Source organism: Oryzias latipes, chromosome 6 (genome assembly GCF_002234675.1).
Source record: "Oryzias latipes chromosome 6, ASM223467v1".
In the NCBI taxonomy this organism is placed as follows: domain Eukaryota; kingdom Metazoa; phylum Chordata; class Actinopteri; order Beloniformes; family Adrianichthyidae; genus Oryzias; species Oryzias latipes.
The window spans coordinates 21,465,704-21,748,634 of record NC_019864.2 but is presented as its reverse complement, the minus strand read 5'-3'; the positions used below and the strand labels follow the sequence as shown (position 1 = coordinate 21,748,634).

Here is a 282,931-nt window from a genome sequence, read left to right as displayed (position 1 = left end):
TTGCACTCAATCCTTACATGTCTACCATAAACTGGAAGATTGGTGTATTAACCTTCGATGCACCTGGATTTTACCTGAACCTTGTGGTGTGCTTGCTTTCTCTCGTCAAGTGAATATCCCCCCCGGGGCCACCAGTCAGAAGCTGTGGTTGATTAAGACAGAAATAAGTAGAAACCTCAGTACAATCTTTGCCAAATTTCAGCCCAGAATATGTGACACAGAGTGAGTAGGAGCCCAGCACACCCTACTGTCAGGCATCCTTTTATCATCTGATCTATGAGGATCAGATGAGTCTGCAGAGACACAGTTATGCAGGAGCATGACAGGAGTGCTTTGCACTTTGAAGTAGAGTGACATTATCAGTAAGTATGGTCTTGAAATAGCATCTTTTCTCTCTTGCTCTCGCTCCATTTCTGAGTCTCCCTCCTTGCCACGCTTGATCGTTCTTTTCTCCGTATATTTTCTTTTGCCCCCCACCCTCATTTTCTTCTCTCTTCACCATCAATTTCCATTTAAACATCTCACCACCCCATCCCTCCATATCTACCTCTTCTGCCCCCCCCCCCACACCATCTCCCTCTTCCAGCCTTTATCTCAGCAATTCACCTGTTTTTCCTGCATTCTGCACCCCTCTCTCCCCATCCCTCCATTTCCATCCTCCAATCTTCCCTTTGCCCTCCATCCCTCTGGAGCATGCTGCTGGCTGCCTCTCAGGGAGGTCATGGGATCAGGGGCAGATAGAAATGGGCTACTGGTCAGCGGTAATGACACACAGGCTGGAGGGGCACACAGGTCCCTTCTCCCAGGAATGTGAGATTTCAGCCAACACAAAGATAAACAGATAGATGGATACATAGGAATTTGTTTCACGGGGAGGGAGAAGGGGGGACTGCATCCCTCTCAGCAAACTGTGATACATTTTTTTTAGGATGATATTTAAAATCACCTGAATACTTCACGAAAGTGTGAACAAAAAAGGTAATCTCTTAATTTACTTTAAAAGACACAGCTGCGCAATTATATTATAAGTAACTGTATTTTGTCTTTTTTCACCTCAGAATTACCAAAATGACGGGGGAAAAATTAAAACTTAACATTGACTCAATAAACCAACACTTAACTAAAAACCAAGTAACCCTTAAAAGAGTGCTAATCCGAAGAAACAAAACAGTAAGGTAAGGCCAAGTATGCTTTCAGTTTACAAATAAATGGCCTTTCACAAGGAAAACGTGGTCCCTTTTTTTCCAGCAGAGTCTTTATCAGCTTAACCATTTGTCATTCCAGTCAGCAGCAGAGAGGGAACAGGCTGTACACAATAGCTAAAAGTACCTGTTTGATGTTCCAAGTTTGCAGAAATAAATGAGGTTGCTTTGCGGTGGCTAGGCAAACAAACGAAAGGTTTTGTGTCCACAGTGAGGGCAGCGCGGCACCCAGCAGCAGGAAAGTGGAGAGTTCCAGGGCTTGCAAAGGACAGATTTTGATTCACCATTTGTTTGCAACTTTCTTTAAAAAATTCTATTGAAAAAGTTTCATTTAATTTCCACTTTTCATTTTAAAGAAACAAAGTTCAGTGGGGGACTAGAGAGGACCTCAGCTGGTAGTTCTTGGTATAGAGAAGAAAGTCCTTGCTCTGCGTGATATTTGTGAATTTATCAACTTAAAGCGGAAAATGACCCTAGTGGCCAGCAGGGATTCTTCTTGTTCATTCGAGACTCAGTCCACCCCATCAACCCCACCCTCATTACTCTTCCACTGTAACCTTCATCCTCCCCCTCCTTTACGAAGTGCTCCCTCAGCTTCTGCTCCTGTTGCCTCTGTAGTTATCACAGGGAATCTGAAGGATTTACCCTGACATTTGATGTGACACAAAATTGGATTTCCACTGTGATTCTCTCTGCGAGCCCCTCATGGAGTGTAATCCACGCTGTGACTAATTGAGTGACATGCCAACAGCCTGAGTGCGTAAATGGATGTTTGCTGGTGAAATGTGACCTGCTTCTTTTTTGTTTCTTTTTTCTTTTCTTTAGGGAATTCATGAGACAAGGTAAAAATAATAAATCCTCCTATATCCTGTTTTTCATTATCCCTTGGATTTTTTTTAACAGCATCATTGCGACCTTGCGTGCATGTTCAGGCGTTTTCATTCACAGTAAAAGAAAAATTACCATTTTTCTCAAAAATAAAATAATTGACAATACCATAGACTGTTTTGAGCGTGTGTGATGGAGCTCATTAGCAGCCAGGATTGAGGAAAACTGCTTTGTTTATAAGCTTCAAAGTATAGTGTTACAGGATGACTCACCACTGCTATTTCACCTGTCTGACCACCTGTATTTAGAGGGTATTGGTTTAACCCATCAATATAGAGTAAGAAAGAGCTCTCTAACAATGATGCAACAGACAGAAATGCATGCAATCTTTGTACTTTAATATCTGACGTGCCCTCTGCTCTTGGGATAAAGGTTCTGATTTGGATTTGAATAATTGAAAGCATTTTCCTCTCTGGAGAACTGTGCACAGCAGTTTTCCTCTTCATTAAAAACTTTCTGCTTGTGTGAGTGTGTGTGTGTCGGGGCATGTGTGCGCACTATCCACACCCCTGCTTAAATATAAACACCCACACAAATCCACACATATGGAAAGTTGAAGAGACACACACTCCCAATATTGGCTGTAAAACCACACTGTGAAAACACGATGGTACTTTGGAAATTTGAGTGGCTGGCAGCATTTAAAGGCGTGATTAGAGGCAGCACACAACAAAAGACTGATGAATGAACTGGCAGATGGGGTGATAATGTGGCATACGTACCTGCAGGATTTCAAGTCACCAGGCTGGTCTGTGCTTTTGCCTTCAGTTTTGCTCGTCTGTCTTCTTTGAGGGTTTTGTCTCTGCCTGCCGGAGTGTTTCTGGAGGAGCAAGTCTTTACCCTGTCGAGTGGGGAACCGGGGCTCAGCTGCAGAGACTGACATCATCCCTTTCAGAGAGGAGGTTTTCCCCTCCCGCTATCTGCACCCTCTCTGTGTATGTGTGTGTGTGTTTCCCTCTCCCTATCGCTCCCTCACACTCACGCAGTCTCACACTTGGTACAGTAGTATACTCCTCCTAGCTCTCCCTCCCTTCTCCTCTTTCTAACTCTTTTTTTTTTTGCTTTCAAATATTGTTACACTAGTTTTTGAAGCTTACCACAGGTGAGTGATGCTGTCACAAACTGTGTGACGCTGCACAGTGGCAAGAGCTTAGAATTTCTGTACTTTTAAGATCAAACAATAATTTTGCTGTTTTCATTTTTTTCTTTTTAAGCATCTGAATATCAGAAAAAGAAGTTCTTCAATAAGATAAATATCAAGGTTTTATTTAAAAAAAAGATAAAAAAGGTTGGAACCTTCAAACCTTTCAAAGTAAGGCTCCCTTTCTATTTCTTCCACGTCTCTCACTAAAGATCAAGGAGCAAACAAAGCCTAATGGGCAGCCTACTTTCATTTATCGAATTCTTTTAGATCAGCAGGAATGATAAAGTACAGCAGCTAAAGCTCAGGAAGCCTCTTTTGAGAGCATTGAGATAGATGCCTGCTGTGGCGCCTGCAATGAGGTAGATCTGTGTTGCTGTCCATGGTGCTGATTACAGTTGAAGGAGACATCACGGAAGACCCACAGAAAATAGCCTTCAGCCGAGCAGAGAGGGAAAAAACCTGTTTTCAGCCTCTGCAGAAAACACGGGCTCACACTCACAAACTGACAGAGACAAACACACACATATATAGAGACTTAAATCTGCCTCCCAGCCTCCTCCTCTGTCTCCCACGGGCATTTCTCTGCGTCTCAACTCATTTACGCTTACATTCATCATTGTAAGGTAACTGTGGCAGGTGGGATTAAAATGGATTAGCCCTATTAAAAAATGTGTGGTGCATATTACAACCAAGCCACACACCGACAAACACAAGCCTGTTCATCCACATGTGCATCTAACCACAGGACGCCACAAGATTTTAACATAAATTGTCACGGCATATTTTAATGCATCCTATTATGAGGAAATAGACAAATAATCTGTGAAAAGTCAGTTAAATGGAGGTAAATTGGCCTGACAGGGTAGCTTGATTACAGTGTGCACATCCTCAAAAAAGGAGGGGAAATTCAGATGCTGTGTATAGCACTCTTTCTCTGCCACTTACACAGTGGACTCCTTTTTGTTGTCTTAACTCTCGTCTCGAGAGGTAGCTTTTAGAATCTCGCCTCCTTGTTTCCATAGTGACACTTCCCTCTTTTGTGCAAGAGAGTATGTGTGCATTTCTGAGACACACAGAGGGGAGAAAGACAGGCATGGAGAGGGAGAAAGGAGGGGGTGACAGCAAGATAACTTGGTTCACTCACATTTATTCACTACAAAAGGAGAAGGAGAAAGTAAGTCCACACAACCAGTTTTCCAAGCCACAAAAAGTCCTTTGTGTTCACTTCTCATTGACTTCCAGCACTTAGTTGCTTAACTTTTGACCTGTAGTTTTGCAGCAAAGATGCTACATCCATTGTGTTGTTAACAATGGTAGGCGTTGATTTCTCTGGACATTTTTATGAGAATCTTTATCGGATTACTCATTGTGCTAAGTGCCGACTGCTTGGCCTGCCAATTCTTCTTGTTACTTTGTCACTTTTTCTCACACACAAAAACACAGAAGTGAAACAAATTATGTCTCATCTTCTCTCTGAAACACCAAAGTGCTCCACTGTGATGAGCTGCACCCCTTAACACCTTTCAAAAAGATAATTTTTCCACTCCAGTCGAAATTTTTACCAACTGTGGGAACATATTGCGTTTAAAACCATTTGGCAGTTCTAGCGCAAGACATAATTAGAAAATAAAAAACACAATAAACAAACATCCCAGTTCTTCCCTCAGGTGTTTGTGTTTTATTTTCTGCTTAGGACTCACATGAAAGAAAACAGCAGTGGTATTGATATTAACTGAGAAAGGATAATGGAGAAAAATGAGGAGTGACCTTGGAGGGTTTGACTGTCGCCTGAATAAGATACAACCTAATCTAAATCGGTAGCACGCGGTGCATAATAAATTATTAATTATAGACATTAAATGACTAAATTTATCACTTTCAAAACAACCTAGCGGGAGTTACGGAGATTGATGGTAGGAAAACAAATTTGTGTAATGTGCACTTCAACTCATTTCTATTTCTTTTGATTCCAAAAACAACTTAAAACTAACAGTTTTGGACAGTGGACGTAGTCGACCACTGAATTCAGTTTTGGTTCAGTGGCGAACTTATCAGGTTTTAGTCCACCACTGAACCAAAACCTAATTCTAGGGATCCTGGATCACAAGTAGAAAAAAGGTTTGGATTTGCTAAAAACAGAGAGAAGCTCACTGAAGACATTGTGAAATGGGGTACTAAAAATAAAATCCTTGTCTTCACTGACGGTAAACAAAAGTTGCAGGAACCACAACATTGTTTAGCTGCAGTGAAACTGTAGACCTTGTTTAAACCTATGCCAGCAATGTTTTGGTCTTTTGGTTTCTTCTAGGTCAGGGTTCAGCAAACTTTTAAAGCTTAAAAAAAACCATTTGGTCCAGTTTTCTACTAACTAAAATGCAGCAAGACCTGAAAAGTCACTGATAGAAAAAAACACTTTATTTATGTTTTTTTGACCATTAAGCCAATTTTTTTACAACATGCTTCTGTTACATGTTTATAGTAATTGAATTATTGTAGATTTGTATATATAACAGTTTAGACTTCTTTAAATTGCAGTATGCACTTCAGTATGTACTGCAGTATGTACTGCTTTCTACTGATAGCAGTACATACAAGTTCCTTTCAAAATAAAATCCACCCTATGTTGAATAAGATCCTCCTGCTGCAGCAGCTTTATTTCAGTTAGAAATACAAGAACATCAAATGAAACATGCTATTTTCCATCTTTATGATTTTGGTTCTACTCTTGCTTTATAATATAAACATGACAATAGTGTTTTGTTTTTTTAGTCTATTGGTGCTTTAAGCTTTCTCTAACAATAAACCACTCTTAACATAGTTTATTTTCAGTTATTTGACTTACAAAAAATCTATTAACATAACGTAATTTACTAAAACAAATGACCACCTTTTTTTTCATTGTTAGCATTTTTCTTCTAAGCCAAAGACCCACAATGGAGAGAGGAAAGAGCCGCAAGTGACTGCAAAGCCTCAGGTTGCAGACCCCTGCTCTAAGAAAAATGTCCTTGGACTAAAACTTTGCCCCACACTCACTCTGCCAGTTCCCCCTTGAGTACTGTCCTTAATCATTGATCTGTTAAAGTACTGTTTATGGGAATGTGTGTTTGAGAGAGTTTGTATATTTGTTTGTTGATCACAACAGATCTGTACCACACCACTGTGCACTGAACCATTCTTTCGCCCCCCTCTGACTGTGATGTGATTGGAATAACTTTTTTAATTTTGCTTCATAGCATCTTTCAAATCGTCTGCCTCCATCTAATCTAATCCTCCTCACTCTCACCACCGCATCCATGAACCTCTTCTTTGGTTTTCCTCCAGTCCTTTTTCCTGGCAACTCCAACCTCAGCATCCTATTACCAACATAATCACAGTCCCCCCTCTCAACGTGTCCAAACCGACTCAATCTGCTTCCTTGCATTTATCTACCAAACATCTACATGAGCTGTCCCTTTGAGATATTCATTCCTGATCGAATCCATGTTTGTGTCTTCCAAAGAGAACCTTATAGCTTCTGTTGAATGATGATGATTTATGATTTTTTAATGATTTCCTTTGTTGTTGAAAGTGAGGATAAGCAAAGAAGTAAAGTTACTTTCCCTGGTGAGTTCTCACAAATATGACATCAAAACACTGTGCGTGTGTGTGCATTTATGTGTGTGTTTGGGGTGTGGGTGCGCATGTATGTATGTCAGTGGGGATTTTTCTATTTATTACCATCGCTTAGACTATTTCTGGTCAAATCTCCAAGCTACTGGGAATGAAAAAAAGGCTTTATGAGGATATCTGCTCAGCCTGGATGCAGAGAAAATACCATGGGTTCTGGATTGGTTTAGAGCCTGAGGTGTGAATGAACCTAAGGTTATGTTAAAGTCAGCCTTTAACCAGACAGAGTTAAGGTTAAGGGTTAGGGTTTGCATCAGGCCATGGGCACAAAATCAATGGAATGGATTATTTTATTATATTAGCTCTGTTCTTATTAACTGTTTTTGCTCATGTGTTGTAAAGCGTCTTTGTGTGCCATTTAAAGCGCTATACAAATGAAATTTATTATTATTATTATTATTATTATAAGTCCTGAAAAGAATAGCTGAACAAACATCTGTGTTTCCGCCTAGCTGAAAGTGTATGAGTTTAAATCTTCTCTCTTGGCTCAGTGGGGATCTGCAAAGAGAAAAGACTTAGCTTAGGAGAAAATCCTTTCACCCCCCACCCCCTACCTCCCCATACCCTGCAGCATCTCACCCAATGGAGTTCCACATCGCTGAATCTGATTCAGAAGCAAGGCCGCTGGAGGCTCTGCTGAAACACAGGGTTGGCTCCACATAACAGGATTGTCTAAACTGAGATGTCTGTCATCTGGAGCTGTCATAACTCCAGTGCATAAACAAAGATGTGTGTGACAAATCTAATCAAATGATGGGAGAGGTGATGGGTTTTTTAAGTAAGGCTTAACTATTGTTCCACTTCTAAGTGAATCATTATGGGGATACTGCAGCCAAAACAATTCCTGAAAACTTTTTGAAACCAGTAATTACACAGCTACTGTATCATCTTTTCTCGGGGTCTGAGTGTTGAGCTGTGACTGACATGGCAGCACAGTATCATGTGAGAAAATGGTATTACATAAACTGGAGCTGTTCCCCATGAATGGTCGGAGGTAAGTGGTGGTTCTTGACATTCATTCTGTTTTTCGTATGAGAGAAGATCAGAATCAAAAGAGCAGAAAGGAAAAATTGGTGAGGGGAGACTGTTGGTGTCAGTGCTGTTGACTGGTGCTTGATTGGCTCTTGACAGCAGGTAGACGTCGTTGTTAAGCCCAGTGCTGCTCAGCTGCTCCATCAGCCGCCAGTTACATCCATAAAAAGAAGGTCTGTCAGCCGAGAGGGAGGCAAAGGCAAAGGTTTGGCACTCGGTCCACACCATTTTAAATTACTGTAACCCACCTGCCAGACACTTTCCACTGCAGGCACAAGTGAGGCTGTGTTACCTTCTTAGGATTTGTTATCACTGAGATATTGAAGTTGCTCGTCCATGTGATTTCAAATCTGTGTGTGTGAGTAAAAGTATGTGTGGCTCAAAGCTAGTGGTGCGTGGCTGTAGATGACTGTGTAGCCTTCCCTTCACTTTTCTATTTTGTCTTGAATCAATCCCCTGAGTGTAACAATACCTATTTCTCTATATATAATTGGACTGGATGACAGGCACATCTGAAGTCAGCGGATGAAAGCCTCTCTTGACAATGGAGAGTCTGGTCTGTGACATGACTTGAATGAGGAAGAGACAACCCCGCCACACATATACACACACTGTACATGCTCATGACTCCGATTAGCAAAACAAAACTTAATTTCTTGACTGATCTGCCTGGGAAAATGACGGGAAATGCAGCCACTGGAACAGACAGGAGCCAAAAAGAAAACAGATGACAGCTGAAATTAAATGTCTGTGCCATGATTTTCAATCTGCACCACTATTTGTCGCTTTTGGATCTGCAAGAAAACAAGCTGCAGAATTGAATTTATTGCGCCGCACAAAAAATGTTTGCTCTGAAATTGTGCGTTCTGCTTGCTCTGCATACCAGCACTTTGACAGACTTTAAGTTTGAATAGCTGCCAGTGAAACAAATTATTATTCAGTTTCCCCTGTATTCCGGCTCGCCTATTTATATCCGCCTGTGAGGGTGTGACTGTAATATACTACATCCTGATGTGTATAAACCCCCCTACACACACACACATACACACAACAACAGACACACAAGGCAAGATACTGTGAACAAAAACACTGAGAATAAATCTCAATAAAACACTCAGGGAGGCATTCGTTAGACCAGATTCACAATTTGTGTCCCCAAAGGTGTAAAATGTCTCTCTGGTGGTGCATTTGCTATTCAATTTTTTTCTGCACAGAAACCACAGTTTCCCAAAACATCTCCACTCTGATGGCCATTAGATGTCTATTTTTCTATTCTCATGGTAAAGGTTTTCTTTTCTCCTCTTCTTTCATCTTTCTTTTCTGGTATCTCTTGTCATCTGCTCAAGGAAGCAAGCATCTCCAAGAAAACGTGTCACTCCCACAGCCACAGCTAGCTGTTGTGCACACCAGATCTTGTTAAAGAAAATAAAGCACCCAAATAATTTGAAGTCACTGAAGCAGCACAGAGTGAGACAAAGATTCAAAACTTAATAAGACCCACAAAAAATATATATTTTATTTCTGTACAAACCCCCCAACTTGGCTGTGTTCATCTCCTATAATGGCACCCTCTGTGTCATATTATATATGACAAAGGTCTGCATATTGGAGTGTGTGGAAGAGGTAGAGGACTGCGTAATAGCATCCATAAATCAATATGTTACACATCCAAGACTGATTGGTTTTCATTTTGTCCTTTGCTTTAACAACCCAAAGGTGGCCTGGCGGAGCACACATGTCACCACCCAAACTTTATAACACTCCTCTAATGCGACATGATTTATTTTGCTCTAGATATTCTGCTACAAAACTGCAGGCTGAGGAAATATTTATAAGCAAAACCAGAACAGATTATTAACCATGTGACAATTTAATAATAGAAGTAGATGAAGAGTTTCAGCTCTTTAAATTTGGATGCTGTAGTTGTGTGTTATCATGAGTTTTTTCCTGACTCACTTTTTTTTTTTTTTTTTTTTTTTTTTTTTGTCTCTTAATATTTCTCCGCTGATAGTTTTGGTTTTCCGCCCCTGAACACAAACCTACTATTATCATTGCAGACTCTCAGACACAGAAAAATACTCATTCATTAGGAATTTCTACTGTGTGCAGACATTTATAACGGAGTATAAGAATGGAATAGAATGTACGTTTTAATCATCTCTAAAGATGTCCTTCATTCAGGTCCAAATGGTGTCAGTGTTACAATGGATTTCTTGGGGATTTCTGTTGCTTTAGTACATTTTTATGCAGCTGAGTATGGATTAGCTTCTGCAGTGCATTTCTAAATGTTTCTCTGGAGATCCACATAAACCTCTAGTTGCTAGTTTCTCTGTGTGTATTATAATTGTTGCTTTATATAAATTGAAAAGCATAACCATTGCTTCCTGTTTTTTTTTTCATAGAGCTCTTTTCTAGAAATGCTCCTCAATACAATTCAGGCTCAAAAACTATGGAAAAATTTATCTAGTTTTTTAAATGTGGCAATGTATTTCTTCATGTAATACACTATAAATTCCAGTATAAAGCAACTTATTTTTATATTCATAAGAGAGGGAGCTTGCTTGTGGCACAACAAGCTTTTTCCAGTGAAGATCACAGATCATTGAAGAAAAAAGGTTCAGCGCACTGTCTAGTGGGTCTATATGACCCACCTCCCAACGTTAAAGTGCCTAGGATAGCACAAGGGATAAAGAAATACTCAGAAACACAATTTTACACTTTTTTTCTTTTAATATGTTCTACATCATGAAAAAAATGCCACAACATGTTAAAAACACGATTTTCATTGAAGTGGTTCTTTACGTTATATTTCTAACTAATTAATGGTGTGTTTTTTGGAGGGGGGGGGGTTGCAAAAAAAATTGCTTCATGAAACATATCAAAAATACGAGAGTGCTCTGAGGTCTTCATTCCACATGTTATCTTGTATTTCTGATTTTCTATTAGCTTCAAGTAAATGTTCTTGTTTGCTGCGTAAAGGTTAGGGGATTAATCACCACTGAAGGTGTATTTCTGCATTTTTAGCTGGCAACAATTTATAATCAGACTTTCATTTGTAGGTTTTTCACATATTGTGACCTAGCACCTTCATGACCCCATCAAGAAATCATTTATTGCAACAGTTTAGGTATTGATTGGATAAGACTATGAAAGTGTCCAACTTAAATAAATAAACAAATGCCAGTGTTACGTGTGGGAGTCATTCTATATGTTCTAATGGCAGGAACAGTGGGAGTGATTTAATGAATTCTCCTGCAGTTAAGTATATCCATCATGATACGCCTCTGTGACACAGTGGTCAGCAGCAGCAGGTGGTGAGATGTGGCTGGAGTGTAAGTGGCTTTCACAATGCAGGATAGGCTGTCAGAAAGGAGCCCTCAGGGAAACAGCTTCACACCATGCAGAATGGCCTTTACATCCCCCTCTTTTCTTTCCGACTCGCTCTGCGTCCATGTGTGCGTCTCTGAAGTTGACACAGAAGCTCATTTCTCTTGCTTTGTGTGTGTCTGTGTTAGAGCGGGCGAGGCAGTTGGTGTAAATCTCTGACCAGCAGCACGTTTGGATAGGTGTTTGGGGACCGGTTGGAGTGCTGGCTCACAGGATTTTAGATTGATGAAGTGATGGTGATGGATGGAGGTAATAAAGGCCTGGATGTCCTGTCTGTTGCTGGTGATGAAGCTGGTATGAATCACCCATCTGGGGCTGTGGAACATGGCGTTGCTTGGTCTCCAGGCCATCCACCCTGCCACCCACCTCCAACACCATCCCTCCCTTTTTTCTTTTTTTTTACTTTACCTGGTAATAGTGCCATCATTATAAGGAGAATCCTGCCTACATGTAGCAACCCATTTAAAATCACCGAACATCCCTTTTTGCTGATGTATGTCTAGAAATGCATCACACCGGGCTGTTCATCCATCTCAAACCACAGCATGTACACATTTCAAAGAGTTGCATGCTGATCATTAATTTTGTGTCCAAACTTGTTGAGTGATTGCGAGACAAGCAGAGGGAGAAAAAAAATCCAATCAACTGAGCCAGCCACTCCTCATGAATAGGGTCATTTGAATAAAGAGGGGCATCTGAAATTGCAATGTTTGTGTCAACATAACAAGTTAATGATCTCAGATGATAATTGGTAGTTGGATGTCGAAGCGTTGTGTTGTGGCCCATGAGGTTCTGTGCCAGGGACCTCCTGTGATAAAAGAAGCAGCATGAGGGCTTTCAAAGAGGCGCGAAGCTGTAGGCAACAAAATTCATCACTGTTCCATGAATATTCATCCAGCTCTCTGTTTCCTCAAGGGCTGCTGTAAAAAAAAAACCTCTGTTTAAGTCTCTTCACTGTGTTGCAGTTTGAAGACACCTAAACCTCCTGGCCTCTCATTACCAGACTGTGCTCTTGCTGCCCCATGCTCAACTGCCTGCCAAGGAGGGAAGCCACACTTCATTAAAATAAAAAGGAAATTCTCTCGTTCAGTGCACTAACAAGGCAGAGGTCAGGCAGTCAGATGATTGTGAATTCACTCCTCTGTCCACGCTCACAGGGGTCAGAATTAGTGATCGTAAGCTTTCTCTGTAGTGTGCAACGCTGCCGGTCAGACGGATTTGTCAGCTTGGGAGGGGGGTGTCCCCGTTCGTTGACGGGTCCCGTTTTAAGCCTTGTTGTTAGCCATTTGGGAACCGCCAGTGCGTCTTTTCCTTGGCCAACTTTCCAACCGACAGGAACCCAGAGTTCCACAGATTGCTTTCTGGGGCCTCTTTTTCAGACCTTTATCAGACCTGCAGGCTTCATAGGGCTGTCCCCAGATTACAGTTTAGGAAAAGGGTGCTTGACTGACAGGCATTGGCCTTGGCGGTCCCTGAGGGATAGAGTAAGGGGATTTGTGATGGCTGCAACTACTCGTACTTCTCTTACAATTTTTCCAGGCCGGTTTCAGACTGTCAGGTTGAGAGAAAGCTCTCTCTGCATAATTCATTAGATCGTCTCTCTTTTTTCACTCTTGGCTGCCGTGTGGCAGGCACCGTAGCCCCCTTTGTTGTTGGAGACAGAGTAATGGAGCTTGTCACAATAAGTTAACATAGTTTATTGTTCACAGCAACAGTTTGGAAGGAAATTAACTTCATTTGAAACCAGCTATTCAGCAGATTCCATGTAAAAGAATTATTTAGATGGAAACAACATTTTAATGGGTTATTGAAACAAAACGGCTTAAAACCGTTTTACGTGCGTAATTGGCAAACAGCACAAAATGATTCATTACTTCCCCTTATGCCAGCAATGCCTACAACACATTGGCCATAAGATTGTAAATCACAACAGGAGAGGTTGCCTCCACACCAAACCCTGTTTTGAAGCCAATTACCACAGCGGTGCCTGTGCATGACACATACACAGGCCTGTCCTTTTGAAGCTTGTATGTTGTCTATTGTCATGATGGCATTTACTTTTTGGAAATGTGCAAGGGAAGATATCTCATGGCTCGTACTACATGACATCTCCCGTCACAGAATATGACTAAACAAGCTCATCCTTCATCGCAGAGTCCTGCTTGGTAAAGTCAGGGAGGTGGGGCAAAGTTTGTCACTGCGGAGGTAAAAAAAAAAAAAAGGTGGAGACATCTGACAAAGTATGCCTGTTGACCCCTAAGACACCTCACACGGATGCACTGCAGGCTGTACTGAAACTCCATTAGCTTCTTTTCTTCTGGCAGAAATTAGATCTGCATATTTTAGCAAACGTGTTTCTTCAAACATCGCCTGTTGGGTTGTGGGCTCCATTTTAGCAGAAAAGGTAACTTTGGACGAACACTTGATATCTTGAACCAGACATGCCTTACAAGACGTTCTGCGCAAATGCATCAAATAGAAACCAGCATTTGCACATTTATGTGATAGCGATCAGAAAATCTTTCAGGTTTATAGCCCTGCATTAGTATTCTGGAGCTTCAATTAGAAAAATAAATCCATTGCTTCTCATTCAGGCTCATGGGTGAAGTAAGCTTAAAAAAAAAAAAAAGAATCCTCTCCGATGTGTTTTCTTGTTTATTGACAAAAACAAACATCCTTGAAAATGTACATGTTTTGTTAAAGGTCGTACATTTATTTTTTTCTAAATCAACAATCATTTTAGTAGAATTTTGCATTTATTTACACCCTCATTGTTATTTGTCATTATTTCAAAGCTTTGCCGAATCTTTATACATCAATTTCTAACTGTGGCCAATTCTTCTAGTCTCTGGATGAGGTAATAAAGCTGGATCATCCAGGAAAAATCGTGCTGACCAACTTCAATTAACTCAACAGCTTCCACTACCTTAGAAACATTGTTGGGGAAATTGCAGTAAACATCTAAATCTGGCTGGTGGGATTCACTTAGCTGCACCGCTGCGGTTTCATTTTTAGCATAATCACTGTAATATTATGCTGAACCTCCGTGTGAACTCAGATTATTCCAGAGAGGCCACAAAAGGGCTGACAAATGCAGCAAAAACAATGATGTGCTGATGCAAGGCTGTGTATCACAGAAGAAACATCACACAAGTCAATTTCTGCAGGTTATTTGGTCATTTTCATAATGATACTTTAAAAAAATAAAACAAGAAATGAAGTGTGTTGTACCCATTTTAGGATGGAAATTCATAATTAAGAAATAAACCACTAAAATGTAAACTGTTTTTGTTAATATACGCAAACAGAAGTCTAACATTTTAAGATAAAAACTTTAGGACTTTAATGCTCTAGGAGTTTCTTTTGTTTTTTGTAGTTCTTATTAGAGACTGCAGAAAATTGCTAAGTGCCTGTCTTGTGATGGAACAGTGCCATCTACTGGGAAAAAAGGTCAATTTTCTATTATTTTAGAAACCCGTTATTTCCAACTGTGTGCGTCATACTCAAATGAAACAAACATGCAAAGTTCAAGAACAAAAATTAAAAAATAAAAAAGTCTGGTTCCTTATTACTTTGTTCTTTATTACACATTAAATAGGAGTGGTGAATTTCATGGCAAAAAATAGACTCATTTTGAGATCAGATCCCCACTCTGTGCTGTCTTAAGCAGCTCCGCTGTGAAGTGGTCATTCATTCACTTCCCTGGACCCAGTCACTCTCCAGAAACATACACAGAGCGGAGTAATAACTCCGTTAAAGCAACATTCATTTAGACACACCAACCAAATGAAGCACAATTTACAAAATATGCACTTTTCAGTATCACAACTATACAAAGGTTGTTACAATACGGTCCAGGTAAAACAGACATTTCAGAAATCAGGTGTTGGCACACTCAACAAAGAAGAAAATGTTCAAAAAGTTACAGTAAAATTACGTTGTAAATAGTATTGTTAACAGTTGGGTTTCATATCTAAAATTGCATCCGTGTTTTTTTTTTGTCTACTTCATGAAAGAAGAGGTAATAAAATTAAAAGCAGAAATCAAATCATCTGTCAGCAGAGAATTTCATTCACCAACAGTTTCCTGCACATTAAGGGCAGTGGAGAAAATGAAAATATGATCTTGTGTTTATTGTCAAAATGTAGCACCCAATGGAGAAAAAAAAAAAAGTACAAAATCTTAAAAGGTTATCTCTAAAAAAAAAATTCAAGGTCTACAATATGTAGATCAAATCAAAAAGGGCGAAATATAAACTGACTCGAGAGAAACCAGCAGGTTTTGTAAAGTTTATTTCAGAAATTTTGTCTATAAATAATAAAAAATTAGGGAAATTGCTGCCTTGCAGTATTCTATCCAATTACATGTGGAAAGGCAGAATACCAAACAAGTTTAATACTTTTTCAAATTAAATCTAAAACTTAAGACAACACAATATTTTTAAACAGCCTTTTGGGACTCCAGCTCCAATATTCTCTCACAGCTCGCTCAAATGGGCTTTCTGCTTTGTATCGGGGACAGAGGGGAGGAAAAAAAACAAAAAAGAAGCATGGCAGTTCAGCAAACGTACACCAGGAAGTCTAGCATTTCCCCCAAACAAACTTTCAAGTGTAAAACCTACTGCTGTGACTTTTTATTAACACAAAGCAATGAAATGATTGTTGTCAGGATGATTCGAAAACGACCCTACTGAGGAGTTAACAAGGCATGAGTCTTCACAACACAAACATGAGCATTACAAACAAAACAAGTACAAAAAATTAAAAATTATCTATGATGGGTTCTTAAATTTGCAGTTTTTCATTGAATGTTTTTTTTCTTTGCTCACAACAGCCAGTATTAACAGTTTCTTAAAGAAAAAAACAAATCTGGAATCCTCCATATTGACTGTCGACCAGATCGTGTCGTCATGGACACAATGCATGCAGGAAGAAAAATGTCCTCTGATGTAGGCATAAAAAATAAAAAAAGATTCTACCCACACAGTACAAAGCAATGACAAATTTATTAATAGCTAACATAATAGCTAAGGTGTTAAACACTTGGAAAAGAGTAGGAGTTTGCATGCATAATTATCAGTGACAAAACTAAGTCCTATTTAAAGGCGAGGGGATGGACATGGTGGCAGAATGTTTTGGACCTCATCCTGTGGGGCGATGACCCTTTTTCAGTTTTGTCTAGGGTTCATTCTTTGGCATCCTCTGCTTGAAAAGAGCTGCAGCTTTTCCAGCAAAGGGGAGTTAATGCTGATAACAGTGTTGTCAGGTGTGATGGATGACATCAGTTCCATGATTAGGTAAAAAAATCAAAAATAAAAAAATACACCGTCACCTCAAAGAAATCAAGCTCAAACTGTTGGGCTAACCCATCTCAGCAACTGGCACTAAACTGAGAGCTTACTGGTTTTCCAGAAAAAAAGAACAGGAAAATTTAGGTCGGGTTTAGTATTTAATGAAATGGAGGCTAATAATTTAGTGTAATGTACAAAAATGTATTACTTAAACTGCTTATTATTAAGTTGTTTTTTCTGTTTTGAAAAGGGGCATTTATTCACATGAGTATACACTTTGTCTTGGACTTCTTTTTCTTCTTTTTGCCCTCCTTGCTCATCTTCTCCTTATGCTTCCGGATTTCTCTGACTAATGTATAAAAGGCATCATCCACGCCCTGGGAAATAAGGCAAAAAAAAAAAAAAACAAGCAAATAAATGTACAAAGTTAGAGTTGGAAAGTTACAGGTCATTTAAAAATGCACATTTAACCAAGACATTAAGGATCTGAAATGATGTTTTAACCAGTTGCACAAATTCAAGTGGCTAAAACATGGTAGATTAGTCTAAGCAATGACATATCTTTCATCTTAGAATAAAGTAAACAGACAATTTTATTTTTTTTTAAACAGAAAAAATACTTTCAAACCATTTTTTTTCAGTGCTACCGCTTTTTTTTTTTTTTTTTAAGTGGGAATTTCTTCAGACTGGAGACATTAGACGAGCCTTTTATTCTCGCGCTGGGGTGAAGAAAAGGCTTTGTGCTATAATACAGCTCGTGCCTGTTGATGCCACACTGACGCAATTGTCTGAGAGCTCCAACAGTTTGTGTAGTTCAAGAAATGCGACAATAATCTGCAAAAAGCTGTTGAGTAAAGAGCCTTGGGACACTTTATGTTGTGAAGACAACCAGAGAATGCAGAACAGACATGGAGAGATTCGTATAGGCAAAACACACACAGCCTTTGTGGTCAGAATTTTTGCTGTTTTTTTGCTTTTTTATTTTTTTTAAAGACATGAATATTTCAGCATGATTTAGTCCCACATTCACCATTAAATTTTTTTTTTTTTTTAAAAGAACCTACAGCCGCCCAAGATGGCTTAGCAACCCAAAACCATGTACACAAGTTTCTTTCAGCACAGAAGGATATTTTCACACTGGTAGTTTTCCCTGAATCTGGTAAAAACGTGACCAAACACTTGATTGGATCGATTCCTTTTTTAGGCCAGGAGTCCTTTAGGAGGTCGTTTTACTGCTGAAACAAGGACTGACAAATGCTCCTCCATGGGGAAGGGATAAGGCAAAAGAAACCCATGAAAAAGAGTTCAGACATCCATGCAGAAGCACACCAGCTGCGCAAATCAAACTTCCCCAAACTTGATGGATGAACCCAGTGTGAAAATGACCTTAGACAATAATCCACCACAACACATGGAGACTGAAAATAGAAGAAATCAAAACACGTCAGGCTCGTGTTAGAACCTCACCACAGTCCCAATAAAAGCCAGCAGGTTAGCTTTGACACCACATGAAGCACCAGCTTTGGCTCAGTGTCTTCCTCCATCCCTCGTCCGCCGTTCCCCCCAACAACACACAGAGCTGATGGGTGCGCGGCTGCGTACACTTACCCCTCTCACATCACAACACACTTTTTAAGGTTGACACAGCGTGGAGTCTTTTCTTCCTTGCTGAGCTTACTGAGCCGGTACTGCCTGATCTCCCGTACCAGAGTGTAAAAGGCATCTTCCACTCTCTGCGGTATAAGACACAACTCTCCTCAATGGCGAGGAATGTAGGAGCACATTCTTCATGGTGTCAGAAATTTTAAGATAAACATGGGGATACTCCTGAAATGCCGGATTTGTCTTCTCTCCAAACTCTTAAAAACTCAAAGAGTTTGATTGGATGAAAACTGAGCAGCAGCTTCTGCAGGCTTGGAAATGAGTCTAGTTTCCTCCCCATAAAACGTAAAAAAATGAAATATATAAAACCTAATTAACTAACTATTTTCTATTCCTGGAGCTTTTGCAGAGGAGACTGCAGAGCTGTTCTTAAGCAAAATAATGACTGAAGTAAAAGGGACTATGGAAATTGGATTTCTTCTTGTATTCCAAAACTGTTGAAAAGTATGGACATTTGTCCTGAGAACTCAAATAAATCAACACAATTTATTTAAACAATAATACTAAATAAATAACAGCAATGCAGGGCTGATGCTCCTCTCAGCAATAACCGTGTAGCTCTGTTCATATCGGTTGATTTAGAGGCAAAAAAATATGGGGAAAAAAAAATCCACAGCTCTGTGGGATTTGCCTTTTCACACAAAAGTAGAAGTATGCTGTCAAAAATAAATCAAACGATTGATATGAAGGGCCTTATAGTTTTAGAGATACCATAAAGAACTGACATGAACTCACAACAAAGACAACTTTATTCTATTGCTTAGCACTCCGAAAAACAGCTATTTTTCATCCTATTGAGTAACACTACACAGATCATGTCTTAAAGTGGATCAACAGACTGATATGGGAATGATGATGCAGTGTAACAGACAGCAGTTGGTTGATAAAGCAGTAAAATAAACACAGTTATTGTGTTTAGGCTGCAGTTGGCGCCTCCTTAAAAATCAGAGTCACATTCCAAGCCTGCAGGAGATTAACAACTGGGTGGAATATCACTTTATTCAAACTGGACACAAATTAAGGGTGCATGCATTCAGGATTTTCCACAGAAGTCAGAGGAAAAAAAATAAACATTTGAGGGGGGGGCAATTGACTCCCAACAAAAGTAAAGTTGCAATCAGACAGGAGCGAAACCGTATGAACAAAAGGTACGGGACACTCAAGAGGGAATAGGTGAACAAAGCTGCCAGGAATTAGTCACGGCACCAATCATTTCCCCACACCAGAAAAAGTGCTGTTTGGCTGCAGCTCACAGACCAGGATGAACACGTTCACAGATCACTCCATGAGCCCATCTAATGGCAAAGGCAACGATCACGACACCCACCACAGGATGCAACACCACAGCTAATCTTCCAACACCCACAAACAGTGACCAGCTCGCTGAAGAATCAAACCTCTCAGAAATTACTGACAGTTTGCCCTTTCATGCAGACCCCTGATTTGAACCGATTTGCAGATTATTTACAAGGATGGTTTCAGGTGGGCCCAACTGACAATGTCAATTCGTCATTTCATGACGTAGCAGCATGCAGTGATTACCTTACCTCACATAAATAAAAATTCAATTAAAGAGAGATGATTTAATGAGGCTCAATACATTAGCAGGGACATTTCCCTCCAACATTATGATAAAAAGGGCCATTAGAGACAGTGAATGTGACACAAATCAGCAGAAACGTGATTCAATCACTTATCTTCAATTCATTCGAAATTTTTAAAAGACACTTTTCTAAATTACAATATCCTAGTTTTTTTTCTGAAATAACATTTTATTATTTAAAAAAAACATGTTGCATGGAGCCGAGGGCAGACTTACCTGTCTGGTTTTGGCAGAGGTTTCAATAAAGGGAATGCCAAAGCTGCGTGCCAAGTCCTGAGCCTGCTTGGTGTCCACCGTCCGGGTCGGGAGGTCACACTTGTTTCCCACCAACACCATGGGGACGTCCTCAGAGTCCTTCACCCGCTTAATCTGTTCTCTGGACAGTCAAACACATGAACTTTGTTTAACCATCAACCAAATTATTCCAAATTCCACACATAAATAGATTCAAATCAGACCACAGATCACCTTTGTTCGGTGATGAATGTTTTATTTTTGTGCTAAAATAATTACTTACAAATGGACACATTTTTATTTTGAAGAAAAAAATGACAACAGTTCTGGAAGACTACTGCCTGCCAGCTTGTCTTTCAGCTCACCTATAGTGGTGAATGTCTTCAAAAGACTTGGTGTTGTTGATAGCAAAAACACAGAGGAAGCCTTCCCCTGTCCTCATGTACTGATCCCTCATGGCGCTGTACTCCTCCTGACCTGCAGTGTCCAGGATGTCCAGCAGACACGTCTCTCCATCAATTACTACCTGTTTTCTGTAGGAGTCCTGAACAAGAAATAAGTTTCAAATGATCAGAACTCTGTAGAAAAGTGAGTCAAGTAAACAAAAAAAAGTTGTTTTTATGCTTAGAGTACTTTAGAATATAAAAATTGTTTCGCCATTTTGCAAAAATGTACACAAACTGGGGAGTCACCAAATATTTATAAAAAAACAGAAGTGATGATAAATATACAAGTATATTCAAATGTAGTTTCACAATACTAGGCAAAAGTGATCACTTTTAATTTTAGATGGTGAAATAAAGATATAAATAGTCAGTCAGTAGTAATACATTTTATTTGAAGAAAAAAAATTACAAACAAAAAAGGCAAAAATGTTTTGGTCTGACATAATTTGGATAAAAGGCGAACAAGGAAGTAACTACAAAGTTCTAAAAATCTTTTCTTTTTAGTAGGAAAAAAAAACACCAGTGCAATTTTTCCCTTTTCACTATGTTGAAGGGAGAAAAAATGGCCAAGAATTTAAATGTGAATAAAATTGAATATACAAAAAATGTGACATAGTTTAAGAAACTCAATGGCTTTGTTTCATAATTCATAGTTTTTTCTGCTGAAATGATTGTCATGTAGCTTAGAATCTTAACATAATTGTACCACTTAAGCAGGCCTGCATTGATGATTATTTTGTCGTGTCTTCAAAGTTGAAACTGGACTCCACTCAATTATTGTCCCTTTCTGATCAATTTTGCAGCAGGCCTCAAGTTACACTGAAGTCCCACTCGGTGCTTCACTTTTCTTTTTTTTTTTAAATCGCACAGATGAAAATAGCTAAAAAGAGCAGCGCTACTGTTCTTTTTATCGAGGTTAACATGGAGTTAACATGGAGTGATTTAGTATGAACAGTTTAATTTAGAGTTCTTTTAATTTGAATTATTTTTATTGACATGCATTTTTTAGGTCAGACAAACTCCATGTTAACCTGGATAAAAAGAACAGTAGCGCTGCTCTTTTTATCCGAGTTAACATGGAGTTTGTCTGACCTAAAAAATGCATGTCAATAAAAATAATTCAAATTAAAAGAACTCTAAATTAAACTGTTCATACTAAATCAGTTGGCTCTAAGAAACTGTGCAAGAAGCCAAGTGTGAAGCCATTAGAAAACCCGTTTGGTGTCTTTTAATAGTTAAACTAGTAGAACCTGTTACAACTCTTTGCTTTTTCTTTTTTTTACACAAGTTTTATTGCTAATGCACTGTCAATTTGTGTATCCATACACAATGTTCCTTTACCTCAATGGTGGGGTCATATTCATCCACAAAATGGTTTTGGATGAGCTGAATGGTAAGCGCGCTCTTGCCAACACCACCAGCTCCAACCACAACCAGCTTATATTCCGTCATGATTCACCTGAGGGACCAAAGTAAGAACATCATCAAGTAGTACATCCCCAATTCAGCGGAACCCTTAATGGCAAATGATGCACGTCTCAAAATTATGACACTTGGTTTCATTGTTATTGTCAATTTTGGTTTCTTTTCTCATACTTCTAATAATTTGCAGACAGTTTTAGGGGACAGTCATCTGATCATCTCTTGCTAAAGGAAACCTGTAAATTGACAGCTGCAATGCAGTAAAAATCCAAATGTCCCAGAAAGTTTGAAAAAATGCAATCACAAAATACAGTTTGTTGTTTAATCTAAACAAAACCAACATATGAACCTTAAATTTAAAGACTAGCTGTCATAAAATGCTAAGCATGTATATTAAAACTCATCATTATAGAAAAAGGTAAAACAAAACAGAACTTCTATAGAAAAGTGACCTGAAATAAGCAGGTGGTGAGCTTTGAGAAGTAAAAAATAGATAGTTTTTCAGTTCAAATCAAAGGTCTGAGTCCAGCAACACATTCAGGGCTATTTTCTGAGTGATAATCAGACAACAGAACCTAGCTCCAGGCAGAAATCTATGACATTACATTAAGGCTGTAAAATTGACAAGCAACAGGGAGGCTCTCTGCTGTCTGACTTTTGTGGAGCAGCATCTATCAATACTGGCAGCTGGCCTTTTCAAAGACTACAATACAAACTCCTCAAAGCCATAGAAGAGATGCACTAAATACTGCTTCCACAACTAAGATTACCGTGGCTGAAAGAGTCAAAAAAAAAAAAAAGGAAAGCTATGTAGGAACACCACGTTTTTAAAGCCGGTTCAAACTTTGTGAAACTAGCTATAAATTAGAGGAAAATGTAAGTTTCATTTTAGAAACTTTTAAGAAATAAATTAGGCTTTTTTTTGTTAACTAATTATTGTATTTATTTTATATTTTTATATTTAAAGTAGAGGGGGTATGGGTTATGCCATTTTTCTTCCTTAGTTTAAAGGAGGCAAAAGCAGTCGATAGTAGTGTTTGTCCTTTGAAGGTTTGTGTTTGAACAGGAAGACAAATCAAACGCTGTGGATTCTGAAATCCCATCCTGGGAAGTCACAAAATTGTGTACAATCTTTTGTTAGGGGTATATTTAATTCAAACCCAACGCGGAAAGAAAAAGCACTCAAATTCACCGCTAACACAATGATGGGATTAATGGAGATTGATTAGCACCTATACAAATATTAGCCTAGCGTTAAAGATTGATACCCGTATGAAGCGGACGCGGCTTTTCAACTAAACTTTTGTGTATTTTGGTTTTGTTGAAGCAGGTCGGGACAGCCACGTTATGTCTAAATTAAAAAAAAATGTTACATTAAAATGTCAATTAAATCCTTATCCCGTATGAGGAAAACCTGCTAGCATAAGACTAACGGCTGTGCTGTTAGCCGCATTAGCACCGGAGCTTTCAAGCAGCCCCAAAAGTTGGTTTTTATTCGCTTTAATGAAACAAAGTAGTGTGTTTTAATGAAAGTGACTCGTTAGTTTTGCCTTGTTTGTACTAAACCCTGGAGGACAACAGTTAAATTTAATGCAAAGTTAAAAGGTTGCACATTTTGAAGGAGGCAAGCTAGCATAAATCTGCAGTGCAGGGCCACACTGTAGGTTAACGACTGGGCGTAGTTTGGGCCAAATTTAACACTCCTACTGCAATGTTGTCGCACAAGAGTTCACATCACATTCAATTAGTTGTATTTCAACTCAAACGTGGAATCAATTTTGATTAAAATAGTAAGGAAACAAACACGCACATGAAATTAGTGGTAACCGTTTGTTTTACCTTTAAGTGACTGGAGTTCCGCGTCTGAAGTGGCGACCGATTAAGTTGTCAAGCAAATAATCCTCTCGTTTCGCACGATCTCCGCATTTCCTACTTCTCACCAAAATGCCGGCATTTAAGTCGGTCTGACGTGGTTTGGGGAGCGGACGAAAACATGAAGTTGCCAAATTAATCGATTAAACTTTCCATCTGATCCAGCGCCCGGCCTAGCTGCTCCTTCTGGCCTGCGTTACGCGAATATGGGCGGATACCAGGGCGCACTTTACCCAGAAAGCATCGCTGGAGATTTCAGCCGGTCCGCATATCTCGACTGTGTCGCAACCTGACACTTAATGCGCTGTGTTATGTCATTTGTTGAACACGGTTGTTGTTTTAGAAAGGTGAGCCGTGAAACTGTAGGTTTGTTCTGGGTTTTTCCCCCGTCTCCTTTAAATATCTTTAGCCTCACTCACTTCCTTTTTATGTTTTTCTGCCATTTTGACACACGCAAAAACCGTGTTAATAATGATAGTTTTCATGGTTACACACGTTGCTGGCTGGATTTGGGGTCAGAACAAAGATTTCCGGCAGCCTCCCAGCAGCTGGAGCTGCAGAGTCAACAAAGTGTAGAGGGCGACTCCTCCTTATAAAGGCTCTAAATATAACTGGAATACGCTGGAAGGACGTCATTCCCGAGCAGGAAAGTGATTCGGCGATCCAATGTCAGTTTTCACGGACGCTTCACAGACGCTGCTGCTGCGCATGGCTTGCGCATACACAACAGAAACCAGATTTGTAACCGAATTTTTTTTTTAATTAACATTTTATAAACTGTACAGAAACATACAAAACATTGTGGCTAAACATTGGTGGTAAATTATAAAAATAAAAGAAAACAATATTATAGCAACTTCACGCATGAAACAAAACAACAATTAAAAAGGAAAATAAATTAAGTGTAATAAATATCTTTTTCGTGTATGCTTTATGTATTAGAAAAAACAGCAGACGAGAAACCTGTTCACCGTCGTTTTACTTTTGTTCTTTTTCTGCACTTCTTCTTATAACAGCTAGGCGGCGTTGTTTCACACGTTTTGTTAAACTGGCTCATTGTGGCTTCACTTGAAGACCCACTCCAATTTCAACTGTGTGTGTTTTTCCCGTAATGGAGGACACATGTAAAGAAAATTAGGATTTAACTGCGTTTTTGAGTATTTCTGTGTTCAAATCCTTGTGAATCAGGAGCAGAAAAATGTCTTTGCTAAATTCCAAGTGTTTCCACACTGGACTGGAATGATGGTTGATCGTTTTTTGCTGTCATCAACCTTGTTGTCCACTGTGATGCACTTGGTCATTTTTACATTTTAGTAACATAAACCTACCAAGTCTCAATCCAAATGGTATTTTCCAAGATGGATCCAATTTATTTCATTTTGAAACAATTTTATAATTATATAATTTGATTTGATTCAATAAACACTTGAATCAGACAGATCGATTGGTTAGATAAATCACTCATTGAATAATTGTTACAATCCTAATCTGCATTTATTGTTATTAAAAAAATTATGTTGATGAGACTTGTTATGGCACTGGCATAAACAAAAGTCTACATTCATCCCTGAATATAACTAAAATTTTAAATGTGTGTTAAACATAAGAAGAAAGATAACAACCATGACAGCAACCTTTCTTTGGCTAGCCAAGGGTTACAAGAACTTCCAAACAATCATGCTTTCATTCCACAGCAAGATTAGGACTCGTCCTGGAAGCATTCAAGAGTTTGGTAATAATAACAGGAGCAGAAATCACAGAAAGGTTAGTATAGGGTCAGACTCTGCAAAAGGCAAACAAAAAGATCCACAGCTCAGAGTCAACTCAGCTTGATAGATGTCAAAGTGTCAGTACAATCAGAACAAGATTGCAAACGGCTTGAGGGAGGAAAAAAAATCTAAAGGTGAATTTGAAGTTGTTGTGTTGCTCTGGGATCTTTATATGTCAAAGATAATTATTTTCAAGATGAATATGATGACATCTGATTGGAAAATCTAAAGAAGAACGATTAGAAGGTTTTGAATATCCTACAAAACATTTTAAAAACACAACTAATATAATTCATTGTTCTAGAACAACATACCATGATGTATTTTAGAAATAATAAATATAGTGTTGCTATGTGAGCATAAACAATGTGTGTTTCTTTCTTTTTTTATACTAATACTAATAACTTAAATACTGTACAGTCATTTTTTTTTGTTTTATTGTAAATGATTTTGATGCATTGAAAACACAAGAAAATCAAAAGTTTAAACATTTCTAGTATGAACTATTCTGGATGATCTTTTGTTTTTTGCACATCAAACTACCGGTATGTTTTTTTGTCTCAGGGATCTCTTATGCTTTACAGCAAACAGCTGCTAAAAACCCCTAAATATATTATTAAAACCAATAGATGGACACTGATAAAAAAAAAATATTATAAAATACACGAATGTAATACTTGATTCTTGATCTGAAAGCCCTTCTCTAATCCTCCTGCTTTGTGGTGGAAATCTGAAGGCTTTTATTTTTGAAAGAAAAAAAGTTGTTAAATCTTACTTACTGAGATCCTACTGTCACAAGAGGGCAGTAAACCTCAGCGCACAGACATCATGGATTCATGTAGCACCAACAGGCTGAGTTTATGGTTTTAGCTTATCCATAAAGGTGTTTATTTATCTTTAACCCTTGTGCTATCTTATGACCCGATCCTTACATTGACGTGTTATTCCTACCATGACAAAGGTGGATAAAGGTGGAAAGATTTCATGTACGGTAATCCATGGACACCAGTGAAGATCACAAATCATTGAAGAAAAAAGATTCAGCACACTGTCTAGTGGGTCTAGATGACCCAACTCCCACTGTCAAAGTGCCTAGGATAGCACAAGGGTTGCATGTTTATTTTTGTATTCCTAGTAAATTGTAATCAAGAATACTAAACATTTTTTCAAATTTAAAGAATATTTTGTTGTGGAGTGGTATAATGAAATGTTTAGTTTTAGAAATTAGAAGACAGTCCGAAAACATAGTCAACATTTAAGAAACTTTTAAAAAATCCCAAAGGAACAAACGTAAAAACAAGGGCATGTAGGAAATAATAAAACTAAAATAACGTAACTTGTAACACATTTCACATATTAAGACAAATTTACATATATAGAATTAGGAATATTGCTTAGCTTCCAGAAATCCCTTCAATTTTGTGGTTTTCTGGTCAATTCCAAAGTTTTGTAAAACTCTGTAATTTGTTGCAATAACTTTTGTACATTTTGTTGTGATCATAGGAAAGTCTGACTGTTGGGTTACATATTTTTCAACATCAGCTACATTTTCTAAACTGGTGTGAGATGTGGTTTTGTGGTGAACTAGTGGAAAATTAACTGCCAATGCTCCCAGTTCATTTAAATAATGAAATCTGCAAATATGTGCATACTGACAGAAAAATAAACACGAAGAAGAAGCAAAAATGTTGTTTCCACCTGATATTGTTTTAATATGGAGTTGTCCTCTGAGAAAATTTAGAGAGAAAAGTTGTCTATTTAAGTGTATTACAATAACACTTAGTAAAAGTGAGGCAGTAGACGTAAAGTTTACTTTTTATATACCATTTATACATTGTAAACTTAAAATGTTTCAATGCAGTTGGAAGAAGTATTCAGTAGGTATACCTCCTACACTGCATGGTCTATAGCATACTTCCCATACTATGCTAAACTTTACTATTTTTGCTAGCGGGACCCCTGATTTTGGCATTTTATTCCTAAACGTAAAGATTTTTTTAAGAAGAAAAAGTAACAAATGGTGTTTTTCAATTCTTTGTAGTATACGGTCTACTTTCATTATTAATTTTGAACACAGCTTCCTGTCCAGAAATGTTTAAGATTAGTTTTCTAAAGCAATGTGTAACTTTCTACATCATTTTAGAAGTTTCTGCATTGTTTTTATGTTGATGGGTACTCTCATTTATCTAACAAATTCTCCACTTTGTCAAAACACTTAGAGAATTTGTTGGCAGTTGTTTTTTCATAAGAAAGAGCAGGTGTGACTGATTTTTTTTTTTTAATGTGGATTTTAGGTTTATTTGAAAAGTATTATAATGCAGAAAAGAGCTTTAAAAATAATTCATTTATTTAAGTAAAACCTGGAGGTTTGTAATTTGTAACACATTGATATATTTTACATATGTATAACTATGTCAACTTTGGAGTGAACTTTCCTTGGGTTCACTGAAGCAGAAAAGAGAAAGGGGGTCTTAATCCAGACGTAAAATCGTGTTTTGTTTTTTTCAACTCTTTTTTCGTCTGAATGTTTTGCAGCTTTAAACAGTCCATCATGCCTTGCGGTGTCCCAGTTCCAGTGCGATGTATTTACCAGCAGGAGAAGTGAAACAGAGGGACGGAGGGGCATTTTCCGCAGCTCACAGGAGAGACTGCAGAGGAGGGTCGTCCACAGAGGACGCTCACAAACTTTCCTGACGCGTTTTGAACCGTCACTGAGAAGGAATTTGGAGGCTCTTTTAGCCAGATTTCCCTGTCACGCGCCAGTAGTAAGGTGGGTGCTAATTTGACTTTATCGGCAGATTTATTGGGGCTGTCCGTGATTATTCCCCAAACTTCCACCCTCAGAAGGAAAAGCGAAGTCGGATCTCGTCGATACCGCTACGGTAAGACCTGTGAGCAGATTTCCACCCGCTGTTTTAGTCCGCTTTAGTGGAATCCTCTGAAGAACCGGACTCGATACCGGGTTCGGTTCTCTGAAGAACCGGACTCGATACCGGGTTCGGTTCTTCAGAGGATCACTTTTTGAAGCCCCTTTAAACGCCATTTCTGCAGCTTCTTCGCTCGCTGCAACTATTGAACCGTGCTGCGATAGTATTATGCTAACTCTGGAGCTCTGGGATCAGAAATGTCTGAAGATGCTTTGAGGCTGTTCCCGGCTGATGCTGACTCTCTCTGTGGGCCGAATCCTCTGCGCAGTTGTCGCACTTGGAGTTAGTAGGCTAACTAAAAAAATAAAAGAAAAAGTTTGCTTGTTGGATTGCCTGAAACATCAGTGATTTATCTCTGCGCTTCATGCTCGTGACTGTCAGACAGACAGCAGCTCCCGTCAAACTAGTCACGGACACAAAAGCAGATGATGTTTTGGAAAAAGGAAGAAAAAAAAAACCCAACATGTACAGAAATTGGCTGGATGCCTGTCAAGGGGATGTTGCAGAACCCCCCCCCCCCCCTCCTGCAAAATAAGTGGGCAATATAAGCAGTGAAAATGGCAAGGGAACAAAAGAGGCATTATTACTGGCTGAACGTGCCGTCCAGATGTTTGACATTCAGCCAGCAGTGACCTCCCTAATGGGGGAGGCTGCTTCAGCTCCCCAAAAGTTTGAATATGAGCTCAGGAAGGAGACACTGGAGGGGGAGGGGGAGCTGTGGGTGTCCTGTAGCAAAATAGGTCTTTGCTTTGGATTTGCTGCTGTGTTACTTTGGTGCTTTGATTTTGGAAGGCTTTAATCCAGTTCAGTTTGGTCTTGGAATGGAAGCGTGTGCATCTGTGGAAACGGCTGTTTCATCTGCCTTGGTGCCCAATAATCAAGTCTTTCTTTATTCAAATCATTGTGAAGCGGATGAAAAAATTGCAGAAAACTTGCTGGGCGGTCCACAAGCTCCCTGCTCCGCTCCATTCTGATGCATCCACTTGCAGACAAAGACAATCCATGTGCGTCTTTGTTTTCCTCGTCTGAGCTGACAACTGGCTTTAATGCCGTATGGCTAGATGGCTCCAACATTGCTCGCCGTTTTTGGCGCACCACTAATGTTAGCTTGGGATTGTGAGGGGCTGTAAGCTTGCAGGAGAGCATGTAAACGGAGAGCTCTTAGTTATGAGTGACAAAAGGGGACAGGGTGGGTTCTGTGCCAACGGTCCCGCCCACAACTCAGAGGCAAATTTCTAATAAATTACTGTGGTTTTTGCAGAAACGACACAGGTGTCTTGATTTTGGCTAAAATGCATAATCATAGTTATCATAGTTGAAAGCCCACTGGGAACGCTTTAAAAATGATCAAAACAAGTGAGTTTTTATATGGGTTGCACGTTGTTGCGTACCTGTCCTGAGCTTCAGAACTAAAGGAGAACCATCACGTTCTTATCTGGTTCTGATTGCCTTCTCCCATCCCGGGAATGCATGCCCCTAGTTGTTATCATTTTTCCACTCTGCAGCATCAAGGCCTCTTCACCGTGCTCTGCAAAGTTTACACTCAAGGAGGGCATGCATGCTGGAAGCTCGTAGAGTTGCACTTTTTTCTGTAGCAGCTCCATCCTGTCAGCAAGCATGCGTTTTCTCCTCCAAAGGACTGAAAAACCCACAGATTGGATGCATCCCCTGCACATCCACACCATCTTGAAGAACTGCAAGGGGCAAAAGGTTTGATTTATGTCCTTTTTTTTTTTTTTTTTGCCTTACCCAGCATCACCAGCATCTGTCTCCGGCTTCTTGCAGAGATCAGTTTCACAACAAGCTGTTGCAAATTACAGCAGAATATAAATCGCTGGTAATTACATGCCGCTCTACTGGGTGCTCAGTGTGAATTAAAGTTTGCTAACCAGCTTGCAAGAGTTTGGAAGCCTTGGACTAATGTGGCATCAGGATGCAGGGAGCCCTTTTGTCTTTAATTACCAGTAGCGCTGGAAAGTTTGGAAACTCAGGAGGCCTTTTCATTTGTTAGCTTTATTGAAGCTTTGCATTGAACAAAAGGTTACTAGAACTAAAATAGCATCCATTCCATTGTGTGGCGTGCATGCACACTTATAATATGCTGCTCCTCAGACAAACCTCCCGCTGTGCTGTGATTCAGTACCTCAATGAATTCCCTCTTTTTCTTGTGCATCTTTTTAGTTTTTGATGCTTCGCTTGTAAGTGTTCTCCTTCCTTTACTCCCGTGTGTTGCTGAGGTATCCCGGTTGTGTTGATTAAACGCCCACAGGAACATATGGTGGCCTGTTTTCACCGTCGGAGGTTTTTCCTGCCAGCTCAGAGCTCCCGTATGGTCTGGAGATTTGTCAGCAGCAGGCGGGAATCACACCTGCCCTGAGTCGGTCCTCTGCAAACTCAGACGTCATTTAGCAGACGTGGGGGTTCAAACACAGCAGAGGTTTATTTGAATCCCCCTGAAAAATCGTTCTGGCATTAGGCTGCATTAATCAGGAGGCAGGCATCCTTCCAGAGCTCAGGATGGCACCCTGCCCTGCGCTGCCGTGCCTGCTTCTTTAGTTTGGACTAAAGTTAATAAATACACCATTAGTAGTAAATGCTAAGGGTCTGGTCCATTGCAAATGACATTTGGAAATCCCTGCTAAGTTCCCCAGAGCTGCTGCAAGGAGGAGCTCTGAATGGGCCTACAACCCACTGTAATGCCTGAGCAAATATAAAGCCCTCCCAGCAGTTTTCCTTTATAAATCCCTTGGATTCACATGCCATTAGTTTTAAAGTGCTTCTGCAGCTTTTTCTTTTTTTTTTTACATCTCATTCCTTTTAACTCTTCAGTGTCTCCATTCTCCTGTTCAGCTGGGCCTGCTTCTTTTTACCAGGACCAGCATGCGCTCGCTGTAGTGAGGAGCCGTACAAAATGGTGTCAGTGTTTTGGGACACTGCAGGGGGAGAAAACAAAAAAAGAGGGGCCTTGCCTGGTTTTAAGTACTCCTTTATCCTCATGTGTTGGGGGCACAGCAGAAGGACGCTATAAAGCTTAACTCGTATATGTAGAGACTTTGGTTGGTAATGTGGTTTCAAAATGCATTTACACCAACTTTTGCGAAAGTGATTGGAAAGCTGATGGGAATGGAAAGCTGGCAGGAATTTAAGAAAGACACAAACAAAGCTCTTCCTCAGCAGCTCGCCAGAATGGGAAACTACTTGGCAACAGTCAACCAAAAGCTGCCCAAAGGAAGATCAGCAAAGTTTAGCTTTAAACCAGCATCTAGTTTCCGTTCAGTGAGTTTCCATTGGCTCCTGTGAAGTCATTTCCAATGCCTGATGCTTACCAGTGTGGCTCCATCTCCCTCTCCAATCCCAGATCCCATTCTGTGGAGACTGAAGAGAAATGAAATCACCGTTTCTCCTCATGAGTTTTCAGATGCATTGAATGGAATCCACATATTTTATCAGGTCTTTTTAACCAGGTTTTCTTTCAGCCTTGTCATTTTTTTTTAAAGACCCACTCTGATCATCTTTTTTAAATCTATTTTCAAAGCCTTTCCAGTGGTCTTTTAATTATGATTATGCAGTTTTTAGCCAAAATAAAAAAATGAAATAGTCATTTGCTGACAGTTTCTGCAGAGCCGCAGTAGTTCATTAGAAATTCATTTCATAGTTGTGAGCGGGACAGTGGGCACTGAGTAAGCCTGCCCCATTTCCCATCATCCATCTGTTTACAGGCTGTCTCACCAGCTTATACACTGCGCCTTACGACCCCGAGCTAACCTAACAAAACGGTCATCATTTATGGAGCAATCCAGCCGTTCAGATTTGAGCCAGATTCTTGGGTGAGGAAAAAAAAAGATGTACCTGGATCTAGTCATCTACAAGTGCACAAGAACTTGTGGCTCGCCGTAGTACAAGCTTTTTTAAACTGCATTTTACTGCACAACTGCAATTTTAAGCTTAATTTTCTTACCAAGTGTCCTCTTTATCAGGGAAAAATGCCACAACAACACAATTTTCATCAGAGGGAGTCTTTAGGGTCAGCCAGAGAGTAGGCCAATAGAACAGACTAGATGGAAAAAATGGAAAAAGGCGGCCATTAATTTACCACGCCCAGCAGGTACACAGCACCTGTGATATATGTGATCATTTGTTCCTGGTCTCAGTTGTATAGATTCAATCTTCACATTTCTAAAGACTAATGAAGTGAAATTGGCTCACTTCAAGTGGTCAGTGGTTGGAAATTGCTGCTTTGGTCATTTGCTGCCATCTAAGGTCAGACTGAACGAGGAACAAAAGCACTTTCTAACCCACTGTGAGAGCGCCAAGAATAGAGGCAGCAGGCTGCTGACAAAGAGGACGCTCTCGACCTCCAAATGCTCGATATTATTCTTTGAATGAGTAGATGTGCTGAAGACATTTCAATGCTTTCTTTGGAACAGTTTTACTTGAAGTGAATTTTCTCTAAAGACGATCTCAAAGGGAAAAAAAGCAGAAAATGGCTGTTTTTGCTTCTCAAACGTGACGATCACCTTCAGAATTTACCTTTTTTTATATTCTACTTTCCTTTTCCTTACATAATAATCATATAAAAGCATCATTAGGTTAAATTTCTTAACTGATTAAACTTTAATAATGAATTCAAATGCAAAAATGTATATATTTTAATCCCGTCTCTGATGGACTGGTGCATGGAGGAACACATGGATGTGAATGTGGACAGAGGGGTAGCTTGGAGAACAAAAGAACCTTTTGACACAGCAGTGCATTTTCAGTGAAGGTTAGGTTCGTGTGCAGTGATAAAGAAAGAAATGCTTTTCATTCCGTTCATGTGGACTGTCCTTGAGGAATCCCTCTGTATGGAGAGGCTCTTTTTGTTCTCCAAATGTCATCTTTGAGGATTTTGTAGCTGATTTGTTCACTTCAAGGCAGCTCTGGTTATCTGTCAGCCAGACGGTCTCTTTATCAGAGAAAACTGTTGTTGTGCATGCAGAGCAAAGCCAGGACCGTGTCAGATGTCTTGCAGAATGCAACAATTAAACTTTTAAAACGGTTATTTTATGAAATAAATTGTCAGCCTACCAGTATTTCCACAGAATCTTCACTGTTTCTATCAGAATTTCTGCACAAAAGCAGGAACTGAATTTTGGGAATGCCTGCTGGCAGATTCTTCCTGCACCCCCGACCGTTCTGTTCCGCTTTTAGGAAAGAACAAACGTGTTGTGGCCAGCTGGTGCTGGCATGCCAGCAGATCCTTTTCTGCTGGACCGTCCTTTACCTTTTAAGCTAGGAGTAAATTCCCCCCTGGGCCAGTTTTCTATTCCTCGCTTCAATTAGCTCCATTATCAAGCGCAGGAGCCTTGTAGCTTTGGCCTGGAGGACATCCTGACTGACTGTTTCCTGTTTTTTTTTCCTCCACAGTGAATTAGCCACGGGGCCCTCTCTGCCGCCCCGCATCATTGCAGCTCTCGATAATGTTGCAGCTACTGCACCATAACTGGCTCCCTCGTCTCTGAACCAAAATGGAGCTGAAGGTCTGGGTGGATGGAGTCCAGCGAGTCGTGTGCGGGGTCACAGAAGCAACCACCTGCCAGGAAGTGGTAATTGCTCTGGCTCAGGCCATAGGTGAGTATTCGCCGCACGTGTACCTGTGATGCAGAACGGAATCGGGCACATTGTCGAGTACAGAAGAGAAGCTTTAGTGAAATAAACAACCCTCATCCCTCCTGCCTACATCTAAAAAGCTCCTGCTGAGATACAGTGGCTCATACTCAGAGGCTACCCTGGGGTTCTTTTTTTTCTTCTTTTTTTTTTATAAATTTGAGCACCTCGTCTTCCCGTTATGGCTTCTATAGGAACACTTGATCATACTGTATTGACTTTCTTCCCAAAAATGCTCGGGGGAGGCGAAAGAGGAGGGAAAGTCTGACTCATCTCCGAGCATCCTGCCAAACTGCGAAGGCGGCACTTTTCCTGTCGATGAGCTTCCTTCTGCCGTTTGATGCTTAACTCATTTACAACACGTTAAGTGATTAGACATCAGGGCTGATTTCATTTGGGGATAGAACGCGTTTCCATTCTGACAATTTAAGAGGTGTGGAGCTGGGATTTTATCCAAACAGCACGAAGCAACTTGTTGATAATTGCATCAAAAATATGAAACCTATCCTTGTATAATGCAGGTCTTTGCTGACTGATCTTTTTTTGTTTTTTGTTAAAGTTTTCTTCACCTAAAGTTTATACACTTCATTGTTCTTCTGCAGGACGCACAGGGAGATACACTTTAGTTGAAAGATGGCGGGACACAGAGCGGCATCTGGCCCCGAACGAGAGTCCCGTGGCGTCTCTGAACACCTGGGGTCAGTACGCCGGGGACGTCCAGCTGGTTCTGCACCGCACCGGCCCATCGCTGACGGAGCGGCCTCCCTCAGAGGGCCCCCCGCTCAGGGCCCCAGAGCGCGGGCTGCATCGTCAAAGTCTCCCGCCCCTCGCAAAGCTTCGTCATCCACACGAGCATTTGCTTCATCGCCGGGAGCCGCGCCGAAAGTCCCTCACGTTCTCAGGAGCACCCAGAAGTCTGAGGGAGATGCTGAGCGTCGGACGGGCCTGTGACGCAGAGGGGAAGAGAAGGTTCCTGCTCGGTGGGGACAGGAACCATTTCCATTCCTCTCCAGTCTTTGGGGCCACCTCAACCAGCTTATGGACCCGTAGCATGGAGGATCTGGTCAGACTGGTCAGTCTGCAGAGAGACACTCTGAACATGCTGGACAGGAAGCTGATGGCCAATGAAGCTGAGCTCCACGCGTGGGCTGGGGGGCAAGGGGGCTTTCCTGGAGGCTGCAGTGTGGAGCTTGGAGGAGGACTGTCGGAGGAGATTTCCAAGCTAGAGAAGCACTTAAGGAAGAATGAGGTGGAAATGGAGGAGGAAGAGTTTTGGGCCACAGAGCTGCAGATTGAGGTGGAAAGTGAAAGGCAGCTGGAGGAGAGGCTGCAGGAGCTACGAGGCCGCCTTCAGGGCTGTGAGCGGGAAATTGAAGAGAAACTGGCGAGGGTCCAGGTTAGGCGTTCGTTTTTCTGTTTTGTTGCGGTGTTGCAGATGTTTTTTTTTTTTGCTATATTTTAGCCCAGGGTTCCTTCTGTTCTCCTCAGGGTGTGGAGGCGGGCCTGAAGGAGGAGAAACTCCAGAGAGAGCAGCAGGAGACCCAGTGGGTCAGCGAGGCAGAGGCGCGAGCTCAGGTCCTCAGGATCCGGGCGGAGCTGAAGGCTCAGGAGAGGCAGGCGGTGCAGCTGGAGAGCAGCAGCAGGGCTGTGGACCGATCGCTCAGTCAAAGCAGCAAAAAGATTCAGGTGGGAAATATTTACCATCACACTAAAGTTTCAGACAAAATGACTCTGATGGAGGATGGATCGAGAAGTGACGTGTGTTTATTTCACAGGTGGTTTTGTCACATTTTTAATTGTGCAGTTTCTAAAAATCTGGTCTGTTTTTATATTTAAAATCTCACTCCAATTATCTTTTTGATCTATTTTAAAGTGTTTCCAGTGGTCTTTTCATTATGATTATTCAGGTGTTTTTTTTTTGGCCAAAATCAAAAACGTGTTATTTTCCAGGACATAGTTTCTGCACAGCGGCAAGAGTTCATTAGAAATTCCCCTCTGAGTTGCGGGCGGGACTGTTGGCGCATAGGAACGTCGCCACCCTTCCCCTTCCTGTTGCCGAGACCCCGGAGCAGGAAGCTTGTGGCCCGCTCAGCGTATTTTCTGTCACAAAGAAACTGCATTTTTTTTGTCTGCTCCAGATTCACAACAATTTGATCAAAGAAATTCTCAGAAATGCAATTTTAAGCTTAATTCTATTTATAAATGTCCTCCATCATCGGTAAAAGGCCACAAAAACGCGTGAAAAACACCAAAAAACACAATTCTTATCGGAGTGGGTTTTTAAAACTACGTTTACACCAACCTCGCCAATGCACTTCCAATAAAAAGTTTATGTAAACGCCTCCTCATTCAAAACTGTTGTGTTCAGGTGTCGCTACACAAATTGGGTTTGCAATTAGTCTTAAAAACATTTCAGAACTGGCTTCTAAAGTCATTTCCCCATCTGTTCTTGAACGACTATCATTACATGCCCAAGTCTGTAGAGAAAACGCTAACCTCTCTGCCCCAAGAGTAGAGAAAGAGCCGTCTATCCTGCTGTGTTCTGAGAGCGTCTCTCTATGCTGTGACTGAAGGACATGCAGCACGAGCTGGAGCAGCTGACCAAGGAGCTGAGGCAGGTGAACCTGCAGCAGTTTATCAAGCAGACCGGGACCAAGGTTACAGTGTTGCCAGCCGAACCCTCTGAGGATGACGGCGCCCGCAGCAGTCGCTGTGCAGGTTAGTGATCTTCCTCTAATCATTCGTCTGGCTGCTCCTGCCCTCCAGCTGACGCAGAAAACGGACAATTATGTTTGCCGACGGAAAGATCTGATCCGGGGCAAATGGCTTTTCCAAGGTGGTGCTCTCAGGTTGTCACTCAGACATTCAGCATACTGGACGGAGCAACCACGGTTTTAAATGAAAGTGGGGGTCAAGTGGTGTCCGTGTTCATCCGTTCTGTCCTCCTGTCCACATGAGGCCCTTTCATTCCCCAGCTCTGTGGCTCGACCGCCTGCTGAGAGCAAAATGCTCACCTCTGCGTTCCGCCAAGCAGAGACGTGTGGGTTTCAGTTTGAGATGAAGGAAGCGAGCGGAAAATGGCAGTAATGAAAAGAACGTGCAGTCTTGATCATTCTTTCATCCCGTTTTAAGTGGCAGTTGGAAGCTTGCACGCCAGCAACTGCCTACTTACCTCCAGACGGGCTTTGGAGCCGCTATAATTCACTCGACCTTCTCGCTCCGTCCATCATCGTTCCTCTGACAGTCGCCCCCTGTGTGTGTGTGGGGGGGGGCTCGGACCCCTCGCCACCACAGCAAACGGCAGCAGACAGCCAGGGCAGGCGTTCTCAGCCCTCTGTGCTGACGGCAATGAAGGAGAAGTGAGCATTTATGATAATACTCGCTGAAAAAGATCCCCGACTGTCCAAAAAAACAAAAATCTGTGGTGAAAAACAAAATGTGTTTTCCAAGCAACAGAAATATTTGTCCGACTTAGATCAGCTGACGTGAAGTTAATAAAATACATTCTTTTCTTTGTTTATAGTAAAAACAGCTGCTTGTCCAAACATCTGTAATGATGCAACACATGCACCCCTCCCACCACTCCCCCACGCCCATCCAGTTGTTTTCAAAGTCCTAAACTCTTGTCCTCTTGTTGCCGAAAAGTGAGCCTCTATAAAACAAAAAAAGAACACAATGATAGATGAGTCAGATGAAGAGAGCTCCTCTTCGCCTGCATCGAGTTGGCTCAGCTTGTTAAAGCACTGCAGACAGCGGGGCAACGAGAAAACAAAAGGATTTAAGAACTCCTCTGGATGAACTTTACAAAGTGGATCATTTATTTACAGAAGTGTTGCTTGAAGAGGATGCTGCTTAAAAAAAAGACATAATATTCCTGTCTTATTTGAAATGCAGGTGGCTGACAGGGACAAGAAGTCTCCTAATAGAGGGGAGGTGGACAAGGGTTTAAAAAAAAAAAATTAAGAAAACATGAAAATGGGTTCTACAACAAACAGGAGCTGGTGGAAGGAAGCCTGGACTCCATTCAGACCTGAGATAAGGCAATGAGGAGATGGAAGTGGGGAGGAGCCTAGCCCTCATCTCCCCTTATCTCAGGTCTGAATGGAAGTGGGAGGGGCTTAGAGAAGGTAAACCCAGAAAACGTTCCGCTGGAAAGTGTTTGACAAAAGGAGAACTTTTCCAAAACTTTTGGTCTATTTTATTGGACACAGCCAAACACCAACTAACAAAAACTACAGAACTCCATTAAAGTTTCTTTCAAAATAAAGGTGTCACAGCTTATTTTAAGAATAAAGGTTTTGCCATGCAACAGAAATGACTTAATTCCTTTACAAATGTGGAGGTTCACAAGATCCAAATGATGTCTACATGAGGATCAAAACTTAAGTCAAGTTTAACATTTTAACTGACATTTTCTGTGCTGTTGGTTAGGTGTTTATTTTGACATTTTACTTGATGAAGAGCGAGAGGAACTCGACACAGACTGTGGCGGGGTTTAAGAAACATGAATCTATTTTATCTTTACTTAGAAGACTAAGAACCATTTTTGAAACCCTCAAGATGATTTTTGTTTCAAGTTTTCTTTATGGGGGAAAAACAACTTTTTAATATAGTAATGATCAATTTTATAGATGAAAGTTGCCCCTTGTATCAGTCATTTGAATGAATGGAAATAACAACAATAAACTAATTTCTAGTCAAATTAAAAAGATTTGCTGATTTGAAATGTAGGAGTTGTGATATTAAAATCAAATTGATTGAGTCTTTTGTAGAATTTAATAATTTTGTATTTTTTTAACAAAACAAACCCAAATAAATGATTGAGCTTACTTAAAGTCAATTCTTGTATATTTTATATCCATTATACGTTTTTAAACTCCGTTCTAGATAATGTTTTGTTTCAAGCATCTAATACATTTAAACACTGGACAATTAAAAATAAAGAAGAGGTTTACTAAATATTTGCTCATTTGTTAAGTGACACTAGAAAAGCTTCCAGCAGCCATCAACCTGCTCAAAATGTGCAGCATTTATATTTCTACAGTTGGTGATCTTACCTGGTGTAGGTGCTTGACGTGAATGTTCCTCCACTGTTGGGTTTCTTAATCATGCTTAATGAAAAGGACTTTTAATTAAGAAAGGTGGTATGTGGGTGGTGATTACCCTTTAGTGACCTTCCACTACATGAGTGGGAATGAGAAGGCCCTTTGTGCGACTCTAAATTAACTGTAGTCTGATTTTCTTTTCTTTTTTTTTTTTCCTTCTATGTTTTGCAAAGTTCAGTTGTGCCCCCTGGTGGCTACATAGCAGCAATACATCATGTTTTATTCCTATGGGTTATTTTTCCTCTATTTTTGGAGTTGAAGCTCTTTTTTTTTTTCTTCTTTAAACCCCACCACAAAAAACTCATCTCAGGACGGGCAGATGTGATGTTTTGCTTATAACTTTTGTACATATGACAGAGTTAAAGGTGGTACAAAGCAGCCGCAGAGGAAAATTTAATGAAAAGATTTGTTCTTTGTTCTTTTTCTCCTCAGAGTCAGTTCCTCTAACAGGCTCTCTGAAGCGCCCTGTGGTGTCCCACCTGACCTCCAGTCACCTCCGTGTTCTTCAAAACTCTCTCAGCTCTGGCCTAAACCCAGAAGGGATCTATGTGTGATTCCCCCCCCCCCCCCCCCCCCCCCCCCTCCGAGGACTGAGTTTTAACTTATCACAACTATGCATTTTGTATGTTGTCTTGGTGAAGGAACAATCTGCATGGAAGTCACTAAGCACTTGGTTTTTTTTTAAGCTGAAGGTGGTTTGAAGCATGTTTTACATGAGAAGGTCTCCAAATGAGGCCGTTTGATTCATTTCTGGCTGTTGATGGAAACGTACCGCCTGCTGTACTCTTACTCTCTCCCTGTAATACCTGCTGGATGGTTCATGTTACTCTCTCAAGCATCGTCATTTTCAAACCTCTGCCTTCTGAACCGTGTCTCTGAGAATGTTGTGAAGGTGTGGCCCCTTTTCCACAGCAGTTAGCCCACATGGGCCCTGGAGAAGACGTTCTCATTAAAAAGTGTTTCCCTTTTGTGTTTCAAAGTAGGTGGAGTCAAATCGGTGCTGCACTCAACTCAACGCTCATGGATTGTGACGAGCAGCTGTGTGTGTACAGGCTTTGTGTCTCCATATATGTGAAGGATCTGTGCGTGGTTCACCTGTGACCAATCTGCCCTCAAGTTCAAACTATGCACAAACGGTTTTTGTCGATGATGAATGTTTGACAGCTTTATTTAGTGACTTAGTAGATTGACAAAAATGCAGTCTCTTAGTCTGCATATTAAAGCAGTGTTGAGCGCATTTTTGTTGTTTAACCACAGCATGATATATTTTTGCTGAATGTCATTTTTAAAATTTTCTAACTCTGGCCATACGGGGACAGACGGGTGTGGTGGCATGATGGTGTCAGCCCTAGACTGGCGAGCAGAGCAGACCTAAAGGCGTGCAGCCGTTGAGCAGGTAGCTGCAGCTCTGTCTAGAGTCTGAGCTGGCGGTTTCGCCTGCAGTCAGAACAGTGGAGGAGCGAAGCACGTCATTGGCCGTGTGTCAACAGACAGAATAGCCAGGTTATGAAGCCTCTCTTTAGGTTGTAGCTTAGCTGCTAAACACTTCAGAGTGCCTTATGCTCGTCCACAAACGGACTATGGAGATCACTGACTTGGTGTAGACATGAAGGATAAATCAAAGTTCAGTCATTAGATATTTGTACTTGACTTGAAAACTGCAGTCAACTAGTTTCTTATGTGTTTTAAAAAAACACTTCATGCTCCTGCGCTTTATTTGTTTTGTACTTCATAATGTTCAGTGAAACTTTTTTTTTTTTCTCGTCATGGCGAGGCGCGTGTACTGTAGTTGGCATCTGTACTGTCACACAGTTAGGGTCACTGTTTACAACTGCAAATCTTCTGGAAAACTCCAAGATGTCGACTGTATATAACCTGTCTTTTTTTTTTTACATTTTTCTTTGCCTTTGATACATTGCTGAGTGTTTTTGAAAGGTTTGTATGGCTGTAACAGGCTGATGGCATGATACGGATTGCATGGTTCAATAAACCATCGGTTAAAATATGCCGTTTCTCTGACTGATGCAATGGTTTAACAACGTGCATTTGTGTGAAAGTTTGCAAATGGTCAAAAGGAGGACTGCAAAGAGATTTGTATTCTTTGTTCTACAGTGAGGGTTTCAAATTTAGTCCAGTAGAGGGAAACGTCTGCACAGATAAAAGAGCTGTTGGAGAATCAACACAAGTTTTCTTTGCAATTCTCTAGACCAGGGGTCTGCAACCTGAGGCTCCAGGGCCACATGTGGCCCTTTTACCTCCTACATTCTGCCTCTCTGGCTGAAGAAAAACAAAATAATAGTACGTTTTAAAAGTAAGGGCTACTTAATTGGTATGAATCTAATTTTAGATTAGTTCAGTTTATAAATGTATGGCTGAGGTGCACCTACAAGTACAACACAAAGAAGTACATCCCTGGTGACATCAAGAACCCTTGTTTGTTTCACACTTCCTCCAGAACGCACAAATAAGTAAATCAAAAACTAAGCTAAACTTGTGATTGCTCAGTTAATGTAATGACTTTAAAGCACATGGCTAGTGGCTGTCCAGAGAGAAGTCGCTAAAATATATCTTTGTATATTATTTTTAAAATTTTTGCAGAATCATATACCTATGAATCCATGTTTATGCTGAGTATAGTAGTACGTAAGAAAAAAGGATGACGGCTCACCAAAGCAGACCTGTGGTATAATAAGAGAAAATACAGTTTTCATCTTTTTTTCTTGCGTTGTTTGAAACCTTTCATAGGAGAACATTAGCTGCACTGGGACGATCCTGTGTAGCAGGGCATCTTTTCATTTTACAAAAAGATGTAAAAATCAATTTCACATTTTTTTTTAAATGCTGGTGTCATTTTATATTTCTGTTTTTATTCATGCCAAGAAAAAAGGAATACAGTTCATATTTATATTAAATGTAACCATTTAATTAATGCAAAACAGTATCAAAGTTTCTGAAGGGTAAAATAATATTTTTCTTCGGCTTTGACTTGAGTTAGAAACAGGCCCAAATGGCTCTTTTTATGTTTAAGGTTGCAGACTCCTGCTATAGACAAAAACAAATAAGACTTCACAAAAGGTAAATGTTACTTTGAAACAAATTTAATCACTATTTTTCCCATATACTCCATGAAAATCTTCAAAAAATCATTTTTTCCCCATTTTGAATAAACAGACTAAGCTGTCTGCCAAGAGGTCAAACATCCCATAGGTGACTTAAATAGAGTTATGGTAACTTCAATATTTAGTTTTGGGTCCTGGAGCATTATTTGCTGAAATGTAGGCTGCACTAAACTATTTTTGTCTCAGTGATAATATCCCATCCATCTTCAGTACCCACTTTATCCCTTTCAGGGTCACGGGGTTGCTGCCCCCAACTACTGTGGGGCAAGAACAGGGTGCCCCATGATCACAGCCTGTTGCAGGGTTAGCACACTCAAATGCACACCTTGGGGCAAAGTCACTAACTAACCTATGAAACACGTTTTTGGAGAAAACTCATGCATGCATCTTCCTCCTTGCATGCACAAGGAGAACATACAGACTCCACATAGAAAGGACCCAGCCAGGATTTGAACCCCAGCCTTCTCTCTGCAAGGCCAGAAGGGCAAAACAATGCACCACAATGAAGCCCTAGTGATAACATTTCTCTTGAAAACCACCTCACATGTCAAAATGTCCTGATGTTTTCTTCCAAAATGTGGTGATGAAAAAATAACAAACCAAACATAACCCTGAACCATCCTACGGTTTCTGTTTAAGTGTTATCATCTTACAAAGAATTCTATTGAAGATGCAGGCTGGCAATACCCTGGCTATGCCCAACAGTAGCCAGGTAAGGCTCCGGCAGCCCCGAGACCTCAAAAGGGAAACAGTGGGTTAAAAAAATGGACAGATGGATGCTTTATGGCAGGGTTGCCCAACCGCTGGTCCTTGAGATACACCACCCAGCTTTTTTTTCCAGCTTTCCCCTCCCTCCTTTCTGCTGATGTGCTGACTAAGGTGTATCCATGTTCTGACTGACTTAACACACCTGATCTAGGTGATCAATAGCAAGAAGTGCAGGGAGAATTGGGGAAACAGGCAGGGTGGTGGGTCTCCATGACCAGGATTGGGAAGTCCTTCTGTAGAAAAAGAGACTGGTAGCACATTATCCCTTGTGCTATCCTAAGCACTTTAACATTGGGAGCGGGGTCATCTAGACCCATTAGACAATGCGCTGAACCTTTTTTCTTCAATGATTTGTGATCTTCACTGGTGTCCATGGATTACATGAAATCTTTCCACCTTTATCCACCTTTGTCATGGTAGGAATAACACGTCAAAGTAACGGTGGGGTCATCCAAGATAGCACAAGGGTTAAACGGAAAATACCAGACTCTAGTGTCTTTCACTCGTGAAAATTTGCATGTTTGCCACAAACCGATGAGTAATATTTAGTCAGTGTATGCGATACATTACTTATCACACCTCCTCTGAGGCCGATATCTTGCGTTTTTCTGGGGTTTACGCCCTTTATTTTAAAGGTGAGAATTTTAAATACATGTTTTTGTGCAACTTTTTGGGAGAAAAATGATTAGAAATATTTACATAAATCAGTTACATGATCTTTCAAAGTTCTCTTCACTGCAGCAAACGATCATGGTTGGTTCACACTTGAACTGTTTGAGATTTTGACATTAAAAATGTTCAGTGAAGACAAACAGATGAGCGAAAAAACAACGGGTTTGATTTCACAGGTGGCTAGATAATTTCCACCCCAAAGACTTGGTTGGATCTATTGTTAAAGTTTTTGACATGTTGGCAGGAGGCCCGTTGTTTTCCAAGACTCTGCACAGACTGACTGTAATCTCTTCATCACTCTTTTATCACATGACATCTGTTAAAAGGCTTACTGTACATTCCACTGCTCTGACCTGTCAGCTGATCCTGCACTAAACAGTTAACCAGACTTTAATTACTCTTTGTTTCTGAGCAGTGTTGGAAATAATGCACTCTCTGCCCCCAATTTATGCAGCACTTCTTGACTTCATGCATTTTTTTAGCTTCTTTTCCATAAGAACAACAGATATTTGCTGCCATCTGCTGGTCAAAACTAAACTGCACTTCAAGAACTTCGGAAAAGTTTCACAGAAGAGGAGGACCCTTACAAAGTTTAGGCTTTGATATTTATTTTACAACTTATCCAGCAATAATTTAGAACAGCATATGTGTAAAGCATCAACAAAATGTGCAACAGTTGCTCATTTAAACTTTAAAAAATGAGAAGGGACTTCTACAACATTCACAAAACCCACATACTGAATGGTATATTCACAAATTTACAACCGTACATGCCTTTTTTTTAACAGTTGATAAGAGAGCAAAACCAGCTGAGTAATACTACAAAAGCATTGTTAAAATACAATGAAAATCAGTTTTATTCCGTCTCAGGTGAAGCTTAAAAAAGCTGAGCAACATTACAGTTAGAAAAGAGTTTGAGATAAAGTTCTTAACATGGCAATACCACAGTTTCTTTCCTAGTTTTGTGTGACTTTTCTTAAATCTGATTGAGGATTTTTTTCTCTCACAAAAGAGCCAAAAATATGCAGCATTTTTCTGCAACTGAGAACACTTCCCCAACTCTAATCTTTTTGACAGAAGGGAACTACAGTGATTGACTTTTAAACTGATAAAGTGACTGCTGGGTGGAGTAAAAGCAGAAAAAGTGCACTTAATCTCTCAAAGAGTAAATTTTATCCTAAATTAGGAAGTTTATAACTGGGAAGGGGAGGGTACATTCAAAGATCTATAAGGTGCTATCCTAAACAATGTCTCTGCATCTCTTTGCAGAATTAAATCAAGGAATTCTGCTGGTTTTAATCTGTGATTTCAGTAGTTGAGGGGATGTTTCTATGGGGGAAATGAGCAGAAACACAAAAATCCTGTTTTCTGATTCATTTTCACGCGACGGGGCTGTAAATGTTGAGAATTGGGGCCCAATAATCTCTGCTCAAAGGGATGGAGGGCCAATCATGTGCTCCCCCAACCGGCTAAAACCCCTACACAGGTTGAGGATGAGGTAATGAGACATTACATTTCCAGGAGCGCTTCTTCCCTAAAGCCATTTAGTGCACATTTACAGGTCACACTTTACCTCCAAGGTAATGGTATTTACAATCAGAGTTCACCAGGTTCTTAATCGAAGGCAGAGGTCAGTTGCAACTTTAATACAAGAGGGTCATCGATTGGAATATAACGCGCTGTTCTTGTATTCAAAGTTTTGGCACCACTGCTGCCGTTTGAAAACTTGTTATCAAAGAGATTTAAAAAGAAAATAATAACTCCAGCACTATGAAATGTCAATCATCATCGACGGTCATTCAGATTGTTTAATCGAGTATAAGTGCAAAAGGCACGCGCAGTCACAACTGTCCCCTGTTTCAGCAAGAAAGATGAGAAACCCTTCAGTGAAAGCTCCATTTCAACCCAGCCTCCTTCAGAGAAAATGCACAGAGGTAGGCTTCTCCAACGTCTTAACTCGCGTCGTTTGCGCAATTCTTGCCCTCTGGAGACGAGTCCGCGTCTCCCTCTGCGTCCTCGCTAGCAGGACTTTCCACGCGCTCCTCAGGTGAGGCCGCGTCAGCCTCGTATGACCCGTCGTTGTCAAGAGAGCGCGCGTCTTTTGGCTGAGAGGAGGCTCCAAAGTGCGCAGAGAGGCCGGGGAAAGCCGCAGCGGCTGCGGCAGCGGCATGTGCGGGATAAAGCCAGGGGAAGGGGGACGCAAGAGCAGCCGCTGCGGGATACACGTACTTCTCAATGTTGTTTTTGTCGAAAAAAGGCATGTAGGACGCCGCGGCCGATGGGTTGATAAAGTAGAAAGGCATGCAAATCGGTGTCTGCTGTCCCACACTGCTTATTCCCATCAAAGAGTTCATAAACGTCAGGTCGGGTCTGGCCTGGTCTGCACTCGTGACCCCTTTCCCAGTCCAGCTCATCTTTGGTTTTTTGGCAGCCCGCTCGTCTCCAAACTCTTGTTTGATCTTCACTGCCTTGAGTCCCTGCACATTGTTACCCTCACACTCTTTTTCTTTGCCGTCGCTCTTCTCCGTCTCTCCGCCATATCCACTGTCCGTGTCAGTGTCGTTCTCGTTGAGCTCCCCGCCCTGGGTCCTCTGGATGACCGGGACACAGTTGGCATGGCCGTCCGTCTTCTGCGCGTCATGTGCGTCCCCGGCAGGGAGCTGGTGCTGCAGCGCCTGTGCACCGGGCTGGAACTGCGCCAGCACTTTGTGGAGATGGTTGACGAGCTGCACGCACCTCTGCTCCCGTGCCGTCCAGTTCTCGAACTGGCTCAGGTACTGCAGGACCTCCTTTGCGCACGCCTGAAATCCGGAGTGAAAGACGTCCAGGTCCGCGTGGATGGGGGAATTCAAGGAGCGATCGCCTGCGAACCGTGAAGTTAGAGGACATGATCAATATTTTTGCCTCATCTGCTTGCATGCATGATAAGAAGTTTCTTATAAATGAATAAACTGCAACTCATATCATTTTCACTAAAAAATCCCAACTTTTGTCATCTGTATAGCCTCTTACCATTCTGCAAAGCAACAATCTTCTGGTGCTGCTGTTCAGTGACAGCAGTCAGCGCGTTCAAATGTTTCAGCGTCAGCTCCAAGACAACAGCTTTCTCCAAATGCCCGAGTGTCTGGGAGAGAACAGCAGAGAGTTTCCCATTTCTGATTTTTCATAACATTCCCTGAACGCATCAATTTGATGACAACTCACCGACAGCTTCAGGTGTTCCGGTAACAAATCCTTCAGCTGGCCAATACATTCGTTGATCCTGTCTCTCCGTTTTTTCTCAATCAACCGGTGTGGCAACTTGTACGCGTCCTGCTGACCCAGAAGCCAACAGTTTAAACACAGAAACAGATTCATTCCGGAAGTTATACTAAGACAAACTGGAAAAGAGAGATTTTGAAACAACAAAACTTCATCCACTATAAAAAAATAGAAAAGAAAATGCGCACCTTACCACCATCCTCCCGTTTTATTCCCCGTTTGGATTTGCACATGTAGAGAGGAGGATAATCCACCCTAAAGAAAAAAAAAGAAGAAAGTAACGATTGGAGAGTTAATGGACAGTAAAGGGTAGTTCTGGACAGTTTGCCAGGAGGGACACTTACCCCAAAAAATCTGCGTGCTCCACGAACTGCCTGTCCTGCAAGTGCGCGATTCGTTCATCCATTACGTCTTCGTTTCTGGAGCTTCTTCTTGTGGGGAATGTTTGATGTTCCGCGACTCGCACGCGGAGGGCAGAAGGAGACGGTGCGCAGTGCGTGTCCTCCAGCAGAGCAGCTCTCCACACTGATGTCTGTGGATCCTGAGCTGACACTTCTGTAGTTAGAGCGCAGGCGCGCCTCTGCTTGGGAGCAGCTCACGTGTAGGCTGCACCAGCGCAAAGTCCAGCAATTAGAGCGCGCGCGTGTACTACAGCAGCAGACCTGCCATTTCCTACAGAGATTTATCCTGAACCCTTTCAGTAATGTGCAGTTTCTCGCACAAATGATTTCATTTTTGTGTGAAAAATATGATCACTTCAGTGCAACCTTGAACCCAACAAAACAATCCCTCTTTTATTTCTACTCTATAACCCAGCTGTGCTCGCGCCCCTGCGCGCTCACGCATCCTCTTACTGTATAGAACTGTAAGGCAGGGTCACCTGCTCTTCAGTGCGTCGGTGCTCCAAAGCTGCGTCGTCGGTAACCATGACACCGGCATCAGCCATGTGCTCAAACACGTGAGTTCCAGTGCTTCATTAATGTCCACACTGGCAGCTGTGTCACACCTATGGGAGTTTTTGCCTCAAGAAAACAAGAAGACACAGAAAACTGCACTTTTGTTTGCAAAAATACTAGACTTTTGAACACAGAACAAACAAAACACATTTGTAAAAAGAAAAACGTATGAGCTTTAAAGTGTTCCTGAATATGTGCCCCCGTAATGCCCTCACATGCTGTATGATCACATCACTCCTTCCTGTTAGTCATGTGACTTTTCCTGGCAGCCAGCGAGCCCCTCTCTTGTGTAATATGCCCACAAGAGTGATCCAGTCACTCCAGCTCTCAAATTATGACCTCTTCTCTGCTTTTCAGGAACTCATACCTGCTGCCCCTCTCCTGTACTTTCGCTGTCCCGTCATCAGTGCACAGAACCCCCCTTTTGAGTCGTGTGTTGGAACCCCCCTTTAGGCAGCGCTGCCTCCCTTCCCTCCTCTTCTTTTTTTTTTCTCTCAGTCTGCTGCCTGCTCTATATGTGGCACTGGAGCTGCCTCAGGAATCCAGTCCAAATGCTTTCCATATTAGTTCAGCGCCATCTCTGTTTTCAAATAACAGTCAAGCTGAGGCTTGGTAACAGCGGGCTGCAGGGAGGGAAGGGAAAGAGTTAGAGGCAGACGGCAAGCTAAACTCACCCTCCACACTTTTAGCAGGGAAAGTCGTGAAGATAAACAAAGAGAGAGGGGAAGACAGGAAGAGAAAATGGGAAAGGGGCAGAAAGGTTCCTTAGGCGAGAAGAAAGGCAAGAGGATGAGAGATGACAGTCCAGCACAAGAAGACGGCAAAAAGTGTAGAGTTTTCCGTTTCCCTCTGCTTGTTGCTCTGCTGCAGCTGCTTTTTGGGGTGGCTGTTGCTGCCGTGGCCTTCCTCATGGCGGCCATTAGTCCTTCACTTTTGGCCAGAGAGACTCCACACTGGGCTGGGATCATTGTAAGCTCCAACGTTTTTAAGTCTCTATCAGACAGTTTGCATGGAATAATGTCTTTCCCATATTTCTGCACGGCCCTCAGCTGCAGCCACTGCAGCCATGCGGCGTATCATTCACCCTGACCACCCTGCATGCCACTCACTCTCTGATTTAAAAAAAAAAAAAAACTCCACCTTGGTGCACACTCCCGAACTTTTTTTTGATCCCGCATGACACACTGCCTGCACCGTCTGCGAGTTGTATTTCGTGGAATTGCTGATAAGGGAAAACATCTTATCTCTGCATGCCATCCTTCTAACCTGTGAGCACCTTAACAGTATGACAAAACCACAACCTGGATGCTCATTTTTTATTACTTTTTTATTTTTTACAAACAGCACTACATTTATCAAATGGCTAAGATAAAAAAAATGATGAAGTAAACTATATATTTCTAATAAATACAGGGTTGGGCTTCATTATGCAGATTTTTTTTAATATAAACAAATAGCAAGACCATAAGTAATAAATACAGAAAAACACTCCTCACTGTAGCAAATAACAAGAGAAAAGAAGATGAAAACATGTTTTCATCCTATCTGAGTCCTGTTCTAGCCAATCACTGATAGCATCAGCTCTAAAAAAACATCCCTGGACACCAACATCCCGAGTTAGATCCTCACGAGATTCAGCCGGCTGAAAAACATCGAGGTCATCCAGAACTTTCCAGAGAATCCTGAGTGCTTAAGAACCTGGGAAAAACATTCAAATAAGATGCTGCACGTTAGTCACAAGACTCCAGTTGCACTGAAGAGATGAAGTGCGAGTCTGTGTGTGAGAGCGAGGAGGGGAACGCAAAAGTAATGTAATCAGATGGCAACTTACTGCTGAATCATTCAATACTGAGACACATTCCCCTTCTCAAGATGCTTGTTTTTACATTGTCTATCAGCAAACATGATGGCACAGCACACTAAACTGTATTTTTATGGCCCTTTTAAACTGAAAGTTGCTGGTATTTTTGATGTGATTCCATAAAAAAAAAGAGAAAAGTCATTTGAGAAATGCCGCTTCTTTGTTACAGCTCTGCTTGGTTTCACTCGTGGGCTTCATCCTGTATTGCATCAACTACCTGCCAGATGAGAAGACTTCCATGCAGTTTGTTGTAAAGGTGAGCTTATACTCCACCAAATCCATTTTTCTGTATTGTGCTTCAGAGGCTCTGCGCTGCAGAGAACGTCTGATCTGAGAGCTTTATATCCCAGACTGGGGACATTTTTCAGACGCTTGTATTTGTGTTTTCAGCTCAAAAGCAAAAGAATATAAGTTCATGTTTATGTGGAAAAACTCATCAGTCATCAGTGCCAAGCTTTCTTTCATTCATACAAACTTCATCTTGCAGCTTCATCAGCAACACAATGCATGCAGCTGGAATTTCAGGGCAGCTACAATCAGTCTACTATTGTTTGCATAGAAGTGGCATCTCTTTTTCATTTACTGTGAGGTGATACATTACATTTCTTCAGCAGTGTTTACATGAAGAGATGCTATTGATTTACAAAATCAGTCAGCAATATTACCAGACTAATTTGCTTTTTTTACATTCAACATCACAAATCCAAGCTTTACAAATAAACAGCTTCCTAAAATAAGTGTTTTAAGATCCTTTTTTGAGTGAAACTGCAGCATTTTCAGTTGTACAAACTTCAAATTTAGCTTTGGGGCTTTTGATCTGTCGAAAATAAACCTTTATTACTAGCAAGTATAAAAAGAAGAAAAGGCATTTTATCCATATTGTTGTGAAATTAGAATCAGAGGAAAAAATGCTGTTTGAAAAAGGCTTATGTGTGACATAGAAGTTACCATGGCAAGCTGCAAGCTCCCTGATCCACTCCATTCTAGTACATCTGCTTGTAGATGACTAGATCCATGTACAGCTTTGTTTTCCTCGTCTGAGCTGGCATTTGGTTAAAAATTGTACGGCTAGATAGCTCTGATATTGCACGCCATTTTTGTTGCACCAATGATGTTAGGTTGTGGCTCTGAAGGGCTGTAAGCTAACGGGAAAGAGTGCAAACAAAGGGATGGTGGGAAAACAGGGGCAGGCTTGCTCTGCATCAGTGGTCCCACCCACAACTCAGAGGGGAATTTCTGATGAGCTACTGCTGCTCTGCAGAAACTATGTCCTAGAAAAAGACAGTTTTTTTTTTTTACTTTGGCTAAAATCAGCATATTCATAATTAAAAGATGATCAGAGTGGGATTTTAATGTAGATTGTTCAGACCACTCGTTCTCATTGTCAAATCTTATGTTATTAAGTTTTAGCTTGTTGCTTTAAAAATGTTCTTTTTTTCTGATAAATAATTCAATATCTAACAAGGCAGCAGCTGTTTCCTCAGAATACCTGTTTTTTTCAGGACATCACATGCGAACTAAAGCACTTCTGCTTTGGAGTTTCAGAAAACCTGATTACTTCTCTTTGTGAGGAACATTTAAAAGAGCACAATGATGCACAAGCCAGCCCTGCTCTCCATCTCACAGCTCTGTTGAAATTAACATTCATAGCATTGCAAATCAAGAGCTGCTCAGCAATTGCATAATTCCATAAGCAGCAGCAAAGCAACAGAAACCCAGTGGTGTGGAGGGCCTCTGTTATACAACGATGGATTAAGACGAGGGTTTTAGTGTTTATGAGATTGTGCAATTGCATAAACAATGCTAAGCCTCTGACACATTTTACACATGTATTTTTGGACAGTTCCTGGTGTTCAGTTGGAGATCAGGAAGCAGCTATGAGTCTATGGGGGAGCAACATGTGTATGGTCAGGTTTTTACCAATTTCAAAGTGCAGGAGGATTGTCTCACGCTGCTTTCCTGCCCTTTACAGCTCCTCTACTTCATCCTCTGCACCACCGGTCTGGTCATTTCCGTGTTGGCTGTGGCATTTGCCGGACACCACCACTCACAGTCCAGCAGCTTCACCTGTAAGCAGATGGGAGAAGCCTGCGTGTGCGTTCAGGATCCTAATGACCCCATAGCTCGCACCTTCACCTATGAGGGGGTGAGTGACTGTGAGGCAATTACGGGGACACTAAGATTCTACTTCCTGCTCCAAATCCTGCTGAACCTGGTCCAGGCGCTCGTCTGCGCTGTTGGCACCTTCATCATGTGGAGGCACCGCTACCAGGTCTTCTTCTCAGGTCTTCAGATCGCATCTCCTTCCCCTGAGCTGTGGCAAAAGGTTTAAGGCGATGAAGATGGAGGTGATGTGAACTCTGGTTTTCCAGATCATAATGAAGGAAATAGTGTAAAAAATCCCTGATGGACAGGAACCCTTTTGTATTCCCGCATGTTCTTTTTTTTTTCTTTCTTTTTTTGCTTAACAGAATCACCACCAAGTGTTTTAGCAAAGTGTTCAATCATAGATCCTTTCTTCATAGGAGTAAAACAATCATGTTTTTTCCAATTATTTTGTTGAACAGTTAAAGTTAAATGCACTTTTTATCAATTGCAAATGGAAATAGCTGAAAACGTTTACAAATATTCAATATTTATGCCAAAAATATTGTGAAAAAAATACATCTTTATTCATAATTCATAATATGCATGTGTTCCCATACATTTGCTCCTCTAAATGAGTCATATTAAGTAAATTAATTTTTTTCAAACTTAAAAGTCAACTTGGTCTTTTCTGACAAGTTCTTTGAGCTTTCAGACGCTGACATTTACTGATTAGCGTTTGGTAGCATAAATGAAGCCTTTGGGTAGACCACAGAGTCACTGTGTTCAGGCAATGATTTGCATAATAATGTAAATGATTTGTCAGATATTTGCTCACTGATTAAGACGCTCAATGATAACTGCTTGAATGAAAGGGTCAAACTGCCACAGAGGTCTGCTACGTTTCCTATCGTGTAATTTTATAAACTGATCTCACCCACGGGCTTCGAGGTAAATAATGTCAGAATCAAATTACACTGAAACTGTTTGTTGTCTTTACAATAAAAATTCAGTCATGAATAACAACTGCTTTGTTCAAGGTGTTCAGTCATGTCCAATTTTTTCTAGAAAAACAAGAATAAAGTTTGTGTAGTTTTCACACTATAAAAGCATGAGTTAAAGGGTTGCTTTAAAATTTTAAGTCATTGTCTTAAGCAAGGGGTTTCAATTAAGTTGCAACTATTATCCAAAAGAAATAAAATAATACAAATAAATATCCTAAATTAATACTACAATAGTTGAACACCAAATTGCCTTCATCCATTCATCCATTTTTTTAATCTGCTGCATCCCTTTCAGCTGCCTGGGCCTAACCTAAACCTGGCAACTATTGGATGAAGGCAGGACACAACCTGGACAGGTTGCAAGTTTGTTGCAGAGCCACACAATCACACACACAAACCTAGGTACAATGTAGAGTAATCAATCAACTTTTGGAGTGTGGGAGGAAACACAGGTGGAACGATTATTCAAGCTCCACACAGAAAGGTCCCAGGTGGGACTTGAACCAGTCTTTTCATCATGAGGTGAGAGCGCTCACTTTGATCATGAGGCTTCTTCTTCTCCTGAGCAAAAAGCGAAAATCTTCCCACTTAGCGCCATTTAAAGGTTGCAAATTGGAAGGCCCAAAAGAAGATTGGACTAACGTTTAAATCTAATCTCATATTAAGAAGTTTTATTTAGTTTAGACGTATTTGACTTAAAATGCAATTTACACGAACAACATGACCAAAAACGTGTTCAGTTGAATTACAGTAATTCATTAAAACAACAAAAAGGTCTAAATGCAATATATAGGACAGAGCAGGATCTGCACACAGAGCTTTATGAGACTGGAACTGGACTCAAGTGAGCTCTGACTTGCAGAGGTAGATGACTCAAATACAAATGAAGGAGGCTTGCATGCTGGAGTGAGATAAAGGGGGGCTCAGACAGGCAGCAGAGAAGCAACCTGTTGGGGTTTTAGTGGATTCCTGCTCGTTTAAATAGGACAGACAGAAATAAACTAGAAAAAAACAAAACCAGATGAGAGTGACTTAACTCTTAGCTCAAGTATGACCAATAGCTGAAAAAGCAGAGAAATCCTCAGCAAGAAATGGCAAACCTGACTGGTTTCCATACAACTCTGAAAAAAAAAGTACAGAAGGAAATTATACCGACTGCGTATTTTCACATAAAGTAAAAAGGTGTCATATCCTTGAGATAAAATGTCTCACTAGCTATAAAAGTGGCTTTGGATGGTTCCAGCTAAAGACAAATTCAAACCACTATCTTACCACATACTTTTAAGAATGTCTGCCCTTTTTGTTAACAATAACATTCAGTTTTTCTGTCACCATTTAATTTGATACACAATGCACCCGGTGAGATCCTTCAGACTGAAACTTTTCTGAATGTGCGATGAAAAATAATCCTGCTTTTTTTGCAAGAATTCTTTTAAGAGTAGAGATCTGTACTTTTTACTTGCTGAATCCATTTCAGCATCAGGAGAATTGGGGTTTCATTACTCATAGTGTCGGAAAACTTTCCCTCTCTAATGTAATGGGGTTTACAACTGGCTAAAGGAACACTGATTTTTTTTTTTTATGACAAAGATATTCTTTGTTGTTATGATTGCTATCTTATTGAAGGAGGCAGTAACAGCCACACTTCTACAAGCTGAAGTAAAACATTAATTCCAACTCTGCAGGAGCAGCAGCTTCTACTTTCCTTGAAAAGCTGTCCACAGCATTTTAAAATGTTTCGCTAAGATCGTTTATACTGCAGAGAAATAGGATCAAATACTGACGCTAAGCGACAGACTGGCGACCTGTCCAGGCTGTACCCTGCTGGGTTAGGCTCTGGCAGCCCCGTGACCCAGACAGGGAAAAAACGGGTTTAGAAAATGGATAGATGGACATACTGATGCTGAACAAGAAGACCTGACTCGCTATCTCAGGTCCTGTTCATGTCAACAGAGCTCGATGGAGATGAGGTCAAGGCTTTGTGTGGGTCAGCTGGGTTCATCCTCTGCAAAGTCATTCAAGCGTCTCTTTTTAGGCATTGGTTAGTACACATTAAGACATGCTCTGCTGGAACAGAAAATAGCCCTCTGTTGTCTTTTTCAACAAAGTAAGTCTTACGCAGAAGAATTTGATGCAATTTCATTTGAATCTGAATCATATTTTTTATTAGTTTTAAACTTGTTTTTTGGTCTAAAAAGTTCAAAATATTCAGCTGTAAACTGCAATTGTCTTCCCTCTAGATTTGAAGGCTGATGCCTCACCCCTCTGTCAAAAGGTATTTTGTGGTTGGTTATTAATTCAGGTCGACACATAATGACTGTCCTAAAGTTTGCTGTTCAGAGATAAAGCAAGAGATAAACAAGAAAACAGCAAAGTACAGCCAGACATTGTAAATGGAGAGAGGGGGTCTTTTTTTTTCAATGTTTTAAAAAACGTATAAATCATTTTGAAGTTTCACATGAAAGATTATTTCACAGATTATCATGTTACACAGCTCTAAAAAGATGTTGTTGGTTATTTTTGGCTCAATATGTAAATATGGAACAGGGTCAAAACAAAGCTAATTTATCCTCCACACCGTACTTTCCCTACACATGAAGCTGTGACTCGGTTGGTTATAAAAATGTGGCCAATTGTGGTTTGAGATTTCTTGACATAAGAGGTGAAAAAAATCAAGTGGATGAAATCTGCTCAATTAAACTGATTACAATTGTTAGATAGGAGTAGAGACACTGATGGAAAGTATAGCAAATTTGAATTTTGACCCTTTTATTGTAAATTTTTAGATGATTTAAACGCTATAAGTCTATTCACAAATCTGATAGATCTCCTTTGAACTTACCATTTATCCACCCATTATCTACACCCACTTCATCTCAAGTGGGCTAAAGGGGATTGCTGGAGCCTATCCCAGTTGTCTCCAGGCAGGTCGTCAATTTGTTCAGACACCAACACCATTGCGCTCCTTCCTAAAGGGCAAAATTTAGAGCGAGCAATCAACCTGTGGAACATGCTTTGGGGCTAAAGGAAGAAGCTGGTGTGTCCCCTCCACACAGAGAGAACTTTGATTTGTAATCAGGACTCGTTGCTTTCAGGAGACAATGCTAAACACACCATTGTCCATCCAACAAATCATTAGTTCACCTCATCAAACTTCCTAACAGGCATAATTACATTACTGGTTTCTGCCAAACCCAGATGGGTCTGTGTGACAGCCAACTAAAGCGACAAGATCACTCCGCTGAACTCATCTCCACGGTAAAATGCTTTACTTGACTTCATCTAGTTTTTTTTTTGCAGGTTTTATTGCAGTTGTTTGACCATGAAATCTATTCCATAAAGATTAAGAGCTTTTGTGCTTATAGGACTGCACTAGAACAAGTGACTTTTTTTCTTTTTTAAAAGTTCCCACTTTTCAACACACTTACATTTCAAGATGATTATCCTACTAGAATAAAGCTTCATGACAAAACGTAAATCTTCTGTTTAAAAAAACATTTGCACCACCTGTCTATATAGAGGTTCATGCTACACCACACACATAAGTGTGTGTCAGAGGGCATGCTGCCTTACTGTGATTATCCACGTGTTTGTTTTGTGTGATGATGTCAGCACGTCATGTGACTGCAGTGGCTCAAGATCACAGCCAGACACAGGAAGTCACATGCCAGTCATCATGGGGGCAGGTTTATTTTTAAAATGACAGCTGTGGAAGAACCGTACACCACCCCACACACTTCTTTCAGAGTTTCAGCTCTCGATGAGGTCAGGTGACCTTCCATATCTACAAAATATAAAATAGAAAAGGTGGATAAGTCAATAGTATTATTTGCAATTCATATTCAAGCGACTTAAAGTCGTTTTTTTGAAACTTACATTACAGAATTAGTTTATTCTCTATTTTAAAAACAAGCTCTACAAACCTGACTCCCAGAAGTGTCAGCCTCGAGTTTGTTGACCCTGTGGATGTTTTGCCACTCTCACCACTAAATAAACAGAGGCCCAGCATGTGATATTTTACTGCGGCTACTAAAGATATGAAGAAATGCCTCCCAGGTAAATCATTCGCCGCTCACGTGTTCTCAAAAAGGTGTGCACAGTGATAACAGAACATCCTGTGCATTTGAACTGCACATTTTTGATCATAATATGACAAAGAAAGTCCCAAAATTGTCTGCCTGCTGTATTCAAATAATCCTGAACATTATTTACGGTGGTCGTGCGGTGAACATGCATCGACTCACCAATGAATGAGCTAATATTATAGGCCATCACTGGCGGCTGCAGTCAATGCCGGCCTGCAAGGGTGAACAGAGAAGAGCTGCCAAACTGACCTGTCCTCTCCGATAAAGACAGAACACATCACGGAGGTTCAGCACAGACTGAGGATTAACAAAACTCATTTGTTGATGGTGCTAATATATCTAAACATAAAAAATGCATTAGATCTAAAAGAACAAAAACACAAAGATATATTTCTTTAACCCCTTGACGGAATTTATTTCCAGCTATGAAAATTTATGTCACTTGTGTTTGTTGCTTTTAGATGCTGTATTACGGTAATTGTGGAGCTGAAGTGGTTTGATGCATATTTGCATCCGTTGGTTTTCAAGAGGTTAAATCAAATCTGTCTGAAAGTTTCTTTGAAGTCTCAAGCTATAGACACAATAGGCATGTGACTCACATTCAAGAACAAAGGTGTTCACACTTGACAAGCAGGGAGGGGGTTATTTTTCTATTATTTACCATCACATGTCCACCACCTATAGTTGGAAGAGGCTTGGTGAGAAGTTTCAAAAGTGGTGCAAATATTGCGCAACTTGCTCCAGGCTTTTTCTTTCACAGCTCTTTTCTGATATGTGAAAGCCTTGGTGTCATACATTTCCAGTCGGGCATAAACCGCAATTATTAATTTCTCCTCCATTAGCAATTATCCATGGATGGCATTTTCAATAATTTAATACGTATCTATCAAATCCAAGCCCTGATCAGTCAACATGTGTTCCACGGCCGCAAGTTTTGTACGTGGAGCCCCAAAATGGCCGTAAGAACTTGAGTAGCGACACATGAATGAGAGTTTCAAACATGGAAGCCCAACTACATGCTTACGCAGGTTTACATTTACATACCTTTAATCTTTAACACAAGAATTTTGTTAAAGTAGAGAACTATATACTTTTACATTCTTAAAGCTGAATCCATTTTGGCATCAGGAGAATTGGTGTTTCATTACTTCGTGTAGGAAAACTTTCCCTCTATAATGTAATGGGGACTACTGGTTAAAGGAACACTGATTTCCTTTAAACACGGACATTTTTCATGACAAAGCTTTTTTCTCAATTGCTATCTTACTGATGGCAGCAGTAACAGCCAAACTTCTACAAGCTGAAATAAAACATTTATTCCAACTCTCCAGGAGCAGCAGCTTCTACTTTCTTTGGAAAGCTGTCTGCAGAGCCCAAAAAGGGCTGTAAACGTTGTGTAACGACACACAAATGCCAGAGTTTTGCTCGTGGAGGCCCCACTGCATGTTCACACAGGTTTACATAGATATTTATTTGGGAGTGGCCGCTTGAATGTGTGTTGCAGAGGGTGGTGTAAACGTCACAATTCAATTTCAAACTTCTCTGCTGTCTAAAAAAAGCATGAAAAAACATTGATATAAACAAGAAACACTGTTTATTCTCTTTTTCAATTTTCAAACCGAATTAATACATGTCAGTCATGTTAATATTTTTCTGCTCCTTTCCCTTTTAACGCAGACAATTCTTTTCCTGCTCTTGCCAAATACAATGCTAAATTAGATTACAAGTGCTCAACTAACCAGATTAAATGAGACTTCTTAAGTAACCTGTTTTTTTAAACTGTCAGCTAAAGAGAAACCTGGTTCAAAGGCTAAAGGATTAGTAAAACCTGGTTTTCTGATGAAGTTTTGTGCAGAGAAACCATCTCTTCAGAAGAATAAATGCACAAAAATCTGATTCCTCTTGTGCAAGTAAACCCAGAAAACACATTTTCCATTGCACAGTTTCTTCAGAATCCAGGTTACTTAAGTGCATGTAAACACTTCAAATGCATAAATGAAGATGTATGAAGGCTAACATTTTAGTGTGAGGTGAAGTGTAGAAGTGGATGCAGATATGTAGAAAAAAAACCAAACAACATCGCTCAAAAGCTGCCGACGCCTTGCTGCCAATTTATTATAACATCTGACCACATAAAATATAAACATTTTCCATAAACTCTCTTTGAGAAGAATGTGTCACAGATGCGTGCACCTGTGCCCTTTCTTTGTGCAAATGTAAAACACAGGCTTTCACAAAACAAGGAGATATGATGAAAATCTACACACACACAAAAAAAGTCGTTACCAGGTAGCAGTTGATCCCGATCTGAGCATTTTCAAAAAATTTTCCTCGATTAGCTGACCCCCCCGTGTACAGGACAAGATGATCACTCTCAGATGAAGAACAGCTCTCACTGTAGTCAGCACTATATTATGTACCAACATGAGCCTTAGACAGAAGAAGTTTCAAGTAAAGTTACACAAGAATCCATGTTTCCATTCACATTTCTACACTTGCTCCGGAAATCCAAAATAAGGACAACAAAACTTGTTTAAACACAATACTAAAGATTAAACATAATCACAAACAATGTTTCCAATATTACCCTTTTTCTTTCCTTAAAAATTGCACCTAAAGTCATTGCGATATGCGGTATATAAAAGTTAACGAGTAAGGCAGCATAATTCCTTTTCCAAAAAACACTATTTATGAATCAAACCTCCTTATGAATACAAAAAGAAAATGTAGCGGGAAAAGGGGGAGAATTGCTGTTAGTGTGCACACTTCTCTCCAAACGGCCTGCAGGTCAACCACATAAAGATGACTCTGACCTGCCCTCTGACAGGACTGTAGGCAAACTAACTTCACTCAAACATTTCCCTGAACTTTTGCCTGCTTCTCTATCACCGCAGTGGCATTTGTGACTGGCCAGAGTTTGTGCATTTCTTGGCAAATAAAGCACAATATACTATTCGAATAAGGCAGTGATTAAGACCAAAAATATATATATTTAAAAATAAATTTTGCTTGTTGGCCTGACTAGCTTGTTCTTAAGGCTTCGGTTTACAAGGCTGGGGGTCGGCAGACGCCGTCTGCCCCGCTCCTCTCAGTTTCCTGGGATGTAGTGGTTGGATTGAGGAGCCAGGAATCCCATCCTCTGCTTGTTCTTCCTCTGTTCTGTCATCTGAGTGGAAAAAGCAGAGAAAATTGCCATCAGAACTGGAGTGGCTTACACTTCTCACTTTGCACAGAGCAAACACATTATGAGCCAACCCGTGTTTGTGTTTGTTACCGTTCTGGAGGGCACTTTATTATGCAAAACAAAATATTCCCACTGGCTCGCATGTAATTATAGCATTCCAGAGGGGGGTGTTAATTCATTTGAACTTGCAGTGCAGGTAAAATAATGCAGGTAAAAAGGGAACAAAGCTGTTTAAATGAAACCAAACACATCTTAGGCTCATTAATCCCAATAATCAGGGTCAGAAAAAGGTCATCTCAGAGGGTACTGAACGTCTTAATATTTGATTTTCGTTCGAAAAATAAAAATATTTGCAGCATTTTTGCAAATTTTGTTCCAGCAGCTTGAAACAGTTTTACTTTGCACGAAAATGCTGTTTGGACAGGAAAATAAGGCCTCTTGGAAACTTTATTTAAGTATGCAAGCAAACGTGGGAGTGTTTGCACTGAAATGTGACCTGTTCACTGGATGATGCGTAAGTAAATGTGTGGTTTTCTAAGATGTCTTACCGGCAGTGGTTTCATAGCTCACGCCCTAAATGACTCTGTAAATTAAAATAAATATTCTTTCCGATTAAATGGAATCAAATGAGTAGAACCCACACAAGCAGCACAGAAATGCACATCCTGTGTGTGAAGGTCAGAAAAATTGTGAGCAGGAGCAAAACTTTAAGTGTGACATGAAAAGCTCAAAACACCTCCTGGTTGGAGAGTTTAATGCCTCCAAAATTCAGAGTTAAGAGTTAATTTCCATAACTTTTCTAACCCTGCTGACACTTTATTTGGCAGCAGAGATTAATAGTAAGCAAACCAGGTTAAACCACATTTAAAAAAAATGATAGATTGCTTCTTAATGGTGCCTTTACTTCCTCATTAGAGGGGATTTTGTGCTGCTGAGGTGAGCAGAGGTTGCCGTTTTGTTCGGTGGAGTGTGATCCACCCTCAGTGAGAGCTGTTTTTCACACATCTGGCAGAAGGGGGAACAAGGACAGGCCTGTGACTGGAATCACATGCAGAGGAGGCAGGTGATGAGAGTGATCAGTCACACTGCAGCGGGCAAGCTAGTCATCCAAACGGCCAGAGGCTCTCAGTCGTGTTTATTGCAGACGTGATAGTCACCTGTCGTGCTGCGTTCAGGAGCATAAAGGGTCTGATAGAACCTTTTTGTACCAATTTCCTGCTAAAACCTATACTGGCAAAGCCATCTTCTTTTTTTCCTGCTGCTGGTATTTGTAGGTGAAAAGTGGAAGTCGTGGAGTTCAGGCTTCACAAGAATTAGTCTTTAAAAACAGGAATATTTTGGTTTAGACAGCTTGATAATGGACCTGAAGTTACCTGTTCTTTGAGTTCAGCTAGCTGGGATGATAGTTGAGAAATCAAAGTGACAGTGTTGGTTAGTTTCTCCTGCAGGGATCGCATCTCATTCTGCTCGTTGTCCCCTTCGTTGCTCACCAGAGACATGGCTCTCATACGAGGAAACCATTCCAAGTTCTTCTCCTGGAAGAGACAGGAAGCGTTTGAGTCCGGGAAAAAAAGGGAAATGAGTAAAAAACGTTGAAAAAAGATGATCATAAGACGGGGTGGAAATGGTTCTGTTTGTTGGCACAAGCACCGATATTCACAATCACAAGAGAGTAAACAGAGAGGAAGTGGTGAGTGGAGACGGCTGTGAAGGTTTCACACTAATCATCTCATCAGAATGGAAGGGTGTTCTCCATTTTACGTTTGACGGCAGTTAACTTTCCCTTCACTTTGAGCACAACTGTGGTCTCCTGGAAACTGCAGACAGCGATAATGCACTAAATGAACGTTACCTGGCATTTAAGTTCTCACCCGCTAAATACATACACATTCAGAGTGAGGATGAGTCATTGATGTCTACTGGCCGCACATTGGAGGTGTGATGCTGCACGTTTTTCCTTTCTTTCTTGTTTTTTCTCCCCTCACGGTGCAGCAGACAGAGCAAAACATCTGCAGCGGTGCTTTCAGGAAACGCTGGACAAAACAAACCTATGGAGTTATGTAAGGGACTTTAGAGCGCCTGTGTTTGTACACGCGTGGGCGTGTGTGCGGATGCATTTGCATGAAAATTCAGCAAGTGCAAAGAGCAAAGCTGGATTTACAACACACATGTTCCAGAGATAAGTTCCTCAGACAGACTACCTTCAGCTGACCTTTACCAATATTCCTTTGCCACTTCCACCGATAAAAAGCACTCACAAGGTGCCGAGAGTGAAGTTTGACCGGGAGCTCGTTCAACCCAGTGGGAGGAGAGAGGTGTTGTCTCACCTGCTCTTATATAAGAAAGCACTGCAGAGGAAGCCAGACTGGTGGGAGTGAGAGATGCTGGAGGAAGGCTGAAAAGGGAAGGCGTTTTTTCCGCAGGTGGACAGGGATGTACAGCATTTGTTTTTGTTTGTCTGAAAATATGAGTTGGTCCAACCTTTCGCCGGCAGACGTTAATAGCTGCAACCTATCAGGGGACTTCCTCTGCTCATTCATCAACAGGAGAAGGACAGTCATTAAATAAATAGCAATAAACAAAAATAAAACATATATGAAACCTTGCTTGAGCAAGATGGTGTTTAAAAATGTAAAGCTTTTTTTGTTCATTTTTAAATGCACACTGCAAACTAGACAATACTTGCAAACATTTAAAACCTTGTTTTGACATTCAAGATTTTAAGTTGTTTTGCATCTCTCCAAGCTTTTCAAAGAATCTGCAGAGTGGAGAATGTTTTGTCATATTAAGAGCAAGGATGAGTCAAAATCCATTTGCTCCAAACTCTTGACAATAGAAAAACTTAAATTAAGACTTTAAAAAACCCTCAAATTTCACTGAAATTTTGGTTCAGTCTTAAGGATGCTATTTTAAAGTTTAAAAAAATGTTGACAAGCTAGCCTGGCTTTCACGATTATTATTTTGGAAGCCAAAACTTTGAATTATATTCTAAAAATAAGTTCCAGTTTAAGATTTTATGTGGTTTTATTAAAATGGGCCAATTTGTGCTAAAATCCAATTTTCATTCATAAAATTCAAACAATTTGCTTAAAACTAGAGAAAAATACCTATCATTGCGATGTTTAACATTCAATTTGAAGTAAATTCTGTCTAACGGTTCACCTTTTTACCATTTTCCCCCCTTTTGAATGCTTGTGTGGAACTAATTTTTTACATTTTGATATCTTATAAGATTTTTTTAGGTATAAGTACTTGCTGCATGGTCATATCATTTGACTACTTTCTAGTGATTTTCTTATGAAGATTAGTGTTCTTTTCTTATTTTCAGCGACATTTTTTATATCTTTATGAAGGAAATAGAAAAAGTAAAGAAAGTTATTAGTCAATATCAAAGTCATGCAGCATCAGTTCAAACTAGCAAAAAACAAAATTTGATGTAAATTATGCCAATTATTTGGGTTTGATGTATTCCAAAACATAAATCTTGTGGATGTTTATTTACTGCTGGAGAAAACAAACTCATACACTACTTCCATAAATACTTGACTGCTAGTGGAATATGTTACAAGTATATACTTAGTACTTCAAACGTCATCAAAATGTGAAACTGAGCTTAAAACTTTGCAAGTTCGCCTCATATTTGCAATCAAAATATCTCAAATGTAGTTATGTATTGACTTGAAAGTGGATTTTAGTGTTCTTAACAGTGGGATTTAAAAAAAAAATGTTTTGTGTCCAACCAAAACTAACAAATAATTTTGTGATGATCAGTCTGCTGACTTCATTCTCAAAGGATTCATTGTTTGCTTATAATAAATAAAAAAATAAATTAAACTTTAGAGAAACACTATTCAAAGAGCTAGAAACGTAATAAAAAACCTGGAAACATTCTGTCAATTAAATTCAAAAGTCATATTCTCAACAGATAAGCTGCACTTCCACAGACATTTCAGAAATCTGCATTTGTAAAACTAAATTGATTCAGAAGTCTTTTCTAGCGCCTATAAAGAAGCCAACTGGCATTTCAGGCCAATTTTAATATCCTATTCACCTATGCAATGTGCTTCATCACACATGAACTGCAAAGACTTGATCTGAGTTGTCAACTGAAGTAAGTTGCAAATTATCCAGAAGCTAATCAAAACAAGCATCTGTGGGATGAAGCAGAATATATCAGATCCAGATAGACACTAAACACACCACCTGCAAAAACCCAAAACACCAGGAAACTGTCTGCACCCCAAAATGTTCTGTACTCAGCTCAAGGACAAAAGGATTGAATTTTAAGCACATGCATGCCTGGAAGGAAAACTTTATATTATACATAACATGCATGGATGAAAAGAAACCAACATTAATTTGTTTGTGTTTGTTTTTTCAAAATTAGAAACCTAGACATGGTTTCCTTTAAATGTAAATTGAAGACCCACTCCTATGAAAATTGAGTTTTTGGTTGTTTTTAACTTGTTATTGTGGCATTTTTCTCATGACGGAGGACATATTTGGAGAGAAAATTAGGATTAAGATAGTATTTCTGAGAATTTCTTTATTCAAACTGTTGTGAATCAGGAGGAGACAAAAAAAAACGCTGTTTAAAAGAGCTTTTAATTGTAACATAAAATCTACAATCAGCAGGTCATAAGCCAGTTACTCCACTCCATCAAAATTCCATTCTGCTTGCAGACAAATACATCCAGGTTTTCCTCATCTGAGCTGACATCTGGCTCAAAACTGTACGGCTGGATAGCTCCAATATTGCTTAACTAAGAGGCAAATTTCTGATGAACTACTGCTGCCTCGCACAAACTATGTCCATGAAAATAATTAAAAGACCAACGGGAACACTTCTACAAAAGATGATTGGAGTGGGACTTCAAGTGATTTCTTAATCCTTGATGCTTATGTAATAAGGGCTGCACTATATGAGGAAAACTCGCAATATGCAATATTAGTGATCCATATTGCGATGACAATATCACTTGCGATATGTGAACAAATAGCAAAACAACCAAAAATCTAAATTCTATTTCACTGCATCAGTTTAATTTAAATAAGAGTCCACATAATTTAAATTATACTCCAAATGACCATTGTCTACATAGGGGCGAAGATCTAACATAATAGAGCGCCATCCGATGGGTCAACTACATGAAGGGGTCCACCTGATTGGTCAAATGCATAAATGGATTTATTTGATTCGTTAAATAGTTCAAGCTGCCATAAGATTGTTTTAGCACATTTAAGGTTACCATTTATCACAATTTTAGCCGTCTTTGGCGATATGCGTATTGCACAGCTTGAAATCGCGATAATGATAAATTTGCAATTTATTGTGCAGGCCTAATGTAAATGTTATTATGCAGCTATAAATCCACAACACATTTATTTCTTTTCAAGATCAGTGGGATTCACATGTCCATTACACTCAGATTTCTATAGTAAAAGCTCTTTTACTACCTAATTTTAAAGCAATTTGCACCACTGACTCCAAAACAGACTCAAATGGGGTTCATTTAGGCTGACCACACAAATACGACTTGATTCCATTAAAATTAGATTGAAAATCGATCATCTGAAAATTTGGGACTAATTGAGGCCTTTGGCATCAACACAAGAAGAATGGTCTCCTTCCCTACATGTGAAAAACACAATGATGGCTCTGTGAGCTCAGAGACAACCCTGTCGATGAGGACCATAATGATTATTTTAGGTCGTCCATAACTGATGGACTACAACTAAACTATTTTTTAAAAATGAGATTATCCTGCCTGACATCCAGTCCCTCATTCTGGCATCACTGCAGATAGTTTGACTGTGACTGTGCAAAATCTTAAACAGAGCACCAATGTCTTGTTGCTTGTCACTAGACTGTGCAGTCTTCCTGTGGGTGCTGCACCATCTGAATCAATCAGGATTTAAGCTACTCGAATCTTAGACCCAAATCAGTCCTCTAAAACATGAGTATTTTTAAAAAAATATCACAAAATAAAATTAGAGCATCTTTAAAAGAAGTAATCCCACTTAAATATTACAATATTTTGGATTTTTTGCATTTAAAGTCCCACTCCAGTAATCTTTTGATCTATTGTAAAAGCATTCCCAGTGGTCTTTTCATTATGTTTATGCCGTCTTCGCCAAAAACCAAAAGCCTGTGTCATTTTCTACGACATAGTTTCTGCAGAGCAGCAGTTGTTCAGTAGAAATTTTCCTCAGAGTCGTAGGTGGGACTGTTGGCGTGGAGTAACCCCGCCCCCTGGCCCTCACTATTGCTGAGACCTTGAAGGAATGGAGGCCCGTTCGGTGTATTTTCTATGTTACTCTTTTTCCAAACTGCATTATTCATCTGCTCCTGATTCACAATTATTTGAAACAAGAAACACTCAGAAATGCAACCTTAAGCTCAACTTTATTTACATATGTCCATCATTAGAAAAGTACCACAAGATCATGTTAAAACTGCCAAAAAACAGGAATTTTATCAGAGTGGTTTTATAACATAATAGTATTTTATTTTGAGCAAATTTTTATGGATAAACCCAAATGTATGCCTCTCCATTCCTGTATTTCCAAGTCACTTAAGTGCCCTCAAAATGGGTGATAGTAAAAACTGCATCTTCTTATAATTATCCCTGAAAGAACTGAAATGACAGCAGGAAACGTTTGCTGGACATCAGCCCACCTACTTCTAGTTCCAAGGGAAATTCTACCGGCAAAAACACGGCTGTGTCACCAGATCAGGAGTGTCCCCCATAGTGGCCAATCCATACTTGAAAGAGTAGAAAAACAGAGCCCTGACATCCTTCCCTGGAACTACACCCACACATTGGTTGAATGACACATGGGAAGTGGAAGAAGTCACTTGTTTCACTCAGAAAAGCGCAAAGGACCTGTTTTGACTGCTCTGTACGAGTCAGGAAGGCAGAAATCTGAACATTGAGGTGCACTGAAAACCCACTAACACCAACCATCATCTCATTTCTGACTCCCACCACCAACTTGTCCATAAGATATACTATAACATAAGTACTCTGATCTACAAACTCAGAAGGAATCAACATTTCAAACCCATCCTAAGACAATTACTATTCCATCCCAACGGAAAAAATCAGGAGCAATGTAATCTACACTAATCTGTACTCCAGGGAAACGAAACAACCCCTTGACAAAATAATGACACAGCATCAGGCCAAGGCTCAGGAGTTCACCTCACCTGAAGGACAGTGCCTTTAATGACAGTAAAGGGCACTATCTGGACAGAGATGGTTGAAAAGAATAAATCATCTGTGCCTAAAACTTTACACAGAGGTGGGGGTTTAAGACAATCCCTGTCTCCCATGTGCAACCCTATTTGACTTAACTCTGAGCAGAAAAACATCAGGCTGTCTGGTAATGCTGCAGCATCAAAACCCACACAGACACTGTAACAGAAAAAGCTTCTGTTTATTGCTGCAGTCAAAGTTTACGCATGGAGACCTTAGGTCAAATAGTGTCTGGGAGACAAAGTCCCAAGGACTTATGGGTCTGACCTGATGCTGTCTTTGGGAAGCATTTATTTATCAACTCAACGGGTTTCTTTTTTTTCCATTTCTACGAATTTGTCTGGAAAACTAGAAGAAAACTGTCAAACCACTGTAATGTTAATTATTAAAAAAACAAACAAACATGAAAGTAAATCCTATGAAGAATCTCACACTCTTTTACAGCTACTTTTGTTCTATCTTTGTCCACATTTTACACAGGGCTTCATATTTTGGAGCAAAGACTTTCTGATTTTTAACAGCTTTTTGTGAGCGAAAGTCACATTTTGTCAGCAGAATCAGTGAACAAATGTGTGGATCCCCCCCCTCCACCAACTTAAAAAACAAAAACCCCAAAGGAGAACGGCCGGCTGCAGCAATTTCAGCTTGTGAAGTCATTTAAAACATACTTTAAACAATCTAAAAATAAGCATTTAATGCTCAGCAATTATTTTCTGACTTCTACGTCATAAAGACTGGATTTAGTCCTAATGTATCTAAAGTGAAGAACGAGATCTTGCTTTATTATCAAAGAAAAGTATCTGACCTTCTTCTTTCACAAATCCAGGACTCTTATCCTGCTAAGTTGTAGCCTTTGTTACAAAAAACCTGAGCGACATGATGTGAGTGTTTTAGGTGAAGAGAAGGAGACAGAGAAAGTGACAGAGAGGAGAGCACGTGCCTGACAGGGCTGAGCATATTAGCAGGCCACTTGAGATGGGTTATGTAAGAGCGCTGTGGCTGCTGCAGTACCTGCTGGGCCTGCAGTCGCTGTCATAGTTTGGCACACAAACATCCGCACACTGACTCACATTCACATGCACAGTACACCGGCGGAACAGACACTCGGTGTAATGCGAGCCGTCTCGTTCGCCCACATCCTTCACGAGCAGATGCAGTCGGCGTGAGACAGAAGCTGTGAGTGTGCGCAGGAGGTCATCGGGTTTCTGATGTTTTCCCAACAGAAGGAGAAGGAGAATTTCGTTCTGTGTCATAGCTTTATAACAACAACAAACGCACCTTTTTAAAGGAAAAATGAGTTTTAAAGGATGTAAACTCCGAAAGGGCATGTAGAAGCTCAGTCTGAGCTGTGTAGGAAACAAAAGAGGCATGCTGCTGCAGAGAAAAGAATCAAGGCCTACTTTCCAGCTCAGCTGAGTCTTTGCGGCTAAAGAAAATGTAACAGTGCATCATGTTGAGGGTGAAGTGGCGCTGCATGCGTTTTCAGCTTAGTATTGTCCTTATTTTAAACTGCAGGACCCACAGGAAAAAAGCTTAAAGAACCACTCCAATCATCTTTTGATCTACTGTAAACGCATCCCCAGTTGTTTTTTAATTATGATAATGCCGTTTTTAGCCAAAGTAAAAAAAAAATTGTCGTTTTCTAGGACATAGTTTCTGCAGAGTGGCCGTACTTCATTAGAAATTTGCCTCCGAGTTGTGGTGTGGAGTAAGCCTTCCTTCATTTCCCATGATCCCTTTGTTTACAGTCTCGCCCACTTACAACCTCTCACAACCCCAACCTAACAATACCGGTACAACAAAAAAGGCAAGCAATATCTGAGCTTTCCAGAAGTACAGTTTTGTCCCAGATCCCAGCTCAGACGAGGAATACAAAGACGTACACGGATCTAGTGTGCAAAAAGTGGATGCATCGGAATGGAGCAGAGTAGGCAGCTTGTGACCTGCAGACTGTAACACCTACGTCACATCTACAGGCTTTTTCAAACTGAATTCTTTTGTCTGCTTCTGATTCACAGCGATTTGGAAAAAAAAATAAAGAAATACTCAGAAACGCAATTTTAAGCTTCATTCTCTTTTTATCCGTCCTCAATCATGAGAAAAATGCTATATGTTAAAAACCCCTTAAAACGTGATTTTGATTGGAGAGGGTCTTTAAAGTCACTACAATAGTCTGAAGATTTTAGAACTCAAATGTTCCCAGCTTAGCTTTGATTTTTGAAAAAAAATCCCCAATATGATAAGTTTTCTAACGGATGGAGATAGAAACAGCTCCAACTGCATGTTTAAAAACAACAAGTTTGAAAAAGAAGTGGTTCAAGTTTACTCAAAGTCTAAAGTTTTGGCCAAAAAAAAAGCAGAAGTCTACTGCGCTGTGATTAAAAATTGAAAAGCTTTTTATTTCACATGAAGGAACAGAAGGGGGACCAGTGGAAAGGAAAACTTTCTTTTTGAGAAAACCCAAAAAGCATGGTCAGTATTCCTGATCAACTTCAGACACGTTGGTGATATTATTATGATGAACTTGTTGACTGCCAGATGACCTTCTCTCATTGCCTGACAGGTCTATCACACGTTTCCTTTAACTTCCCCCATTATCAATTCCTTCAATTTCTCCTTTTATTGCATTAACTTACGTAACTGTCATCATTTAATTGTTCCTCTTTTATTATTAATGTGCAATAAATCTGTCAATTTTTTTAAACTTTTGTTGTGGTTTGATCCTTGCTTTTAAACTTAAAATTTAATGAGTTGAGTCATAGAGTCAGATTTATTTGCTCCCTTTTAAGTTTTTTTTTTTTTTAAATGATGACAGAGAAACTGCACTACAACTTTGATGACTTAAAGTACATATAACAATAATAACTGGACTTCTTCAGCTTAAACAAAGATGGCTGCATGAATGGAAGTCATGCGTACTGAAACGCAGCAGCAAAGCTGAAAGTCTCCGCTATAGCTCGCAGGTGTGGCTGTACTCATTTCAATGGACTGCATTTAATATTGCGCCCATGAATAAAAACATTAAATGCAAAATCAGAAAAACAGAGCATCCTTTTAATCCTGCTTCCTTGAGCTGTCTGAATGGGCCTCGTCTCTCATTAAGACTCCAAACCCCTTGAAAACACGATGTATTTTTAAATCTACTAAAAGATACGCTGTCACATGTCATTTGTCCAGAATCATGTGAAATCAAAGTGTAACAAACAGCCTCTTTGTACCTACATGATCCTCCACATATTTCACAACCAACCATACTGGGTTCTCTATTCTTTAACAATTATTCTGTCCAACAGTAAGAGAACTAACCCAATGAGCCAGGTATCAACGTTGTCTCCTCTCTATTGGTGAGTTGTGGGAAGACAAACAGATGTATCTACCTGTCAGTAAAGTGTACAAAAGCACTATAAATACAGATGAAAAAGAAACAGAACAAAAATGATCACTTACTAACTCTTCTTAATGCAAATTAGTGAAAGGTGCAATTTAAAAACATGTTTTAAGCTCCTGACAAAGAGCTTCCAGTCCTTTATTAAGTACGGACCCTAGAAAACGAAGAAGTTGGTTAGCTCGAAAGCACTGCAGGTCAATAACAACTCTAATTCAGCCGTAATAAAGAACTCCATGATTGGTTGGGATTTTATAAAAATACACAGCATATTTGGGCTTTTCTTTTTTTAAATCTATAATTTGAAATCATTCATTTCATTCATTCATTCATTCATTCATTCATTTTCTATTCTGTTTTTTTCCTTTCGGGGTCACGGGGCTGCCGGAGCCTTTCCCGGCCACTTGTGGGCGAAGGCAGGGGACACCCTGGACTGGTCGCCAGTCTGTCGCAGGGTAGAATGTCCGCAATCACACACCCATTCACTCTCACACTCACACCTATCTCACACTCATACCTATTTAGAGTTGCCAATTGACCTATGAAGCATGTTTTTGGATGGTGGGAGGAAGCGGGAAACCCCGGAGAAAACCCACGCATACACGGGGAGAACATGCAAACTCCACACAGAAAGGTCCCCCATTGATGTTCTGGTTCATGTCCCCCAGCCGGGACTTGAACCAGGGGCCTTCTTGCTGTGAGGCAAGAGCGCTTTTTCAAATAATTTGAAATGTCACTCATATTTTTTATTAGAGATACTTAGTCATTAAAGTCCCACTCCGATCATCTTTTAATCTATTTTACAAGCCTTACCAGATATCTTTAAATAGTGAGCCTAGGAGCTTGTGGTCTACTGACTGTAGCCCCTTTGTAGCGTTTTTCATATGCTTCTGATTCACAACAATTTGAATAAAGACATACTTAGAAATGCAATTTTAGGCTTATTTTTCAGTAAATACTTTCTCCATCATGAGAAAAACACTACAAGAACATGTGAACACCCTTCATATTGGAGAGGGTATTTAAATGAATCAAGTCCATGAATGGATTTTTGCTTATACCATGTTTTTTTATGTTTGTAAAACAAAATAAGAGCGTTTTTTTTAATGCAAGAATTCACCATATTATATAAATTTTTGTCCAATTTTAGTCAATAGTTATGCAAAACAGGTCTTTATAACTAAAGAAAATTGGTTTTAGAATGGAGATTTGACAAATAAATCATAGTACTGAATCAGAAATCTAATGTTATTGTGAATTAAATGGATCCTGTAACCACAACATAAACATGCAGATTTTTTATCCTAGTGTGTCGGTCTCTGCTTTGCAGCATATTCGCAGGTTTTAACGTAGATTCCTGACTCATCATTACCTTCTTACCCCAGGAATATCTCTGGCAGGCACCAGAGAGTCGAACTGTTGCAAGACCTGCTGTGCATTTTAATTCAGCTCATGTCACTCGTTTGTTATGCAACTTGTTTGTTATAAAGCCGTCATTCCAATTCCCATCGCAGCCGAATGTTAATCTGAAGATGTGCCGTTGTGCTCCCAGCCTTCGTTTGCATCCATTAGCCCAACAGAGACACCTGTAGTTACCCTTCCATCCCTTAGCTCCTCGCCTGTGTGCCCATGTAGCTGCTTGGTGCATTGATGATAATAGCGCTGGACTGGGTTTAATTACTATTTAACCATGCTGTGTCTCTGCAGGTTAGGAGCTCAGCATGGTGAAGACTAGCTGAGAAAAGAAACCTGTCCATCTCCTGCAGTGAAAAAAGAGGGAAGGAAAGTCAATTGGGATGCCTGGCACAGGCCTGGAGGCTGCGTCTGGCTTTTTGATTGTTTGGCTGCTTTAGAGGATCACGCTCCTGCAGCATGATGCGCAAGTGTGCTACCTGAGGGGTAACCTTAGAGTCCAGCATCTAGACATCCGTGTGTCTGTTCACTAACTGCAGCTCAGCATCAAAATACAAATCCAAGAGGCTAAAATGAACGCGTTTGTTTGCGTTCTTTGAATAATAAACAGACCAGAGAGGGTATTTTTTGCAAACCTCTGTAACGTGTACTCACTGCAATCATCTGGGCCACATAGCTCTCAGGGCCGGTGTACTCAGTCGGGTCCTTCACCTTCACCAGAACCAGGAAGTAAAGGTAGTGCCACATGTTGTGTTCAGATTTGATGTGCTCCTCAAAGGTTACAGTCTTGTTATCAAATTTGTCCCTTTCCAACCCTGCAAGATGGTGAGGCAGAATCGTTAAGAATTTCCAATTTTGCTCATGTGGCTCGCAAAAATCCACAAAGGTGTACACACCACAGATAAAGCAGGTGGTTTTCAGAATCTCCTCCTTCCTCTGTTTCTCACTCCTCAAGTCGGCAAATGTGTCGATGATCACACCAAAAATGAGGTTGAGAACAATGATGATGACCACAAAGAAGAAGAGAAGATCGTAGACTACCCGGGCCGCAAAGAGAGGCTCCTGAAACAAAAGGGTTTGCAAATGTCACCGATCGACAACAATTTTTTTTTTTTAGCTTAAAAGACAACAGCAGTTTCAAGGGGGTCTCACCTCCTTTGAGGGTCTCCTGAGAATATCTCCTACACCTCCTCCGTTACGTAATCCTTGATTCAGCACGGTGATTATGCACATAAGTAGAGTGTCACACACCCGTTCCATCCCGTCATCCTCACCTGAGAAGAAACAAACACAACAAAGTATGTAAGATGAGAAGTAGAGGTCCACAGAAAATCTAATAACTAAATTATTTAAATTTATCACAAATAATATGCATGTAATGTGTAGGGGAAGCACTAAGAAGTCAAATTGTAGTGCATTAATGCAACTGAACTGAAAGTTAAAGAAAACTAGTGAAAAAACACAAACTGCTTCTATAATTTGTTTCTGCAAAAAGGATGCAGACACACTCCTGCGTGTGAACACACACAATATCTCAACTGGCAGTTATTATCCAGGAAATGAGTTATGATTCCATGTGAGTGCAAACCTAATTTTGAAAAACCTGTAAACTACAGCATCCCCGCCTTTTTGATCTCCCCCAGCTGACACGCTCTAAACAGCAAACTTCCACTTTGCCTCCTGTGATGAGTCACTGATGATGGCTCGCCTTCATCCAATCCCTCACTGAAGTATTTGACTAAACTCATAAATATGTTTACGCATTACGCGGTGAAAGATAATGAAGGACACGGAAGCGATCACGTCACATGAGAGCCCCCACAGAGCAGGTGATCTTACAGATCCAGGAGTGCGAGTAAACCCCACCCTTTGTTTCATCGAGTTTCCTTAGTTTGTGTAACACAAGTGCTTGTGAGTAACATTTCAGCGATGTGCTGCTGCAAAGGTCACACACTCTGATCAAAATATGGGGGGGGGGCCTCAAAACTTCAAAAGTGACTTTTATGTTTGACCATGAAACTTACCATCGTGTGGTGCAGAGGGTGAAGTGGGGCAGGAGTCTTTCATACATGAATTTGGGACTCCATTGTCAGTTATTCCATTCCTTCTTCCTATAAAAAGAAATCGTTAAATGATTAAAGTCGTGTTTGCATTGATATCTTTGAACAGTTATTTTTAATCAGCATTGGGAAAATCCGTAAGAAAGATATTGTTAGGCATTATGTAAACTAAAGCAACAGCTGCTGGGTGGGTGGTTGAAAAATAAAAATCATTAGTACGCGGGCAAAACCCCGCAATACGGAAAGCTGCTACCGGGCTGCTGAAGGGCTTGAAAAAGCGCTTTACACCCAGGTCACGACAGTTAGGGAGGACAGCAGATTAGAAGAGGATGAAGCATATTTGTCAGTCACAGTGCGGCAGTGTGGCTTTGATGAAGCCCAAACTGTACATCCATTCATCCCTCTGCTAATGTATAGAAAATCATGAGCCCAGCCTGTTATATAACCCAACATGGCTCCGCTGTGCTCTATTCAGCAAAACACAGAGCGTTGCAGCCACAAGGTTATGCAACAGGTGCACATGTGCAGGCAGGATGTCTTCCTGACTGTCAGGGCCACGGCTCATTAACACGCCCACACTCTCAACAGCGTTCACACAAACATGTGTCTTGGGATGGACTGCGTGTACAGGTTTACTGTATGTAAATGCAGATGAGGATGAGTCAGTAAGAATCTGCACATTAAGACATGGTATTATTTCACTGGAGACTCAGAAACTTAAAAGAAAACAGATCAGATCACAACAAAATTACTAAAGGTTAGAAATTATCACATAAAAATGGAAGCTACATTTAGACCGGGCATGTGACGCGTTCAAGAATGTTTAGAACCCTTTCTAGACAAAAATCACAGAAGATTAAAGAAAAAAAATAAGGCCCAAATAAGGGATGCTGACCTGGTAAAGGTAAAGGATCCACCTCCATTCTGAAGTCATCCTTGAGGAAGAGGAAGCCGATGATGGAGAAAAAGTAGACGAGAAAGATGGCAAGAACAGCAGTCAAGAAGATGGATCGGCCATTTCTTGTTACACTCTTGATCACGTTTAAGAGAGTTTCCTCCCTGGAAACCAGGTCAAACAGCTGCAGGGGGGGGGAGAGATTCTAATCAGTATGGACCAAAATCGTCTTTTTTTGCCATTTGAGGATGAAGGATCTTACCAAAAAGCTGTAGAAAAACTCATGCACAAAGAGACCCAAGACACAGATGATGGCATAAGCCAAATGGTAGACAAAGAGCATGTCCATCACAACTGCTTTGTAGCCTCGCGTAAATGTGCCCTGATTGCCCACAAAACTGGCAAGGAAGACTAATTTGTTGAACAGCTAAAAAACAAACAAAGTAAAAACATGTGAAAAAAACAATATTATGTATAGGAAGAGAAACATTTTGAACTTTCATAAAATGGTTTACTTACATTTACAGACCCAAGCAAAAACAGAGCAGGCGCGAGGCCCATGGTGTAAATGGCACGTAAAATTAGGGAGACCAGGAAGAACAGGATGCCCCAGGGCTTAGGAAAAACAGGAAGGAGAGCAGTGAAGAGTCCCAGCGAAGCCCACAGCGTAATATTCCACATAGATGACAAAGTACCTATGGAAAAAGATAAAACCACCAATGTTTGAACTCTCAGAACAGCACTTTTCAACAGGAAATTCAACAACTCAAGACTAAATCCGTTTACTGTGAGAATACAATCAGACAAGCAAAATCTGAAGGCTGTTGAGGTTTTTTCAGATTGATAAAGATCTCAAAAGTGTATTTGTAAGCATGATACTTAAAAGTCTCTATGAGCAGATATGACTAATTGTAGTCAAAGTTCGCCTACATTGAACCAATAATGGAAATGAAGGAAACAAACTTTTACTTTCGGGCATGCTCAGTACGCATATATTTTTTACACCAACAGAGAGTTGAGGGAAATGATAGGCCTTAAGAAATACCACAAATTCTAGGGACTTAGACAAAAAACACTGAGGTGGAATAATTGGAGAAATAATTAACATCATACAATATTATTGTATATTGCTTTGTGTTGATTGATCGGGTTTCCAGTTAAAGGTTAAGGGGAGAGTTTCAGTTTTTGTTCTTACTTTAGCTTTCAACAAATCTGTTTTTGCGCTTGGGGGTTTTAAGGTAGTATATATTTATCAATTAAAAAAAACAAATCTTCATCTTACCCTCATCTCCATCATCCCCAAAAGGATAGAATGTTGCCACGACAAAATTCAGCAGATTAGCCAGGTAGAAAGAGATGCTCCCCCAAAGTGAGATGTGGCTTGAGAACCAAAAGAGAACTCTGTTTTCTGTGATAAAACCAAACCAGTCATCAAAAAAAGTTTAGATTATCTCAGATTATTGTAGATGGTTTTATTAGAAGCCTTACTGCGAATCTTCTTCTGCCACTTCATCTCGTTGTAGAGGTTGTCAAACTGCTGGAAGAAGTCGTTGACCTTGCTGCCTTGGTCATCTCTCTCAGTGGTGGTGAAGACGCGCATCTTGGACTCCTCAGTGATGTACTCGCAGATGTTCGGCACTGGAAATACGATCTGCTCCATGGTACGATCATGACGCACAATCTGCAGAGAGGAATAAGTGGTTTAGGAGGTTTAAAAGACGACAGGAGTTAATGGATACAATGAAAATGATGCTCACCTCTATCTGCGCTGTGTGTTTGGCGTAGTAATGAAGGGCATCCTCCCTGTCGTACTCCTTCCCTGGTGAAGGTCTGAGGCACTGCTGCAAAAGTTTGTTGTGTCTTGCCAACTAAAGAAAAACAAAACTTTATTCGTATTTGAAGAATTTACACGACTATTTTTGATACATTTATTATTGTTTTAAAGCAATTTTATATATGAAAACACATTAAAAATGAGTACTTTTACAAAAAGAAATTATTTTAAAAACTTTCCTTAACTTTCAGTGCATGTACCTCACACCTCAAAGTCAAATATCCTAAACCTTAAAAACTTTATTTATTTATAGTCACCAGTAAGCCGAAGCCCAATAATAGGCTAAATTACACCAAAAAGCCCCCAGAAAATATTCATATAAAATATACAAAATAAATATAATAAAACAATAATTCATAACTAAATTGAAAATAACAGGTACATTTTAACCTTTATTTGGTATATGTATATATATATATATATATTTTTTTTTTTTAAATTTAATTTTAGATTTTTCTGTTAGGAATAACTCAAATTCTCCGCTGGTGGAAAATGGACATAAAATTAAATAAATACAGATTTACTGTACTTGTTTTTTTTTGTGTGTTTCCATTTTTAATATATTTATTTACACATCCCTGTGAGTAAAAGAATAGGTAGAATATTGTGAAACTTGTCTGCTGCGGGCACCAAAATACTCTGTCTGACACTCAGCAATTTAGAAGCAGAAGTGAAAAGTCGGCAGACCTCGCCGACCTCCTGCAACCAACATCAACCTGCTTCACATTATGAAGACTCATTTTAGACAAGTGTCAGAGCAGTTCAGCAACAGAGGTGCAATCTTGCATCATTTAACACTCCTCCTTTTGGAGCCTGAGACGTCATCTTAGGGTCAGAGAGGCCGATAAAGACGTTTATAACCTGGTGAGCCAGGATGTAAATGTTGTGTCCGACGTCTCTGGAGGTGATCTGAGATCCAATATTGTCCTCATCCTCTTCGCTCTCCAGACCTTGGGCATAGACTTCCTTCATCACTTCCACCTGAAGCACACAAAAAGGGGCAAGTAGGACTTTGTGTGGGACAGATCTATCGGGGGTGACGCACACCTTCTTACCAACTCCATCGGCCTCATCTTGTAGAGAATTTTCTCTGCATTCTCACTGTCATGGCGGCTCTCCATTATAGCCAGCAGCAGTTTGGAAGCGTTGTTCTGCAAAATACCGATCAACACTGGTTTTAGAGATGAAGCTTCACTTAATACTTTGTCATTTTATAGCAGGACAGGTGAGAAGGGTGCAGCAAGGCTGCCACTGTGCTCCATTTACAAGTGGGATGGGAGAGAGGTGACGATCACCTTGAGCTCCATCACCAGGTCAAGTCGGTTCTTCTCCAGGGGGTTAATAGAGTTGATGATCAGTGCTATAATAATGTCGATGCCATTTGACTCATGCTTAACGATGCAGCTCTGGAAGGCAGATATAAAATTAGGGGAAAAAATAGTTAAGAGTCACATTTAAAATTCAAACCCATGCAAAATGGACCAAATTTCAATCAATGTCAACATATTTGTCAGAAGAAAAATCACATTTTTAACACTTAAATTTGATCATCTATCAGCTTTAATTGAAAAAAAATCCATCAAAGCTGAAAGACAGTGTATTTCTTTTTTACAAAATACAAGAAAGTAGCCTCTTTTTCACCAAAATAAATTAAATTTAAAGACCCACTTTGATGAAAATTGTGTTTTTGGTATTTTCACCTGTTATTCTCATTATGGAAGACATTTCTGAAGAAAATGAAGCTTAAAACTGCATTTCTGAGTATTTCTTTATTTTAAATCAGTGTGAATCACACTGACTGCAGTTTTGCAGTTGGTTTTTCCAACTGCATGTTTTGCAGTTTGAAAAACCTTGTAAAAAGGTAGCAACTACACATGACAGGCCCACAAACTCCCTTCTCAACTCTATTCTGATACATCCACTTGTAGACAACTAGATCCATGTACGTCTTTATTTCCATCGTCTGGTATCTGGCTCAAAACTGTACTCAAAACAGTGCTTGCCGTCGTTGCTGCACCAATAATATTAGGTTGAGCTAGTGTGAGAGTGTGTAAACAGAAGGATGTCGGGAAGCAGGGGCAGGCTTACTCTGCACCAAAATCTTATAGGTTTCTTATGAAGTCATACTGCTCTGCAGAAACTATGTTCTACAAAACAATGTTTTTTTTATTTTGTCTAGAAACAACATAGTCATAACTAATTCCTCACTGGGAACACTTTGGAAATAGATCAAAAGATGATTGGAGTGGGACTTAAATTCCCTCCCTAATCCAGATTCATAACAGCATTTTTTATATATTTTATCTTTATTTTTAATTAGCCATTGAAGTTTACCATCAATTAACCCATTGAGGTTTTCTTACCTGATTATCATGGCAGGGCCCCTGGCAATACTCAGTAATGGTTTCTAGGGTTTGCAGAACCAGATCCACATTACTTTCATTGATATAAAGTCCCAGCAGCCCCAGGCCTCCTGTGGTGCTTCCACAAATGCAGTCCAAAAACTGAAGAGTCTCACACACCAGGTTGTAGTTAGTCTTGTTGCTCTGATTCCGCAGAAAGTTCTGGAATTAGAGTTTTTTGTTGTTTTTTTAAAGAGCGCATAAGATAATAAGATGAAGACACTGTATCAGTGTCTGAATGTATTTTCTTGGATAAGTTCTGTACCTGAAGGTCAGAGTTGTGGTTCTCACAGAGCAGCTGAAGGTAACGGAGTATGGGTTTCATGATGGTGATGGCGGGGCTCATCTGAATTTCCTCTATAATTTCTTCTGTCCCAGACATCTCACTGGTTTGGCCTTCCAGGTCAGAGTCCAGTTCCTTCCTGAAGGCACAGAAGGCCTTGGAGGTGACAGAAGAAGCCTCCTTCAGTTGGCCTCGCATTTCCTCCCTTAAATAAAGCCCAGACTCTTTGCCTGTTATAAGAAAATAGAGAGAAGTCTCTAAAAACATCTTAATACCAAAAGATTCTGTAGCAGCTGAATCAATAAATGGGCAGAGATGACAGATGTCATCTCAGGAAGCATGCAGCGGTTTTGGAAATTCTGGTTGACCACTTATAGACAAATTATAAACAACGAATGATATTGAGAAACTTCTTCTGCAGACATGGGCCTTGACAAGTGGGCCACCACTGAACCACTCGGGTTCTGTTGCACGACACTGGCCAATCTCGGCACAATGGCCTTTTGATAAACTTGTGGTGTGGGTCGTCACATGGCTGCCAACATGTGACTGCAGGAACTGAGAACAACAGTCTGTCAGCAGAGCAACAAAGATCCCTGTGGATTTAGACGCCACCACTGTTTTTAAACCTGAAGCTGAGCTGAATTTCAGGACCCCACACGCCGAAAACACCAAGAACAACCTAGGCTTTTAGTCCCGCTAATGCCTGGCTGATCTCAGGACACCAAGGCCTAATCGCTAAGTACATTACCCCCATTTCCAGGAAAAAAAATTAAACTCTTCTGTCAATTTATCTCAAACCCTGTTTTCACAGAAAAGATGCTGCAAGAAATGTTTTCAGTAACTTTACTGTCCAGACTCGATGTGTTCAAAGTTTTCAGTGTTTTATTCAATGCTTTCTAAAGTTGTGATAATTTGGCCTTATTGAAAAAAACTGCTGGATTTCTATTTTGTTCAGTTCTTTAACTCCCAAAGAAGCGTTGTGAAACAACAACGGCCATGAACTTGGGTTTGAAAAATGAACTAAAATGAATTTTGATTAATATGCATCTCAGCACCCTGCGACGGACTGGCGACCTGTCCAGGGTGTCCCCTGCCTTCACCCATAAGTAGGATAGGCTCCAGCAGCCCTGTGACCCCAAAAGGGACAAACAGAAGGAGATGAGGATGCATCTCAGCCACAGGTGCTTTTTTCCTGCTCTTATTTTTTAATCAACCATATTTCCAGCAAACTAAGACCATTGCATGCTCAGAAAAAACTTTTGATGACCTTCACTTTCTTTTTTGTCCTTAAAAAACCCTTTATCTAACAAACATCTCTAACAGTGAAGTCCGTCTGTGTTAAGTAGCAAAAACGTTTATCTTTGTTCCTTAGGCTATACAGTACTAGAAAAGAACTTTTGAATGTTTTGAATGCCTTGTGATGACGTTGATCTTGTGTCTGATCAATGAAGCTTTAATATTTTTGTTGCTGGCGAAGAAAAACCTTCTAAATTTTCCTAGAAATGTGTTTTAAAGTATTTGTGATTTGCTAAAGACAGATTATGACAGTAGTAGTGATCCTGAACAGTCAATAATGTTAAAGCATAAACATGAATATTTTCCTCCTACTTCCTGGAAAGTTTTTTTTCCCCCAGAAGCTTATGTTCTTCTTTACAATAAAACTTTTTTTTTTTTTTTTATTGACAGCGGTTGGCTCAGCTGTAGGAGGCAGACATGGAATGGAGCTTCACCTTTCTTAAACCTGTTGGAACTGACATCACTGTCCTCATCCCTTTTTCTGGAGCCCAGCTCAAACATGTTGACGGACACAGTGGCTCGGATCTCTTGCTGTGCCAAACGCATGCGGTCATAGAAAACCTTAAAGAACTTCTCGGACTTCTTCTGCTTGGACAGCTGGCTGTAGAAGGAGTTCTGGTCAGGGGGCAGAATGAGTGGTGAGGAACAAAATAAATTGAAAAAAAAGAAGCAGAGAAAATGAATTGCAGTGCAGATCACCTGCGTCTGTGTGTTCCCGCCTCGCAGAAGAGCAACACCCAGCAGGATGCTCTCCTCAAACACAAGGTCATTTTTGGTGTTCATGATGAGATCGATGACCAGCTCTGACGCTCCCACGCAGTCTAGAAGACACTGGATGTCCACCATGGTGTTGCAGGGCTTATCTATGTCCATTATGGTACCTGCCCAAAAGTTTGGAAAAAGAATACCAACAGATAAAGCAAGATTTACTCTACAATGCTGGCAATAAGCAGAGCTGAGGATCACTGCTGCAACAACAACTGATCTATTTAATTTAAAAGATTGCAAAACAACTTTAAATTGAATAAATAAATATCTATTTGTCAGGTTCTCCTTTCTAAAAAACAGTTTTCCCACTAATTGTGATTTAAATTGAACAAAAGTGGAAATTTGAATATGACAATTATAAATTCTTGCATTTAAACGGACAAAGGTGTTTATTTCTTGCCAATTATTTACTTGGAAAACACTTTTTCAATTTCCAAAATTTGCTCTTTTGAAGGAAAAAACATTGGATTAATCACGTTTTTAACCCCAGCCTTGGCACTGATTTGCTTTAAGGTTCTCAATAGTAATGTCAGATGATGAACCCCCTATGAGTTAAATTCAAGCTGGATTTATTGTTTTTTCTCCAAATGAAGAGAAAGGAGTTCTTGAGAGGGGAATAAATGCAGCAAAAGAAGAAACACGGCAAACACAAGTCCCTAAGAAATAGGTAAAAAATTCTTGGTTTTACCAAGACTTCCTACTTTTAGAAAAAAAGTCTAGTCACTAGATACATGTTTTCTAAAACTAACATCATTTTTGCCATTTTTCTTGCTAGACAGAAAATAAGACAATTTTTCCTTTTTCTTTTTTAAATGGGTCGTTGTACTTTCTTAAAAATCTGTTTTTGCTGTAAACTTATGGCGAAACAAGAGAAAGAAAGTTTAGTAAGTGGTAACTGCAGTATTTGGTAAGATTTCGGGGGATTTTCAGTACCTCCAGATGGCTTGACAAAACTTCCAGATGAGTTGTTTCCACTCACAAGCTCTGACCTGGAGAGAGGCTTCTGATTTCCAAAGTATCTGTTGAGTAGGATCTTTCTCAACTCATTTCCCTGTGGAAGAAAGAATCGTAATGTGAAATCCAACATCAAAATTGTTTAACAAGAACTTTTTTTGCAGACTTCTTTTTCTGTCAAACCATGTATAAATATCATTAAGGCTATTAAAAGAAATCATGACAAAGCAATAATGTGAAGAACTGCAAGCAAGAGAATTGAGGTTTCATCTTATTCAACCCAACAATGGAATTCTTAAATCTAGAATAAGTGCCCATTCTAGATTTATATTCTAAATACCAAATTTGGCTGATAAAGCTCATTCTGAATAATTTAAAATAAATACTATTTTTAAAAAGAAATCATAAAATTAGGTACTTTTCCAACGTTTTTTGATTTTAAAGTAAGTTTAAGTAAACGCCATTTACCATTTAAAAATAATTAATTATTTGACAGTTTTTGGAGCAATTCTTTCATTATAAATGTGACCTTTTCTGCACATTTCTCCTTAATATCTTCACAGTTTCAAGAAAGTGACAACTTGGTCTGATTGCTACAGAATATTGTCAGCTGCTGGTTCAGTACTTGTTCATTAAAAGAAAGAACTCTTTCGTGCGGTAAATTGACAGAAATATTACTGCAGTCCAGCAACAATATTTCATGAATTAATACATTTTTAACAGCGTGCCAAACTTTGTCCAGACGTATTTTGACAGTAAGAGGAACAAATGATGCAGCCTCGTGTCTGCTGTGGAGGCAGGCGAGGTGTGGAGCAGCTGAAGATCCAGAAGCTTAGTGCGCCGAGGAGCAAAGATGTGTGGATGCATGTGTAGCTGATGCTCCCTGTGTCAGTAAACACTCCATCTCATCTGCAGTCAGCACAGACAGTTGTCTGCCTGCACTGTCTGGCTGAGCCGCCTCACAAAAACACACACACACACACACTTTTTCGAACTGAAGGTAATGATCCATTAAGTCAGCTTCACTCGTTTCCTCACAGCAACAATCCATTCTCAGTGTAACTACAAGCTCAGTGCTATATTTTATAAAGCACTGGCTCTTTTACTGATTGCAGATTCAGTCATGTTTGGCTTAACACGTCCCCTTTTCCTGATGGGAAGTGGGGGTTTAAAGGATTGGGGGGGGGGGGGGGGGGCACGTTTTTTGTTTTCTTGCTCGCCTCGTTTCTGAGCGATGCAGTCTGCCGGCTGCAGAGACACAAGGAGCAGAGGAGTCAGCCCCTTCTGAGTCATCTGCTCGCTGCTGCATTGACGAGAAAAACTCCAGTCAGTGATGCAAGAGCCACAAGAAAGAGAGATAAAAATAAAAAGGTAGACCTGACAAAAGAAAGAGACGAGGAGAGGAGTGGGAAAGAAAAAGGAAAAAAAAAAAAAACTAACAAGAGGCAGACAATCATGATGTGTTAAAATGTGCACTGGCACGCCACACTGCGGCTCTGGTGTCCAAGTTTGGATGAGCTGCAATCTCCACAGCCAGCATCTTTCAGCCCCCCTCCCCTTCTAACAGCTCTTCTGTCTACAGAGCTCTCCCACTCTGGAGATATTCAGGACCGAAAGACAAAGCAAGTGCTCTGCTTTAGGTGCCGGAGACCCCAGCAGACGCAGTTCAAACCGGGTAAGCACAGTCAGGCTGCACCTGAAGGGAGTGCTCGCCAATTAAAATCAGTTTGGGTATTGACAGGGGGCTTGAGGTACAATAAAGTTTTCTAACAGACTATGCAAGTCCAATAACTTTTTTTTCATCTGATTGACATGTGGCAGATTTTTTAGAACTACATATCTGGACATGTTCAAATCATTGACTGTATACAAGATCTGGACCCCTCCCTCCTTACTTTCCAAATAGGAAGAACCCAATGGCTCCAAGATGCCAAAATCCCATAAATTGCTATTGGGAAATAAACAGCTATTACGGTAATCAGTCATTCTATTTATTAGAATAACCATTCTTGCTCTTATAGCTTATCTTTTTTTTTTTTTTTTTACATATTCTTGCCAATCCTAATTTTGTTTTCATGATATTTATTTTCTTTATTGCAAGTTATTTAAGTAATAAATCAACCAATCAGATGCCTCAACAAAAGTATGGGGTCTCGTGTTAGCCCGCTTTCAGTAGTAGAGGAGTGTGGACTTCCAACAAGCTCACTCCTGTTTGGTAGGAGTGGTTGCCATAAAAATGTCGACTCAGCCCGACTCAGACCAATCACGGCTTACTGACATCATCTGTCTCCAATCTGGCAACATCCATATTGCAATAAAAAATAACAATAAAAATAATTTAAAAAAAGGGCAACTGAATTGACTTTATTTCATTGGAGCCAGAAGTAAATCGTTTTCTACGGGTGATCTCACACTCACTCGGTCCAGTTCTCATATACAATCAATGGTTCCAAGAAGTGTCAGGCTGATTTGACCTTTTTGAGAAAGTTGGGTGTTTAATGATGACATTGACCATAGATGTTTAAAAAAAAAGGGTTTTAAATTGGTCCCGTGCAAAACCAATGAATCGCGCGACCACAAGCTTTGTCCGTTTATACACATTAAACCGCATTGGCTGCATCATGGAAAAACATGACCATGATTCTTGCCTCCTATTGCAGCAAGAGCCCCATTGAAAAGCATTTTGCTTTTAAATCTGTGTTAAAGCCCAAACCTGATGCTGCAAAAAGCATTGCCAGGGGCACTTTAGTTTGACATTAGTTGACCACTCCAGATTTAGATTACTGGTATACACATTGGGAGTTTTGGAAAATGTTCTCAAATAAAGAACAAAAAACTGTCCATGTTCATGGTTCACACAGCTTCACAAGCTAAAACTCAAAATGAAGGAGTAGTTTTTACTCAATTCTTTGGTTAAATTGTCTCTTTTAAACTCTCTTCGCTTTGAGAAGAAACATAAAAACATTAGAATACAAATGTACAGCTTTTAAGTGAACAAATGGTATATACATCTGATTAAATCCTTCACAAAAAACAACCACCACCAAGCATCACGAGTTGCATTTTTGCAGTATTTTCAAGCTGCAGTTCCACAGCACATGAAATGATTTTACCCAACAAACAAGCACATCAGCAAAACAAATTAAGCCCACATGTGAGAGCAATTTTTGAAAGCCATTCAGGGAAATACAAGAGCAGAAGCGCAAACAAGCATTTAGCAAAAGGTTAACTGGTGGATCATTGTGCAAGTGTCATTCACTAACATTGTTAAGCACTCACTGTGTTTATTAAAGATGGTAATACTTAAAGCTGAGGGTAGGTCAGACTGACCTGAACGCTTAGTGCAGAACTTCAATTGTCTGAACAAAAGGGACTTTTCGGGCAAGACCAATTCTAAACCATTTCCCTTTTTTTAAGGTAACCAAATTATTATAACTTTTTGGGTAAAACTGTTCATTTAGCTTTAGATGGATAACCTACAAACATAGTGAGTCACCTATTCAATGATATCCATATAATTAAGTGCAATAAACACGTTTCAATAAGAGAAGCATTTATTCCCACTGCAACATCTACAGGATAAAGACTGTAACTACATACGCTTGGATATAAAATTTTCATTTTTGTTGTTTTAAGTTTCAAATATACTGGAGACCCTTCAAATCTAATGAAGCTTAATTTAAACATGACTTATTAAAAGAATCTACGCTCATTCTTTGCCTATTAGGCCTATCAGGCTTTAACATTTTAACATTTTAACATACAAACCAAAAGGTGAACTCAAACCATTTAGAAGGAAAACAATTTATTTTAATTATTAATTATAATAAGAAAAGGTTTGCTGAAGAGGTTTGACTGTACAGTGGCAAATTTGGTTTCTTTCTGGCTGCCATTTAGTGGAAATGTTTGGTTTTTGAGCTCCAGACCACCAACTAATGCTGTAGCTGCCTGCAAACTCTTGGGTTGTTTCCAAATCCCTCACTACTTAGTGCTCTATATACCGGTAAGTGCATTTGCCACTTTGTAGTGCTGTCCAAAACAACAATTCCAAAATCCAGTGCCGTATAAATTTCTAGAAGTCTCTGCAAAAAACTAATCTGCATCAATGCTCCCTAGATTAGTGGATATAGACCACAATGCATTGCATTTGAAGGATTTCTTATTTGAGAAATTGTTTTCAAATCCATTTTTTTATAAAAAATACAAGTTTTTATCATCACATTCAAAGATAGCGTTTTTAAAATGTTCCTACTAATTAAGTTTTTACTTTGGGAGATCTGTGATGTCACATTTGGGGTTAAAAAAAAAAAGGAGTGAGCATGGTGTCCGAACTACTTTTAAAATCCAGGGCACTGGATAGTACAGCACTATATAGTTTTTAGTAGTCAGGGAGTAGGGAGGGAATTTCGGACATAGCCTTAAATTGAGAGGCTAAGATTTTGCTCCATTTCTCCTTCTTCTGGTGGTTGTATGCATTGGATCGGGTGGGGGGTGGGGTCAGTCGGTCATCATCCTTTCCCTGATTCTGTTCTATAACCCCTCTGCTTTTTTTCTATTCTGGAGCACCCCTAATATGCTGGTTACTGGTTGCTAGGATTGAAAATTTTTAACTGATGGTTATTTTACCACTCACTAACTTGGCAATACTAATAAGGCTTCATCACTGCTAAACCGTTTCTTAATAAAATGCTTTTAAATATGTTCGCTGTTTTATAAAAAATAAAGCCAGGTTTTGATTCAAGAATCTGGTAATAATGTTTAACTTTAAAATTAACTGGGAATTTGTGCTGTAAATGTGTGGGGTGCAGGTAAAGAGAGGGGAAGTCCTGGGATCATGTTGAGCTTTTTCCATGTATCCATCTACTTGTTCTTACACCTCAATGGATACTAATGGCTTTCATAAATAAAGACGGAAAACGAAGAATCCACTTTGATAGGATAAGCGAAGGTTTTGCTGCTTAATCAATAAGCCCCAAAGATTTATGGCACCATGCCTCCCTTTCAAGATCCAATACGTTTATAACAAAATTTTAATTTCTTGTGTTATGTCTTTTGAACATTTGCATGTGTATTTCATTTGAGAAAAACGGAGAAACTCTTTTGGATAATAGATGAAATGTCTTTAACTTAAAAAATAGGTCCGGATGAACTTTGTACAAACTTTCTCCGAGTTGGAACCATCCTGAATGACAGAGTCTTCACAGATATGTGCATCTGATGTAAATAATGTTTTCTTCTGCCAAAGATGTATTGCCATTCATGTAAAAGGTAATTTTTAGAAGTTGTCATAAAATATTGTTAAATTAAATTTAAAGTTTAATATAAAAGGCTGCACATTAAAATAGTTGGAGGGGTAATTTTTCTACCCGACTTTAGGGACAATTTCTCTGAAGCGTAGCTGGTTACTTGTTTTATCGCTGGTCTATCTTCACTAATTAGGAGGTTATTTTTGAGCAGTTACTGGTGGAGAAACTTTCTCTGGGTTGAGCAGCATGCTCCAGGCCTGAGGCATTTCTACATAGAGTACACAGACCCTCTGTGCCCAGTCATGACCAGAGCAGACAAACAGCATTTGCTAATCCCCCATCGCTATGGAAACCAACATGTGGTGTTTTCCTAAACCATAGCTGAACCGATGTACCAGAGGAGATGAGGGCTAGAGGAAGGAGGAACCTTTAATCCATGAAAAAACAGAGGCCTGGGTATTTCATCAGGCTGCATTTTACAAAAGGTCAAACCGTATGAAGTAAAACTGGGTTAAAGAGACCATCTTCTTCGTGAGGAAATTCTAAGCTGAGGTCTAAGAGGGTCACCGCTAGCAGATATGGGAAACCCTAGTAAGACACAATTAGTCACACGGCCAGCACGCCACCACACACCTAAGCCTGTGTGAGCGAGACTTTGCCCCGACATGCGTGCATGCGATGCTTTTAGCATCAAGAGGGTGTAATCTGTAAATCTGCTTTGCCTTGGGCAGGTGGTGTGAAACTTGGCAAGCTGGGAAGAAAGAGAGATGGGCAGAGAGACGGTGGGTGAATAGAAGGGAGAGGAAGAGGAGGCTATTGCATAACTGGGTTTTTTTTTTAGTCACTGTAAACAAGAAGACATAGGCACACATGACAAACATCAGTTTCAAGACATGACATCTAAGATAAAAAAAAAAAATAGTTTCCGTCTACATCACATTGTCTAGAAGAAGGTTTTATATTTTCTTTTTTGTCACCAAATCCCATAAAAGAACTCAGGACAACAATGGTTTGGATCTTATTAACAGGCACTGTCTGTGGGTCTTTTACATTGTCGCCTGTTCACAAAACTTAAATTATTAGATGAACATAAAAAACAAATTTAGCCAAATAAATATCTTGGATAATGTGGTTCTGGTTTCAAAAGATAAATCTTAAAACTTCAAAGGCCCACTTCAAAGAAAACCGGATTTTTAACATGCACATGTAGAAAACATAAAGAAAATTAGACTTAAAATTGTATTTTTAAGTATTTCTTTATTCAAATTGTTGTTAATTAGAATCAGATAAAAATAATGTAAGCCCTCTGCTCCGCTCCATTCTGATGAATTTACTTGCATGCAAATAGATCCAGCATTAAAGGGTAGCTCCAATATTGCTAGCTATTTTTCTTGCACCTATTATGTTAAGTCGTGAGGTTGTGAGGGGCTGTAAGCAGAGGGCGGACTTACTCCGCACCAATGGTCAAGCCCACAACTCTGAGGCAAATCTCTGATCATTTCCTGCCGCCCTGCAGAAACTGTGTCCTAGAAAACAATGCAGGTTTTTGGATTTATGCTAAAAACGGCTTAATCCTAATTATAAAACCAATGGGGACCCCTTTAAAATGGTTTAAAAGTTGATTGGAGTGAAACTTTACAGCCTTGTTTCCATTGATCAGTCCGGTCCAGTCCCTTGTAGTCTGCTTGGGTTTAGTAGCTCCTCCCTAACCGTTCCGTTCCATTTTTCTGTGGACCTACAACCACCGGGGGCCCAAAAAATGGTTAAACTATTCTTGCCCTAATGGGTCAATTTTAATATTTGGAAACGCTTAAAATACTGTTTGGACTAGTTTGGACCAGACCATACCACTCAGTGGCAACGAGGCATAAGCATTAAATGACTGCCCCACATACCGGTACATAAAGTCAAACTAAAAACAACTATGATCAAAATTTGTTCAAAAATGATCACAATAGACATTTTACAAAAATTACAGCTCAATTGGTTAGGTGACTGTCATGTAGAAAATATTTGCTTCCTTAGGCAAAACCCTTCACTCTGCTGCCTGTCTGGGTCTCCCTGTGGCTTGAAAATACAGGATTGTGTCAGGAAGAGCATCCGACCTAAAAACTCTGCCAAACCACCTGTGCAAATCAGTGACAGCTGATTTGCTGTGGCGACCCCTAATGTGACAAGTCCAAAGGTGAACAAACAAGGACTTAATAAAAATCTGCTTCTCAGCATACATTTCATCTTTAGCTTGTGAGTTTTAACCCTTGTGCTATCCTATGGGGTCCAGATGACCCGATCCTTACATTGACGTGTTATCCCTACCATGATAAAGGCTGAAGAGGATTCCATGTAAGTGAAGATCACATATCATTGAAGTAAAAAGGCTTAGCGCACTGTCTTGTGGGGTCTAGAATGACCCCAGTTCCAATGTTAAAGTGCCTAGGATAGCACAAGGTTACATTGTCATTTGCGATAAATTTCTGTTTGGTATAATCTTTGAAACCTTTTTAATGTGTTTTGTATCCCAGGATCTAACATAAAGTTTCACGAGCATCTGCACTTGAGCAGCCAGAACAAGTGTTCTATCCGAGTGCAGGTGGCCCAGCCAGAGCTCCAGCCATGATCTGGCCAAGCACAGATCAGGGTCTGGGTCGAACGAGCTCCAGAATAAGCTGCAGACAGAATGCGAGAGACAAAGCAGGAGGAGGACAGAGTGATCGAATACAGGGGGGAGTGAGAACGTGATGGTCCACGTGACGCTGGCTCAGCCACTGCAGGCTGTTACGTAAGCGCACCCCCTGCCCTGTCTCCTCATGTACTGAGCAGACTCTGCTTCTCTCCAATCCCTCTGCCTGCAGACGCTGCCCATTCCCCCCCCCCTCCTCCTCCTCCTTTCACTCACATGGCTCCTCACATGGTTCTCCCTCTTCCCCTCCCTTCCTCTCACTCGCCGCCACCCACTCGCTGCACCCCAGGGGAGCCACCAACCTCTGCTGCCGATGCTGTCACTCTGTCTCTCCCCTTCTGTTTTTGTCTCCGTTTCTCTTTCTCTCATTATTTCCATCAATCGCTACCCCCCTTCCCCTCCCCTGTTTCATGCAGCGGGGCTGCAGCACCACACTCAGGGCTGCAGGGAAATGACAGAGACCACGAATAAATACAGACACACACATGCATCTGACACGTCTTTACCGCACTGTCTGGCATCCCAGAGATGCTCTAAAACAGCACTTCCACCTCCAGCTGCTTGGAGTCGGCTGAGCTCACAGACAGCACACTCTTCATAAATACAGTCTCTGCAGCAAAACTGTTCAAATGATAAAGAAACACCTTTTGTTTTAAGCGGTGGCTTCGCAGGTCAACACTTCACACAGACACGGTCAAGACTATCTGCTGCAGTTGCAGCCATATAACTGGCTGATTCCAAACTTACATTAAGGAGCAGTTAGACCGGTGCGCCTAATAAAGTGGCCACTAGTGAGTGCTATCATAATCTCTCAAATATTGCAAAGTGGGCTCGGCACCAAGCAAAACATTTGGCACCCCTTTGGAGATGTTCGATCATTTCAAAGACTGATTTACAGGAGAAGCACATTGCGTAAAAACGTTCCTGTAGCTCTGAGTTCACCTTCCGACCCCAAGGTCCACATAGAAAAAAACACAAAGACACTTCCTCACGACTCCTCCACCAACTTTGATGTTCACTTTTTGGCCTCTGTCTGAGAGGAGGTGAGGGAGGACTCCATACCTCCATCTCACTTCGCTGCAGTATTGATTTGTTTGTTCAGTGCTTGCCCCCCTACCTCCTATACCTCCCCTTACTTCCTTCTTTCTATTCTGCTCAGAAAAAAAGTGTCCTCAAGTGCCTTGTTGCCTTATGTAACATATACAACCTAAAGCATACTGATTAGAGGAGTCTGGGCTTTTGGCCGAGAGACTTGGGGAAAACAAGGAGTCTGTTGCACTGCCAATGGGAGAACATTGCTGCTGGCAACATGAAGGCAAGCCAAAATCCTTAGAAAACTTCTGAATACTTTCCCTTATATTAAAAAGTGTTTATTGTATGCATGCAAGGCTAAAACATAATTTTGCAGGAAAGCTTTACTTTGAAAAAGGTTATGCATTTTGAAACAGTTCCAGCACTCACAGATTCATTAAAGCATTCCTTCTGGTCAAGCATCTCTCTGAGAGTCTGCAGGATCTTCACACACAGCTTCTCCTCTTTGTCCATGAGCTTCTTGGTGTGTTTGATTAGTCTGACAGAGAGACATAAGACACATTTTCTTATAATGTAGTCACATGTGGAACCACAGCAGAAAATATCAAAGAGAAAGTTGTGGTTTTAAACTAAATGGCGTATACTTATATAGCGCCTTTCTTCCTACAAGGACAAAGCGCTTTACACTCACAGACCCATTCACCCAGTCACACATTCACTCACACACACATTCACTCACACATTCAGACCATGGTGGCGGCTCCGCTGCCAAGCACAGGCGCCTGCCTACCACCAGAGGCAAGGTGGGGTTCAGTGTCTTGCCCAAGGACACTTCGACTCATGGGCGAGCAAGGCAGGATTCGAACCTGCAATCTTACGATCATGGGTCGACCGCCCTACCGCTGCACCACGGCCGCCCGGTATTTTCAATCTTAGTGTAGTATACATGAGAGAGGACAGACTACTAAGATAAAGAACTACCTTTCCCTTTTCAGATACAGGTCTTGTTTGTTGACTTGATTCATTTGGGTCAGATAGATAACTGTTAGGCTATAAGTGAGCTGTTAAACAAAAATCTAGTACAAAGAGTCTTTCCATCTTTTAAACTTTATTTTTGTCTTTGTTTTTAAATTTAGCCTTTTCTCTATAACTTTTTCCTTGTTTTTTTAATAAATTTTCAGAATTTTCCTTAACATTTAATTTGCTGATTTATGTGCAGTGGAACTCTTTATTTCAGCCTTTTTCTGTATTTCAAAAATAATTTTATACATTTTTTGTTTAACTGGAATGTATAATTTCATTATTTTTAAAAAGTAGCTCAGGTTGTCCTTTTGTCTATAGATTTTATTAATATTTAGAATTTTTTCTTACCACAAGTTAGTATGTACTTCTACATACCCTATAAACATCTATCATCCATATTTTATGGCTAGTAGAAAAATAAAACCTCTGGAATTTTTTCAAAGTATTTATTATATATAAATGAATTATGTAATAAACTAATCTTTACGAACTATAATATAATTCATTTAAAACTTCCTTTAAAACACATTGCCGTACATTAGACAGATAAACTGGTTGAATATGTTTTGCAGCTTTTAACATCAGACCTTTAGCCATCAAACATGACTTTATTGCACATTTTTAAATAACACAGCATTTATTTAAAAACTTTTCATGTGAAATTTTACATTTTTAATTATTTTTATTTAATTAGTTATTCTTAATCTCCTAAATATCAAATACTGAAGTTATGAAATTTTCTTAAGAGTGTGTCATATGTTAAGAGACTTACTTTGACATGAAGATGCCACTCTCGCAGCGTAATCGTGCATTTTCTGGAAACAGCAGCTCAGGGCTGTAAAGAACGTCAACCAGAACAGAGAACTCCGCCTGGACCAGGGGACTGAACTGCTCTTCAAGAAGGGACACAACCCCCTGTACATGACGGACAGAGAAATTACTGACATTACTGACTGGATTTTTAGCTTTTATTTTGAAATTCAAAATGAAAAAAATCCAAGAAATGATTCCTATGTAATGATGATGTGTATAACACTATAAATTACAATGCTCTGATGAAATACCACACCTGCAGTTTGTCAATTATGTTCTTGTAATCAGGGCCTCCCAGTGGCTCCTTACGAGGTCGTGAGCGGGCAGATATTCTCCAATCTTTAGCTGCCCGCTGCACCGTGCTGGTATGGATCTTGAGCGACAGATGGTTGACCTGACTGTCCAGATCGACCGGGATGGCAATTGCCCGGGCCTTTGCTAAGGACAGAAAATTACATTTACATTACATTTTAAAATCTGATGATAAAAGGTGTTGCATAACCAGAACAAAGTTTACTCACCAACATCTGCCAGGGTTTTGATACAACTCTCAATATTGGCCTTCTGAGCCGAGGTGGTCCAGTTACAATTTGTCAGTCTGAAAGCTGACTGGAGCAGCTTGATGAATGTAGATTGATTTGACTGCAAAAGGAAAAGTTCATTGTTGGTTTTTTTTGTTTTTTTTTTTGCAAATTAAGTTAGAAAAATCTGCGTAAGATCCAGAAAACAACACCTGCAGCACGGAGTGATTTACAGAGAAAGGTGAGCTGAAGAAACCCTTGACGATGCCCATCACCGCGTCGGTCACATACTTCTCTAAGAGTGGGTCGGCATGGTTACGGTCAATGGTAGTGTTGCACACCTTAAAACAAAAGAAAAAGTCTCAATTATCTCATATTCAGACCAGACTTCCCCACATTTGCCATTTTCATAGATCCTGACATGAACACTGACTCATTAGGAGAGAAAATTTAGTACATCCATGACTCTCAAAGACTCTTACTGTGGCCATGTCCACTAAGAAGTTATCGAAGAGCTTCCAAATATGGCAGGATGTGTAGATCTCCTTCATTTCTACCTCTGTGTCCACATAGCAGTGATTTACAAAGTTTACATATGCAGTTTTCACCTAAAGGTTAAAGAAAGGAGAACAGAAGCTTAAAAATCCATCCACGATTGGATTAGTTCAAACAAAAATCTTTGGGGTGCTACCTCTGGAACACAGTTCTCTTCCGTGACCACTTTCACAATGTCATCCAGGGGCAACAGAGAGTTGCACTTTAGCTCGGTGTACACGTTTTTGCCTTCAGTGCAGGCGGCCAGCAGCTCCACCAGGGTGTTGTGATACGCCAGAGCGCCATCCTCGTCGCTGCGCTCCCGCTCCGAGCGCATCAGATCTTTCAGCACTTGAAAGGATGAGCGGTCATTGTAGAACACCAGCACGTCCTCCCCTGCATTCACCAGCTGGAGACAGAGAGGAGCAAGTTCAAGTAGATAATTGCAGGGATGTATCTTCCCTTTGATTCATGTTTATACTTCAATGCTCTTTTCTACTATTTGACACTACATTACTTTAATTACATCAGTTTAAACCTGTGTTTTTTCAACAATTTTTGAGCCACGGCACACTTTAACCTTGACAAAAATCCTGTGGCACACCAGCATCCAAAGATTTAAAAAAAGGAGAAACTCAGTCTGTATTGATCTACAGCACCTCCGCAATCTCACATGCATTCTTGTGATAATATTGGCAGAAAAAGCTGGAAGTTGCAGCTTTTTTTTTCTAAAAGATTTAATAAAAGTTAAGTTAGAAGATTTAAAAACTGTTTGATGTGTGTTCGATGTGGTTTCCAAGACGTTTAGTAAAGAAAACTCATTGTGCGCTGAGACGCTGTCACTTTAACCCAATGCATCATGGGAGATTTAGTGAAACAGCCGCCGAACGCAGACAAGCGTCTCTGAGCTGCATTGTTTTGTTCACTTGTTCCATAGTCTGACACCGGATTCTGTGGAAAGCTACACCGCTAAAGACGAGCTTTAGCTGGTATTTTTGTCAGAACTGAGAGACTTTATGAGCAGAATCAGAACAAGGAAGTGAAGACTTTAACCACTTCTGATTGGTCCGACCGATGACATGTGATTAAGCCTCCAAGAATGATTGGTGGAGACAGTTAAAGGGGCGGGACTTTTCCGAAAACAGTTGCAGCTAAATCGCGGTACCGTCATTCTTGTCAAAATGTTTTTAATAGAATCAAATAAACACAAAGGAAAAAGTATTTGACAATCTTTCATATTCCTAACTACTCAGTGTTTTATCAGGGCCTGTTTGGATGAACACAGAGCTGATATCATGCAGATGGAAAATGTTTTTAGATCCGTTAATGAGGGCAATTTCTCACTGCACACCTGACAATCTCCCATGGCACACTGGTGTGCCGTGGCACACCGGTTGAAAAACACTGGTTTAAACAAATATGAGTCAACATCGAGGCTGCTTTTAACCTACCTGATTCACAAATGTACATGTTTGATTGAAAAACAGATCTGGAGTCAGACAAAAACAAAAGGTTCACCTCTGTCATGACTTTGTCCTGACATTTCTTCACATACTTCCCATCGGATTTCACAATGGTTTCCAAAAACTTGAGGTATTTGGTGTGTCTTCCGTGTGTTTCGATGCAGTGGACATAGTGATGGACGACACGGTCGCTGATCTCATTACACAGCTGATAGTTGTTCATGAAGATGTGACGCATCGTCTCAGCTTCCAGCAGCTGCAGGAAGAATGAACTATGATTGTTATTTTGGAAGATAATCGACTTTAGTAAACATCAAGGCAAAGAAATAATGTACTGTTATACACAGAAACAACAACAGACCCCAGGTGTGAGAAAGAGATTAAGATGTTTGTGCAGAAGAACTTGGTTCTGATGGTTTCCTTTGCAGAAGTTCTGCAGAAATGTGTGAGCTAGCGTCATTATCTGCTGCATCTTCTCATCATTCTGAAACAAGAAGAAACAAGACAAACAAGAGTCTTTTTTAAAAACAGAAAAACGATAACCAATACCAACATAACATGGACTCAGCTTCACTGGTTTACCATCTACCTGCTCATACTGGATCTGCAGCAGGTCCAGCACCACAGTATGGGCTCCCATGTTTTTCAGCAGGCGCTGCTGCTGCACCCGGCTCTTCTTACTTTGATTGCACAGCTTTGTGAGCCGCTGCAGGATCTAAAGAAAAGGCTGAATCATTCTCTGACCTCTTATTTTTTCATTGGGAAAAAAAATGAGATTACCTCTTTGACTATGTTATAGTTGTTCCCCTTGTTAGAGTCAATCTGAGGTTTGTTGTCCTCCTCCTGTACTGGACTCAGAACAACATCCTGGTAGAGAAATAAGGCAAAAAAATCCAGAATCATTTTAGGCCTCATTCCTTAAAGATTGTGAAAAATGTGGCTAAATAAAGCATTCTGCTCTATGTGGGCTTCCCACTTCCCAAATTTGAAAGCCACCAAATGGTCAGAGACCCATTCACTCAGAGATCCAGAAATCAAATTTTTTTTCTCCTCAATCTGCCAATTTCAAAAGAAGAAAACTGCAGGTTCTGTAGATATGGCGCCCAGTTGTAATCCAGTTTGTGAGCCTCTATTTAGAGTTAGACTTTGTGCTCAGTAATCCTTTCAGTTCAATGCAGCCAAATAAAAGAAGAAAAAGCCAATTTGATTCTATTCTGGTTTGACATGAAAAAACACAAATATAACAGTGATTTTAAGTATGCAAAAAATTAGTGACAATCTGGGTTTCTAATAACAAAAAAAAGAATATTTATAACTAAATCATTTGAAAGGGATGTTACTTTAAAGTCTGAAAGGTTGTAGAGCTCAGGTTGTTCAGCCAAATCAGAAATGATGCATTTCTGCTCTTAATGTTATCATTAAAATAGGCATTGATCACACGTTTCCGCCAGATTTGATGGATCTTGTTAACAGACAAACATATAAAAACATGAGCTAAAATCTTTATGTAAGAAAGATTATGTATTTTCCTCATCCTGGCATTATGTTTTCTTTTTATTTTAACTTATATCTTGAATAGATATAAGATTACAAGCATTTGCAAAATAATACAATTATGTATGAACAGGAGCATAGCAGATTGAACTGAAAGGTGTTAGTAATGGGATCAGGATGCAGAAACACAGTCAAACGCTCAGCAGGACACTGCACAGTACTTCATTGTTGGCCTCTTCGGCCAGCCTGACCCCCAACTCTTCGCTGCTGTAGACTCCGCTCTTCTCCACCCACAACTCAGACTTCTCAACAGTCAGACGCAGCTGGTCCAGATCTGCCTTGATCTGCTTGTAGTTGTCTACATCTTGCTCAGACACCAGGAGCTGGACCTAAAAACACAAAAGAAGGCAGAAAATAACCTAAACTTGAAGCAGAAAGTCTCCAGAGAAAGCAGTAATGGGGGGGAGAGCTAGATCGATTGGTGGTACCTGCTTGAAGGCCTGCAGCATTTCAGCTCTTTGACTGAAGTGTTTAAAGATGAGCTGCAGTGATCCAGACACCAGGGGCGGATAATCTTGCATGATGAGGTGTATGAGAACCCTCAAAAATGTCCGACCACCCTCTTCATCCAGCTCCACTGCACTTTGCTCGGAACTGAAAAAAATTATGAAAAAATAAAAAAAGGATTAGAACAGTTAGTAGCCAGAGCTTAAGATCATATTCAAACATAGCAAGACTTCACCAACCTTCCTGCAAACATGGACTCTGCTTTTGCTGCAATCTCACCTATGTCGGGATCAGATGCTAGGAATAAAAAAGGTTGATATTTAGGATAGCTTGCACTGATGAGCACCAGACATGCTCACAATAAATCTTTTTTATGACAGAGAAAAGACTCACGACTTATGAAAGACATTTCAGACATAGACATGTCGACCATGCTCTTCTCTCCAAACTCTTTCTTGTAGATGGACAACAAATTTGTGATCCTGTAGTCCAACCTCACACTGAGGATGAACTGAGCAAACGGAAACAGAAATGAGTTAAAGGCAGAAGTAAAAAATAAAAAAGAAGCAGAAAGTTTTCCTTCAGCCTGCGGGTTATCCTTACCTGGAGGATCTCAATGATCTTCAGTTTTGTGTCCATCACCATGTCGTCCTCATCGTCGGGCATGATTTGTCCTTTCCCATATCGCAAAGAAGGTGGGCTGTCGGGCAGATTTTGGGGCACACCTCGGCTCATCACCATCTGAGTCATCATTTCTCCGACGCCATGAATCGTTCGCAGAACGTTGTTTCCTGAAGATCACATTTTATTTTCACTAACTTTTGACCCGCACATCTATTTTCAGGAACGTCTGGAGTATGAAGGCCCACTCCGATCATCTTTTAAGCTACTTTAAAAGCGTTTCCAGTGGTCTTTACCTAATAATTATGACTTTTTAGCTAGAATTTTAAAAAGTGTGTCGTTTTCTAGAACATAGGTTTTGCAGAGCGGCAGTAGTTCATTAGAAATTCACCACTGAGCTGTGGGAGGGACTATTGATACAGAGTAACCCCGTCCCCCTTCCTGTTACTCCTACCCTGCTAACTTACAAACCTCTAACAACCCCAACCTCATATTACCAGTGCAACAAAAATGACAAGTAATATTGGAGCTATCCAGCTGTAAAGTTTTGAGCCAGATGCTCCAATGAGGAAAATGAAGACGTACATTGATCTATTTGTCTGCAAGTGAATGCATCAGAAGAAAGAGGAGCATGGAGCATGTGGCCCACCCAGCATACATTCTTTTTCAAATGGCATTCTTTTCATCTGATTCACGATTGGAATAAAGACATTCACAGAAACACAATTTTAAGCCCAATTTTCGTTGTATTTGTCCTCCAAACATCATTTCATTGGAGTGAGTTTTTTTAATCCTCACTTGTTGATGTAGTTTTACTAAAAATATTTTAATGCAGACATCTATCGCCCTGCAGACAATTGATTGCTGCATACATATTTCCATCAAGCTGCCTGAAACTGTAAAATTCTCTTTTCGTGATACTTGTACTTCTGAACTTCATAAGGCAAAAAAACAACGAAAGCATTGGAACTGCACTAACCTGAGTCTGGACCTTTGTTCAGCTTGCTGATGAGGTTGACTGGATACTGGAAAATGTCCAGGATGGCCAGCAGGGTGCGCGTGAGCCGCAGCAGCTCGCTGAAGCTGTAAAAACCAAAGTCAACCAGCTTTCGAGCCAGATTTACCACCTAAAGGGAAAAGGTCAGATGTTGTTAAAACACAAAGCAGGATAATGCAGTCAAGCAGATGACAGTGACAATAAAAGTTCTTCCATCTCAGTTTTTGGCTTCAATGTATTGCTACTTAATGTTTTAAAGAAAAACAACAGATTACAAATAATGTCAGATTTGTCTTAGGCCTCTAAGTACACTAGCCAGTATGTTTGTTTAACAACTCAATGTAGCTGCAGAGGCTTTGACTGTTATTAGAAGACATTGTTATTTTACCTCCAGAGTGAGTTCATTCTTATCCTTATCTCCAAACGGAAAAGACTGGTTGACTACGTCTTTGAGATATTCTTCCACAAACTCCATGGTGGAGGCAAATTTCCTCTTCATGTCCTCTCTCGAGCTGTCCGTTGACTCGTACTCATACCTGGAGGACATGGGTTTGCCGTTTAACAACATCCCTGCACATAATGTAACGGCTTTGGAGGAGATGCTCACTCGTCGATAGTGATCTTGGAGGGGATCTCAGTCCAGAGGCGGGCGTAGCGCACCGGAACCACAGACTCCTGCGGGTCGCGGTCTACGTGCATATGCAGCATGAGGCGGCAGAAGGCCGCTCTGAGGTCGTAGGGCAGGCAGTCGTCAAACATGCAGCGCAGGATCAGATCCACAGGTAACTGACTGGAGATCTGGTTGATGGCGAGGTACTGGCGGTCCAAACACATCTTAGCAAAAAGGTTCAGCTGATACCTGCAGAGGAGAGGTACAGACTATTGACTTCATGTACATTTCATTTGAAATCAGTACAAATAACACTGGAAAAATACAACGTAAGTGTCCCAACCTGTAATAAGTAATGTTTTCCACATCCTTCTTGTGGTTGGACTTAGCATCCTGTGCAAGGTGGCGTATGGATTTGCCGTAAGGCTCCTTGTTGCTGTCGATCCAGTAGAGCCAGACCTCCTCCTCCTCTATGTCCTCCTGCATTGAGGACTCCACGTTGGCTGGCATGTTAGAGATTAGCCTAGCGGGTTATGGAGAGAAAAAAACAGATTACACACCAAAATGCAATTATTCACAAACATAATAGCAAAAAAAGTATGTGGTAAAGAGAAAATATGAAATTCACAATAATAAACAGAAAAAACCTTCACTGCTGCCTAACGTGGAGAGATACCTTATGTTTAAACACGCTTCAGAGACAAACAGAGATGTGAGAAGCTTTTTGAAATTTCCAAAGCAGCTGGCGTGACTCACTTGGTTTGGAAGAGGATTTCAGCGTTGCTGGGGTTGAGCATAAATTTACAGATAAGCTCCTGTGTGACGGGGATGGCCATCTTGTTGGACACACAGAGATCAGACAAATAATCCAGGTATCTGATAAAACAGATTGGACACGGAATCAATAAAGTTCAACAAATTCAGGCAGATTGCTCCCCATTTATTAAAGAGGACAAAACAAAACCTATAAACTCATTTTTGGGGTTTACCAAACAATCACATATTTCAAGTCTCACTCCAATCATCTTCTAAAGAAATGTAAATTTAAGATTAATTTTCTATATACATGTCCTCCGTCAAGAGAAAAATCCTACAAGAACATGTTAAACAACCCCAAAACACCATTTCATTGGAGTGAGTCTTTAAAAAAGGACATGCTGATTTTACCTGGGTTCCCGGTTGCGCCTGAGCTGGTTAACAAAGGTCTCGATCTCCCTGGCAGTGATGTGTTGCTCAAGCAGCTTGCGGTTGTTGTGCAGCAGTGCAGTGATTGTGTCTTCAGCTAGAATCTCGTACCCAATCTGAGACTGCATGATGGAAAAATTTTTGGCGATATATTCCTGAAAGAAAAAAGAAAAAACCTGATTCTTTATGTTTATACAGTTAGGAAATCATAACTGCAGAGTTGACTATGTTACTTGTACATATATAATGTACTAGTATTTATATAATAGATCAAATCAAATATTGCATATTATAAACTAACCAAAAACAGTTAACGAGTCACACTTGTTGTTTTTTTTATTTAACTGCCAAATCTTCATGTTTTTCTATTTTCATTACCCCTTGACAAAAAATAATTTTCATTTTAGACATTCATGGTTTGGAAGCCATAAATTAATTTCGTCTGGGAATAAATAAAAAACGTATAAATAATAAAAGATTGATGACAAAATTATAATGTAAAAATCATCAAATATTTGACATCTCCTAAATATAACCTACCACATTGTTAATTTAGGAAAAAATGTAAAAAAAAAAAAAGATGGCATTTCTTTGAATCTTAAGTCAATTTTACTTCGTTTACTTTTATTTTTTAGAATGACAATGTTATGATCAATTGTGAAAAGATGTACGACTCCTTTTTGTTGCTATGACACCTGGAAATGCAGTTCCTCCTTAACACCCCGTTACCTGAATGCTCCACATTCATTTTCCTTTTTGATTAAGGATCAATAAAGACAATCCATCCATCAGGCTGTTAGCCAACCGCTAATACATGCAGACTCAAAAAGGTCACACTAGTCTGTAATTACCAAAGGGCGTTCTGTTTGAAGCTCACTAATGCTGCAGATCCTTTCAATTCCACACAAAGTATTTGTCGATCTTTGCTTTCAGCACTTGCTGTGTTTAATCCAACAGTTCAAAAATTTTAATTAAAAAAACATATGGTCACATTTCAATTTTTCCTTAAATTTGGTCGTTTTTAAATTCATTTTTTATGGCACAAAAGTTTTTCTTAATTGGTACTATTGATACGTAGAAAATAGGAAGGATCACGTACTTGATTCTTCCGATAGTCCTGTTGAGAATGTCGCAGAACTCTGTAGCAGAGTTTCAGGATGTACTTGATGTGAGCATATCTCTGATCTCCCAGCTGCTCCAGCTTCAGCATGGCGCCTTCTCCATTATCTATAAACGGAGCCTCAAGGATGCCAAATATCTGGAGCACAAAAAACAAAACAAAACATATATGGATCACGTTAACCAGCTGCAGTGCCTATGGACCACAGCAGAAGTTGAAAACCTTATGTGAATAGTGGTTTACACTTCAGCTCAGTCTCTGTGGTTTCACTTATCATTACCTGGGCAAGGATGTTTTGCTCCCTCATGAGTTTCTGCCTCTCTCGGTTGGGAGATGAGGTGGCCACAGAAAGAACATCCTGTCCGTTGTTTGGTACCACACACACAAAGAAAACCAGGTCCTCCAGGAGCTTGGTCACAAACCTGAAGATGAATTGAAACGTCAAATCGTAATGCTCACACAATAAAAGTAACCTTCATTCTGATGTCCTCATACCTCCTCTCATTCTGAGGAAGGTTATCATTCTGGATTTTCTTCACTGTCGCTTCCAAGACCTTGCTGGCATCATTAGCAAAGTCCAGGTCTCTGACTTCGGATAGCGGAACGGACACGATGGCAAAAGCTTCTTTGTCCTCTTTTGAGCGACAGGTGCCAATCTGACAGGATGACCCAAGAAAGACACAAGTAAAAAATCTTCTTATTTTTAGATTGAGCAAGTTTTGTGTTCAGACCTTAAGCATAACTGGTCGCTCCTCCTCTGCATCAATGGGAAAGTTGGTGCTGGTCACCCAGGTGTTGGTGCACAGGTGCCGAAGTCTCACATAGGAGTTTCTGAGGAAGGATGGAAGCAATACTTAACAGCTGATATGAGTTCAGGGAATGCAAACCCACAAAAAAACAGTTTATTAAACCACTTTGGGAATATTCATTCATCATTTTTTTTTATATCAAAATGATTTTATGAATTAAATAGGTGCAGGACCAGTTATCATTCCCGCATTTGAAAAGAAAAAATTATGCCAAAAAAAGGTCAGGAAAATATATTTCACAGTTAATAACCAACTAATTCAAAAAACAACTCAAAACCTGGAGTCAAAATGATCATTATCTCTAATTTTATTAGATTTTCTAGGGTTAGCTGTTGAATGCAGTTAGCTCCACGTGAGAGACGGACCTGGGAACAGGACAATCGGTCCGCTGTAGAGTGGTGGGGTCCAGCTCAAACAGAGAAGCAATGTCGCTTCCTGGAAGAGAAACCAGGGTGTAGGCGATCCTCTCTGCTGCCTGATGCTTCCTTTTGGAGTACACTGCATCGGTCTCATTCTGCAGCGCAAACGATCACACATCGTTTTGAGTAAAATACACCTTAAGCATTGTTCAAATGAGTACTAGAATCCCAGTGGTAATCAAGCAAAAACTAGATCAAAATAAATGCACCCCTCTTAATATTACTGAGAGAGCACTTTATGGCATAGTCAAAATTTTATGTATTATTTTTATGTATTATTATACATGAAACTACTAAAAAATACATACAATAAATGATTAAAACAGAAAAATATATAGAACTAGAAATGCAACCTTAAAAAAATCTGACTCTCATAGTGAATGCGAGCTTGTAAAAGTGGGTTTTAAGATGCATTTTAACACTTGCTGAATATTTAGTTTTTCACAGATTTTGCGACAAACATATAAAAGCTCAATCCCCTCTGAGATTCCTCTTGAACCTCCATAGCTCTAGGAGAAGTCCATGTTGAAATCCAAGTTTGTTTTGTGTGAAGCAAAATAACCCCAATAAGCTGGGAAGGATGACAGGAAGTGTGTTTTTTACCGTCATCATGAAAACTTACAAAAGGTCATAGCCATAAAAGCATGGACAGAAGCGTTTTAAGGGGAAATGAAATGATAAATATACCTGATTATTTTGTGCATAGCAATGAAAAGTGTTATTAAATTAGAGCCTAAGAGAAGCAGGAACATAGAAAAAAGAAGCATCCCTAATATTCAACCCTGTGGAACCCCAAATGTCACAGAAGCTGTGACAGATTTAAAATCAGAAAGACTTGCCCACCTAACTGTCTACCAGAAAATATTTAAAACCAAGATATTGTGGTACCAGAAAACTCCACAAAGTTTTAAAACCCACTGCACAGATGTCAAACCTTTTAATTATACATCTTAATTATATTTATGCAGTTTTTTGCCAAAAATCTTGGACAGTTTCTGCAAAGTTTCGTTAGTTCATTAGAAATTTGCCTCTGAGTTGTAGACTGTTGGAGCAGAGGGAGTCTGTCTAAACTTCCCAACATCTATCTGTTAACGCGCTCTCTCACTAACTTACAGCGCCTCACCCCCCCGACATAGCATTACCGGAGCAACAAAAAAGGCGAGCAATATTGGAGCTGTCCAGCCGTACAGTTTAGAGCCAGATGCCAGCTCAGACGAGAGAAAAAAAAGGCACATATGGATGTATTTGTCTGCAATTGGATGCATCAGAATGGAGCGGAACAGGGAGCTTGTGGCTTGCTGTTGTAGCTTCTACAATACACCTACAAGCTTTTTCCAACCGCATTTTTTCACCTGCTCCTCATTCACAACAATTTGAATAATTAATACTCAGGAATGTAATTTTAAGCCTAATTATATTTCTACAAGTCGTCCATCATGAGAAAAATGCAACAAGCACATGTTAAAAACACTAAAAATAATATTTCATTGTAGTTGGTCTTTAAAAGCTGGTGCCCTGCATGTTCTCCAGGTATTAGCTTCTTTTTTTGGCAAAGCCCACCTGATGCAAGTGCTTTGCACCAGCCACGGCAAATATATCTATTAAAATTAAAACTAATTTTAAAAAAACGCTGCAGAATTCCAGCCATCTAGCCTCTCAGTTCAACGTGCTTTGATTTACTGCATCATGCACATACTGTAAAGGCAACAGTACAAAGTTACGTGATCCGCCGTGTCAGTAGCCTGGGGGAGGTTATTAAAAACCCAAATAAAGATCAACTCAAAGTAGATTAACCAGACAAGCAGAATTCTCTATGGAAGATTGACATATTGACTGTTAGAACTTGTTCCAGAGATTCCTTGGAAATTCACTATAACTTGAAACTGCTGCAACACATTGGCACCATCAACAGAACGCAGTCCATAGTCATGTGAATCCAAAACTTAATAGCATTGTCTCTGAACCTTCATTTAAACTTGTTTAAACTGCCTGTTCCTTGCATGTCAATGGGAGGCTCCCCAGAGCTGCCTTCCTTCCTCTCCATCCTCCCACCACCACTAGTGAGTCACCCCACCAGCTTAGCACAAGCGAGCAGAGACGAGCAGACATCACGTCTGCCTCCCCTCCATCCTCACTCGCTGGGTACCCCCCTCCCACCCTCGCTCGCTCAGACGTTATGTAAGGAGCCCCTTGTGTGTCTGAAATCCAGCATGTGCAGGAGAAAGTGTGCGAGGCTGAGAGGGCTTGGGTGAATCTTGCTGGAATACAAATGTGCCGGGCAGCTCTAAAGCTGAAAGAAATGTCTGAATATAGATTCGGTTTGGCAGAGTTGGTGTGCAAGTGTAAGCTTAGAAGTCAGGAGAATGCTGAGTTAGAACTGTAGCAGGGGTATTGCATAACCAGAGCCTGATTAGAGTAGAAAGGGCTGAAATCTGAACTGCTGTTTCTAGGAAATACTAACTATTACATCACTCTTGTATTCCTTCTTTTCAGGCTCATTTAGATCAATCTATCATTTGAGATGCAATGTTACTTAAATTTAAGAACACCATAAATTATATTTATCAGCTTGGTTCATAGCATAAATAAACTGTTAATAATTGACAGTCTAATGTCCCAGTTTGAAGATAGGTGATGGGAAAATGGGCTCGATTGACTGACTCACCTCTCCTTTGGACTCAACTGAGCAGTCTTTGAATTCAGGATTTCCCTGCAGAGAAATTAAACAGTCAGCAACATGCTATCCACAAAGCTCTGCTGACAGCCCTGCAGCTATGATGGCTACATCTTTACAACAGGAAAGGATGGCGAATGGCAGGAGGATACTGCCATCTACAGCACATCATCCACAATCCCACTCAAAGTGCGCTCAAAGTTTCAAAACTCGTCTTTAATATAATGAAATAAGACTAATTAGTTTAGGATGTTCTTCCAAAATGACCTATTATGTGACAAACACAAGCCGAGGAGTGAGACAAACCTCAGCTGCGAGGTAATTCCCGGTTGCCAGGTGCTTGAATCGGAAAAGGCTGTTCCAGTGGCCGGCTCCTCCCCTGCACGGGTCATAATGCACAACCTGTCACAACAACACAAAAAAAGGTTGCATTAGTTTTCAAAAAAGCAGTTTGGTGAGCATGTTACGAGACTCAAAAGAAGTATTCTAATTTAAAAAAGGACTGACATTATTTCCAAAGCTGGCATTTTAAGTGAAATTTGAAGAAGAAAAAAAGTTACATTTTCAACTCAGTAGAAAAAATAAAATGCTGATTAGTGCAAAAGATACTATGTTTAGGATACTAAATTAGTAGAAGAAATACCAAACCATTTTTGAAAAAGTCAGCCAAATAAAGTTAAATATTGCTAAAGAAACAGAGAAGTATTTTTATTTTTATTTTAAAATAAAAATACAGAATAATCTTAGAATAACCAAACAGAACCATGTTGATGTCCATTTGAAGGTTAAATATGACTAAAATACAAATATTTCTTAAAATAAGCTTAAAAAAATCTTAAAATAGTCTTTAATGTTGATTTTAACAAGGCAATCCATGTAAAATACAAAGTAAAGTTAAGTCCTCTTAACCGCATCTGCAAAAAAATGTATGCTTTTTTTAATAGTTTATTGAGTTTATAGATAAGTTCCGAGTCTTTTGACCATTTTTAAATTTAGAAAGATCTTTATAGCTAAAACTACATCCACATTACAGTTAGTGCTTTCCATGATATTTTTTCCCCCCTGCAAAATAGAAATTGAATTTCACAAAAAGCAAAAAAATGAGGCACATAAAAAGCAAAAAGAATGCTGAACTTTGTTGCTCTGGCCACTAGGGCAAAATATTTTTAAAGGCATTAGGGCTTTTCCTATTCACTTTGTAATAAAAATGCAAAATGTGTTAATTAACCAACGCACCAGCATGAATTTATCAAAAGAACAAAACTGTCAATACTTGAGTAGTTAAAACTGCTAAGAGAAGAATGGAGCTAAAAAGTGACCAAAAAAGAGGGAAATCTCATTATTTTGAAATACAAACCCAGTATTCTCACAAATAATACTTTTTGATTTTGTACATGCAGGCAGAATTTTCAAAAAATGTTCCAATGAGCTTTTTCTAGATTTTCTAGATATCGGAAGATGGCAAAAAGCATGCTTAAAAAATTAAAATCATCAAGCAGTAACTGCAATATTAACAGCAATTCATATGAGAATGGATTCTGTTACAAAGAACAGGGCAAAAACAGGAACTTGAAAGACCTGCATGCTGATAACAGGTAACATGCAGCACAATAGATGGCATTTCGAAAAAGGCATGCAAGAGTTTGAAAATAAAAATATTATTTTATCCCGTTGGCACGATCTTTAGATATAAATTATGAAAAACTGCATTTGAATGCATGCAAACTACCTAAAACTTCAATCCAAATGACTTTAAATGCCCTCCTGTGCTATTTAAACAGCACAGGGAAAGCTAATCTTAAAAACTTTAACCAAGGTTGCCTTAAGGAGGGAAACCAAAGATAAAGATAATTTTGAAGTTAAATAGGAAAATATTTTGGAAAAACCACTTTTATCAATTTAGAAAAAAAGTGATAAAGAGATAAATAAATTGCACATTTTAGGTTAAAATATGCACCATACAAGCACAGACATAATAATAAAAATACATTATTTAAAAAAAACTTAGACACATCAATTACCAGCAGCTGAAAAAAAACATTTTGATTTTAAAAAAATGTAAAGCCTGAGCAAAAACAAACATTTTAAAAAAGCTCAAACAATTAAAATTCCCCAACAAAGACAGAATCTTCAGATGAATCAAACCAAAAGCTCTTTACCTCAACTTCCCACAAAGCCTTGGAGCTGGTGGCCGAGGTGGCCGATTGCCGCAGCGTGGTTCTGAGAAAAACATGCTGCTGTCTTTTATACCCATCACAGGTCAGGAACTTCTCCTGCTCAGCATGAAACAGCCTCACCACGTCTCCCTGTGATGCAAAATCAAAGGAGGAAAAAACTGTAAGAAATGCAGTTCAGTTCCAGAACACAAATTTAAAAGGAGAAGGGATTTGAAAAAAAAACACACCCCCTTCAAAACATCTTCCCTATAGTCGCTGAACTTCATGAACAAAGTCACTTTCCAGCTGGTGTTGCAGTTAACAGCATTGACCTGCAGCATGAAACGTACAATAAGAGGCAACAAATCTTCTATTTAGGATAAATTCGATAAATAAAAATACAAAAACCAATTAATAATCCCACCTCTTTGCAACCAAGATTATCCAAGAGCTCGATGTTGCTGGCGTGGAGCGGCTGTCCTGCATTCACCGGCATCAAGACCACCTTGTCTCCAACCACGACCTTAAAGCAAAGCCAACACAATGAAACAGGAGGCAAAAGTTTGCCAACTTCTGATACTCTAAAAAAACAACATAAACAGACAGTGAAAGCGCATCCATGCAAGGAGTGTTTAACAATGTATCATCCTGTAATTAGCTCTCCTCCACAACCAGCTCAACAAGTTGGCTTCGTGTGGAAGAGTTCTCACAGCAAACAAACACTCATATCTCGGAGGATATGAATGCAGCACACAACCGTACGGTGACAAAAAAAAGTGAGGCTCCTGTTGTTGTGGTGCTGCTTAGAGTAGACATGCTGTCCAACACAAGATGTAGCAGATTGTTCAAGGTCAGCTCTTTGGGCAGCCGCACTCAGGCACGCTGCGGCTGCACAAAACGCCTTCCAATGCGGTGTCGAGAGCTCCATTCAAAAGACAAATTCTCAAAGGACACATGCATTTATTTAAGAGAGGTGCTGCATCCATGCTTCCCCCCCAGTGTTTTTTGCTGATCTTCACTGCATGCACAATCATGAGCTATACCTTCAATCATAGGATGCTAAAGCCAAAAGAAAAAGGACAAAATCAGAAATGTCACTAGAACAGGGAAACCAACGACCTGAATGTAGGTGGACAGGAATCCCCATATTTGATGTTTGGAGAAAGGAAGGAAGGGAAACCTACATTGTCTCCTTCACTGCGCAGCTTCCAGAAGGGCTGGATGTAGAACCAGGAACCTTCATTCCCAGCAGGGTCCAAGGAGACGCGCATGGCATTTTTCTCGAGCAACGCAGGGAGACGCTTGTTCACAGTCAAGTACTTGTTACTTTTTATGTGAAGAAGCTATTAAAAAAAGAGAGAAGAGACAATTATTTATTACAAATAAATGTGAGGATTCCCTTTTTTCTTAAAAATAAAAGCTTAGAATGATACAAATCATGATCATGCCATTTTTAGGCAAACTTTTTTTTTTAATTGTCGTTTTCTGGGACATAGTTTCTGCAGAGCGGCAGTAATTTATTAAAAATTCCTCTCTGAGTTGTGGGCAGGGCCGGTGGTGAAGAATAAGCCTCCCCCCTCTTCCCATCACCCATATGTTTGCACTCTCTCCTGGTAGCTCACAGCCCCGAACACTCTCAATCTAACATTAATGCTGCATTAAAAAAGGTGAGGAATATTGGAGCTTTGCAGCCCGACAGTTTGGAGCCAGATTACAGCTCAGACGAAAAAATCTAGTCGTCTGCAAGTGGATGCATCAGAACGGAGCGGAGTAAGGAGCTTGAGGCTCGCTATTGTAGCTACAAACTTTTTCCAGCAGCATTTTCTTTTGTCTGCGCCTGATTCACAACAATTTGAATGAAGAAATACACAGAAATGCAATTTTCAGCCTATTTTCTTTTTAATATGTCCTCCACCATCAGAAAAATTCCACAAGAACATGTTAAAAACATGAGTGGGTTTTTAGGGTGATAGTCTTTTTATATTTATATCTCTTTAACGTGTATCAAACTAGCATTAACAAATGAATCTGATTATTTTAAAGCTATTCCAGACCTTTATCCTAAAGAAAGAAATCTAAAACTGAGCATCTGAAAGATTGGAAAAATTCTAAACTATGTTTGAAAGGGTTAGGCACCCTAAACATTCAGTCTACATTTGGTAAATATAGTTGTAGCTTAAGTGTCCTCAAGTTAACAGCCAGATATTTAAAAGAAATGTATCAGATTTTGCAGCCTCGGCGCATTCGTATTGAATGACACAGAGTCAAACCTGGCGAAACAGGAACATTAGAACCACACTGTTCATTCATACTGCGTGTAACCTGATACCAAAAGTAAAGTGAGCTCTACCTGGATGACATTACTGTACTTGACAACGTCTCCGAGGACCTTCTTGTTCTCAGTCTCATTCTGCTTCTGTTCCAGCTCTGCTGCATGCTGGGTAAGAAAACAGAACCCAGATAAAGCTTTCAACTGAAATTGAGGTGTGGACTGTAAGCTTATATCACACGAAAATTGTACCTGCAACTTTTTAAACAGGTCTCCTTGTGTGTTGTTGTTTCCTTGTTTTCCTTGTTTGGCTTTCCAGAATTGTTTCTGGGCTGAGTATCTGTTCATAGGACATACCTTGAAGAGGCAATCTGCAGAAGAGGAGACGCAAGTCAAACTCATGAAAGTCAGTTGGGTAAAAAGCAACTGTAATCTAACAAAGCGGAACATTTCTCTCCAAAGCAACAATGTTCTGTAAAACAAAACCAACTGTCGGTCTGTGTTGGTACACCAGCGTAACTTGCACACCTCTGAACTTTTTGGGTGGATTGGCGAGGTCTCCAGCATCGGGTTGAAGCACACATCTGTCATCAACGAGTCTGCAGAGGTAAAAGGGAAAATAAAAAAATCAATGAACATATGCCTTTATTATTTTATGGCTTTAAAAACAGACATTTGTGGTTGACAAACTGGTCAGAGGCTCCACATCGACATGCAAATACGTGATTCTTATTTGACTTTAAAACCATTTGAATATGTGGAATGGTGCATCCCTTGCTCTCCCCCTGATGTGTTTTCAATGCGAGAGTCTCCGTTTCATCTCACATCCGTCTGCTGAGAGCTCTGCCAGCATCTGCTGCCAGACTCAACATCTCAAATGCAGCTCTGACACTTTAGCACTTTAGCCGGGAGAACTGCTCAGGCTTGGAAGTTTGTTTACAAGAAAGAAAATACAGCAGAAAAGCAGAACTCGTGATGATGTCATACTTTAAGAGTGGTGATGGAAGAGTGGCCTCAGTAGAAGGCTTGGTGTGGTTGCAACCCAAAGAGGAAACCATGTGGTTTCTGTTTAAAGATGATTAGAAAGCCTAGAGAGGGCACCATTTAACGACCTTCTTCTTTCGCATGTTTTAGGTTTTTGTTTGCTAGTTGCTTAAAACGATATCGGGCGGTAACATTAGATTTACATTTAATTATTTGCAGACACTTTAATCCACAGCGACTCACAAATGAGGTGGATCGATGCAAATATAGACTCACTGTTAACTGTGTTCCTCAGCTGCATAAAATGTCAAGAACTATTTAAAAGGGCTGCTGAAATACTATAACAAACATATTCGCAAGTTCATAATTTGATACCCAATAATTTTTTTTTTCAAATATATATTTAAAACTAATTTAACTTTAAGTTTTTAAAGATATTTTTTTTATTTCTGCTTGGACGCATCCTCAGTGAAGGGTCAACTGGTGTTTTGGTTTACTGATCTTCAGACACCCATCCATGTCACCTCATAAACCACAGCCATCAAGTTTTTCAGCAGCCTTGCTGATTTCTTTTTAGTGGCTCCTCTTTCTAGGTACCCCCTGATCCACAGCCTTAAATTCTCCTATTTTGCCCTTCAGGGTCATAAATCTCTCCCAGACTCTTCACGCACTTCTCTCTGGTTCTGAGAAACAGTCTAGTCTGGCTTGAACGTCCTTGCAAGGAGGCTTGGATCAGCAGCTGATGAATGCTGGATCTGGACAGAGTGCTCCTGCCCTCCACCTTTGTTGCCTTGACAAAAATGTTCATAAGTAGGTCAAACGTTGTCACTGCCATGGTGCAACCAGTGATCATGTCCAGGAAATGCCACGCACATGTAGTTGTCCAAGAGGTTAATTTTTAAGCTGTTATATTAGTCTCATATGAGTTCAATAATCTTCTTTGGGATATGGTATGTCGTCAAAAGGAGTGTGGAATGGATCCAAAGGCGTTGGCGAGGTTGAGCCAGAGGACTGCCAATTCTCCCACCTCCCCGATCAGCTGTATGACCGCCCCTGTATGCTCCAGACAGCCCAGCATTCCTAAAAGTCCACCCTTCTGTAGGATGGTGCAAATATAGGCGTTCCTCAGGAGGCACTCAGTGCTGAGCGAGAAGATGGTGGAGAACTGTATGCTCACACTTGCATTCTCCTCCTTGGATATCCAGACACCTTCTGCGTGTTCTCAATGCTTGGCTACCTTTGTCCTAACCATTCTACCCTGATGACCCTCCACAATCTCTATGAAATAAAATAAAAATCAACTTTAACATAACCAGTTATATACAAACAGAACTTTAGAAGTTGGAGTAAAGCAGCTGAGCGTGTAAAGCTAGACAACATATGCTACCATCAAGATTATAGAGCTGAAGGATTCTGATTGTCATCTTTTGCTACGTGATGCATGAACCATCAGTTGCCATTTGTTGTCAGAGAACAACAGTACTGGAGGGGTAGTAGATGTGAAGGGGGAAGTTCGTGTAGGAAGGTGCTTCATATTAGCACCAACAGGCGAGTTACAGCAGGGTGAAAAAATATAAGTTCAAGTTTAAAAAAAAAAAAAAAAAGAGGGAAGTAACTGGAACCACATCAGTTCATGAGGTAGCAACTAGGTGAGTTGTTTTAATTAGATTTCTCCATTAGATAAATCCATGAGAACTCTAATATGAAAACTTTTTAAAAGATCAAAATTTGACTCAAATGGGGTTGTGTGTGTTTTATTTTTGATTGACATCTTGCGTAATGCTCAGCAGCCTTACTGGGCATATTCAAGTTTCCAGCATGCATATTTGTCCCACCTTCTTTCCCGTTTCAGAAAGTCTGGGAAACAATTTTAAAAAGAGGTTAATAAGGTGAAAAAGACCATAAACCTAAATAAATAAATAAATCAGCTGAATTAAAATGGGCCCAATACAAAACACCCAAACAAACCGGTTTTTCCATTTTCATAAATTCATTGAATAACACCCACACACACACAGGATAGCCCATTCCCAAAGCTAAGGCCATGACAAAAACAAAAGGAATAAAATGAATAAAAATTACTTTTATTTAAGTCAGTGAGAGTTAAATCATGTTGGGTAATAACGACTGAGAATTATGACTAATATCTAGGATGTTAACTGAGTCAGCTGTATTTTTTTCCATATTTGACTGCAGATGTTAAAATAATTTAACCTAAATGGGAAGAAACATAAATAACTTTTCTTAAACACTATATATTCAGCTCTGGCTTTATAAAAGGGACTATAGCAATAAAATAGCATATTCAAAAGTCAGCATTTTCATATGGCCTTTAAAAGGGAATCTATAAACAGAATTTAAGCAATTTGGAAAATGAATAAACAAATGCAGAAAAAATCTTTCTTAGAGATCAACAAGCTTTCATCAAAATCTAAAAGTTAGCATTTTTAGATGGATAGAAAAAGCAGATTTTTTTTAATTACAGAATTAAATGCTTGCAATTGCAGGTGGATGGATGTTGTTTGAAAATGAAAAACAAAAACAAATCCTCTTTTAGTTGGTGTTTTAGCAAAGACTCCACATTTTATTATTAAGGATCCAATCTCCCATTTAGTAGAAAAGCTGACTTTCAAAACTTTAAAGTATTTAAACGTCAAATCCTACCTGTTGGAAAAGCAGTGGAGGAAATTAAACTTTCAATTTACCTAAAAGGTCATTTTTAAAGAAGTCAGAGAAAACACTTTAAGCTAAACATCTCCCGTTTTAAATGGGCATTATAGAGATCACCATTATGGATTTTTGTTTACAATAAACAGCTGGCCCCATTTAATAATACCAGCGTAATTTTTACTGTTTCCTTTTATTTACGCAGCATCCTTCGTCAGTTTTTTATTATTAATTCCCCGCACGTCAGAATCGAGGCCACATCTAACTGAAAAACCCAAACAGGAAGCTTCACCAAGTGCTAAGTGGCTGAACAGGAAGGTGATCTGGAAAAGTCGGCAGCTCATAAATAAGTTCCAACAAATCTGCAGGGAGGCTTCGACAGCACCCAACACTCTGTAACCAAGTTAAACATGAACCACAGATAAATGTGCCAGGCTGGACACAAACACACACAAAAGCTAATAATAGCTGCTGCTGCTGAGTGGACTGACGAAACAACACAACAGCAAACACAGAGCGACAGATCCTTCCGTTAGAAAAATGAAAGTGACAAAAGAGTCACTTCATCATCTGAGTTTATTACTTTCCATTGCTGAGTCAAACACACCTCCTCAAATAGTTTGAGTGAATATTAGAGTAAATATTACGAAATGACTAACAATGTTCTTTTTTGGGGTATTTTGATTTTTTTTTTTTTTTCAAAAGAGCAACAAGTTGTTGACTTGAACCAGCATCAGGGGGGTTTTCCGGAAAGCAGGTTATCCGCGTTACCTCTGCAAGTTTTTGGCTAAGGAAGCAGATAACCTCAGCTTTCAGTTCCAAAAATTGAGGTATGTTTCAGGGTATGTCAAGTTGCCATAGCAACTCATGCTCTGAACATAACCTGGTCTGGAGCAGGTTTAGTTGAAAGTTAGTTTGTTTTCAGAGAGGTGAAGCAGCATGGTGTGTCCATTTGAAGATGATTTAGTGGATGAAGAAGCTCAGATAATACTTTTTCCACCGTGAGAGGGTGAAAAGACCACATATGGATGTTGGATAGATAAACTTTTTTACATGAATCTAACTTGATTATTTGCTTCAGTTATGATGAATAATTTTTTTGAGTTCAGTCAACTTAAAAATAACACGTAGTTATCAGACATATATTTTACTTTCATTCAAATTTGCGCAAAGAATTGTGGGATACCTTTGCATGTTGACGGAATTGTTTAATTCTTTTTGCACCATGAGTGAGAGGGAAGGAGAGGGTGATGAGTTTATTTAGCACCACTAGTACACTGTTATATTGCAAGAATTTAAGTTAGAATCAGAGTCATGTCATTTATTGCAAATCCACATTGCATCATTTATTTTAACGATATAAAAATGAGAATAACTGTGCCCTCAATCTTAGACATATAAGAGTTCAAGAAGTACAATAAGTTAAGATGGAAAAACACTTAATTGAATTGGAGTAAAATGACATTTAATTAGATAAACATGTCGAATTTGAGTTGTATAAACAATTATTGAGTTGCATAGACATAAGAAATTAAGTTGAATAAATGTAACTCAATTACTTGTTTTGTCCGTTCTTTTTCTCCAAGCAGAAACTCTTTTTGGTGATGCAGCCGTATTACTTTTTTGATGGGCCGTCATTAAAATTTCCGACTCCGTCTCACTGAAGTATAGCGTTCCATGGGGAGTCCGGAAATCAGTGATCTATTGAGAATGTCTTTATGTGCCTGCTGTGCACGCGCATTAACCCAGGGTTACCAAGTCGAGCATAATTACGCTAACTCATATCCGGTCTTTTGGAACCGAAATACCCAGAGTAAGCAAGTTCAGGCGCATTTCAGCCAGAGTTCAGGACTGAAGTCAGGGTAGTTAAAACATGCTTTCTGGAATACCCCCCTGGCTGTAGCAGGAACTTTAGTGTGGTGCTGAGTAAACATGGGAATGGACAGCCTTGTGCAGCCTGGGTTACAAGGTGATCCTAGCGCCTGCAGCTCAGAAAGCCTTTTTAAGGCTGTTGTCAAACTCCTATAGTCCCATTTAGATCATCTTTAATCTATTTTCAATGTGCTCTGGTCTTTTAATTATAATTAGGCATTTTTCAGCTAAAATATTTTTTTAAAACAGTCATTTTCTGGGTCATAGTTTCTGCTGAGGCAGGAGTTCAATAGAAATTTGCCTCTGAGTTTGCGGGCGGGATTGTTGACGCAGCGTAAGCCTTCCCTCATTTCCCATCATCCCTTTGTTTACATGCTGTCCTTAGTAGTTTACAGCCCTTCACAACCTAACATAACAAAAATGGTAAGAAATTTTAGAGATTTTCAGCCATACCCTTTTGAGCCAGACAAGGAAAACCAAGAACTATCCATTTGTCTGCAAATGGATGCATCAGAATGGAGCGGAGTAAAATCTAGGTCACACCTAAAACTTTTTTCAAACAGTATTTTTTTCTTTTGCACCTGATTCTCAACGATTTGATTAAAGAAATACTCAGAAATGCAATTGTAAGCTTACTTTCCCCTGTTACTAGAAAGAAAACGCTACAAGAACATGTTGAAAACAGCACAAACAGGATTTTCCATAGGAGTGGGTCTTAAAATCTCTTGCTCAACAACAGCAGGAGTTGTGAACATTCACACGTTTTAAAAATACAACAGGTTGGCTTTTCTTAAGCTTTTGCACAGAGTGAATGATTCAGTAAAATCTGAGCTGCGTCCACAGCATGTTACGAGCACGGAGGTATTGTTGCACACAAAATACAAATTGTGAGATAAGAAACTCTAAATGGCTCCATATGCAGAGGTACTGCTTGTACTGTAGTGAGGATTTGAAGAAGAGGAAGGAATGAAAGAGAAAGAGAAGAGGTGGGGGAGAGACGGTGGGTGGAGCAGACTCATTCCTCAGGGCCAGTCCAGCACGATCAGGGGCCAGATTGCATGCAGAACCACTGGGGCATTTCCCCGGGCAATGAGGCTTTTCGCTCAGGAGGAACAGCCTGAAGTAAAACATTCTGATATGCCCGCTTAGAGAGGGAAATCTGGGCAAAAAGAAGGGCCGTTTAAGAATGGCTGTTACCACAAACAGATCAGCAGATTCTGCAAGAGCTGGGCTTTTCTTCACTCTATGACCCCTGACCTGGCTCATTGATGGCAAGAGCCACTGGAAGGTTCTTCTGCCTTAGGGGGTGTCAACAACCACCTGAGGTCAGGGAGACATATGGTGGTAATGTGGAGAATTTAAAGTGGCTCTACAGTATCTCAGATCTAGTCTGGACCTGTTACATTGCATCATCATGGCAAAATAGCACGACCGGTTTCAGAGCACTTCCTTTAAACGTTGGATAATCGAGTCAAACTGAGTTTGGGGGAACTTTAGGACTTTCATTTTGGTTGAATTTGTACGCATCTCCTGGGGTTTTCTCTGAGAACTCCGCGTTGGGAACCACATATCCGTTTTCACGTGTGCACCTGGGTGATACGCTGCTTTGCATTCCTGTAGCATTTGCGTAAAGAGTTTCCTGAGACGCAGCGGTTTGCGCGCCGACGGGCCCGGGTTGGCCGTCAAAAGCAGCACGGTGCTGCTCTGAGGATATGGTGAAGAAGTCAAGTGAAAGTCTGCAGGACGGACACCTGGTGGGGGCCGACACGAAGGGTTCAAAGTGAGACAGAGCGAGTGGAAGTAGCACATACATACCCCAAAGTACTGATGAAGCCGTTCACCGAGCCTTCCGCGTAAAGAGACACAATGTCTCCAATGTGAAGGAAACTGGACTTGCGCTCTGCCATTCTTCACCGAAAAGAAGCTTTTTTCGGTTTTCCCATTTAGGAGAGAAAAGGGTATTCCTCTGCCTGCCCCGAGGAAATCCACGCGTTACTGCGCAGTCTGTAGAACACGCATCCCGACACTTTGGGGTTTATATATATATATATATATATATGTAAATATAGGTGCGCAAAGCGACGGCGAAAAGAGGTGCGCATGAGCTGCAGGCGCTTTGTCAAACGGCGTCGTTTCCCTGTTTTGAAAGACTTGTTAAAGTTCTTCCTGTATGTCAGTGCGAATCGGGCTCTTCTTCGCATCCACTTGAGGGGGTGGAGACTGCTGTCAGGGCTGAGAGCAAACTCCCCTCAATGACAGCTTTCTATACTGCTTTAGTTAACGCAAGCTGTGCGGACAGTCTGAAAACAGCAGCTCTGATGCTCATCTGTCCAAAAAGCTTCTGCTCATATTTTCTCACAAGAGTATTTTTTCATGTGTTGACATAAACTTTGTACGGAGCCCTGGACAAGAAATTCAAAAAACAAACCAAAAAAATGTTCCTATGTGTATTATATCGTGTGTTTCTTGACTTTATGTTTACTGTAGCACTTTGTGATTCTATATCTTGAAAGGTGCTATACAAATAAAGCTTATTATTATTATTATTATTCCTTCAAATTAACAATCTGTGCACACAAATTAGAATTTTATATGAACAAATTAGCGTTTTTTGAATACAAAATTGAACTTTTTTGTGAACAAATTAGCATAAATTGGTCTTTTATGGTCACGAAAAGTAATTTCTAAACAAAATACAAAATTGATAATTATAAATGCTCATTTATCACCAGTAAATGCTAACTTCTGGGTACAACATAAATACTCATTTGTGTACATGAAAAGCTATTTTGTGCACACAAAATGCTCATTTGTGCACCCAAAATGGAGGGGCTCATTTATGCACAAATATTTTTGGCCACAAAATCCTAGTTTGTCATAAACAAAATGCTAATTGGTGGGTACAGAATTCTAATTTTTGGACAATTAATGCACATTTTTAGTGGCCATAAACACAATTTTATGGCCACAATTTGTGGCCATAAAACACTAATTTGTGCACACAAAATTGCTAAATTCTGGTTCTGTGCACAAATTAGCTTTTTGTGCACAAAATGCTATTTGGTCAGTACAAAATTTTCATTTGTGCACACACAATTGTATTTGTGATCACAAATAGCAAATTGTGTGCACAGAATGCTAATTTCTGGCCACAAAATACTAATTTGTGACCACGGAATGATAATTTGTGTGCACAAAATACAACATCACAAATCATTGATTGAGGAAGCTATATATATATATATATATATATATATATATATATATATATATATATATATATATATATATATATATATATATATATATATATATATATATATATATATATATATATATATATATACACGGTATATAATTTTTGAGATGGACTATAGTTTATTGTCAAAGTCATGTTAGCAAATGGGCAGCCTTTGATGGTTTTTGACATAATCTATCTTCATGAGAATAAAAGTCTCTTTAGTGATTACCCCCTACAGTCCATTTTTGTTTGCAAAAGAAATACGTCTGTCTTCTATGTATTTCTTGTGAAAACGTGCAGGTACAAATACTAAAATCACCTAAAAAATACAAAAAGCTGAGTCATCAAACCCATGAAGTAAAAAAAATCTGACAATTTATTTGTTTGCTTTTTTTTAGTTTGCATTGTGACCACAAAATGATAATTTGTGTGCAAAAAATACAACTTCACAAATCATTGATTGAGGAAACTACCATGAACAATGCAACTATATATATATATATATATATATATATATATATATATATATATATATATATATATATATATATATATATATATATATATATATATATATATATATAGTTGCATTGTTCATGGTAGGTGAATACCTCACTAAATCTGGTTCTGCTGGAATGTCATCTCTGAAATCTTAAAATTCTTACACTAACATTTTGGTTACTGAAGTGGATCTTAAAAAGAGCAAATAAAATCACAATAAACTGATTTGGAGCTGAGATGATTTGTACTTTATGATCATCTGAGTATTTGACTTTTTATTTGTTTTAGAAAAACAGCAAAGCATATTTGTTTTCAAATGCAGTGAGGTGATAAATTTGACTTGAGTGAAAAAATAATACCCAAATCACTGAGTTTATATACTTTGAAAAAAAGATAGTGTAATCTGAAATTACTGAGGTGCTTTCTGAAACATTATCCATTATTTACATTTTTGTTCATCCCAGCCCCCTTCTGAACCTGGTGCTACAGGTTTAAAATATCAGGAGCCAGCATGGTGTTAATTTGGATACTTATGAAGATTTCAAGGCTTGTCTGCTTGCTTAATACAGGATGCACTCACTGTTAAATAAAACGACAGAGGAGACTTTTTCTGCTGAGGAGACTGGGGACTTTTGGAGTGCAGGGACCATTTCTAGAGTCCTTTTAGAACTCTGTTGGGGCTTCAGCCATCTTTTATGCAGTGGTCTGTTGATGCAGCAGCAAACAAGAGGAGAAGTTGGTCAGGAATACCAGCTCTATCTTGGGGATAAAAATTTTACCACCATTCACTTTAAACTCTTTTTAAGATGTGCAATATTTCTGACCCATGATGCAATGAATGACCAAAGACTCCCTATGTGATTCTATCTACAGTACAGACCAAAAGTTTCCTTCTCATTCAAAGAGTTTTCTTTATTTTCATGACTATGAGAATTGTAGAGTCACACTGAAGGCATCAAAACTGTGAATTAACACATGTGGAATTATATACATAACAAAAAAGTGTGAAACAACTGAAAAGATGTCATTTTGTAGTTTCTTCAAAGTAGCCACCTTTTGCTTTAATTACTGCTTTGCTCACTCTTGACATTCTCTTGATGAGCTTCAAGAGGTAGTCACCTGAAATGTTTTTCACTTCACAGGTGTGTCCTGTCAGGTTTAATAAGTGTGATTTCTTGCCTTATAAATGGGGTTGGGACCATCGGTTGTGTTATGCAGAAGTCAGGTGGATACACAGCTGACAGGCCTACTGAATAGACAGTTAGACTTTGTATTATGGCAAGAAAAAAAGCAGCTAAGTGCAGAAAACGAGTGGCCATCATTACTTTAAGAAATGAAGGTTAGTCAGTCAGTCAAAGCAGTAATTAAAGCAAAAGGCGGCTACTTCGAAGAACCTAGAATGAGACATATTTTCAGTTGTTTCACACTTTTTTGTTATGTACATAATTCCACATGTGTTAATTCACAGTTTTCATGCCTTCAGTGTGACTCTACAATTTTCATAGTCATGAAAATAAAGAAAACTCTTTGAATGAGAAGATGTGTCCAAACTTTTGGTCTGTACTGTATATATACTGGATTATGAGTTCTTTTAATTGTACATACTGTGTTCTTTTGCACTTCTTGTAAACTGTTTGGCTGCAATGTGGAAATTTCCCCACAGAGGGGTGAAAAAATGTTTTTTCTATCTTATGTTGTCTCCTTTCTTGTTGTATCTGGATAATTCTGGTTTGGCCTCTGTGGCATGTAAACTTGAACGACTCAGTGGATTTCAGACCTACAGCTTACTGAGCACACACAAAGCTACAACAATGTTATTTTGCAAAGCAGTGACAACTAACAACTACTTGGTAAACATTATTTCACAATAATATTTTTTTCTAATAGGATTTTTAATTAAAGACTAAACGATATAAGTTTCCAAAATACCAACTCATTTTTAAACAAATATTCATAGAAATGTGGAATGATAGATGCAAAAAAAATGTTTTCATTTTTAGTGTACTTCCTGCTTAAAACCAGAAGAGGACGTGCTAATCTCTAGAAGACCTAAAACAATCCAGTGAACTTTATTGAGACAGAGAACAATTAACACAGAAAATAAATACTGTTACCTGCTTATCTGATTAGGTCAAAAGTAAAAAGAACAAAATATTCGTGCGTTTAAACTGCGGTCTGACAATCTTTACATTGCAATACATAAAACCACAATTTAAGGAAAGAAAGGGACTTTTAAGATGAAAGCACAAACAGTTTTGTATGAAAGTTGGCGTATTTTTTTATGAAATACAAACACCTTTGCTTAAAAAAACTAGCTTCTTGTCAATTAGTCAATTTAACTTTGAATCACAATTCAATTCAGTTTGTGATTAAGCCCCATTCAAGTGCACATCTCACGACATGTTTTTTTTTGGTAAATTTTCCATTTCAGATTTAAAGTATAGCTGATGTCTATAACAGAATAAAACTATAACTGTGATAAAAAAAAAGAATAAAGTAATAAAACAAAAACTTGAAGTATAACTATGTATTAGTAAACATGTATGTGTTTGTGCATGCATTTATGCATGATAGATAGATAGATAGATAGATAGATAGATAGATAGATAGATAGATAGATAGATAGATAGATAGATAGATAGATAGATAGATAGATAGATAGATAGATAGATAGATAGATAGATAGATAGATAGATAGATATTGTTTTTTTTCTACTGGACTTAAACGCCAGCTCGTGCCTTGAAATGTCTCGTGAACCTGCGCAGTCCCTCATTTTCGCGTCACATGACGTGTTGAGGCAGAATCGGCCACCGTGTAATTCGGTGTAACCTCAGGGCTCCTGGGAGCGTGTGACGTGCGTCGTGACCGGGAAAGGGCGGAGGGAGGCGGGGGCACCGGCTCCGCTGCCCCCGACCAGGCACTGACCTGCACCTATCCGTGTCCTCTCCTCGCGCGTGGAAAGCTCGCGCCTTCCGAACTCTCCGTGGAGTTTTCGCCTCGAGTCTTCTAGCTTTGGCCGCAGTCCCAAAACCAAACGCCACCGACGGTCGCGGAGCACCGGTTGTGTGTGTGTGTAAGTAAACCGAACTTAATATAGTTATTACTCAAAATTTTCGGTGAAATAACTCCTCTATAGCTTTAAAAATCAACTTTCTGAACGCAGTTTCGCACTTTAATGTCGCGATAACAGGTGGTTCGATTCTATGCTAACACAATAACATCATGCTACTAACTTGAATCAACCCAAAATACAACCACATTTTTTTTAAACGGGATTTTTTCAGAGTAGTAGAAGCTGCGCGGGTTGATAATTGTCGAAACTGAAGGTGAACAGTGGTGTAACAGGTGTGCTGCAGCATCATTGTTTTCCCACCTGCTTTTCCTCACTCACGTGCGTGTGTGCACGCGCAGTTATTCACACAATGCTTTTATTTCGTCTTTCTTTTTTGTTCCTGTGTTTCAGCTGCAATCAGATCGATTCCCAGCCCTCCTCCATTCTGTCTGAGGACGGACACGTTTTCCCACAGAAACCTGAGAAATCAATGGTGTGAAAATGGATTATTAACCTGATACACTGTAAGATTAGATGTTCACCTGATCTGCGGCCGTCACAATAATGCCTTTGGGGTTACCATGTCTACGCTGAACCACGTTATTCTGCAGGATAAAGGGCAGAACAATGAGAAGAAGCTGGACTGGAGTTACATTGAATGGATTGAAAATGAGGTGGTCATGACTGGGGTGGCGGAGGCCCAGACGCAGACAGACTCGCAGCCCCTCGAGCACAAGGGGAGTCAGACCACCAATCCTGTCATAATGCACATCGATCTAAAACGGATGCAGTCCAAGCTGAGGCACTGCTCCCCCGTGGACGCCGACCCCTTGGTGACACCTCTGTCGCAGTTTGACCGCCAGGCTCCTGGCCGCATCTCCACGTCTCCCACCTTGAGGAGGATGAGGAGCGTGCGGGGTCCCCTGCTGGATTTACGGGATTCCTCCGGCACTCAGGAGAAGCCAACGCCCCCGAGTCCAGCTCCCTCCCCAAACCCCCCAAACCCTGTGCTCAAACTCAAGTCTCCTACTGCCACAAACCCCCCATGTGATGGAGAGCTGTGTCCCGATCATCCTCTAGCTTCATTCCCTGGAAAGCACAAAGGCCTATCGCAGCGGTCAAAGACTGTTGGAAGCATTATCATTTCTACAAAGGAACGTCACAATTCTCATCCTTCTCCAATTATCGAGTCTGAATCGGCGGACGATGAACTGCAGCAGGTGAGCTTTTTGCTGTGAGTTTTGTAAAACAATCCTGTGTTTTCTTAACCTCAAACCTCTCCAGACTTCTCCACAAAAATCCCTGCCGCCGCTTTTCCTGCAGCTTATTATAAACGAAGAGGGTGGAAATTATTTCCTTACGGATGCCCTCTCCACCTCAGTCTGCTCTGCCTCCTGCAGTGGTCACTCACAATGCGAGCTTTTGACAGCAAGTGAATCAGCAGTTACATGCACTGACAGCTCCGACCAAACCCTCTGCCTGGAGAGCCCTGGGAAGTTTTCTCCTCGGGCCCCTGTTCACCGCAGTCAGCAGTCACCCAATAATGGAGGGGTCAGTGAGCGATGCAAAAAGATAATGGGGAGATCTATTCAGCCGGTGGTATTCAAGCGAGCACATTCTCAAAAGAGTGCCGGCATTCTCCTCCAGTATCAGAGGCTTTTGAGTGCAGGCGACCACTTAAAGCAGCGATTCATATTTGAAAGTCTTTGAAAGTGATATTAGGGCTGTTGTTGGGGTTGGGGTGTCTTCACGCCCTCATTAAGAGCTTTGGAAAGCTTTGTCTACCTTTTTGGAACAAATTGTAGCTAATGCTTTTTTTTTTTTCTCCTTTCTTCCGCAGGACAAGGAGCCTGTTCACAGAAGGTTGGTTGCTCTCTGGTTCAGCCGATCAGGAATATATTCAAATTTCTTGGTACAGCGCTCACTGTTGTGTTCTGCTTCCCCCTCAACTCTTCCGCTTCTTCTTCTTCCTTGTGGGATCATCTCATCAACAACAAAAATAATCGAGCTGTTACATCAAAGCCCCCCCGCCCCTGATTGGACCTTGGGCCCTTAGTGCATTCACCTCTTTGTTAATTGTTGGTAAGCCTGGTGGGTAAAGTTTGGAGAGCCCCGTGGTTACATTGGGGTTAGACAAATGCTCATTAAGGCTGTTTTCTCTTTCACCCCTCTTAATGGCCGGCGAGGCTCTTCTCCACGCCGGATAATTAGGCAACTTTTGTCCTAATGCTCGCACACTGGCACGCTGCCCATTACTATGTCCAGGCTTTGCGAGCCATTGGATGGGAGCGTTTTGTTTTGGGGACATCATTATTTCTCTCACTGTGCGGGAACAAAACGACCATTTTTACAAGTGCTCCTGGTGGTAGAGAGGCTGACACAGAGGAGGCTTTCTGCGCCGCCACAAAGCAACAGGATGCCTTTGTGAGGATGCTGTGGGATCAACTGCACAAGATCTGACCCGCTTTAGAGCAGCCATTGTGCCTTTCCTGCTGTCCGGCGGGCTCCGGACACTGTTGTGTGTTCTGCCTGTTTATTTCTTTACGCTTCGCTCCTAATTCGTTTAATATCAGTTTGGTCTCTGCGAGCAACAGGAACAGTGGAGACTTTCACAGCTCAACTAAAGTGTTCTGAAGGAAACAGCAGGTTACTGCTCTTTTCAACCACAGAATAAGCTTGGGTCCCAATTCCTTAACTAATGAATGCACTATTTAGGGGTTTACCATTTAGTCCAAATCTACAATTCCAAAATCCAGTGAAATTTCCCAGAAGTCTCTGCAAAAACCACTGTGCATCCATGTTCACTGTGACACGTTTTCCATGTAAAAAAAATCGATTTTAATTTATTTTATAAAAACCATCTAGGTTTTCATCCTCAGAAAATAATGGATCCATAAATAGCCTTTGTAAAATATTCATCAGGGTGTCTGCGGATCCTTAAAAGGTCTTAAATGTAATTAAACTAAAATAAGGCCGTGTAGAGCATCAAATTGTCTTAGATTATGCTGAATGGGTCTTAAAAAATTTTTCTATCAACACGATGTGACTTCCTGTCACTAAAAAATAAATAATGGTAAAAAACCTTTTCAGGATCCGTTCTTTGTTACCATGTGAAGATGATAGTTTTTGTTTACGTCAAGGAAGTTGTGATATATTAAAAAAAATAATAGGCGACAACATTAAACATATGCTATGTTAGGATTTGGTGAAGGGAATTTGTGTTTCAGGTGGTTTAAAATTGCTTACACAAAATTTTCTGATAAATCTTTAAATAACAAATATTCAGAACAAAATTGATTTGTAATATTTGCAAAGTGCCACTCTGATTTATTATTTTATGTTCATTTAGTATTCAGTGTTTGCCAAAAACACCTGATGTTCATTTTCTTTGTACATACGGTCGTAACCTTTGTGCTATCCTAGGCACTTTGACATTGGGAGTTGGGTCATCTAGACCCACTAGACAGTGCTCTGAACCTTTTTTCTTCAATGATTTGTGATCCTCACTGGTGTCCATGGATTACATGAAATCCTCTTCACCTTTATCCACCTTTGTCATGGTAGGGAGAACACGTCAGTGTAAGGATCGGATCATCTGGTCCCCATAGCATAACACAAGGGTTAAATTAGATTTAAAATGGTTGTAAAAGTCTTAAATATAACAAAATCTGCAGACACCCCGTTCATACTGATCAGGTCTTCACTTGGGGAAATAGGTGATGTCATATTTGTCATTTAAATCAAAAATATAAGTTGGGAGCTTGGTGTCTGAACTGCTTTTAAAATCCAGGGAACTACATACCTCGGCACTTTATAGTTTTTGGTGGCTTGGGAATAGGGAGGGAATTGGGACATAACCTAAACGGTCCCTCAAGTGTTCCATGTCTCCCTGCAGCCACATTGGTTTCCATGCAAACCTTAGTCACCTTTCCACCAGGTACAGCCGTGTGCGAGGATGTCATGTGTAGGAAGAGGGAACTGGCTTGCAGTTTGGCATATAATAGCTAACAAAAGCAAACATTATTGTCTCATTTGTACTTCTGCTTCATTTTTAACTTGGTCCTCCTTTTATTGTGACACAATCCCCTTTTTTGAGATGTCATCTATTGTTCCACGCTGACCAACAGAGGAAGTATTTGCAGATTTAATGAAAATGTCCTGCTGTTTCTCCTTTTATTGGTTCCTTTTCTTTCTGGCCTTGAACTTTCATCTCTTCTTCTTTTTCAAGTCTCTTAAATATTTGCCCAAAAAACGCTGGGTGTTGTGGGTCGCTGACCTGTTGTCAATCAGCGCTTAAACTGCGGAGAGTGAATCTTCAGAAAAACCAGCCCTGCTGGTTTCCACATCACTGTATTTCTGAACAGCAGCGGCAGGCGCATGTAACGGCTAATCGTCTTTTGTTAGCATGGGCTCAGTCGGGATCTCTTATGACAGCGTCACTGATCAAGTTTTTCCAGGTTCACACTCTCAAAATCATGTACAGTCCAGAAAAAATGTGCCTCTGCGCTGGCCTTTCTCTTTCTTTTTTTGCTTTCAAATTTCGCTTTCATCGAAGTCTGCGGCCCTCATTTCAGAACCTGATGGTCCATTATTGCTGAGCAGTAATCCTGAATGCTCAGCAGCGGAGGATAAGTTAGAAAGCTTGAGAACAGTGGAGGCTTTGCCTCAGGCTGAAGGTTAGGCCTGTGTTTTTCCAGACAAAGCCGTGCCTCGCTTACAAACTCAGAAACAAGAGAACAAGATTATTAGAACTGGAACACGTCATCAGCTTGAGTACTTAAACCTAAACACGATTAACAGATGTTAGGGAGGGTGTTGCATGTCTTCATCTTCATCATGTTTGCTGCATAATTGGATATCAAATTGGTAAAAATGACCTCACCATGTTTGAAATTATCATTGTTATGTTTTGTAATGTTTGTGGGTATTGTATTTTTTTTTTTTTATGTCTGAGGATCATCTAAAGATGTTTTCCATGTCTCTTCAGGCTCCATGAGAGGAGGCGGAGCTCCGTGGTGGTCAGCTTGCCTGGACTGGATGTTTCCCCTGGAGATCTTTTTGTCTCAAACGGAGCGGTGGACATCATCAACGGTTCAAATTTGTCAGGTAGGACTTTGCCTTCTAACCTCTGGTTTCCAGGCCCAGCAGATCTGCCCTCTTGTTAAACAGGCCCCGTGAGTCACCACGTCGGCCGTTTTGGCCTTTTTGCATTAAATGTTAGCCACCCACCATGACAGTCATGCCTTTTTTCCAGGTTATCACTTTCTAAAAAAAGGAGGGAAGCTGTTATCTGGTAGCTTTATAGCTTGTTCAAACAGCAGTAAAAGCCGGGCTTTGACCGTTGATCTGTTGTCGGCAAGCAGGTGATTAGCAGCCCGTTTAGAAAGAAATGAGAGTAAATAGTGCTTTCAGTCAAAGTTTGTTCTTATAGCCTCTTTAGTAATTGAGGTATTTATGATAACTAAACGACTCTCTGTTTTGACCTTTAAAAAACAAAAAAACTGAAAGTTTTTTTTAGTTTTAGGGAGGATTTGGCTCTAAAACTTAAATTGAAAACAAAAAAAATCAAATAATCAATGTAGCACCCCTCCAATCATCTTTTGATCTATTGTAAAAGTATTCCCACTGGTCTTTTAAATTAAAATATTTAAATAGCTGTTTTTAGCCAAAATCCAAAAAAACCTGTCCGTTTCTGGACATAGTTTCTGCAGAGGGGCAGTAGTTGCCTCTAAGTTGTGGGCGGGACCGTTGGCAGGGAGCAATCCCGTCACTGATTACTGAGCTCTCTGTTTATGCTCTCTCCTGCTAACTTACAGCCCGTCAAAACCCCAACCTAACGTTACCAGTGGAGCAAAAATGGCGAGCAATGTTGGAGCTATCCAGTGGATCTAGTCGTCTACAAGTGAATGAATCAGAATGTGGTGGAGCAGGCAGCTTGTGATTATATTTTCTATCTAACAAAACCATTTTTTTTGCGTCTGGTCCTGATTCTCATCGATTCAAATAAAGAAATACTCCGAAATGCAATTTCAAACCTAATTTTCTTTAAGGAACATGTTAAAAATACCAAAAACTGTTCATCCGGGTGGGCCTTTAATTAAGTCTGAAACAAATGAATTCTTAAAGTATAGTTGTTCAAATAATAAGTTTGTCTGCTTGAAAAGACATAAATCAAACCCTTTTCAAGCTTCACTGTATTTATTGTCAGATGCCTTTGTCAACATACCACAAAAAAGGTGAACTTACAAAACTACTTTTTATGGAAAGAAAGGAGTCTTTGAACTCCTCCTCCTTTGTTCCCTTTTTGCGACACAGCTCTGTAAAACCATGAATGTAAATATATAAAGGTAGGCGCCCCTTTTTGTTTTGCTCTCATGCTGCAGGTGTGTTCAGAAACAGTAAAAAAAAAAAAAAAATCATCTGATCCCAGATTTGGATTCGTGAATCTTTCTCTTCAGATCCTCCCACAGCATTTCAGTCAGTTTCTGGCTTCATCCATTCATTCATTCATTCATTCATTTATTCTTGAATGGCGTCTTCCTTCACACTGATTTCAAGATGATTAAAAACACACAAACCACTATTCGTCTTCCACCATGCTTGGTAATGGGTGTTTTTTAGTCTTTTTGTTTTGTCTGTATGCAAACATACCTATTTTTGCCCCATCCATTTATCACATTGTTCTAGATGTCCTGTTCAAATGCTCTAAAAGCCTCAGTCGCTGTCATACCTGAACGTTCTTCATAGATAAATTGAAACCAAACTGCTCCTCCCAAACGGGCAGTTTTTTCCAGCTGAAGTGTTGCTGATTGCTTCCACTATGAAGACACGCCAGAGTCTGATCCAACTATTGGACTCCAAAGATCTCTACTCTCCCACGGAGATGCCAACGTTTATGTACTTCTGTCACGAACGCAGACAAAAGATTCTGGGAAGGATTTTTCCCCTTTTTAAGTTTCAACTTATTTTCGCGGAATAAATCAGTTTTTGAAGCTGACGTCCAAAGTTATTGGTTTATTGTCAAATATTTCGAACATTGCTGTATTGTTTTCCAAAACTGGTTCCCAAATTGAACCCCGAACTGCTGCTTCTTCCGAGTGCAGAAGCAGCATGACGTAAAGTCTGAACTGACCCGGTTTGTTACAACACTCAACATCAGATAAAGCCACATAACTTTCAGCTGATCCATATTTGAATGATGTTAGTCAAAGTTCAGTAACTGAGCTTTGGACCCCTTGTCAAATTTGTTTTGTTGTATTTAAAATATGCCTCTAAATAATGTTTGCCATTGTGTTTGTATTTGACCTGCTTAAATTCACACAAAAAATACTTTTTTTCTTGGTAAGGTCTTAATGTTCTTAAATCTGATGTCTGTCTGTTTTATTGATTGTTTTGTGTGTATCTTTTCTGCAGACACTAAGAAGACAAAGTGGCCCTTTTTAAGGCGTAACACGGTAGGTGTGCTGCCTGAGTGTGGCTGCTGCCGTGGGCTTTTATTTTGGTGTGCTTTAGTTTTAGCTGTGGGCAGTTGCTTTGGGACATTGTTCTCTGACCCACTTCCCAAAGCAGATTAGTGTGTTTCCTTTTAAACCTTTCAGACCATAAGGATTTTGTAATTTGTCAACATTTGGAATGCCAAACTTCAGCCAGTCTTAATGGCGGACTGTTGGATCTGCAGACAATATAACAATTTTGGGCAGACTTTTTCCTCATTTTTATTTGATTTTTTCAAAATGCTGTGATTTAAAACCGCTTCATGTCCCTTTGCCTTTCAGACTAAAGGGAAGTTGCAGATCGGCACAGGGGCAGATGTTGAAAAATACCTTTCTACTGCTCAAATTCAAGATTGTGGAAATGCCGATCTTCAGAAACTTAAGGTGATGAGTCAGTGCGAGTGGAAGCAAAGCATCTGTGCTGTTTGTTATGCAAACCATGGTGTTGGTTCAGTCCCTAAAAAGACTCGCCATGATCAACAAAGAGATCCAGATTTCTAATCCCTAAAAGAGCCATTTGTTTATCAAATGACATGATGGAAACCTCCAGCACACCTTTAGAGGCTGCGTGAGTTTCAGGAATCATTACAAAGTCCAGCCAAACAATGACACACAGATGAGTCACGATGGTGGTGAAAGAGGACTGAGGAGTTTTCATAGAAACAAAGAGCTGATGGTTTCAAGGTGAAAGAGTTTTGTGGCTGTTCGTCTGTCCAGGACTTCTCCCTGGCCCAGTTCCTGCAGGACCAGTCGTCCCAGATGAGCCCCGACTCCCACGTCCGCAAGAGACAAGAGGCCATTTGGGAACTCTTCACCAGCGAGTGCGTTTATTTTCTGGATCAGCTGATGGTCCTCAATGAGGTGACTTTCCATTCAGACACTCACAGCACAAACAGTCAGGACCACAACTAAACAGACCAAACCCAAATGACACCAAACACTCAACGCTTTGTGTTTCTCATCCCATTGAATTCATTTTCTTTGGTGTTCCCCTTTCCGCACAGCAGCGGATTAGAAATTTAATGCCAGCTTTTTATTTAGTCGGACCTCTTTCTTCCTCCCAGGTGTTTTTAGTCACGCTCAGCAACCTGCAGCTGAGGAACTGTCTGACCGATGTCAACGTATGGAGCCTGTTTGCAAATGTCAACGAGCTTTGCCTGGTGAGACGCCATTCAAATGACTTTCTTGAACGCTGACCGTTTTATGCAAAACATTTTATGTGTGGAGCACCTTTAGAACATTAAGGAACTTGATACAGAGATGCAAAGGAAGATTTAAAATAAAAGACAAAAAAAAGTATTTAATCCAAATTGGAAGAGTTCAGTGTTTTAAACAAAGGCTACAGAAAACCATGTTTATATAGAAACAGATGAGGAACATCTGAGTTCCTCATGGAGCTGCTTCCATCTACGTCAGAAATCAGCCCTTTGCTTCCCTTCAGTCTCCTTGTTTTAAAAAAATGACTTCCGTTTTAAGTTCAGTAAGTTGGTTTGCATCCAGGAGCTGCTCTAAGCAACTAAACTGATAGTGGTGGTTTGGTGGCAGAGCTTCATGAAGTAGAGTATTGTTTTCAAAATTGTGATAGGAAACATTAGTGAAGTTACCCAGAGGGAGCACATACAGCAGAGGTCCAAAAAATGAACCCTGAGGCACTCCACATATAAAAGAGACTCTGATGTATGACCACTAATGGAGAGAACATAACCCCCTCACTTCAAGATAAGATCTGACCAACCGCTGACTGCCACCCACTTTTCCAGTCTGTTGAGAAGGATTTCATTCACTGATATTCTTGCTGAGTCAGCGTTGACGATGTCTTTCAGCACATTTAGAAGTGCAGTGTCAGTGCTGGGATCCTGTCTATAGCCTGGCTGAAATCTGCCCAAGAGGCTGTTAGGGATAAAAAATGCTTCCGCTGGATCAAAACTACTTTTCAACCATTATTTCCAGAAAGGGAAGGTTAGAAATTGCTCTGTGCGTGTTAAACATTGAAGGGTTCAGACTGTCTTCTTTTAAAAGCTGCAGTTTTGAGGGATCGTGGAAAAATACCTGACTGGAGTGAGTCGTTCCCATTTTTCAGAATATCCTGTTTTGGAAAGCTGAAAACCTTTTTAAAGGATCTAGTTGGCAAAGTAACTGTCCTTGAGGGTTTTGGATTGATTGCAGTACATCTTGACATTTTGACCCAATTATTGCCATCATAAATGTTTAGTTTAGCATCGGGGGACAACCGTCATTCAAAAAAATGTCCATATATATTTTTGTTTTTGACAGTTATTAAAACCCAATTCAATTTTCCCAGTGTACAATCAAAATTTAAAAAAAGTGGAACTTTGAGAAGGAGAAAAAGTGAGCACTATGAGATTGAATGAAAACTACTAGATTAAAACCAAGTTTATCAAAAAAAAATCAAACTTCTGAAAAAAATATGGGAATATGGGATGAAAACCAGAATTTTGAGATTATTGGGATTAGATTTGTAATCGTTTTTGTGCTGAGTTTATCTCCTATATGTCACAATTTATCACAAAACTTTAGACTACACAATACGAGGTGACGCCTCTCAAGGGACTTATCCTACAAACAAATAAACGTGTGCGAAATATTCCAGGTAAAATGAAACTTGGAAACATTTTGTTCATCAACATTTTGTTGATGTACATAGGCCAAAAAAAGTTTTCTCTGGTCAGCTCTGGGTGATTGCTGAAAGTGTCCTCTGGCCTCGTGATGACACTTGACACACTGCTTCGTGTTGCAGGTGAGCTCCAGTTTTCTGAGGAACCTCTTAAACGTCATCAAGGACACGCTGGAGATCACCGAGAGTGGTGGGCCTACCCTGCTGGAGCTGCTGAGCAAGGCATGTTCCAAATGCTAAAAGACACCAAGAAGATGATGGAAATGTAGAAATTTTATTTGCAAAATTAGAGACTTTTTCTGAAAATTCTGTAGAGAAAGCTATTTGATTACAAATGAACAAAGGCTGCGGTATTTGGACTTCATTCATCAGTTTCTGTGTGTGAATAAGTCTGAGAAACAGCTGCATCTATTGGGCCTCCAACATTACAGTCACATCTTCTTTACTGCTGCTCTCCTGTCTTTTTATGGTTTATTTCCCTCCAGGCTCATAGTCTGCATTAATGAGCCTGTTTTCAATCACTTCCGTTTGCCCACAGGCCTTCAAAGAGAGCATATGCAACAGCCTGCAGAAGTACTGCCTCAACTACTCCTCAGCTCTGCTTTATCTGGACAGCCTGAAGCTCAGAGAGGACTTTGGCTCATACCTAAAGGTACAAGTGGGAACTCGGTGGAGGCCGCTAGGTTGTTTGTGTTCGTCAGCAGAGGCCAGGACGTAGTGTTCTTTGAAAATGCTGCCAAGCATCGGGTGGAGTGTCACCAGTGAGAGAGGAATGACTCCCATTTGTCATTGGCGAAACCTTCCACGTCAGCAAAGTCTTTTGTTCGGCCGATTTGTGGCTACATTTCTTCCCTGCGCCTCATCTGCCGCTTGTGTCCTCAGTGGTGTGAGAGGAAGGAGCAGTGCAGAAGACTGCAGCTGCGGGACCTGCTGGTGGCGCCACTGCAGAGGCTCACTCGATACTCTCTGCTGTTGAGGAACGTTGCAAAGAGATGTCAGGAGGAAGAGGAGAGAAGAGGCATGCAGGTTATAGCAGAGCAGGTGGACACATCCATATGTGAGCAGCTTCTAATCCTCACTTTCTCAAAGTTTGTCTTCTGTTTGCAGGAGTTCTATGGGGTCAAATCCAGATCAGCCAAAAGGGAATGAATGAATACCAGAGTGCAAACTTGGGAAAAATAATTTGAAAACGGTTTTAACCTCGAAAGTACAATTTGTAAACTCAAAGGAAATTATGAACATTAAAACATATATACTATAAACTTACAACTATTACCAAATTAAAATGTTTTTTTCCAACAGCTGCTGTTTTGTTTTTTCATTTTTTTGTTTTTCATTTGTCTCCTTCTTTGCTTTTGGTCCTCTAATTAGTTTTCATTCAGAATCTTCTTTTTCAGAGGTGAGCTTAATTTTACATGGGGGTGGGGCTTTGAGCCCATTGGCTATTCAAGTTTCAAATGTACAATTTTCTTTTCTTCAAATTATCAGTATATCTTAAAATGAATTGTTTTTTTTATTATTTTTTACACTTTCTATGTTTCCTTTGAGTTTAAAACACTTGTTTTTTGGTCAATGTCTATTTTTCAAATTTGTTTGTTCATTCGTTTTAAGCTGATCCTGATTTGACCCCATAGAGTTCACTCAGACCGTAATGTTTTAGTTCTCCTCTGGTGTGAGGTGCTCCTGGTTTCAGATATTTCCAACACTTTAGGGCCCAAAAGGCCCGCATAGCTGATGTGACGTTATCTGTCAGCACAAACAAACCCGCTTTTAGGCTACATGCCTTGGACGGCCGCCAGCACGGCTGTCCGTTTATTCTTCACAGCAGGCCTTTTCCTGCAGCGCTGTTGTGACGGTTTACTCTGTAACTAGAATGACAGGCTGTGGGAAAGCGGCTGCAGGTTCATGGAGTCGCATTGAGCGAATGCCAACGTCAAGAATTTCCTTAAACCTGTTCCAGCATTTTAAGTGTTGTACCACAAGGTATTCTGTACCACGCCTTCCTAAGGTAATGACGGTGTCAGACAGCTGATGGGTGTTTGTCACCGCAGCTGAGACGTTGTAGGTCAATGTCCTCTCAGGGTGGGGGACATATTAGTCAATGAAAAACTGAGAAAGCTCGCCACTCCTCATGTGGCGCCGCCGAGCAGATTAAAAAATACCAGAATTATCCTGAGATGCACTAAATCTAGCTTGACTGGATTTCCAGGATCAGCTGTTCAGAGAAAATAATCGTTTTGGAAATGAAACTAATTTTTGTGTGCAGTTTTGCTCGCACCATCACGAACTCCAGCATTTCCACTGTGTTCAAAACAAACCCGGTGCTTCTGAAAGTGAACTGTGGGGTTTTAGTGAATTCCATTGTTTTCTGGGAATTCTTTTCTGAAATCAATTTAGCTATGGAATTCCAAACATTTGAGGGGAAAAATTAAAGAATTTAAATGTGTCTCATTACATCTCTTCAGAGACAGTTTTGCTCACACGAACATGGACTTCCTGTTTGCAGGTGACTTGGAAGGAAAGGTGAAATGGCTGCATAACTTCCAGAAGGTGAAACTCCTCAGAGACGCCCTGGTGTGGACGCCTGTGTGGGAAAGAGACAAGCGTGCCTTCATCCCAGAGGTCTGCCAGCTTTCTGAACTTTTCCTGACATTAATGTTTGTTTATGCTAGAGTTCTGCTGACAGAGCAAAGCGCAGATATGACCACACTTGTTTTTATCTTTAAGGGAAATTTGATATCTGTAATTGCTTTTTTACTGTGTCATTACGCCACTATCAGGAGATCCTATCTTCAAATGTGGGCTTCTTTCAGACGCTGAAGCATCTCCTGAAAACCGTCACTGCTGACAACCTCATTTCCCACAGAAGTCTGCTTCACGAAGGGAAACTGGTGCTCACAGGTGCCTGCAGCTGCTGGAACATCAGCGCTTTAGCTCGGCTGAAATCTAAAAAGGTTTCTTTGGTTTCTCATCAGAGAACACAAAGCTGATCGATGCGTATCTGTTCCTGTTCGATGAATTCCTGTTGATCACAAAGATAAAGAAAAACAAGAAGGTGGGTTTCTCTCATCAATATGAAGGTTTTTGTTGCTGCTGCGCTCACCGTGTGCTCTGATTCTTCTGAAGCGGTCCCTCACTTCAGACCAGAACCCTCTGAGGGTTCAGCAGCAGAACCTGGAACTGGACCAGCTGCTGAAAGAGGGCTCCACGTTCACTGTTCTGGACCAGCCCATCTCCCTGGACCGACTCCAGCTCAAGAACATTGATCAGTTGAATGCCTCCAGTAATGACAGCGTGGTTTTTCTATTTTCTGTAAGCTTGGTTCTGTGCTGCTGTTGCTAAAATAATTTTTTTTTTCTTCTTCCTCACAGCATCTGGGCTGCCTCATTCTTTCATAATAATGCACCACAACCGCTACCAGCAATGCATCGGAGCATTTATCCTACAAGCTGCATCTGAGTCTGCAAAGGTAGAGTCAAAAGTTTGGAGACATTTTACAAGATTAGTCCTTAAAAACATGAAGAAAGCAAAGTTTCTCTTTCATTTTTCAGTACAACATTTTTTAGAATGGCTTTTAATACTCAGTTGGTAGCATTTTTTTATTTACATTTCTATTTGTCTTTTATTGCTCGTTGCATTTATAATTGTATGGTGCTTTTATAGATTGGTTCTTAATTTGCCTAATTTTAAACTTTTCCTTGGCCTTTCTTTTATTGTAAAGCCCTTTAGTATCTTGAATGAGTTTTATGCAAATTCTTCCTTTTATATGTATAACTTTAAAAAAAAGATCCTGCAGCAAATATTGTCATCTTTCATGTTATTTTTCCAGAGAGAGTGGATCTCAAAGATAGAGGGCGCTGTGACGGAGCAGCTGAAGCTGGACTCCGAGCATCCGAGAGTCCAGAGCTCCTCCTCCTGGCTGGAGTCCTCACAGATATGACCTCTTCAAAAAGCACTAGAAGCCATCAGAAGCTCCCACTGTCGTCCAAATGTCTGTACATGACTGTTCCAGCACTGTTTGTAAAATGTGTGCCTTCAAGGCTGCTGCTGCTGCTGCACTACAATAAAGAACCTTAAACCTGTTTATATAGGTGAAGCCTTGTCATGTCAATCAACTCAACATTTCAAATGTCTTTAAATTAGGATGAAACTTGAATTTCTATCATGCTAAATTAATATAGACCATAATAAAAAATGGCAAATTCATTATGTTAAACATTTTTCGAGCCATCCACAGGGAATAAAAGAAACATCCAGCTCGTTTTTATTTGATTCATGACATGAAGTAAAATCAGCGTTTGCATGTGAACAAACTGCGGTGAGGTCAGGCCTGAGCGACTCCTTTACAACCAGGTCTGATGTGGACGAACAGAGCGAGCCGTTCAGACGTCATGCGTGAGAACACCAAGCAAGCCACTTTTTATTCAGCACAAATCTGTGTTTTATAAAAACAATTAAGACACGGATGAACCCAAACACAGTTTCACTATTAACCAGATCCCTACATCCATGGATTTATAGTCATCGTTTTCCTTTTTCAATACAAACATATACAAATCATTTCCGACAGCCTTGGTATTAACGCGCGATTACCTAATCTGGTGCTCCTTTTTGTGCCCGGAGTCCTGATGAGCCCAAAATAAATTAAGGTGCAATTTCTTCTCTCCAGATTTCAGGGACTGTACAACATGAGAAATAAAAGTACAATTTGACGAATAAATGTTAATTTATGATTATTTTTTTTAGTGCTTTTCCTGTGCCAGTCTGAGGTAGACGTAAGCCAACTGATTTAACACGCGTGTTATTGAGAGAAAGCAACACAAACAGACATTCTTCTGCAATGAGCACGAGTTTGGTTAAGCCTGAACGAGCTGCAGAGACCTGCACAGTAGTGGTGCTGTCGCCCGCTCCTGCACACACACACACACACGCACACACACACACACACACACACAATTGCACGGGCGGTTCTACCGGTAAACAGTCGTAAACTAAATTCAATAGAAATTTCGGTTTCCAGTGATCTCGGCTGGACAGAGAACCAGCAGTTACTTATCCTCCCAGAACCCCAACGCTGCAGGAAATCCCAGGGATGCTGAAACTCAGAGCAGCACAACATTCATTTAGTGCATCGCAGCAGTCGAACACACAAAACTCCAGCTGCAATAAGTGCTTCACAGAGGAGGCGAGCAACAGAACCGGTCAAATGAAACACGCAGGCACCTTTAAAGACGACAATCTGCAGAAAGCACCACAATTTGTAAAAAAAACAACACACACAGACAAAAGAAAGATGAGAAAAAGATGGCACAAAAAAAATGAAATTAGACTAACTGCCCCTCTAATGTGTCATTTTAAAGATAAAAACTCAAGTCTTTGAAGACGTTTAGGGAAATAATGAGACAAGCTGAGTTTCACCTCCGCTGCTGTTCGTCTGCAGACATTCTTTGGTCATTAAACACACACTGAACACTCTGCCGTACAGAAGGAACACGCAGCAACTCAAGCATCAGCTTTTCCACACAACAGTTGGTGTACGAGTTCACTTTTCGATTCTAGAGCAGGCTGACCCCCAAAACTACCTCCTTACACACCAGTGTCGCAGACAATTTTACTGTAGACGACCGATTAAAACCTATTTTCTCTAAACAGTGAGAGATGTGAAGATAAATCAAGTGAAATCAATGAACAAACAGCTGACTGCACGTATTAGTTTCTCAGTCACATCTGCATTAAAATACTTTGTTTTTTCTAAAAAGTTAAACCTGATTTCACTGTCATTTGTCAAAGAGGCTCATTTCCCTCCATCAGGTTGGTAAAGTGTGAGAACTTTTAGAGAGCAGTAGTGACTCAGCACGCACGCACGATATGCACTCATCCAGTCGCATAGAGATCATTTGCGTCATCGTCGCATGTTTCCACACATGTGAAGCAACAATGGAGCCGTAACTGAAAAGAGATGAGCGACATTTGTAAATCACTGTCTCCTCCTTCTGGCAGTCCACAGGAGTAGCAAAGGCACAGAAATACACAGAACATCCCCACTCTTGTCACACGGGCTCCTCGGACAACGCCTTTTTCTTGACGTGCGCAGGCGCCTTTCTACGCTGGGTTTGTCCTTCTTAGTGCACATTGAAATGACGGGAAAGGGAGAGAGAGGGGAAAAAAAAAAAGAAAAATCAGCCCTGGAGCTCCTCAAAACACGTCTCACACACGCGGACTGGCTTCTTAGAGGACGGCGTGAGCGCGTTCCTGGACGAACACTCGGCACAGAAAATGTTCCCACAGTGGCGGCAGTGGTGCTGGATTACAGACAGGGAGAGAGGGTTAGAAGGAAACTCTGAAAGCATAAAGGATGGTTTCTGTTAGAAAGGACTCACCTTCCTGACAGTGACGGAGAAGCCTTTCCCACAGGCCATGCAGTTCTGCACCTCGTGATCCTCGGCCCACTTCCTGGTCAGACTCTGCGACTGCTTGATCTGCGGGATCAACGGCGTTTGCTCAGCAAGAATCAAGAAAAAGCTCCACCCTTTCTGTTAAGTCTACCAGGAGCTGACCTGAAGGGACTGGTTCTCCCTGCCGAGCTCCTGCATGGCTGCCGTCGTGTCGTCCAGCTTCCGCCTGAGCTCCACCACTTTGGCCTGCAGTCTCTCTATCTCGCCTTCACCCTTCACACACCTCACACACAAACACTGCTGTGAACACACGTCTCTCCCTGCTTTACATGGACACCACAGCCCAAAAACTCCATTTTCACATCAGCTGCAGCTGCCTTCTCTCAATCCCCGCCAGGCCACAGACCAGTACCGGCCCATGGGTCACAAACAAATAGAGAAAAAGAAAATATACTATTTATGCATTCATCTGATGCATCCACTTATAGATGACTAGATCCATGTACGTCTTTGTTTTCCTCGTCTGAACTGGCATCTGGCTCTAAACTGAACAGATGGGTAGCTCTGAGATTGCTCGCCATTTTTGTTGCACCTGTAATGTTAGGTTGGGAGTGTGAGCGGCTCCAAGCTACCAGGACAGCATGTAAACAGAAGGATGTCGGGAAGCAAGGGCAGGCTTACTCCATGCCAACAGTCCCACCTACAACTCAGAGGAAAGTTTCTATTTAACTAGTGTTGCTCTGCAGTAACTATGTCCAAGAAAATGACATAGATTCTTTTATTTTGGCTAAAAACGGCACAATCCTAATCAAAAGACCACTGGGAACGATTTTAAAGTGGGCCTTTAAGAAACTTATAGTCCTCTGTGTTAAAGAGAAAAAACACAATATATCTAGATTTAGATAAAAACAAAATATGAAAGATGACCTGAATCTGGATTCAGTTCTCAATGTTATAAAACTGTAACATCTTCACTGAATTTTTACAAATCAGAAACAACTTCTACAAAACAATAACTTTTGTCTCATGGAGTCTTCATTTGTTTCAAGTTGCTTTTTTAAACAGAATTTTATGAAGTAGCATAAAGAAGAGATTTTTCAGAAAGCGGAAGCTTAAAATTTATAACGCTCACTTTGGTCCTGTTCGAACAGATCAGTGATGACGTTGTCTGACACTAAACCAGTCCGTGGCCTAAACAAGGTAGAGGACCACTGATCTTAGGTATGACATTTATGCTTAAATATAACCCAATTCATTTAAATCTTTAAACATTTTCTTGCAGCAGCCGCAGAAATAGTCTGATAAATTAGTCAGCTGCTCAGGAGAACATCCTACAGGGCAGACGGTCTTCTAATGAGGCTGGACACGACTCCGATTCATCACCTGCAGATATTTTTAGCAGCAGCAGCAGCGACTACCCACCTCTCCAGCAGAGCCCGCCGCTCGTCCTGGTTGTTCTGCACCGTGGCCTCCAGCACGGCGATCTCTCCTCTCAACTCGTCCGTCTGCTTCTCCAGCTCGCTCACTCTCCTCTGGCTGCCCTGCCACTCCCGCTTCAGCGTCGCCACGTTTTCGTTCAGCGCCGTCACCTGAACGCTCAGCTTCGCTTCAGCCTCCTCCCCGCGCCGCACCTGCTCCTCCCTGGCTCGCTTCTCTGCCCCCTTTGGAGAGAGGTGCCGATCACTTGACAGACAGGAACCAGGAGGAACTGATGTAGCGTACATGTTTTGGTTTGGAGATTTCATACCAGCTGATCCTGGATGGCCTTTGTTTGGGTGAGGAGCTGCTCCTCTCTCTTGCTCATGCCATCTCTGGTGGCCTGATGCTCCTTTTGCTCCTCCTTCAGGGCCTCCTGCGCTGCCTCCACCTGACCCTGCAGCTCCAGCTTTTGCTGGATCAGCAGCTGTTTGGCTTCTTGCAATTCCCCCAGCTCCTAAACGGAATAAACAAATTCATAACTTCACAGTGAGGGATCTCTGTATTATCGTAATGTCGGAGTTCAGATGAGAACCCTGACCTTCTTGATCTTCTCCGTTTGTGTTTTTAACTCAGAAGATAGTGTGGCGTTTGTTTTTTCCAGAGCACTTCTGTCTTTATTCAGCTCCGACACCTTGTTCCTCTCCTGCTGTAGCTCCGCCTTCATCTGATCCTGAACATGGATGCATATTTTACATGATACGAATGCAAAATATCCAAAATGATGTGGAAGCCTATGGATGCCTGTTACCCACCTCCTGCTTCTTCAGCTCTTTCAGGGCATGTTCCTGCTGTTGCAGCTTCTGCTCCCGTTTGGTGAGCTCCTGCTCCAAAGAGCCGCGAGCTGCTTTTAACTCCTGGATCTGAGCCTCCATACCTGTCTGATGGCTTCGGTTTGCTGCCAGCTCCTCCTGAGCCACTCTCAGTTTATCCTCCAACACCTGAGAAAAGAGGAGACGGAAAGGATTCAGAGGAGAAGCAACCTAAACTTTACCCATCCTTTTGTTAGCCCCAGGAGGCACCTTCAGTACCTTCAGATCTTGACGCAGTGCAGAAAGCTCGGACTCTTTGCCGAAGGAGTCCGACTGAAGCTGGCTGTGCTTTTCCTGACTTTGCTCCAAAGCTTTCTGCAGCTCGGCAGCCCGGCTTTTCTGAGAGGCTAGCTCCTGGTCGAGGCTGGACAGCCGAGCTCTCAGCTTAGTCTCTTCTTCTGCCTGGAGATAAAAAAGTCAAACAGAAACAGATGATTTCAAGAGCAAGTCCTTAAAAAAAAAAGCTTCATTTAACAATGCAGGATTATCTAAAGTTGCTTACCTTCTTGACACCAGCTTCCTGCAGCTGTGTCACCTGACCTTTCAGTTTCTTCACCTCGTCCTCCAAGGACTTCTGCATCGTCTTCAGCAGCTCCCGCTGCTTCCCAACCTCATCCTCCTTGTCCTTCAGAGCCTCCCGAGTCTTTGAGTGCTGCTGCTCTAATGAGGTCAGCTGTGCCTTCAACTTTTTCTCTGCCTGACATTTGAAGACGCACAACAAAATCAGGAGCTGAACTCCAAACAAACTCTGCTCCTTGTTTGTCTTCACAGGCTCACCCCTTTGCTCTGCTCCAGCTGCTCTTTAGACTCTTTCGCCGCCTTGGTGACGGCTTCATTGCTCTTCAAGAGCTCCTGTCTTGCTTTCTCGTTAGACTTTTCCTAGAAATGCAGATAGGCTGATATTGTTAGAGAGTTTTCTGATCCATTTTTGCACCACAGAGTTCCAATCAGCCCCACTGGGCTAAAACAATATTTGCGATCCTGACAGTAGTTCAAACCAACCTTCTCCTCCATGACTGATTGATGACTTTTCCTCTCAGCCTCCAGCTGACTTTGACTCTCCTTGAGCATCTTCTTGGTCTTTCCCAGGTTCTCCTGAACTGTGACCAGCTCTTTCCTTTGAGCTTCTTTCTCCTGTTGAACCTTCTGCAGATCTGCTGCAAGACTTTGTGTTTTCTTCTCCAGCTCTGCTCGCTGAGTCTTCCCCTCCTGGGTCACCGCGTCCAGACTGGCCTTCAGTGCAGACAAGTCCTGCTCGCAGCGCTGCAACTGCTGCTGGGAGTCCGCCAAAGAAGCTCCCTTCTTCTTCAATTCTTCCTGCAGCGTCTTTGATCTTTGCAAAGAAAACACAAACGTAACTTTGGTCGTGACTATTGTCACATTGCTGTCATTATTCTTTCAGCTAAGTTAAGACCAAAAGGTTGAAACATTATGCTTAAAATGTAGGAAACAAAAACAAATCCAAAATATAATGATCTTCAGTGACCTTCCAGGAAATCTGCTGTCTGTTTGTGTGAATCATTCAATCCAACAGTTTACATAACAGCCAAGAGAAGACACGACCTTACAGACGCAACTGCTGCTGCCTGTCAATCTGGGAGGTCTTACAAGACAATTTCTGCACTATTCTGGTCCATCAGTCCCATCCACAAAGATTATTCACCAATGGGAAATATTCAAGACAGCTAGCAGTCTTTCCAGAAGAGGAAGTCAAAGCTAAATCGGATTTGGATCCTGCTCTGCAGAGAAATTCCTTCAATCCTGGCTGACAGCTCAAGAGTCAACTAAAAGTAACCAGAAAATATTAGAAAGTGACGGTTTGGACAAATGAACATAAAATATCTTTATAGGAAGAAAAGTTGGAGTATTTGTGGATTCATGTGTTTGGACAGATAAAATTGAAGTTGAGACTAATTTGAGTCACAATCAATTTAGCTTCAAAAATGTCCCAATGTGATTTCCTGCATTCTTTCTTTAGATTCTGTCAGTTGAAGTGTATCTATGATGAGAGTTACAGACCTTTCTCATCTTTTTGAGTTCAGTTTTAGTTATTTCTTGATACGACAGTGTAGGTTTTAGAATGTATTTGGGGTTTTTTTTTGGACAGTGTTTCTCACCCCTCCTTTTCCGTCTCCAGAGAACGCTGAAGCTCTTTTGCTTTCTGTTTCACCTCCACACCCTCCTTCTGCAGGGCCTCCAACTCCAGCTGCGCCTGGTCGCGCGCCGTCCGCACCTCCACCACCTGCGACTCCAGTTTCTGTCAAATTAAAGTTCACCCATCAAAACACAAAAATGGATTGAGGCTCAGTGAACATGGAGCAAAATCAGGTGTCTTTTTTTATTCTCTCATCAGAAGCCACCTTATTGAGCCCCTCCAGCTGCTCAACGCGCTGCTCCGAGGCCAGTAGTTTGTCTCTACATTCCTTTAGGTTGGTTTCCAGCTGAGTGCACTGCTCCTGTCTCTCCTTGAGTCTTTGGGCCTGCTCCTCAACTTTCTTTTGGTTTTTATTTAATTCCTGCATCAAAAATAGAATAGAAGAACATGAAAAAGCATCCAAAAAATGCCACTAAAGACCAATTTCATGGTTTTCTCCAAAGTCCAGAAACATCCACCAAGAAGAATCCAACCTGCTGCTTGTCCTGCAGTGCATGCTGAGCCGTCTCCAGGCTGTTCTCCAGGTTGGCCTTCTGTGCAGCTTTGGCTGCCTCTGCAGACAGCAGCAGCTCTGTCTTTGCTTTCAGCTGGAGGACAACAGACCAGGACTTTAACCTTCCTCAGTACTTCCAAAACTGTTTTCATCTGCAATGCTGGACTCACCTGAGCGTCCAGCTGAGACACTTTCTCCTTGCTGTCTGTGAGCTGGGCGGTGAGCTCGGTGACTGAAGTCTCCAGGGTGTGAGCGCGGTCCTGAGCTGATCGGAGCAGAGACTTCTGCTCCTGGACTTGCTTGTGTAGGTTGTCCTGGGCTTGCTTGTTGCTCTCAGATTGATTCTTAAGCTTGTTGGTCAACTGTGTTACCTTTAAAAATCCAGATTTTCAAAAGAATGAGGAAGTGCTAACGTAAAGCCCTGATGTCCTCTGAAAATGCAGGAACTGAACTGTGAAACTTTATTTCCACCTGTTCTTGCAGAGCGTGATTCTTCTCTTTAAGTTGATTAAGGACAGCAGTCTCTCCCTCCCCAGCCTGGATCTTGGCACACAGGTCCTCCCGCTCCACTTCCAGCTGGCTAACGATGTCTTTACTTTTCTGAAGCAGAGCTTCCAGGTTCTGGATCTTCTGATCTTTGTCCCCAATCTGCCGCAATACTTGCTCCAGGTCATTCTACAGCACCACAGAAATAGCCGTTACTCCCAGGTGAAACAGAAGCGTACAAAGAATTCAAAACCACATCAGCACTCTGTGGTGGCGAGCACCTGTGCCTCGCGGAGTTTGCCGTTGGTGTTTTGCTGCAGAGCCTGAAGCTCCTGGTGCTGCTGCTTGGCTTTCTCCAGGAGGTGCTGAAGATCTGTGTTCTTACTGGTGCTTTCCTTCAGCTGGAAAAGAGAAAAAAGGGCTCTTTATCAATTCTCAGTGCAAAAAAATGTAATATTTTTAAGTTTTTAAACAAACCAACACAGAAGATTCAAAGTGTTTCTGTCCTTTTGGGACCAGAAAGGCCTAAAAATGGGTCATTCCTATTAGATTAGCTGTTTTCTTATTTAAAAAAAACACTAGGGACATATATCATGCTTTGAACAATAAAAAGAAGCCCTCAAATATTGACTGCATCAAAAACATTTGACGTTTGTTTTTTTTGCTGTTCTCTAAGCAGAATCCGCCATTCTTTGCCGCTTTTTAGAACAGAATCCCAGAACAAAGCATGTTGGATCCCTGGCAGATAAAAACTCAATGTTTCAGCTAGGCACCAAGGAGGATGTGTCGGAAAAATTAGCACCTGTCTCCAAGAAACAAACAGGAGGTGGAACGCACCATTACTGGGAAAGAGCTCAGATTTCACTAAAAGCTGTGACAGTCTGTTCAGCAGAGAACAGGACTATTCTTCAACCTCAAAGTTGAGATTCGTGTCTTTATGTCCATTTGCAGCATGACTGATCTGCTTTGCACAAAGATGACCTTATTTTATATGTGAACGATTAGCAGCAGAGTTGTTCCTTGGGTTTTAATGGTGCGCAGTAATGCTTGTACCTGTTCTTCTGCTCGGGAAAGTTTGAGCTGCAGGTCAGCCGCCTGCTGCTCGCGGTCCTTCAGCTTCTCCCCGGAGAGCTGCCTCTGCTCCTTCAGCCGACCCTGCACCTCTCCCAGCTGCCGCTCTGTCTCCAGCAGTTTAGCATGCAGCTAGCGGAGCACAAAGCGGGACAAAAGAGACACAGTTAAAAACTTTGTGCAACAACATATTTTGTATTTTAGAGGGTAAAATACCCTGACAACCTAAATTCTTTTTTTTTTATTTGACAAAATTTTTCATTCATTTTAAACTAAATATGGTTTCTACAACCTTCTACTTTGTGTTTCAAGTTGTTCTGATATTAACCTGGTTTTACCATGATGCTATGCTTTTGGAGGTTGATGTGATATTAATTAATGTTTTATCAGATATTCTTTTATTTATTAAAACTGAAAAACACCAGAAATAAACATGCAGTTTGAAGGCATGCACCATTTTATAATCATTATGGTTACACAACAGAGGATTGTGCAACTTGGTTGTTTTTTCTTCCTCTGTGGATCAAGCGATTGCTGTGTTCACCTGATTGATCTCCGTCTGCTGCTGAGCCCCCTGGCTCTCTTTTTCTTCCTTCTGCTGCTCCAACTGTTTCCTTTCCACCTTCAGCTCTGCATTTTTCACCTCCAGCTCTGCAACCTCACTCTTGAACTTCGTCACCTCCTCTGCCCTCTCTTTCAGCTCCGCCTGGGCCTTCTGCAAGCAGTTTTCAGCTCCTGTGGCTCGAGCCTGGAGATCCTGGACCTCCAAGTCCCTCTCCTTCAGTCTGTCCTGCACCTCCGTCTTTGCAGCTTTCTCCGATCCCAAATGCTCCTGCAGATCCTCGTATTCCTTCTCCTTACGTTCTAGTTTTTCAGAAAGCCTCTGAGGATTGAGCAGAAGGAAACACAAGGTAGATGATGCCCAAAGGTTTGACAGATATCAGGGTAAAAGTAGTTTGTGAAAAAGTGAAATTCCAGGTGTAACAATGCAAACAAACATCTTTAAGGAACTGTGAACATCAAAACCACAGCATATCTGTTTCCTAAATTAAAACAGTTAACAAACACGTGTCACAGTCACGAACACTCTCACATGATAGGAGCAATGGAAAAGAACAGAGGCCTGTCAACAGTGTGGAATGCCACTTCCATCCCATAGATTATATTGAAGCAGCTTCTGGCACTTGTCCTGGTCTAAGTGCTGGCAGTAAACTTGGCAAAGCTACAAAATGAAAACAAGACTTTTTTTTCCAGCAGAAAAAGGACAGGCATGGGATATGTGTGCCACCTTGGCTAATGTTAGTACATCTCTTTACCACTTGAGATGCATTCATAAATCTGCAAATGATTAAAAGCTGTTCATTTTCTAAGCAAATGATTCTGTGCCACATATTCCTGAACTGAACCCATTTTTAAATGTGGTTTTTACCATTTAATGACATAACAATGTGGTGTGACGCAACACAAGGCAACACAGATGATGGATGACGAGGTCACTGATGGGCCGACTATCTAAGCTAAAAACTAAAATAACAAGGCAAAACTCACACAATTCTAGTTACTGTGTTCTTCAGACCCCACAATGAATTCTGGTATTTTGAAAAGCCAACTTAAAGGTTCTCTTCACTTTTGAGGAGCAGTGTTGGGTTCTGCCGGGCTGCCCTCCCACAACCCAGAGCTTACGGCTCAGAGGCAGGTCCGTTATAATTCAACCTTCCAGAATATGTTGACCAATTTGTTTTCAGATGACAATTATAGTCTTTAGTCCAGATAGAAAATGGTATGACGGCATGATTCTGCAGTCGAGGTGATCCTGATTTGAACTGGATGTTAAGCTGAAGTTTTATTTAAGCTGGAGGAAAACAGACCAGAGGTCGGGATAGGCTCCAGCAGCCCAGTGACCCCGAATGGGACAAAACGGGTTTAGAAGATGAATGAATGAGTGAATAACAAGATGGAAACCAATAAATGGACATGCATAATGCATTAGATAAAGTAGTTAAAGTATATTAAAAAAGTATTCCTAAAGCTGGGAATAACTGCCAATCTAATTAATTGACTCAATTAAATATTTAATTGATTTGCCAAATTTTCATATAAAAAATAATTCTATTTGGATCTAAAAAATGTGTTTTCACAACTTCTGATTTCAAATGAAGAAATCTAGAATCTTTATTTAAAAAAATGGATAAAAACTATTATTGAGTAGAAATTATTAAGGTCATAGCTTCGAAGGAAAACTGATAAATTATTCTTAGATTTGATGTTGAGCATTTGTTTCAATTGATTTTACTACAACAAATATTTAAAACTCAACTTTACTAATTTGTCATTTTTATTGTTATTTTTTTCTTGATTCTCATTGTTTCTTTTTCCATGATACTTACAAGCACATTTAAATGTATTCAGGTCAGACTTCAGACAGTGTTATGATCAAATTCAAACTTTTGATCTGTCCATTTTCTAAATCAGTTTAATCCCTTTTGGGGTTGCTGGAGCCTATCCCAGCAACCTTTTGTTGACGGCGGGGTGAACCCTGAACAGTTCACCCGGCCATCAAAGGGCCACAGAGGGCCACATATTCACACCTGGGGACAACTTAGACCAGAGTTGCTCATTCCTGGAGCTCAATATCTACCCCCCTGCCTGTTCTCCAGATCTCCAAGCCCTGCTAGTTTCTGGTTAGCTTAAGCAGATGTCTCACCTGATCCAGGTAATCACCAACAAGCGGTGCAGGGAGAGCTGTAAAACCGGCTGGGGGGTAGATCTCCAGGACCGTGAATGGCAGGCCTGATTTAGACTGACCAACTAAGATGCATGTCTTTGGACTGTGGGAGGAAGCTGAAGTGCTTAGAGAAAAACCACCGAATGCAGGCGGAGAAAGTGCTAACGTCACACAGAAAACTGGGATCTGAACCACAGCTTTCTCCCTAGAAGGCGAGTGTGCTAACCACTACACCACCGTGCGGCTCTAAACTTTGTACTGAGTAAAAGTTTGTGTTTTGTTTGAAGACGCTTTTAGGCAGTTCTTAAAAACAAAACCTAGTAAAGACAGCATCTTAAGTCGACATGATCTCAAATGAAAAATTACTTCATTTCTAGCTTTTTCTGCTGTTCTTTGGTTTTTCCTCTCTTTAAACTGTGGTTGTCATCAAAAGCGGTGCAATAGCTGTTTGCATGTCTTAAAACGTGTGCTTGCATTTTTATTTTTCTAGTCGTATTAGAATCTCCAGCAGGTCTCAGGGGAAGCGAGCCGATCGTATTGAATACCCGGCAGTCATCGCTCTCGCACCTGGAAGCCCGTTTGTCTTGGAGGCGTTCGCTTCGGCCGATGAGAGAAGATTTAATCTCAGTGTCACATTCTGTTACTCCCAAAGCAACGTTGCCTTTTCCTTGTATTCCCCCACAGTAATGGAGCCTGTAAAGTAGCACCCCTACACTGGTTTAATAATAGTGCCGACCACAATATTTGACAACAAGAGTCGGTTGCTGAAGGCAGCTGGTGACAGCAGAACACTGGGATGCAGAGCAACAAAAGGCTTGCAGAGACTGAGATGCTGGCTACTTTAACTTTAACATGAGTGTTCATGTTAATGCTGCAAAGACAACAAAATCAGAGTATAATCCTGCAGCAAAACAAGCATGCCTGCAAGTAACTGCAGCTACGACTGTGGAATGAAACAGCCAGAAAGGTTCTTTGGACATGGAGTTCTCTCTATCACCTGGCATTGTTGCTGCAAATGATTCAGATTGCTTTGCAGCTGATGGATCTGCTGTGTGTAGACGGCTGCTTCCTGTGGACCCTTTTCCAACTCTGCTTTCAGCTGGGAGATCGTCACCTGAAGGGAAAAAGACCCACATGTCAGGACGGTTTCTAGTTTCAAAACAGGAGCACTAACAAGGATGAAGAAGGAAAAATGCAATTCCAAAATTACAAAAATGTTTTTTTAAATAAAGAATTGCATATTTTTCCCCTCTACTTTGAATCTTGAGTAGAATGGTTTTGCAAAAGATTATCAAATTGGAGATAAAATAAACGGAGACAGAGGTCCGTCATGAAACAACAATGTGCCTCACAGAACCGCCGAGAGAACAGATGAAACATGAATTCTTCAGAAAAAATACAAAGCGCTTTATTTTAAAATGCATTTCAGGTTTATAGATGTTTCTGGGGGAAATCCTTTGTGTTTTGGTCGTCATGCTGTTATTATAGGCCATAAATAAATGTCATGACAGTTGTAAAGGTCCATAACATTCTATACTTCCTTAAACTTCCACCCGCTTCTGTTTGAACACCTTTAAATCAATTTAGAGGAAATAGACGTTATTTGTGTTTTTTCAGTTTTTAGGTGAATGTTTGTTCATTTAATCCAAACATTAAAGCAAACAGGAAAAACACAAACAAAAAGGTTTGATATGATTTGAGTTTACTTTAAATCTTGACAATTAAAAATTATTGAAAAAAATAGATTTGTTATTATCATTGCAAATGAAAACCCTTTTGCCCTGATTTAATTCAGGTGTTCCATCGCAACCATGTCTTAAAGTAACAAGTTTGTTCTCCCAAAAAGTTCATCTAAGGAAAATGTGGATATAAAAAAGCTATAATTATCTGGATGCAGCATTAAACATCTGCAATACCAAAAGGGGCTGCAGTCTCAATTTAAGCTACCATGTAAACTAAAATAAGAATGCTTAATGTGAAAAATACTGAATTAAACCTGTTCAGAACAAACGTCCTTTAATTTATCTTCAAATCTTCAATTATGTTACAGACAAATACCGCTTCTGAGCCTCCAATTCCCAAACAAAGCCCTATTAATACTGGTCTCTTTTAAAAAGCAGGAAATAGGCCTGAATTATTCAATAACTAATTCCCAGATTATGCACAGCGCCATTTAACAAAGAAACTTTTTCCTTGACGGTGTTTAATAGGGATCTAAATTAACTCTGTGTGGAGCGAGGAGAGGGCCGTTTTGACCTTTTATAAAAATGTTTCACCTCAGAGGTAGTGTAGTTAGCCTGCAGCTGCTCATACTGGTTTTTGAGGCGCTCCGACTCTTCCTCCCTCTCACGGGTCGTGTTGTCCATCAGAGTCTGCACCTGCACCAACTCTTTCCGCAGAACCTCCACATCCTCCACCCCCGGCCGCTGCAGCTAGGGGGGCAGAGCGGAGGCAGCGCGCTCATCAAAGATGGCAGATGATGAATTGTTGCCAAGATAAACGAAGAAGCTAAACATGAATGCTTTGAGAAGGTTTGCATGTTTTGTACCAGTTCAGATTGGAGTTTCTCGTTCTCCTGCTGCTCAGTCTGCAGCTGCACAGTCATCCTGGCAAGCCTCTGCTCTGCAGCCTCCCTCAAGCTCCTCTCTTCATCATAACGCGACTTCAAATCTGCAGTAATGTCATAAAAACAATTAAAAACAATGCAGTTTCCAAGAATTACAAAAATGTAATTCACTCTAAGGTATTTGACTAAAGCTTTTCTGGAGATTACAGTGATAGTGGGTGTAACTCCACAGATGAACTGTGAACATTTGTTTAGCAGAAGAGGCTTCCTTCTGTTAACTGAGCTGGAGATGCAGGCCTCCCACTTTCCAGGCTTCACACTGACCTACTATCTCTGTGGCCAGCTGTGCAGCTTTCTGCTCAAACAGGTCTTTCATCTGTTTAATGTTGAACTTCTCTGTCTCAGCTTCATTCAGCTTCCTCTCAAGGACTGAGGAGAAAAAGAGCAAAAAATTAGCAGCTAATGGTCTGAGAAAAATTTAAACATGCTTTTGTGGATTTTCCCTCTTTTACCCGAATCGTCCGAACTGGTCTGCCCATCGTTCTTGAAAAGAAGAGAATTCAATGGAAAGGAGAAAAAATGTTTATTTAGTTATGTAAATAATTAAACACTGAACAAATTCTTCATCTACAAAACTAAACCTCAAAACTCCATATAGATCATTCAAAATAGTTTCCTCTGAAAGTGAGTAAAATATTAGGAGTCCAATATTTTTCGTTTTATTTAAATATTTGCATTTTTCAGTGCTTTAAACCTGTCATTTTTGTTTTGTTTATATTTTTCATGTATTTATCTCGTCTTATATATAACAATTTTTGCAACAAAACTACATTTTGTTCATTTAAAGCCTATTTATAATCCAATTTATAATTTCCTTTTTAGAAGTTTTATTTGTCTTTTTTGTACATTACATGAGTCATTTATCTATTTTTGCTTTCCTTATTGACATTTCAGTCTTCATGATGATCTGGAGAAAATGTACCTGCTTCAGATGTCCTTGGACTTTGTCTAGTTCTTTCTTTAGCTCTCCTGAGAACCATCTTTCCTCCTAATAGGTAGAGACACAATTAGTCTCTTTTTCACCACGTTTGACAGGCAACAGCACAAGAACTTTACCTTGAGAGAAGCGTGCAGGTCCTGAACTTCTTGTCGTAGCATCGTAAGGTCTTCCCTGCAAGAAGCAAAAATCATGTATGTAATATATATATTTATCAATAAAGGCTGTCACAGTGGAGATGATTTGCATCCATAAACATTTATCACACCGAGTTGGGGCCACATGAGCAGGGAGTTCGCCTGTGTCATGGAAGAGCTCGTAGTGTTTGAAGAGCTCCTCCGCTGAATTGTGAGACTTCATACACTGAGGACAGATGAAGCCCTGCTCACAGAAACACACAGTTAGAAACAAAAATGTCCTATAGCTGACTAAATACAGTTCAGATCTGCATCCATGTCACCTCAGATGTCTGATCATGGTTGAGTTCTTTGCTGGGCTGCTCTGACTCCGCATTCTGGGAGCCCCCCTTCCCAGGAGTCTATAGGAAAACAGAAAGCGAGTCAATTCTGAAAATATGATATTCTGAAGAAAAAAGGAACACAATAGTACTTATTATTCTTACTACTTTAAGTTAGTCTTTCTCTTTAAAAAAATAGTAAAACCTAAAAAAACATAATTTTCCATTAATCTTGTTATGAGACAGTCATAATATGTAATACCAACAATAACACTATTCACAAGAAATGTATATATAAAGCTGTAAAAGGAAATGAAGATTTTAGGATTATAAAAACTATGACATTACAACATGGAAGCAAGACACCTGAAAATAAAATAAAAGCAACGATGCTTTTAAATTGGAAAACAATTATTAGAAATAAAAGCAAACGGTATAAGTATACAAGACCAGAAAAGGCCAAAGGTCAGCTTCAGCATCAATTGCAGTTCAGTGTGACTTGTTGTTCATAAAGTGATTAGATTTACCAAATCTTGTACTTCTAGAGGTTGATTTTGTAGATAAGACTTTTTTTTTAATAATCAGTTTTTATTTAGATAAGCTGTAAAGGTTTTAGATGAATGTTTGGGGTATTACATGACAGCGAATCATGTTTTCACCGTTACTAGCTGCAGCACATGCAAAAAAATGATGTTCCTTAAAAAATAATGTATAAACTACCCTATAAATGTATTTTGTCTGTATCCAACACCACAAAATTCATTAGCATTACTCAATTACGGCTGTGTTTAGCATATTTTTGATTGTTATTTATCCTGTAACCTCACAGCAACAACGCAGAGTTCTCTGTAACTGACCACCTAAATTTTCTCCCCAACTCCCAGCCCCTTTTAGCACCTTCTGCAGAAGGCAATTACAAAAGGAGTCTGTAAACACGGGGACTTACAGAAAGCCCAGCAGCCCAGATGTTAAAGGAGTTTTATTCACCTCAGCAACAGCAGCGACTAATGTAACATCGTCGGTCCACAAGCTGTAGTCTCTCATCACACAGGCTCTATCTCATTTATGATAATTGCACTCTATCTTTATATTTCTGTGATCTTTTTGTAACATTGGTACATTTTTTCTCTTTATCACAATGTTGACATTTCAGTTACCTTCCCCTTGTCTAACAGTATCAGATAAAGTACTGTCAGATCACAGTTCTTCCCACCCCAGATAATGTTCATTGACCATATTTTAGCCTTTGCCTTAATAAAATGCTTCCAAGAATTATGGGTAACAAGTGGCTGGAACCTACTGGCAAGACACTCAGGAACATGTTTAGCTTTATTCATCAGATTATCCATCTGCAAACTACAAAAAGTCTTCATTCATCAAAATGTATAAAAACATTACTGCATCGCTCAAAGGCCATGATCTAACACTCATTAACCAAAGCACTCTGCAGTTCAGATTTCAGCTAAAAAGGAAGTGTTATAAAGTTTACAGACCAGAAGCATAAACACGCTGGTGGGTGTGCCAGAGAGACCATTCACAGGAAGAATTTGTTTGGGTTGGGCATGGCTTGCATGACTGAATAATGAGGTCAAAATGTGTGTTTGTGTGGATCTGCATGGTGGGCTTTTTGATCCTAATCATTGAAAAGCTTGCAAACAAAGTGTAGGTCATGGGGTAACCTTTGACCCCACAAAGCAAACGGCGCAGATATGATTCAGTCTTCAGTATAGTAACCACAACAATATCTAGTAAACTATTTCATATATTATATTTTTTTAAATAATATGTAACTGTCTAAGAACATACTAAAAGCTAATTTTCCAATGAAATACATCTGCATTTCATAATAGCCAAAGGTAGAGGTACTTTAACAAAGTAAAAACCGCATTATATTATTTTAATCATAATAAGACCTCTTTTATGTTTTACAGCTCAATATTGTTTTTATTACAAAGCAGGAAAAAAATTTATTTTTATTTTTTAAAGCTGTAAATTATGTTTATTTGAAGAAGCTATAAGCCTGTTTAGGCACTCCTGAAAAGACTTGAATCTTCTTATTGGCTCATAGTGGGAACCCCCCCCCAAATACATTGAAAACACGACCAACAACCATTCCGTCATTTAAAAAAGTTCGTGTGGAAAAAAATACAACCCGTGTCTCTGTCTGTTCCGCAGGGACAGAATATTTTAAATTTCATTTGAGTTTTTATTTTTGATTTTGTTAATTATTTTGCACTTCAAAGGCTCTTTATGTATAACAATCGCCTAACCATTATAACTAAAATAAAAAAAGCATTTACGTTGATGATTAATTTCCCTCATTATCGACGAGGCTCTAAAAGTCTGGCTTTTTTTTACTATTTAGCTGTTTGTTTGTTTTTTCAGGTCAAACAGGTAGTTTTTCAACCACCTATTCTGTCATGACATAATTATTATATATTCGTGGTTTTTCAATTCATCGCCAAGTTACGATTGACGCAGAATTTTTTTTGTTGCTAAAGAAAGGCAGTGTTGGCGATGAATTAACCTGGAGCTGTCACACAGCTACTGTACTGCTAACACAGAAACCATAAAAATAACAGGTCTCGGAGACCGGAGGTTTAAACTAACACACGTTCTCGGTTGCCCCTTTAACAGTGTGCTCGTAAACTGCATTTTATTTACAGCTGTTCATTTCGACCTTGTCAAAAGAACCACTTGTCAACTGAACAAAGTTAGCATTTGATGCTAGTTTTGTCAACCAAAGGGAAAGGAAGCTTGATTTCCACACCGGGACTTGTCGGAAACGACAAAGTACGCCGTTGTTAAGTAGCCTTTAACTAAGATATTTAACCCCGCCTGACTACGGAGGACAAAATGAACAACCAAGCGCCCGTGATACGAAACCAGACACGGATAGGCCCGTGTCTCTAAACCAAGCACTCCTGACAACAACAGAAGCGACGCCGGCCGAAGAGAAGCCTAACAGTGTACCATTTGAAGTATCCGTCGGAGCATGGCGTTGGCTTGGCTTGGCTTGGCTTGGCTTGGCTTGGCTTGTCCTGACGCAAACTGAATCCAGGTGCTTAAATGAAAAGTTTACGTCTGAGAACGACGAGCACCTGACCAGACACAGGGAGCTGAGCAGCAGCGGCGGATGGGCGGGTCATGTGGAGATGGACGCAAGAATTTCACTTCAACATGGTCAAGATCTGCAGCACGACGAAATGACAACTAAATATAAAACGGAATATTTTCGTTTTGGTATACATATATACATATAACTTGATGTAGCACACAAGATTAGTCACAAACAAAAAAAAACTATGAATAGGAAAAAGGCTTTATTTAAAAATATAAGCCAAGGGCAATAATAAAAACGTGGTTTCTTGTTTTATCATAATGAATTTTTAATCATTTTTTTTCCTATTTAATATTTTCTTTAAAATTACATTTCCTGTCCATGAGATCGAACATAATTCTCCTTAAAACAATAACTTAACCTGCAGCAAATTGTATAAATTATATTTATTAATGATACTTAAAGTGCAATAAATAAGAGTTACCTCAAAAAGTGATGATCAAAGTAAAAATAAAGGTTTGGTTCTGGTACAGAGACGTGGAGAAAGAAAAACACAAAGTCATTTTACTATAAAATTTGAATTGTTTTTATTTAATAGGATATTTTTAATTCACATTTAAAAGGTGCCTGCATAATTTTATGTTTTATAAATATGATTTTCTTCAGAAAAACTGCTTCATCATATAATTAAAGAAAATTTTAACTACTAGCAGAAATCTGGGGTTTTACCCATCACTTCAAATGAGCACAAAATGACACTAGAAAAAGCCACAATTTTTCTACAAAACATTCTACAAAAAAATCAAATTGGCACCAGCTTCATACAGTACAAATCTTATGAAAACCCCTGACAGCTCAACTCAACATATAGTTCTCTTGTAATATCTTTACATTGCATATGCACAGCAAAGTTAATCCACCTGATATTTTAAGTAGATGCTTGGCTTCAACTGCAGTTGGAAAATATTTAATGAAATTGATAAATACATTTATAAAGAATCATACATCTCTTTAGTCCAATTCAACTTGGATTTGATATAAATTCATTCTGTACATTTTAAAAGGCAGGGTTAATGCAATCATCTCAGACCATGAAGTCCAACACAGTCCTCTCGGTGGATCTGCCTGCAGTGAGTCTTATCTGTTGACCAGATCAGAGCCCTGTGTGGAGCAAACAAAGCAATGGGATGCACCGTTTTCTGCCACACGAGTGCACGGACAGCTGTCGGTACTTGGGGTATAGACACGAAAAGGACCACAGGAGTCTGCGAGTCTCAGCAGGTACTCTGCGTGGACAGGCTTGTGGCTCTGCAGCTCTTCGATGGCTTCATCAATCTTAAACCACTTCCTCTTCCTGCCTGTGAGGGCACTCGTGGAAGGACAAAAGAGAAGTTTAAATGTAGATAACAGTACTCAACAGGTGAGAGTAAACAATGCTACTCTGAGGTAAAGCATTGAATAAATGCTCATTAAGGTACTTCTGCAAAGACTAAAACAGAATAAAACACATTTTAAAAGACATGCTCTTACTTTGAAAAGAAGGAAAAACAAATGCAGGATTAGTGATCCACAAAGAATAAAAATTAAAATAAAAAACATTTGGAAAAGCAATTCATGCCCAATCAGGAAAAAATGGAAATAAAAGATGACTTCAAATAGTTGTTTTTTTAAATAAATTTTCATTTATATATTCTATAAATAAATGAAGCTATGCTTTAATAGACTTATTATATAAGGGAAAAACTAATTTCAAACATATTTTTACTCATTTAATTAAACAAATTTGTGTTTCACAGCAGTTAACCAGTTACATGTTTTCAAACCTATTTTGTCAGCAGATGTTGTAAATTAAGGACAAAGTTAGTAATAAATACACCCAAGTTAGTTTCCCTTCTCAAAATGAATACATAAAATAAAAGCAGGCAACAATTTTCAAGGGTTGGATACTAAATATATGTAATTTCATGGTACTTAAGTCTCCATAAAGCAAGTTCAGTTCCACATCTGACATCATCCTGATTTCAAAAATTCTTGCTAAATTTTCAAAATGGCCTCATGCAGAACTGCATGGTACAGTTTTAACCCACTAATACCCAAACAAGACCCAGATGGCTTTAGTTAGTGGTGTTAAACTTTTATGAGTTTTAACAAAAGGAAATACTCCTACAGGACAAAAATAAAATGCTCTTAGAAAACCATGTAGTTTGAAATTTTAAACGTGAAACCAAAACAGCAACGTCATAGAGGACGGGGCCGGCTGTGGTGCTGGGATGGAGTGGTCGACCTCTGATAGGAAAATCACAGGTTCAGTTCCCACCTTGCTTGCCTGTGTGTCCCTTTTACAGCTGCAGTGTGTGAATGTGTGTTGGCGTGGGTGAATGGGACTGCGACTATAGAAGTAAACACCGTATACAATTAAATCTTTCAGGAAAAAAAACCCTGATAATAAACTTGTTTATAAGCCAGCAGAGTAAATTTGAAAAGATTTATGTCTGAACATTTTTTCACACATCAATTCAAAAGGATCATAGGTTTTATAGGCTACTTGACGGAAACAAGTTGTTTTTATTTACACAATAGTATTCTTAATGAATTATTATATACATTTTCATTTGTTGCAAAGAGTCATTGCTTTTAATTCAAAAATATAATGGCAGGACAAAAATCATACCAATGTTGACAGAGTCCTCCCAGTCCTCCAGAGTCTCTGTCACGATCAGGGTATAAACATAAGTCCTGTGCTTTCTGTCTTGATTTTGCTGCAGAGTTCAGATGAAAAGTTTAATACCATGAAGTTTTGTTGACAAAAAAATAAAGTTGAGCAACATTGAGTAGTTCTTTCATATCTGCAGAAGACCATGAATTATAGGCACAATTCTACTGTATTTAACTTTGTTTTACATTTAAATTGTATATTTATTCTTAAACAGTGATGCATTACAGTTTGGTAAACCTACCTCGAACATGCCAAGTAATCTACCAAGTTTCCCCTTTACACCAGCCTGTGCAAAATGACAAAAATCAATATGTATGAAATGACGTTGAGGATTTTTAAAGCGTATATTAGGCTTTGCAAATTTAACAAGGCAACATTAACAAGAGAATAAATACCAAAATAGTTTTAAGGGAAGAAAGGATAATACAAATTTACCCTGGAAACTGTAAAGAATGTGTTTTAAATAAAGTTTTCTAAAAAGAAAAAATCCCAGAAGCTCCTGATAAACTGAAAATTTCAACAGATTTTTGTTTACAGGAGGCAATCTAATTTGAATGTTTTTTTATTTTTATGTGCATAATTTTTGAAAGCCTTTCCTGATCTTTTATTAGTTTTTCAGGCATGATTTGATTTTAATTATTAGTTTTTTGTCTTACAGTGTAAAACATGGAGGATATGCATAAAACATTAAACAAATAGAGACTTTTTCACGTTTTGAATTTGGACAAGACTACCAAAATCTTTGACAAAAACCAAAGAAATAAAAACACATGTTCTGCTGTTGTGTTGACACTGATAAAATCAGAGTTCAAACTGTTGATTGCTCCTCTAGAGACTGCGAGGTCCGTCTATATCCAGGCTCATCATGTCAGGGATGTGCGCCGCAGGATGTGGGTAACTGGAAACCCTTCCCAAATGTCACTGTCATTATTTACCGTCTGTCAGCACACCATACGAGCCGCGGCAGAAGTTCACGGCTCGCTCTGCTGTAAAACACTCTGGCCCTCAAGCAGCAATCCACTGCACCAAACCACAGCAGCAATCATCTAGTCAGTTAGGCAACACTGCCAAATATTTCTACGTGTCTGGATTTGCCTCTTAAAACTGCAAATGTGTTGCAGACTCGGAGCATTTATGACACTGGCACCTTTTAGAGTTATTAGTTTGTGCTTTCTTGGTATCCTCAGCTGTTTTCGAACAAAAGCATCCAAAAATTAGGTTAGCTTGAAAGGGATGTGTGAGCTTTCCTTTCTTCCAAAAGAATTCCATCATAAATTATATGAAGCCTACATGAAACATCAGTATGGACCTTGGAAGTTAAAATGTTCCAGTATTTTAAATCTTATTTTTGTGACTTTCCTAATGCAACCATTAGGGGCACAATCTATTGCTTTTGGATGCTGGAGATGCAGAGGGTTGTGTCAGGAAGGGCATCAACGCAAAAGCAAAGCAAAAATCAATCATGCAAATCACAAAACGGAACTGTCATACAGGGTCGGCGGAGCTCCAGGTTAACAAGAGCCAGTCCTGTTGACCTACAGGATGGAAATTGGAAGAAGATGTGGAATGACAAGAGCAGGATGTTAAGTTCACACTGGACAGGACAACTTAAGTCTTTAATGTATAGAAATAGAAAGGCCTTGAACTCTGATTGGAAGATTGCAGGTTGGATTCCCGCCTTGCCCGCCCATATGTTGAAGTGTCCTTGGGCAAACCCCACCTTGCCTCTGGTGGAAAGTTGGCGCCAGTATTCGGCAGCGGCTCAGTCATCAGTGTGTGAATGGGACTGTGACTGTAAAGCGCTTTGGTAGGTAGAAAAGTGCTATACAAGCATACGCCATTTACTAAAGAAAGAGCTTTGATCTACAAGATTAGCACCGCTTTAACATTTCACACCAAGCCTGTGCTTACATGTGCTAGGAGTAGGTAGCAACAGTCCAGTTTGAACACTGTTTGCTAAAAAAAACAAACGTGTTTAAGAACACGCATTTAGCACGTTCTTAAACTAGCATCACATGCCCAGTGTGTACCTGCACACCAGGCATTTGACAGGTGTTGAAGAAAACAACCTGAAAAATTTGGTGTCAAATAATTTTGGGCACAAACTGGCCCTGCGTTTTGTACAAAGAGCTTGAAAACTGACTTAAAAACTTGCGTAGAAAAAAAGAAGAGAATAAGAATAAAAAACTTGCATCGTGACGCATGAACGTGAAGGCTCAAAACGTGCATTGACGCGCGTTTAACAAAGTATTCATTGGAAGTGGCTGTCTGAACGCGTGTTGCAGAGGCCGGTGAGAACACGGCATCATAAAGTAGGAGCTTTGAATGAGGGGACTTTGAGAAGGAAAACTAGAGAGTCGGCTGACGGGATGGAAAGAAAAAAAGGTTGAAATGCCAGGCGCTCAAGAGACCAGATGGAAAGAGAGGAGGCTTCTCGACTGGGTGGAGGTTCACGCTGTTTTATCACGGCGTGGATGGAAAGAGGAACAAAGTAGGAGTGATCCTGAAGGAGAAGTTTGCTAAAAATGTTCAGATAGGGTGACGAGTCGGACGCTGGAAGTTGAAGGTTTGACGTTGAATGTAAATGGTAATGCCATCCCCCAGGCTCCTACCTGGATGTGAGCTAGAGGAGAAGATGGATGAGGTGAATCAGGGAAGAAAGTGTTGATCTAACGGACATGCGGATTAAGGAAACGTGCAAGAAGTGATATTTAGGACAGGAAAGTAGAAGGACAGGCAGTGGTTGCTTTAAAACTTCCCCCAAACAAAAAATGAGGCTCACCTCTTCGTACACCTCCCTGACCGCAGCGCCACACGGCTCTTCGTCGGGCTCCATTCCTCCTCCCGGAACAATCCACTGGTCTGGATGTCGACTGCTGCTCACCAGCAGCACCTGTGGAGCAGAGCGGCCTCTGTCAGAGTTTAGGTGTAGACAAGGAGTCCATCACCACCAAAGCTGGCAGCTTTTAAATCACAAGAGCTGCTCTGCATTCAGATGTCATGAACAGCTTCCACAGCCATTCAACCCCCTGACGTCCAACCGAATGAATGTGGAGCAACTGCACGTCGCGCTTTTACTCCACATGAGAAAAACTCTACCGCTTTAAAGCAGCCAGCTTTTCAAAATAACTATTATTACTATTATAAGCAGCCCAAACCTGCCGGGCCCAATGAGAAAAGTACTGGTAATTGTCCTCCTTGCTAAATCATGAATGAACTGTGATTAACTACATTGTTGGGTGAGCTGCGTTCAGGTTCACTTCCCACACTCAAGACTGATTACTGCCGGACCGGCTGAATTAAGGAAACATTTCAAGAGAAGCTGTCTGATACAGTGAGGCACGAGCCTCAGCTGTAACATGTTTAAAAAAGGTATCTGAGTAAGAATGGTTATTCTGACAAATAGAATGACTACTAAGTATTAGCTGTTTGTTTCTCAATACAAGTCTATGAAAGTTAGGCTTCTTTAAGCCAGCGGGTACATCTTATTAAAAAACCAGGAAGGGGACACTCAGTCCCGTTTTCATAAACGGTCAATGGTAGGGTCCAAACTGAGCAAATATAAACAAATAAAGACACGTCTAATAAAATCCAATGAAAAAGGTTGCAAATCTGTAAGTAGATCATCGGCAATATTATCGGCTAAATAGTTTTAATCATATTTAACTGAAAAAAGCTGCTAATTATTTTTTATCTCTTTGTAGAACCTACTAATTAAAACCATTTGTATTTAAGACTCCAATATTCTTTTAAAATAATATAAAAGCATTCGCAGTGTTTTTTTTTTTTTTTTTTTATGTTCGTTCCATTTTAACCAAAATTTTTTAAAAAAACCTGTAGTTTTCTATTTCATAGTTTCTGCAGAACGACAGGAATTCATTAAAATGTCTCCTCTGAGTTGTGGATGGGACCGTTCCCCTCTATGTTTACATTCTCTAACACTAGCTTACAGCTTCTCACAAGATCAACCTAACATTAGTGGTGCAACAAGAATGGCGAGCAGTATTGGAGCTATCCACCCGTACAGTTCAGAACCAGATTCCAGCTCAGACGAGGAAAACAAAGATGTACGTGGATCTATGTGTCTGCAAGTGGATGCATCAGAATGGAGCAGAGCAGGGAGCTGGTGGCATAATGATTCTAGCTTCTACCTCACAAATGCATTATTTTTGCCTGCTCCTGATTCACACTAATTTGAATAAAGAAATAATCAGAATGCTATTTCACAGTTAATCTTTCTAAATGTCCTCCCTTATGGGAAACATGCCATAACAACATCTTATAAACACCAATACCTTCACTTTCATCAGAGCGGCTCTTTTAAGTGTGACAAATGTGGTGGCAAATCAAAAATATAATAATAATAATAATAATAATAATAGGAATGGAAGCAAATGGATGTGCTTTTCCATAGCAAAACTGAATCCCATCTGCTGCTTTTGAACAGACATCTCTCTGATGCCATTACTTGACCTTTAACCCCACCTTGGCCCTCACACACTGACCCACAATACATTCACGTGAGAGCACTTTCTGAGGAGCCAGGTCATCTTCAGCAGACGACCCCCTCCCATCCGCTCATAGCCACAACTGATTTGAAAATCAATGCACATACGGTACTTTAACATGTGGAAACTCAAAATTCAATTAAAACTTTATTTAAAAAGAGTATTTTGTCAAAAAATGATCACACAACTTTAAAAAATTGCTTCCAACTGATCTGTTCAATCAATTTATTATCTGCAGACTAAGCATTTTCAGGTGCATCCATCTTTCTGGGGAGGTTGGCTTTTTCAGATGACACACAAAAGCAACATTATGACCAGCTGGATCAAAGCAGCTGTCAGGTTTTTATTAAACTAGCAAGTTATAAAACTACAAAAAAAAGGCACAAAGAACAGTTTTGAAGCTGTACCGTCAGAGTCACACTGTAACAGTAATGCAGTGCAGATTGCCACACGGTGAACAATGAGGAGGCGGCAATTTTAAACCTGCTGGTGGCGAGTGGGGCAGCCGCTTCACTATAGGGACAATAGAAACAATGCCCTGTCATCTCACAACCAACACACAACTACACACAAACACGGCAGGCTTTTTGAAACCCCTGGATCAGCAGAAGCCTTTCCGTTTGAAAACAATCAGGAGCTCAACGCACATCAAACCCTTTGGGGATTTCAGAGTGAGGGGCAGCCACACGCACAGTTTCAGTCTGAATACTGATACTCCGGACACTTTTATTATTTCATAACCAGACAGACTTCCTCCCTCAGCGTTGGTCGTCCAACAAACATCTCCGGGGCAACTTTTGAGTGACAGGAAGAGATGCCATCAGATACCCAACACCAGAGCAGACAGAGCTGCAAAAAACTAAGAACACAACCTGTTCTACAGACTGATTTTTATCATGTGTTTGTGTAAAACTATTAAACTTTTGCAGCATCTATAGGATGCAGTAGTTTGTGGTGCATCCTTGTGATAACACCTTATGTTATCAATGAAAAAGAAAGTTTTATTAGGGATCAAAAGACTTTGGTCACAAACAAAAACCTGAAATCTGTCTGAAATGAAGAATTCTATGTGTGACATGCATGTTGCTGGTAGATAAGAAGGCCTTTTTGCTTAGGAGAGCACAACATAAAACTACAGTGGTTGGAATTGGGAGGATTTTCTTCAAAGAAAAATCAAGGAACCCTAAAAAAAAATGCTTGTTTAAGTTTCAGAGGTAATGTAAAATTTGGGCTAAATGCTAAAATATGATGGTATATTTTGTTACCGGTATTTACATTTTCCGAAACAAAGTAGAAATTAGGATTAAAACATTTTAAAAAAATAGCAAATAAAACAACTTAGATATTAGAGGGAAAAAACTATATTTGACATGGGCACATTGTTTACATACATTATAAGGCATCAGAAATAAATGTACATTTAAAGATGCAAAATATTAAATATTTGTTGTAAAAGAAGTGATTCCTGCTTGTTGTTTTTTTTTAGATTACCTGCCTTAAAGACCCCCTCCATGAAAATTGTGTTTTTGGTGTTTCCTGTCGCTCTGCAACTATGACATAGAAAATGACAGTTGTTTTGTTTATTTTGGCTAAAAACGGCATAATCATAATTAAAAGAATCACTGGAAATGCTTTTAGAATAGATCCAAAGATGATGGCAGTGGGTCTTTAATAGGCCCCTTCTGGCTAGATGACCCAAGAACTCCCCTGCCCCGTCTGTATGCATGCAGTGCTTCTGCAAACTGTCTGCACAGACTCACCGCTTTGACTTCCAGATGATTGACAGACAAAAACAATCAATAAAAGCAGATATGGGCAAAACTTTCCCCCTCCTGCCGCGTTAACAACGATGATCAAGAGAGACTTCTCACAACGTCATAACTGATGCAGAGGAGCAGTTGGGCCTTGATGATGAGCATTGCGGAGGGTGAGGAGGCTCCCCGCACAAGGAGCTGGGGTTCAGGTATGTCAGGAAGCAGTGAGTGACTGCGTCTTGTTGCTATAAATTCCAGCCAATGGGTCACTGAGGTTTAGTACACTGTGTAACAGGCAGTCCTCGTGTCACATGTCTCAAGCCGGCTGCTGTCATTAGGCTGACACCCTCACCTCTAGTGGAGGTGAGGGTGTCCACTTCAAATAGGACTTTTTTTTTTTATAAACCTCCACTGAAATTCATCTCCCTTCCAGATTAGAAGGCATTACCCATTATGGTTGTCAACATGAGTAGTTGCATCCCAAACCTGTTTGAATAAAGCAGGCAAGAAATGCAACTAATTATGAAAGCAGCATAGTTTTGCAGGGATTGGACACATGTTTCTATGACAGCAGGGGATTATGAAACCAATCTTTTTGTTTTTGATCATGTGTATTACTTAACAAGTAGGTGGTTAACAAGTCAAGAGTGTGGCATTGTTTTGTTAAAGGGTTGACAGTTTCCTCAAGAGGAAACTGAAAGAAGTGGAGATTAAACCAGTTTGGTTTCTGTCCAGAGAAATAAGGAGTATATATACCTGTATGTCATAGCTGACACATAGGTCGATTCCTAAGGTGTGCAATGAGCTTCATCCAGTGTGGGAAGATAGATATATGGATGAAGTGATGTCTATCTGATACGATGATTTCATGGTTTTCTATGCATTTTAGAGGCTCTGAGGGATATCACACCCTAAACTCCCAACACACCCAAATTTGCCCCCCTGATATTCTACCTGCCACCCATAGAGGGACTGGCTAAATCCGGGCCTGACTCACTGATAGATTGCGCCTTGGCTTGTTTGGAGAAAAAAACAAGGATTTGCACCCAGTCCGGCTGCTAGTAACTTGCATGATGGGACTGGGTCAAAAACAGAGCCAGGCAGGTCATGAATGAAACCAGCCAACCTCACCTCGTTCTCTGTCTCGTCTTTGAAGCACAAACACGCCGCTCTTCTCTTGAACCCCTCCACGTCGTAGGTCCTGGTCTGGTTCTGCTTTAACTTGATCATCGGTTCTGTTCGTGGAGCGGTAGAAAATTAAACAGAACTCGGGAGAGCCAGGGGGTGGGGCTGGAGAGCGCAATAGTGGAGCAGAAGTTTAGCCCAAAAACCGAGTCCCGTTCATTCATCCGTGCGCCGTGGTGCAATGTTGGGCTACATGTGTGGCTGTTATCGTCCCAGGCGTGATGATTCGTCAGCACGCGCGCGATCCAACAGACCTGTTCACAACTGCTTGTCGGAGAGCCGCAACCAGCTGACCCAGAAGCTGCGCAACAAGTTGCCTCCCACCTTTCCGCGGGGCTCTCCGTTCATCATAGTTACCGTAACTCAAATGCTTTCTCAACTGCGGCGGCCGCACTCAGACTCGTGTAAACACGCTGCTCCCATATAGACTTACGCCAGTATGAGGAATACTTCTTGATGCCTTCAGGTACCACTCGGAATATCCCTAAATCTTTTTTAAAAAATCTATGTTTTACCATACAATTTCCCCGCGATTATTTCCTAATAATATTTATCTAAATAGTTTAACTTTTGCTCACAAAGTTACATTTTTGTATTCACAGAACATTTTACTGAATTTTGTTTTATATACTTTCCATTCGCATAATTTTTTATGTCAAACTTTTAAGTACACTTAACTATATTTGTAGCCGGGTTTTAAACGGAAATGGTTCGTGGTCTCCCTCTAGCGGTCGATTCGTATAGCACAGCCTCTGATTGACCAGCTTATGGAACGTCATTAAAATAAAAAAATCACAGCAATTTCAGAGCTAAATAGTAAAGATTAAAACCAAATGACGCCTTTATTTCCAGCTGTGAAAATTAGAGTGACCTATGTTTTAGCTTTAACGTAGACGCTAAATTAAGGTAATTTTGGAGCAGATGTGGTTTGCATCAATAGACGTCAAGGTGTAGCATAATGGGTTTGAGTTTACTCATGCATGTGTGGATTTTCTTTAGATTCCTCCCACAGTCCAAAAATATTCTTCATGGGTTAATTAGTCTCTAAATTGCCCCTAGGTGTGCATTGTGAGCATGTGGCCCCTACTGGACCAGTGACCTGTTCAAACTATGCCCCACCTTCATCCTATAGTTGCTGGGTTGGCTCGAGTGATTTGTCTTTTAAATGATTACAATACTAACACTTTAATCCAATTTGAGTTCTGAAAACTCTTTAAACTGCATTTCTTGACAAATGAGATGTCGTCAATAAAGACCTCTTCACATCTAGCTATTAATCAACAGAATTTATTTACAGAACATACAAGTATGCAGGTGAACAGTTACATAATAGTCTGAGGCAAGAAAACTTCTCCTCAGAAACATATAGTATGAATTTACACAGTGAACTGAATGCAGACCATTCTCAGCAGTCCAGAGTCCAAGCTTTTACTGATCTGAATTTATTCCACCGACAATCTAGCCTTTCTTACTCAAATCTAGAACCCCAATTTCCAATCACATCACCGAAGAACAAAAAAAAAATAAAAATAGATGGCTCAGTTGTGAAATAAATATCACTGAGGGTAGGCAAGACAGAATGGCTGAGATGACATATGGGAGGGAAGAGCAAGAACAGTTAGTAGAGCATGAGCAAGAAAAGTACAAAAGCGTCTATAGTGTAGTAACATACAGTATGTGCTAAAACAAAGAACAGGTCCTTAATTCCCACTGTACCCACGACACGGCCTGCAGTTAATCCGAGAGCAACTAAAAACGGCGACAGCGGCAGGCTCCATTTGGGCTTTAGTCCTAAAACTTGAGTCGAATGAACCCCAAAAAAATTGACTTCAAGGCGATGACTGCTCGAGTGTCCTATTGGGTGAGCTGCACACGACAAAGCCATCTGGGTGAGAGTCTACATACAGTGGACTAGTAGTAGTTAGCTGCTTTTAGTAAACCAAAGAAAGCAATGAAATAACAAAAGAAAGTTAAAAGAAACATAAAAAGTACATTATATTGACAATACCTAGTCAATCTCATCCCCACTCGGTCAGATGCTCTGCCCCCCACCCCAAAAGACAAAAAAAAAAGCACATCAACCCAAATATGTAGGACATAAGACACCCCCCTCCCTCCCTCCCTCCCCCCCATGGACAAAGAAAGCCAAGTGAGTAGATCTAAAACCTTTGCCCATGCAATTGAATAGTAGAGAGTTAGGACAAAGTCAGGTCATTTTATTACTTGTGTGTGCGTTTGATTCACTCAGTATAGCAGTTGTTTTCACGCACACATTAAAAGGCCGTGTCCTTTAAATGCAAGTGAAGCAGGAGGAGGTCTTGGCAGCACATGAGTCGTGTTCACACACTCGACGTTCACTTGTGTCAACTTCTTGAGCGGCTTTACACCTCGTTTTTGTTTCCAGCATAAAGCCTGGTCCATGTCTTGGCTGTGAAGGCAACAACAGTGTGAATACAAACACGGGTACGTTTTTATGACTGTAATGGCAAACACATTAATTTCCCAAATACAATTAATCACAAAAAAATGGTCTTTACTCTGCTTGTTATACCACATCTCAAACACAGCATAGTGCTGGTCTTCATCTGCACTTTAAAATGTCTTTCAGCCAACTTTGGGAAAACACAGATCTGTCACACTTTTACTTATTCATATTAACAAAATAAAATCATTATTCTATTACTACAGTGGTCCTTTATGTATCACAGTAGTTACTTTCTAAAAATAACCTGTGATAGGCGAAATCTGCCAAGTAGTTAACTTTATGTTTACAATTATAAGTGTTTCAAGGCTTTAAAACTCCTCACTACACTGTAAACACTTTTCTCGGACAGACATTGACATTTTCACACTTTTCTTTCTCGTTTGAACTCTCAAACCTTTGAAGAAAAATAAGTGAAGTAATGCAGAATGAAAACAAAGTGATTGTGATTGAAGAATTATGTAGATTTGGCAAACCAAACGCTTTCTGTCAAGTGACTGATTGACAATAGTCCAAAACAAGCAACAAACTGAGTGCTGCGCTAAAAACAAGCTTAAATAACAGTTTGAGTCACATCAGAAGGCTCACCTATGTCTATGGCTTCAGCTTCATTGGACTTCCATTTCTCTGCAACATCATTTGCTAAGGGGTCGTCAGGGTTGGGTGCACTTAGTAAAGCCTGGATTGATAGCAGGACTGTTCGGATTTGCAGAGCTGGTGACCATTTGTCTGCAAAAACGATCAGAAAACTAATCATGAAACACTAATCCAGGGTTAAAAAAAAAGTTACAAGATTTAGCTCACCTTTCAAAATGTCCAGGCATATTCTCCCCAGCTTGTCCACGTTGGGATGATAAATTTTAGTCATGAAACGAACTTTAGGTGCCGCCATGGGGTATTCCTCTGGTAAGAACAGTTCAAGTTTAAAGGTCCCTCCTTCAAAAGGTGAGTCCTGAGGTCCAGCAATGACCACGTGAAAGTAGCGGGCATTGCTCTCATCGGGCTCTGCCTTGATGCCTGGAACAGGCTCTGCAAGCAGGCGCTGGGTTTCCTGACAGTTAAGAAAAAATACAAAAAAAAGAGGGAAGAGGGGTAAAAAGACAAACTTTACATGGCTTTTCTAGATGAGGCAAATATTAAGCTCTCTAAAAAGCTACAGTGAAAAGACAGCTGGTTACTTATGAGCAGAACAGAGGCCAATTCCAGGAAGGGGTTTGGTGCAAACTCATTTGTCTTACCATGAAATATAAAAAAAACTCAGATTTATTAAACTATAACTAGAAAACTCAGGTGTATTAAACTATAACTTACACCACGGACCAAACATGCAGGATTACATCAAGAAACTGAGTTTTTTTGTCTCTTCCCTCCTGAGTTTGCAGAAGCTGTCAGAGACCGCCTTGATTCTATTTCTTTATTTACAACAATATGAGCAAATCAATTGTTTACATTTTGATTTGACATTAAAAAAAATTTAACAGCGAATTCATGGCGTTTTATGCAGATCACCATTTTATTTTAAACTCATGATGAATAAATTATGATACATACATGACACACAGCTGCATCATGAATGAGCGTGAAGGTAGACTGTTACTTTCACAAAGTGTAAATAATCATACAGTACCATTCTAATCCATCGTTATTTAACACTTTAAGAGCAAAGTTCTGTGCAAATGTAACAAGTAAAACAGAATAGAACAGGAAACTCACGCAAAACATTTAAATGAAGCAAAAAGAGAAAATAAAGTAAATAGAAAAAATATCAAAAGGGTAAAATATCTTTAATTAAAAGATTGAAAAACATTATCCTGTTCATGGTAAATAGGATACAGAGAAAAAGTGGGACTTAAGATGTAATTTCACTTGTGAAAGTAAAGAAGTCTCCTTAATGTACAACAAAAGGTCTTTCTACAGATAAGCAGCTGCATGAGACACAGAAGGGTCACTCGTATCAAACATGTTATTTTATGTATCCGGTCCCCATGAGGCTCATGGCATTTTTACAACTTCAGAATAAGAATGGATGAGAGGGAAAGATTTACATTTGTTATTCTGTGAGACCACATGCACAGTCATAAATGAAAGCAAATGAAATCAAAGACAATGACTTCAAAATAGTCATTTTCTGGACATTGCCAACCCTTGGTTAGGGTGCCACGCTGTGCTTTTAGTCCATTGCATCGGTGCTGCAGTGTTTAGGGTTTTCTTTAAACACTAATGTCAAACTTGAATCTTTTTGTATCTTTAAAACACAGACGGAAGGAAGGAAGGAAGGTTTCAGTGAATCTGCGAGTTTCAATCCAAGGTTACTGTCTTTTTCGAAGCGGCCCTGACTCAGCCACCACACCGGGGCTGAGCTGCGCTCCCTTTTCCTCCTAGACACTGCAGCAAGATTACTGCCTACTCAGTCAGAAAAAAGGAAATGCCTGCTGTACTTTCAAAAAGAAGCAGGTTTTTATGTTGAAATGATTAATTTAACACCAGGAGATGTCATAAAAAGAGACAATCTAAACCCATTAAGGCAAAAACAATTGTCATTATCTGTCTGTACTGATTTATAACATTAAAAAAACGGTATTCCATTGTAGTTAATTAAAATGTGCACGGAGTAAAAATTAAAATAAACTATAAATAGGAATGCATGCAAATTGAGCTTTTTATCACCCATAATTTGTTTAATGGATCTTTCCTCCATGCAGCTGCAGGAGAGATTCCTGAAATGTTTCAGATAACCCACAGACAAAACTGTGCAGTAAAAACACAGACAGGAGAGGCGCTCAGAGTCTCAGTCACACGCTCTGAGGGTTCAAAGGCTCGGCTCCCAAACTCCCATTCCCAGCCCTCTCACCTTTTCCCACAAAGCTGCAATGCTGCAGTCTGCTCCCCAACACACCTGTGAGCTTCACCCCAGTCATTCATCTTACACCGAGTGAATTGGGTTAAAAAAAAAAAAAGGAAGTTGATTTTAAAGAAAGAAGAGAATGTTCTTTATTTGTTACCACTAGTTTTGTTATAAAAAAAAAGAGGGAATACATGGTCAAAGATTTGCAAAAAAATTATCATCCATAATTTTTTTAAGCGTTTCTTATATCAGAAACATTCCAGAATTAAAAATCAAATTTGCTTAAGTCTCCCTCTGCTCATGTAGAGGTTTTTTTTCCTAACAGCTTAAAAACTGGCTTTAGCTGTATAATACAGCAGTCATAGCTATAAACAAGGCAATAGAATTATTATAAATTTTATTACTTTAAAAAGACAACAACACACTGAAAAGAGTGTGTCCTCATCAGTCAAATGCCATTTTTAAGCCAATATTTTTTTGATTCAATCAAACATCCCAACCCTCCAGTGACATCATACATTCAACATTACTTGATAAAACTACCCGCCCTGCATTGTGGTGGTGAGAGATGGTGTATGATAACGCAAAAGCTTCTTAAAACAGAAGTTTTCCTCCGTTTCATTAAGTAATTCATGGCCTGTGAACTCCAAATGGACGTGTAACTACCAACTTCCACGGAACAAATATAGATGCGATATTAAGTGCTAATAAAACCCTATTTAAAGGTGAACACTTTCAGGGTGTGAAGAGCAGTAAGTGGGGAATAAGCTTTAGTCAAATCCATTGGGCTAACATACTAGCCGGGTTAGCATAGTTAGCCAGGTTTTCAAACAACATGGTCACAGAAGAGGGATCAAAAATATTATAGGAGAGAAAAACACGGATAAAGCGAAACTTTTATCCACCATCTTTAAGGGGCGTTGATGTATTTTTCTTTTTAACATGTCGGGTGTCGGTGTTACTGGGTTTGGAAGCAAAGCGGAAGTTACTTTATCAAACTAACGTTAGCTAGCTACAGCTATTATTAGCTAGCGTAATTGTTCACCTAATGGAGCGAGGCAACATTAAAAGAATGAAGAACGATTCATTGTTAATAGAAATGAAAAGTAGACACCTTAATGATCCTGCGGGGCAGTCCTGCCATCTTGTCTCAAATGCGGGCTTTTAGCTCTTGGTGTCTTCTCCTTGCCGTTGGCATTGACAGCAAACAAACGTCTTCCGGGCTGCCTGCGTCATGACGCAGCAGATCTAGTACAGCCAGAGATGGGCAGAGAAGATCCAAAAATATACATTTTATTATTTTTTATTGAACGTTTAACTCGAAAAAATTATTCCAACAAGACAGCATCAATATAAAAATTAAAAATAAATTGAGCCCAGACCGTGAATTGAAAACAACTATCCAATCTACGCATGTGCACAGTCATTCACTTCGGAAAGTTCTGGAAAAGTAATAATCATTTTAAAATATTGATAAAACTGCAGTTGTGATAAACTAATAATTAAAAAGCGATCTGTAGTGTAGCCTTTTTCACACAAGTTTTTAATGTAGACCTATTTTACATATTATTTTTTTGTTAAGAACTAGTTCAGATATCTCAACTTATTTTTTACTGTTGTTGTACCTTCAAGCTTCTTTTAGTGGCTTATGTGAAGGTGAAGGTCCTTTACAATACAAGCTTGGTTTAAATTTCACATTGTTGAAAAAAGGGTCCAAAATACAGCATTGGCAATATTTTTAAAATAAAAAAATCAAGTTTTATGTAAAATGCTCCAAAAACGTTTATTGGACATTGTTTTTGACAAAAATATAATCAAAAAGAGTCTTGCCCACACAAGATGAAGCTCATTGCACACTGTGAATTGAGCCCTGATTTCCCATGTGCTAGCTTAAAACAATGTTTTTTAATTAAAATTATTCATCTATTATATTACAGGTGATCTTATTATAAACCTTTTTTTTCTAAAGTTATCATAGAGTTTGCTATTATTACCATCAAAGTCTCTTCACTCTAAAACATTATTATCCAAATTTGATAAAACAAAGAAGCGTCCACTTGAAAGTCTTCTTGGCAACATATATTTAATGCATATTGAACAGGTTTTACAAATTGTTTATTATTCAATCTGATATAGATTGTTCGTTAAATTGTAATTGAGTAAAGTATTTTCAAGAGTCCCATGCATCCACAGTGTTCTGTTTTGATCTTTCCATCCTTGTGTCTACTTTGTCTCTACTGTGAGTTGCTCCTCAGATATATCCTTAAAGTGGGATCAATCAAGTATTATGCAATAAATGTAACTTAAGTGAATGTAGTAAATGTAACTCTTTACTACACATCTCTGCCTACAGCTTACAAGAACAAGCAATGTCTTATGTTTAATGCTCAGAAAAACACAAACAAGAAAAAAGTCAACATTTTTTTCTAAAACCAGTACTCTAGCTACTTAATTAAAAATGTTTTATCTCTTTAGAGGTGAATGGTGTGAAAAACAATCACAACAACAAAATAGAATTGAATATATTAAAATCTATGCACAAATGGAGAACAAATGAGCAAAAGCTTTTGTAATATTTTCCAAAAACAAAAAAGGTCAAAAATATCAAATGCAATGTTTCCTGCATGCGATATGTCTTAACCTATTTTATGATGATTATATTCTTGATTTTGTCATATTGGTTTTTCCATAATCCAGTTTTTTCTCTGCATTTTCTTAAAATTTGCTGTCAGATTTAAGATATTTCAGGAGTGTTACGAAAATTTTCATATTGTTTCATTGTATTTCTTTTAGATTATTCTCATCTTTTTCTCATGCAACACCTGGCAAATTCGATTATAGGCATTCAAAGTTTGGATCTTACACTCTTTCTGCGTTAGTCAAAACAAATTGGAAGCTGGATGTCTGCTAGACTGGATGGAGTTGGAGCTCCTCCCTCTCCACATTTTGTCCAAATAAAATCTTTGTTGCAGCAGTGTTGGACCTGTTACATTAGCAGCACTGCAAATTCACAAGAACTTCATTCCAACAGAAGATCAGGAGTCCAGGATGCTATTTTTGTACCAACTAAACTTGCCAGGTGGGTTTTTATATCTTTTGAAGTTGTTAGAATTTAAATTGCTGTTAATTTATTTGATTTTTTTAGGTTTGTGTAGGATCTATTTATTGTACAAGCTATTTAAACAACATTAACTCAATTTTATTTCACAATTTTAAATAGTTTTAACAGAAGAATTTCAGTTATTTAAAAATAATGTGTTTCAACTAGTGTGAATCTTGTGACGTTACATTTTGATTTGCTTATGGTCTCAACTTTTTCAGCTGCATTCCTGTTGTAAGAGACGAGTTTACAGAACAACTTACTAAATTCAAAGCTTAACCTGCAATTTTGCATCCCACTCTATTACTCAAAATACTAAACAAGAGCAGATAACATGTCTTTTCTCCTTGCTATCCTATTTATTGTTAATTGTTATTTGCTTAAACTGTGATTTTGTTTTATCTAAATAATACATTTGAGCTATTAATAAAGCCATTTTTAAAATATTTTCTCTTGATACTTTGCAAAGTCCAAACATTAAAAGGAAGATGGATTAATGGGCTGCAAGAGAGTGGGAGCATGACTTCAAAGGGCATTTTTGCAGTTCGTCCCATCCTGACACAGCTCACGACACAGCCCTGTGAAATTTTCCATTGTTGAGCACACAGGGGCAGATGGACCAGCAGCTAATGCCGTCTGTTTTATCAGTGCACAGGAAGAACAGACACATGAGCCACATCAGAGGGGCTGCTGCTTTCACTGGCAACATGACTTTATGTCAACTGGCCATCCAGCACGTTCCTATTAACCCTTTATCACAGGAATTGGTAACAATATGTTCGATGATAACAAGGTTTGAATTTTTCATCTTGATACTTGCTGCAATTTTGAGTCTTTTTTTGGTTTCTCTGTCAAGTTATTTCTTGCAATCAGTGTGAGAAACTGCAAGTTAAACTAGAAATCAGAGGGGGAAAATGAAAAATCACTTGGTTATGGCTCAGTTTTTCCGTGTTTGAGCTGAAAAGAAGGTAGATGCTTTGATTGTGTGTACTTGTTTGAGTGAAAGAGGAGATAAGAAGCAAACTTTGAAGACATTTTAAGGACCATTAATAAAAATATGCCAAATAATAGTGAACAATTTACAATCTGCGCTCAGTGCTCACCCACTGTTTCTTTTCAACTTCAGTTAAGTCAACACCAGCTCCTTCCACCAGGATGCACAAAAGCTGCTCATGATTTTGTCTTTTTCTGTGATTATTGGTAAATGGAAGCAATGTACTGAGTTTCAGATTTACAACCGTTTGGATTAAACAACTTGCTTTTATTCTTCTTTTAGCACATAAAAATGTTTTACCAGAGTAAAAGAGGTCTGCAACCTTCAACACTTAAATTCGAAATAGATTCCTCTCAGACTACAACCACAAAGTTGTATTTCACCTTTCAGAAAAACAAGAAACTGATTTCCATTTTTGTGTTGCTATCATGATAAATTTAAATGAACTATTGCTTTTCTTTGGCATGAGTTAAACATCAACATAAAAAATAGCATTTTTTTCAAAATATAAAATGGTTTATAACTTTTGACAGAGGTTCACGTGACATTCTTTCAAAATAAAAGACACCCTGTGTCACATATCTCAATGCAGCAAATTGTAGTAGTAGGTGGTGTTATGTTGGCAGTGATTAAAACAAAAGTTTATTTTAGAGTTTGTGGTGCTTCTCAACCACAAATTTGTAAATGTAACAAACAAAAATTAGGTCAGAACAAAATGGTGACCCTTACTGTGTTTTATGACGCATAAGGCACACTTAAAATGCTTGAATTGGTTTAAAAATAAAAAACTCACCTTATAATCTGGTGCACCTTATCTCTGGTTGTGCTGACTGACAATTGATTTTCAATGGTAGCTACACAGCGCACAAAAAATCTGTCAAAATGTTTGGGAATGTTTGAATTGAATAAAATTTAAGTTAGTTTACTAACTTTACTACTTACTTACTTTTTACTTTGTAGCAACTTTTAAAAACTGAAAAAAAAGTTTCTTTAACCAAAGAGTCACAATGGAGGGGTAAAAGAGCCACTTGTGGCTCTGGAGCTGCAGGTTGCAGGCCACTGTTCTAGCCATTGGCCTCTCTAGAGTCTATAGTTTGACAAAAACTACTATCAGATTCAGTTTACTCCCTGCTCAAATTCAGCCTCTTTTTCTCTTTTCTTTTCAGCTCTCTGGGCCACACAAATCTGCCTGGCATGTTTGTTCATCATGATCCTTTTCTCTGGATCTGTTGCCCCTCTTCATGCCCCTCCAGTGACAACAGGTCTTCGCTCTGCCTTCTCTGCATCCCGAACCAGCAGCGTGGTCGGAGGCAAGCAGAAGGCAGTGACTTTCAACAAGCTCTTGGCCAACATCGGAGGGGATTTCAATCCAGACACTGGCCACTTCCGCTGCCGCATCCCTGGGGCTTACTACTTCTCTTTCTCTGTGGGCAAGTTTCCAAAAAAGCTGCTCTCTGTTATACTGGTGAAGAACGGGGAGGAGGTGCAGGCCATAGCCTATGATGATTACCGCAAGAAAGGAAGGAAAGTCCAAAGCCAGAGTGTCATGATCACTTTGAAAGAAATGGACACAGTGTGGCTGCTTTTGCAGCAGAGTCCCCAGTATGCTGTTTACAGTAACACTGGCCCTTACATCACTTTCTCTGGTTACCTCGTCTATCCTGATATCCAGCCAACCAGCCAAATCAGCAACTATCTCTCCCCTCCGGCTCTGTCCTACCCCAATTGCCCATCTCAGGCTGAATCCGCCGAGCAGCCACGCTCCGCCTTCTCAGTGGCGCGGACGTCAGCACTAATGGGTCACAACGGCATGCACGGGAGCAAGTCACCTTTGACCTTTGACGTGGAGTATGTGAACATCGGGGGACATTTTAACAAAACCTCTGGCATGTTTACGTGCCACTTCCCTGGCGCATATTTTTTCGCTTTCACGGTGGGGAAACACCCTCGCAGGGCTGTCTCCGTGAAACTGATGACAGGGAACGGAGACGTGCAGGCCATGGTGTTTGACGAGGATACATCAAAGAGGCGGGAGATGCAGAGTCAGAGCTTGCTGTTGTTGCTGCGCAGCGGAGAAAATGTCTGGTTGTACAGCCAACAAGATGAGCGCTATGCAGTCTACAGCAACCAGGGGAGGTACACCACGTTTTCTGGTTTCCTGGTTTATCCCGGAATAGAGACTTTCTCTAACAATCATCTATAAGTGCCTTAAAGATTATTTTGCTTATTTAGAAGACAGAGTAGTAAAAGAGCAGCAAATATAATACAGGGGTTAGAATTCCCACTAAATGCAGTTCAAGTCATTTTTATGTTTTGTTGGCTTTGTTAAATAACATTTGTTGCTTGTTGCTTGTCTTAGCTCCACAAGGTGGTGCTAAGACACAATGATGGATTCTAACCAGCACTTACTGTTTCATGTCATCAAAGCACAGTAAACTGTAAAATACTCAAAAAAAATTTTACATGAAAGTTTAGTCATTTTTTGCCTCTTTTTAACCATTAAACTTTTACAGCGTTGCTTTCCTAAATGTAAAAAAGGATCTTTGAGTGAGTAACAATGTAAATGATGTAAAGATTATCAAAAGGTACTTTAAGTAAATTAAACCTTGGATGTTTAATCATGTATGACGTGTTTGTACTGTAGTCTGATCTCCCTATACATTTTTTTGCACCATTTGTCAGAATTTTTTAATAAATTCATTAACCTTTTTCTAACACAACTTGACAAATGTTGTAATAATTGGCATTGATGTTTCCAATAAAGTCCCTTTCATAAAGAGCATGATAACAAGGAACAATAACAGACAGAACAAAAAAAGACACCATATCAAAGAGAGTTGAATAAAAAGTTGTATTAACAATCGCACACAATAACATTAAACATAATTTATTAGCTAAATTGTACAAAAACACACTCATGGTGCTTGATTTGAAGTGCTTTTGTCTTTAGAAGATAAAGGTGACCATAAATAAAGCCTAAAAAGTCAATGATCCATTTTACTTGTCATTACATATTAAAGGATTATACATGGCAGACATACAACATCAAACACTCAAAGAAATTCAAATTTTAAATGTCAGCTTTGAGTTTACTGGACCCAGCAGAACCTTTTTTTATTTAAATCATATGGTTTCTACAGAAATAGATGGTGATTATTGGCTTTACTGTATATACTATATATACTATATTTACTATATATATATATATATATATATATATATATATATATATATATATATATATATATATATATATATATATATATATATATATATATATATATATATATATATAATTTTACACACATTATGATATAAACAATTACGATTAATCTCTGTCTCATCTAAATCTGGCCTCTTTTCTGAACACTTTTTGGGGGTTTGTAAAGTTCCAGTGTTTGTTTGACTTCTTTTACTAGCAAGATAAACAGATAAAAGAAAAAAAATGAAATAGGCAATTGCATTGCGCAGAAATTTAACATCCGATTTCCCCGTCTTCAATACCAGCATGCATTTGTAAACCACGAAGTCCATCTCATGGTTTAAACTGTCGTCAATGCTCCAAGATGTCACTGCACATCCCAGATCTCACAGAGAAGCGGCGTGAACTTGTGGTCGTTCACTCTCCAGGATGTGAGCATCTCTGCGTGGTAATGGTTGAGTGTCCTCAGCTCTGTAAGGCGCCCCAGGAGGCGAGCAAAGTATTGTGGCTCCTGTGGACGCTTCAGGGCACACAGCTTTCTCAGAACGTCCACCATGGGCTCCTGCAGTCTCTCGACAGCCTGCTGGTTTTTCACATATGGCCGGTCTGACAAAATATTGGAGGAGATGGTGATTATAAATAACCTTTTATGCCTAATGAGGCCTAAAAATTTTGATTTCAGAGTCACATTTATAACAAAAATCTAAAATCAGGACTTCTAATCAATCACCTCATTCCTGGGAATGATATTTGCTCTTTCCCAAGCCTTTTTGGACTCAGAAAAAGTTTTCCTTAAAGCAAACGATTTTGTGCCACTAACCTCTGAAGTTTATCTCTAATTAAATTTAAAAATGGACTATGTCTTGAGTTTCTCAGAAATGTTGTCTTAAAACAATTATTTACTCAAATGGCTTTGGCAAATATTGCAGCAAACCTTCTTCAGGTCCATTTAACTTGCCAAATCCAGCTCTGATGTGTGAAACATATAAGTATGTATATGGTATTAATGTTACTTTTAATAGTAATTTATGACATTCCATAGGGTTCTATATTAGGACTGCTTTTTCTTTTTGCTTTTTTTGAGCAATAGGAGGAAACATAGCACCAAACCTACCAAAGTAGGATAGCAGACGGAGATTTGGCCCATGAAGCTGGGCAAGGTGGCAAAAACCACCTTTCACGTAACAAGATAACTTAGTTTTTAATTTTACAGAGACTTGAGTGTTTTGGCAGCCTTTAAGTAATAGATTATAAAGAATAAAAAAATGGTGTCAAAGACAAAGGGCAATGAGTGCAACTTATCAAACAGGGCACCAGAAAATGGCAAAGTTTGAGATTTGGACTTCAATGTGGACAAAGTTAGGTTCTTTCTTCTCAAATTAAACACCAAATTTACTAAACAAAATGTTATGTTTTATTTGAGCTGGTGCGTTGGTACGCTGATACATTTTTTTCTCCATATTTCCAAAATAAATATGACCCAAAGTTTGTTTGGGTGATGTTAAGAATCAGATGACTTCTCTAATTGTTAATTTAGGTCAAACAAAAGGTCTTAGTTTTGTCCTTGAATATGTGAGACACGTTGACCATAACTGATCTGGAGAGTATAACCAAAGCTTTTGGTGTCAAAAACATTTTTACATTTAAGAACCTTTTATTTTTTAACTTTTAGTAAATCTCTTTTTACACTTTGAAGAAGTAGCCTGCATTTTCCTTTGTTTTCTTAAACACTTTTGTTGTTGTTTTTCTACATATATTTTTACCTAAAAAAGGATTCAATTAACTACTATAGAAATGAAGTTGAGTAACTGGCGACCTTTGTGAATCGCATAATAAAAAAGACATTAAATTAGTGGCTCACCAGGTGTCAGGATGGTTACGGCGGTGAGCAAAGCTTGTTCTTCCAGCACCATGTGGAGCTCACCCACACTCTTGTAAAAGTTAAACAGGGGGGTAATAAATTCTTCTGAAATACCTGGAAAAGAAAAATAAAATTTTACACTATCAAACTAAAACCTTTCACAACACATCAGCACAAGTTTTCTTATAGTGAAGACACTTGAATTAAATATTCAATAAATTTACAGTTTTGCAGTCAATTTTTATGTTTAAAGTCCCACTCCGATCATCTTTTTAAACAATTGTAAAAGCGTTCCCAGTGGTCTTTTAACTTATAATTATGCAGTTTTTAGCCAAAAAAAAAAAAAAAAACCTGTGCCATTTTCTAGTGAGTGGCAGGAGTTCATTAGAAATTTTCCTGTTGGTGCAGAGTAAGCCTACCCCCAATTCCCATTATCCACCTATTTACACGCTCTTCTGCTAGCTTACAGCTCCTCACAACCCTAACCTAACCTGTCCAACAAAAACGGCGAGCAACATTGGAGCTCTCCAGCCGTACCGTGTTCAGCTCAGACGAGGAAAACAAAGACGTACATGGATCTATTTGTCTGCAAGTGGATGCATCAGAATGGAGCAGAGCAGGGAGCTTGTGGCTTGCTGTAGTATTTTATACGCCACAGCTACAATCTTTTTCAAACACGTTTTTTTTTTATCTGTTCTTGATTCACAACAATTTGAGCGAAGAAATACTCAGAAATTCAATGTAAGCTTAATTTTCTTCATATATGTCCTCCATCATGAGAAAAATGCCTCAAGAATGTGTTAAAATAACACCAAAAACATTGTTTTCATTAGAGTGGGTTTTTAAAAATGGTTGTCAGTTAACAATCTCATCCTTTAAACATATAACATACCTAGCAAATCCTTTTTAATCTGTGGCAAAAAGTTTAAAATATATTTTTAAAGTCATCTTTATATGTGTTTGCTCCAAGCCGGGTGTTGCTGCTTCTTTTGACGCTCCTCAAACCGGCTCAGGCAGAGTGTCTGCTCAGACGCGAGCTTTCAGAAATGCCACTGGGGCTCAGAGGAAGAGAAGAGCACAAAACACCCCTGATGTTTTGATAAGAGACAATGGTCTCCTCCGACAGCTCCACCGCCTTTTATCCCAGACTGGCCTTTACTGTGAATATCTCTGATCCCAACCATTCACACTGGAGCAGCACCGAGACACACAAACACTCATACACACTCACAACCACCCCGTCACCTCTGCTGTCTAACTGTCCATCCCGGATGACACAATGACATCTCATTTTAATGCACATGAATATAAAACCAGCAAGCTGTTGGATATGAATATGAAAGTGCATATTATATGACTTAATACACTAATTATTCTTCAAGGATCAGCCCACAGTTACCAGGTGAAACTGTATCCTGAGAGGGTGTGCGTGTGCATGTAACCTACACTCAACCAGAGATCAGTGGGTCAGCACACTTCTCTCCACTGAGTCACACAAATAAAAAATTTAAGGAAGACCTGACTGGATTACGCATACAAAAGCCAAGAAACTGAAAAAGAACTCCTTTTTTTCAACTTTTTCCAACCCATAGAAATATGAACAATCAGTCTTACCACTCTTGCGTATCCTCTCCTCCAAAACGTCTGTGTGTCCACTCGGCATCTTTCTGCTGAAAACCTGAGCTGAGCGCAGAAACATGGCTTCCACGGCTGAGCCCTTTAGTAGAGCGATCTGATCTTCATGATCCAGAGACAGAAAGCCTGTCCAGAGAAGGAAAATCTCTTGATACAAACAATCTGTTTAGGTTTCCATTTGAAGAAGCACTTGTAATAGAAAAATTATCTTAAATACCTGGGATGTTTTTTGTAAACTCCACCAACACTTGAACTTGACTTGTTGCGATTTCAGTCAGGAGGAGGAAGTTTTCCTCTGTGCTGTACTGTTCTTGTAGCTGAAGGAAAAGTCAAAAACAGGCTTTCTGTTTTAAAACTCAAACATGAGCTGACATGAACTTCCTTCTTTTTAAAATTTGTGGATATTTGGGTGTCAAATCTGTGGAAAATGGGCAAAATACCAGCTTTTTGGTAACATCTTGAGGAATTTGGTGTCTATTGTAGGCATCTACGATGAGTCTGATGAGCGACTGTTGATCTTTAGTGATTTCAACCTTTTCCTGGTGTCAGAACAAAAAGAACACACCAGATTGGAGCAGCAGCTCACATATCAGTTTGGCTCAAACAGACAGGCCAGCATGATCCGGAATGCTGCAGATCTCGTGCTCACCTTTGGCACTTTGGTGGTTGAAGTGACCTGCTTGCTGTCTCCACTGTCTGCGCCCTCCGTCTCATCTCCTGTTGACCTTCCTGGAGAGGTTTTGGTGTTCTTGCGTAACCTTTTGGATTTACACTGAATCTCTGTTAGAAGGCCTGTTGGCATCAAGGAAGATTGTTTATAGATCCTTCACTTTTAATTTCAAAATAAAGAACATTCTTCACTGTAACTTTACCTAAATTTGCACACAAAAACACCAGGATTCTCAGATTTAGACTCCCTTTATTATTATTTTTTTTCCAAATGAGTTTGCCATTTTTTTCAAAAGTATTCTTATTATCTTCCTCGCAGCCTGGTCACACCAAACAGGTATGGCTTGACTGACAGGTAAACTTAAAGAGAAAAAGGAAATATTTATTATAAATGATTAAGAACTGGATAACCAGCAGTATTCTATACCTGCCTTATTATTCATCACAGCTTGGCTGGACTGTTAGTGAGAAAGAGGAGTTCAGTCTGAACTAACAGTTATTAAAGAAAATGCCATAAGTAGATTAGAGAAAGAAGATGCTCAGTTTACAAGCTGGTGGTTTTATTGGAAATTTTTCAGTATTTTAGATTAATTCCATAAACACATCCTGTTTGATTCTATTTAAAGTGAGCTTTCCATTTGACCGCCTGACTTCTTGGAAGGGCAACAAAAGCGGAGCCTTTTGTATTGTGTGGTGTAAGTGATGCTCCATTTCTGAGTCTGATCCAAAAGATCATGCATGTCACAGATGGCAGAACTAGGACTTTGCTTTTATCACATCGCTGCTCATGTTACTTGCACGCTGACGCTGCCATTTCTGCATTTCTACACTTCTACACTCACACTCTGCCAGCATGCCCATCTCCTTGCACTTTCTCAGCCGGCACTCCTGGCATTTCCTACGCATGTACATGTCCATCTCACAGTTTCCTCCACTCTTGCATTTGTACACGGCGTTCTTTGTGATGCTGCGCCTGAAAAAACCTGAACACAGAAAGGAGGCATCATGAAAACCACAGGTACCACTTGGTAAATTTCTCTTTAAAAACACACAGTTTGGAATGTAAAGTAAATTCAAGAAAAAAAGGGATTTAATTGAGATACCAGTCCCCTATTTGGAGGTTTTAGTATGGTTCCCCTTTTTAAATTTTTAAGTTTTTTAGTTGGCAATAGTTGTAGTCATTTTTTTAAGGTTGTGATACTTGGTCATTTTACCTCACTGTTTTATGCTTGTACTGTCATGAATGCGTTCTATTTTTATACTTAAGTCTTTTATTTGTTTTGTGTGTATTGTGGTAAATGGACCATGAGTCTGTAAAAATAAACATTCTTCTTCATCCTTTTCAAATTTTAATTTTGAAGCACAGCAGCAGCAACATGAGTAAGCCTTTAGGAACCACTCCAATGAAAATCGTGTTTTTGGTGTTTTTAACATATCTTTATTGTATTTTTCTGATGATGGGGGGAATATATAAATAACTGAGCTTAAAACTGGATTTATAAATGCAAATGATTCAGGAGAGGATTGAAAAAAACCTTTTTGAAAAAGCTTGTGTTGTAGAAAATATGCTGGGCGTTCCACAAGCTCCCTGCTCCGTTACATTACAGTGCATCCATTTGCAGAGCTGACATCTGGCTCAAAACTGTACAGCTGAATAGCGCCGATATTTTTTGCCCCCTTGATGTTAGGTTGGGGGTGTGAGGGGCTGTAAGCCAGTAGAAGAGAGTGTAAACAGATGAATCATGGGAAAATTTACTATGTCCTAGACGGGTCTTTTAATTTTTCCTAAAAATGGCATAATTATGATTAAAAGATCACTGGGAACACTTTTAGATCAAAAGTTGATTGGAGCGGGACTTTAAGACCAAAATCTTTTTCATCTGTAATTTTGTTCATTTTACGAATGTATTAAAAGTTAGCATGTGAGAGAGATAAGGAGTGGAAAACAGTGTTTTTTTGCATGGTTTACAAGTGTCTGCTTATGATGTCCTGTTAATGTTTTCTGCAACTTACAGTATTCCTCTGAATGGCTGTTGTCTTTTGAACTTTACTTAATTGGATGAAGTTGTTGAAATACCACCTGCTGCAATAAAACCCAGAACACAAATGCAGCAGTAAACGTCTTAACCTTCTTAAACTTTTGAACCCTGGAGCAGTATAGAGGGGCAAAAAAAAGAAATAAAATGCTTCCCAACATTTGTTCCTGCTCTTCTGGATTGTAAACCATCACCTGTAACTGACACTTGTCACAACCTGTGCGGGGACCCTCCACCTCAGCCTGTGTAACTGAAACCCTACACTAATTCCAATCTCATTTAAATGGTTTAACTGTTGCATTCATGCATTGTGGTCAGATGCCACAAATACAGCAAAGCGCTGCTCAACAGAATATCTTCAGAGCTGTTACTAGACATTCTGACATCACGCCGCACAAAGAAGGGCCTCGGCGTGACTCAACTCAGGTTGCTCGTGCATTGTGCAGCAGAAAGCCGAGAGGGAACCCAATCTGGCAGCAGAACCGGGCAGGCCTGAGCCTATTCTCAATCAGATGGCGGGCACAGGTCATCTGCCACACTCCTGGCATTGTCAAACATGGCAGTGTGGAATTACACGATGTCCATTCAGCCTGTCGTTTAACGGGAATCTCTCTGTATTCAGAGCATCGTAAAAGCAGTGGGAGAGGCAGGCGAGGGCCATAATTTCATCTTTCATTCCATCAATGATTTCTGAAAGGAGTTTACAAAGATGAACTTGAAAACAGCACATTCTAAACATCAAACTGAGCCTTTTTAATTATGGATTTTCTTCTGTGAAAATCTCTGTTTAGTGTGGACTTATGGCCTTGTAGGTTATTAAATATTAAATCAGCTCCATTATATAAGACTGTTACAAAATCTAAAATAGCACCCAGATAAGCAGGAAATGTTGGAGGGAAAGTTATCTTCTTGAGCATATTAATGCTCGCCAGTCAGTGCTAATGAGCACAAATGCCTGAACAAGAGCTTCCTGCTAGGAAGTGGCTTTAACGGCTCCATCCTCACAGCCAAAAGCAAACGTGACAGAAACTGGCTTTAAGATTTCTGTAATAATTCATTGATTGTAGTTTATATATAAATATTGCGTCTCCTTCCTGTCCTCTCTGATGCAAAGCAGTCACAGCTGATGGTCGTTCCTAATGAGTCTGCTGACCGTTTCTTACTAATCTATTATTTAGAAGGAGTTTTCCTCTCCCCTGTCATCCATTGTTTGCTCAGTAGATAACAACAACCATAATGAATTCAGCTCTGTTCAATGTTTCTTGCCTGGCGCCTTGAGACAACCTCGGTTGAGAACTGGGGCTTTACAAATTAAATAAATTGAATTTGATTAATCATTCTTTCTAACTTTGGAGTTTCTAAATTCTCCATCCACCCACCTTTACATCCCTCACAGGTGAGGGCATTGTAGTGGTACCCAGATGCTTTATCGCCACACACAACGCAGAGCTCCTCCCCTTTGACCCGTCCAGCCTGCATCATGTGTCGGCTCTTCTTGCACACGGTCGGCACATTGCAGGACATCTCCTTCATGTCACCTTCGTAACTACCCTCCAGAGGTGCTTTCCTCAGTTCATAAATGCCCGTGTGTGAGTACCACTCATCCCCGCTGTACTGAGGGTAATAGTTCTGAGTGGAGTAAAATGGAGTGGAGGACATGGCGGGCTCCATGGACGGGTACTGCATGCTGGGATAGTTGTTGAAGGGTAGGATGTCGGAGTCTTGAAGAAGAGGACTGCCTTGGTCTCCCAGAATGTCTGAAAAGGGAAATAGGTTCAGAAGAGCTGTAAACTTTAGCCTGACGTACAACAACGCTGCATGCTCCTCCTCGCAGACGCTCTCATAACATTTTCCTATCACACACACCTGTGAGTAAATCTAAGAAACATTAAAGGACCTTTGACACATTAAAGGGTTGGGATGGGCCGGCATCCTTTCAGTGGGTAAGTCAACACCACCTGAGTCATTCAGAAACAAGCAGAACCCACATGCAGAAATTTCAATGGAAAAGCATGAACAATATTAAAACAATAATCTTCCTCCCTCTAAGACAGAGCTGCTGCAACATTACTGAACATTGCATACTTAAAAAGCTGGCAAATGGGCAAAAAATGTTGATATTTAAACCCGATGAACAATGAAATATTGAGTATTGTTTAAGATGATAAGACTCCAGCAAAGAAGTCAATGTAAGTAACCCTCCAGGATAATATTTATCATCGTTTCGCTTCTTTTTTTAATCTTTTGATGCTGAAATTGGGTAAATGACTGTATGCTTTGGTCTTTGCTTTTGTCAGACAAAACACAGTACTAAAACAAGGAAGTGCAAATTCGATTTACAAAAAGAAATAAAGATACAGAATATTGTCTTGTAATTAGAAACATGTCAGAACGAGAGTCATGCTTAAATTCATGGAGAATAGCATCAATTATCCAAAGCACATAATCAGATAATATTCAATCATTACGTTACACATTCTCCATCCGCCTCAGAAAAAGCACATTTCCTGCATTGTCATTGAAAATCATATAGATTGGATTGAAATTGCATTGCACACATAAACAACACTTATGAGTCTTTTTTATTATAATGCTTTGACCACGTGTGGAATTTAAGCAAAGCAAATGATCAGACAGAATTGCGAATATTCTTCTAGCAGCAGCACACTTGTGAAACAGCACCAAGCAAGCCTAGCTTTTCTCCAGTGCAGACAGAAGCTTGTTAGGATGTGATGCACATCTTAGTCAAAAATGATCTCAAGTCAATCTTTTTTATAAATAATTTGCAAGGAATAATCTGCCAAACTTCGAGATAAACTTTAAAGAATTGACAATGCTTAATTAGCTTAATTTGTTTTTTAGTTCCTTTTTATGTTTGATCATCTTTAGTGACCAGCTTTGGTCTTTAGCATTTACACATCCACATTTACAGTAAATAAGACATTTCCTGGAATTTTTATTTAAGGAAGTTGGTTTTCTAATAAAAATAAATTAATAAAGCCATTGTTTCTAGGAAAGATAACACGCTGTGTGATGCAACAGTTTGTGCTAAAGTCTTCCTTCCATTCTGACCTTCCATGCAGCACTGATAGAGTGAACTAGTTTGGGTCCAATTTGTTATTATCAGAGCAATAAAATCTTTAATATTAACTCAGCTTTAATACTCTGGTTTCTCTTTTTGTTGTTTTTGATGCATCTTAGATTCTTTGAGCAACTCGATTTGTTTTCTACAACTCATCTCTAAATGAACATGAACATAATTTGTTGCCGAATACTGTGCAGCTGATACGAAACTGCATCAAAAGTGAGGCAAAAAACCAAAAAAGCAGAGTTGTGTTATAGTAATTGTCTACACATCCGTCAGTATTAGCTGCTATTTAGACAAAAACCTGTAAAACGTTTACATTTGTAATGCAATTTCGACTTTTTTTCGTCTTTAATTTCAACATTAAAATAGCTACAAGAATGTCATAGATTTAAAAAAAAAATCATTTTACTTTTATCGATGCACCGACAACATTGAAAACACTTTTCTATTTATCAAAGAAGTCTATGTTAGAAACTTTCTCTAAAGTGCTGGACTTAGGGGATAAACGGGCACAGAATTTGGCAGCAGCTCCTGCAGGTGGAGTATAGACCCATGAATGATTAACAGCACGCCTGCACAGAGCACACTGTGTCTTCCAGTATGACGGATAACAATACAAAACAAGGTGACGCGTTCCAAACTGACTCTTTGTTGGATGTTGAAAGAAGAGCTGTGACTGCCATTTTTAAACATGTCACCCATTCATTTTCCAACATTAACAGGAGATGAAACCACTTCTTAACCCTGAATGTCGCGTGTCAATGAGTCTGTGCCTTCACCAGGGAAGTCTGACATTTACCAGGAATGGGTGGACTAAAGACTAAGTTTCTAGTATCATTTATTAGTTTTTAGACATTTTTTGTTATGAACTTCCAGAATTTTCAGTAATCTTTGAGCACGTTTTTAGGAAGTTCCTATTTTTTTCGTTTTCCTTTTGTCACCCATACCACAGTCGAAAATAAAAGAAAATCACTCTAATTTCTAATGTGTTGTCATGTGATCTATATTTTTTGACAAGTACTTTTTGTTGGGTATATTATATCGGGTAAAAATGACCTGGCAAAAGGGATAGCGTGACTTTTTATAGTGAAAGTGTTCTAGGGCTAGAGCAAAATCTAAAGCAGAAATATCACACAAACCTCTTGAAGACTGCATCTGTACCAGGGCCATCTCCATAAGTCCACTCTGTTGTATTCTCACAGTCCCGTAAAGCCTTAAGGTTCAGTTCTAACTTTGAGCCTTTACAACAAAACCATCTCCCCTTCTGGTCATCAAAAAGTCTCCAGCTTATGATCCTGCGCAGCAGCTACTTGCCATTTGGCTTAAGAAATCCCAAGAGGAGCAAAGGTTAACATTAGCTAATCATTAACCGCACAGTCGCATTACTTCACGTCATTACAAGTAGCAAGCTGATGTGGAAAGTCATTCCCAGGTGTGGGTGCTAATCAGATTTGCCAGATTTTATGAACTGGCTGATACAGGAAATTTGTAACCTGCATCTTTGTTTTATTATGAAATGATTTGTTTTTATTTTATGGATGGATGGATGGATGGATGGATGGATAGATGGATGGATGGATGGATGGATGGATGGATGGATGGATGGATGGATGGGTGTTGCCCTGTTCAGATGGATTACTAGTCTCACTATTGAGAAAAACCCAAGCTGATTGATCTTAAAAAAGTAAAATAGCTGAACTTTTATCCATGTTTTTTGCTCACCACATTATAACATTGCATTCCAGCACAACTAGCGGCACATTAGAGATTCAAATAAGCATCTCTTGGCTGATCATGGCTGAGCGTCCCAACAGGTAAATGAAAACCATTAAAAATGTCCAAAGCTTTGTAAGATAAAGTCATAAAACTACTGTTCACTTTAAGACAGCAGCATGTCTCATCTGTGAGTAAGAATGGACTCATCACAGTTGAGAGCTTGACAACACCCCATGTAAAAACAGTACATTTCAAGAATGCAGGAAACTGGCTGTAGCTCAAGTTAGATCTTTTTCGTTTTGGAGGAAGTCATTACAAACCGTTTGGTGAAACGATTTAACAATTAATGTCTGACAAAAGCCATCAAGGCACAAAGTCAAGAAAATGTACTAAGGTGTAAGATGCTAAGTCAAGTCTTAAGTAAATGTGTGTTTCACATGTAGCTTATGCGTTCACTGTAGCTACGCAACTGTTCTCCAGCTGCACATTCAAGAACTTTTAGCGGATTCTCAAACAAGCGTCGTAGCTTTAGAGTTTACATCATCATTCTCTTGACATAGTGAAATTGTCACTATGGTACAGTAGTGTGTCACAATTGTGTCACTATACCAAGAAAAATACTTTGTTAGTCACATTCAATTTTTTATTTTTTAGAAAATCTGTTTTTTACACAATGTCCCAATGGAAATGGAGGCAGCCTTAATCCAACCAAACAGGTGGTATAAGTAAACTCCAGAACATGATAAGAGACTGGAGCTTGAGTGTCTAACAAGAAAATGAATTAGTCATAAAATGTTAAGCTAACAACATTAAGCTAACCTCCACAGTGGTTATTATGTTCACAAAGGAAGGAACAAGTTAGAATAATCTGTATTTTCATAAATAAAACACGTTCTAGTCAACTGTAGGTTCTTTCATTGGAACGGTGCTGGGATTTTACACTTATCTCATTTCAGTTTGAGCTGTCTCTGACCAGCTGAGTCCACTTACCAAAGAAGTGGGCTCCTTCCGACATGGAGAAGTCATCGCTGGGTGGGATCTGCAGTGGTCCCACCACAGTGATATCGGGGCCCACCCACTCATTCATTCAGGAGGGTTTTCTGTCTTCAGGAGGTCACGGGTTGGACAAGGACGCAACGTCTCTGCAAGGTTTTGTTGGTTAGCCTCCTTAAAGACAGAACACAAATATCATTTTGAAACTCAGATAAAATCCCAGATCTATTTTGTCAAATTGGACTGAACCATCTACACACCTGGCGGGCCTCCTCTGACAACGATCTGAAAGGAGGAGGGTAAAGGTCAGCTTAGGAGGATCAAGTCGTGGACAGTTTCATCACATTTCCAATCATTTATCTGACCTCAACGGGATGAAAAATGTGAGAAAATTTTTGTTGATACACTTGATGATTTAATAAAACATGTGACCATGAAGGCAATATTTATTCTATTTTGGTGAGGAAATCCAATAAAAGTCAACAGACATGCTCTATTTTGATTGTCAAGGTCCAAAAATTGTCACGTCAGACTTTTATTGATCACTTCAATGGATTTTTTAGAAATTAAGCCTGGCTAATTTCCCTTGAGACAAAAAAAACTACTGGAGCAATTCAGAAACTTTAAGTCTACACATCAGTCATACTTTCCCAACTTCCTGTACACACAGTAAACATCAGTTATGATACCCAGAATCCTATATCCTACCTTCTTCTAGTACTCTGATGTTGAACACTTTCCTTCCTCTTCTTCTTCTTCTTCTTCTTCTTCTTCTTCTTCTTCTTCTTCTTCTTCTTCTTCTTTCTGATTTTCAGGAGTTACAGCTCAGTCACTAATTTTATATGAAAATGAAGCTACTTCTGTCCGGGCGCCAGTGAGAGCATGTGTGACCAGCTGAGGTCAGGGAGAAATGGATGGTGGTTATTAATTAAACTGTCCATTCCTGTTCATGTCAGCCCACCCCTCCAAACACTCACAGGCACGCATGCTTCTTTATCACAGCATGACAACAGGCGTTCTCCTAAATTCCCACCCACATACAGAAACATCAAAGACACGAATAATGTGCTTTCTGTCATCAGATGGTACAGGTTTTTAGAAACTGGAGCAAACATGATTTCCTTCTTTATCTCTTTGTGTCAAACAAACAAAAAAAGGATTGCATTTTTCTGTCTTTTTTGTGTGTATTTTCTATAATGATTTAATGCAATTTTATGCCAAGAAAATGTTCAAGTTTTCTTTAAAAAAATCTGAAAACAGATGAGGAATTATGCAGCTCTCTGTATTTATTCATACGAACAGTTTCTGCTCTCAAACAGGAAGCATTTTCATTCTGATATTTAAAAATGAACACAGAAAATCATGAAATTCAACTTCCTATTTTTTTTGTCCAAATATTTCCTCCAAAAAATGCAGTTTAATCATTGATGGATTGTTGCTCCATCAAGAGAGGCCCTTCTGAGTCAACAGACAGTCTGAAATAAACAAAACCTTTGCTATTGATTGCTGTTTGGAGGCTAGCCGTTGTGTGTATTTGAAAGCATGCGAGGAAAGAGATGACACAACCCTGAACTGCACAACTATATTATACACGTGTAGAAGATTGCTATATATTGATTTGATTTAAAATACTGAGTCATTGATTTTGTACAGATTTATTGTTGTGAGTCAAACACATCGTGGAAATGAACACAACTGCCTACACGCTCAGCAGAACTTTGGAATACTACAAGGACAACAAAGTCCATAACCTTGAAATCTCTTATCGCCATGTGAAAGGGAATAATCATTGGACCTTCTAGCTGCCAAACCACAAAAATCTTTCTGAAGAACGTTTTTAGGCAGGATTAGTTCGTGCTGGAGCATCTGACTCCGGACAGAAATATCCTGTCCAGTAATTATGAAGCTAGGACAGATAACACAAAAGGATGTTTAGAATGTGACGAGAAGCAGACTCATCCTTGAAATGTTTAAAATGTCTCATGTCACCGCACTGATATGAACAAGTGCCACGGACTGCCTGTAAGATTATGGGCTATACGGAGAGAAATGAAAAATACAAAATATGCCAAACTTCATGATTCTCCCCACAGGAGCTCAGATCGGAGGATACTGGGAATACTGCTCACAAAATCTCGCATCTGAAAACTGATGTTTTTATTTATTTGGGCTATACCACAGACTGTATAAGAGAACTGGAGTGACTGAGTGTGACGTTGTGCTTAGAAGCTTCTGGCTCCAACCAAGTGAAGTCAAATCGATCGCCATTTTTTTTCCATACAGACGCCATCATGTTGGAGCCAGACGACGTCAGTAAGCAGTGATTGGTCAGAGTCAGGCCGAGTCAATGTTTCTATGGCAACCACTCTTGCCAATCAGGAGGTAGTTTGTTGGAAGTTCACATCCATTCCACTACAAGCAGGTTCGGGAGAATCTGTCAATAAAACATTTCAAATGTGAGACTACTTTCATTTATTGAGGCATCTGATTGGTCGGTTTAAAACTTAAATAACTTTCACTTCAGAAATAATTTCATAAAAAAAAAAGATTAGGATTAGCCACAACATGTTAAAACAGGAAGTAGAGCAATATAGATTATTCTTAATGACTAAGCTGTTTATTTCTCAAATTAAAGTTGTGTGATTTTGGGCTTCTTGGGATGAGTGGGTACTTCCTATTTGGAAATGTTAGAGGGGAGGGGTCACTCAGTCCAGTTTTTATAATTTATATTGATCAAACCCACGATTTTTGATTTTCACAGCTTTTGATGTAATATTATCATTTTATCATAGTTCTACTTTTCTCAGTTTTACACAGCCATGAAAAAAACCCACTTATTTTCAGTAACTAAACATGGTTATGGCTCCAAATGAGACTGTAACACTTTGTTATTGGTATTTTCAACAGGTTTTTGTGGCATTTTTCAGATTGTATAAGAAGAAAATTGATCTCAATTATTTAAATTGTTGAGAATTAGGAGCGGACAAAAAATGCCATTTAAAGGAAAATGTATTTGTGACATAGAAAATGTGCAGGGTTGGGGCATATGCATAAACTTCAAGCTCTCAGCAACGAGGAGGGAAAGTGGGAGTGGGTTTGCTCCATGCCAGTGGTCCCACTCACATTTCAAAGGTGAATTTCTAATGAACTACTGCTGCTCTGCAGAAACTATGTCCTACATGAAACATGTTAATATGCCCTATTAGGCCAAAAGACAGCATGATCATAATTAAAAGACCAGGAATGATTTATAAATAGATCAAAAGATGATTTAAAAAAAATCCTCATGAAGTTTCAGTCTTTTCACAATATCAATGCTGTATTTTAATGTGGTTTATTAAATGTCTGGTGGGTTTATGTGCAAATTAATGCTCTCAAAAGACATTGAGAGGATATTTCACCATACAAAACAGTTTTTCTTATCTTAATAAACAGGGAGTGCAAATTTTTTGGTTTCTTTTATAACGCAACTATGCATGATTATGGAATTTTGGGAATCACAGAGAAAAGTTCAGATTCTGAGCTCTGCATTCATTTAGTTGTGTTTCTGAGCTCAAAACATGATAAAGCTAACATCCAACTGGATCACAAACAACTGAAGAAGCAAGACGCATTGAAGGACAACAGTCAGAGGGCAATCGTTCAGTTACAGCAAATACACAGGAGCAACAAAGGCAGCCAAGGATCCCAACATTTACACTCATTCATGTTATGCTCTTTTATGTTGCATAGCTGACAAAGAAAAAAGACATTTCCTTCACATTGATAAATAATATACAAGTTGATATGTGTTTCTCATGTTTAGTACAGGTCAGTCTATCAATGTTGATGAAAGTTTCTGCTTTATTACTTGTATAAGTGAACAAACAATTATCGTTCAGCTTTTGTTCTTCATATGTTCTAGTTGGTGATTTATTCTTTTTCTCCAGAGGTAATTTAATAGTAGTATTATCATGTTTAGTTACATTTTTATATTTTTCTGTGAGTTTTTCATCTTACAGCTGAATTGATCAAAGACGAAAACTTGGCTGCACCTATGCTGCTGCTACTTTTTCTTTTACTTTCCACAGGATCCTAACTTTGACATTTTTTTTTTACGTTTCTTAAGTCCAATGTGGTTGTTGTTCTGTCTCACTGGTACTGGTTCTGGAAGTCCCCATTCTCATAATGTTCCTCTTCTTCCTGCATAGTCACCCCTCTCTTCTTTTTCCAGCCCAGTTTTCTACCAGATGAATTGTCTGTTGTTCCATAACTCCTTTTGGGAGCCAACGCATTCTCCATGTTGAGCTCCGACTCTTCGGCCAGCTCGTCTTCATCAATAATGCCGCACTTATCCTCGCTCAAGCTCTCGGGATTGGCCCAGTCCTGCTGCTCTCCTGAAGCAAAGATTGCGTAGAAGATGACCCCTGAGTAATGCACCATGGAGGCAATAACAAAGACATGCTGCCACTCCAGACGAGTCTGTGGGGAGAAGGAAAGGATGTCCAGTTAGTGTCTGAAAAACCCGTCTTTCAGAGATTCACCCTTGAAGTAAGACTGTAAACAAAACCTTAGTTGGAAAAGTTGACATTCAGATCATGAGATCAAAATCAGTTAAGCTGATTAAAATGTCGTTGTATTTTTGGAGAATGAAAACCTATTTTTAAACTATGAGATGTGAAATGTATAAAACAAACTCAGAAGTAAAGATATGCAGATTTTTTTTAGTTTTTCAAACTAAATGCTAAAGAGTTTTTGTTTTAATAATAAATCTAGCATATTTTAAAAGAGTGAAGATTTTTTTGTTTGAGTTTTTGTAAGAAAATAATCACACAGTTTGTAAAGACGAAACCCAACTGTCAGTTTGATATTTCCAAGACTCACATTTTCACAAAATAGGAGGTCTTAGATTCGTGTTACAAAGGGTGAGTATCAAAATGAGTAAACATGTTACACAATATAAATAAAATACAAACAGAGAAGTTTGGATACGTATAAAATCAGAAAGTGAGAAGCCAAACAGGAGATTCTACAGACAATCATGAGTTTGTTATGCTGTTTTTGTACGTTGATGCTTTTTTCTTTAACTCTTTTGTGTCTGTGTGAATAGTTATTACATGATTGACGTGTTAAAATATATATATAAAATACCATAAGTTGGGGGTGGAAATTAATGCATTTTTTATTCAATTTTCTTCTTTTTTGAGCACTTTATCACTTTCTATTTATAATGTTTATCCTAATATTTAAGTATTTCATTTTGTTTTGAAAATATAAGGAAATCAAATCTAACCACCAGCAATTGGAAGCATCAGCATTCATCTCATAGAAACACCCATCACTGCCCGTCTGTCTCAATTAAAACATTAAAATTCCATTATCTATACATAAGGTTTCTTAATCAAAATCACACTATTTTACAGAAATGTTTACACCCCAGAAATAAGAAAAATTGCAATTCTCAGAGAACTGAAAATAATCAAATATGTTTATATTTAAATGATAATAACGTCCAATTAAAAATGGACTCAGAAAACCTGCATGGAGATTCTCCCAAAAAATATTTCACATGCACAAGTGTGGTTGCCAGCCCTCATCTGGACAACTGTCTTTAACAAAATCAATTAAAAATGAAGCTGCATTTCCTCTGAACTCCTCTGAACATCAAAGAAAAGAAAAAGGCCCATTTGTCTGATAGCTGTGGTATGCGTCTGTTAGCTCAGTGGATCCATAGTGCAATGGAAACAGATCCACTGCAGGAAGATGATTTGGGTCTGTCAAAGTTGCAGAGTTTGCCCAAACTTAAATGCACTGGATTGACTAGATGTAAATAACCAAATCTGACCTTATTATCGCTATCATATTATTAGAACTGTGTTTTGAATTTTGTTTCTCACTAATTTTGACTTGTGAGAGCATTCATTTGCACATTTTATTCGGTCATTGACACACCCAAAAGTGTTTTATTTTTTTTTTGCAAAATGAAATTATTGAATGCATCTATTTTTTCCACTGGTGATTCAGCAGATTTGGTTACATTATAACTGACACTGATATGGGGGATTTTAGAGAAATAAAAATACAGTTTAAAATAATTTTCAATAAAAAATATTGCACACCTTGTTTTTAGTCAAAGCTCCAACAATCAAGGGACACACCATTCCAGAAAGAGTTCCCACTCCGTTAGAAATTCCCATCAAAATGCTGGCATAGCGAGGAGCAATGTCCAGATGGTTGACATTGAAACCTAAAAATACAACATACATGCACATGCTTGATACACATGCTAGAAACACAGTTTAGCCTCAAATTCTTTCATATTTAATAATGCTAACAGTAAATGGGCATGTTTAGGTTGCTTTGACGACAGTTTAATGAAAGATAAATTTGGTCAAACAATGAAGTTTCATTTTGTAAATCTGTTGAGAAAAATACCTGAAATAGCGAAGCCACTAAAGCCCACAGCCAGCACCAGGAAAGAAATGGCGACCCCTCGAGTGTGGGAGAATCCAACCACCAACAGCAAAGTGGCCTCCATCCCGAAACCTGACAGAAACATGAGCATTAGTTTATACAGGTAAGAGTTTAAAATCAAAAGTGATCAAACTTTGATAAGAAGTAAACTAAAAACCTCTCAGATTACAGAATAAACCTGCAATAAAAGGGTGCAAAAAAGGACATCATCCTAGGATAGTTCAGCACACTTTGATCAAATGAGTTGAGAATGTGAAAATGCTCTTGTTTGGCTCTCCAAACAGAGAGAACTGGATCAGATCCCTTGGGTTGTGGTCAGCTTAATGAGTTTCTGTAGCGCAAACAGTGGGACTACCAACTGATTAAAGTGTGTCCTAAATGAAACAATCTTTTACATTTACCAAAGTTAAACCGCCAACAAAACAAACAACAAAGATGAAGATTATCAATCCTAATGCGAAAAGCTTTTAATCCTAAATATTGACCGTTACACTCATACTTTTGTGCATGATTTCTGTCAGCACCAAGTAACAAAAAGGAAAAGCGTGATTAATCAACAGTATTCCAACTAAGATTACATATATTTATCAGTTAAAGCAGACCATCATTGCTCATGAGAATGGCATTAAACAAGTTGGTAGGATCAGGGTCATTAACTAAACAGTGGGTACTAATGTTGACAGTGTTAAGACCAGCATACCTCCACAGTTCATGAGCTTCCTCACATTTGTGGTTGACATGATCTTCTTACTGCGCAGGAAGTCTGCCAGCTGTCCGCCAATGGGAACAACAATGGTCATGACCATGTGGGGAACAGCAGACAGGAGCCCCACCTACAAGTTATTCACACGTTCAAGACAGTTAGCTAAAAACTGAGTCCATGTTGGTAATCATTTACAAGTCTACTAATTAGAGTTTAACAAGAAAATGTTGACAGTTAATCAAAAATATATTAAAAAATTACTGTGGTTTAAAGGACAAATACAAATGTAAAAAATTGAAGAAATAAATTAATTAATCAATTAGATCATGGCAGACGAGATCAACTGAATAAGATCAAAAAAGAGAGGAAATTTAAAAAAAAGATTTGAGGATTCATAGAAATAAATCTACTTAAATACAGAGAAAATGAGGAAAAATACAGAAGTGACCTTCCAGAGAACCGACTTAACTGGCTGCCTTAAACATATCTGAGGGCTTGAGGTAAAAAAACAAATATGGTAAAGGAACACAGCAAAAATTTGAGTTCCACTGAACAAGACAAGTTTCTATTGTAATCAAACCATCAATGAAATAAAACATAAACAAAGCTAGGCACAAATGGGTTTGCCTCAACCACTCACACTTTAACATAGGGAGAAAAACTGTATTCTGAAGGACAAATGTGAAAAATGAAGTGAAACGATTTAAGTAGAGTTTTCACTCCCCAACTCAACAATGTTTCCAAAATGGGGGGGCGTAAAGCAAAGTTAGTTTTGTTGAGTCTATCCATAAAACCATCAACTGCCAATCAAAAAAAAAGTCAGTGTTATGCAAGACTTTCAGCTAAATAAATAAATGAAAACAGCAAATATATAAATTTTTTAAAAATTACTTCTGCCCAATTGACATAAATAGAAAATATTGCAACAAACTTAAAAAATTGTCTGCTGGTTAAACTTTCCTTTTAAACATTGGAGGCAATAGGAATTAATTTTTCTTTCTACAACCAGCCTCCAGTGGTCACCTGAGGAACTGCAACATTTGGTTTTTCCAGACTGACTTCAAACTGGGACAAGCTGTATTTTTCACTGCTCTACAATCATATTTATGACACAAGCTGTGAGCCATTTTAATAAACCAAAAATCAATGTTTTTTTAGAGGCAATTTGAAAAAAATAATAAAGGCTATTGAATAATGGGACCTAATTTGTCAGTAACATACTGCAGTTTTTTTAAACACTCAGGCCAACCTTGCTAATGGGGAAGCCGAACACTTCCTCAAAATATGCCGGCTGGCTGATGAGTAGCAGGTAAAAGGTCCAGCTGCGGCAGAAGTTTGCCACGATGATTGCATACACAGGCATGGAGGTAAAAAATCGACGCCATGGAGTTCTGAATTTCTATGATTGGAGAACAGATGTGTGTTAGTTTTGTCATGAATGTTTTACAGTCAAATCAATCAACGTTATCTTGGCACACCTCAGTTACACTCAGTTGGTTGACCGTCTCACCAATGGCGGCCTCGATGTACAGCCTCTCCTCCTCTGTGATCGTGGGATGGTCAGCAGGACTTCCATAGGCCAACAACAGCCACATCACATACCACATGATCCCAAAAACACCTTGTAAATGAGATAAAAAACAAAAAAAAACAGAGAAATGAATTTGTACCAGTGTGCTTGAAGATAGTTGTCTTAATTTGTGCAGCATCTTGGGCACAGGACAGTTTTATTATTTCAAGCACAGGCCCCCTCTGGACCAATCATTTTCATTATTAAAAATGGAGCCAGCGTGACTCACAAGGGCGAGACAGGAAAATGTTAATTTACATCAATAAATCAAAATTTCTTATCACCGCTAAATCCGACTGGTCTTTTATTAAAACATGCTTGCCAATGTGTGACAACTGTGTAACTGTTAATCATTTTAATCAAACTGAAATGCAGTTCTGATAAAGTTTTGAATACTAAAGTGTTCAAATTAAAGCTGCAAGTAGAAATCGTGCTACACAAGATTTATGTCAATCTCTCTTGATGGCAGTAAACATTATATTTAATTCCAAACCTAAAAAGAGTAAACTGTATTGCATATTCAAAAACCCTTATGATTAAATTAAATAAAGTATTAATAAACGTATGGACTGTGGCTCTTTTGAATGTAATTTCCTGTAAATAAACATAATCTTACAGAATTTACTTAATTTCATTTTTAAAGTTCACCTTTTGAAATCAGATTAATCTGGATAAATCATAAAAGTGCAGAGTCTTTAGCTCTTTGATCAAAATTAAGGGATCGGTTAGACAATCACATGATTTATGAGACTGTTTGAATAAAACATGTTGCTAAAAATAGCCTCTCACTGTCCTCAACTTAAATTATTTTAAATGTTGGAAGTAAAACATATTCCAGCTTCAATTTTTTTCTTGCTTTCTGTATAAAAACCTATAATGGTATTCTATTTTAATGACAAATTCAAAATTTTTTCTCTACTTGAAATTTGAGTGAACAGTTTTACCACTGGGGGCGCTGCTGTAGCCCCTCAGAGGTGAAATTTGCAGTAGGCATGCTTTTTTTTTGGGGGGGGGGGGGGGGGGGGTTATACATCTTCTAGCGTTCATTCACACAAACAAAACAAAGAAAAAATAAATATGTGAGAAATTTAAAAGTCGAAATTAATGAGCAACAAAATTCAAAACACAGTTCTGAGCCAGAACAGAAATGGTGATAAAGAATAAAAAAAAAGACAAATAGACATCGTCTTGTTTGTCTTCTTTTCTTACCATAAATATAGAAGACTGATGGCCAGCCGACATACTGAACGAGCACTCCAGCCAGAGGCATGGCGATCACTGCGCCTGCGTAGGATCCTGGGAAAAAGCAGGTCTCATCCTCAGTCTTTCTCCTTTAGATCTTTATTTCACTGTCATAAAAAATCTTTTCACGTTCCACCATCCATTTTAGAAGAACATAAACACTCACCTGAGCACAGGTGTCAGCTCAACAGACTGAATGACGGAAATATTTCACACTAGTTGGTTTTAAGGCATAAGTATGCGTGTGAACACTATCTGTTTTGTGTACATGTCGACAGGTGGACATTTTTGCAACTAACAAGTGTGTTTATAACATTTGAGTGTGTGTGTGGACAGGCTCCGCCCTTTTTTTTTTGGTTTTTTTTTACATTTGAACCTTACCATAATGATTAACAACCAGTAAACTTGTTGCTTTATGCTGCTTCATGGTCTTATCCCCTTTCCCCTCCTATTATCACCCCCTACCCCCCCTCTCTCTAACGTCCCTCTTTCTTCTTCCCCTCTTTCCTTTTCCGTCCGGTCCAACACCAAAGATTTTCAGACATGTTTGAAATTAATAAAGTTTGGCCTCAATTACAAAAGGGGTTTATTCAGACATACCTTTGGTTTGTCTGAAGATTAATAACCCCTCTTGTTAAAGTAAAATATGTCCAACCCAAGAGGCCCTCAGCTCTCATCTGTCTGCCTAGCTGTTGGACAGGACAAGTTGAAAAAAAAAAAAAAAAAAAAAAAAAAAAAAAAAAAAAAAAAAAAAAAAAAAAAAATGTGCTGTATCTCCATACAGACATGCTTTTAATGCTCAGTTTTACTGTCATTAGCACTACCTATTCACACAAGGGTGTCTTAGTGTGTCTTTCCCTTTCTGACAGCTACTTAAAACAGAGTTGTTTCCAATGGGGAGGAGAGCATAGAGAGCTTTTTGGACAGCAGGCAGAGTGACACTTCCATTCAGGGGAATGAAGGGAGAACCTTCCTTAGAGAACGCAAGAGCTGTTTTTTTTACAGACAACGTCAAGAAGGTTTTGATTCATAGGTTGTCATGGTACCACTTTTAATGTGCATTTCATGTTCAACAGAAGCAGAAGTGTACCTGAAAAACAAAGGAGCTCTTGAGTCCATTTGCTGAACCTGACTTGTTTGACTCAGCAGGTCTGTTTGTGTCAGTAAAAGGATTTACTCTTTAAAAATAACCAAAGGTGGAATTTACCACAGAAAGATGTAGTGGCCAGTCGGCTCCGTTCAAGCGGAGGCGCCCATTTAGCCCATAGCCCATGGCATGCTGGGTAGGTGACACCCTGGTACAGACAAGGTGGAAGACGACGTGAGTCAAAGTCATGATTGAACAGAAATAAATCTAGAATTTTTACTTTGCAGAACACAATTTCTTCTGTAATATGAAAATAAATGTTTGATATCTGCAGGCTATCCAGAAAATAACTTTCCTTACAATCTCAAAGCAAAAAAATTATAATTTTGGATATGCAGGTGATCAATGACATATTTTTATTTGTTTATCTGAATACAAATGCTTGTTTTGTTTTCTGCTTCATTTTACTTTTTTTTTGGTGTTTGGGGTCCTGCTTGCCTAAAATATGCTTTTTCATTTATGTCAGAACACCGTGTTTTCTTTTAACCACACCTCTACCAAGCCCTGCAGGATGCGAACGAACAAGACGCAGCCATAGTGCACCCTTGCTGCTGATGGGATGAACATATTCAGCACTGATGTCAGGAAAATGGCAGCTCCAAAGACCCTGTAGGAAAAGAAAAACAGGATTCCATAAGTGTGTTTAAAACAGGATTAAGTTGATCCCTAACAGTATTCATTAAACATTTATAGAAAGTGCTTTTCTTCTTAAAGCCTCTGCAGCTTAAACCTTGGATAATGACAGGAAAGAGGATCCTAGTTCGACTAATTAGTCAGTTTTCCACCAAACAAGATCGAAAAGGGGATTATTGTTCCATGCTTTCAGGAAAAAGCTCTCGTGTTCTCAGACTGCAGGTGTAGCTGGGATTTGTCCGATTTATAAAGTGGAATGAGAGGCAGAGCGCTGAGCTCTCCAGGTGAAACAACTGAGGAGGCACACTTTTTACCAATATGCTTAGCCTTTTGCTTTCCTTTTTATTCAGCAAGTATAGCTTCCTTGACCTGTTCATTTAGTCATGTTGCAGTTATTGGCTTAGACAGCTAAAATCCCAGGATGAAGCAGACAACTTTCCACCTTCTCCTAAAATACTCCATATATACACTTTTTAAAATCTTTTCACTTGTATTTTCTTTTTTGCCTTCCAGTTGGTCAAACATGTTGAGTCTCAGTCCCTTAGTTTAGTTCTCCTGAGTGTTTGTTTACACCTGATATGATTAAACTGAATTTGAACAAAACCGGGCTGAAATTGTTTTGAACTTTTTTGTGATCATACAAAAAATTGATGGAATTAAACCATCTGCACTCTTCAAATTAATTTTATCTTACATATTTATTTATTTCAATGGTACTTACGATTGACAAACAGAGTTAAGCCTAAAATTAAACCTCGATTGCAGTCAACATTTTTTTTAATAGTTTTACATGTTTGATCCAATATTTTTCTAGTTTTGACCATCAATTATTTCCTCACAAATGTCATCATCTTACCATAAATAAATGAGCGGTTTTAGTTTTTATGTATTTTTTATTTATTTAGATTGCTATTTTACCTACTATTTTTCTATTTTACTATTATTCATTTTATTATGTAAAGCACTTCTGGATGCATTTTAGTAGGAAATGTTCAATATAAATAAAGTTGTTTTTAATTTAAAGAATATTTAACTTTTCAATTGAAGCCACTCCCATGATAATGTAATAATTAACTTTAAATTTAATTTAACTTAAAAATAGTTATTAACTTTTTCTTCTTGACTGAAAGTGCTAGTTTTATATGATTTAAAATTCAGACACAACAGACCAGCTTCTGAGCGCTGCTGCAGGAGGAAGATATTGACAGGCTGTGTGACTGTCAAAGTATTGCAGTCAGCCTCATAATGAGACAGATCTCCCTCCTCTGCCACTCACTGACTGAGATAAAGACATTCACAAATTTCTGCTCCATCGAGATCGTGAAGCAGGACTCCCCTCCGTTTTTCTTCCAGAGCCTCAAACCTCTGTCCTACTTTTTTTCCAAAACAGTGTGTAAGTGACACTTGTAATATTCCAGCGGCTGCTGTTTCACAGAGAAATCAGAGGCAGGATCTTTCATTATTAACTCTGTCAGTGATGCGTCCTCTTTTCCTGTGAAGCTTTTATTACAGGACCGTTATCTGCTCCATCAGCACCACTCACCATGCCCAACAGCTTTAACCCCTTCACCACCCTTTTGTATTTAATCCATTCAGTCTTTTCTTCCTTTTGAATGCACTTAATTGTGCTAATCCTAAACTAAAAGATGCCCTGACTGTGTTTAGTGGAACTTCACAACTGATAAAGGCAAACTGCAACAGTTAGGTGACAAAATAGGTCAAAGGAGAGCAACGGAGTTCTTCACATACAGGGAAATAAGTCAAAAAGGTCACACTGAACTGTCACAATAAAATACAAACACAAAAAAAATGTCTTCAATAGCATATAACCTGTTTGCAGACAGCTTGTTTGCTATGAATCCTCCGGGGATTTGAGTAACAATGTAGCCCCAGAAGAAGGAGCCGTGGATCAGCCCCACGGTCTCCGGGTCCCAGTTAAACTGAGCTCTCTGCAGAGGAAGAAAGAGCAGCACCGCAACTCATTTTAAAGATAGGATTTTAATTCAAAATGCACTTCTGTCCTTTGAATCAACATGGACAGGATCGACATTGATTTTGTTCTGAAAAGACATGAAATTATTAGAAATTGGATCATGAGCAAAATGTTGTAGTTTTAAATCAAAATAAAACTTTTTACCATTATAAATTCTAAAAAGAAAAAACACTGCTTAGCTCTGCAAAATAGTATGTAGAGTATTACAAAATCCAAGCAGTTATTGGTAAGTTCAAAACACAAATTCAACTTTAGATTTTGTAAAAATCCATAGATGAGCAAAAGATCACAGTTTGCTGAAACAGAGTTGAAAAGCTTTCCAGTACTTTGTTAAAAGTTAAGGACGGTGGAAAACATTTGTCTTTGATAAAAATCTAAAAAAAATAGTGGAGTGAATAAGTCATTAAATGAGTGTGAACCAAGATCCTTTAAGGATCTCGTGAATCAAAAGGGATCAACAGTTGAGCTCAAGCAAATGTTTGAAGTTAGATCTGAAAATGATGAAGTGAGAGTTGAGCCAAAACCAAACTCCACTAGTGCAAAATAAATCATTTTTTCAAGATGCATAAAGGTGAGACTCTAGAGAAACAGCTTCCCATGTTCTAACACATCCAAGTTTATCCAAAATAATGGGAGTCACTAAGGAGACAATGTGTTATCATCCCTGTCAGTCAACACGTAATCCCTAAATCTGAGCAATCTGAATATAATTAACGTTCAAGGTTTTTGCATTTATAGAAGTTTTCTTTCTTGATTAAACAGCATCAATGAGGAAAGTCCCCAGACATCCTCCATCACAAATGTTTATCACAAACAAAGTGTCTGACCGTCACTGTGGGGATTCTTGGAATCCGCCAAAGATTAAACAACATTTTAATTGCTTTCTATTAATAAAAGATCAAAATAATCTAAAAAAAAACATTATTAATGCCCGTTCTTTAAAAATAAATATTTAAAATATACCCATCACTCAAGTGTTACATGTCCTTTTTTCTTAACATTTGGAAATAATGAAGAAAATATTTTAGTTTTTTTTCTATTTTAGATTAAGTATTAAACAAATCCTTCAAGATCTACTAAATGTCCAGGTCTTGGGATTTATTTTAAAAATTAAACTGTAGTGTTTAGTGCTTAATGCGAGGTATCTAATTACCTGAAGCACAGGAGTCCCATTAATGTACACAGTGTTGTTGTTCACCATCTCCACAATGGCCACACCAAGGTTGCATCGAATGCCAAAAGAGATGCAAAAGCCCAGACCGCTGAGGATGGCAATGATGTAGCGCTTAGGCAGGCCGCCACAGCTGCAGTCCAGCAGGGGCGCCGGACGTGGAGCTGACGCCACGGGACGACCATCCTCTGTCAGCTCAAAGTTGTCCTCGTTCTCAACATTGCTACCATCAATTTTTCTGAGGAGCACACAAAAACAATGGTCTGGATTTAAATTCTTCTTTAAGTTTACTTATTCAAGCATTAAAATTCTTTGAAGTTTCGCATCATAAAATGAAGAAAGATAAGGCAGTGCATGAATAAAACAACACTTGGCAGGAGAGTGACAAGGTAAAAGATCACTGAACTAAAGTTCTTGAATTTCTGTTCCACCTGCTCTAATGTGATCTGCTTTGGACTCATTAGTTCTTAGGCAGGGTGTTCAAAATAAGAGCATCTACCTGGTGACAGCAGATGGATTATTATGTCTGGAAGCACATAGATGTTTTTGAACTAAAAAAAGGCAATTTTTTCCATTTTATCTTGTGAAAAAAAATGTATATTTACATGCTGTAATAAAATATGACTATGTAGAAAAAATACATAATTATAGCAACAAAAGCCCAATAGTGTCAATAATAGATTACTGCAATGTAGATAAATTCACTTTGTGCAGCCTTTGACAAATAATGTTTTTATGATACTCAAGTTAGGTCACGATAAAATGGAATCATTTCTGTGCCATCAACATCATTAAAAGGAAGCCATGCATTTTTTCAACATCATGTAAGAAAGTACAAGCACTGAAAAAGTCCTTTTACAGGAAATTGTCTACGCAGTCCTTTATCTCCACTGCAACAGTTTTTCATATGTTTGGAGGCATTGCTGGCATTTAAAGACCCACACCTCCTCTGTGAAATATGTATCAGATATGAAAAATGCATTCATGTCCTGAAATAAAACATTTGATTGCATCACTGGGATGCCAAGAATCAAATATTTAGTAATCTTTGGGATCTCTGAGAACTCTCCAGCTAATATTCGTCACAGCAGCTCTCTTTACGTCCTCTTACTTGAATGTCTGAAGCGATGGCGACAAAAAGAAAACCAGTGCGGGGTACATCCCACTATCATATACGGTATTTTTTAGGCAAAATGCATAGATTTCTTTCTTGTCTTAGAAGTTTTAACTGACATTGTGCCTCACCTCTGCAGCTTTCCCAGAGAATCCCCAACCGAGTTCTTCACCTCCTCCTTCCCAGGTTTGAACACCTGTTCTTTCAAGCTTCCTAAACCAAAAGGCATTTTTTCCTCTGGTTTCTTTTTGCGTAATAAAACTTTTTTTTTTTTAAATCCCCAAACGATCCCTATTGCAGACAAGTTGATCCTAGGAACGGAACAAACATCCACTAAAGGCTGTTCCTCATTTTCTTAATTTGTGGCACTGGGTCTTGGCTCCACCAGCCAGGGGTGCCAAATGTCCCTGAAAGTTGACAAGGACTTCTCCACCTTTCGGATAAGAAGAAGTGAGGGAAGTGTGCAAAAATTTAGCGAGACTTAACTCGATTCATCTCCAAAGGATGCATCCAGGAGCTGGTGAAAGAGTAGAGTCCAGATTTCAGTCCTGAGGCATTGTGATCTCCCATCTGTCTCCAGCTGAACTGAACAAGCCTCCGAGAACTCCTCTCCATCTCATAACTCATTCATTCCTGGTGAGTAGGGGCAGGGGTAGCTGGGGTTTTTTCAGACACTGTCCCTCAATTTTACACATCACAATCTTTATCATCTCTCCCTATCCGCCACTTTAACCAATTGAGTTTTATGGCGGTCCAGAAGATATAAACCACTGAAATATTCATGAATTCCCTATGTTGCATTGAGAAGAGACCCGAGGAGCATAACTGCTGTGGAGTAAAAATGGAGTAAGTGTAATCTAAGACAGAGCCATCGAGTTCTAAGCTTACACCATCGTTCCCTGCCTGCCTATCCATGTCAGGCTTTTGCTTTTCCATGTTTAAAAGTATCTGTGTATTTATATTTCCATCGTGAATAATATCTGATCTTCTATTTACAGACCAATTTTCATACTAATAAGCATATGTCTAAACTGCATTTTTGGGTCAGCAAAAACATACTTATATACAAATATAAAATCTCAACCAAGCTAAGTCCTGTGAGTAATCATTAAACCAGTCTGATGAAACTTGGTTTAATATTTGATTTTTTAATGTTTGATATTAAAATGAATCTGATTGTTAGATTATATTTTAAATATAGGGCTCCTACAGATCCACATTTTGCAGATAATCATTTACAGATAAAGTAATCAAAACTGCTAAATATGAACAATACATCATCGCAAAAGACCATATTTTGAATGTAAACCAACTAAAATGTTCATTTAATTTGACAATAAAAAAGCAACAAAGTATACATCATGCTTTTTAAGCCTTTCCTGCCATCTAGTGGTAGCAGGGTGGAAGTGATCAGTGTGCTCAGTATGCAGTTTCGTTGAAGACAGACATTTTTGTTTGCAGTTTTTTCTCACCTAATCACAAAGAAATGTTTAAAACTAAAAAAACAAGCATAATTTGAGTTTATTATTAACAGTTTATTATTAACTTAAATAAGCGTGACTGTAGTGCAGAGGTGGGGCTGTCGACCTCTGATTGGAATATTTTTATTCCGCCTTGCTTGTCCATCTGTTGAAGTGTCCTTGGGCAGGACACTGAACCCCTCATTGCTCCTGGTGGTTGGGGTCGGTGCCAGTGTAATGCAGTCTGAAACCTTATAGAACCAGGAAAACAAAATAATAAAGTTGCTGTTTCTAATTTTAGTATTTACAGATAGCCCATTAAAATAAATTACAAAGGAATTTCCTAAAACCCTTTTTACATCAAGGTTTTTATTTATGCCAAGACTAAAAGAGATGGAAGGCATCTTTTTTGCATTTGTACTTTGTAGGCCTACTGATATTCTACTGGAGGTCCAACAAGTATCGGATGTCCATTATTACAATATTTGATTCCTTTTTTTGTTCATATAGCACTGAATCTGTCATATTGTATCATTACTTTTAGAATTGTGTGCTAAATAAAATCGTTTACAGCATTCTCTGGATTTTCATCTTGCCTCCACAATGATATCTTTGATATTCTAAGTTGTAGCCCATTAAAAAAATAATTTTAAATGGGTCAACATAAACATTTCGGTTTTTATTTGCAGATTTTATTGAAGCAAATGTTGCAGTAATGATACTTCTGAAGTAAATGATAACAAAAAAGACAGTTGCAGCCAACTGTAGTTTACTGCGATACGTTTTTTTGTTGGTTTCATAATTTTACTAAGTTAAAAATAAAAGAACGTTTTTAGACAGAAAGAAAAAACTCTTGGTGGCCCTGTAGGCTACAGCCAGGGGTAGTTGGCCCTGTTAGGAAAAAAAAAAAAAAAAAAAGTTGGCCCTGTTAGGAATACACTTTTTACAAAACGTTACATAAGTCCATCTAATAGTTATCTCTGCATTTTATTTTTAAATTATTTTTATGAATATTATCTTACAAATAACTTAAAAGTTGAATAAAATTGATTAAACTAAAAAGAATTTTAAAAAAAATCAAAAATCAAATGATGCGTTTTAAATAAGCGGAAACAGATGGTCACGTGATCTCGTTCCCGTTTCCCGCCCCTTTTCGCGACTTTTTTTATTCCGCACCCGGAAACGGGACCAGATCATAGACGTCTGCAAAACTTTCTGCAGATTTTGCGCCTGCTGTGTTTTATCTGAAACTCGTCGCTGTTACCTGGCAGCTGCAGCTGGTGGAGTGCACGCTCTGTCCCGAGGCGTAAAAACACGCGTGGAGTTTCTGTGTGGATGCAAAAGATCCGCTTGGGTCCAGCATCTGGCGTCATCCGTCCGTTCACCACTAACGCTTTCCGTTTTCCATCAAGCAGCAGGTAACCGCTTTAAAAACATGAAGGAACAAGTTCTTTATCCATATGGGTGATGTGGTTTTCTTTTCCTTTTTTTTAATGGAAAATGTTTAGCGTAAAATTAGGGTCGTTGAATATATTTTAAAATAAAAAATTCATTCTAGCCATCTCTCTAAATGATTTTCAATATAAAACAGCCGGGTTTAATTAACGGGTGTAAATGTAATTAATTGTAAACCTTCTTCCAACGTAATTGTTCTTTAAAAAAAAGCGGATTGTAAACTTCTTTTGAAATTAAGCACTTTAAAAGTTTAATCTAAGTTGTATGAAACTTTTATTTTGATATTGTCTTCAACTCTTTTAAAATGTGATAAAATAAAGTACTATTAATGGTTTAATTGTGGGAATAAAACATAAATATAATTTTATTTTTTTGCTAAACGTAAAACAGTGACGTAATTACGTTGAACAAAGTCTCTTCTGTTCTTATGTTTTAAAGTAATCAAAACATAAGATGGTCCTTTGGTGAATTCACACACAATCTGCAAAAATATACTAACAAAAAGAGCAAAACAAAAAACACTGTCTTTAAGCAATAACCAGTATATAAAGCCGAGTCATCAGACTGAAGTTGGGATCAATGTACATACACTGTTTCACACACTAACACAAGGTTACAACAGGGAGAAAATATGCACTTCTGAGGTATTTTAAGGCCATGCATAGACATCTGCGAGGCATTTTGCATTAATGATTTGTGCTGTACAAGTAAAATCGCTTTGTGTCTTTTTACGTGAACTTGACAGGAAATAGGATTCCTTTAAATTGTTATGAAATGTTCTTTGCAAACGTAAAAACATATTTCTACCTTGTGTAACAGATCCCTTCCCCTCTCCTTACATCAGATTTCTAAAATGTGAAGAAGGTGTCAGGCGGAGTTATGTGATAACAAATGTAGAAAAATTCAGATTCTCCTAACGTGTAATTAAAGACATAAATCAATGTAAACACTCAGTTTAAATTGATCAAAACATTTTTATACACTAGTCTTTGAAATTAAAGTCTGCTAAAATTGTTTGAATAATTATGAAAATATATACTCATTTAATTCAGTAAGATATTTAAAGTTTCATCTATACTTCAAAATCACAAAGTCATGTGTTTTCGTTAGTATTTAGAAGATTAAGTTAATTTTCATGCATTTCATCTGATCACTATTCATAACATTCTGGAGTAAATGCAAATTGATATTTTAAAAACTTGAGCAACAACTTTTCCAATTTCCAATATTTATTTAGTCATTTTCAAAACTTTTGGCCAGGACTGTCGGTCACCTGAAGGCAGTTATTCATGCAAAACGAGGCCAAACCTAAACATCCACGCTAGGGCTGCACGATATGAGCAAAACTTGCGATATGTGATATGAGTGATCAATGTTGCGATAACGATATAATTTGCGGTATATACACAAATAGCAAAACAACCAAAAACATAATTACCGTTTCATTGCAACAATTAAAAAATTATTCTCCAAATGACCCTCGGTGACGTAGGAGGCAAACATCTAACATAAAAGAGCTCCATCTGATTGGTCAACAACGTGAAAGGGTCCATCCGATTGGTCAAATGCATACATGAATTTATTTGATTAGTTAAATACTTCAAGCTGCCATAAGATTGTTTTAGCACATCTAAGGCAACCATTTATTGCGATTTTTGCTGACTTTTGCGATATGGATATTGCACTGCTTGATATTGCCATAACGATAAATTTGCGGTATATTGTGCAGGCCTAATCCACGCTCTACCTGCTGGTGATTACCTTGAATCAGGTGTGTTATGCAGAAAGAAGCTAGGAGGACAGAGATAATGGGAAAACCAGTATCTCGTATCTTCTTGAAGTAACTGAAGTAATGGTTACCTGCATTACTGTGACTCAGCATCTTCCTGATTGTGTAACTAGTTGATTCTAATATGAATCTATGAACATCATCGCTTTAGGACGGTTTCTGCAGAGCGGCAGTAGTTTATCAGAAATTGTGAGCGTGATCGTTGGCGTGATGCCCACAACTGAAGCCACAACCGGCGCAGAGAAACGCCCGTCATCCGTCTGCTTACACTCTCTGCCGCTAGCTTACAGCCCCTCTCAACCCCAACCTAACATTACCGGAGCAACAAAAATGGCGAGCAACATTGGAGTCATGCGGTCTTCAGTCCGATGCCAGCTCAGACGAGAAAAAGAAGTTGGATATATTCGTCTGCAATACAATACAATACAATACAATCAACAAAGTTTTACATCCATACAAAGACGTATCAAACATTTGATGATTTAGGCATCAAATCATAGATTGCTTGAAAAGTAGTGGAAGGAAGCAAACTGATTAGAGATCAATCACTTTAACCATTTTCAATAGTTGTTTAAGTTTTTTTATTATTATAATTATAGGGTAATGAAATAAAGAGGTCAATTTTCTGTCTATTGTCCAAGGTTGGTATTCCTTCTTCTGCAGCCTGATTGACAGCCATTCTTCTATATTTTCTGGAAGTTCTCTGTGCTGTAATGTCTGCAGAAGAATGTTTCACAAAGTCTTTGTCTTTCTACCTGATTAAGTGTACTCACACTTTGAACGTTTATGACATTTATTTCTATTTTAACGTTACATTATTCCCTATATGTGGCACTTTAATAGGTTTGTGATTTTTCCTTTTGTAATGAGTGGTTTCTTCCAGCAGGGGGCAGTGCAGACTTTTGTTTTCACTTGCTGAGATTTGTAATTCAAATTTTTATAATTGCTGACCATGGCCAATTTCATGCTGGTTCATTGTTTCAATAAATAGATTTTTTATTTTTATTGTAAGCTCCTTGTTCATTGATAAAAGAGCAGTAATTTCTCATATTTATTCAGACAAAATAAAAAAAAAATGGAGTACTTTTAGTTACCATAGTTGAATGTTGTGTGTATGAGAGTTACCTTGCATATATTTAAATAGCTGGGGGGTGTAGCATGTTTTCCGACCAGTTTATGACTCCTTCATGGAATTTACATTGAATGCTGAATAGTTCTTAATTCAGTGTTTTGTTGGCAAAGCCAGACAAGACTCATTACTTGGCCATGGACCTGCATTTAACCCCCCACCCCCACCACCACCACCACCGCCCTCCTCTCTGTGTGAGCAAACAACATACTAACACAAATTAGGACTTGTCGCTTTGTGTCAATTGAGAGGCCAACAAAGATGCTACACAGAGTGATATGTCATTAGCGAGCAGGTGGGGAGGGAGAACATAGAGCTGTTGCCTCTCCAACTAAATAATGAAGAGGTTTCCACGACAACCGGGCTGCCGGTTACCGTCCCTGTGTCGCTGGGGGGATTGCAGCGGAGATCAAAGTGGTCCGTCTTCAGCTCTGCTGAGAGTGCAGGGTTAAATGCAGGGGTTGCAGAGGAAAAGCCTCCCATTAAAGCGAACCAAATCTCCCTTTTAAAAGACGCAGCTGAGATGCAGAGTTCATGCTTTAGCACTTCAGAATAAAAGTTCAGCCGCATTAAGACGGGTGAGGAGTTGTCTTAAACTTATCTGGCAGCTTGTGCTGACTGAAAAAAAATAAAAAAAAGAATAACATTAACTTGTCAGCTCCTTTTTGGAGATTTTTAAAAGAGAAACAGCATTTGCTCCAGAGGAAGTTGAAGCAGTTTGACACATTTCTAATGCAATCTATTTCACCTTTTTAGCAGCTTCTCTCTGCTCCTCCTGACTGCTCTTTAGCCCTCTGTCCTGGTAAATATTGAAAGTGAGCTGGGCCGTGGCTGTAGTGGGAATTCCCAGTGTTGTGGGACGCCTTTAATTAGATAACTGTAACTCCTCTGAGCCGCTGCTCTCCTGGTGGTCCGGGCATAGGATGCACAGATTTTCGATCGGGAAGGGCCAGTATTAAGAAAGGCCAAGCAAAAGGAGGAAGGGAAGGGGGGGGGGTCCCAAATCCGTTTAAAGCCTTTTGTCATTTATACAAGGATTTATTTGTCATCAAGGACTAATAACAGCATCTGCGGCACATTAAGGGTTTTAGCTAATAAATAGAATGAACTTCTGAAACCGTAAAAGGCAATTTATTCTTTAGAAATGACTTTGTGACCTCGTAACTTTTGCCCCCCCCCCCAAAAAAGAAAAAAGAAAGAAAAGAGTGGAGTGGTTCAGTTGAAGTTTTTTTCCAGTTGTGGCTTCACCTTCAGAGGCGTGGGATCACGTTGAGGTGTTGTGTTCTGCTTCCCTGCTCCATCCATCTGTGAGAAGCCTTAATAACGGCCGGAGCCTGTGATTTATTGCTCAGCCTCTGCAGCGTCTTTCTGAGCAAGCAGACAAAAGCAGAGAGCCTCAGCCTCCCACTGTTTTTAATAGTTCTGTAGGATGTAGAAAAAGTAATTTAGCTAATGGGGGGGGCTTCAGGCTTTAAGGGGGCAACTCCAATAATACTAAATACCAAAGTTCGGAGATCTTTTTTTTATTTGGACTTTAAGTTGTTGAAGCTAAATTTTAACTACGCGAATGTAGTTCTGCAGGGGAAAAGTTGCGGAAGTTTGATTTGTCATCTTTTATAAGATTATTTGACGCCTCTGAGCTGCTTAAAGACCCACTCCGATCATCTTTTGGTGTATTTTAAAGCATTTTCAGTGGTCTTAATTATGATTATACTGATTTTAGCCCAAGAACCAGCGTTGTTTTCCAGGACATATTTTCTGCAGAGTAGCTGGAGTTTATTAGACCGTTGTCACAGAGTAAGCCTGCTCCATTTCCCATCATCCATCTGCTTACATTCTCTCCAGCTAGCTTACAGCCCCTCACAAATTACCGGTGCAACAAAAAACGGCGAGCAGTATTGGAGCCATCCAGCCGTACAGTTTTGAGCCAGATGCCAGCTAAGAGGAGGAAAACAAAGACGTACACGGATCCATTTGTCTGCAAGTGGCTGCATCAGAATGGAGCAGAGCAGGGAGCCTGGGGCTTGCCATAGTAAATAAAACGTCACAACTATGCTATTTTTCTGTTTGCTACTGAGTCACAGCCATTTGAAAAAAAGAAATGCAATTTTTAAGATATTAATTTTCTTGATAAATGTCCTTCAGTATCAGAAAAGTGTTCAATCATCCTTTTCATCAGAGTTGGTCTTTCCAACGAGGAGATCGTACCTCTGCTTCCCCCTGTCATGTTTTTAAGTGTTTGGTTTTTTTCATTTGCTAACCCCTCACTCATCTTTTAAGCTGTCTGAAGGCCCAAAACAAAACCCCCTCCTCACTCCCCATCTTTATTGAATCCCGCCCACACGTCATTTATCTCCTCACCCCCCCTTCACGGGTCTTCTCAGTTTGCGGGGGCCATTAGGGGGGGGGGGCATCCTCTTTTCTTTACCAGCTGGGTTTGTTGACTCACGGTCAATCTGCGGTTCTCTTTCTCCTCTGTCGCCCCCTCTTTTTTAAAGTTTTTTTTTTTTATCCCCTGTCCCGCTGTCTCCCAGTTCTGCGCTTCGCTTTTGGCTGAACCGTAAAGCTGCCACAGCTGTGGACTGTATTAGCATAGCTGCTGAGGAGCAGAGGGGCCGGCTAAATATACTGCCGCCGCTCCCTTTTGTCCCACTGTTGACAGTTTTAAAACATTTCAGTCTCTCTCTGGGCAAACAGGCCAAGGAGAAAAGGATCATTTCAGTCTAACAGCTTTTTAAATAGAGGGAGGGGGGGAGGGGGGTGAAATGATGTTTATCTGATGAACACATTTAAAAAGAAAAACGGCTTTTATTCAAAACAAGGGAAAAAGTTCTCTGTGCTGCGCTCCTGTTTCAGGAATGAAGAAGTCCAGGTCTCGCACGGTCCGCCCCGCCATCGCCAGAATCACTCGCAGCTCCAAGTCCCAGGCAGAGCACCCAAAACCCACAGAGACCCAGGACTCTGAGGAGGGCCTCCACAGAAAACATCAAAAGATCCAAACGGATTCGACTCCAGCCGCGGACCGCATGAGTGTGGAAACGCAGCACATCTTCATCACAAGGTGAAGATGTGTGATGGGCAAAGGAAAGTTAGAAGGGAATAGAATATTGTCGTTATACCTGGTATGATAAGCTTCCAGTCCAGTTCTCTTCAATGTGGACCATCGATACAGATAAATAATAGAAAAAAATGACTTGTATTACAAAGAAATGTGCAAAAATCAAATAAATATGCAAGAACCACAGTGGTATCAGTGGTTTACATTTAGGATTTTATCCTGAATTTACTACAGATTTTCTTTTCCCAAATAAACCTTACTCATCAGCCCTTTTGCATCCAAACAATATAAAAATGGTAAAGAAGAGAGAGAAAAAATATTTCCTGTAGGTCTGTTGTAGATTTCAGAACCGAAATGCCATCTGTCAGAGATTAAATAGATTAGAAAATAAAATGAGGTAATTACTTTTTAATTTAAGAAAATGTTTTGTTTTTTGTTAAAGTTGGATTGTGTCCTGTCATAACTGCTTTGGTCCAGTGGTACAGGTTTGCTAGATTAGATTATAAACAAATTATGTCATTTATCACATCTGTGCTAAATATTAGTAAAGGCTTCAGTGAAACGTCTTTCTGACAAATTGTAGTTGTGAGTTGATCCCAATGCAACATTTTAGCTAAAATCAGAGCTGAACACATCTTTAGCAACTACACTGAAAAACAAACTGACTAAACATTGCCTGTTGCATGTGCTACAACAGCTCCAGCTACAGTAAAGCTCTGTTCAAAGCTCTACAATGTGTGTGTGTTTGTTTTCTGCAGCAAAGCACAGATATCTGACGGCGGCGGCGGCGATCCTCAGCCGGCCTGTCAGACCTCTAAAGCGGAAGGGGGCAGCCCATCTTCACGCGGTGTGAAGTCTTCATCCCCTCATGATCTTCTCTCTGTTGCTCGGCTTGTGAAACTCGGCCGCTGTAAGAATGTGGTGGTAGTGGCTGGAGCGGGAATCAGCACAGCCAGCGGCATCCCAGATTTCAGGTTGGTAATTGAGAATTTAGAGGCAGACGGTTCCACATTTAGATATTTACACGAGTCTGTAAAGAGATCAGAGAACTTTCTTGTTGATCTGGCCTTCTGATCGTGTTATATATCTTTAATACGTTTTTTTTTTTTTATTCCTTAGGACTCCAGGAACAGGTCTTTATTCCAACTTGGAGAAGTACAATGTCCCGTACCCAGAGGCCATCTTCAACATCGATTACTTCTCCGACAACCCGCAGCCCTTCTTCTCTTTAGCCAAAGTTCTGTATCCTGGCAGCCATCGACCCAACTACATCCACTACTTCATCCGCGTGCTTCACCACAAAGGCTTGCTGCTGAGAATGTACACCCAGAACATCGACGGACTGGAGAAGTGTGAGTCTGAACTCAAAGGAAACCTCCTGAACCCCGAAATGAGTCTTTATGCATGTGAAACGCTTTTCATCTCCATAAAGGAAACATACTTTAAAAAAACCAAACCAAACATTAAATCTAAGAAAAGTCAACTCTGCAGCTTAATTAGATGAACTTTTTGGGCTTTATTTAGATGATTTTCTGTTAGCTTTGTTTGGACAAAGTTGAAGGCGCATATTCAGTTATAACAAGAGAAAATAACATTTTTGACTTGCATCTGGTTTTGATTGGAGAACATTTGCTGCAGTCAGATGATCGTATTTGGCTCAGGGCGTTCAATTAAAAAAGAAAAAAAAAGAATATGACCCTTTTTCAAAAGAATAAAAGTTATTTTTGGTTTTAATTATGACACACAAAAAAAAAACAATATTATGCAGCATAGAAGTAACATAAATCCAAAGCAGTGGTTTGTTTTTATTTAGTTTGAAAGGGTAAGTAAGGATGTATTCAGGCTGGACCCATTTTGTTCACATTAAAGTGAATCCGGGACAAATATTCAGTCTGAATACACCCAAGTGGACCCTGATCCGGGACCAGGAACCGCCCTGACCTATCTTTGGAGGTGGTTTTGGTTCTTTTCCAATCATACTGAGCTTCAGTCTGCTCGGAGTTTCCTCGGTCTGTACAGGCTCTGCGCTCGGAGTGGAAAAACTGGACCAAAACGTCTGTAGCCGGGCGCTGCGCAATATGAACAGAGTAACGGACGACACACAGCAACTCATTGAAATGTGGTCGGATGAATGCAGGCTCATCAAAACAACTTTAAACGTGATACACAAGTGTTTATGACATATAGATTGTCGGGAAAGCATTATCAGCGTAGCTTCATAGCCCTTTCCTCAGTAACCGCCTTGCAGCATGCCTCCGCCGTACTAAAGTAGCCAGTCAGAAGTGTTGTACCTGACATTGATACAGACGTTCAAAATTGGTCAGTGAAGTATAAAGTTTGAATCACTGAACTTTCCCGACAAGGATTGCAAAGCGCAGGACTTCCATTATTCTCTCTTGTTGCTTTGCCCCGCCCTTGTAATTCCTGCCCAATGACTGAAGAGATCTTTAGTCACATAGTTTTGATTACAAGCTTTTGTCCAGAACAGAAATATCCGGTTGACTGCAGTCTGAATACAGACCAAACACAAGGTTCCAGACTCGATGTGGACCAAATGATCTGGGTTCTCACATGACCTACAAACATTTGAACGTCATCCAAGAGTTTAAGTTGATTGTGATTTTCTCCTCAATATTTCCCTTTTTTAAATTTATTTTTCAATCAGGAACAAGATATATTATTACATTTCATTAAAAATGTAATTTATCGATAACCTTGACAGTGTGTGGGATCCCAGATGACAAACTGGTGGAAGCCCACGGCAGCTTTGCCACCGCCTCCTGTCACTTGTGCTACACGCCGTATCCAGCAGAAGAGGCTCGGGTTCGTCCAGCTCTGCACACAGATCCACTCATTGACTGCACTTGATGTTTCAGTGACACCTCCTGCATCCGTCTGCTTCACAGTACGCCATCATGCATGACCGTGTCCCCACATGCTCGTTTTGCACCGCAACGGTCAAGCCAGATGTTGTGTTCTTTGGGGAGGACCTGCCCCGCAAGTACTTTCTGCACAGGAAGGACTTCCCGAAGGCGGACCTGCTCATTATAATGGGAACGTCTCTGAAGGTAAGATCTCTCTAGTGCATCTGTGAACAGAAATTCATTTTGTTTGGGTGTTACTTGAGCGATCAATTATTTTTCCAGATCGAGCCGTTTGCCAGTTTGGTAAATTCTGTGCGCTCCACTGTTCCCCGGCTCCTGCTGAATAGAAACGCCGTCGGCCCCTTTGAGAGGGTCCCACTGCGGAGAGGAGATCATATGGAGCTGGGCGACCTGGCAGACTCTGTGCGGAAGTTTGCTGAAATGCTCGGCTGGGACGGCGAAATCCAGGAGCTGATGAGGAGTCAGGAAGTGGTTGGTTTCCTTATTTAAACACCAAATCCTACATCTCATATTTCATGTTTTACTGGAAGCTGCTAATTAGTCACATTTATTTTGATGTTCCAGTAGAAGACATGGGCTGTGTCTGAATTCCCACCCTACTCCTTAATTACTAAAACAACCATATAGTGTAGATCTATCTAGTCCCCTGATTTTAAAAGCAATTCACACACCATGCTCACTATGGAATTTTTTTTTTCCATCGGCGTATATGACGTCATCGATTTCATGAAGTAAAAATCTCATTGATATGAGTGTTTTGCAACGATCATTTATGAATCCACTGAGTTCTGAAGATGAAGACGTTGATATTTTATTTTAAAAATCCATTTAAATACATTCCTATTTTCAAAAATTGTTCAAACGGATCTAGTGAGCATCTAGATCAGGGGTCGGGAACCTTTTTGGCCAAGAGAGCCCTAAACGCCACATATTTTTAAATGTAATTTCGAAAGAGCCATACAATAATGTAGCGTCCCTTTCCCACACTGAGGCACGGAGACTTAACCTCTTTTAAGGTTCTTTATTCTGGTTACTGCAGACCGCAACGAACGCCGTACAATTAATTCAGCAACTCCTGAATCTCTCCCGCCGAGACGAGAGCGTACTGTTCTGGCCTCATAAGAGCGCTTCTCCCAAATTTACATTCGCTCACTGCCGCGTCAGCCCTCCCATTTCCCTTAATCGGCCCATAGCTGAACCCCATTGGTCCAGATTACCTAACAACAGCCTGAGCGACAGAACTGAGAGCCAATCAGATCTCTGCTTGATGCGTTTTAATGAACTCCAGAACTTTTAACGCGGCCCAACACCCACCCAGTCCAAGTCAGACCGCAACAATATGTTTAAAACTAAATATACAAGTGAATGTTTGCATTTGATGTAATTTCAACATTTTTAAAGTACAATAAGTCTGTGGATTCTTTTTAATAACATTGTTATGCTATTGCTAATAAATGATGAGTATTTCTCGTGGTAGTTTTGCTGATGGTCTAGTCTGGTTGAGACGTGGTGAGTTTCTGCTTCACGCAGGCGTTGAGACTTTAAACGTGATCGTAGGTCTGAATGTTCTGTAGATGTGAGAAAGACTGATCACATGCAGACCTGGAGCCAAACACACACACACACACTGCAGTGAGTGACGGGCAGCGGGTTTTACGTTTTTACAATCCCTGCGCGATTCACCTTACTGGTCGTGCCCACACACCCCCACCCCCCACCCTCTGCTTTCTTCCTCTAACATCCCATCCCCGCTACTGCGCGCTCTTTCTCAGAGACGGGAGCGCGCAGTTTTAGGCACGGCAATTCACAGGTTTCCGGCTGGTACAAACTCTGTGAAATAATAGATAATAGTAAACTGATAGTGCTGGCAGAGATTTTGTTCTCCAAGCACCGCCACTACTGCGCGCCTCTGGCATCGCATCACACCAGACAAGGACTGGTCTAATGAAAAAAAGAAAAAGTAAAATTAAAGATTTGTCTGCGAGCCACGTGTGACCATCAAAAGAGCCATATATGGCTCATGAGCCATAGGTTCCCGACCCTTGATCTAGATAGTGACCTAAATTTCTAGGGCACTTGATTTTGGAATTGTAGATTTGGAAAGCACTACAGAATGGTGAACGCACTAAATAGTGCACTCTTACATAGTGCGTGGTGAAGAAATGTGGACACAACCATGATGTTTTTTCTCCCGTGTGGTTGAGCAGCCCATCATGTCAGAGCCGTCTGTCCTTTCAGAACAGAGGAGCATCGGATCAGGAAAGCTGTGAAGAAACGTCCAGAACTGAAGGATCAGGAGCGCCCAGCAGCAGCGAGGAGACGGACTCGGAAACAGACAGCAAAAGTTCTACCTGATCCAGATCAGGTCTCTCTGTTGAAGTGATTGGAGCTCATCTCCAGTCTTGTTTAGTACGTTTGATCATGGAAATGTTTAATTTAAGTGAGACGCAGGACACTAGCAAATGTTTCCTGTTTTCTATATCTAAGGCAAATAGTTTTATTGAAAATGCACTATAATTTTAACAGTATTTAATAAAGACTGAGACAATAGTATCTTGTTAATATCTGTGGTGTTCCCTTTCTTTACAATGAAATACAAAAACAAACCAAAAAAATGTTCTCACATGTAACCCTTGTGCTATCCTAGGCACTTTACCGTTGGGAGTTGGGTCATCTAGACCCACTAGACAGTGCTCTGAACCTTTTTTCTTCAATGATTTGTGATCTTCACTGGTGTCCATGGATTACATGAAATCTTTCCACCTTTATCCACCTTTGTCATGGTAGGAAGAACACGTCAATGTAAGGGTGGAGTCATCTAAGATAGCACAAGGGTTACATGGAGCATCATGAAGAGAACAAGACAACATCTCTCAACGGATTTATTACAAATAAATAAAAATAACAGGAAACTGTAACAAATGTTTGACTTTTCAAGGCTTAGAGTAAAAACATTTGATTAGGAAAGAACAAATTCAGAGTGAACAGCTAGATTTTTTTTTCCTGTAAGCAGGCAGTAGTGGTGATTCCCAGGAATGAGAAACCGCTTCACACAATTCCAGATTTTCTTTCATGTCACATCCTTTTAGATAAAGCAATACTCCATTTATAGATTGTAACCAGCAAAAAGTCACTTATCAGCCAAACTTCCATCCGATAACAAAAAGGAACTAAAGTCGAGCAACATGTTTGTGCAAAGTATTTTTTTTTTAATCCAAACATGTTCTAATTAAGCATCATGCAGGTTAACCATCTGAATAAGAAATTTACTTTAGTTTAAACATGATAGTCTTTTGAAACAGGAAGTTGAACATTTTTACAATTCTGAAGTGCATCTGACAGAAAAATGTGATGCAAAGACGTAAAAGGAATGATTCAGTTGGATAAACAAACCGCGTTTATGGTCAGAATGATGCTAAGAGCTTCAGCGGAAGGAGCGGGAAAACGAGTGAAGCAACGATAACCATGAAGGCCTCAGATCCATTATGACCGTCTTCCTGCCACAGATCAGACCCCTCCCCTCCTAGAATGGCTGACTGCCATCACAACGTCTCAGCTATGTCCCACCTCATGACTGGACCCTCTGAGATTCACCAGAACAGCTAAACAAAAATACTCAAAATGCGGCCTGAAAAACAAAAGTCTAATATTTATGTCTGCCCCCCCCCCCCCCCCCCCCCCCCCACAAATACATTCACTTTACTTTTAGTGCGTCTAAGTCTGCCCCTGAAGTTGAAACTTTTTGTGCCTTTGAGCAGACGCCATGCCGGTTGTTTGGTATGCTACAAGAGCTCACTTCGGAGAATCCACAGAAGGGTTCAGCCCTTGACATGGGACACAGGTCTGGATGTTTTTGCCCCCCCCTACCCAGTGTGCTCAGCCTGTAAGCCTGGATACGAGCTGCTGTGCTAGTCAGAGTCTGAATCTGGGTTCTCCTCGGGCGGATCGCAAAGGGTTTCCTCTAAAGGCGCTAGCGTCCCGTCCGGCCTGACGCCCATCGGTCGGATGACGTTATTGCTGTGAAGACAGAGTGAGAAGGTCGGATGAACTGTGGTGGATGTGGGAGAGTGGCACCACAACGCTGCAGAAATGTCTCAAAGAGTAAAAAGAAATCTTTTGTATGTAAGGACAGCCTTAACGAGGGCATTGACTGCTACATGTTTGCACTCTTCTTTCAGACACAACTCGAGGACCCTCACACAACCCCCCTCTCATGGACAATTGGCCCTGTCTGGCCATCCTCCCTCGCTCCCTCCTTTCCCGCTGCAGTTTAATTACAGGATCAGTGCTCAGACTAATCTCCTCAAAGTGGCCACCACCCCTTCAACCTAATCCAATTATACCTGCACTGTGTGTCAACACCCCTGCACTGTCATTTCTTCTGAAAAAAATGCCAAAAGAAGATTTTTAAAAAGAGCAATTTACAGAACACAGAGTAGCTTCTGACTGATGGAAAGAAGGTATTTTACCTAAAAGATGAAATATTAAGAGAATAAGAAGAGTCATAAGTGATAAATTAAGACTTTTTATCATTATTCTGACTACCTGTAGTAGAATAAAAACATAAATACACATTATTTATTCCAGTTTGATTAAAAAACCTAAGCTTTCACTGCGAGTCTGGCAGGTGTACTGGTTGAGGTGCAGCAGGGGGCTTGAGGATGTGGGATAATTGGAGGAGCAGTTACACAGTTAGAGGAGCACATTCTTGGAGGGTGCTGAGCGAGCTCCTTAGCACCTGCGCTAATAGAAGCACCTCCCTGTTATGGCTGCATCCTTATTGGGAAAGAAAAGAAAGTAGCCTCAGAGGAATCTTTTTATTCGGCGAGTCTCATTACAGCTCAACGCCCTCTTTAGCCCAACAATGACGAGGTCAGCTTTCTTCTGTCTCCCCCATTTATCCACCCGTGTCTCTTCATCTTTATCCGGCTGAGCAGTTTTTGTCCAGCTCCGGCTCAGCTCGGCGTTTGGCTCCTCGTGTACGAGGAGAATAAAGTCAGGGACGTCTTATTAAAAAGCTGAATGTGGCGGGGCGTTCGCCAATTAGGTGATAATTAATGTAGAGGTGGTAATGATGCAGCAGCAGCAGCCTTTCCTGCAGCCGACTGCGGTGGTGTGCTGGGAGTCGGGGCCTAATTGAAAAGATTCTTCCTGTGATGAAGTGGTTGACATGGAGAGAGCTCACTGTCACTTTTGTGCAGGAGAGAAGAGCCTCGGCTCACGGAGGAAAGGTCAACAACTGCAGCAGAGGTAATGATAAACAGGCGGAAGCTGCTGCAACAGGGGAACCTCAAAGTTCACAGAAGACTTTCCATCATGACCTCTGTGGTATTCTGTGGATTTTCAGCCTAAAAAAGGAATTCTGTCTACTGAAAAGAGGTTCTTGTTTTGTTTTCTTTCTTTTTACTTGTTTTTGTTTGTTACCTGCTCAGCTTGACGAACATGTTTGCCAGTTTCTCAGCTTCGTACTCCTTCTGCTCCTCTGTCATCTCCTCAATGGGGTTTGGCATGGGCTCCTCAATGTGCCCCGTGATTGGGTTGATACTGCAAGGAGATATTGACCCTTAGCATCAAACTCATTCATAGTTATATTGGTGTTTTGCTCATGAATCTCATCACTGACAAAGGTTTGACAGATTTGTATTCTTCCGTGTCTGAGTCTTCATCATCAGAGTACTGAGTGTCTCCTCTTCCTCCTGCCAGGAGCCCTCGAGCTGCCAGTAGTCCCGCCGCGTTTCCGTATCCAGTGTACTTCAACAGGTTGTCCACTGAAAGATTACAGCCCGTTTACAGAATTGTGGTTTCACAAACGCCACTGTCATGCTCTTCTTTGCTCCCTCCACCCACCGCTTTCCTTGCAGAGGACAAAGAGGAACTCCGCCGCCGTCTGCTTCACCCCCATGTCCACGTGTGTCATGAGGCGGACCAGTTTGTTCCGGATGGTGGTGCCGATCTCTGGTCTATTCTTCACGTCTTTCAGTGGGGGGAGAACCTGAAGAAGCAGAAGTTTGATGTCCAGATGTTGTTCCATAGTTCTGTGGTTTAGGACTCTGGGACCTCCACCAGTTCATGTCAGCAGATGGTAAGAAGGTCTCAATAATCCTGCCATGTGATCTACGCTCTTCATTACACCCGCTCTGCTACGGTACCTTAGCTTTGATGTATCTGCGGATCTCCCGGTGGCATCGGGATCCTTCAGTTAGGAGGCTGAGCACAGGCGTCAGTCCCTCTTTGTAGTTGGAGCCCTGCTCAGAGTAACAAACACATTTCAGAGTAAAGATCTGGACAGGAGAGCCACAATCATCAATTATAGAAGGCTGAAGACTGCAGGAAAAGTTCCTGTACGCTAAAAAACACAACAGAAATGTCATTTCCATTTCAGATTAGATACATTCTTTCTTCTACAAAAGCATAGAGCAGAAGTCCCAAATTCTATTACGTCGTCCCCATGTCTGCCCCCTTTCCTCAAACTAAAACTATTTATTGTAAATTATTTCATTGTTGTGAGAAAAAAATGTATTGAGTGTTGATAAATAAATCCAATAACAACAGAAGTAGCACTGTGTCTCACCAAAAAGAGACAATTGACTCCATTTCTAACTTACTTCGGAGCTCAAAGTGTTTAAATCAGATTAAAGAACCTTCTTATTATTAAAAATGAGTCCTTTTAAAACTCAGCTGATGATGAGGTCCTCCAGTGGGATGGAGGCTCCTCCCAACATTTCAGCCAACCAGCTCTCTACACTTTTCTCAGTATTCCTGCCAAATTTCTTTGTTTTGTTTTTTTATTTGCTTTAGTTTTCACTGCAAAGAAGTGAAAGAGCCCAAAGTTCCTCTGACTGTGTGATGGTGTCATTTCACCTTGTACTGTAATTATCTACAGTATAATAATTATGTGATTCATGCTGAATTTAGAGGAGTGAGTGAAACATACTGACAGGGAGTTAGAAAATGAATGAATCACTCAATGTGAACAGTTTCAATGTGAACAAAGGCGGGTAGTTCAGGACAAAGCTCACATGAAAGACTTTACCTTGTCAATTCTGCCCTCCATGAAGTCAAGCAGCACCTGCACCGCCTCCATGTTTTTCCCACCGTGATTGTCCACACCTCCCTGGACGGGCACATCAAACAAGACATCCAGGCAGGACACGGGCAGGTTGTTCAGCAGGTTGACGGCATGACTGGGGACATAAAAACAACGGAGCTGTGTTTCTAACCCAGATAATCTAGTTGAGATTTAAAAAGCTGAAAACATGCAAAATTGGGAAAAACAATTCATATATGAGGCCACCAGGTATTCCTCTGAAAGACACTGGGGGAAGTGAGGAAGAGCTTCCCACCTGTGTGCTTCCTCTGTTTTCTCCTCCGTCTCCGTCTTCAGCAGCAACAGGTGACGAAGGATAGCAGCGATGAGCCGGAACTGGTGTTGATCCTCCTGTGGAGCCAAACATATTCAGTCCAAACAGTTTTCTAAAGGTAGTAACAGAAAATACTTCCTTAACTACAGAAAAGCTTAAAAAAAGATCTATGGGAGCTAAAAACATGGGAGAAAGATGAGGTCTGGAAATCTAGGAGGACGGAAGTGATCCTAAGATCTACATCTGTTTGGACTTACACTGTTAGAAGCTGCATTTGCACTTCTGTGTCCTCCGAGTTCAAATAACATAAAATGACACAAATGTTTAAAATATACTGTCAAACAATGGAGTCCAGCAAAGTTATTTTTAAATTAAAGCAAAATCCAACTTTTTTTAAAATAAAAAAAGAAATTGTGTTTTAGCCACATCTGTTAAAACTTTTATTTATCCAGAAGAGTTCCAAAACAGAACACATTTTTTAAAGTTAGTTTAAGACGTCAAGATTTGCATTAAAGAATTTGTTGAAAGTAGAAAAGCACAAAAATGGATTTTTGCCAATATTTGATTTCCTGACATACAAATGTTGGATAACATCAATATTTAAACCTTTGTTTTTATTTATTGAACATATAAACCCAAGACAAAACAACTAAGAAAGATTCAATACTCAACTTTGGGATTGATCAAAAACCAAATCAGCTTTAATTAAAACAAGAAGGCAGTTTAGCTTCAGATAAACTAAATTGAATCTACTCAAAAAAACAAGTTGATTTCAGTTCAACACAGTTTGTTAAAAGCCTTAAAGGAAAGTGCAGTTTTAACTAGAGATGCAACGATTCCCTTTTCTTTGCAATTCGGTTCAAACCTCGGTTTTTGGGTCACAAATAAGCAAGTAACATTGACAAAAAGCTTTCAGTTAGCCAATACTAAGCCGGGTGTCATTTAGTAAAACAATAAATATGAAATCGTTCTTAAATTTAGCACAACTGTTTGACACTTTCAATGTAAACATACAGGGTTTTTTTCCGATACAAGAGTTTTAGTGAAAGTAGAAAAGAGACAAAAACCATGTTTAATTCCAGTTTTTTTTTTTTCAGTTTTATCATAGCCAGCAGCACGTTTAAGGACCCTGTCTTGAAAACATATTTTCCCGAGTTCTAGTTTGTGATGATCTATGTACAAAGACTGTTTGAAAATGTCAGGTGTTGAAGAAAACTGAATAAAAATCCAAGACCTCATCCCAACCATCAGCGGCTCATCGGAGCAGCTGACAGAGTTCTCAGACAAATAACAGAACTGATTCTGACTGATGACAGGTAAACCTTTGTTTAAGTTTAGCTCTGGCCGATTAACAAAGCTATTTATTGGAAAGTTAACAAAATTATTTGAAAAGAAAAAGGTTTTTTTTGGAAAAGATTTCCAGAAATTGAAAGCAGAATGGTAGCTTATTCTTCTATTGTAAAATGAAATGAAAGGAGACTCAGATCTGACCGATTAGGGAGACATGAGAGTAGATTTGTTTACATCTTACTTTTGTATGGATGGAAAAAAAAAATTAAATTACTAAGCAAAGTATTAAAACTTTGCTTCCTCAAATGTGTAGTGTTTTTAAAAACCTTTAAGTTTCGCTCCTAAAAGTAGTAAAAAATAAACATTTAGGTCATTTACCCATCCTGATTAAAGAAGACTTGCAAAAACTAAATAAAATGATACTTTAATTAATGTGCAGTCATGATGAAGTGTCACCATCACTTAACATGGTTGAGCACGCTCACCTCATTCCGAGCCTCTGACAGCGTTAGATTGAACAAGGCCTTCAGCGCTTCCATGGCTCTCTCGTTACTCTCTGTGGGCAGGAGCAGGACCTCCGGACCTGGACAGGCAGCTTCATAGGGGCCGACCCAGTTCACATTCAGAGTGTGCTCCAGCACCTCTGTCAGCAGTTTCACAGCGTCCAATTTGCTCCTCAAAACACCCCTCACATCAGGCCGGAGGGCAGAAAGCAAGAAGAGGAGGCGCAGGGTGAACAAGCCCACTTCGTGGTGCCATGTTCTGGCTGTGCGCAGATTGGCACACAGACCGCGATCCAAGTGAACATCCACACTAACCTGCTGCGCTGCAGGACTGTTGTACAACACGTTACACAAGCACTTCAAGGCTTCCACCACCACTCTCTCCTCTTCCTGTGACTGCGTGTATCCCTGAGGGTTCTCCTGGTCGTCACCGTCTTCCTGTCCAGTACGCAGCCTCGCCATGCCTGCTAGAATCAGCATGCCTTCTCTGGTGGCTACAGGTGCCAGGACATGTTTGTCTCTGGACAAGATGCGGAGCGTCTCCAGGCAGGTTTTCTGACAGGTGGGCTGAACCTGTCTCCCAAGGACTGCTAGCACTCTCTCACAGAGTTTCTGCAATGACAGATAAAAAAATTAAGTTATTGTTGTGTCTATGCTGTCATTTAATAGCATCCTGTTAAGTTAAAGAGACTTACAATCCGCAGAGTTTCTTCCTTTTGGTCAAAAGTGAAAGTCTGAGTGTTCTGAAACAAAAAGGATGTTCATTCATCTCTTCTTAAGATAACTTCCTTTATTATACACATATTTTTTTGATCATTTGGAAATATACAATTCAAAAATACATGCCAAAAAAAACTGTCCAAAAACACAGCACTACTCAAAAACTTGTTTGACGTAATTATTCTTATATACTTAAAAAATACCTATAAAAAGGAACATTAAATAACAATTCACAAAAAACCCAACAAACGAAAAATAAACAAAAACTGAGAGTGCGGTTTAAGTATCTGTTTAAGTATCTTTTTTAGCCTTTCTATTTTTCTTAGAGGAAATTGTTTTCATAGGTTAAATGGTTACTCAAAATAGCCCCTAAGTGTGAATGTGAGCGTTCATGGGTGTGTGATCTGTGGCCCTGCGACAGACTGGCAACCTGTCCAGGATGTCCCTAGCCTTCACCCACGAGAGGCCGGGATAGGCTCCAGCAGCCCCGTGTGGTTTAGAACATGGATGGAGGGATGGAGGGAGGGAGGGAGGAAGGAAGGAAGGAAGGAAGGAAGGAAGGAAGGAAGGAAGGAAGGAAGGAAGGAAGGAAGGAAGGAAGGAAGGAAGGAAGGAAGGAAGGAAGGATATTGTGTTCAAATTTTGCTAGAGTTCCATCTTAAGTGAGAGTTAAGTCCAAGCTGTTTGTTAGAAGATTTGCTTTTGTGAATAGGATGAATATGTGGATGTTCTTTCAGGAATTAAAGGTGAATAGACATGACCAAAAGAAATCAGGTCTAAATCAGGCTTCTTCTGGCGGAAACTAGTGTTTAAAATCAACTTTAAATTTAGATAAGTGATGTTTTGCTGGATAGAAGTTGTCTATCAGTTTGAATGAGATCTATTTGACCTCGTTTGTTCAAAAGAATGTGTGTTAACGACCAGTCCTTTTCCCATTCATTGCATTAAAATAAAATAGGCCTAATCAAAAAGTAGCTAATGAAACAGAAACAAGATCATTCTGGAACAAAGCTCTTATCTTTGGGTTTAAATGTTTAGTAGAAGAAAAGCAAAAACTACCTAGTAGAGGGCATTGAGACACATCAGGAGGATTGAAATAATGGATTAAACAAATACTTTCAGTGCTATGAGAATGATAAAGTATCCAGGGAGCATATTATAGCAACTACGCTGGGACTGGGAGCAGTGTAACAATGCAGTGCTTACTTGTTTTTATTATAATTCACTTTATTTCAGACTTGGGTGCAGTCCATTGAAAAAGATACAAATACAACATACATAATAAAATAAAATGAAAAAGAGTATAATCGCTGTATCCAGTGTTTCCTCAAGGCGGAAGTGTAGCAGCAGGAGCTTCTTTTGGGATCAGTCAGAGACATGATAATTAAATTCTTAGATTTGTCCAGGCGTTCCATGAGGCTGTATGTAAGCTTACACAGTAGTGCTTCACAGGTGGGGATGTGAGCATCCACAAACAGCTGACTGGCTCTGTACCACCTGGGCACCCGTAGCAGAAGCCTAAAGCATCGTTATAATATAGGCCACTAAGAATTCACGGAATGTCCCACCTCCATAGTTTCACCAAAGAGGAGCCGTATACAGAGGAGTGCAGTAAACTCTGAACAGGGAACACTTCACGTGAAGAGAACACATACTGAATTTTCTCATCAGCATGATATTTGCCTGAGCAGAGGTTACAACAGGATTGTCTCTGAATGTCTCTATCATCCCTCCAATCATCAGTAATGAAGTGTCCAATATATATACATATAAATAAATATACAAATAAGATTATGACAAACTAAAATCTCAGCTCAGCGTGATTCCAGGTCAGCCAGCAGCTTTTCAGTCAACTCACGGCTAGCTAGTATGTAGCTAGCCAGCTAATGTTAGCAAAATTGTTTGTTTTGGTTTACAATGAATATCTTCACAGAGACTGACCTCTCGGTTATACTGCTGCAAAAGCCTCTCTGTGTCATCTTCGTTGGCTGCGTCGAGCTGTGCCAGAAAATTCTTCAAATCCATTCTGGCCTCTCTGAACAACACAGCAGTTCGCCTATATCTGCCGTTAGCGCTGAGTGCTGAGCAGCTAGCTGTCAGGCTAACCGAGTCTCTGCTGTCAAAGGGAAACTACAGCCCTGCCTGCGTCCATGAGCGGACACGAACTCCCATGTTCCTAGTAGACGGAAGTGAATAATAATAATAATAATAATAATAATAATAATAATAATAATAATAATAATAAATAAATCTTTAAAACTTTTAGCATTTTTCTTCCACCATTACTCTACCCTTTGTTGTTGTAAACAATTAACTCTCTTTTCAAACACTTTGAAATAATATAACTATTTTAGTTCGTAGAAAATCTATACTCAATCAGGACTAGTTTGACAAAAAATTATTTTTGTTAAAAGACCTAATTTAGGTAATCTTTTAACCTTCACAGTTTTTCCAGAAGAATACAATCTTTTAAACAGCCGTAAAGATTTTAAGAACGTTTGTTGAGCGTGTTTTAGCTAATGGCAGTGTCATTATCCAGAAAATTCAAGGAGGGAAAGACATCAATATTCACCGTGTAAAAGCTTCTTACACTAAATCAGCAAAAGACTACTACACAATCATTTCCCAATAAATCAATTTTACAGCAAGAAATATGGAAATTCTCCAACTTTTAAATGTTCTCAGTAGTGGGCGACTGAGTGAACATCTGAACCAGGTGTGAAGCATGGAGGTGGAAGACTAATGGTTTGGGCTTGTTTTTGCAAACGTAGAACTTTGTAAGCAGAACACTTTTAACATTGTGAGAAATTTACAAAAGGTTATTGACATCAGAGGGAATCATGAGAATTGAGGTTGAGTCCAAAACCTAAAACTTGAAATGTTGTAGGACTTATTCAGCCTTATTTATGAATGATTTCATAAACAATGATAGGTTCAACTGGGGGCCAAAAGGTTCTAATGTTTTGTTCAAATTTAGCAGATTTTAATGTTATTTTTTACTTTGAGGTTTTCAGATATGAAAATTAATCCTCACAAAAAGGTGTTGCCAAAGGTTGGTTAATTAGTTACTAGTGCTAAAATGGCTTCACATTTAGCAAATTTTTCTGCGATGTCTTATTTTATTTTATTTTACTTTGTTTATTGTTATGGAATTTAGATTTTATATCAAAGAAATAAAATGCTGGAGGGTATGGAGTTATCTCGGATAGTTAATGGTAATTACTTAAATGACCAAATAAATGAGCTAAAATCAATGTGAAAGTGAGCAGTTGCACATTTCTCTCAGCATGCTGGATTCAGAAATCAGAAATCAGAAATACTTTATTGATCCCACACGTGGGAAAATTTGTTTGTCACCATAGCACTTGACAGCAGAGGGGAAAAAAGACTAAGAATAATAAAAAAAAAAAAAACAAGAACAAAGAAAATGTAGCATAAATGCAAACAACATGGTAGTATAATTTAAAAAGCTATTTACAGAACTAGCATATTTCTAGCATATTAATCTCCATTTGAGATCTTTGGCACATACTGACATCAACACTCTAATCAGTTCTTTTTTGCTTTGCGTTCAATAAATCTGCTGAATTTAATGTCTCAACGGAAATCTGCTGGAAGATTCAACGCAGAAGATCTACTCTAATTAAACAAAGGAAAAAGACAACTGACAGGGGTCAGAGGTTAAAGGTTATGGGACTGAGGTGCAATGACCCTGGCCCAGCAGGACATTCTCCCTATAGAAATGTAATTCTTTCTGCACTGCAGCTCTTCTGCTTCTGACCCAGCCCCCCACTGTGTGGCTATAGAGGTTCACAGAGTTGGAATGGAGAAAAAAGAAAAAAAAGCGGCTTGGATAATCACAGAAAAGAAATCCCGTTCACCAATACTGGGGATTAGGAATCTAAAGAAAAACAGTTTTACTGTAAGATTTCTTTTAGCCATTTTCCATAGTTTTGGCCAAAACCCTGGAACAATAAAAATTTTACAACATTTAAAGTTTAGTGTCACCAAAGAAACCTCCTTGATCTGAACCAACTTGATTTTGGAAGAGGTGATTTAGCGAAAACTGCCCTAGCTTTTGTCATAGAGCCTCTTCTCACAGTGTAATCTACCTTTTTAATCCTACTTGATTTTTCTACAGGTTTAAAACTGTAAATTCCAATATCTTCCTTTCTGAGAAAGTGGACAGGAATGCCCAGTTTAGCTTAGTTTGCCAATTACCTGATGAATTTTATGACAGATTTCATTTTCTTATACAATTACCGGTATGAAGCCCACTGAGACACTGTTGTTATATTGGCCTATATAGATTAAATTGAATTGGATCAAAAAATTTCCATGAATCCCACCAGGAGGACATTTCTTGATTTGACTACGTCTTCACAGGGTTGTGTTCCCTGACCTCTTCTTTTTTTGACACATCTTTGTGCTCCATTATCTGTCACATTCTAATTCTATGCTGATGAAATAAAGTTCTATTTGTATTTTCATCTGGAAGACACAAAGTCCTGTTTTTTCTGAATGACCTCAATAAAGTCCCCAACATAAGTACTAGTGAAAGAGAGGAAAAAAGATGACCAAAACAACTCATTTTTAAATAGAGAAATTATTTATGTGGCAGCATATTTTTCACATATACATAACTTTCAGCTGTGATAGTTAAACTGTCACCACATATGTGTTCCAGTGCTTTCATGGTATTTACAGAAGAGTTTCTAGACCTCATGTTACTGTACACTTTGATACTTTCCCTTTTCTATAAATACCCATAGGGTAATAGGTCCTTAGTGGCTTTGAGTGCATTATAAAACACACATCTCTAAGTTAATGCATCCTTTACTAATCATACAAAACATAGACAAAGTACCAACTGTAACATAGAAAATAAAGGATACACCATGTTACAAAGTCACAGAGAATACATACACATGTGTATTGTATGCATCTGAGAGTGTGTCACAGAAAAACAGCAAAAAACCATATTTGTTGAGTCAACCATTAAAAAACTCTTTGACTGGAAATATTGAGACACCTTATATGGGTCAATGGACAGAACTCTGTTGCAATAAAAAAAAAAGGTGTTCCAGGTGAGAGTTAAGGCAGAACAGCCGTTCATGACGATAGGGCTGAGCAACACGAGGAAGGGGCGTCATCACAGGGATTGCAACGGCGAAAAGCGCAGCCGGTCCTGACTGTTGTTGAGGTGACGTGAGCTCTGACCTTTCAGCGAAACTCGGCAGAGGTGTACATTCCTTAAAACGAAGGCACAGCTCGGCGGCAGCATTGCACTCCTAAAATAATAATGCTGCAAGTTTTGACAGTAGTTAGGTTTTTTTTTAATTCTCCCTTTAACATTTTTAAAGTTAAATAAACCACTTCTCATTTAAGCCACAATCACCCTTGTGATTGAATCGCTTGGAATTGTCATTCCAACCAGTGTTCCTGTCTCCTCGCGATGGCACTTCCACCTCTTTACTCACACATTTTTACTTGCACTTGAATGAAAGTACTTGTGTGCCTGCTGGCATGGCAGGTCTGGAGCTTGTACAATAAAATCCACAGAATTGTTTTATTTGGCCCAGCCTGTGGTGGCTTCACCATTTATGTACGCAAAGCCAGGAAAATGCTGCGAATGTTCATACTCCGAGTTCCTGCGAGGGCCTAGGGGAGAGTACATGTCCCCAGAGGGGGCGTAACGGGATGAATGCAAAGGTGGGCTCGTGTAACAGCTGTTGGCAGGGGACACATCCGGCCACCGGGGGGCGACAGGCGAAGGGTGCAAACGAGGAGTACTGCCCATCAGACAGGGCTCCATTCGAGACATCTGTTGGTACTGCAGAGGAAAAAACCAAGAGTGGAGAGTTTAAAACATGACAATGAAGCCTTTCCTTTGCTAAATCTATTAAAGATTTTTTTCCATACAATGAAACAATTAATGAATTTTTTATTCATGTTGCAGTGACATCTACTGTGTTATAAAATAACTAAAACTGCAGAAGTTTATTTAAAAAAATTTAAATTTAATTTAATGAAAAATAAATTCTATCCGGTTGGTAATTTACTGATAAATATGAAACAGATGGTTTAACATTCAAAAATAAAGATTTTAGGGAGGGTTTTAAGGTTAAACATCTCCTAATAAGTTCATTGGATGAGGTGGGGAACTTCTTCTAGGTGAACCTTTGAACTCCTGTTGCTTTGAAGAAGAAAAGTTCTGGGACAACAGAACCTGGACAACAGACAGATTTCCTCAGACAGTAAACGCAGATTCTCTTTCCTGTGCAATAGTGACTGTTAAACCCTGCTGGTCTTATATTCCAAGTATTTAAGGCTCTTAGAACTGGTTGTAAAGTGATCTTGCTGATAACCATTTCCTGTATTAAGACAATGCCTTACAATTAGAGACTTAAGCTCAAGAAATTTGGTAATTTTTTTGTTGCGTTTGGAAGCCAATCCTAAATAGCACAAAAATGGCCTCCTGACAAAAATATTTCCGATAAATTGAGATCCGGAAGAGTTTTCAGCTGCGCATCTGACCTCTTTCACTGACAAAGCGCGAGCATTGTGACCCATTTAAGCTCAGACGGGTCTTAAAAATGTGGAAGTAAAACGTTTTTTTCCTTTTTCTTGCTAAATATAAACACGACAGTCGATTCCATTATGAGGGATCACAGCATGGAAAAAGACGGTCAGGACAGGACGGACGACTCAGCTGCCTCTTGTTCACAGGCAGAAAAGAGACCATTGAATAACAATATTTTAATAAACGCCCCCTTGCCCCGCTCCATGACCACTGCCTCAAACAGATGAAGAGACTATTGAGAGCTGGAAGGAGAAGTAACAGAGCTGGGCCCCTCTTGGCCCCAGCCGAGCCACCTTTCACTGTCTGCTTCCGCGGTGTGGGGAGGCAGCGCTGAGGCCCAGCTGATCCCCTCCCATACCGGCAGCAGAGGCTGGAGGACCCTCCACAGGAAACCGCCACCAAAAGAGGGAATTCACACCATTTGCTTGAAAGCTTTAATATGAATAGATATCACTCACCCTGTTTGTCTTACTTTTAGTTTTATTTGAAATGAAATTCAGGTTAGTGTGCAGCAATTTGTCAAAATAATTAATTGTGCTAAAAACTTGTAGACAGACCTTTTGTGTATTTTTTGACCACCGTACAAATTAGCATTATGTGGACAATAAGAAACATTTTGCATACACAAATTAGCATTTTGTGGACAAAAAGAAACATTTTGCATACCCAAATTAGTATTTTGTGCGCAGAAATTAACATTTTCCGTACACAAAAGAGTATTTTGTGGACTCAAATTAGCATTTTGTGTACACAAATTAACATTTTGTGAGCACAAATGAACATTTTGAGGCCAAACTAGTAGTACAAATTGATTATGTTAAAATACTGTGCACAAAAAGGTAATTTGTGCCTGGAAAATGCTAATACAATACTTATAAATACTTTTTGGCCATAAAATGCTAAATTGTGGCCACAAGTTATTAATTGGACATAACAATTAACATTTGTATGCACTGTTGAGCATTTTGTGCGTACAATTTAGCATTTTGTCGGCACAAATGATCATTTTGTGCGCAAAAGAGTATTTCGTCTTTTGTATCTGCCAAGACCGTGTTCATCTGCGACAGACTAAGAGAAAATCAATATAGAATTCTGCACAGACTTCAATCCACCCAACAGCTTCTGCATAGACTCAATCCTCAATGTTCCCCTCTTCGATAAAATGTAAAACTGGTTTAGGAACCTACTATCACTGTATCTGGCAATATCCTTTGATCACTAGATTCTGGAAAAACATTGTAAAAGAACTCAGCTGTATTTTTCACAGAACAATCCCTCTGAGCCCTGCGCTGTTTCTTCTTGGCGTACCTGTGGAGAGACCACCTCTATCTGGTCAGGCGATGGTTTTATTACATAAACTGGCAAGACGATACATCCTGCTGAAGTGGATTCAGGGATAACCTCCTTCTGCCACGCAGTGGTACAGAGAGGCATTCAAAGTTCTTCCTATGGAGCGCCTCAGAGGCCTCTTAAAGGGCAACTCTGATGCTTTTTAAAAACTATGGAAGCCTCTGCTTGATCATCTTCCTGGTGATCTAGTCAACATTCTTTAGGCAGTCCAAACCTTGTCCTCTGATTGAACTAATGATAATCTGGTTCCCCATGATATAATCTATGAAATGTACTAGATGTATGTAACTATCTGATGTGTTTGCCTCCGTGCTCTGACTTTGTTGTGCTGGAATTTTTTTCTTTTTTTCTTTCTTCTGTTGCTGTTTGTTTTTCTCAAAATAACAATAAAAATGTTAAAACAGAAAAGAGTATTTCGTGGGCACAAATTAGTAATAGGACTTGATGATACTATAATATTAATTTGTGTGCATAAAATGCTAACACAATACTAATTTTTCACAGTAAAATACTAAATTGAGGCTTCAAATAATTATTTAGATGTAACAATTTTTTTAATGTCTTGTTCAGGGCTCTGTAAGAAATACAATTCTTAGCTTTATGAATTCATATACAATTAACTAAAAGTGAAAAAACACTAATTCACACTGAAATCTGTTGTAAATCAAAAGGACTAAAAACATCTCAATAGATGGGAACTTGTGGGTTCAGCTTAAAAATCAATAAGAATAAAAGAAAACATTTTAAAAAGTCCAGACCTTCTTTCTGCTTTAACTTTGATTTCATACTTTTGGAATAAACATTACAATTTTGTTTGGTACAGAAATAAAAACCATTTATAAATGCTGCAAAAAAATCTGGATTAATTGGTTAAATCAAGAAATGTTTGATTGATGAGTCACCAATCATCAGAATTGTTGGTTGTAACCTTATATCACATGTTACAGTTATGTTCACACTCACTTCCATTGAGAGATGAAACCAAAGAGACATTGATGATGCAATAAAGTACGGTAAATACATAACGTTCTTCATCTTCATCACTGCAGACGTAGGGTTTCGTATTTTACAATTGTAATTTGGCTGTTAAAACTGCAAATACTTTTGATATATTTATCTTATTTGAAGGTTAAGTGGTTAAATACAGGGAGCTTAACACTTTTCATAATTTATTTCATATTTTTTAATACTTTAAATTTATTTTAAGTTTATATTTAGAGGATAAAGATGATTTTATGATATAGATGATGAAAAGTTGCTGTGCATTATTCTAGAAATTACCACCCACTTGTAGTTTGTTATTAAAGTTAATTCCATTTAAAGATGTTTTGTTTAATCTTTTTTAAGACACAATCATCCTATATTTAAAAGACACCTAAAATGTATTCCCATTACCTTTTTTGTGCAAAGTTTTAACCTACAATCTAGCAATCTTTAGTTTTGTTCTGTGACTACAGTAAGAATATTTTATGTTTGCCGTTTTATTTCTTTGTTGTAATGAACATAAGCAAAATGACTACAAATATTCATGCAGATATTGGAGAATGAGATAGGAACCACTTCTTCAACATTACTTTATACTACTTTTTAAAGTTGGGGAAGTTTATTCATTCATGAAAATGCCAGCAAACACCGGCTCTGAGGGACGGACCTGTGCAGATGAGCGGTGGTAGGTGGAGTAGTGAAGGGGGGCTGGGATTGCCGCCTCGTGTGCCAGACTGGGATACTGGCCCTGGATGGAGTGAGGATGCTGATTGCTGTAGCTGCTGTAGTTGTAGCTACCAGGGTAACTACGGAAGCATAAAGGAAAAAAAGGATATTTAATTGAATGAAAACTATCTTAAAATCTTGTTTTGAAACTCGGGTCATATTTACCCGTGCTCTTCTCTGTGGGGATAAACCGGCATCCGGTGGGTGGAGGACGGAGGGGGGGCCGGAGCGCTGCTCCTCATGCAGGACAGCTGCTGTCCAGCCTCCGGAGTAGAACCACCAGCTGTTGTCACTGTGTATGTAAGGGACCAGGTATATGACTGCACAGCACCTGGTAGACACGTGTGAACACAAACGTTTGTGGCACAGCAGCTCAGTGCAGGAAGGTCCGTTCCACTGCTCGTTCACAGGAAGTGACCCCTGGGGGAGCCCGGTCTCACCTGTGGAGGCGCTCACTCCGGTGAACTCCGGGGACACCGCAGCTGTGGGAGAACCAACCGAGGAGACGCTGACGGAGTTGACTGATCGAGCAGGGGAGTATGACCCTGGAGACGGGGAGGTGGGAGTGGTTTCTGAAAGCGTGAATTCCTCCTCTGGTTCTGCTGAAGAGACACAACTGCTTCTTTAACACACGACATTTACATAAACCGATGACACGGAAATCCTTTAAGACCTGCTTAATTTATCAAAACACTCGCTAAAGAAGTGAAGAAAAGGTTGTTTTATTCCCCTTTGATGCATTTTACTTCTAGCCGTCTCAGCTACGACAAGCAAATAGGAATTCTTTTCAGTATAAAAATGAACTAAACTCCCAAAAAAAGAGTTTTCTGTTTGATGATCTTTGTTTTAATATTTAAAATTTTTACAGAATTCACAGCTGAGACATTTCAAGAAGCTGCAAAAAAGTAAAAATACAAAAAAAAAAAAAAACAGTTTCAATTTACTTTTCATATTAAAATAAGGCTAATTCAAACCAAAGCTTAGTTGAGTATCAGTAGATATAAAACAATTAAAAAAACAACATTAATAATAAAAATGAAAGGAAACAGTATCCAAATGTGGCTGACCTATTAGTATATATATTTTTTTTACAAATAAATGTATCATGAATGAATAAAATAGCCGAAAGACGCTTTGGGAATCTGTTTAGTTTCTGGTGACATCTGCATGTTTCTGGGATGTCCCTGCAGCTGTGGGCTCACCTGTGACCCCCTCGCCCTTCATGGCCCTCATCAGGTCGTTGGCTCTCTCCTGACAGTGCAGAGACTCCAACAGGTAAAGCACATAGTCATCAAACATGAGATGGATCAGGTGGAAGGAGCCTGTGGACAGAAACGGCCAACTTTTACAGGAAAAATGTCAGGATTCCAGTTGATGGGGGTAAAAAAAAAGTTAAAACAGGACAGGCTGACATCAGATCCCGTCATTAACAGGAAGCGGCTGCTCTCCTTTCCGTGCTCTGCCTCAGAGCCAGAAAAATATGTCAGCCAACCCCTGAGGTCACAAGAAGGATGAGAATGAAGCATTTGAATGGGGGGGGTGTCATCAACTGTGTCATTGTGCCGGCCGCCGATGCTGCCGTGTGCATAATAAACACTTGTGGCCATTCAGGAGGAGCGGGGTGTAATACTGACCGCTCATAAAATGGAAAAGACGGGCAAACACACCGGGAGAGGGGAGGGGCGCCTTTTGTTAATTAGCTGTTTGTCCACAGAGATTGGCTTTATCAAAACACCGCGACCAGCTGTGTCTTTGATATTCACAGACAAGCCGAAGGACATGAGGGAGGACAGACGAAAGGGAAGCCATTCTCTTTCCTCCCGCTTTTACAGCTCAGACTCGGGTCGTACACAGCAGGCCGTTAAAGCTTCTGCCATTTTCTCCTCCTTCCTGCTCAGTTTGGACTTAAGTGGCCGAGAGGTCCAGAGAAATTTCAAAAAATCCTCCCTGATGACACCGATCAGGAAGCAGAAAGCATCAGGTTTCACAAAAAACTCAAACGGTTCCTTTTTTAAGGGAAATTCATGAATGGTTTTTGATTCTGTAGGTGACAAATTTTTTATAGAATTCTGAAAAAATTAAAAGAAATTCTGCAACAGGATTTTGTGCAAAAAATAAAAATAAAATCCCCCCCCCCCCCCTGAACTTTCAGGACATCCTTCTTTATGAAGACATAATGAGAAGCAGCGTCTGCTCACCGAAGCTGGGCGCGCTGTGGAGGGTCATATCCCGGATGACTCTGGTACCAAAACACGACCACATCAGCAGGAACTGTTGAGCCACCTTCTTCAGGCAACCGGGCCTCTTTCCTGCCACCTAGAGAGAACATTTCCATGAGAAAAGAGGGGGAAGGGTGAGGATGCTGGGGCAGAATTAACCCCCGGGTCCGTATTGGGGCTTAACCCTCAGGAACGAAAAACATGTCAACAAGTCAACTATTTAATTTGCCCCCAGGGACACGCCTTCCTATTGAACTATTGTCTGGGCGGTGCAAGACGTTGCCAAGGCGACCAAATTTTACAAGCCCATATCTGGCACATAATGGACGCAAATGGGAAGCTTGAAGACATCATTAACTGGGAGGACTGCAGTGTAAGTGGCTCTGTGGGAGAAAGACGAGCGGCTTTAAGCTGCAGGTGTCCCTGCCAGGAAGACGATCAAAGTTTTGCTTCAACTATTTATTCCAACCTGGTTTTCTGCATTTTTGGGAAAAAAGTTTCTTCATTGGTGCATCTTAAAGTCAGACTCTTAAAAAAAAAACATCTCAGCAGCTTTCAAGAGTCGACTTGTTACAATGACACTCACCTTGACGACGCAGCGGTCCACCATGGAATCCAGCCACTCGATGTACGCCTCGATCGGGGACTGCTCCTCCAATAAGCGGTCAAACTCCTGATACACTGTGACAGCAGCCAGGACATCAACTCACACTTCAAAACCAGAATCAGGACATAAAGCTGCATCGGAAAACCAGAGCGTCTACATTTCAGCAACCTCTACTCCGTCAGGACAGAACGGAGAAAGCTCCTCAGAAGAAGACAGGACTGGTTAAACCTTTAGGTGTCCCCTTAGCAATGCTACTGGAATCTTCTGTGGACTTACGCTGGATGATGATCCGCCTGTGCTCCTCCTGAGAGTCCTCCATAGTGTAAAGTGTCTGCTTGGTGATGCTGTTCAGGTCCACGTTCCTCCAGTCCTCCAGCATTTGAAAAGTGATATCCGCACTGTTTATTACAGTCCGGGACGCCTGAAAAATGTAGAGACGCGCAGAATGACACACCAAGCACCCCCGGGTCTCTCTGGACTTGAAATGTTCTATCATGGACGTAATGGAAACTGTCCAGAACCTGACAGGCACCTGACATAGATGGTTTAACGACGTTTGCCGCTTCAGGATCTGAGAGAATCTCCGGGACACTGGAAGCAGAAAAATAAGAAAAATCCTTCAATTTCAGCTATTTGGTTAATAAAAACAATAAAGCAGGTAGCATTTTAAAAACTTACACTCAAATTTGATATTTCTCAGGTTTTCGGGAAGGTCGTGAAGTGCTATTTTAAGCCATTCGTCAAGTTGTTTGGCAAATTTTCGGATAACCTGAGTCAAACTGTGGAGAAAGGACAATTAGGCAGAATTATGAAAGCAGGAAAAACATTGTAGATAGATTAGATGAAAAATGAAAATGGTATTGTGTTTAAAATTCTATAAAACCTGAAGCTTTTTATGCTACATTTGTATATGTAAAAGTACACTCAAATTAAAGGTTTATGCTTTTTTTTATTTTATTTAAAAAAAAAAACAAGAACAAAATTTGTTTTTGTTTTTTCTCTGGATCCTTATTTTAATATCTCTAATATTGTTCCCATTATCTTGTTTTCATTTAAACTTTGGATGACAGAATTTGACTTAACTTTTGACTTTAAGATTTTCCAACTTAACTTTTGATTACTACTATTTTCAAGTTTGTGTATTTTAAAAAAAGGAACCATGGTGTCATATTAGGATCAGGTAAAAGTGAATAAAAAAACAATTTATAAATTTGGAAGAAAGAAAAAGAGAAAACTTGATTAACTTTTATGCTCGAAACCACACCTTGTAAACTTGAAGGGAGAATTTTGAAATTTTGAAAAATAAAATTGTAAATTTGATAATATATACAACCAAAATATATTTTAAACTTGAAAGAAATATTAAAAATTTGAACAACAAAAGTTAATGTAAAACTTGAAATTGAAACTCTCTCTTTTTAATTTTCCTTTTTTTTAAATTTAGTCAGATTTCTTTTATTTTAAAATCACTTTATCTCAAATTTCCTTAAATTCATCAAGAGCTTTGAGTTCAGGGTGATTACATTCCCACTGAGTCTGAAATTGTATTAGTTTTAAACTAAAAAACAATGCATGGACACGACCATCGTCCAGAACTAGAAACGCATTTGACCTAAAAGTAAACAATTTTAAAATCTAAACTTTAAAGGAATGTGTTTAAAGCGTGTGTCTAACAGTTGTGTGGTTGTATGGATTTGTTGACACAGGAAGGTCAGGAATAATCCTGGCGCTCACCTGTCAGGCAGTGCTTGAAGGACGGTGGGCATCAGAACCCCGGAAATGGCCTTGTAGAGGATGGAGTCGCAGACGCCGACGATGTTCACCACAGTGGGGGAGCCGAGGACAGGCAGCATGTGGGGGGGCATGCCCTGCCAGAAGTGCAGCAGGAAGCTTTGAACCTACAGATGAAACAAAGGAAGTGAAGCTTCCTCCAGCTGAGGTGACACTGCTCAGGAAAATGGAAGCTTCACCTCGTCAAAGTTGGCTCGGATAACAGTGTCCAGTATCCTCTGACAGTGTGTTCTGTACATCATGATGAAGGTCGACACCTGTGGGCGACAACCGAGTGTTAATCCAACTGCAGCACAGAATTAATAGCCCTCTCCCCGTAACTTCTGGAGAAAAACAAGTGCAGCAAAAACAAGAGGATAAATCTTAAACAAAGCATGAGACGCAATAAATTTATGCTGCAAGTCCAGGCTGGAGAAAAGTAATATAAAACAGCCTTTACAGATCAGCAAAACACAAACAATTTAAAATCATGGCCTCCCTTAAAAAGCCAGACAGCTAGTGCCTGTCCTTTGTCTGAGATCTTATTATCTGCCCTAAAAGATTAAGAGTTAGTGTGGAGGCAGCACATAAATCCTTAAGGTCCTTCTCTAAACTCAGATAAAAGAACTAGAGGAGGGGGCACCAAGATGGTGAGAGAAGTGAGGTGTGAAGGAGGGATGGGGGGTCTGTAAAGATGGACTCCTGTTTACCCTCTCCTCTGGCAGGCTGGCAGGCAAATTTAGGTCTTTGACATTTGGGAACTCTGGCAGGAGCGTCCCCAGTTTGGAGCGCGGTGAATACGCCACTGTCTGCTTCGTGACCTCTTTCTTCCCCGTCTCGTTCACCCACGCCGCTCCTTTCTTGGAGTACATCACGTCGTAGTACGGAGACGACTCCTTCACTGCGATGCCATAGTAGTGATACCTGAGGAGAGGAGACGCAACGAAGGAGGACTAAGCAAAAGCCTGCAAGGCTAAACAGTTCATTAAATACTGTACATTTATTACCTTTTTTTTTTTAATATAAGGTCAAATCTTTACCAAAAGGCTAAAAATAAGAAACGGTTTTGATGTTCTTGAAATGTTCTTACTTTGACTGGCCCCTGGTTCCCAATCTTCTGGTGGTTAGTGCTGGAAACTGTTGCCTTATAATCTGTTTATTGGGAGAAATAAAAAACGTGTTTAAAGTTTTAACTACAAACTATTTGATCCTTGCAAAGATTTCAAACCTTGTTTTTAGTCATTCAAGATATTTGACCAGGTTTTTAAGCTGTTTTGACTTCTCTTTGCTCTGCAGCTTTCCAAAATCTTCTTAAAATCAGCACTTTTTGAGTGATGAGTCAAAAATCATTTTGCTCCAAACTCTCTACAATAGAAAAACATGAATTAAGGCAAAAAAGGGATGTTATAGTTCACCTAACTTGTCTAGTTCAGACAAGTTATCATTGTCATTATTTTTTAAACAAAAATGTTGATTTATGTTCAAAGAATAAGTGCTAGTTTTAGATTTTAATAGGATCTATTAAGGTGGGACAACTTGTACTAAGATGGTTTTCTCATTTTTTTCACATTTTTCTATAAAATTAGTCATTTCCAATGATTACACTTGCTTTTGCAACTGTAAATTAAAAAAACAACCACATTACATACAAATGATATGCATAACCACTCCAACGATGCAGACCAAATAGCAAAAAAATTCCTATTATCGAGCTGTACAACATTCTATCTAACAAATAACTTTATAGATTATCTTTCCTGTTTTGGAATGCTTGAATGGAATTCCTTTTATCTACATTTTGATTTATTACTGTAAGATTTCTTGCCTAATAAAAATGACTTGCTCCATGGACAGATATTTTACTATTTTCTAGTAATTTTATTGTTAAGCATCAAAGCAATTCACTGATGTTAAAAAATAAAATCTGAAATTAGTTTAAATCAAATTTTAGGTCAGTAAAAGTAAGTATAACATTCCTTACTTAAATAGACTTGGTTTAAAAAATCTATAATTTTTTTTTAAATAAAGAAAAATCAGTAGAGTTTTTCTAAAATAAAATCCATAGGGGGGTTTGTGACTTAAATAAAAAAAAAAAATCCAGTTATGACATCCAGCATTACTTTTTTCTTCATCAACTGCCTCCCCTCATCCTCACACCTCCTTCCTTTCCTCCCCTTTTTGTCCGAAGAGATTGGCTCCTCGGTCCGGCTCCTGGTGCAGAAACTTTAGCAAACAGTGTAGCTCTCCATTGTGTGCGATGAAAAAAAGGGGCCAAGCTGTGAAGTTTCTGTCAGGCCCCGCTTGATAAATGAGCAGACAGGGAGGCAGTGCAGGCCCTCTCTGGTTTTTTTGTCCCGAATCAATGAAGCCTTCCTAAAGGACACCCCACACTGCTCCAGCCACTGATCTAACATTCCGCAACATCTCACCCTTCCAAATTTCCTTTAATTACACATTAATCCAGGCCCCTTCTTTTTTTCAATATCTTCCGACAGGAGAGGTGGAGGAGCGGGGGCCGGATTGGGGTTGGGGGTTGGGGCTGGAGTCCAAGGTACAGCGGATGGCTGGGGGTAGAAAGGTTTGAGGGACTTCTTGGGGTTGTGGGAACAGAGGAAAGCACATCTCCTTTGGCTTTAGATGATGTGCTCACACTGAGCTGCAGCGGCAGATTATGACTGATGGAGTCACTAAAAAGCCCACCTTAGCCATCAGAAGCCGAGCGTAAAATTGAAAAAATACGTATGTTGGTTTTCATCCAAATCCCCCTGGAAGTGATACGAGTTTTAAATCCCATCAACACTGACATAAGACGGTCACCTTTCCAAAGCTTGCTGCGTTCACCGGCTGCGTGTCGTGCTTCTCACTGAAGTCCAGGTAATGCATGTAGAGGGCACTTCTGGGGATGCATACACCTTCAGCAATCTCGTAGTTCTCTTCTAACCTGTTAAAAAGTTGGGAAAAAATGGATAAATAAGCATTTCTTTCTAAGACGTGCTCTCATTTTCTTTGCCAATTCCAAGAGCCAGATAAGAAAATCACGGTTAACCACATATATACGCTCTTAACAACTTCATCAGGCTAATTTAAATTTCGCAGGGTTGGAAAATAAATAATTTCGCCCAAGTGGAGTCGCGGTGGGGCAGTGGTTAGCACACTCCAGAGATACCCCCGGTTCAAGTCCCAGCCGGGGAACCTGAAACAGAACAACAATTGGGGACCTTTGCATGTTCTCCCTGTGCTTGCGTGGGTCTTCACAGGGGACTCTGGGTTCCTCACACCGTCCAAAATCATGCTTCATAGGTTAATTGGTTACTGTAAATTGTTGTGAGTGTGCATAGGTGTGTGATTTGTGGCCCTGTGACAGACTGGCGACGTCTCCAGGATATCCCCTCCCTTCGCCCACGAGTAGCCCCACAAAATGGCTTTAGAAAATGAATGAAGGAATGAAATGGGTACACATGCAGAATTACTTATCTCTAAATATTTGAGTTAAATTAGCAATATTAAATAGTTATATGCAATAAAAATAAAATTGAATTACCGGTAATTGTAAATTCATCCTTATTGCTGAATGTATTTTCTTTGGAGCACCAATACAAAGCCCTGAGGTACACCAACAAATGAAACTGACTTTAATTGTGTGTTTTTTCTGCACTTTCTACAGAAAATGTTATATCTTTAAGTGACAAAATAAACAATGATTTCTATTTTATTATATTTTAACTACGATTTCTGTTTTATTTTTCAGCCCTGATGTGAAAATCTTTGTTTTTAGTTGTTAGCATCTGAGAGAAAAATGTTGAAGGCAAACCTATTTGTTAGTAAGTTAAAAAAAATGTACATGACTATGCAATAAAAAACAGAAAAATTAGGAACTTCAATGTTTTAGATTTGATCCATATTTAGATATGAATGGAGAAAATCCAACAAAAGATCATTTTTAACAGCATCTCGGTGAGTTTTTCATTCAAATGTTTGTATAAGTCCCTAAATTTGCTTTTTTATTATACAATAAAACACCAGTTACTAACTTTGAAATCCTTGAAATTCACCAGGATTAAAGATGGGAGAAGATTTTAATGATAAACCGGAGAAAACCTTGTGAAGAATGAGGCATTATCAGAGGAGCATCACATATAATATAAATACTAGCGTCAGTAGGTTTTCCAGGTTTTCTTTTTAGGGTATTGATGTGAAGTTTAAGAATAAAAGAAAAAACATAATTTTTCAGACAATATTGTGGGGGAAAAGAGTGCAGTTATGAGAAGATTTTTAAGTCAATGAAAAAAAGAATTTGAAATACACAAAAGTGTGAATTTATTTCGTGTAAAAAAGCCTCCTTTTTTAGATTTTATAATCCAAGTATTTTAAATAAAGAGTTACTTTTGTCTGTGCAACATCTGAATCCAAAAGTCTGGTCCTGTTATGCTTAACCCTTTCAGTGGGTTTATGTACCAAGGTGACAATTTATTTACAATAAATCTACAAGAAATATAATATTTAATGACAATTATGTTGTTGTTGATTTTTAAACACACAGGTCGATGTTTGGCAAATCAAAACAATAATCCATGAAAATAAAAAAAACACAAAAGCTTTTAAAGTTTACAGGTAATTTGGGCTGAATGTCAGTTAACCCTTTGAAAGTTATCTGGTCGCAAAATGATGCACATAAAAAATGCTTTAATGATGCATTTTTACAGCAGATTATTTGAAATACATGGACTAAAGAAATGTTTAGCTGTGTGTTTCACACAGTTTAGATCAAATCAAAACATCAAAACCCCTCTTAGATCAGAGTTTGCCAAATGATTTTCAAGCACATGGCTTGTCTCAATCTTGTTGATAATGGATCTTGGTTTGTCCGATTTATATATTTATTTTGTTTTTTATGAGAAACATATTTGTATCGCTTAAAAATGCAAAAATATTGACAAATAAATATATTTTTTGCATCTACCTGTTGTGTTGAACAGAGTAATACATGGTGTCGTAGTTCTTTACTTACCATTCCAGAGTAGCTGGAGTTGAATGTGGTTTTGAGGCTCTGTTGTTTTCCTTTTCTTCATCTGCAATAAGCAACACATGTGGGACAACAATTTTAGGAGTTTAACACAAGCACGGGAATACTCTGTGAAAATATGAATGAATTTTTTTGGAATAAACTAACAGGTCGGACTATTTGGGTGTTGGAAAGTGCACATTCAGGTGGGCAGCGAAGGATCTGCTTACGTTCGTCGGTGGACAAGTTCCCCAGAGACGTGTGGCTGGAATATCGCTTGCTCTCACTTTCATTAAGGCACCTTTCAATCCAGCTCTCTGTTAAAATAATGTAATTTGGTTGAAATATTTAGATATGATGACATTTTGAATCTTTTTAAGTTATGAACATCAGCTTTTTCTGTTTTCGCATTTTAATCCTCGGACTAAAATGTCTTTTTCTGCGGTGACCTGATATCATCCAACCAAAGCTTTATTTACATAAACACAAGCCATACAGGACTTATTAAATGTCAGTAATGTGACAGGGCGAGCTGACAGCAGCCGATTGTAGGAGCAGCAGCACAGCCATGGCTCTATCTAAGATGTTTTCAGCAAAACTGCAGGAATCCAGCATTGTTCCCCAGAGACTAGGAGCGCTCATACTCGCTTAAAAGAGCCTGTGCACATTACTGAAGCAGTCTGGTGGAATAGCGGCCATTGTCCCGTTTTAATTTCTACTTAGAAATGGCTCAACTGGTGTGCGAGAAGCCGCAAAACACAAATGGTGTAAAAAACAGCCCAAAGGACTATTCAGAATTCTTAAGTAAATGTCATAAACAAGAAAACCGTTTTTGTTTATAACATTAAAGCACTTTCTCGATGACATTTTCTATGACATTGTTGTTACCAATACAGAAATCAAAAAAGTAAATAGAAATGAATCGAAACATTTGAATCCATTTCTAAAAACATAATCTATAATTTTTCTGTAAACATTTGTCCATCTTATTTCAAAGAAAAAAAAAAACAATATTTTTGTTTGAAAGGATTACACATTGGTAGAGACAGGAGGAAAAAGTTCTGAAAAGTTTTAGGAGTTTGACTTTAAAAAACTTCAGCTCCTCGCTCTGCACGTGCTACCTAAAAAAAGTCAACCAGCAGTGTTTTTTTTTTGTTTTACAAATTATGCAATTTTCACTTTTAGAAAATCTGTAGCATTATTCAAATAACTTATTTAAATAACAAATTAAAGTTTCTATTCTTCAGATGCAGACAGAAAGTGCATTAAATTGTTAGCATTTAGTCACAAGTGTCGTTTAAAACAATCTGCATTTAATTAAAAAAAAAGAAAATCCTTTCTATTTTTAAGTTCTTTTTTTATTTTTAAAGGAGAAAATAAACTTGTACTGAGAAAATTCTCCGAAATAAACAGTATCCGTTGAAGTGGAGCTAATTCTCCACGATGGCTCAGACCTCAAGCTTCATTTACCCCAAGAACAGAAAACTGGGGGATCTAAATAATTGGATTAAATCTGATCAGCAAATGAGACTAACTGGCACTCATTTATCAACACATTTAGGACTAAACTACTACTTACAAAACATTTATGACAAATTAGGCTTCAGTGCTTTAAAAAATACACCTGTTGCGACAGTAAAAGTGGATTTTTATTTTTTATTTCTTTGGATTAGCTTTTTGAAGTTTAAATTCTCAGAAAAACTTTTCCTGTTTTAACATTCAGCTGATGAGCACAAAAACACACAAAAAAATGTAATTGTGTTCTATGTTTGCTCTCTTTTTTTAACAGTTTTGTCGCAGAAAATCAAAAACGCCTGGTGCATCTAGAAAAATCACAAAAATAAACATAGAGGGCCAAAAATGAATGAAATAACTTCAAAAGAGAATGGATAAAAAGGAGAATCCAGAGAGTTCCTGTGAGCACCTCCAGAGAAAGTAAGAGGCACACAGGGGAGGCAGCAGCAACAGGACTGACCTGTGGAATCCATGTCAGGCTCCTCCAGCAGCCCGCAATGCATCCTCTTCCCATCAACGACGCTGGCTGCTCCAAGAAAATGGCTTAGTGCACGTTTCCCCCACCTTAGTGGCTCTCCCCTCGTCTCGCTCTGTGTTCCTGTGACCACTGCCCGTCACAGGAGATGTTGAGGATCTGAGGTTCGCCCAGAGAGGGGTGGTGTTGGCGGAGGAGAGAGGGAGAGGTGGGAATCAGGGTGGAATGAGACGGGGTGTAGGGGTGGGGAGAGAAATCCAGCGGGGGGAAAGCCAGACCCGTCAAAATGTTTGCTGATGTTTCATGGGAAAGGGGCTTATTTTATAGGAGCCCTGATGGGGACATGTCATTGATAGGCTTGGAAGGCTGATGAATGGCCCCAAGTCAGATGGGGATGTGGCAAGGCTCACTGGAAGTCTTTTGTGGGGCTGTTTTGAATAAGAAAAGCCCACCCCCCCACCCCAAAAAAAAGAAGAAGAAAAAAAGAGGCTTAGATGTACGCAGTCCTAACACTGTGGCCCCACCGTACTCCAGTTTAATGGCTTTTAATGCGTTTTACACAGCCCTGCGCTTCAAATAAAATAAATTTCCTACTGCTTTTTTTAAATAACATTCTCACACTCCATAGACACTTGTTGCAGCATTTGTGAACAGCATCCTCAAAACCACTTTTCTGACTGACAACTCATTTGCTTGATATTAGGACAGGTATGTTTAACCGCTGTGTAGGAGATTTCTCAGCTGGGTTTTGCTTGTATTTCTAACTCTTTCACTTATTTTTGGTGTGCTTCTGAGAAGAGGCAAAGCTCACAAAGAAGGGGGGGAAGTAAAAGTGCAAAGCCTGAGGCTGGGAGGGCTCTGATGGAGTGCCTGAGAGCTGGAGAAGGGAAAGCTGTGATTAGAATATGAATGGAACCGCAGGAGGGGGGAGAGGAGAGGGGAAAGAAGAGAGAGAGAGAGAGAGAGAGAAGAAAAGCGGATTATGGCAGAATTACTCACAACACCGTGGACGGCAAAGGAAGCACTTTCTCTTTCGGTGCACAGGCGTGGAGGCTGCTGCTGATGCTCCTCTGGAAGACACCTGCACGGACAAGGTGTGAGCAGCGGGGCAGGATGCTGCATCCCTGGACACACCCCGCCCCACTGACTGAAGCTGCAAGACTTGAATGAAAGTCATAAACACACAAATTTCAATTTAGTGTAAACAGATGAATGCAAAGATTTAAAGTTAAACAGGTACAGCCAAACATTAGGCTTTCTGCACAAATCTCTTCTGCTCCTGTGGACTTGAAAGCACCCAGTTTGGTTATGTGTGTTTGTATGCGTTTGTGTGTATATGTGTGTGTGAGTGTGTGTGTGTGGTGTGTGTGTGTGTGTGTGTGGGGGGGGGGGGTCCCACATATAAGGCATTTATGGCATCAGAGCTTCTTGAATAAATATCTTAAATTAAAGACCCACTAGGATAAAAGTTCAGTTTTTTGTGTTTTTAACATATTCCTGTAGCATTTTTCTGATGATGGAGCACACACACAAAGAAAATTAAGATTAAAATTGCATTTCTGAGTGTTTCTTTATTTAAATTGTTGTAAACCAGATAAAAATACGTCGTTCGAAAAGCTTGTAGTTGTTTTGTACAAACTATGGTCGGCAGGTCACAGGTTTCCTGCTCTGCTCCATTCTGATGCATCCACTTGCAGACAAATAGATCCATGTACGTCTTTGGTTTCCCCATCTGAGCTGAAAACTCTACGGCTGGATAGCTCCAATATTGCTCGCCATTTACGTTGCACCTGTAATGTTAGGTTGGGGTTAGGGCTGCACGATATGAGGAAAACTTGCGATATGCGATATTAGTGATCAATATTGCGATAACGATAAATTTGCGGTAAATAAACAAATAGAAAAATAAACAAAAACATCATTCCCATTTCATTGCAACAGTTTAAAATTATACTCCAAATGACCCTCATCGACATGGGGGACAAACGTCAGGGTGGCTAACCCTGGTCCTCAAGAGCCTCAACCCTGTCTGTTTTCCAATTCTCCCTAGACTGCTCGATAATGATAACCAAAATCAGGTGTGTTCAGTCAATCAGGATGTGAAATCACTTGAGTCAGCCAATCAACAGCAAGCTGGTTAAGGAGAGCTGGAAAACAGGCAGGGTTGAGGCTCTTCAGGACCAGGGTTAACATAATAGGCCTCCATCTGATTGGTCAACAATGGGAAGGCGTCCATCTGATTGGTCAAAGCATAAAGGGATTTATTTGATTCGTTAAATGCTTCAAGCTGCTAGAAGATTGTTTTAACACATTTTGGGTTTGCGATTTATTGCGATATTCGCCGTCTTTTGCGATATGCATATTGCAGAGCTGGATATTGCGATAACGATAAATTTGCGGTATATTTTGCAGGCCTAGTTGGGGTCGTGAGGGGCTGTGAGCTAGCAGGAGAGTGTTTAAACACCGGGATGATGGGAAAAGAGCGAAGGCTGTTGCAAACAGTCACGCCTACAACTCCGAGGGGAATTTCTGATGAACTCCTGCCGCTCTGCAGAAACTATGTACAGGAAAACTACACTGCTTTTTTGATTTGGTATAAAATTATAATTATAACTAAAAGACACGGGCAACACTTTGAGAATAGATGATTGGAGTTGGACTTTAATAAATAGATTTCTACAACACAAGCACAGCAAAGTCTTCAGTTGAGTTTAAAGACGTTTCCGCTCACAGTCTGCGTTAAAACGTTTAATAAAAACCATATTAGCTTTTCCGAAAAAGTTCTAAATTTTAATATTTTATTTAATATTTTAGAATTAAAGTTTTGCTATCGTTTTGTGTTTTCTATTTTTGTACATTGGAGGCGTGCAAATGATGATGTATAGATTTCACAAAGCTGTTTTGAGACTGGGCCTGTTCAAAGTTTCAGCTTCAAACCTGTTAAAAATAAGGAGAATCAGAATTTATTCTAAATATTTCAATACTCTACTCAGAAATATAAACTTTTATAACAACTTTTAAGTACTTCTATCAGTGAATTTTAATCTCTGTTCTTTTGAGGCCACATTTAAAGTTTTGTAAGTAGCTTCTTTAAGAAAGAACATCTGTTTGACAGAGAAACAATGTAATGATGTGGAAGAACATTAGTGAAAACAGCTGAGTGTAATCAAAGGACGTGTCAAGTCTCAGAATTCTAAAATGAGAAAGCAGGCTACCTACCTTAAAATAGAAATACATTTAGAAAACAATGTTTTTTTAAATGTACAGAAAAAACTGAGCGATACAGCAGCTGAAAGAAATAACTTTATTATGTACACACTTGAAGAACATCTGTGGAAGAATTTTGGGAACAAGAGTTTGCAGTCCCGTCTTTGAACTTAAACTTCAGGTTTATCAATCTCCGGCGTTGAACCTTTCACTCACGCAGACATTGTTTCTGTCCCAGTCCTGCTCACTCATTGTAGCGCGACAGTTTGAGTCGAGGGATGATGTTCATGGACTGCAGCTCCTGGAAGAGAAGCTTGCAGGCGTACGGGATTTTCAGGGAGGACACGTGACAAGATGACTTACAGTAATGACACCTGGAAGACAGAAGAGACGAACCAGCAGATCACTGATGAGCCTTTTACATGGTCATCTTCTGATTTAAAAAAAAAAACCCAAACAAACAAGTTTTTGGTTATTCTACTTAAGCTCTGATGTTTATTATCCAGCAATTTATATCCAGATATCCCAAGAAAATCAGCACAAAGTTCTAAAATACAAACAATTCTGGAGCAAACTATCACAAAACAAGACTTCTGCATCTCTTTTAAAGACTTCTTAAATTTGGCACCAATCAGAAAGTAGCAGTTCAAAAACAATCAACTGGTTTGACTTTATAAAAATGTCTTGATTGGCAGACGTCTGGATCTAACAAAAATCTAACTTCAATTTGCACCTTTTTGTGAGGATGTCGAGTTGTGTAAAATTCACTCTAAAGCATTTATGTTCTTCCATTTGATTTCATTTGAAAAAAATAATCTTGCTGTTGGATGAAAAATTGTCAGATTAAAAACGTTAAAAACTTCCCCCCTTGGATCCATTTTTAGCTGAGGTCAACTCACCACCCAGAGTATCCCAGGAGGCCACACTGTCCACAAACGTCCACCTCAAAGGCGTCACTGGAGATCATGAGGCGCTCCAGCAGTAACATGCTCGCTCCGTAGCCGATCAAACAATCACGCTCCATCTCCCCCAGACGCAGACCTCCGTCTCTGGAGCGTCCCTCTGTAGGCTGCCTGTTGCCACAAAAAAAAACATATGATCTCTTGGTGCTGAGACAAACGGTACCAGCTTGGATCAGATTCTTCTGGCTGATAGTACCTGGTGAGAACCGCTCTGGGACCCCGAGCTCTGGCGTGCATCTTATCCAGAACCATGTGCTTCAGTTTCTGGTAATAGACTGGCCCAAAGTAGATGTAAGCCTCCAGGGGTTCTCTGGAAATTCACAAAAGTCACCTTTTTTCTTGGCCTTTTGGGAGCTCAAACCTTTGTGACCCATCTGTTTATGCATTTTTTCCCCATTTCTGAGGACATTCAGACAGATTTTTGCGCAGAACAGGTTTAGTTTAAGCATCAAAGTGTCTGTTTTTTTAATTATATGTAAGATCCAAGTTTTGATTAACAGAAGAGGATGTAAAAACGTTTGACATTACATAAAGGTGCATACAAAGACACTATGTTAAGGTTACAACACTTTTGTGCACAAAACATGTTTGTGAAAATTTAAGTTTTACATTTTTTCATTAGTCATAAATTCTACAGATGTGTGATTTTTTTCAAAATTCATAAGTGATCCTTGTAATTTAAAACGGGCGAAAAAAGACGCCTGCATTAAAAAAAAAACAAACAAACATGAAACTAAAGTCTCAATTTTACCCAGTGATTCCTGATGTCACATAGTCCTTGCCCTGGTAGTTGTACCCATAACGGATAAGATCCTCGCACACATCCTTCACTTTGCTGCCCCCGAAAGCCGTACCATAGTGGAAGCGTCCGTCCAGAACTCCGGCTTTCCCGGCCAGCAGTTCAATCAGCTTCCCCACCTAGTTAAACCCAGAAAGACAACCCGGCCGGGATCATAACAAATCCTTTTGTGATTTACATCCTCACTAAGCACCAAATGCTGATGTTATGAGTTTCAATTACACATGTTCCCCCTTCAGGGTGGGAAAAGCACTCCAAGGATGACTGATTTCAACAATTCCACCGGGGCTGCACCCACAAGACCCCTGACCTCGTCACATAAAAGGAAACACCTACTCTCATATCACTCTCAGGCTACAGAAGCATCCTTTCGAGCCAAACATTTCTGAGTCCCGTCCATGGCAACCGCAGCCGGCAAACACTGACAGCTTCAGCCATAAAGATCCATCAGGTTTTTATGTTGGGAGAGAAAACAAGCAGCCAGAAGAGACGCCAAGTCTCATCTCAGCGTCATCCTTCTGTTCAAAAGTGCTGCACACGTCTGATTAACTTCCACATGCTGCTGCAGACACGGGCTGCGCTGGCAAACGTGTCCGCATCAACAAGTATCTGTTTGTGAATGCTCAAAGCCGTCATGTGCGCTGAAGATAACTGAGACAGGAGCGGATGGCGAGGGTTTAGTCTCAGAAGAGCCAACTCAAACTTCTGGGGAGCGACGATCAACGTAGTAACGGAGGTGTGATAGGAGCAAAACACAGGCAAAAATGAAAACGGAACTAAGATCAGCTGTCAAAATATAGTTGAGCATTTCATCTGCTTCACTGAATAATCACCAAAATGAAGAAAAGTAAAACAGGCACCCTAGAAATAAGACAAAACTTCTTAAAATTTGAAAAATGTGCTTTGAATTTGATATATATAAGCAAAAACAAAAATCTGCCAAAAATCTAACAAACAATTTCTATTTTAAGAAAAGAAATTCTAGACTATTTTACTTGAAACAAGTCTTTTTACTTTCCAAAGATTCTGTTTTTGCAGCGCTGTTAAAAATATTCTACAAAAGGAACATTTTGATAACAATAAACAGGGCAAAACCACGTGCAGTTGTGGGGTTGGTACCGTCATTCTGGAGGGATACCCGTGAGGGTTCATGATGATATCTGGACAGACGCCCGAGTCACAGAACGGCATGTCCTCCTGCGGCACGATGAGCCCACAAACACCTACAGCAAACACACAAAGTCTGGTCAGTGTTTTAAACCTACAAAAGAAAGAAACTACAAAAAGTAATGCTTGCAGAAATCAACTAAATTTAGACGACACAGTAAACTTTTCTATGATGACGCTAAAGTTTGGACAAACTACAAGAGAAATCTTTAGTTCATGTATTTTGTCATTTCACATTTTGGTGAGGTTACAAACTTAGAAAAGAAAGGATTTTTCAAAAAAAAAGTAGAGAAATTACAATTTATTATACAATGAGATGCACTTTCCGTTCAAACGTTGGTGCCTAAATCAGTTTGGGAAAGGCGGACAGCAGAGAAACAGTTTTGTCGTGGATTGTAAGAGGATCTCTGAAGTCCTCTGGCAGAGGACGGCATTTCCACGCTCATGTGGACAGTCTCTCTTTTGACTGGCATGATGAGGGGGACAAGCTGCCTGCTAGTCAGCAGTTTAAGTGCGAGTGCAAATGTTTGCTGAGGGGCTGAAGCACTCTTCCCCGGCCAGGGTAAACTGATTGTAGACTCATTTGCAAATGAAAAAAAAAAAAAGAATATGGAGCAAAGAGAGGCGAGCAGGAAGTAGCGGAAGGTGCTTAGCTTAACAGGGAGACCGGGATTATGCCCCCATGACGTGCAGTTCATTGGGTGGAAGTGAGGGATCAACCGGAGATGAAGAAATTGAACTGGTGCACGTGGGGAAAATTTGCCATTAGGCCAGCGCTCGGCTACAGCTAAGGCCTTACAGGATGCTGCAGCAGGATGCTGAGTGGGAACAAGTGCGGCCATTTAGTGGAAAGTCATCCAACAGCAGGAAGAAGGTGAAAAGAAAAGAGAAAAAGGCGAGTAAGGCAGCGCCAGGAGAAACTCAGAGAAAGAAAGGGCAGAGAGAAAAAAAAAAGGCCCAACATCAGGGAAAAAGGAGAGAGAAAAAAGGAAGAGGAAAGCGGTGAAGAAAGTAAGAGCTGGCTCCAAAAGCAGACATGCTCGGCGTTGTTTGTTTTGTGTAAAAGTGAATGATAAAAGAGGCATGAAATCAGGAGAGAAAGGCAAGACAACAGCAAGGGTCCAGAGCCCTCCATCACAGCTCATACAGCTCCATACTGACGGCTTTGCACAATGAGACCCAAATACTGACAACCCTTACACCCCCCCATTACCACCTCCGCAGCTGAGTGTGTGTGTGTGTGTGACTGGTTAATAATTGACTTATTCTGCTCCGCTGGTTCAGAGAAGTCACGTGAAGCTGGGAGATCCATCACCACAGCCACATTTATTTGTAATGAAATTATTGTTCAGGTTCATTAAAACCCTTTGAAGTATAAAAATGGAAATAAAGTTAGGATATAACAAAAAACTTTACATTTTCCAACTTCTTTTCCTGTTTTTAGAGTAAATTTTGGTGTAAAGGCCAGCTGTTGCACATCTGGGTGCGTGTGTCGGGTTCTCCTTCAGCTAACCCCACAGCGACCCTCATCTTCGTCATCATCTGAGACGGAAGACATTGTCTCACCCCGAGTTGACCGCCCAGCGCCCACCGCCTTAATGAAGAGAGTAACTTATGCATGGCGCCAGTTAGCTTTTTGATTAAAACATCATAGAAGACCTCTTTAGGGGAGGTGCTGCAAAACAATGGAGGTTGTAAACACTTTTTCCCCCAGTAGCAGCAGAATACTGCAGGGGTGTAATAAATTTGCATAGTCTGGGACGGGACAAAGAGCCAATTAATTGAAAGGAGCTCTTGAGAGATGCGGACGGGGGGCAGTGACAGGAACAGATGGAACAAATGGTTTTCCTCTGCTGATACAGTCAATTCCTGTCTTCCAGGAGCTGGCCTGAGAGTTGGTGACATCAACGCGAGGCTTTTGTATTTTCCTGGCAGTTCTGACATGTCAACGCCGTCAGGTTTGCACCTTTCTGCCCGTGTCGACTGCTGAACTTGTCTCCAATCTCCGGCCTCCTGGTCTGCCTCAGCAGGATCTTGATGAGGAAGGCATCTTCAGCATTGGAGGAGATCATGACCTTCTCGATGTACGAGTCTGTGGAACCTTTATAGCTGCAAACAGAGAGCATCATTGAAGATTCAGATGTTTACAGCTGAACAGAAGGATTATTGGTGGTGTGGGGAGGGAGTTGGGGGCAGAAACTCACCTGATGGGAACTTCTTTGTACTGGGGCTGGCCTGGCTGGGCACTGCCCTCCAGTGGCGTCTGAGTGACAGTTGGCATTGATTTATTCACCAAAATTTGTTTGTTCTCCACTTTTTCACCTGAAGCAATCCCAGCACACCAAACCAAGTTAGCAAAAGCTTTGCAAAGACACACACACACAAAAATAAATAAAAAAGAAGAGTACCTCATCTATAGATACAATTCAAAACGTCCGGGCCGGCACTTTCGCATAAAAACAAATACGTATTTCCAAAAAACTATAACAACTGAGAAACAAATGACTTGAAATGAGTCAATAAGTGATCGCTTCCAGAATGAGAACCTTCACCTCTGAGAAAGTCTCTTGGTACTAAAGTAAGCTTTTCTTTATTTCCCAGTATCCCTTTGTCTACACTCTCTCCCGCTAGCTTACAGGCCCTCACAACCCCAACCTAAGATTAGCGGTGCAATAAAAATGAGGAGAGAGAATGGAGCTATCCAGCCATGCAGTCAGATATCAGCTCAGACGAGGAAAACAAAGAGGTAGATGGATATAGTGGACACATTAGAATGGAGCGGAGCAGGGAGCTTGTGGCTGTTTGTTCAGACGACATTTTTTCGTTTTCTCCTGATCCACAACAATTTGAATGAAGAAATACCCAGAAATGCAATTTTAAGCTTAATTTTCTTCATGTATCTCCTTTAAATAAATGCCACAAGAACAAAAAAACACCAAGAACACAGTTTTCATCAGATTGGCCCTTTAAGCCCAAAAAAGGGATCATCTTTACCACTGATGATCATCCAAAAGTTCATCCATTATCTGTCTATCCATGATGTCTAATGTCTAATGAATGCAAAAACTGCAGGACTCAAACTCTAAATATTACTCAGAAGAATTCCCAGAAGAAACTTGAGTCTCTCTAGCTGTCACAAAACTGCATCAGAACTTCAAGCTGGTAGAACAAAGCTGAAGACTTCTGGTGATGAAGAACATTTCATACAAATCATCAAAAATAAAGGTGGAAAGGTCATGATTAGGTCTCTCTTCCACCTGGAGCCGCAGAGTCGGAGTGCACAGTCCCAACAGTTTTTAACATTCAATTGCTCGTCTCTCTTTCAATTGATTTCACTGTGGTTCAATCAGTGATTGTTGTAAAATGCTTTATAAATAAAGCTTGATTAATTGATCGATTTGAAAGGCATGATTCCAATAGATCTTGGGTTTAAAAAAGCTGGGAAAAACGGAATCACTCAAAGCGAAATCTTTAAATGAACAATCAAAATAGTTGCCGCCGTAGATTTTGATGCAAAACTTGTGCCTCCTCCCGCTCAGCTGGTACTCACCAGGACAGCAAATGCCATCAGCATCCAGGATGTTGTGTCTCCAAAGGGGTTTGCGTGTAGCAGCATCCAGCATGGGCCCCATGACTTTGTCAAAAGTCTGGTTTGTGTACCGTCTCAGTGTGCACTTGGTATTTTTGTAAACAAGGCATCGACCAAATCCTGTCAGGAAACAGTCAAAGATTAGACCTCAGATCGACTGGCGTCGTTAAACATGCCCTTTCTGACTAAAGTCAAGAGTTTTCAAAACAAAAAAAGTGGTAGAAAAATGAAGCTCCCACCTCTGTCAAGCGAGGCTTTGTTGAGGACTAGAGCGTCTTCAATGTCGTAGCCGCTGTAGCTCATCACTGCCACAGTGGCATTCTGACCCGCAGGCAGCTTTTCAAAGTCAATCAACTCGATGGTTTTGGTTTTGACCATGGGCCTCTGAGGGTACGCCAACAGGTACATCAGGGTGTCTATGCGGTTCCTCTGGTTGTAGCCGATGGTTCCTGGAAACACAAAATATAAGACCTTCCAAAATCTTCTGTGATAAAATGTATCATTTTGTTTTTATTACATTTTCTATAATATTTGATTGATTCAATCTTTAAAGTAAATTGTAGAGGTGCTGAACTGGGCCCATTTAGCTCACAGAGGAGCCAGTTATGGCATAAAGCCCGGCCTCCCCGGCAGCTTTGACATTTGTCAGATGCTATTACTTAACAATCAGCCAACAAGCAGAGAGTCTGTGATAATAGGCTCAGGCCACACAACCAGATTTGCACATGTATGGAGCTGTCTATACAAAACAGACAACACAGAGGATATTGGGCCAAATATAGTTCCAGTCAGTGTTTTTGTAAGGATGGGAGGAGGGGAGGAAGGGTCGGACGGACGTGTAGCACGGGGGGGGGGCTCGATTCCTACGAATGCGAGCAGGTCCGTTTGGGGAAGTTTTGGTTACCAAGGAGCCGCGGGTGCACACTCTGTGGTCTTTTGCAGCTGAGCACACTGACCCCCCGAGCACTGCCAGAGCAGACACAATGAATTGCTAATGACACTCTGGGTGACTGGCAGGGAAAGGGCCTCCACACACACAGCACAATGAGAACCTACGCAAACGCCCCATGTTTGATGTCCGTGCGCATACACACCTCAACCCACACACACACACACACACACACACATTAGACAAACACTCAATCACACATACAAATGTATTCTGACATGAAGGAGGAGAGCTTTGGGGGGGACAAACCAGCATGCTGTATTTCTAATTACTTTTCACTTGTTCAAACTCAAATCTGAACTTAAAAACATTTCTGATGTAACAATAAAATAAAGAAACGGCTTTGCTAAGCCTTACCCATGGCCTGCTTGCCCATAGCACACTGGTACGTGTTCCTGGGCGACTGGTTGTGGTGGGGGTAGGGAATGAGGCCTGCACACACTCCAAGCAGCGTGAACGGCTCGATCTCCAAGTGTGTCGTTTCTCTGCCGAAGGAAAGGTGTAATGATTGACTCAAACCACCAGGGCGCTTTCTTGAAAGCTCGCTGTGACTCACTTGTTGATCATGTGTTCATAGAGGGCGATCTGACAGTCGTTCTCCTCGTTGACGTCTAGATACTCCACCAGGCCTTCGTGCAGGAAGTCCTCAAAGTTTCTAAGAGGAAACATTCAAATCTGCTGTTTCAAGGATTTTTTACAACAGATCACATGCTGGTGCTTTACATTAATTCATGACAAAGATGTATTTTTTTACTAGTCACACATTAGACTGGGACACAGGCTAAAGGTCAAATACATCAACAGTGTTTGAAATAAAAACTTCAAATTATCTACACGAAGTATGATTTAGCTTCAATTTCAAACTAAAGTACACAAGTCACAAAAGTTCATTATATTATATCAGAAAAAACTACTAAAGCCTTCATATAACGTGTTTCTATGCACAAAATCCATTTCCGTTTATTTCATAATATTTGCAATGCACAAACTTTATTTTCTATGAATTTTCTGCCTAATTCAGTTTCTAATAAAGTTAGAAAATTAGAAACACAAAGTGTGCAACTGAGCAATAATACAAAACCAATTCTTTATTATTTAAACAATTTTATTTTTAAAACCTACTTTGCTAAAACATGTTTGGCTGTGATCCTCAAAAAAAAAAAAGGGGGGGGGGGGGGGCCTTTTGTGACAAAAACTCACCTGTAACCCTGAGAAAGATCTTCAATATGTTTGCTCTTCACCATGGGCTGTCCTTTCTTCACGATGATGTACGGCCTGCAGAGTTCAATGAAAAGTCTTAAGAGTTTTGTCCTAAACTAAAAGATCTGTTTTCTATTTGTACTGAACAGTTTTGATGTGGCGAATCCTTTCCCAGACATCCTACCTGCAGAGTCGTCCTCCGTCAGAGGAGATGTACACGCAGCGGTCGGTCAGGTTGGTAGAGATGGACACGAACTCGTTGATGAAACCGGCCCGGCGCATGAGTCTGAAAGTGCTGACCAGTTTGTGATGGTTTCGTATCACGCCGAGGATGTTTCCTGTGGTGTTGGAGCACAGATTTCAACATTTCCTGCAACTTTCTACACCTCATATTTACAACTCAGTTGACAGCTATACATTTTAAACCCTTGATGCTATATGTTGCTAATACACAAAATACCATTAAATCCCAGACTCCACTTAATTTGGCAGTACATTAAACAGCGAAAAATATTTTTTTTTATGATATGAAAATAAATTCAAGCATAAGGGAATTAAGGGGTGGAAGGGGGCGCTGCATCTCTTAAAGTGAATGACAGTTTATTCATTTACTTATTGTTCATGTCGACATAATTATGCATACAACACATTTTAAAATAAAACCAGATACAAACAATAGGAGTCAGACATTCAAAGCTATACTTCTTATACATGTTCATTATACATCAGCACATCAACACAGGCTGAAAATAATAGCAAATTATAATAATTAAAAAGTAACTTTTTTCAAAAATCATATCCCCTTCTCAAATTTATCCAAGCCGCCAGGGTTTACAGTTTCAGTAAACCTTATTGTGTTCCATCTATGAAATGTTTTATCCTAAACAGTTTTTCCAAATTAACTGTATTTGTGAATTGTTTATTTCCAGTGAGGAAACAAATTTGTGACTTATGTCTTTGCTTTCAAGTGTTTGCTAAATTAAGGTAAGTTTGGAGCAGGAATGGTTTGATGCATTTTTGCATCAATAGTTATCAAGGTGTTAAATGTTTTATCAAGCGTTTCACAATTTCAGATCGTAAAATTTAAGATGTAAATTTATATAGCAGCTATTCTAATAAATAATTCCTGAAGCACATTAAATTGCCTAATAGAGGCTTAAAAACCACTTTGGCAGCCATGAGTTATTAAATTGATCAGGAATACTAACCTTTCCTAAGAAGTTTTGGACGGTTTGAGCCGATTGCTCTAGATAACACAGATAACAAGTCTGACTCTTCAAAATAGACATCCTGAAATTATTAGTAATCTAAATGAATGAGACTTAAACTTCTGCTCTAAACTGTGAATCCAAAACTATAAGGAGGCAGGTTGGAGGTAAGGCGGTAGAGACTAAGCTTTGCATGGTCCAGACGTCAAAGCTCAAAGTGACGGCAGGGGTTTCTTCATATCACGTCTGACAGACTCACGGCGGGGGGGTGGAGGGGAGACACTGTGCTCTGCCTGTCAAGCCACACTCGCACTGAAGGGCTTTCACACCTGCTGCTACCAACTAATTAAATAATATGGCAGCTTGTATAATTTGACAGTTATCAGCACAGAGACAAACATATACAGTAATTAAAGACCAAGTTTGGACTAATGAACACCTAATGCTGCTGCGGAGAAATGTAAAAATTGTTAGCTTTAATAAATAAAAAAGAAATAACACCCAGTAAAGCAAATATTTGACAGCACACGGGATGCGTTAGACAGAACTGGCAGGGTCAAAATGAGTGTGCAGCATTTATTTTTTTTTGTTCAACAGGTGCTAATGCTGAGCCGACTCACCGTTGAGGAAGACGAGAAAGACGCTCGGGTAGGAGAGCTCCTCCCCACACAGCAGGTTGACGTCTTCCACCCCGAGGTTCAAGGCCAGCTTGATGATCGGACCGTCCTCCATGTCGGTGGTGATGTGCGTCATCAGAGCCAAGTTCTTCACCAAACCGCAAGCCTACCAAGCCGCAAACACAAACCAGATGAAGCAACAAACGGACCAAAACGAGATTTACTGAAGGAAAAAAAGGAATTTCATTATCCGGCAACTTTTCAAAGTATTGCATAAAAACACCATGTAATGTATTATGTACATCATTGTCACATATTTTCATTCTTTATAAAAAGGATGCTCTTTTTTCTAGTCTTTGAGTTTTCTCCAAAAACACATCTATGGTGCTTTGCAAACCTGTAGTACTAAGAAAATTCACTCCATTCCAACATATTTCATCATTTACTAGACGTCTTCATAAATGTCATGTTTGAGTACACTGATCACAGAAATAGACATTAAGCCATGTTGTTCTTGACTCCTGTCTACAGCACTGATGTCAGTCAAATCTGGCTGTCTTATTTCGGAAAACATCTGTAATTTTTCCTTCAAAAACATTTAGAAATAGATTTTTATTTGGATACGACGACAAACTTTCTTTGTTAAAAAGGAGAGGGGTGGGATAAAGAGGAGAGAAGAGGCTGATGCTAGATGATCTATCTCTGAGAGGAAATCCAGAGGTGCACTTCAGAGGACTTTATTTATTGATCCCTCATCTATCAAATAACAACCCACGTTATAAGAACACCAAAAGAGGAAATGACAAACTGCTCCAAGACATATAGCAGTTAAAAACCCTGCTAGTGACAGCGGCCTCAGCTAAGCTTATAGAAACTCAACCTCATCAACGAAAATGAACATCTTGCTGTGTCATATGTTGACCTAATTAACGTTTATTTTTTATTTTTTATTACTTGGTGGTGTTCCTTCATTTGATTTTGGTTTCCCCCTCACAACATTCATTATGTTTATGTTTAGTATGTTTAGTTCTGGCTACAAGGAATTCTGGTTAGAGCTTGCAAATGGCTAACAGGAGAGCTAGTTGATGCCAAACTTTCACATCAGCAAATCTTTCAGGTGACATAATCGGCCTTTTAAAACGGCAGCAACTAGTCTTACAATTTTGCTATAAACTGTAAAAACCTTATTTTAGTATTCCTTGATGTTTCTTAATGTGGCATCTCTGGTAGAATGAATATCCACCAATATTCAACAACAATGTAGGTCAATTCAAACCAGAAAATTCAGAAATATAATTTCAAACTTTAAAACTTTGGAGGCTAAAAACATATCTTTAATTTTTTTCTCTGCTCTGGCTCTCACCTCTCCTTCAGGCGTGTCAGACGGACACAGCATGCCCCACTGCGACGGCTGCAGAGAGCGCGGTCCGCTCACCTTCCTGGTCTTCTCAAACTGAGAGGAAATCCTGGTCATCATACCGAGAGCAGAAATGTAAGACAGCCTAGACAGAACCTGGGTGACGCCCTGACGGTCCATCTTGAACCTCTTCAGAGACCAGTTTCCCTGAAAACGGGAAACAGGAAGAGGGCAAAAAGGAACATTTTTTCTCATCATTCAGTAACGTGTCTTAAAGTCCCACTCCAATCATCTTTTGATCTATTTTAAATTGTTCTCAATGGTCTTTTAATGAGGATTAGGCCATTTTTAGCTAAAATTAAAAAAAACTGTTGTTTTCTAGAACAGCAGGAGTTCTTAGGAAATTGACCCCTGAGTTGTTGGCGAGTCCGTTGGCACAGAGCAACTCTGCCTCCCCTCCCCATTATGGAGCAGCGAGCTTGTGGCCCGCCCCGTAATTTCTGCGTCACAAATACGATAATTTTTAAACTGCCTTTATTCGTCTGCTCCTGATTCTCAAAAATTTGAAGAAACACTCAGAAATGCAATTTTCACCCATTTTGATAAAAATTGTATTCGTGGTGTTTTTAAAATGTTCTTGTGGCAATTTTCGGATTGAATGAAAGAAAATGAAGCCTAAAAGTGCCTTTGAGTATTTGCTTTTATTCTAATCGTTGGGAATCAGGAGCTGACAAAAACAGGTTGTTTAAAACAGATTGTATTTGTGACGCCAAAAATATGGGGGCCATAAGCTCCCGGTTCTGGGCTCTCAGCAACAGGGAGGGAAAGGGGGCGGGGTTGCTCCATGCCATTGGTCCTGCCTACAACTCAGAGGCAAATTTGGCCCTGTAGAACATTTGGGGATTTTGGCTAAAAACGACATAGAGAGGGGGGCAGAGAGAGGGCAGTCGACATCTGATCAGAAGATTGTAGGTTTGGTTCCCGCCTTGCCGCCTGTATGTAAGTGTCCTTGGGCACGACACTGAACCCCACATCCAGGTGGTTGTAGGCTGGCAGCAGTGATGGACAGAGGAGCCACCATCAGTGTGTGAATGAGTCTGACTGTAAAATCATACTGAAAAGACCATTGGGAATGCTTTCGAAATGGATCAAAAGAGGATCGGAGTGGGACTTTAAGTTGAAATGTTTTCTTCCTTTCCTTAAACCTCTGGTTCCAGATTTGCAAACTCACGGTGGATATGGCGTTGACCATGCCGTTAGTGATCTGATCCTGCCGCATGTGTTTGACCACGTCAAACTGAGCCGCTCTCTGCTTGGGGATGATCTGGTCTGCAATTTTCTTCAGTTCTGAGTTAAACTTCTTGAACAAATCCTCAAACAGCAAAGACAGGAGCTGCCAAACCAAGAGACAGAAACATCTCTTCATATATCCATCACTTGCCAGCTTTCCATATATGATGCCAGCATCTGTCTGTGCGTCCGGCTGCCTCCACGATGTGTCTATTAACTCCTCTGATCAGCGTTCATGTTCAACCAGATTTAATAACCAGGTGCTTACAAATAAACCTGACCTGGCTTCATCCCAGGTCCCTGTCGTCCTTTGCCAGACCTAGAGGAGGGACCCTCTCCCAAAACAACCCCCCCGCCGCCGCCGCTGGGTGCATTAGCATACATCAAAACAAACAGGCAACACTGCTTGAAATTAATAAAGAAATTAAGCTTCTTTAGCGCAGCCAGGCCAATTAGTTGAATGTCAGCGAGCCATAATTGGAGGGTGAAGAGATTGCTGGCGTTGTTGGTGTGTAAGCCTCCTTTTGAAAGGGGACTCTGTTCTCCCCCTCCCCCTCCTCCTCCCATCTCACGCTCCTTATACAGAGCAGGTTGGGGGGGAAATTAAAGGCCTTAAGACAGCAGTAATTACATTATCAGAGCCGAGCCTGCGGATTAGCTCAATCGCCCCAGTCAGGGCAGCGTTTCTATTGTCACGGTGCTGAAAAATCCCCATGCTTCCACAGCCTCTGGATTTTGGTGCCACCGCATATCTCTCTCCTGACAAAGCCAGTCTGAAATAAAGGGGGAGGGGGCACAAAAACCAAACAAAGAAAAACAAAGCTGAAGAAATATAATGAGGGCCTTATTAAAGGAAGGTGGCGGGAACAAAGATGCAGGTGAGAGATCAGAGCCGGAACGCCAACGTTCTCTGCTGCAGCGCTTCCATCCACTGAGGCATGGCAAAGTGTAGGAAACATATTAATAATAATAAGCAAAAAATAAAAAAGGTGGTTTTCCAGAAGAGGAAAGGGCAGCAAACAGCTTTGGGTTTAGAAAACTAGTTGGTCAACTTAGAGCCTTTTATGAAGAACGAGCAAAGAGACCACTGAAGACGGGATGCTTTGTTTTTAAAATAATTTAGGGGAAAAAAAGGAGTCAGGCCCTAAATAGAGTCACACACAACATATGAGCATTAGTGTTTACCTGTCCAGCCAGCTCCAGACGCTTGTTTCCATAGTAATCTCTGTCATCCACCTTGTTCTCACCTTGAGCCAGAATCACTCTCCGAACCATCACGGCCAGATAAATACACTTTGCTCGAAAGTTAAACTCTTTAACCTGAAGCAAAATTCAAACATGGCCATTATCCCTCAGAAATCTCAAGTATGATGTAGTAAACTTTCAGAAAACTTACAGGCACGTGAGTGAGGATAAGCGAGGCCAGCAGCTCCCTGGCCTCCTCCATCTTGGTCTTCTTGGGCCCGCCCCACATCCGCTGCCTGCGTACTTTATTCCCAAGAAACCGCAGAGCCTGAAACACACAAAAGGCATTTATATTATATATAAATATATATATATATATGCACAGAAGTTCTTCTGGCACTAAACAAACCTTTAAACAGACCTTTAATTTACAAAGAAAGATAAACCAAACAAATCAAGCCATCTTTAAGGATTGCCCAAAGTTTTAACTGCAAAAGAATGTTTGTATAAGTAATCCAGGAGGAAAATGTTTAATCTTTCTTATTAGTTTAATGAAACTTTAATGACTGGAGTTAAAAAAAAAAGTTTAAAACAACTTCTAAGTTTTAAACAAATTAAGCTGAGGTAAGACCAGAATCCACACTAAGCTAATCATTTTCACAACTCTGTATGCAGAACACAGGTAAAAATAGTTGGTTTGAATTTTTATTAGCTAAGGATATAAAATTAAAAACCTCAATTTTAAAAAGTTGAATTCTCATGTCGTATTTAAAGACCCACTCTAAAGAAAATTGTGTTATGGGTGTTTTTAACATGATCTTGTGGCATTTTTCTGATATATATATATATATATATATATATATATATATATATATATATATATATATATATATATATATATATATATATATATATATATAAAATAAAGAAAATGGTTAAACTGGTTAAACTGAGCATTTCTGAGTATTCTTTATTGAAATAGTTGTGAATCAGGAGCAGATGAAACAAATGAAAAAGAGTTTTATTTGTGATGTAGAAAATACACTGGATGGGCCACAAGCTGCTTCCCTCCATTCCAATATCTCCACTTGAAGACGAACACAATCCATGTACATCTTCGTTTTTCCTGTCCGAGCTGGCATCAGGATCAAACTGTACGCCTGGATAGCTCCAATATTGATTGTACCGCTAATGTTAGGTTGGGGGGTGTGATGATAAAATAGCAGGAGAGCATAAACAGAGAACTCTCAACAATGGGGAGGGGAGGCGGGGGGTTGCCCCGCACTAATAGTCCCACCCACTACTTAGTTTAATTTCTATAGAACTGCTATAGAACTGCTCTGCAGAAAATATGTCCTAGAATTGACAGTTTTGTGTTTTTGGCTAAAAATACCATAGTCGCCATTAAACTAAAAATAAAAACAATGGGAATGCTTTTTAAATATATCAAAAGATGAATTTAATCTAGAAAAAATATTTTACTTCTACACCAAGATAAAAAAAAAAATTCTCCAATTTCTGATTTAAAAGATTTTTTAAATACAAGTCCTTAATATAAAAAGTGGTAAAATGGTTCATTTGGCCTGAACATCACACAAATGTTAAAATATTAAATTCAAAGGCAAATTTTCTAAACAACAAAAAAATGCTGTAAGCTAGTGTGGATGTAAATGCCAGAAAACATATTTCATAATGAGTATTCTAAAGAAAATGTAGAAACAGGGTTGGAGATGAAAAATCTTTGATCATTTCTTTAAAAGTAGAAAAATTCTCTGGTTTGAATCTGGTTAACCAAAATACCTGATGATTTTCTGCATATAATTACTAAAGAATAGCTCTATTTAATAACTTCAATAAAAGAATTTATTCATTCCTTTCTGAAACAATGATTGTAATTGGATCACCTCTAAAAACTGTGATTGCTTCCATTTAAAACCTACACTTTACTGTACTTTAGGGCAATTGGTATACTGATGGAGGTCATGTTTAACGCCTTGATCTTGACGTTGTAATGAGCTCATGTTAAAATACTATAAAAACTTGTGTTGCGTGTTTTCGCACCCACGCTTGAATCAGCTGAAGCTGAAACTCTCCACACAACCGTGAGAGGTCAGAGGTCAAAAGGGTTGACAGCTTCTTCAGGACCACCCAGTTGGTTCCTGGTGGTGCATAAAATGTTATGCAGAAGCCATAAAAATGTTCATTTAAAGAACTAAAATGATATCAGCCTGCTAAAAAAAAACAAAGAAATTCTGGTTTCTACAGAAGAATCAAGTTTGGCAGATTACTTATAATCTGATAATGTTTTTTTAAAACCTATCTGCCTTTAATTATATAGATTTAGGCCTCATTGTGCACAATACAATGACTCTGTGAATGCCATGAAAAGACATAGCGGAGGCTGGCAGACAGCGGAACATGAGGGCAGCGGCGGCGGGTTGCTAGGACACAAATATGGCCTCATCAATGCATCAGCGGATCCTCAAACAACATAATCTTTATGAAAAACAAATTGGCCGATTGCATTCAGCTGTAGGTGTCAAAGAAAGCACGTGGAGCTCCTGAATAACCACAAGAAGCGTTACTTAACTGTCTGTAGACACAATGCCTTTGCTGTGTGCTCAGAGAGAGCAAAGGAAATACCTTCTGACAACAATCAGCAGTTGCTTGTTTGTGCGTCTGAATAACAACATTCTGGTCTAAAGCTAATGGCCGCACATGAGAGCAGCCTGATAGTGTGAGGGTTTATAGACATCCACACAGGCGTTTTTCTGAGCACAACAAACAAATTATGGAGGAGTTTGAAGGCAGGAAACTGGATAAAGAGTCAAAAACTGAGCTGAAGACATTACAGCTTAAAAGTTTTTATCCTTCATGAGATGTCAGGTGGTGGTTTTAGGTAAGATTGTGTAACATCCAGATTTTTGTTGACAGCATGAAGTCACATGGCAACAACTGGAGACTAATTAAAGAGCTTTGGAGCCGCAAACACGCTTACAGCTGGACAGTATGTTAACCTACACCAGCAATGTTTACATTAGTTCCAAAATCTCAGAATTGTTTTATTTATAACTTTTTTCGACAAATTTCAAAAGGTTCCGTTTCATCCTTTCGTCTGCCTCCTATTTGGTCTTCTTCTTGACCTTCTGCTTGGCAGGTTTTACCTCAGCATCCCTTCATTGACATATTAAATCTCCTACCTCTGATCAATTTTAAAGCATCTCATTCATTCTCTACAAAACCGCCAACATCTGCTGTTCCACTGGATATTATCCATCATTGTGATTCCTAAAGAGAACCTTTACTTGAGCTCTACTCCACTTTTCCTTTCATCCCTGTTTACACTCTTGACGCTCATTCAAACCTGTTGGCGCACAATTAGTTTCTCTAGACCACAACCTCCTGGTAGCACTCTCATGTGTCTTCTGGAATTTAATTCATCACCTTTCCATAGAGGAGCCTCACGTCTGGACTGTCCTCCACCTGTCTCCCTTGTTCCTAAAGACCCACTTTAATATAAATTGTGTTTTTGGTGTTTTTAACATTTTCTTGTAGCCTATTTTTGAGGATGGAGGACATATACAAAGGAACGTAAGCCCAAAACTGCATTTCTGCGTATTTCTTTATTAAAATGGTTGTGAATGAGATGGAAAAATTGGGCTTGCTTGTTTGCTGTTTATGTACTTGGAAGCTACAGGAGAGAGTGTAAACACATGGGCGATAGGAAAGGGGCGGGCTTACTCCGTGCCAACGGTCTCACTCACAACCTAGAGTTTAATTTCTAATGAACTACTGCTGCTCTGCGGAAACTATGTCCTAAAAAAACGACACAGATTTTTTAAATTTGGGCTAAAAACATCATAATTTAAAGACCACTGTGAATGCTTTTACAACAGATCAAAAGATCTGAATCATTGACTGTATGAGAGAACTGGACTGAGTGTGATAATAATAGAAAATGGCTTAGTTCTGTCAACAAAAAGAAGTGAATTCAGTTGTCATTTTTTTTGCAATTTGGATAAAGCCATTTAGAGCCAGACAAGGTTAGTAAGCAGTGATTGGTCGGACAGAGGCAGTCTGAATCAAGATTTTTATTCCAACCATTGTCGCTTTTTAGAGGTCCACAACCCTTCCACTGAAAGCGGGCTCAGGAGAATCTGTCAGTCAAATGTTTAACATGTTCACAGTGAGGGCCAGTGGGCACCATGTGTTTGAGGCATCTGTTTGGCCGGTCTATAACTTGAATAACTTGCGATGAAAAAAAGAATATCATGGGGGGGAAAATAGAATTAACTAGAACATGTAAAAGATCAAGAATGCTTATTCTGACTAACAGAATGTCTGAGTAATAGCTGTTTTTTTCTCTATAGAAGTCTATGGGATTTTGGCTTCTACTTCCTGTTTGGAATGTAAGGGGGAGGGGTTACTCAGTCTGGTTCTCCTATACAGGCAATGGTCTGAATGAAATATAGTGCCCCTTGGTGGAGAGGGGGATTGGACATCACTGTGAGTAATCAGGAGATGTCCTCTCAGTGCCCTACCCGCCAATTTTAACTGCACCCCCTTAGAACACATCTGTCCAAGGTCCCACCCTACCCCATCCCTGGTAGGGGGTACCAGGTACCAGAGGGGCGGTTGTTCTCTATCTGCTGCCATGCGGGTGTTGGGGGGGTTCTGGCTGCCGCGGCTGCTGCGGCGGGGGTCTTGGTGTGGGGATGGCACTCTCCTTCCTTCTTTTTACATTCCATCATTCATTTTAGAAGAACATAAACACTCACTGGAGCACAGGTATTAGCTCACTTAGTTTGCGTGACTGAATTAAATATTTCACACTAGTTGGTTTGAATGCATAAGTATGCGTGTGTGAACATTATCTGTATTGTGTACATGTTGACATGTGAACATTATTTTGGAGCCAACAGGTGTGTTTATAACATTTGAGTGTGTGTGTGGACAGGCCCCGCCCTTATAGACCTGTATTACATGTGAACCTCACCGTAATGATTACAACCATCCAGAAACTTGTTGCTTTATGCTGCTTCATGGTCTCCCCCCGCTTCTATAATCACCCCCCCCCCCCCCCCCATAACATCCCTCTCTCTTCTTCCCTCCTTTCCTTTTTCCGTCTGGTCCAACACAAAAGATTTCAATGATTAAAATGGATAAAGTTTGGTCTCGATTACAAAAGAGGTTATTCAGACATACCTCTGGTTTGTCTAAAACCCCTATTGTTAAAGTAAAATAAATCCAACACAAGAGGCCTTCAGCTCTCATCCGTTTGCCCAGCAGGACAAATTAAAAAAATAAATAAAAATAAAAATAGTGGAGCTCTGATGATGTTAGTGTTGTAGATCCAACGTGAGTCTGAGGTAACCTCAGGTTTGTGAGTCAGATTTTAGCCTCATCTGGTTCGGATCTGATGTACCTGAGTCTGCGTGAAGATCTGGGCTTTCTGACACTCCTCCAGGCTTGGGGCGAAGTTGGCCATGACGTGCTCCTCTGTGCCAATCATCTGCACAATCTCCTGGTCACTCTCTACACCCATACCCTAACCATGCAAACAGACAGCAGAGTGTGAGCAGGGAGACACAGATTGGTAGAATTTGGGTCACTACATAAAAATCTACGCAAATTTACACAGAGCAGAAGAGTGGACACACCCTGAGGAGCATGGAAGTCAAATGTGTTGACAAAGAGGGAGAAGTGAACTGCAGAAACTAAAGCGATCTGACATTTGCTTATGTAAATGTGAAGCTGTGGGAACTGATGGGTCTGCCCCACTGTGGATTCATGCTCGCAACCAAAGAGAAGGAGAGGTGAGAGAAAGTCACAGAAATGAAGCTGCAGATGTTTAACTCTGAGCAAAGAACGATGTGAGAAAGAAATCTGTTATACTACAACTTTTCTTCATTCTAGAGTGAGTCTTTCAATATTATGCATCTTTGTATTGCAAAGGACAAGAATATTCCGATGCTCTTCTGTCGTCCTCTATTTGGGTTATAGCTCCCCCTGCTGTGCATTAGGAGTCCCTAAACCAGGGGGCCTGCAACCTTGATACTAAAAGAGCCATTTGGTCCAGTTTCTTACTGACCAAAACCCCATGAGAGCTGCAGAGTTCCACCTCACCAAATAGAATATACTTTTTCTATTTGTGTGGCCATTTAGCTGGTAATTTATAAAAATGTAGCTTTGAAATATTTACAATAAGCAGCAAAAGAACACCTCGGCTTAAACACCTTAACATAAATGACAAAACTTAACTAACAAACCTATTGTTTTTTAATTTCTTTTTAAGTCAAAAATTCGCAATGGAGGGATAAAGAACCCCATGTGGCTCCGGAGCCTCAGGTGGTAGCCCCCAACCCTGAACAGTTTCTGAAAACTACCTTAAAGATGATGGCGATGGGAGCGTCCTCAGACAGCGTGTTATGCCTCAGGTAGAAGCGTCCTTGCTTCACAATTATATTAGTTCTACTTTTCTTTTCGTGAGTGGAGCTGTGAAATGAAAAAAAAAACAACACATTTTTCAAAGGGCTTGCATAGCATTTGCCTGAAATTATATCAAAACAAGGAAAAAAATTACTTATGTTTTTGCATTCAATAGATGAAAAAATTAAGGTAATTTTAGAGCCAATGTGGTTTGACGCATATTTGCATCAATCAGCATCAAGAGGTTAAGACCAGATCTGTCTGTCTGTCCTGCAGTTAAAACACTAAAACTGCCCTATACACTATTCTGCATTAACATTTAAAAACTGTATGTTCAACAAACCAAAGGGGAGTCAAATAAAGCAAACTGCCAAACCCTAAAGAATAAATGTTTTTTAAATTATTTATACCCAGATTTTATTCATTTAAAACGCACAAAAAAACATTGATCACGTGAAACGTGAAAACATGTATTGTTTGCCAGGCTACAGCAAAGTCAACTCTTTTCCACCATGAATGTTGATGTTCTTCAATCACAGGAAGTGATCATTACATTTAATAACAGAAAATATAAAATAAGGCTAGATCATTTGTCTTCAATATGAAGGAGTTTTGATGACTAAGATTGATTATGTACTCAGCCCAAGTTATTATTTGCCAGTCCTAAACTTTGACAAATGTCAGTTGAAAGGCATTAAAGGCTGCTTAATGTTTCTTTATTTCTCCATAGAACTTGTATTGGTTGCACAAAACTGAGAAAACGTTGAAGTTCAGGCTGTAAACGTCAAAATGTATCCACTTTTTTAAAACCCAAGCTAAAAATTGAGATTCCTTTAAGTCTGGTTGATGCCTAAAGGACGTACCTGGTAACTGAAGCTCCAACTGTCCCCTTCCTGTCTTGGTCCACGATGATCCGATTCTTCGACAGCTGCTCCTGGATCAGGATGACTTTCTCTTGACCTTTAACGATGAAGTAACCTCCTGTGAAAACAGAATAATGAACTGACGGGGTTGTGATGAACTGCTGTTGCTAGGTTATGCGCAGGTTATCAATTTGTAGGGTTTCAGGGGAGGGGGGGGGTGTTTTTGCAGAGAACCTGGGTCCAGAGGACACTCATTTAGTTTAGAAAACTCCATGGGCGTCTTCCCTGTGAGAACACAGTTGGAGCTTCGCAGCATGATCGGCATCCTGGCATAAAAAATAGAATAAGAAAAAGGCTAAAGCAGACTTTTTCATTGCGTGGCAACTTTCATTAAAGTTATGATCAAAAAAAGAAAAAGGAGGACAAATCTCTGCAAAATGAAGCTTTCAGTAGGTTTTTGGGATGACCCTTTAGTTAAAATTAGCAAAATTATACAGTGTATGAAACAAAGAGTTACCGTCCAATAGGCAGAGCATTTCGGATTATCCTCTGGCTGCCACGAGTGTATTCTATGTCCACTGTGATGGGTGCCGAGTAGGTCATGTCCCTGAGGCGACACTAAGGAAACAAAGCAAGAGCTTGAAAGTGTTAATGAGAAATCTATACATTGTTTTGTTTTTTTAATAAAGAAAAAATGATTTAATTCATAAAAATTTCACTTTCTTCAGTTTAAATCCTTTTTTATGTGAACATTGTTTTTCACTACAAAATAAAATTGGTTAGAAAATTGGAATAATGAATCCGCATGAAACAGAATCATAAACTAGTGAATCCAAATTAAAGTACTATGGCAGTACTGTGGGTGACAGTGGCTAAGGCGGTTGAGCAGGTTGTCCAATGATCTAAGAGTCGGCGGTTCAATCCCCGCTCCCCCCAGCCAACTGTCGTTGTGTCCTCCTTGCCTCCAGTGCAGCTCCACTGGTGAGTGAATGTGTATGAATGATCCCGGTGATGGTCAGAGGGGGCTGTAGGCCTCTGTCCGTCTGCCCCAGGGCAGCTGTGGCTACATCAGTAGCTTACCATCACCAAGTATAAATGAATAATGGACAAACTGTAAGCGCTTTGAGCGTCTGGAAAAACGCAGATAAATCCAATCAATTATTATTATAGTGATAATCTGCCATACAGTGAGCTTTTATTATTTTATTTTATAGGTTCTGAATGAATCTAAAATCAAACAAAAAGTATTGTTTTGATTTTTCTTGAGCCATTGAATGTGGCATAAATTATAAACTACTGAAATGTTATGAGCCAAAGATGCTTACATTTTTGTAATATTATCGTTTGTAACAGAGAAGATGTTGTGATTTACTCAAAGCTTTAGGGAAATTAAAGTGGAAGGTAAAATTGGACTTAAATAATCTTTTACTTTATTTCTACAAAGATAGACCACACAATTTTTTAAGCTTCTTCCTTAAATGGGATCATCTTGTATGTCTGGAAAACTGCACAAATATTGAGCCTATTATCTAATTTATTAAAATTCGGCCAACTGTTTCCAGAATTTCCTACTTATGGACCTTCTAATTGCTGCTGATGGCACCATTAATAGCTTCATGTTTATATTTTCAATCATTAATTCAAACCTGTAGTGTTTTAAATTTAAGACATTTTCAAAAACACAGAAGTGATTTTAGTTTCTAATTTAGACATAAAAATGTATTTATTTCCAAATTTCAATGCAGAAGGATATGGAGAGCATGTATTTAAGTCTTTAGGGCTGTTCAAAATTGCAAAATATTTATTTTCAATTGCATTAATCTAAGATAGGTATATTTAAAGAAAAAAATTATACAGAAATCGGCTGCCTTTCTCACCTCATGAGGAGAGACGGGTCTGGTAACGTTGAAGCTTTCTTCCACATCAGGCATGCCGACATAGATATTTAGATATCTGCAGGGGGTAAAAAATGTGTTGGATATTTGCTATCAGGAAGTTCGGTTTGAATTTCTGTCATTGAACCTACTTCAGGTACCACATGGGATCAGCATCACTGGTGATTTTCTCATTTGCTTTCATGATCTTCTTTATCTGAAAAGGAAGACGTTTGAACAGAAGTGCAAGGACAAACACAGCAAATGTGGCAAACGCTGATGCGGGGATAGAGCCTCACCTCCACATTGATGAAATAGTTGAAGGAGTCGATGTGCTGCTTCACCAAACCCTTCACCTGCAGAACACACAGAAGATCGAACGTAGGCAGAGACAAGAAGAAATACTGATGCTAAAGCATTCAAACAGCAGTCAACTATGCATATCAAAATAATGCTGTTTTTAAAAGATGTTAATGTTTTTCTATATGGTCTCAATTAAATTCTAACATTTTGGTCTGGTTTTACTGTTTAAAAACTTGACAAGGTTAAAACATTTCTGACATCACAAAAATATGAGACATTTGTGGGCCAACACCCTAAAACACCCTAAAATCTATGAAAAGCCGAGCTTTATGCAAACATTGGATATGGTTTTTTAAATTGTTTTTTTTTTACTTGAGATTACAAAAAGATTAAAATTTTATGGAGCCGATTCCCACATCTCAGTTTTAAAGACTCAGTCTATAAATATATGTGGTTTGTCATCTTCATAATAACAACAACAACAATAATAATATTTATTAAAGTAATAGGATGTTTTAAAAACAACGCAAAATGTTTGAATCTTAAACTATAAAAAGAGATCGGATCATGGACAGAACCCTTTTTTTTTAGGATTTCTGAAGTGCTTGCATTTGCATGATTATTGAAGTTCTCTGATTAATTTTAATTATTAGGGCTTTATAGTAGCATAAAAATGCTCAAAATGAATCAAAAAGACTTTCACATGTCCTCAGCCACCCAAACATTATTACCTTCAAAAAGGCTGGTAACAGCTTCCATTTATCCTGTCAATAAAGAAAAAGATGACAGAGAGAGACAGAGCAGAAATTATGAAGAACTAGCAATGAATGAATTAGTCATTTCCTATAGGAACATCATTTGAATTCATTAGAAGTTTATTTATGGCTCGTGAAACAGACTCGTAAGAAATAAGAACATCAACAAGAATCACAACTTTTACTTTGTTGATTCCACCATGAAACTAACACACGCGCACCACCTCACCGCATTGACTCGTCTCGAGGGGCCAAATTGTGTGTTGTTTTTACGCAAACTCACAGCCACGGTGTTGACAGGAGCCGCCAACTCCTGGGGAGTCATGTCTCCAAATTCTTCACCGAGGACCTCCATGGTTAACAATAGCTGGTTAACCTTTAACTCATAAATAAAACAGTCTTACACCGACTGCTGCTGGAAAACCAACGTTCCGTGTATCGCAGTAAAGCATCCGTACATTCGAGGAGGAACGAAAGAAAGGTTCCGCGTGTTTGTCTTTTTCTTTCACTCCCGGTGTTTTGCACTTTTGGGTGGGTACTGCTGCCCCCTAGTGTTGTGGAAGGGTCCCTGCCCGGCTCTGTCTGTTAGTTGCAGTAAGTGCAGAAAAAACGTAAAAGACATATTGAACAACAATTCAAATTGAATCACTGTTTTCATCAGATAGACAAAAAAGGAGATGAAATTACTCAGTCTGTTAGTTTGTGACCGTCAGCAAAGCACAGAGGAGCCGCGGAGTTATAGGCTCCTTTCAGCTATTAGGCTGTTTAACAAATCTGCCTGATATGAACTGCTTTTTTTATGAACTGTTATTTTATTGTTATTTATTGTGTGTGTTTTGCTGCCAGACACCTGAGTATCTCCCTTGGGAGATTAATAAAGTTCATTTTATCTATCTATGGGACATCCTGGGACATCCTCCTTCGTTAGTCAAGTTCTAGTTTCACCTCACTGTCAGTTTCTGTATTAAATTTATCAAATGTTCCAAGGGATTCATAAATATCATATTCATGGTATAATGTTCAGACTATTGTGCATGTGATGACTTACACAATGAAATGATGCTGACTCATTTTGGAGAGAACAACCATTAGACTGAGAATCAACAATCAGTTTAGATCAACAAGATCTATTCACTTGGAAATTGTGCTAAATGAAGGCTACCTGTACTTAATCAATTGCAAAGATGTACTGAGACATTGAGACAAGTACTAAGACATTTGCAATTTGATGAAACTAATGAGAAATTCCATTCTGCTGTGAACAATTGCAGAGTGGTTTGGAAGTTTGTCCATGTTGTTTTGAGAATGTAATTTCTGTTTCAAGAAATGAGCCAAACCAATGGAGAAAAACTGTAATAAGAATGGTTTTGCAATCATAGTTGCTCAATATTTTACAAGAAAAATTGTATGAAGTAATCCATGGAATGCGAGCCGCCTAGTGGGCCAGTTTTGGTAAGCAGAACTGGCGCTGCAGGATGAACCGACCTGCATGCATGTATGCATGCATGCATACATACATGCATACATACATACATACATACATACAGTTAGATATTAACTCTGTTTGTGATTGATATATTTAATTTAGTTTTGCTTTCATACAACCCTCTGCATTTATCCGGACTTGGGACCGGCACAAGAGAGTTGGATTGTGCTCCCCTGTGGTTGCATTACATTCTTTCTTTCATTGATTCATTCATTCATACATTCATTGATTGACTGAGCGATTGATTAATTGACTTATTAATTCATTGACTGATTAATTGATTGATTGACAAATATTAATTTAAATAAACAGTTTTAATTTCTATAATTTTAACAATAAGCAACAATATTAATAAGTGATGAAGAGTTTTTTTTAGGGCAAACCTGAGCTCCAGGAGAAAACCCAAACTAATTTAAACTTCAAACTTTATTGATTTGTATAGTGCCTTTCATTTTGGCTAAAAACACAAAGCGCCTAACATAAAAGCAGATAATAGTCATAAAATACGAAAAAAAATTGAAACAGAAAACACAGGACAATCCCACACAATTTAACATAACTAACAACTAAAAATAAAGTTTAAATTTTTACACTTTTGACAAAAAGCAACAATATTATTAAGCAATGTAGATTTTTTTTATGGCAAACCTGAGCTCCAGGAGAAAACCCAAACTAATTTAACATAAATAACAACAAAAAGTTCAAATTTTTGAACTTTTAACAATAAACATCAATAATAATAAATGATTTTTTTAAGGGCAAACCTGAGCTCCAGGAGAAAACCAAATATAATTTAACATAAATAACAACAACAAAAAGTTCTAATTTTTGCGCTTTTAACAATAAACACCAACATTAATAAGCAATGGAAATAAACATTTTTCATTTTTACACTTCTAACAAAAAACAACAATATTAATAAGTGACTTTTTTTTTAGGGCAAACCTGAGCTCCAGGAGAAAACCCAAACTAATTTAACAATAATAAGGCAGAAGTTCACAAAAGAACTTCAGAACACGCCTAAAACACTTGTGGCTACTACACTTTCCAAGAACCGTGTTTACCAGTGGAGAAGTTCTTCTCCTTTGTCCCAGCAGCCAGTCTCCCATGACGTCTTCGTCTTGATAGTACTTTTTTCCTGCAAGGTGCTTCATGGTGATGAAGTCGTGTTCGAGGGCTTGACTCGGCGTGATTCTGCGCTGAGGATTGACTTCCAGCATGCGCTTGAGAAGGTCAATAAAAGCTTTGTGGTCGTCATCATCGTACATGTCAAACTGCTTTCGATGAATCTCAGTCATCTGGTTAAGATTTATCACATGATTCCCATTCACATATGACATTGTTCTTTGGGTATATTCCTCTGCTGTGTACAGCCTCCAGCCGTTTACACTGCTGTCCCAAGTGAAATAGTCTAGAGTGTTTAGTCCTGCAGAAAGAAGTTCTTCTTCTGGTAACCCGAATATCTGCACCATAGCTCTGATGGTTTCATAGTCATAATAATACGGAAAAGGATAATTTCCACAGTAAACAGTTGCCAAACTAACTCCAAGAGCCCACATGTCAACACTTTCATCTAAAGGGAGACCCAGGATAACTTCAGGTGCTCTGAATGGAATTGCTTGGATTTCGGTTCCGATTGGAAGTTCCCTTTTCCCTACAGCCACACCAAAGTCTATGAGTTTGAATTTCAAAGATTTTTTTTCCGCAAACATAATGTTGTCCAATTTTATGTCGCAGTGAACCACACCAATACTTTTGAGCGCTTTGAGAGCCTGAAACATCTGCTGAGCAATAGCTCTGACATAAGTCAGAGGTGTCGCTTTGCATTCGTTTTTGTTCAAGAAATCTTCCAAGCTTTCTTCCAGGATCTCATACACCAAGCAAATCACATTTTGAAATGAGAAACACTCATACATCTTCATCAAGTGGTTCTCATCAGGATCCAGAACTTGGATTAGTTTCATGGATTCAAACTCTTGCTTGCCTTCTTGGACATTTGCTATGATTTTAATTGCATACATTTCCTGACTTCCCACTTTAGTGCATTTAGCCACTTTTCCAAAACTTCCTTCTCCCAGGAATTCCTGAACCTTATAGATCCCCTGATTTCCCACCAAATAATGGCCTTCCATCAGCTCAAAGGCTTCCGTTTTTCTACTTCCTTTTCTTGACATTTTTGCCTGGTCTTTGTCTGTCTGCAGATCTTCAGTCTTTTCCAAATTCTCCTGAAACACGGGTTTCTCACAGGAGACAGAGCTGTCAAGGCTGGAGTGACTTGATTGTTCTTCTGCACTTCCAGCAGAAGGAACTTCCCTCATGTCTACAATTTCCCTGTTGGACATTGATGACTTCAGGCTTTGATTAAAGGATCCACTCATGCTTGAACTAGAAGAGGCTGAGGGATTTACTTGTCCTTCTGACGGCGGGGTCTTTCCCATGACACCTTTACATCCAGCAGCATACGCGGCCTTACTTTTACCTGCAAGGTGCTTCATGGTGATGAAGTCGTGTTCGAGGGCTTGACTCGGCGTGATTCTGCGTTGAGGATTGACCTCCAGAATGCGCTTGAGAAGGGCAATGAAAGCTTTGTGGTCGTCATCATCGTGCATTTGATACATATTCCGATGTTGATCAGTCATAGCATCAAAATCTATCACATAGTCCATGTGTCTCACTTCTACCCCAGTTGATTTGGTGTATTCTTCTGGTGTGCATAGTCTCCAGTCTCCATTGTCCCTAGTGAAAAAGGCTGCTTTGTTCTTTGCCCTATGGAGAACGTCAGCTTCAGGTAAACCAAATATCTGCACCATAGCTTGTATTGTTTCGTATTCGGTTCTTGATGGAAAGAGATAATTTCCACTGTAAACACAGGCCAACACCATGCCAAGTGCCCACATGTCAACGCTTTCATCTAAAGGGAGACCCAGGATAACTTCAGGTGCTCTGAATGGAGTTACTTGGATATCGGTTTCTGTTAAAAGTTCCTTTGTCTCCACAGCCAGACCAAAGTCGATGAGTTTTACATTCATGACATTTAGATCCGCAAACATAATGTTGTCCAATTTTATGTCGCAGTGTGCCACACCAATTCTCTTGAGCGCTTTGAGAGCCTTGAGCAACTGCTGAGCAATGACTCTGATAAAACATAAAGGGACCAGCTGCTGCTCATTTATCAAGGAATCATGAAAGTTTACCTCCAAGAGCTCGTACACTATACAAGTCATACTTCTATGTGTGAAGCATTCGTACATCTTAATCAAGTGGTTCTCATCAGGATCCAGGTCTTGGATGAGTTTCATCGTTTCAAACTCTTTCTGTCCTGCTCTGGATTTTTTCATAATTTTAACAGCGTAGACTTCCAGACTCCAAAATTTACTACATTTAGCCACTTTTCCAAAACTTCCTTCTCCCAGGAATTCCTCAACTATATAGACCCCCTTATTTCCAACCAACTCATGGCCTACTTTCAGCTCAAAGGCTGCAGTTTTTCCATTTCCTTTTCCTGACATTTTTTCTTTAAGTCTGTTCTTCTTCAGATCGTCTGTCAGTTTTAAAGATTTAATCTTAGAACACAGTTGATCAACGGTTTTTGACTTTCTATCGTGAACTTTGAGATGTTTCTCCTGGGAAACTCAACGTATATTTAAAGCTTCACTGCTGACGTAAAATTACATCATAACACGTATTTAGCTTTATTCGGTGATGTAAAATGACATCATAACATGTATTTTGTTGTCATAACAGGTCATGGATAGTGTGAGGTAATTCAAATGTGGAAGGGTGATGTTTCTGATGACGTCATTACCGGACAATTACGTCATTCATTGAACCACCGCAGTCACGTG

At 39.6% G+C, this 282,931-nt stretch overlaps 16 protein-coding genes across 27 annotated transcripts; 5 read left to right on the top strand and 11 right to left on the bottom strand.

The window, feature by feature from the left end:
• Positions 1-14,878: 14,878 nt before the first annotated feature.
• Positions 14,879-24,421, bottom strand: kras (KRAS proto-oncogene, GTPase). 4 transcript variants are annotated; one of them, XM_011475850.2, is made up of 6 exons: positions 23,816-24,421; positions 21,896-22,013; positions 20,474-20,652; positions 20,091-20,250; positions 18,218-18,342; positions 14,881-16,986 (listed from the first exon to the last, which is right to left on the bottom strand). In XM_011475850.2, exons 2-5 carry the CDS (start codon positions 22,004-22,006, stop codon positions 18,223-18,225), a joined length of 570 nt encoding a protein of 189 aa, XP_011474152.1. In that variant the 5' UTR covers positions 22,007-22,013; positions 23,816-24,421; the 3' UTR covers positions 14,881-16,986; positions 18,218-18,222. The 4 variants fall into 4 exon arrangements, with proteins under 4 accessions (XP_011474153.1, XP_011474152.1, XP_020559306.1 ...); XM_020703647.2 differs by having other exon boundaries at positions 24,344-24,398; XM_011475851.2 differs by lacking the exon at positions 18,218-18,342 and having other exon boundaries at positions 14,879-16,986.
• Positions 24,422-28,180: 3,759 nt separating this feature from the next.
• Positions 28,181-41,300, top strand: LOC101155683 (ras association domain-containing protein 8). Of its 3 annotated transcripts, XM_020704129.2 has the most exons (7): positions 28,181-28,387; positions 28,462-28,499; positions 33,951-34,154; positions 34,793-35,586; positions 35,679-35,876; positions 36,764-36,908; positions 39,728-41,300. In XM_020704129.2, the coding sequence occupies exons 3-7, from the start codon at positions 34,052-34,054 to the stop codon at positions 39,847-39,849; spliced, it is 1,362 nt and encodes a 453-aa protein (XP_020559788.2). In that variant the 5' UTR covers positions 28,181-28,387; positions 28,462-28,499; positions 33,951-34,051; the 3' UTR covers positions 39,850-41,300. The 3 variants fall into 3 exon arrangements, with proteins under 3 accessions (XP_020559788.2, XP_020559790.2, XP_023811699.1); XM_020704131.2 differs by lacking the exon at positions 28,462-28,499; XM_023955931.1 differs by lacking the exons at positions 28,181-28,387; positions 28,462-28,499 and adding an exon at positions 28,536-30,254.
• A 3,140-nt stretch (positions 41,301-44,440) lies between these two features.
• Positions 44,441-47,567, bottom strand: bhlhe41 (basic helix-loop-helix family member e41). 2 transcript variants are annotated; one of them, XM_023955370.1, is made up of 5 exons: positions 47,460-47,474; positions 47,309-47,370; positions 47,059-47,166; positions 46,867-46,978; positions 44,441-46,717 (listed from the first exon to the last, which is right to left on the bottom strand). In XM_023955370.1, the coding sequence occupies exons 2-5, from the start codon at positions 47,312-47,314 to the stop codon at positions 45,807-45,809; spliced, it is 1,137 nt and encodes a 378-aa protein (XP_023811138.1). In that variant the 5' UTR covers positions 47,315-47,370; positions 47,460-47,474; the 3' UTR covers positions 44,441-45,806. The 2 variants fall into 2 exon arrangements, with proteins under 2 accessions (XP_023811138.1, NP_001098203.1); NM_001104733.1 differs by having other exon boundaries at positions 45,755-46,717; positions 47,304-47,370; positions 47,460-47,567.
• A 1,087-nt stretch (positions 47,568-48,654) lies between these two features.
• sspn (sarcospan) lies at positions 48,655-53,056 on the top strand. The gene is made up of 3 exons (XM_011476286.3): positions 48,655-49,040; positions 50,102-50,188; positions 51,905-53,056. Exons 1-3 carry the CDS (start codon positions 48,813-48,815, stop codon positions 52,262-52,264), a joined length of 675 nt encoding a protein of 224 aa, XP_011474588.1. The 5' UTR covers positions 48,655-48,812; the 3' UTR covers positions 52,265-53,056.
• Positions 53,057-59,184: 6,128 nt separating this feature from the next.
• itpr2 (inositol 1,4,5-trisphosphate receptor type 2) lies at positions 59,185-118,741 on the bottom strand. Of its 2 annotated transcripts, none has more exons than XM_023955929.1 (57): positions 118,354-118,741; positions 111,544-111,614; positions 111,268-111,386; positions 111,097-111,183; positions 109,931-110,089; positions 109,171-109,269; positions 108,995-109,078; positions 108,750-108,896; positions 106,897-106,992; positions 106,582-106,626; positions 103,863-104,011; positions 103,420-103,519; positions 103,184-103,344; positions 102,969-103,110; positions 102,668-102,826; positions 101,551-101,723; positions 101,140-101,259; positions 100,727-100,906; positions 100,381-100,632; positions 100,162-100,309; positions 99,756-99,903; positions 98,759-98,946; positions 98,549-98,666; positions 98,395-98,452; positions 98,137-98,302; positions 97,870-98,037; positions 96,935-97,021; positions 96,744-96,869; positions 96,516-96,638; positions 96,210-96,410; positions 94,849-95,100; positions 94,640-94,765; positions 94,370-94,498; positions 94,158-94,278; positions 93,893-94,074; positions 93,596-93,738; positions 92,230-92,338; positions 82,822-82,939; positions 81,820-82,001; positions 81,555-81,735; positions 79,804-80,051; positions 79,500-79,700; positions 78,432-78,542; positions 78,192-78,287; positions 77,998-78,117; positions 77,060-77,170; positions 76,791-76,983; positions 76,585-76,710; positions 75,822-75,997; positions 75,565-75,729; positions 75,303-75,486; positions 74,372-74,458; positions 73,500-73,621; positions 73,244-73,409; positions 73,002-73,162; positions 61,664-61,825; positions 59,185-60,272 (listed from the first exon to the last, which is right to left on the bottom strand). In XM_023955929.1, exons 1-57 carry the CDS (start codon positions 118,443-118,445, stop codon positions 60,195-60,197), a joined length of 8,016 nt encoding a protein of 2,671 aa, XP_023811697.1. In that variant the 5' UTR covers positions 118,446-118,741; the 3' UTR covers positions 59,185-60,194. The 2 variants fall into 2 exon arrangements, with proteins under 2 accessions (XP_023811697.1, XP_023811698.1); XM_023955930.1 differs by having other exon boundaries at positions 97,900-98,037.
• A 4,349-nt stretch (positions 118,742-123,090) lies between these two features.
• On the top strand, positions 123,091-137,549 carry plekhg7 (pleckstrin homology and RhoGEF domain containing G7). The gene is made up of 17 exons (XM_023955928.1): positions 123,091-123,354; positions 123,745-124,553; positions 125,174-125,196; positions 128,321-128,439; positions 130,747-130,787; positions 131,109-131,210; positions 131,544-131,687; positions 131,891-131,986; positions 133,585-133,683; positions 134,000-134,113; positions 134,344-134,518; positions 135,968-136,083; positions 136,275-136,362; positions 136,437-136,516; positions 136,588-136,744; positions 136,833-136,930; positions 137,291-137,549. Exons 2-17 carry the CDS (start codon positions 123,915-123,917, stop codon positions 137,399-137,401), a joined length of 2,202 nt encoding a protein of 733 aa, XP_023811696.1. The 5' UTR covers positions 123,091-123,354; positions 123,745-123,914; the 3' UTR covers positions 137,402-137,549.
• A 153-nt stretch (positions 137,550-137,702) lies between these two features.
• Positions 137,703-156,256, bottom strand: eea1 (early endosome antigen 1). Its single transcript, XM_004070083.4, has 29 exons — positions 156,068-156,256; positions 153,098-153,175; positions 152,906-153,018; positions 152,757-152,811; positions 152,623-152,688; positions 152,153-152,183; positions 151,965-152,069; positions 151,623-151,744; positions 151,351-151,506; positions 150,072-150,188; positions 146,894-147,232; positions 146,332-146,481; positions 145,560-145,679; positions 145,264-145,467; positions 144,963-145,163; positions 144,773-144,886; positions 144,505-144,660; positions 144,262-144,401; positions 143,147-143,477; positions 142,922-143,023; positions 142,647-142,841; positions 142,364-142,546; positions 142,088-142,273; positions 141,874-142,005; positions 141,604-141,789; positions 141,279-141,517; positions 140,019-140,139; positions 139,842-139,940; positions 137,703-139,763 (listed from the first exon to the last, which is right to left on the bottom strand). The coding sequence occupies exons 1-29, from the start codon at positions 156,089-156,091 to the stop codon at positions 139,641-139,643; spliced, it is 4,188 nt and encodes a 1,395-aa protein (XP_004070131.1). The 5' UTR covers positions 156,092-156,256; the 3' UTR covers positions 137,703-139,640.
• A 468-nt stretch (positions 156,257-156,724) lies between these two features.
• Positions 156,725-166,720, bottom strand: LOC101166621 (diphosphoinositol polyphosphate phosphohydrolase 3-beta). The gene is made up of 5 exons (XM_004069717.4): positions 166,265-166,720; positions 161,654-161,764; positions 159,113-159,157; positions 158,827-158,914; positions 156,725-157,513 (listed from the first exon to the last, which is right to left on the bottom strand). Exons 1-5 carry the CDS (start codon positions 166,361-166,363, stop codon positions 157,293-157,295), a joined length of 564 nt encoding a protein of 187 aa, XP_004069765.1. The 5' UTR covers positions 166,364-166,720; the 3' UTR covers positions 156,725-157,292.
• Positions 166,721-167,589: 869 nt separating this feature from the next.
• ube2n (ubiquitin conjugating enzyme E2 N) lies at positions 167,590-172,891 on the bottom strand. The gene is made up of 4 exons (XM_004069716.4): positions 172,760-172,891; positions 169,605-169,851; positions 169,389-169,529; positions 167,590-168,746 (listed from the first exon to the last, which is right to left on the bottom strand). Exons 1-4 carry the CDS (start codon positions 172,787-172,789, stop codon positions 168,700-168,702), a joined length of 465 nt encoding a protein of 154 aa, XP_004069764.1. The 5' UTR covers positions 172,790-172,891; the 3' UTR covers positions 167,590-168,699.
• A 1,721-nt stretch (positions 172,892-174,612) lies between these two features.
• On the top strand, positions 174,613-178,459 carry LOC101175397 (complement C1q tumor necrosis factor-related protein 4). Its single transcript, XM_004070082.3, has 2 exons — positions 174,613-174,724; positions 176,906-178,459. The coding sequence occupies exons 1-2, from the start codon at positions 174,694-174,696 to the stop codon at positions 177,940-177,942; spliced, it is 1,068 nt and encodes a 355-aa protein (XP_004070130.1). The 5' UTR covers positions 174,613-174,693; the 3' UTR covers positions 177,943-178,459.
• A 650-nt stretch (positions 178,460-179,109) lies between these two features.
• nr1h4 (nuclear receptor subfamily 1 group H member 4) lies at positions 179,110-191,898 on the bottom strand. 2 transcript variants are annotated; one of them, XM_004069715.4, is made up of 11 exons: positions 191,648-191,898; positions 191,200-191,224; positions 190,937-191,113; positions 186,522-186,899; positions 183,949-184,089; positions 183,087-183,229; positions 182,878-182,976; positions 182,655-182,754; positions 182,417-182,563; positions 180,803-180,916; positions 179,110-179,547 (listed from the first exon to the last, which is right to left on the bottom strand). In XM_004069715.4, exons 3-11 carry the CDS (start codon positions 191,031-191,033, stop codon positions 179,309-179,311), a joined length of 1,458 nt encoding a protein of 485 aa, XP_004069763.1. In that variant the 5' UTR covers positions 191,034-191,113; positions 191,200-191,224; positions 191,648-191,898; the 3' UTR covers positions 179,110-179,308. The 2 variants fall into 2 exon arrangements, with proteins under 2 accessions (XP_004069763.1, XP_011474586.1); XM_011476284.3 differs by lacking the exons at positions 190,937-191,113; positions 191,200-191,224; positions 191,648-191,898 and adding an exon at positions 189,370-189,544.
• Positions 191,899-192,578: 680 nt separating this feature from the next.
• LOC101165727 (vesicular glutamate transporter 3) lies at positions 192,579-209,282 on the bottom strand. The gene is made up of 12 exons (XM_011476605.3): positions 207,097-209,282; positions 205,834-206,089; positions 204,518-204,636; positions 202,547-202,661; positions 202,115-202,202; positions 200,875-200,961; positions 199,574-199,716; positions 199,345-199,494; positions 198,093-198,225; positions 197,354-197,464; positions 197,038-197,165; positions 192,579-195,400 (listed from the first exon to the last, which is right to left on the bottom strand). The coding sequence occupies exons 1-12, from the start codon at positions 207,192-207,194 to the stop codon at positions 195,071-195,073; spliced, it is 1,758 nt and encodes a 585-aa protein (XP_011474907.1). The 5' UTR covers positions 207,195-209,282; the 3' UTR covers positions 192,579-195,070.
• A 233-nt stretch (positions 209,283-209,515) lies between these two features.
• Positions 209,516-221,303, top strand: LOC101165477 (NAD-dependent protein deacetylase sirtuin-3, mitochondrial). Its single transcript, XM_004069712.2, has 8 exons — positions 209,516-209,843; positions 215,655-215,859; positions 216,615-216,830; positions 216,976-217,208; positions 218,579-218,679; positions 218,763-218,924; positions 219,003-219,212; positions 220,980-221,303. Exons 2-8 carry the CDS (start codon positions 215,657-215,659, stop codon positions 221,094-221,096), a joined length of 1,242 nt encoding a protein of 413 aa, XP_004069760.1. The 5' UTR covers positions 209,516-209,843; positions 215,655-215,656; the 3' UTR covers positions 221,097-221,303.
• A 1,120-nt stretch (positions 221,304-222,423) lies between these two features.
• Positions 222,424-230,758, bottom strand: ric8b (RIC8 guanine nucleotide exchange factor B). The gene is made up of 10 exons (XM_004070081.4): positions 230,557-230,758; positions 228,591-228,638; positions 227,878-228,507; positions 226,085-226,179; positions 225,775-225,925; positions 224,891-224,986; positions 224,589-224,733; positions 224,365-224,509; positions 224,166-224,285; positions 222,424-222,758 (listed from the first exon to the last, which is right to left on the bottom strand). The coding sequence occupies exons 1-10, from the start codon at positions 230,638-230,640 to the stop codon at positions 222,650-222,652; spliced, it is 1,623 nt and encodes a 540-aa protein (XP_004070129.1). The 5' UTR covers positions 230,641-230,758; the 3' UTR covers positions 222,424-222,649.
• Positions 230,759-233,202: 2,444 nt separating this feature from the next.
• rfx4 (regulatory factor X4) lies at positions 233,203-250,268 on the bottom strand. 3 transcript variants are annotated; one of them, XM_011476282.3, is made up of 18 exons: positions 249,832-250,268; positions 248,087-248,173; positions 247,863-247,923; positions 245,672-245,795; positions 243,945-244,006; positions 243,565-243,778; positions 243,055-243,132; positions 242,819-242,982; positions 241,763-241,863; positions 241,617-241,675; positions 241,361-241,505; positions 241,064-241,158; positions 240,457-240,574; positions 239,461-239,580; positions 238,699-238,860; positions 238,424-238,550; positions 238,200-238,338; positions 233,203-234,448 (listed from the first exon to the last, which is right to left on the bottom strand). In XM_011476282.3, exons 1-18 carry the CDS (start codon positions 249,872-249,874, stop codon positions 234,185-234,187), a joined length of 2,163 nt encoding a protein of 720 aa, XP_011474584.1. In that variant the 5' UTR covers positions 249,875-250,268; the 3' UTR covers positions 233,203-234,184. The 3 variants fall into 3 exon arrangements, with proteins under 3 accessions (XP_011474584.1, XP_011474583.1, XP_004069758.1); XM_011476281.3 differs by having other exon boundaries at positions 238,424-238,589; positions 238,699-238,857; XM_004069710.4 differs by having other exon boundaries at positions 238,424-238,589; positions 249,832-250,267.
• A 2,868-nt stretch (positions 250,269-253,136) lies between these two features.
• Positions 253,137-278,072, bottom strand: polr3b (RNA polymerase III subunit B). Of its 2 annotated transcripts, none has more exons than XM_023955926.1 (28): positions 277,830-278,072; positions 277,577-277,609; positions 276,842-276,898; positions 276,695-276,759; positions 276,546-276,621; positions 275,186-275,286; positions 274,903-274,994; positions 274,669-274,786; positions 273,763-273,871; positions 272,802-272,924; positions 267,588-267,704; positions 267,377-267,511; positions 266,133-266,294; positions 264,908-265,108; positions 263,548-263,710; positions 261,904-262,057; positions 261,720-261,794; positions 261,076-261,174; positions 260,877-261,004; positions 259,810-260,019; positions 259,532-259,690; positions 258,186-258,303; positions 257,948-258,090; positions 255,934-256,037; positions 254,767-254,933; positions 254,212-254,325; positions 253,953-254,126; positions 253,137-253,427 (listed from the first exon to the last, which is right to left on the bottom strand). In XM_023955926.1, exons 1-28 carry the CDS (start codon positions 277,953-277,955, stop codon positions 253,298-253,300), a joined length of 3,453 nt encoding a protein of 1,150 aa, XP_023811694.1. In that variant the 5' UTR covers positions 277,956-278,072; the 3' UTR covers positions 253,137-253,297. The 2 variants fall into 2 exon arrangements, with proteins under 2 accessions (XP_023811694.1, XP_023811695.1); XM_023955927.1 differs by having other exon boundaries at positions 253,298-253,427; positions 277,884-278,072.
• Positions 278,073-282,931: the final 4,859 nt, after the last annotated feature.

Bases quoted from the DNA above. Each gene is read 5' to 3' on its own strand.
- kras (XM_011475850.2), bottom strand. From the start codon at position 22,006: ATGACGGAATATAAGCTGGTTGTGGTTGGAGCTGGTGGTGTTGGCAAG. The intron at 20,251-20,473 runs GTGAGCTGAAAG...TTGACTGTCCAG, and splicing joins GAAGACATTCACCACTATAG to AGAACAGATTAAGCGGGTGA. The intron at 18,343-20,090 runs GTAAGTCTGCCC...CTTATACCGCAG, and splicing joins CCTCTGCCAAAACCAGACAG to AGAGTGGAAGATGCCTTTTA.
- LOC101155683 (XM_020704131.2), top strand. From the start codon at position 34,052: ATGGAGCTGAAGGTCTGGGTGGATGGAGTCCAGCGAGTCGTGTGCGGG. The intron at 35,587-35,678 runs GTTAGGCGTTCG...TGTTCTCCTCAG, and splicing joins AGAAACTGGCGAGGGTCCAG to GGTGTGGAGGCGGGCCTGAA. The intron at 36,909-39,727 runs GTTAGTGATCTT...TTTTCTCCTCAG, and splicing joins CCGCAGCAGTCGCTGTGCAG to AGTCAGTTCCTCTAACAGGC.
- bhlhe41 (NM_001104733.1), bottom strand. From the start codon at position 47,521: ATGGATGAACGAATCGCGCACTTGCAGGACAGGCAGTTCGTGGAGCAC. The intron at 46,979-47,058 runs GTGAGTTGTCAT...GTTCTCTCCCAG, and splicing joins CGGAACACCTGAAGCTGTCG to ACACTCGGGCATTTGGAGAA. The intron at 46,718-46,866 runs GTAAGAGGCTAT...CACGGTTCGCAG, and splicing joins GATTGTTGCTTTGCAGAATG to GCGATCGCTCCTTGAATTCC.
- sspn (XM_011476286.3), top strand. From the start codon at position 48,813: ATGGGAAAGGGGCAGAAAGGTTCCTTAGGCGAGAAGAAAGGCAAGAGG. The intron at 49,041-50,101 runs GTAAGCTCCAAC...TCTTTGTTACAG, and splicing joins CACACTGGGCTGGGATCATT to CTCTGCTTGGTTTCACTCGT. The intron at 50,189-51,904 runs GTGAGCTTATAC...TGCCCTTTACAG, and splicing joins CCATGCAGTTTGTTGTAAAG to CTCCTCTACTTCATCCTCTG.
- itpr2 (XM_023955929.1), bottom strand. From the start codon at position 118,445: ATGGCAGAGCGCAAGTCCAGTTTCCTTCACATTGGAGACATTGTGTCT. The intron at 104,012-106,581 runs GTGAGTCAGTCA...TTTGCGCTGCAG, and splicing joins CAGTTGAGTCCAAAGGAGAG to AATGAGACCGATGCAGTGTA. The intron at 103,111-103,183 runs GTATGAGGACAT...ATTCATCTTCAG, and splicing joins CTTCCTCAGAATGAGAGGAG to GTTTGTGACCAAGCTCCTGG.
- plekhg7 (XM_023955928.1), top strand. From the start codon at position 123,915: ATGTCTACGCTGAACCACGTTATTCTGCAGGATAAAGGGCAGAACAAT. The intron at 130,788-131,108 runs GTAGGTGTGCTG...TTTGCCTTTCAG, and splicing joins CCTTTTTAAGGCGTAACACG to ACTAAAGGGAAGTTGCAGAT. The intron at 134,114-134,343 runs GTACAAGTGGGA...TTGTGTCCTCAG, and splicing joins ACTTTGGCTCATACCTAAAG to TGGTGTGAGAGGAAGGAGCA.
- eea1 (XM_004070083.4), bottom strand. From the start codon at position 156,091: ATGCTCCGACGGATACTTCAAATG. The intron at 145,680-146,331 runs GTACAAGCATTA...TCTCTTTTCCAG, and splicing joins TTTCCCGAGCAGAAGAACAG to CTGAAGGAAAGCACCAGTAA. The intron at 143,024-143,146 runs GTTGGTTTGAAC...CTGCATTTCTAG, and splicing joins AATCAGTCATGGAGGAGAAG to GAAAAGTCTAACGAGAAAGC.
- LOC101166621 (XM_004069717.4), bottom strand. From the start codon at position 166,363: ATGATCAAGTTAAAGCAGAACCAGACCAGGACCTACGACGTGGAGGGG. The intron at 159,158-161,653 runs GTGAGCCTCATT...CATTTTGCACAG, and splicing joins TCAGGGAGGTGTACGAAGAG to GCTGGTGTAAAGGGGAAACT. The intron at 158,915-159,112 runs GTAGGTTTACCA...TGAACTCTGCAG, and splicing joins GATTACTTGGCATGTTCGAG to CAAAATCAAGACAGAAAGCA.
- ube2n (XM_004069716.4), bottom strand. From the start codon at position 172,789: ATGGCAGGACTGCCCCGCAGGATCATTAAG. The intron at 169,852-172,759 runs GTGTCTACTTTT...CTTAACTGTCAG, and splicing joins TGCCCCGCAGGATCATTAAG to GAAACCCAGCGCCTGCTTGC. The intron at 169,530-169,604 runs GTGAGCTAAATC...TCGTTTTTGCAG, and splicing joins ATGCCTGGACATTTTGAAAG to ACAAATGGTCACCAGCTCTG.
- LOC101175397 (XM_004070082.3), top strand. From the start codon at position 174,694: ATGCTATTTTTGTACCAACTAAACTTGCCAG. The intron at 174,725-176,905 runs GTGGGTTTTTAT...TTTTCTTTTCAG, and splicing joins GTACCAACTAAACTTGCCAG to CTCTCTGGGCCACACAAATC.
- nr1h4 (XM_004069715.4), bottom strand. From the start codon at position 191,033: ATGAATGAGTGGGTGGGCCCCGATATCACTGTGGTGGGACCACTGCAG. The intron at 183,230-183,948 runs GTGAGTGTAGAA...TGATGCCAACAG, and splicing joins GATGGGCATGCTGGCAGAGT to GCCTTCTAACAGAGATTCAG. The intron at 182,564-182,654 runs GTATTTAAGATA...TTCTCTGGACAG, and splicing joins GTTTACAAAAAACATCCCAG to GCTTTCTGTCTCTGGATCAT.
- LOC101165727 (XM_011476605.3), bottom strand. From the start codon at position 207,194: ATGCCTTTTGGTTTAGGAAGCTTGAAAGAACAGGTGTTCAAACCTGGG. The intron at 204,637-205,833 runs GTAATTAGATAC...CTTCCTCTGCAG, and splicing joins ATGGGACTCCTGTGCTTCAG to AGAGCTCAGTTTAACTGGGA. The intron at 202,203-202,546 runs GTGTGGTTAAAA...TGTCTGTACCAG, and splicing joins TCCTGCAGGGCTTGGTAGAG to GGTGTCACCTACCCAGCATG.
- LOC101165477 (XM_004069712.2), top strand. From the start codon at position 215,657: ATGAAGAAGTCCAGGTCTCGCACGGTCCGCCCCGCCATCGCCAGAATC. The intron at 215,860-216,614 runs GTGAAGATGTGT...TGTTTTCTGCAG, and splicing joins CAGCACATCTTCATCACAAG to CAAAGCACAGATATCTGACG. The intron at 218,925-219,002 runs GTAAGATCTCTC...TTATTTTTCCAG, and splicing joins TAATGGGAACGTCTCTGAAG to ATCGAGCCGTTTGCCAGTTT.
- ric8b (XM_004070081.4), bottom strand. From the start codon at position 230,640: ATGGATTTGAAGAATTTTCTGGCACAGCTCGACGCAGCCAACGAAGAT. The intron at 226,180-227,877 runs GTGAGCGTGCTC...TTGGCTCCACAG, and splicing joins TGTCAGAGGCTCGGAATGAG to GAGGATCAACACCAGTTCCG. The intron at 224,987-225,774 runs GTAAAGTCTTTC...TACTCTGAGCAG, and splicing joins TGGAGGGCAGAATTGACAAG to GGCTCCAACTACAAAGAGGG.
- rfx4 (XM_004069710.4), bottom strand. From the start codon at position 249,874: ATGCATTGCGGGCTGCTGGAGGAGCCTGACATGGATTCCACAG. The intron at 245,796-247,862 runs GTAAGTAAAGAA...ACTTTTTAACAG, and splicing joins ACTCCAGCTACTCTGGAATG to GTTAGAAGAGAACTACGAGA. The intron at 241,506-241,616 runs GTGCCTGTCAGG...TACATTTTTCAG, and splicing joins CGTTAAACCATCTATGTCAG to GCGTCCCGGACTGTAATAAA.
- polr3b (XM_023955926.1), bottom strand. From the start codon at position 277,955: ATGGAGGTCCTCGGTGAAGAATTTGGAGACATGACTCCCCAGGAGTTG. The intron at 272,925-273,762 runs GTAGTTTTCAGA...TTGCATGGTTAG, and splicing joins CCATCGCCATCATCTTTAAG to GGTATGGGTGTAGAGAGTGA. The intron at 259,691-259,809 runs GTGGGAGCTTCA...GTTTCCTGACAG, and splicing joins CAAAGCCTCGCTTGACAGAG to GATTTGGTCGATGCCTTGTT.